This window comes from Camelus bactrianus, chromosome 35, assembly GCF_048773025.1.
Source record: "Camelus bactrianus isolate YW-2024 breed Bactrian camel chromosome 35, ASM4877302v1, whole genome shotgun sequence".
Taxonomy (NCBI): Eukaryota; Metazoa; Chordata; class Mammalia; order Artiodactyla; family Camelidae; genus Camelus; species Camelus bactrianus.
The window spans coordinates 7,016,601-7,304,958 of record NC_133573.1 but is presented as its reverse complement, the minus strand read 5'-3'; the positions used below and the strand labels follow the sequence as shown (position 1 = coordinate 7,304,958).

General features: G+C 41.0%; 10 protein-coding genes, 1 long non-coding RNA gene and 1 other non-coding gene across 27 annotated transcripts; 6 read left to right on the top strand and 6 right to left on the bottom strand.

Moving 5' to 3' along the window:
* Positions 1-22,450: 22,450 nt before the first annotated feature.
* Positions 22,451-38,553, bottom strand: CDNF (cerebral dopamine neurotrophic factor). The gene is made up of 4 exons (XM_010959396.3): positions 38,315-38,553; positions 28,537-28,664; positions 27,318-27,459; positions 22,451-24,260 (listed from the first exon to the last, which is right to left on the bottom strand). The coding sequence occupies exons 1-4, from the start codon at positions 38,427-38,429 to the stop codon at positions 24,082-24,084; spliced, it is 564 nt and encodes a 187-aa protein (XP_010957698.2). The 5' UTR covers positions 38,430-38,553; the 3' UTR covers positions 22,451-24,081.
* A 258-nt stretch (positions 38,554-38,811) lies between these two features.
* HSPA14 (heat shock protein family A (Hsp70) member 14) lies at positions 38,812-63,856 on the top strand. 3 transcript variants are annotated; one of them, XM_010959391.3, is made up of 14 exons: positions 38,815-38,989; positions 40,142-40,222; positions 40,298-40,380; positions 48,738-48,786; positions 48,919-49,024; positions 49,896-49,986; positions 50,892-50,996; positions 52,070-52,228; positions 53,496-53,651; positions 55,741-55,843; positions 60,002-60,214; positions 60,615-60,788; positions 62,754-62,824; positions 63,681-63,856. In XM_010959391.3, exons 1-14 carry the CDS (start codon positions 38,933-38,935, stop codon positions 63,757-63,759), a joined length of 1,527 nt encoding a protein of 508 aa, XP_010957693.1. In that variant the 5' UTR covers positions 38,815-38,932; the 3' UTR covers positions 63,760-63,856. The 3 variants fall into 3 exon arrangements, with proteins under 3 accessions (XP_045375840.1, XP_010957694.1, XP_010957693.1); XM_045519884.2 differs by lacking the exon at positions 60,615-60,788 and having other exon boundaries at positions 38,812-38,989; XM_010959392.3 differs by lacking the exon at positions 40,298-40,380 and having other exon boundaries at positions 38,813-38,989; positions 40,142-40,257.
* On the top strand, positions 40,167-46,850 carry MSANTD7 (Myb/SANT DNA binding domain containing 7). The gene is made up of 4 exons (XM_010959393.3): positions 40,167-40,222; positions 40,298-40,380; positions 42,402-43,131; positions 43,597-46,850. The coding sequence occupies exons 3-4, from the start codon at positions 42,408-42,410 to the stop codon at positions 44,115-44,117; spliced, it is 1,245 nt and encodes a 414-aa protein (XP_010957695.1). The 5' UTR covers positions 40,167-40,222; positions 40,298-40,380; positions 42,402-42,407; the 3' UTR covers positions 44,118-46,850.
* Positions 63,857-66,801: 2,945 nt separating the features above from the next.
* On the top strand, positions 66,802-85,211 carry SUV39H2 (SUV39H2 histone lysine methyltransferase). Of its 5 annotated transcripts, none has more exons than XM_074358190.1 (6): positions 66,802-67,225; positions 69,661-69,806; positions 79,195-79,866; positions 81,584-81,730; positions 83,185-83,314; positions 84,096-85,211. In XM_074358190.1, exons 1-6 carry the CDS (start codon positions 66,808-66,810, stop codon positions 84,200-84,202), a joined length of 1,620 nt encoding a protein of 539 aa, XP_074214291.1. In that variant the 5' UTR covers positions 66,802-66,807; the 3' UTR covers positions 84,203-85,211. The 5 variants fall into 5 exon arrangements, with proteins under 5 accessions (XP_074214291.1, XP_010957697.2, XP_074214292.1 ...); XM_010959395.3 differs by having other exon boundaries at positions 66,802-67,285; XM_074358191.1 differs by lacking the exon at positions 81,584-81,730 and having other exon boundaries at positions 66,802-67,285.
* A 2,116-nt stretch (positions 85,212-87,327) lies between these two features.
* On the bottom strand, positions 87,328-138,212 carry DCLRE1C (DNA cross-link repair 1C). Of its 4 annotated transcripts, XM_074358189.1 has the most exons (15): positions 126,997-127,127; positions 119,546-119,607; positions 119,372-119,423; positions 117,056-117,140; positions 112,975-113,034; positions 111,043-111,098; positions 110,405-110,506; positions 107,438-107,510; positions 107,140-107,280; positions 104,218-104,319; positions 102,531-102,667; positions 101,970-102,024; positions 97,593-97,681; positions 96,818-96,912; positions 87,328-89,069 (listed from the first exon to the last, which is right to left on the bottom strand). In XM_074358189.1, exons 2-15 carry the CDS (start codon positions 119,601-119,603, stop codon positions 88,105-88,107), a joined length of 2,070 nt encoding a protein of 689 aa, XP_074214290.1. In that variant the 5' UTR covers positions 119,604-119,607; positions 126,997-127,127; the 3' UTR covers positions 87,328-88,104. The 4 variants fall into 4 exon arrangements, with proteins under 4 accessions (XP_074214290.1, XP_074214287.1, XP_074214289.1 ...); XM_074358186.1 differs by lacking the exons at positions 119,546-119,607; positions 126,997-127,127 and adding an exon at positions 137,843-138,210; XM_074358188.1 differs by lacking the exon at positions 119,546-119,607 and having other exon boundaries at positions 126,997-127,183.
* Positions 137,692-145,659, top strand: MEIG1 (meiosis/spermiogenesis associated 1). Its single transcript, XM_074358194.1, has 3 exons — positions 137,692-137,920; positions 141,638-141,804; positions 145,475-145,659. The coding sequence occupies exons 2-3, from the start codon at positions 141,667-141,669 to the stop codon at positions 145,601-145,603; spliced, it is 267 nt and encodes an 88-aa protein (XP_074214295.1). The 5' UTR covers positions 137,692-137,920; positions 141,638-141,666; the 3' UTR covers positions 145,604-145,659.
* A 4,774-nt stretch (positions 145,660-150,433) lies between these two features.
* TRNAI-AAU (transfer RNA isoleucine (anticodon AAU)) lies at positions 150,434-150,508 on the bottom strand. Its single transcript has one exon. It is a non-coding gene; the product is annotated as a tRNA-Ile (tRNA).
* Positions 150,509-166,688: 16,180 nt separating this feature from the next.
* OLAH (oleoyl-ACP hydrolase) lies at positions 166,689-189,825 on the top strand. The gene is given in 9 exon segments (XM_074357989.1): positions 166,689-166,791; positions 167,475-167,577; positions 172,311-172,375; positions 172,378-172,440; positions 181,507-181,746; positions 183,591-183,637; positions 184,082-184,245; positions 189,263-189,361; positions 189,687-189,825. Coding segments are annotated over 9 exon segments (1,023 nt in total).
* Positions 189,826-190,412: 587 nt separating this feature from the next.
* On the bottom strand, positions 190,413-199,819 carry ACBD7 (acyl-CoA binding domain containing 7). 2 transcript variants are annotated; one of them, XM_045519883.2, is made up of 5 exons: positions 199,759-199,819; positions 194,348-194,465; positions 194,180-194,242; positions 193,557-193,668; positions 190,413-193,324 (listed from the first exon to the last, which is right to left on the bottom strand). In XM_045519883.2, the coding sequence occupies exons 1-4, from the start codon at positions 199,768-199,770 to the stop codon at positions 193,595-193,597; spliced, it is 267 nt and encodes an 88-aa protein (XP_045375839.1). In that variant the 5' UTR covers positions 199,771-199,819; the 3' UTR covers positions 190,413-193,324; positions 193,557-193,594. The 2 variants fall into 2 exon arrangements, with proteins under 2 accessions (XP_045375839.1, XP_010957691.1); XM_010959389.3 differs by having other exon boundaries at positions 190,415-193,668.
* Positions 199,820-201,218: 1,399 nt separating this feature from the next.
* Positions 201,219-214,747, bottom strand: LOC141576054 (uncharacterized). The gene is made up of 2 exons (XR_012504283.1): positions 214,343-214,747; positions 201,219-210,426 (listed from the first exon to the last, which is right to left on the bottom strand). It is a non-coding gene; the product is annotated as an uncharacterized LOC141576054 (long non-coding RNA).
* Positions 214,748-214,928: 181 nt separating this feature from the next.
* RPP38 (ribonuclease P/MRP subunit p38) lies at positions 214,929-219,904 on the top strand. 2 transcript variants are annotated; one of them, XM_045519880.2, is made up of 4 exons: positions 214,929-215,157; positions 216,502-216,627; positions 217,305-217,414; positions 218,564-219,904. In XM_045519880.2, exon 4 carries the CDS (start codon positions 218,574-218,576, stop codon positions 219,414-219,416), a length of 843 nt encoding a protein of 280 aa, XP_045375836.1. In that variant the 5' UTR covers positions 214,929-215,157; positions 216,502-216,627; positions 217,305-217,414; positions 218,564-218,573; the 3' UTR covers positions 219,417-219,904. The 2 variants fall into 2 exon arrangements, with proteins under 2 accessions (XP_045375836.1, XP_010957687.1); XM_010959385.3 differs by lacking the exon at positions 217,305-217,414 and having other exon boundaries at positions 214,933-215,157.
* A 1,335-nt stretch (positions 219,905-221,239) lies between these two features.
* On the bottom strand, positions 221,240-276,974 carry NMT2 (N-myristoyltransferase 2). Of its 5 annotated transcripts, XM_074358447.1 has the most exons (13): positions 276,765-276,943; positions 247,245-247,380; positions 246,767-246,809; positions 243,022-243,166; positions 240,182-240,300; positions 239,994-240,085; positions 239,752-239,868; positions 238,697-238,867; positions 237,484-237,592; positions 230,109-230,279; positions 224,875-225,042; positions 222,882-223,019; positions 221,240-222,686 (listed from the first exon to the last, which is right to left on the bottom strand). In XM_074358447.1, exons 1-13 carry the CDS (start codon positions 276,790-276,792, stop codon positions 222,666-222,668), a joined length of 1,458 nt encoding a protein of 485 aa, XP_074214548.1. In that variant the 5' UTR covers positions 276,793-276,943; the 3' UTR covers positions 221,240-222,665. The 5 variants fall into 5 exon arrangements, with proteins under 5 accessions (XP_074214548.1, XP_074214547.1, XP_074214549.1 ...); XM_074358446.1 differs by lacking the exon at positions 246,767-246,809 and having other exon boundaries at positions 276,765-276,969; XM_074358448.1 differs by lacking the exons at positions 224,875-225,042; positions 246,767-246,809 and having other exon boundaries at positions 276,765-276,972.
* Between the last annotated feature and the right edge of the window lie 11,384 nt (positions 276,975-288,358).

Here is a 288,358-nt window from a genome sequence, read left to right as displayed (position 1 = left end):
AAGGTAGCGCCCAGTCAATAGACAGTTGCTTCAAATTACCTGGGAGGCATAAAGATAATGTAGCCTGATAGCATCCACCGTAACAGCGTCAGCCCGTGTATCAATAACCTCATAACAGCAGCATAACCCTCTTTGGTTTCCCCCTTCAAATATTTATTCCCCCAAACAAAACAGAAACCAGCCACTTATCCATCACAAATGAAGACCACCCCCACGAGGGTCCTCAACTCTGCAGCTATTTCATTATTAAAATAGGAGGTAGACTTGAACCTTTTATCTGGAGAGATCCATGTTTGGGTCTGATGTTGCAATGTCATAAGGACTTTTCTCGACCTTTCCTGACTCTCCCCCCAAACAAACTTCCTGGTTTGGGGATCCATATTGACTCTCTGGTAGCTATAAATAAGTCTTTGCTAATTAGCTTTTTTTACCATGCATGCCACGTCCTTGATTAATTTTCAACAACACCAAAAATTACAAACGAGCCAACATGAGCACAAATATTATGTATGTGTGAATGTGTTTTCTGTCCACCTACTGTGTATATTACTTAATTTTGGAAAATATCCTCCTTTTGAACATAAACCTTCTAGTTTTCAACACATTAATATGTGAAAGATGAAATATGATAATAATAGTAATAATAAATTATAACCACATTATAAGACAATGTTCAAAATTGAGATTTTTTTCCCTTAGCCAAGCATCTGCTGGGAATGTCAGAGAAATATAATACTGTAATGGTTTTCCCATTAATAGTGACTTTCAGGTCAAGATTTCAGGGTATATTGCCCATTCTAAATTATTTGTTTGCTCTTTCTTTTAATATAATGTCAAGATGTGCTCTTAAGCTCAGACAGGTGGTAGATATTATAGCATTAATCCCCATGTTATGGAGACAGAAACCAATTCTTTGAAATGTCAAAATACTAATGCAGGGTTACGAGAAGGGCTGGTTGAAAGCTCAAGACTCCTGCTACCCTATCTGGTCTTTGGGTCCCCTGCAACCTGACAGTCATCTTACCAACACAGCAGCTGTCCTGGGAGCATTGTCCTCAGTAAGCAGCAGTCTCCATTGTATCGGAAGTCAGACATGGCGTGAGGAAGACTGGATACGGCATCAAATGAACTTTACGTTTAGTCTTTCCCAATATTTAGAAATAAAATATAAAAATCTGTCATTTATTTAAAGGTTACCACGTAGCAGTCCCTGAACTAACCCAGACATAGTAGACTTCCCAGTCTGGAGAGACCATTCTCCTTTTAACACCCCAAGGACAAGCAGTGCCAGTCCCCTCTTCCCATAGAAGCAGGAAGTCCATCCAGGATCCCCCACCAAGTATTCCTGGGGAGCCCTAGGAACTACATTTTGTGTTTCCTCCACAGTAGCTGCTACCATGCCCTCAGGCAGGATGACCCATGATGCTTCCCTCACAAGCTCTGCCCCCTCCGTACCCTCCCTCCCAAGCAGTTTACAAGCAAAGCTAGGTTGTAATAGGGGGAGGGGTTATAACTCAGTGGTAGAGTGCATGCTTAGCACACACAAGTTCCTGGGTTCAATTTCTTATATTTTAAAAAAAGAAGAAAAAAGCTAGGCTGTAATGGTTAACAATACTTTATTGAAGATAAGAGGAGGAATTTCAGAGAAGAAAAATGCATTCTTAAACCTGGTTTTGTTCATTCATTCAACTATGTGCCAAGCACCACACAGAACTAGAGAGGCTTACAAGGGAGCTTCCAAGCCCCCCCCTAAGGTTTACTGTCTCTCTCTCTTTGGTCCTGAACTTGTAGCCCTGCTGTGGGGACCACCGGACCTCCCCCAGTGAGCATGCCTAGGAGTGCCGCTCCAGCCCACCGAGAACAATGGCTTATTTTTTCTAGTGTGGTCGCTAAGCCTGACCTAGAGAAACAACATTAACCACTAATGGCTATTGAGTGTTTATTATCCGACATGAAACTCAGCAAATTAATTGAGTTAATCCTCACCACCCTAGGAGAAAGGTGATATTATCCATCCTCATTTTTACCCATTCGAAAAACAAGACGCAGAAACTTAAGTAACTTGCCCAAGGTCATGGCATTGCTAAGGAAGAGAACCAGGATTATGAGCCCAGGCAGCCTGGCCCCAGAGTTCATGCTTTTAATTACTATACAGTATCACTTTCCAAACACACACACACACTCCACACAGGAACTTCCCAATAACCTTTAGTCCAGGGCTCTACTCCTAGGAATTTATTCTACAGATATACATCTGTCTAGAGGCATGTCCAAGAATGCTCATGGCAGCAGTGTTTGTAATCTCAAAGTTAAATGTTAATCAGTAGAGAGTAAATATATGAGAAAACAGCCATACAATTGACTACCATGCAGCTATTCAAAGAAGGATGTAGAGCCTTCTGGTTTACTATGGTGAGCTAATTGAGCTCATGTATTTGTATGGTCACCTGTGTAAGTAGTAATGTACTACTCAACCATAAAAAATAATGAAGTAATGCCATTTGCAGCAACATGGATGGCCCTAGAAATTATACTGAGTAAGTAAGTCAGACAGAGAAAAATATGATATGTGGAATCTAAAAAAGACATAAATGAACTTATTTACAAAACAGAAACAGACTCACAGACATAGAAAACAAACTTACAGTTACCAAAGGGGGAAGTGGGAGGAAGGAGAAATTAGGAATTTGGGGTTAGCAGATACAAACTGCTGTATATAAAGCAGATAAACCATAAGGTCCTACGGTATAGCACAGGGAACTATGTTCAATACCTTATAATAACCTATAATAAAAAATATGAAAAAGAAAATGTATCTTTATAACTGAATCACTATGCTGTACACCAGAAACTAACACAACATTTTAAATCAACTATATTTCAATGAAAAAAAAAAGAGTCAAAAAATAATAGTAAAGGAATTCTTTTAAAGGCTTAAATTCACAACACTAAACAGTATAGGGAGGAGGCCAATAACATATAAGAAAACTCAACAAATTCCTGTATAACAAAAAGCAGATGAAATATTAACGATTAATGAAACAAACCAGAAAGCCGGCCTGTTGAGTGGAACCTCATGGAAGCTCTTAGCTTGGACAGCAGGTACAATGGAAATTAAGAGTAGGTCTGAAAATGTGGGATAAAAGGTCTGAATATGGAAGTCAAAAGTTTCCTATACCCTCCTCTACCTGCAGACAGGCTACAAAATGAATACATGAATAAATAAAATGAATAAGTAAGTGAATGAATGCTTAGATAAATAAAATGAATAAATAAAGAAATGAATCAATAAATAAAAACTAAGGTGGGGGTCAGGGTATAATTTAAGCTTATCTAAACTGTTGAATGAGGTGTCTAATCAGTTCTGATCTAGACTGTTCAACGAACTAATGAACTAGTAAGTGTAGCTAATGTGGATGTGGATATCCAAGAGTAAAGACCCTCTTGTTCTTTATTTGGGACCCAACATAATAGCAGAAATCACTCTGCCTGTTCATTTAAAGTGAACTAGTCAGTTGACAAATCCCACCAGTTTTCACAAAGCTCCCTGTCATTTCAAACCCCTCTCTTGTAAGAATACAAATCATAAGACATCACAAGACATTTAAAGTGCAACACCAATGACAACCACCAAGGAAAACAAAAGAAAATTCCTCTCCCAGAAGAATGAGGGACAGCCAGGGGCGGGGGTGGTGTGTGAGGAAAAGCAGTGTTGTCTGCCCTTCAAAGTCTGGTGCCAGGATGTGGTCAACTACAATGCAGCTGGATTCGGAGTGATGGAGGACAGGGAAGGGGGAGAATTTCTGCAACTAGATACCAGGAACCTTCTGTCTGAGTGCAGCAGGAGTCATGACAGGGACTCTAGACAATTTGAAAATGTTAATTCACTTTACCATAAAAACTGTTTACATAGCTATTAGCATTTTTTTTCAACTCTCAGAATTAACATACAGACCAATAGTTGATTACTGGTGGCTCTCAAGCAATGAGGCCTCCAGATGTGTTTTGTTTGGCTAACGACATTAAAGGTTTATGGCACCGCTGTTAGATCACAAAAGCACCACTCTCTGTATGCTGCACTGAATCAGTTCACACGTTCATGCAAATGGAACCCTGAAGACATTAGAGTCTGTGGTCCAGGGTGGGAACATGTCACTACCGGTGCTCAGCAGCCTTTTCCCCTTTCTTTTGGTAACAGCACCCTGAGTTCCTTTTGGGGAACCCCTTCTGTGCCTTGGGTGGAGCTCCAGGCCTGGCCCCAGAGATGGGGGTTAGATAAACAGCATACCCGAAGCCCCCCAGTCATGGCAGTGGGCTCAGCGACGCACAAGAGAACACGGTGTACCAATCAGAATGAATCTTAAGGTTTGACTGTGAAGAAACTTTCTCTTCTTTCCACTGGATTTACTGGATTTGAACTCGAGAAAATGAGGTCTGGAGCAGCTGCCAACATCTTGCTTCCTTGACGGGGGAGAATTTAAGAGATGGAGAGAGAGAAACTGGGTGCTGATAACACTTTTAAAAGAAGCTTTGCATAAAGCTGCTTTCCGTCTATGCTTTGCTGCTTTGTGAGTACGTTTCTTTTCCTGTTTCATTTGCTTTGGGTTGACCTTTCAGTCGCTTGCTGTTGAAAGAGTTCTAATCAACACACGACCCGCATGTACCAGCAAATCACAGAAGACTTCATTGTGATTACAGAACAGAATGGAAACATCACCCACCTTGACAATGGCCAGATAAAGGGGGAGATGAGAGACTGAAAAGGGGTAAGTCATTGTGGGGGAGATGGTAGAAGGGGAGAGAAGGAGAGGTTTGCTCATATATTTCAAAGTCAGAAGATGCTTCCATTGGTTGATGCAAAGAGAAATAGAGTTCAGTGTGGTATTTGAGTTAAGAGAGAGTTAAGTACATTGTTTGAGTGAAGAAACAAAGTCAAGTTTGGTGTTTGAGGCTGCAGAGGTGACCAGAGGGGGAATTGTAAATAGAGATGGAAGACTATTCGGAAGAGGGAGTGGAGTACGTGCTAAATGCTCACCTATCTTAGTAGAAAATTAATAGATAATGTCTAGAATTGATCAATAGAGACATCAGTTTATTAGTGGGGTAGATTATCATCTATCATAGCAGAATGTCAACAGATAATATTTTAAGTCAATAAATTAAGAAACAGAAGTACAAACCTGTTGTTTACAATATGGTGCTGCTCAGCAGAAAATCTAAAGAAGAAACAACTCTAAGAGGTTGCCTTTAAGCGGGGAGGTTATAGCTCAGTGGTAGAGTGTTTGCTTAGCATGCACAAGTCCTGGGTTCAATCCCCAGTGCCTCCACTGAGAAACAAACAAACAAATAAATAAACCTAATTAACTCCCCTTTACACACACACACCACACACACACAAAGAGGTTGCCTTTGGGGAGGGTATAGCTCAGTGGTAGTGTGTGCTTAGCATGCATGAGGTCCTGGGTTCAATCCCCAGTACCTCCATTAAAATAAATAAATAAACCTGATTATCTCCCAAAAATTTTTTTAAAAAAAGAGGTTGCCTTTAAGGGGGCAGGGGCCAGAGGTCAGGAGTTGAGACAGATTCCCTTCTATTATAAACCCTTATGTATGGTTTATACTTAAATCATATGCAAGTATGACTTTAATTCTTTTGAAAAAAAAAAAAGGAATGAAGTCAACAGACATGTGGCAATGTGGAAAATATTCAAGATATGTTTTGAAAGACAAAAGCAAATTGCAAACAAGTTATATACTGTGCACTCGATCGTATTAGACACATGTGCATATCTATAAATATGACCCTATGAAGATGTACATGTGTGGGTTTACAGTTCTATAAAAGTCACAGAAGTGTGCCCAAGAAGTTAGTATCTCTCCCTGGAGAGAGAGCACCAGACGCCTGGCCTGGGAAAAAGACACTTTTCATGGTTTATCCTGTTGTTTGGCTTTTTTTTTTTTTAATCACGTGCAAATATTAATTTTTGAACTTAAAAAAAATAGCATAGAAACATTCCAGGGTGACATGGCAGCAACATAATCACGTCCAGGCAGAACCTCAGGTAAAAGTCAAGGATTTGGCTGAAATCTCTCCTAAGAGAGAAGCCCCAGAAAGCCTGGAGAGCACGAGTCATTCTCTGTACAGAACTCAGGGCTGGGACGCTGACAATGGGACTCATTTATTTAAAGGATATTTATTGAGAAGCCACTCTGTATCAGATCCCGAGTTTGGTGTTGTTAAGGGCACATGAGTCAAACTGGGTCTTTGCTTTCTTGGAGCTCAGAGGCCAGCAGGGGCATGAGCTGGCGTGCACAGTACAGGAGGGGAAACCCACTGGCTCCCTGAAATGAAGTAGGACCTGTGTGGGGAGGGATGGCTGACCCCACAGCTCAGGTCTGCTGACATTCAGTTGCTCCCGGAGAGCCCTGCGCATCACTGCCCTGCTGGCCACACGTCCTGGGGGCGGGGGGCAGGCACCCCCCACCTTTGCAAATCCAGCCCGAAGAAGCTACACAATCACACCTGTCCCTTCCCCTCCACAGTTAGTTCAGCCAACAGCAGTCTGTGGTTGTGAGGCTGGCTTTAGGTGTCAAGTTAACTGGGCTAAGGGATGCCCAGATCGCTTACACAACACGATTTCCTGGTGCATCTGTGGGCGTGTCTCCAGGAGAGACACGCATTTGAATCAGGAGACTGAGGAAGCCAGACACCCCTCCCCAGCGCGGGTGGGTGTCAACCAGTCCTCCCAGGGCCGCAATAGCACAAAACAGTGGAGGAAGTGACTTCGTTCTCTCTCTGCTTGAGGTGAGCCTTCACCTGCCTTTAGGCATCAATGCTGCTGGTTCTCTGACTTTAGGGTTCAGATAGGGATTTACACTATCAGCACCCTTATCCTAGGCCTTTGGACTGAGGCTGAGTTGCACCAGCTTTCCTGATTCTCCAGCTTACAGATCATGAGACCCCTCGGCCTCCATAACCACGCGAGCCAGCTCCTGTGATAAGCCTCCCCTTACACGCACCTACCTCTCTGTCTAAAGCTCTGTGTATCCTGTTGGTTCTGTTTCTCTCAAGTCCTGACTAATGTACACAGTGGTGTTGAGTAGACTTTAATGATTACAAAAGGGAATTATACCTCTCAAAAACATGTTTTTTTTTTCACTAGCTGCTGGGTAACATTGTTGTCAGTACCCCAAAGCCCCAGGAGTCCCTGCAGGGTACCCCACGGCTTCGTTACTGTCCAGTCTCCAAGCTGCAGTGCCCATGTTACCCCTCACCCCCTTCTAGCATCCTTAGAGATGGCTCAGGAGAAAAGTCCAGAGAGAGGAAGGAGTCCCTCTTCCTCCCAAGAGCTGCCTTGCAGGGATTTCCTGCCTGAGTGTGACGGACACTGGGGACATCCTAATGGAAGGCTCTCCTGGCCCCCGGACCTTAGCCCTCATCCCAGCAAGACAAACAATCACACCAGAACTCAGGGGTCCAACACCAGTCCCTGGAAGAAGCAGGAGGGGTCAGCTTCCTCCTAAGTGTGGAGGAAGGAAGGTCACCTAATGGAGAGAGGAAAGACGGGGAAGGGGCAGGAAGCAGGTCGCTCAGGTGTCAGACCCAGAAGCACAGCTGTGCTTCTGGACCGGGCCAATGCCAGTGTCTCTGTTTGATTTCACATCCTCTCCCCTTCCTCATATTTATTTTAAAATCAAAGTGAATTAAAAATAAGGTAATGCTCCCCCCACCTTTTTTTTTTTTCCTTTGGTAAAAGTTTCTCAAATGCTTCTGTTCTGAGATGCTCTAATTTGTTACAAACCGAGTTTCAACTGTTACAGGATGTTCCTCAAACAAAGCCTGTCCGGCCCTCGCAACTCCAGAGTTCTCCTTACCCTTGTTTTTAACTGTCACTCAGAATTCCCCGCTGATTACAACACCAACTTCCTCAGGGAGGAAAAGCAAGAGCTTTTCTGCTTCCCACCCAACAGCACAGCTGATACTAAAAGAGCTGCCGCATCAGGTGGGCTGAAGAAAGCCCACCTTCTGTTTGATTTTTCCACAGATCTCCAAGCTTCAGGATTATGCTTACATCATCACAGCTTCCAAGAATACTTCTGAGGAAATACTGGTCTGTCAGGCTCCTTCTGCAATGGGCCCTTGATCTTTGGGTGGGATCAGACACTCCCCAGACATGCCCGTCTCCCAGCTCCCATCACCATTCTTCCTGGTCCACAACCTGTCCCTCGGGGTGGCCAGAAGAAGAGGCAGTGGGTGTTGGGGCAGTGCTGGTGAGTTCATAGAGGCAGATAGAATTATATCTATCTCATAGGCATCATGATGTCCTATCCATAGGTGGTGTCTGGATATGGGTAAACTTTTCCCCCAGCAGTTTCAGAGTAAAAAGCCATCTGTGCTAAACCACATGCCTTGTATTTCCTTTCCCAGCAGGCGCACCTGGTTCGTCCTGTACGCACATCCCACCTTGCTTAGGACCTCCAGCCCCTTGCAGTCTTCATCCTCCCAGGGCAGCTGTGGTTACCATGCTTGTTTTCCTGCTCTACCCTCAGGTAGTGATGAAGGAATGAGGAGGACAGGTCCCCTGGCCAGTTGGCCACAAATTAAAAATCTTTATACTGTAGGGGGAAAGGGGATTATAAAGCATCATATATGATCTCATTTGTTAAAAAAAAGAAAAACAATTTTAAATAAAAAGCAAATATGTGTCCCAATATGGTTCAAAGCTTTCGTGCAAGTTCTACATAACTCAGGAGTTGGAAAGTAACAGTGAAAGAATTTCACTAAAACAACAATAAGATAGCGTCTTAGCTCTGCCTGCTGTGACAAAACACCAGAGACAGCAAACGCTTCGCACAGTTCTAGGCTGGGAAGTCTCAGATCAAGGTGCCAGCCAATTCCATTCCAGGTGAGGGCTCCCTTCCTGGCAATGGTTCCCTTCTCTCCATGGCCTCACATGGCAGAGGGAGATCTGGTGTCTCTTGCTGTTCTTAGAAGGACACTAACCCCATCATAGGGGCCACACCCTCATGACCTCATCTAAACCTAGATACCAACCAAAGGCCCCACTTCCAAATATCATCGCATTAGGGTTTAGGGCTGCAACGTATGAGTTTTGAGAGGACACAAACATTCAGTCCATAACAATAATTTAAAGAGTTTAAATCCATAAGGACAAAGGGGACAGAAGAAAAGACAATAGGAGGCAGGAGATATAAAAGGAAACTGGTAGAGAGTGATAATCGTCCTAGCTGGCTGAGATTCACATGTCTGAAAAGGATGCACGATGAGGAACAAGCTAATCTTCTCCACCGATCTGCCCCTCCGCACCTGCACCCTTCACTACCATCTCCAAAGGCTTAGAAAGTGAAGGCACCAGGTAACCTGGAGGTTGGGAGGAGTGTGTATGGGGAGAGGGTGTCATTTGGACATTTGTTAAAGAGCACTTAGGTACCATATGCTTTTTCTAGTCCAGGCAGCCAAGGATCTGCTCCCTCACTCCCCTCCATGGAAGGCTAGACTGTAATTCTCTGGGTGAACAGAATCAGAAAGTTTCCGGGCTTGAGTCTAAAGAAAGAGGAAGGCATGGAAGTGAACAATAAGGGAGAAGACAGAAAAAAGTGAGATCCACCCAGGAGGCTTACTATCTGGTGACTAGAAATTCTGGAAGGAGAGAACATTGACAATAATGGATAAGAAATTATTAAGAAAGGAAGGCTTTCAATGTCTTTCTCCAAATCATTGATTTTCTTTAACAATTGCCATCTATTTCCATATTCCTCAATTATTAATCTCCCCCTTTAAAAATGTCTAAAACATTCTGTTGATTCTTCTTTTGTAGTTGGCTTTAGTCCTTTGATAACTATGTAAGTTTAAAAAGCTAAAGATCTAGTCTGTTCTTAGAAACAATAATTAGTACATATATGAAAACTAAAAAAATGCAGTGCACTGTGAATATGTATTTACATGCAATATAATGTGAATGTTCAGTCAAACGGTAATCATTCTACCTAATAAAACTGAAAAAAGAGAAAAAAATGCCTAAAACATTACTCACACCCCATCAGCACAGAAAGTTTGATCAGACAGCACTAGTCTTTACATGTGTCCCTAAAGGTTTTTGACTTATAATGTTGCCATTGTTTTCCAGAAGTGTTTCAGAATTTCCCTTTTTTCTTCTCACCATGTTATTGGTAATACGTTATTTAGTTACTGGACATAGGTTTGTTTGTTTGTTTTAGAAATTCTTTTGTTACTAATTTCTAACCATTTTTCATGGTAGCCAGAGCACAAAATTTATATGATTAATTTTTCTTCAGGATCTATTTAAGTTTCTCTTAGGATCTAGTATTTGTTCAGTTTGTATATGTTCTGTGTGTGCTTGGGGAAGGTGTGTGTCCTCTGCTAGGTGCCAAGTTCTAATTATGCATCTAAATCAGTCCAAATAATGGCCCCTGGGGATATCTGTGCCCTAATCCCCAGAACCTGTGAATATTATCTCATATGACAAAAGGGACTTTGCGGGTGTGATTAGGTTAAAGACCTTGAAATGGGGAGTTTATTCTGGGTTATCCAGGTGGGCCATGGATGCAATCACAATTGTCCTTATAAGAGGGAGATCTGAGTTCAGAAGAGGAGAAGGCAAGTGATGATAAAAGCAGAGATTATGGTGGTGCTGCCACAAGCCAAGGGATGGCTTCTAGTAAGAAACTGGGGGAGACAAGGAACTGACTCTTCTTTGGAGTCTCCAGAAAGAACAGGTTAAAGACATCTTGACTTCAACCTCCTAAAACTCTTTTTGGATTTCTGGACTCCAGAACTGTGAGAGAATACATTTGCATTGCTTTATACCACTAGGTTTGTAGTAATTTTTACAGCATTTAATAGTTTCTTTCTTACTTGCATTATTCTGATTTATATCTTTGCTTACTTTTAGCCTGCTTTTTTAAAAATCAATTTTGGAGATAATAATATTAAAACCTCCAACTCTATGTGTTGGTTTACATAGTTCTGCCCCCATCCTATCAGTTGCTTTTTTACACTTTGAGAGTATTTTGTTAGGCACGTCCATATTCATGATGGTTATACTTCTTGCTCTATTTATTCCTTTTGTCAGACTATAACATCCTTATTTTTTCCTTAATATATTTTCTTACTTTTAATACCACTTTATTGGATATTAAAATTATTTTCCCATGTTAAAAGTTTGGCTACCCTTTCTAGAACAAATCTGAGGTGGTATCTACTTCTTTACTCAACTTCCTTCCAGTTCCAAGCTCACACATACATACACACACAAATGGATAGATACAGAAATAAATGCATATACATATGTATGTATATATAGATATAGATGTTTATAAAAACCCACATGTATACATGAGTTAGTAAAATACATATATTTCTTACCTCTGCCACTGAGAGGACCTAGAAGTAGTGACACCCTCGTGGCAATGAGCACACCTAGTTCCAACATCCTGGATTCTAAATACCATTCTCCAATAAAAGGAAACAGGGCTCTTTAGAGGAGTGATTGGGGCCAAGAAAATACCAGATGAGCCTGGAGCATCTTAAGAAATAAAGAAGTACCAAAAAAAAAAAAAATGGCGACATGTTAAAAAAACACAAAAGCCAACATGGAAGAGCTCTCAATGGCTAAAACTGGCATAAATTAAGCCATAAAATAAATAATGATAATGTTGGATTATAATCCAGAAATTTAAATTAATGTCCACAAGACCATACTGCTATAAATAACTGAATAAATAAATAAAAGAGAAGGGGCAACTCTTCCTTACAGAAGAATACCAATTAATAAAGACAAAAATGAGGGAACTAGAATATTGCCATTGGAATAGCACATGGATTGAGGAGAATTACTATGGACTAAAGGATTTTAATTTCCCAAAGGACAGGATTGTCCACCACAAAGTTTCTATTTTCCCAAGGCAGTATATTTTGGTTACTACATCAGGCAGGGTCTAAGCAGGAACAGATGGTACACTCAAAATATGAAATTAAAGGGGCTTCATGAGGGACCATGTACAGACACGTGGGCAGGCTTAAGAGAACTAACAAAGGAAAGCAAAGCATCCCAACACATGGGTCTGAAAGGTCAAGGGGAGGGTACTGTGGGCCACACACGGCTGGAGCCCTGGATGCAGGGTTGCCTGACAAGACCTATGGTTGTGGAGAAATGCACTCACTGCCAAAATTACAGTGACACAGGCAGGGAACGGGGGACAGAAATACCCCACCTCTCACTCTCCTAACTGCTGATCTCCTGCTGGTGCCTCCCATTGAACAAACCCAAGTTCAATGGGAAGCCCAAAGTCAGCAGTCCACAGAGGCCAGCCTCCTGGGACACATGGAAGGGTGAGAAGCCTCAAGGATGGTTCTGAGAGGACAAATGAAGAACATATTTACAAGGGTCAGGGGAAAAAATCATGAATTATAATTTCACTAAAATGTGTATGGATCGAATTGTGTTCCCCCAAAAGATATGTTGAAGTCCTACCCTCCCAAGTTCTCACAATGTGACTTTATTGGGAAAAAGGGTCACTACACATGTAATTAGTTTAGATGTGGTCATGTTGATGTAGGGTGGCCCCTTAATTCAGTAAGACAGATGTCTTTTAAAAAAATAAAAAGAAGAGACACGGAGATAGATGCACAGGGAGAATGCCACGTGACCACGGAGGCAGAGATGGGAGTGATGGGGCTACAAGATTGCTGGTAAACACCAGAAGCTAGAAGCACAAAGGAAGGATTCTCCCCAAAAGGTTTCAGAGAGAGTATGTCCCTGATGACACCTTGATTTTGGACTCCTCACCTCCAGAACTGTGAGACAATACATTCCTGTTGTATTTAAGCCACCCAGTTGATTGTAGGTTGTGACAGCTCCCCTAGGAAATATACAGTGTGTTTACATGAATCAGGAAAATAAATCATGATTTTTAATTTCGGTCGCATAGGAAATGTTTGATCTAGTTAAACCCATGATTTTCCTGGTAGGTTTTCTATTTCAGTCTTGGGACAGCAGCATTTGAAAAAGAAATAAACAATTTTTAAAGACTTCAGGATATATTTTGAAAGGATTTTATCATCTGGGTTTTGCATGTACAACATCAACTCTGTGCAATGAAAACTGATATTGACACAGACTGTTACAGAATCCTTTGCTTCACAGAGCAAATTATATTTCACGCACTTCGTTTACTCATGCAGGAAGCGGACCGAAAACACATCAAAAACATCAACGACTAAGGTCAGCATAAAATGGCTTTTTATGTTGACTCACGTTTAACCAGGAAAATTTAAACTTTAAAACAATGTTTTAAACTTATTAATTATTATTACACCACAGTTATTCTCACTCTTTACCTGATGAGATGTTACTTTTACTATCCCAAGCATCTTATGATATCTGGCAGCACCGCTGGAGAGAGGACTGGGGCCACCATGGGCTGCATCCCTATCTGCGGGGGACAGTCAGGGAGGAGTAAACCACACCTAGAGAAGGACCAAATGTTTCTGAGCTTTCTCGGTAGACTGCCATCTGCTGGTGGGACGATCACATCTCTGTATGCACTTGTTTCTCACTACCCCGATGAACAGTAACACAAGGGTCGTTGGAGCCACAGTGCTGCATTTAAATTAGCAGTGGGTGTGGTGGGCTTAAGTCAGAGGTCTCGTGTTGGAGTTCCAGCTCCGTCCGTGTAGAAACTTGACTGTGAACAAATCATGAATTCTCTTTTGGCTTTCATTTCTGCAGGTGGAAAACAAAGGTCTAGGGTTGCTTCTGCTCTGGGACCATTCTGGGAGGGTTTCTCTGTCAGAGTTCAATTAAGGTCCTTTATTAGATAATTTTTTAACTGAAGTACAGTCGATTACAATGCGTCAGTCTCTGGTGCACAGCACAATATCCCAGTCATGCATATACATACATACATCCATTTTCATATTTTTTTTCCACTGAAGGTTATCACAAGACACTGAACATAGTTCCCTGTGCTATACAGAAGAAACTTTTTAAAAAATCTATTTTTATACATAGTGGCTAACATTTGTTAATCTCAAGCTCCCAGATTTATCTCTTCCCACTCCCTTTGCCCTGTAACCATAAGATTGTTTACTAAGTCTGCGAGTCTGTTTTTTGTAGATGAGTTCCTAGTGCCCCCCCTCCTTGGTACTACATATGAGTGATATCATATAGTATTTTTCTTTCTTTTTCTGGCTTACTTCACTTAGAATGATGATCTCTAGGTCCATCCATGTTGCTGCAAATGGCATTATTAAATAGTTTAATTTAATAAGACAGTATCCAAATCTGATCAGTAAACACACCTTCCCTCAATTGTTGTGATATGTGAGAAAGTTGGGGAACTATGATGTGTGTGTATTATTAGATGCTTAAGAAATGGTTCAGACTGATCAACAGGTAATGCTCTGAGTGTAGGGTCACTGAGGATGCTTTGCATTGGACAGCCGTGAGTTTGTTCAGGGGCTCCTCCTCCTTTGCCTCGGGGGTTCCCAGTTTCCCTGTCTTTAAGTACAGGCTGTCAATTGATTACCCTGCTTTTCTAAGGCCACTGTCATGTCACCTTTAAGAGCTGAGCTCAGAACACACTAATAGAAGCCCTTTTACTTTTTTTGAGTCTCAATAGCCTTGGCTTTCTCTTCTTCCAGCTGAATTAATTGTATCATAATTAATTCTGTAACCAGAAGCATGCTAGGGGGCCTTCGGGCCTCTCAAGCAGCCCGAGGCTAACACAGACTGTAAGCAGATGCACCAGCATCTATTAGATGTCCTCAGGTTGCATTACTGTATTTCAAAGCCCCCTTCTCCACTGCCTTTGTAAACGTGTCTCCCCTGCACATTGGAATGGCATTGTGTTAGTTTTCATAACCGTCGGTTATAATGGTTTGGGTAGCAAGAGAAAAACAACCCAAGACAAAATGTTTGCAGCAGGTGAGGAATTTGTTAGCTCACATCAGGGGGTGTAGATGGGCTTTGGACAGGGTTTTACATAGGGAAATGCCTACATCCCCCTCTCCTTTCTCTGGCCTTTTCCAAACATCACTTAAAAGCTCTCAAGTCATTCCCATAAAAGAACGAACTCAAAAATCTTACCCCTTAGGCATTTGGTAATGCCTTTTTCTAAACTTGTCTTGGGTATGCAGGGTCTCAGTGCACTCTGCGTCTGAAAGCGGCTCTTCGAGCACGTTACTGGTTTAGCTTTTTAGGCCTTGGTCAGCATCTCAGTCCTTTTAGAGAAATTCGCCTTTGCTCACACATTAACACACCTAGTTTCAGATGTTTTGCATTGTGACCAAGGCTGTAAAGAATTCTATGTACTTAAAGCTAATACTACTAAGAGGGGAGAGAAAAATACAATGAAAGGAAGGCTGGCATCTCCTAGCTTTATTCTCATCCATGCTAAGAAATTGTACTCAAGATACCAGAAAAACTGAAAATCTCTAGCAGAGAACACGAATAGGAAGCAATAACTACGTTGTGCTGTGCACCAGAAACTGGCACATTGTAACTGACTGTACTTCAATTAAAAGAAATTTTAAATAAAAAAGAAGCAATAACTATTCATTTTGTTCTCTGATCCCAAAATACTAGCCTAAATTTAAATACCTATTAAAAAATTTTAAATGTCTGTATACACATATATATTTACACTTTTACTTGCGGATATAGAGAAAATTCTGGAATACGTGGAACCAAAACATGTCGGACATAGAATAGGTCACCAGCGTTCCCTTAAACTGTTGCCATTCCTTTGTGATGTTATGTTGCTTAAGATATTAACAGGATCCTTCAAAATAGTACCATGAACGCCTCCCACCCTAGTATAGTAGCAACTCAATTATTTCTGTGACGATGCTTCTTAGAGCTGCCTACTTTCTTAGAAGTATTAGATATTTCTAATAAATTTTTATATTATTTAATACATATTTAATGTTACACCATCTAAGAAAACAGATATTCAAAACATCGATAATTTCACTGCCCTACAACTAATATAATTTCTAGCAGTTTTATTTGAATAGCTTCCCCCATATCACAGAGTATATACAATTTAGGAATCCTGTTTTCTGCACTTATTATAGCATGTATTTCATACCGCGGCAAAGTCTTGTCATCGTTGTTTTCAGAGGCGGCCTGTTACATGTCGTATAGCGACTTTCTGCTCTTTACAATAATAAATATACAGAGAGGAGAATTTTCATGAATACCACCTTTTCTCTATATTTTAGATTACCCCATCAAGATATTAGTACAAAGAATATAAATATTTTTATGGTTCTTAAAGTTGTCCAATCTTCTGAAAGAGTGGATTTTTTCTTCTTAAAAGTAGTCTATGGATTCGTTGGATAAAAAAGAAGCTTGAAGAAGTTTGCAGAACAAGATTCTGTTAACCAATAATACTTTGCTTTCAGTGTGACTCAAATTCTAGGTTTTGAAAATATTTTCATTTTATCAAAAGAATAAAGCATCATGTATTAGTTTTTTGTTTTTTTAATTCAGAGAAATATTCAGGGAAAAACAAGCAAGCAAAATTAGACCACAATTGACCTGCACAGATTACTCTTGGTGACAAATTTTAATAAAAAATAATACATGTCTTCAGTTAGAAAATGAAAACTCCAGTTTTAAAAAAATTCACAGGGATGAGCACGGACAGGTTTTGGTTTTGTTTTGTAACAAAAGAGAAAGCAAAATTTCTGGGTCCAAAGACGGGGAGCTTTGGCAGATTTGGTGGGTAAATCGGGGCTGTCCTCCCGGGATCACATCTGTTTTCTCAACTGGGATCAGGATCATCAGCCGAGAGGGAGGACCAGTGAGAAGGTGCTAGAATTTCAGGAGAAGACAGATGGGAAGCGGTCTTCTCCAAGAAGTGTTCATTGCCCGGGGAGTGAGGTAGGACTGCCAGCTGTGCTGACGGCTGCTCGAGGTGGATGGTCATGCAATTGATGTGGCCGTCCTCATGGTGGGGCACTTCTCTGGAGCCACATTCGGCTGCTCAGGCGCAGGGACAGAGCCCTGGGCAAAGCATCGATTATAGCATTGCTAAGCTTGGGGAGAAGGGGAGCCAGGACATGGGGCAGGTGATAGGTTTAAAGGAATGAGCGGCATCCAAAAGCTTGCTCGGTGATGTAACCAGACCACTCGGCAAATGCGCAGAGATGACGCTTGGCTTTAGTTCCTCCAGGGCCCCCGTCACGTCACTGCCTCCCTTGGTGTGTCCCTCTCCTCCTTCCCTGCCTCCAGGCCCTACCCAGAGCTTGCACCCACTAACATACAGCAGTGTGTTCTCTGGAAAAGCACAAGGGCTCTTTATGGTTTAATCAGACCTTTCTGACCAATAAAATCTTCCAAACACAAAGGTCTCAAATCTCTAAGGGTGAAATTTCAAGCCATTAATAGATAGTGAGGAACAAATTTTGGGCAGAATGCCTGGCACAAATTAATGTACTTAAGTGAATCAAAACATAAAGATGTCAGTGCCAGGACAGGGTCCAGGCTGGTGCGTTTCAATGGACATAAGTGCTGGGAAGATCAGTGGGTCCTTAGAGGGGATCCTTGAAGGTTCTGCAGAGCCATCTTGAACTTGAACTAGTACCTTTTCATTGATTATGTGGTGAAAATTCTGAGGAAATAAAACTTGATTTTACATATTCTTTTCCCCATTTTTCTCCCCAGGCACCAATGTAGCGTTAGGTAACCTTTGAGAAAATATTTACAGCGATCAAGCACATGGACCAGCCAGACAAGCTGACACTAACAGGAAAGGAAGGGCAGGAGGGAAGGGAGGCCCGGGAGGCAATGCGTGCACATCTCTTACAGCAATGACTCCCCACATCCTCCGAATCTGTCCTCGAGCCACGTCTGGTCTCCCAAACACCTCAGCCCTGAGAGGCTGCACTGGGGAAGCACTTGAAAAGGAAAGGCTTCCAGCGCTGTTTCCCTCAGAGTCTGGGCTGCAGCCAGCTTCCCTAGCAGATGGCTCATTATGATCAAAGAGCAAGGAAACCTGCTTCCTGGCCTCCTGCGCCTGGGAAGGAAGACGTGCCCCCCAGGAGGGGTGCATGTCCACTGGCTACACGCGTAGAGCCGGCCTGGCCCGCCTGCTGACTGCTTTGTGGGGATGTCGTGCTGCTGCATCCAGCCTGGGAGAAGCTCAGGAGAATCAGGGGGTGATAACCGGAGGGAATCTGGTCCTCATCTTGTACAGAGAGACGAGAAGGGAGTGGGAACTCCATAATCTTAGCACCTGGCACCAATGTGCCTAGAAATAAGGCTGGAAGGACCTATTCCCAAATATAAATGGTTGTCGCCTCCGCCTGATGGAAGTACTGGTGATATCACCAATGATAGCTCATTCCATACTTTTGCTTATATTAGTTTCTAAGTTTTCTACAGGGGATATTGCTTTTAAAAGGGGGTAGGGGTGGGAAATGTCTCTAAACGTCTCCCACTTCATGCACTGGGGAAACTTAGTTTATTTGATTGTCACAACAGTTTTCTAAGGTAGGGAAGCCCACGTCACTGTCCTCAGTTTGCAAATAAAGAAACTGAGGTCCCGACTTTACATCATTCTGCACTGGGTTATAGTTATCCCATGTGAGTTGATGTCATAGGCAAACCCCCTTTTTGAGACTTCCTTCCCACCTGGCTGGTATGGCCAGCCACTCCTCTGAAGCCCTCTCATACTCTCCATCCCCCTGTCCCTGCTGAAGGGTGCTCTCATGGTTCAGTCAATGGCAACTTGACCAGCGAAGACAGAATTCTTTATTCTGAGACTCAAGATCTGTACCTAAGCCAGCAAGAAGCACCGGGCAGGGGGGCTGCTTGCTGTCTCCTACTATGACCTCTCTTTGAAGAGAGGAGTCTTAGGGACTAGAAGAGGTTAACCAGTTTGCCCAGCATCACCCAACTAGCATGTGGTAAAGCTGTAATGTAAACTTGACATTCTGACTGTAGAAGTCTCATACTTAACCACTTAGATTATAGCCCCTCAGTAAAGTAGTCAAAATTCATTCCAAAAAATGTGTGGGGGATACTCTCAGCTGGCATACCACCAGGGCTCAGGAGACCTGTCGGCTCCTGGCCTGCACTGGCCAACGTGAGTCAGAAGCATCCAACATAGGATGAATGGGCTACATCTGAAAGAATTAATCAAATGCATTGAGGGCAATGGGAGCCAGGCTTCTCTCTACTGAAGAGGGGATGTTCAAATCTGGAAAAAGGAAGACTAGAATAACTCATGGGATGTTGGATTGTAATTGGAGGCGTTAAATGAACACAGGGTTCCCAAAATACATAGACATAGACAATGTTTGTATGTGTGTATGCAGCTCTACCCACAAAGAGGACCTGGAGTCGATGACACTCTGGTAGCACCAAGCACTTTCAATGCCTAAATCTTGATTTCTAAATACCATCCTCACTAAAGGAAGTAGGGCTCCTTGCCAAAATGGCTGACTCCAGGGCTAGGGCTGGGAAACTCTCAGACAAACCAGAAAGATGGGGATGGTCAAAAGTCACAGGAGCTCAGGTTCTCACTGGCCAAATCTGGACCAGCTCAAGCATCATAGGAAATAATGCTCATAATGGATTATAACTCATTCAATAAAACAGGAAGCCATGAATCCAGACTGACATAAATAAGTAAGGAAGGAAAGCTCTACCTTATAGTAGGATGCCAACTAATATGTTAGAAGGAATGGTAGCATATATAGTTACTTATCAACATCTTAATAATAATTGGATAAGATGAGAAGCATCTGTGGATTTCAAAATTAAGGGATAAAAGTTTAATGAGGACCCAGATAGTTACATAGTCTTAAACTATCTCCCCACAAAATACTTATTAACATTGTAATGAATACTTATCAATACTTATTAATATCCCACCACAAAGTACTTATTATTTCACTTCACTCTGGGGAAATCCGCCAGACGCCATCTTCACCAAGTGAGAAAAGCCAACCTCAGCAGTAATAAATAGGCTAAACCAACATCAGGTACCTGTAATAGGTACTGAGAAGACCACAGGGTCGCTTCCGTGACACTCTTGTGATATCCGTGGATCTAATCGTGACAAAGCATCAGACAGCCCCAAACTGAAGAACACTCTCCAAAGTAACCAGCTTGAACACCTCAGAAATGTCAAGATCACAAAAGAGAAGGAAAGGCTAAATAAGCTGTTTCAGGCTGAAGACGAGTAAAGAGACATGATAACTACATGCGGTGCGTAATTCTGGACACATAAAGGAGATCATTGGGATAATCAGTGACACTTGAGTGGGGACTTGCTGATCAGAAGATTGTACGGTATCTGCTAATCTCCTGATTTGGGTGGGTGTCCTGTGGCTAGGTAGGGAATGTTCTTTTTCTAAGGAAATGTACATTACTATTCAGAGTTAATGGAGTATCACACCTTTTGCAACTTAATTTCAGAGGGCTGAGAAAAAATAATATGTGTATTTGTAGAGAGACAGATGGAAAATATGGTGAAATGTTAACAATTGGTGAATCTGGGAAAGGGTATATAGGACATCTGCTTACTATTCTTGAAACTGAAATTTTTCTGTAAATTTAAAATTATTTCATAGTAAAACTTACCCCAGAAACTGTATGATAAAATTCAACACAAACTTTTGGCAAAAATAGATAATACATGTATGGAGAGAGGGATTTAGAGACATAAAGAGATCCATGGGGGGGTACTATTTGAGGCATTCTTCTATGTTTATGTACATCCATAGGGGTTTTGTTGCTGTTTTTTTTAAAATGAGTTTATACTATACAAATGCAGCTTGCTTTCTTCACTTAAAAGTGTATCTCAGTGATCTTTCCACATCAGTATAGATAAATCTACCTCAATCTTTTAATTGTGGCATACAATTGCCTTATATTGATATTCTATCATTTTTAAATAAGTTCCCCATCAGAAGGTTGCTACCTGGTCTCCTTTGAAATGTTTATCTTCTTTTAAAAATTTTACTTCTAGATAATGCCATACACTTAAAGTCAACCTGTGAACCACTGCATGCTATAAGAGGAAAAAAATCCTCAGATTTGGGTTACCCAAGCATTCAAAAGTAATGATAAATTCAAGGTAAGAAGTTCGTGTCAACAGATAAAATCAATAAGACCCTGCAATGGGGCACGAATTTTCCATACTCTCTAGCAGTGCGGTGGACAAATTTTCAGAGGTCTTCTCATTTTATTCCTTTCCAAAAGTCTACTCACTTTTAAAACTATTTTATTTTAATTTAGGAGTCTTCTTCATCAGCTGACTTAGGAATGAGCATTTCAATGTCTTCCCTTATCCCACGGCTGTGAATATTTTACAGAATGCACGCACATGTGAAATTATTCAGGCATATTCACGATCAGCAAAAACAGGATCAGAGGAAACAATTTTATCTGCTGTGTTTATTACTAAAAAAGCTCAATTATCCCTTGATAGACTCCTTGGGAATAGCAAAATTTCTGCATACATGTGTTATTCTGCAATTAGAAGTGGGAAAGGCTATACATGAAAGAATGTCCGCTTTGCAAAGTGAGATGAGGCTGAGTCAGCGGTCAGTGATGTATAAGCAGAGTGTTGAGGGGGACAGGGAACTTGGGGATGGGGGTGAGGTGGGGAGGCGGAGGGGTGGGGAAAGAGGAAGGAGAAAGGAAGGGCTCCCCTAAATAGCCTGGGCTCAGCTTAGAGTCAGGTTTCTCATGCCTTTCCCCCTTCTGGACCATGGATTTCCAGTAGCCAACTTGGACCATGGTTTAAGAATGGAACCCTCCACTAGGTAATGAAGCAAAAAGTTAAGAGCTGAGACCCTAATAACTTAGTGGAGTTGCCATATTTACTCTGGACTGGCTACTTCTGGACCTTATTTATGTGTGAGAATCAGCTCTTGTGCATTTACTGTTCTTTGTTTTTTGTTGTTACTGTTATATTCAGTTCTCTCCATTGAGAACCTAACTGAGTCTGGCAGAAGGAAACCAATCAACCAATCACAGGATCCATGACTCCGGCCCTTGCTGGTCCCTGGAAGAACAGCCCTGGCATCACTTGGGGGGGCTAGTTAGAAATGCAGAGTCTCAGGCCCCACCCAGCCCTACTGAATCAGAATCCACAGTTTAACAAGATCCCTTGGGTGATTTGTATGCGTACTTTGGGAAGCCTGATCAGCACTGCGTTAGAGCAAATGCCCTCTGAGGAACCAGACTAAATGTCACGGGTTTGGAATGGCCTGCTGGGCAGGGTTCTTGTTACCTAGATTTATACGCTGAAAACGTGACACTGAGACATGTGACCCAATTTGAGATCAGTAATCAAACATATCTTTTTCAAATGACAAGTTTCTCAATAGGTTCAAAATGCACTAAAAAAAACCACATAAAGATTGTAAATTTGGGCTTTTTACAAGCACAGTTCATGATAAAAGCAGGGTGATTTACACATAATGACCAAAATCCAGAAATAATAATTTTTTGGCTATTTATTACAGCAAAGCTTTCTTATTCTCATTTTTAAATTACTAACTACTGATTCTTTGACAAGTTCAGCTGCATCCCAACTGCCCAACTAAAACTGCATTTTCCTGTACAGTATTTAAAAGTGAAAATGATACTTTCTTCCTCTCTTCAAAAATTTAAATGTATTATTAACTTACCTTTTATTTTATTTTTAAAGTTTTTTAAAGTTTTTTTTTTGAGGGGGAGGTCATTAGGTTTTTATTTTTAGAGGAGGTACTGGGGATTGAACACAGGGCCACATGCAAGCTAAGCATATGCTCTACCACTTGAGCTATACCCTCCTCCCCCAAAATAATACTTTCAATGTATCCTTTCAATAAATTTTCTCCTCCACTCCTGAAAAGAACTAGTAAGTAAATTCAATTCTTAAATAAAGAAGTTTTGAATCAATTGATTTTAGTTTATTTTCCAATAATTTTTCTATAGCAGTATCTTAGGTATAAATTATATACAGCAAAATGCCCAGATCTTAATTGTACTGCTGGATGAGCTGGAAATCATATTCACTCATGTAACCATCATCCCAATCAAGATATAGGACATTTCCCACCCCAGAAAGTTCCCACCAGTGGCCCTGCAGTCATTCCCCACCTCCACCTGCCACACAGAGGCACTTATTTCTACAGTGGGTTTCTTTTCCTTATGTGGCCAGAAAATGGAATCAAAAGTGATTTTCCAACTTAAAGCTGATAAAATAGCATTAAGAACCACAAAATGCCATTAAGAACCATGTTGCCTGTAGGTGCTCTTAATATGAATTAATCCTCTATCAAAAGCTGGTCTAATATGTGATTGGAGGAAGGGCAAAAGACCTTGAGCTTGGTTCGGTTAACAATGCGAGTGTTGATACAATTTGCTAAGATGCTGGCTGGACTTATGTGGATTCTTGATCTATTTTAAGTAAGTTTAAATAGGTTTTAAATAGCTTTTCTTCACCTAGGAAACACTAATTTCTAGTAGTGCTTCCTGCCCTCCCATTTCTGATACCAGAAAGGCAAGAGAGCTAGAACACAGACCGATTTGCAGTTAAAAGTTTACTTGTTTTATTTTTTTTCTTACAGTTTACTTTTTAAAAAATTTTGATTATGCCAGGTTATTATTTGGGTTGAAGTTGGGAGTCAGATAAGCTAAACATCATTCCTTTTGTCCTAATCCAATATATTTAATTAAAAATTAGTGCACAGACAGGGGCCTCTGAGCAATCTCTTCCTTCTTAGAATCAATTTACTCCATTGCTTTGCCAGTGGTTCACTTCCCCCAATTTTAGGAGCTAGGCAATGATAATCTACATACAAGAAAATTATGAGAAAGGCACTGTAGCTTTCAGTACATTGCAAATTTAAGAAACCACTAATATTAGCAGCTCTACTTATAAACCCTGGTAATCAATTCTGAGTGTAATATTAAAACAAAAAAATCTGAGACCACAAACATTGCAATTCCTGGTTATGCTCAAACAACATGTCTACACCCTAGAGAGTCATTGTGTCTCTACAGTGGATGATGCGCTGGCTTCCGGGAGTCAGAGCTCTGTTTTGTGGTGCATCGCTGCATACTTGGGTGCCAGTTCTTTGATCAGATTCACGTAGTCGGTTTTTTCCGCACAGGCCTTGCACTCTTCTCCCCAGCTGTACAGTATCTGTTTCAGCTCTGTGACTCTCATCTTGGACAGGTCCACTGATGCCAAGTCCAATTTCTTTTCTTAATGACAAAAAGGGAAATCACAATTTTTATAAAAAACAAAGCCAACTAGCAAACACTTAGAAAGGCAACTAATAAAAAAAAATAGAAAAATATAAATGTGTGTGCATATTTGCATGTATACTGAGCCAATTTCAAACTTCAGCAGATCCCTGACCTGTATTATCCTTCCATATTCCAAAAATACCTATTCCAATTAAAATGCTGAAAGTTTCCAAAATGTGTGCTTTGAACAGAGAAAGTACCAGTAATCATAAAAAACAAAATCAAAATTCTCTTCACAATCTTTTCTAGTTAAGCTGAATCGTATTCAAAGTTAGCTTTAATGGAGCTCGGGGGGAAAAAAACAGAAACACACAAAGCATTTAAAGGCCAAAACTGGATTGATTAAAATTACCACATTGAACTCTTTTTTCCTAACAACTTCTTGATTTCCTAGCTATGGGCTATTATTCCATTTTTTTTTAAACCCCAATAAAATTTCCACCATTTATCCTTGTAAAAAAAAGAGAAAGAAAGAAAGAAAGAAAGAAAGGAAGAGAGAAAGGAAGAGAGAAAGAAAGAGAGAAAGAAAGAGAGAAAGAAAGAGAGAAAGAAGGAAAGAAAGAAAGAAAGAAAGAAAGAAAGGAAGAAAGAAAGAAAGAAAGACAGACAACTAAGATTATCTTGGTGCTGACTACCCTATGATCCAAAGTGGGGAGCGATCGCTATGTCTATGGAAACCAAGACATACCTAAGAAAAATGTCTTATCTACAAAGCTCTTGGGATAATTAATGATCTATCAGACTGTTTTTCTACAGAATGATCCTTGCTTCAAAACAGGGGCCTGTGTAGCTTTGCAGTATTTGCTACCACTCCATGGCTTCTCAAGGTCAGTGTTCATAAAACAAATAGCACCACATCCTAAGTGCTGCTCCTAAGGTAAAAAAAGAGCGAATCAGTAAAAGGTGGTGCTTTGGGATGGCCTTGCGTGTGTGCCTAACTGAAAGCCATAGATTGTAATTAACTAGAAACTTATGGTTCACTTTTTATACAAAGATATGTTTGTGGTAAAAGATGAGCATCCGTATTAGCAAGCACTACTGAGTTTTCTGGTGGTAATCATTTTGCAATATATAGGTAAATCAAATCAACACATTGTACACCTTAAATTCACACAACATTAAATGTCAGTTGTATCTCACTAAAGCTGGAAATAAATAATAATTGGATTTTAAAGCCTTTTTGTTTGGACAGTCAGCTATACTCTGTACTCCAGAGAATCCATACAGTTTTTACAGTGATTCCCATTGTTTAAAAAAACAGAGCAAAGACATTCTTTCAGGTCAAAAACCAAGTAATACCTTGCTAATTGAAAATATATTCCAAGTCTACACTTATCTTGTTTGTTAATTTCATGGATGACTTGACAGAATACCTTTAAGAGCAGAAGTTTTTATAGCCTAAATTATTAATAATCCACAGCTCAAAGGCCCCTGTTCAATCTCAACTTTCCTGCCAAAAAATAAGATGGGAAGAATTTAGAACTTGTGGTCTATTCAAGATAAATGGTTGAAGGAGAAAACTACTTTTTTGCAAGCATTGGTAGTTTCTTCAGGTTATTCGGGAGAACTTGGCATTTGGCATGAATTTTCAAAAGGGGAAATCATTTATGACACCTTAAAACTACAGGGAAAAGGTCGATACCAAAAATAAATCTAGTTCATGGCTCCCCAAGGGCCTCTAGTGGCTAGCATTGCCAAAACATTCATAAGTATTCATTTCCTCTCAATAATATCTGATTAATTTTTCTATTATTCAAGAAGCCCAGTAAGATGCTTTGCACATAGTAGAAGTTATTCAAAATAAATTTGTTGTTTTATATTTTTTTATTGATGGCATACATATACATACATATATATTTCTTTTCATATTTTTTTGTTGTAAGTTACTACAAGATATTAAATAGTCCCCAAAGGGACAAAACTGGTCTGATATTCAATATCTTGTAAAATAAATTTGTTGAATGAAAGAACCAGCCCAGTTTTGTCCCTTTAAGGACCATGGTTTATATGGACTCAGTGATTCATCCTCTACTTTGTTGCTTGGAAACCAATAAAACGATGCTTGCCCCATCATCTCTGCCTGGAAGTTAAGGCCTGCTCTTGGCAAACAGAGAAGCAGGTTGTCTTTGGCATCTTCCAATCTTAAACTTACTAAAAGCCAGCTGCATAGCTATGGTGTGTAGGCATATTCCACAGCTCTGTTGGAAAACAAGACTAAAATAATTCAGAATTGGGTGTTAATTACTTAGGCAGTTTATAATACTACACTGGGTATGTAACATAAAATAATGACGTAAGCAAAAGAAATGGCTTCCTACTGTGGAATTTCAGGTGTTAAGGATAGGCTCGGGGTGGAGGGGGGACTCTCCCAGCCTTTGATCCTACCTATTCAATTTACCCAAAAGGCTGGCCCAGATACGAATCCTCCGTATAAGAATAGATTGATGCATATGCAATCTATCAGGCCAAGGTTTTAAATAGGTCATCTTCCTTTCCTGGCTGTTTATTTTAGGCACCCCTGATAAGGCTACTTCATCAGGCAAAACCTGATTTGATGTGAATAACCTATTTCCTAAAAGTTAAAGCTGGTGGAATCTAGGCTCTAGGAAGAAAGTTATAGTCCCATTTCAAATGTCACAGTGCTTACATCACCTTTGAATAGATACAACTTTTGTCTTAATAGGATACCGAGGGCTAATCCACCATGAGTACTGCTCCCTTGAGATTTTGAACTTCACCTTGACCTTGCATTTGACATTGCCTTGGAGACTTAGGAGTTTAAACGTTGCCATTTGGGTGGGCAGGTTTACCTGATACTGATTATGCCAGTATTCATTTCTCTTCTTCCAGAGGAACTCGGGGGGCACTAGGCACCATCCAGCAGCCCCACACCCTATTGGCAAGGGTAAATTCCTTTCCTTCTAACACTGACGTTTTAGACAGCTGGGCCTATGCTTAGAGAATTGGCACCATGTCAGACGTTTGGAGAGGAAACATTTGACTCTGTTATACCATATTTCAGCTCACAGATCTGGCTGTCCACCTTCTTCAGCTTCTCACAAATCTTCATCGCAGGCATGTGCACACTCATCGGGCGAGTGACCTCACTTAGGATCTTTGCGGCTGCATCTTCTGTTGCTCCCAGATAGTAGCACTGAAGGAGAATGAAGAGAACTTAGTGGCCCAGACACCGAATAAAGCAAGCAGTGTAGTTTCAAGAAGTGAGAAAGAGGTTAACCTAGTTTTCATGGCCCAGCTATTAAATTTTAACCCCTGCCCACTAGGGCACCAGAAAACGAACGACTCCATTCCCACGATCAGCCTAGTTAGAAGTGCCCTGCAATTCTCACGATGCTTCAGGACTGATGATAAGCACCAACACTTGTTAAATGTTTTTGTCTGTTTCAGGTGCTGCTCTCGGGGCTTTAAAGGTATTATGTATGAATTCTCACAGCACTCCTGTGATGTACGTCCTCCTATTATCCCCATTTTACACCCAAGCAACTGGAGGTCACCCAACTGGCAAGTAGGAGAGACTGAATTAATTAAAAAATCTAGCCTCTGGGCTCTGGAGTCCATGCCCTGTTCCATCATGTTCTACTCCCTTTTAAACTACCTGGCAAGCATTTTACATTTTAAAATATAACATTTAATGGCACAGATAAGTGCTGAGATTTTTACAGGTGCCAGTGGTGAGCAGTCAACAAGGCAAATTTAACTGAAAATGCAACATGACAACTTCAGGTGAAATGAATTGGCCCAAGATTGTCTTTAGCGCTGTAAAACAGTATATTAAAATGAGTCATGTGTATGTACCCAGGAAACATCATTACAAGAAAACATACTTTATTAATTATGCATAAATAGTGATATGAAAATATTTTGATAGGTTTCACTCATTGTCTTGATAAGAAATGGAAGGTCTACCCACCCAGGAGAGTAAATTCTCATTAGGAATTCAATTGTATAATTTTATTTAAGAGATAGTGGGCTTGGTTGCCCTGTGGTTTATTCAGAAAGCCAAACGAAACCAGATGTATTCTAGATGAAAATATTTGTGACTTCATCTCCCTGAAAGATCAATTCCTGTTTGCTGTCTATAGTCAAGGTGCTCGAGGCAAGCATCCAAGTAGGAGAACATTAAATTCAAGATGAGGAATGAAATGACCAGTAGTTTTCTTCAAGTGGAAAATGTTTTCAAGGGGAAGATGAAAGGTGAAAATGTGCATACCAGGCGGTTTTCTTTTCCTTTGACATCCAGGCAAAAGCTGATCAGTTCTTTTTCTAGGGTTTCCAGAGAAAAGTCGACCCCTCTGGCTGTCAGGGAGTTGTAGAATCGACTCAGGAATTCATTGCATACTAGAAGGAACGAAGAAGTGGTGCGTTTAAGTATAATATAACCACGACATTTATGTATCTGTCCCACTCACTAAATAAAAAAGTACGATTCAAGACACTGTGACAACAAATTCAAATTAAATGTAAGAATGGTTTCAAGGCTGCAGCTACTAACTTGGTATTGGGCCTTGAATAATATGAGCTTATTGAATCAGCCCATCGTTCTTTGGAACCAAGTTCTGCCTTATGAGAACTTTCCCACAAAATCTGACTAACGCTAAAAGGAAATATAGCCTTCTCTAGGATACGATGCTTGGGACAGCTTAGTTTAAAGCACAGAGAAAAACCTGAATATGTGTCGTGAGTGAAGCCCCTTGGTGGTCTGCATCTGCCTCTTTGTTCCATCATCATTGTCCTGAAGTGAAACCCCAATTTGAACAATCATTTTCAATCCCAGGGTCCAGAGCCAGTGAAGAGATGGAGCTCAAAGAGGCACAGACAGTAAGAACCATCATAGGTACCATTCGTTGGCACTGTTCTGAGCATGTTATGTGTATGTACTCATTCACGTCTCAGAACAAAGCTCTGATGCAGATACATTACTATCTTCATCTTACAGGTGAAGAAACTGAGTCAGAGAGAGGCCAATGCACTTGCCCAAGAAGTGATAGGGAGGGAATTCGATCCCAGATGGTCTGACTCTGGGCACATACTCTTATCCACCAGGTTCCTCTGCCGCAGGAGGAGGCTGCTTTCCAATGTTGCTTTCCCAAAGGGGCGAATGTCTAGCCCAAGCCAGCTGAGAAGGAAATGGAGGCCAGAGTTTATGCTGGAAAACAGCATCTCTAATATTAGGAAGAGAATTCTAGGAAAACACCATAAGGAAGAGTGGCAAATTCTAGGGTAACCAGAAATAAATTTAGCAATATATCAAGATTTTCAAGGAAAAAATTATATAACTGTATCAAAAGACCTAAAATTTGACCTAAGAAATTGGAAGATAAACTATCTTCTTGAATGGAAAGATCCAGTATTATGGATGACAATTATTAAGTAAATCTATAAACTCAATGTTATAAAAATCCCAATAGGATTTTTTATAGATTTGACAAGCTGATCCAAAAATACATATGAAGAAAACAAGAACAAATGAAAGCCAAGAGATGCTGGAAGAAGGCGTTTGGGAAGTAAACCTTATCTGATATTAAGACCTAATTCTAAGTCTATAGCATTTAAAACAGTGGGTCTGGCACAGATATAGACCAATGGAACAAAATAGTGAGTCTAGAAACATGCACAAATATAGAGGAGCTTAATATAGGACAGAAGTGATGCTAAAAAATCAGTGGAGAAAAATGGGCTAGTCAGTAAGTGACACTAGGATAACCTACTATGGAAAAATACAAACTTAGATCTCTCTCCAAAACTACACAGAAATGTGAATCCCGGGTGAATAAAGACATGGGAAGAGCAACACTAGAAAAATTTCAGAAGAAATCACAGGAAAGCATCTTCATGACATCAGGACAGAGGAGTATTTCTTAAAGAAGATATCAAAACACAGATCATATATTTTGAGTACATCAAAATTAAACACTTTTGTAATGCAAAAGAAATCATAAGTAAATAAGACAAGCCACAAACTGGAGTAAGATATTTACAACATATAATTGACAAAGGGTTAACATCCAGCATACATGAAAAATCACCATGGTCATACTCTGAGGTCCAGCCATTACCAGTGACTATCACCTCTCTAGAATCTCAGTGGAAACATCCCACTGTCTGACCATCACCTCCCATCTTTACAGCTCACAACCTCTAACGCCCCAATGCCAACCTTTCTCTGACCTTGCCAGGTCATTCTATCCATTGATTCTGCCACCTTTTCACTATGCTTCCCTACCCAGCTCAGATTCCGTGGTTCAACATTATAATCCCTCCTTTGCACATGAACTCAATTCCCTTGCATCTCTCTGCCTTGTTGTACTCACCTAGCAAAACCTTAACCCTGGTTAAAGCCATCTCTCCACCCACTTTGCACCTATACTCACTGAACACAGCTGGAGGAAATAACACAGCCATGCTCACTGGTCTCACTTCAAGCTCATCATCACTAATTTCAAGTGAGCCATCCGTGCTGCTCCACAATTCTACTACGTTGACCTTACTCACACTCTATCCCAGTCCCAGAATGACGATGGCGCAGCTGCTGTCTCCGAAACCTTGTCTGACACCTCCACCCCAGCCTCACTGATGATCGTGCTTCCTGTTTCTCTGGGGGAGGGGGGGAAGCAAGAGGAAAGACCTCTCACTTGCTTCTGCCACCACATCCACCACACTTGTACCGGCACAGTCTACCTTAATTCTCTGAATGGACTGTGACAGTCCTTCCACCTGCTAAGCCCATACTGTCAACTCTCTTTTTCTGCACCTCTGCCCTCTTTCTCTCCTGGCTTTTTCTATTAGGCTGCCACACACTGTTATTTCTCACATCTTAAAAACAACAAAACCTCTCTCAACATCACATCACCCCTAACACCAAATACCATCCCATTTCTCCACTCCTCTTTAAGAAAAATCCTGTAAAATAATTTTTATACTCGTGGTTCCCACATCTCTTCTCTCTCCCTCTCTCTCCCTCCCCCCACCATGTTTAAAGTCAATGAGGTATAAAATGTCTGATATGAAAAACAGTGTCCCTTGCCTCCCCTTCCCCATTTCCCCCAAACTCAAAGCTTTCACTTTGAAGTCTTTTAGCTGATTCCTTTGGAATTCACAAATTTTAAATAACATGTTCCTGTGGCTAATTCTTGAATTTTATTTTCAGTCTTAGATATTTATTTTTTTAACTGTCTTAGATATTTATTATAGTTTTTTTTTCCTGTGAAAGAGAAAGATTTAACTATTTTCCCCAAACCCACCTCTTGTAAAAAGCATATAGTTGGATGTTTTTATGTAGCCTTACACTCTTTGTCTTTTAACTTGAGTATTTACTATTTAACTTAGCTTTTGAAAAATACAACAATGCCACCTGCAGGAAAAGAGCTACAACTTTTTTCGGAAAGATAATGATAAACGTTTACAATCACATTCGTGGAATGATTAAATTATCAGTGGACTAGGAACAGTTCCATTCACACCTTCTAGAACTGAAGTCAGTCTCACATTCTCTGCTCCAGCTTAATTTTGGAGAGAGGAAAAACAAACAAACAAAAATGTTACCAGATTAGTCTTGCTGGTATCAGGACTAGAAGCCTGGGAATATAATACATGTTACAATGAGTTAAGACTTTAAGAATAACCAGAAGTTCTTGAATAATTTGTACACTACTTCATTGTTCCAATTTTATTTTTTTATATTGCCTTAAATAAATCAGTTCCCAAAGCCACACTCAGAAGGCAGTATAGGTAGTGATTCAGTGCTTGGGCGCTGAAGCCAGACTCTCGGGGTCCAAATGCTGGCTTAACTGTTTACTAGCTGTGACTTTGGGCTTTTCAATGTTAAGTCATCTGATCATCTAGTTGCTATTTCTTTGGAGGTCATCAGTCTTCCTTCTCTGTGTTGAAGATTGTCTCTGTTCTCCATTCGTGTTTTGTAGTTCCCTTCTGATGTGATAAGATGTGGAATGATTTTTATTTATACTGTTCGGCATGTGCTGAACTTCAAAATCTGTGGGTTTATGACTTTGATTAGTCTGGGAAAATGAGCTATCATCTCTTTTGCTCCAGCCATACTCTCTCTCATCTTCTTCTGGAAGTGCAACTAACCTTTGTTGGAATTTTGTTTTCTCTTTATCCTCATTGTACTTCTGTCCCTGTTTCATATTTTTATTCTCAATCTCTCAGTGATTCCTTTTTGACAAGCTCTTCAATCTTCTAACTCACTAATTCTTTTCTCAGCTCTGTCTAATCTGCTGTTAATCGATTAATTTCTACTTTTAGATGCTTATTTAGTTCTTCTCCAAATATGGTTGGACATTTTTAATAGCTTCCTAGACTTTATTCATATTTTCAATTCCTTCTTTTATTTCTTTAAACATAATAATAAACATATTTTATATTCTGTGCCTGATAATTTTAATACCTGAAGCCTTTCCAGGCCTGTGTCTTCTGTCTCTTGTCTCATCTCTGCTACTTATGGTGCCCTTCTTTCCATAGCTTTGTGACTTTTCTGAATGTGAACTTTATTTCTTAGGATTTTTGTGGGAGTTACTAGAGTTTTGTGGGACTGGGTTGAAGGTGGATTCCTATAGGTAAGATTAACATTTACTGATGTCAGCTTGAAATCTCTTTAAACTAAATTCTCAGTTTGAAATGTTTGGGGCCATCCAGGTTGACTGTAAATTTGAGCTTCAGTGCATATACGTGCTAGCTTGTGAGTATGAGTGATCAGGAGACGTTTTTGCTTTCTCTTTTACTCAGTAAAAAAAATTCAAGTATTACAGTTCTTTTTAGTCTCTAAAGATGGTAGGAGAGCTGTAGTTATTCCCAGGTCGCTCTTTATGATGGAGGTCCAGCTCTCTGGGGCCCCAGAGGAATTGGGGGAGGAGCTAGTATTTCACTCCTTATTGGTAACATTCTGGGCTATGTCTTTATTCTCTTTAATTACTTACTTTATCCATTCTCTTTATTTTACAGCCATGAAAATCTAAGTTCAGATCGCCTGGGTAGCAAATGCCCTCAAGACAAATCCAGCTTCAGGGGGCTCTTTACCCCTTTTGGTGCCCACTTTCTCTTTGTCTTTTGCCTCTGGGTGTGCCTTACTAACTTACACTTCAAACATTTTCACACTTTTATTCATCCAGTGTTTTTAGTTGCTTTCAGCTGGAGGACCAGAAGTGTCATTTTTTAGAATTTGAAATTATATTCATTCCTCATGCTATTTAATAGGAACAGAACACAAATTATAACAGTCATTCTGTGGTTTTAATAAATATTTATTGGCCAATTAGTAAGTTCCAGACAATGCTCTAGGTTGTTGAAAAAGAAAGTTCGTAAGAACTCTCAAGGATGACGTTCTTGTGAATAAACAAAAGAATCTTGTGGCTATGAAGAAAAAGAAACATGGTAAGGGGGATAGAGGGTGACAAGGTAATAGTATTATTCTAAAAGGGGTGGGCAGAGAAAGTAGTGTGTGTACAGAGACCTTAAGGAAGTGAAAGAACAACTCAAACATAGTGCTTGGGAAGAACTCTCCAGGCAGAGGGGAGAAACAGTGCACGCGTGTCCTTGGCAGGTCCAAGAACAGTAAGGGAGTCAGTGTAATAGAAGAAGAGTGACCAAGAGGGAGGATAGTAGAAAAAGAGGTCAAGTAAGTAGCACTGTGCCAGGCCATCTAGGGCTTTGAGGCCATGGTAAGGATTCTGGGTCGTACTCTGAGAAGGGGCACCATTAAAGGTTTTAAGCAGAACCAAAAGAATTTGCTAATGGATTGGATGGTGGAGTGGGTGAGGGGGTAGGGGGAGACAGATGTCAAGGATGACTCCAAGGATTTTGGCCTGAGAAACTACAAGAGTGGAGTTGCCATTTGCTGAACTGGGAAGGCTGCAGGAAAAGTGCGCTCATGAAGACAAGCAGGAATTCTGTCTTGACATGTGACGTTTGAGATGCTTCTACACAGTTGTGATGATTAAGTTTATGTGGCTTCTGTGTCTACTTGGAGGGTGTTTTTGAGTGAGATTAACATTTAAATCAGTGAACTTTGGTTAAAGCAGATTGCCCCCCATAATGTGGATAACTCATCCAATCAGTTGAAGGCCTGAATAGAACAAAAAAGATTACCCAAGCAAGAGGGAATTCTCCAGCAAACTGCCTTCCACCATTGGCTTTCCAGATCCCAGCCTGTCAGCCCACACTGCAAATTTTAGACATCTCCACCTCCATAATCAGGAAAGCCAATTCCTTATAATAAATCTATCTGTATGTATGTACCTATCCTATTGGTTCTGTTTCTCTGGAGAGTCCTAATACAATGTCAGACACTGCAAACACTGAAAACTTGCTGGGTATATAAATCTGGAGTTCAGGGGTGAGTTGTAGGATGAACGCTAAATTTGTAGGTCATCAACCTTAAAATGGCCTTTGTGGGATGAGACCACAGGATAAGGAGAGGTCTCAGTCTTGTGAAATTCTTTTTTTTTTGTTTTGTTTTGTTTTTTGTTTTGGTGGGGGGAGGTATTTAGGTTTATTCATTGATTTTATTCTTAGAGGAGGTACTGGGGATTGAACCCAGGACCTCATGCATGCTAAGCATGCACTCTACCACTTGAGCTATACCCTCCCCCCTTGTGAAATTCTATTGTTTAGAAATTAGGAAGATGGAAAGAACTAGAAAGAGAATGAAAGGAACAGCCAGTAAGGCAGGATGAGATCAAAGAGTGTGTCCCAGAAGACAAGCAAAGAAAGGATTAAAAAGGAGGGACTGACTGATGAGCTGTGTTAATACTATCAATAGAATGCATGCAGAAAATGAGACATTTGCCAACATGTATTTTGCTAAGTGTAATTAGCAAATAGACCTAGTATGCAAAAGAGACACCTGCTGTAATGATTAATGCAGAAACCATCTTTAATGACCTCTAAGTCTCCTCTTCCTGCAAAAGAAACCCGGTGTTCCAATGCCTCATTGCTCGTTCTCTATTCCAACGACACACCTACATATGACTTTTACATCTCAACTGTCACTCTGTCAATGTATTACCTAAATGATGGGAGTTGGGAATTCTAACTTGGACGTTAAAAGATATACTTTTGACTCGCTAAAAGTGACACAAAATTTTATTGCAGCATATATGTATACATTTGCAACACAATTGAGTGCCTACCTTATGCCCTGCACCCTGGTAACTGCTGGAGATGATGTGGTGAGAGAAAGAGTCTTGACTTCCCAGGAGTGTCCACGTGGAGGAGACCAAGACAATTTCTCAACACTATGAGACACGCACTAGATACTGTCTGAGAACAGAGGGGAGGCACCTCCCCGGAGGAAATTGGTAGATCACCGCAAGATATTAAGTAAGAGAATAACATTATCATGCTGCCAGGGGAAGGATGCTGTTGCGGCAGTAAGGAAGGCAGAAACACTGGAGCTGGGGAAGGAGAAAGGATGGGTGTATGGGATCAGGGAGAGAGAAGTCCCTGGCTAGCTGACCAGCTATCTACTGATGCCATAAGCTAACAGGTTTGGGGCACTGAGTAGCGGGGAAGACTACGACTTTGTGACTCTGTTGAGTCTGAGGTGTAAGATACCTAAGTAGGGATGTTCAGTCAGTTGGATGCAAGGTCTGGGATTCTAGAAAGGAGGTGGGTTGGATATAAACATTTGAGATTAATGTGACTTTGATCGGTTTATTCTGATTGCACAGAAGAATGTTTAGACCAAGAAGAAAGGAGGGCAGAGGGCAGAACTGTGGAAAGTTCTAATATTGAAGCCATGGCTAGAGAATGAGAAGCCCACAAAGGCATTATGAACAAGGCCCAGAGATAGCAAATAAGGCATTCTCATGGCCATCAAGAGAAGACATTTTCTGAAGAAGAAAGAAGTCAGTGGTGCCCCATGCCACAGAGAAGTCACAATAAAAATGGAAAGTTATTCCTTGGGTTGACATGAAGAAAATAATCTCGCTATAAATCACCAAACAAATTAATAATTTGTTTCCTGGCATGTATGTATTGCTATAACCAGATAACCATACTCCTCTTATTTATGTTGTAGGGTTTTTGTTTAAAAATAGTCCCATAAGTGAATCTATAATTATTTCAAAGTTAAAAAAAAATTAAGTAGTCCCATAAAACAGTGCTTTTAAGGAGATCCAGAAATGTTTATATTTTTTTTTTTTCAGTTAGCTTCACAGGACCTAAAAGGAGGGCCCAGGAAAGTAAAAGGAATGGGTAAAGTGATCCTAGTTTAGGAAAAACAAAAACAAAAACCTGGAGAACACATGTCCTTTCTAAAAAGAGCTGCCACAGCCAATTCCCACTAGATGGACACGAGCGCTAGTCTTGACTGGTCATCTGGTCTTGCAGATAAGCCAGAAATCTGCATTTTTTTAATATGACATCTCCCAATTTTAAAATGTAGCCAATGAATTTAAATGTTTTTTCAAAATACTCTATAAACTTGATAAAATACATCAATATTTTTGTTTTCATGGACTCTTAGTTTTTACTGACAAGTCAGTAGTGTCCTGGGCCACAGAGTAGTCAAGAATGGAAATTTGCCCTACAGTATGTATTGTGCAGCATTTTAATCTTATACATTGTGGGGAAATTAATTGGCTGATGATAACCACTCATAAGAGGAAACAGAGCCAGATCTAGACTCTTATTTCTTTTTGTTCTAAAACCAGTACTTCCTTCACTGTGATTCTACAATTTCTTTAACGAATGTAAATGTATACCCAGGTTAGTCATACATGCAAGTTAATAATCACAATATGTTGTAATAAATTCAGGAGAGATGTTAGAAGCCTCACATTTAATTAGTCCAGATGCTCTGGCCCTTCTGAAATGGTTTTAAGTCAAAGATCCAGAAATTAAATTACTGATGACTAACTCTCTCAATTGTTTACACCTCACAAATTTTGCTTTAAACATCTAGGTTGCAGTCATAAAGGGATCTTTAAATAAAATTACAACTTAGCTGAGCAAATATCTATATCTAAAGTTTAAAAACAGTATCATGTAGGTATTTTAAATTTCTGGAGAAAAGTGTAATTATTGCAGCGCTGATAGAAAACTGGACTCCGATTGTGAAGACTTTATTCAGTTATAGTACCATATATACCCATCCATTACTTCAACATATATTGTGAACCTACTATTTCCTATTATGTAAGAATAGATTCGCAAGCTCAGGGAAGGGTGAGGGTGATATACATTTAAACTAATTACTTCAATGAATGAAACACGGAAGGAAGTGCTACAGTAGTCCAGGAGTTAAGGGGCTAGCATAGCTAATTATCATATTTGATCTCGTTAACAGCCTTCCGAATTCTGAAATAGGTATTATCATGTTGATTTTGCAAGAATCCGATACACTGGCCTCAGAGCTGGAAGGCTGGGTGGGACATAGACCTAGGTGTTCTGACTGCAAGTCCACATACGAGATTCTGTGAACAAAAAAGGAAATCAACTCTTCTGTATTCCTTCTCTCTCGAGGAGCTAACGTAATCCTCGGTAAAGCAACTTTTCTCCGTAAAAGCGTAAGAAGTGTTAGTTACGTCCTCTGATTTAAGACATTTCAACTCAACTGCAGACAATTTGTCATGTTTTGTCCTCTTGGCAGTTACAAACCAACTTGAACGTGAAAGCCTTCTCCTGTGTAAAGAAAAACAAGTCTCGCCGGTTAGGGCAGCAGAATCAATCTGGCGCCAGGGTCCTCTGCATCTAGACGCGTCTGCACAAAATCGAATCCAACTCCACACCCACCAGTTTTGACTGAAGCAGCTTAATAGAGAGAGCATGGTTAAGAACGCGGCCTGAAGGTGTCACTGGGCACGGCTAGAAACTTGCCTAGGATTGGGCGAAGGCGATCAGAAACCAGAGCCAGGGCTCACATTTCCTGAGAGAAATGTTATTTATAGCCAGGGCCGGGGGAAGCCAAAGCCGACAACAGCTGCGCTGCGACGCGGTGCCACCGCCATGCAAGCAGGTCTCACACCGCTCACCTTCACAGTCAGCGCCTGGCCGTCCCCCGGCCTCCTGGCCCTGCGCCTGCCCCGGGTTAGAGACCCAAAGCCCGGCGCAAAAGGCCACCATTGCTGCTGGGACCCCGCACCACATGCTGAACCAGCAGCTCCCAATGCCTCGCCACCAGCATAAAGAACAGCCGCACTGTTACCACCCGGGGCAGCTCCAAGACTCAGGAGCGCAGAGAGAACGGACGTTAAAAATCTGTCCGGGGTTGCTGGGACAAATGACGCAACTCAATCGAGAGTTTCCATTGGCTCTCACGAAAAGTTCATGGAAAGGGGCGGAGCGAAGGAGCCCCCTTCCGTCCCAACCTCAGCCGGCGCGTGCGCACTATCGCCCACGCGCTGCCTCTCCAGCGGGGCCGGGAAAGACGCACTAAAGCTATTCGCCGACTGCTCTAGAGAAAAGGTGGGACTTTCACGCTGATTGGCGACGGCGCGGGAGGCCGCGGCCGAGGGACCGGACGCAGTGGGTGGGAGGGAACGTGAAGTCGCCGCAGTGTCTGATGGGCCTGTTCCGCCGCCAGGCACTGTTGCCGCTGGAGGACCACTCGTTACTGCTGCCGGCGTCTCTGCCGGTGTCTCTGCCGCCTCATGGCGGCCATCGGGGTTCACCTGGGCTGCACATCAGCCTGTGTGGCCGTCTATAAGGTGACAGGCTCGGGGAGCTGGGCTACGGGTACCCGGTTGCCTGGGTGCTAGACCAAGCCCTTTGGTCACCTGCGGGGTTGTGAACGGCATGTCGCCGGCCTAGGGACGTTGCGCGGAGCGGCGGTACTGCGGAGAATTTTTGGGTTAAGGACTGGGCGGCCCGGCCTCGTGTCCCGCACCTCCTTAGGAAAGGCCGCTGGATGCTGGGGAAGGGTCGGGGCGATGCCGGCGCGCGGGGTCTGGGGACGTCAGTGCCATAGGAGGCCTGGAGGGGGATGGACCTGGGGACATCGTGGGCACAGGAGACCCGAAGTCGGGGGCGGGCCCGGGGACGTCGTGGGCGCAGGAGGCCTGGAGAAAGGGTGGACCCGGGGACATCGTAGATGCAAGAGACTCGAACGGGGAGCGGGCCCGGGAACATCGTGGACGCAGGAAGCCGGAAGTGGGTCGGGCCCTGGGACATCGTGGATGCTCGAAGCCCTGAGGGGGAGGGCGTCCCAGGGACGTCAGGGCCGCCGGAGGCCCTGAGGGGGACCTGAGCGTCTGACACCCGGAGGTTTGCCTAGAAAGGGCAGGGTGGCAGCGATCTGGACCTGGAGCTGTTGATCCCGCGAAGCGTGCGAAGCGAGTTGATGGTGTGGGCTCTACTCACTTGTCCTTTCTGGAAATGAGACATCCTGCCTAGGAGTTTCGGCCTTCCTCTCATCAGTGGGGACGTGGGAGGGACAATAGTAATGGACTCCCTGGTTCTAGTCTCACGTTTAAATGTCAAGTGATTTGTAAGGAAAAGAAAAAGGGATTGGTGCTCCTTCATCATATGTGGGAAAAGAGAAGAAAGATGCATTTGTAGAAGAAAGAGAAATAGAAAGGGTGATGTAATAAGACGTTATTATTGTATGTATATTATGTCTGTTCTGTTACTGGCTCTGCGGAGCAGACTGAAAAAAAAAAGGCAGTCTTGGAATGCTGGTGTTACTAAAATCTAGGAAATCAATAACGGCAATAAAATCTACAAGTTTAAAATGTTGAAAAAGCAGTTTTTCTCTCATTGTATATAGGAAATTAACACTGGTCCATGTATGTCTGAATATAGCAAATGAGGCTGTATATTTCATTTCAAAAGAACTAATACGGTTGCATATTTTTCTCCAGGATGGCCGGGCTGATGTGGTTGCAAATGATGCAGGAGACAGAGTTACTCCAGCTGTGGTTGCTTACTCAGAAAATGAAGAGGTACCATTCTCCTCATTTTTGCACTTCGAAATAAGGTGAAAATTACATGCATTGTAATACATTGCTCTTTTTCAGGTTGTTGGATTGGCAGCAAAACAAAGTAGAATAAGAAATATTTCAAATACAGTAATGAAAGTAAAGCAGATCCTTGGCAGAAGGTATGGAATGAAATAAAGCTTTTATGTATGGTAATAAAAGTGCGTTTATACATTGTAAGCATAATGTGAAATGAAACTAGAAACACCAATTTGTTTATTCATTGTTTTTTGTGACCGAGTCATTTCAACAATACCCCAGGAGGCTATTCCTTTTGATAATTGTGGTGAGTCTTCTTAAGGATGAGATTCAGACATTTGTTTCTTTCTTATGGGTCTGTTAGTATTGGCAGCTACCAACATGCATTTAGTTTTGACCGTCTGTGTCATTCAGAGGTGGTAGTTTGGACTTTTCACATTTTTATAGTACTTTTTTAACTGAGAGAACTTGAAAGATTGTGTGAGAATCTGAAGATTTCTTTGCACTGTAGTTGAATTTTGTGAAACCTGTTATAATTGGTGAATATTTATATAGAAGCTATTGATTTTCTTAGATTCTTTTGTGACACTTTCTGGGAACTAACTTTTCCAGTTGGCTTACACTTTAATCATTAGAGAAATAGCTTAATTGATGTCTTAAGAATCAGGTTAATCATCTGTTGTAACTTTAATTAAAAGATTAAAGAGGCTTGCTTCCCCGGACTTCTGTCTCTTCAAATTATAGATTACCATGATAATTAGGGGTCTTCATTTTCACTGGAGTTGTAATACTTGGTATAGTGTTTTTAAATTTTCAAAGTGCTTTCACATCTATTATTTTATTTAATCCTCTTAAATCCCTGTAAGATAGGGCAGATTTTATCCCTCCCCATTTCTAAATGAGAAAACCAAGGCACATAGAAATGAAGGTATTCCTAAGTTGGGGGGTAATTAGATAGAACTACAGTTCAGGATGTCTAACCCTTGGCCCTAGGCTCTTCCCTTTATACTTTGTTCAGTTGAGAATTTAAGTGGAAAGTTCCTTGTGTTCATATTTTAGGAGTTGGGGGATTATGAATTAAATTTAATGTTTATTTCTTTTATACATACAGATATATTTTTATTATCCTTTACCTGTGTTTAGTTAAACTGAACTTGATATTCATTTTTTGCCTTAGGTTATCTATTCATTAAGCCAAAAACTACTATATTTTGGAGAAAATTCAAATTTTTGTGATGATACATATATTCCCATATCCATTTATCTGTTGACAAAACTTAGTCCTGAGCATATTGAAAATAAATTGAGTTGGTGTCAAAAATGTTCAAATTATAAGCTGAAAAACAGGGAGTTGTAGGTGGGTCTTGAAGCTAGATTCACTGTAAGCAACCAACAATTTTTTTAATTTTTTGAGATAATGGTAGATTTACATACTGTTGTAAGAAATAATACAGGGAGATCAGATGTATTACTGGATTTACCACTTTGTCCAATGCTAACATCTTGCAAAACTATCCTACAGTATCACAGCCAGGATACTGATCGTGATGCAGTTAAGACAGAACAGTTCCATAGATTCATCCCCTGGTAGCCCTGTTTGTCTTTGGGGCAGATGGTTGAAGTAATGATGTGGGTGTCTTCTGCCATGTTGTGCAGATAGCTTTGTATTAGCGAGAACAACTTCAGCTCACTTCTCTGGCCCTGAAAGTTACCTTTTAACAAAGGAGTGCATTGGTGACAGAACGGTAATACAGAGCCACAGCATGCCACTTAGACCAAGGTTAGTAAGGAAAGAGCCCCTTCAGACATGTATTGCTACACCCTAGTCCTTGCACTTCTCCAAAGTGAGCTTCCTCGTGGTCCAGGCATTCCCCCTACCCTGGCCTGTCTATGTGCAAGACAGATACAGATAACACAGTTGTACCAGGTCTCAGCCTTGGAAGCATTCCGCCCTTTGTGGAGTAGCCAGTCCCCTTGTTACCAAGCCAGTAAGGTCCTTTTTACCACTTGGTCCGGTACCCATCCTGGGCGAACTCCCAAAGCTGGGCCGTCTCAGCACTGGCCTCCTGCCTCTGCAGCCTGCTCACAGGTAGCAGCACTTAACTTGCTGCCACAGTTATCCTTACACCCTCCCTGTAACTTTCGTTCCCCTGTGGCCTTCCAGCCAGAAATGCGGTCCTTGGACCTGGCTTCTCAGCAATTAGCCCTGAGAGGGAAGAATCGGCTGGCTCCTGGAGATAGACCGGAGCACACAGAGCTCCCCCACCTTCAGATCGGCACCTTGCTGCCCAGGAGCCTCCTCCAGCTAGCCTTCTCCCAGTCCGCTATGGCCACTTCCGGAAGCAGTGCGGGCATCCGGTGGTCCAGACAGGAGACCCGAACGCTTCTCTCCATACTAGGCGAGGCTGAGTATATTCAGCGCCTCCAGACCGTGCATCACAATGCAGACGTCTATCAGGCTGTGTCTAAGCGGATGCAGCAGGAAGGCTTCCGTCGCACCGAGCGTCAGTGCCGCTCCAAGTTTAAAGTCCTGAAGGCATTATATTTAAAGGCTTATGTGGCCCATGCCACAAGTATGGGTGATCCACCACACTGTCCGTTTTATGATACGTTGGATCAGCTTCTCCGAAATCAGATAGTGACTGACCCAGACCCAGACAACTTAATGGAGGAGGCTGCTTGGCCCAAACACTGTGATCAGAACTTAACAGCCTCTGACACCCCAGGACAAGAGGGAACCAGCATTCTGGGAGCAAAACGGACTCAGGCAGCAGATCATTCACCTGCCTTGCAAACAGTTAAGGAATCAGATGAGGATTGTCAACTGAGAAACAGTGACCAGATGCAAGAAGCCAGTGACCTTGAGGACTCCTGGGATGAATCCTCGGGTGCAGGTAACTCCCAAGTGTGTGAACGATTAGGGTCGCGTAGTCCCTATTTCTGCTCCCTGCCCTCTTTTTTTTTTTTTAACCTAAAGGTAAAGTAAAGGGCTCTAGAATTTTAAAAGCTATGACCCTAGGTATGTAAAGTATTAAAACTCTTTAAACCTGGAAGTACTCTTTAGAACTGAACTAGTTTGGGCTTTATTTTTAATGGGGACCTAAGAATTTGTGGCTGTAAAGTGGGCTGGACAGCTACATGGAAAGGGGTTCAAGAAGGCAAGGGGGGATGTTTCAGATGTATCATTACAGCAGACCACAATGTCCAGATGCAGGAGATGAGTTCCTCCCCATCCCCTGTAGAAAGAGGCCTGGCCAGGAATACCATAGTTCTGTCCCTGTGTCTCAGCTCAGCTGCCGGCTCCAAGCATTCCAGCAGCAGGAAGGTCCTCTCTGCAACATTGTTGCTTTGTCTTTCAGGGTGCTCTCAAGGGACCCCCAGCTACAGCAGCTCCCACCACCTTTTCAGAGGTGCAGTTGCTCCCTGTCAGAGCAGCCCCATGACCAGACTGGGTGTGTCCGGTGAGCCCAGTCCCTGCACCAGCACCGGCCGAAACACTCCTGGGGTGGCCTCTGCACCGCAACCTCCAGTCTCCTCCAGAGTTCCTTTTGTTTCTGGAGGGAACAGGCCTTTGAACAGTGAGCCCCCTCCCAGGTGGGCAAGGCGCAGAAGGCGGTCAGTGGCCAGGACTATCGCAGCCGAATTGGCAGAAAACAGGAGGTTGGCACGCGAACTCTCAAAGCGGGAGGAAGAGAAATTGGACAGGCTGATTGCCATTGGCGAGGTGGCCAGTGCTCAGCAGGACATTGCCAACGAGCTCCGCAGGGATGCCGTGGTCGCGGTCAGACGCTTGGCCACAGCAGTGGAAGAGGCAACTGGTGCTTTTCAGCTCGGGCTTGAAAAGTTGCTTCAGAGGTTAATTTCAAATACCAAAAGTTAGGAACTGATCCCACAAGGGTGTGTTGCCTGGACTGGCAGAGGCCCGGGCCTCCTGGTGCCCTGGCTCCTTGTTTGTGTCCCCGGAAAAAGAAGTGGATGGGCCATTCATATGCAGAGTGATAGGAATTTACGTGCTAGCTGCTTCTCCCAAGCATCTCCACTAGTTGAAAGACCTTTCAGAAATGGGAGTGTTGGCCTGGTGGAAAACGGAGCCGAGTCCAGAGAGCTAGTTCGCCCTCGCTTTGTCACTGATGTAAGACAGTCCAGTTCACCTCTACACCAGTTTCCTCAGCTGAATGGGGGCAACCTGCCTACCTCACAGGGTTGTTGTGAGGACCACATGGTTAACAGATGTGAAAAGGTTTAAAAGTTTAAAAGCACTATACTCATGTAAGTTATTAGCGCATCTGACCTTGGCCAAGGAAAGGCCAGGGTGAGGCACAGTAGTTGACAGTATAGGATTAGGGTTGTGTATCATGACCTCATTGCTTGAATCTTGACTAGTTTAACTTGACTGCTTCCTGGAGTTCACAGTCTTCATTTGTTTAAGGCCCTCTGTAGCTTACTAAGCATAGACACAATACGTGTTGGTGCCTGTGTCCCTTAGTTTACAGTGCTGTGTCCGTAACATACACACTCAGTAGTCAGTCCATCTTTCCCTCTGTTTTACTAGCTCTTAGTCTCTTATCACTGTAAGGATATAAGTCAGTAACTGGCAGGGATCCACACGCGTGCGTCATGGTTCACATTGATGATCTTTGATGTAATGAGAAACTGGCTGTCTTATAAAACATTCCATGTAAGTAAATTCTTTGCATTCCATATTATTTGTGTTCCTCTATATGCATAATTGCATAACTACAAGTTTGGTTTGCCATTTGGACATTGTGGAAACAATTCGGATTATATCAGTTTCCCAAATGCTTTTAGCTAATGTTGTTCTTTTCTGTTTGCCTTTTTTCCTGTCTAGTATGTCACAGAAGGCAAGCCCTAGGGAACTTTCCAAAGTCACTTTTTCTCACAAGATGTAGGTAAAAATTCTCATTAATGGCATAAGGTGGACAAGAACACTTTGGAACAATTGAGGGTAGTGTAGGGAAAGATGGCCTGCAGTAGGTGACTCTTTAAGCACAAACCCTCAGCAAAGAATCCCCCTTTCCCTCCAAAGCACACTTCCTTGAGGAGTTATGATGGCGTTGAGCCATGTTTCCAACTTACTTTAGAAGAGAAGCCACTACTGGTCATTATGAATCTAACTCAGAGCTCTTAGGGGTTTTGTACTTTAAGGAAATACCAAAAGGAGACTTGGAATTTTAAAAAACCTTCCTCTAATCTAGATGCTGGAAAAAAACACAGGCATGTTGGAAGAGGTTTTGTTTTATACTTTGCAGGCTTGGTCGCTTACCTAAATGCTGGGAATACAGATAGGTGGAGAAATGGTCAAAGCCTCAGTGGGGACATCCCTGGAAACATGAATAGATGACGGGCCACCAAGCTCCTCTGGTGAACGGGCGATGGATGTAGGGTGTAGCTGGTGAGGTAGAATACACTGGAATCGAGTGAGAACTCCTGGGTTCTAATGCTGGCACGGTCTGTTACATTGAGCAAATCACTTACCCTTTTTGTGCCTCAGTTGCTTTATCTCTAGAATGAGAAGTTTGTACTAGATGACTTTTCTCATACCTTCCAGTTCGAAAAAATTAAACCAGTGGTATAAAAAAACAAAATTTCAACTGCAGTGTTTTCCATCACAGCAGCATAGTAATTTATGTTTGAAATACTGGTAGTAGTTGTATTTTGAGGAAGCATTCTACGGTGTTAACATTTATGAATATATTTCCTGAATTTCTGTAAGCACCACACCAGACAGAGATTCCTTGATTTGAAGGAGCATATGTTAAGGTATTGAGATGGAAATACATACATATATTTTCTCAGTTGCTGTAGGCCATGCTATGGAGGGATGCATGTCAGTTCTAACCAGGTAACACTACTGTAGAGGGGTAGACTTTCTGGAAAAACAGGGAAGTACTTGAAAGAGTTAGGTGTGTACTGTATTAATCTATTAATGATAGCAAAGTACATAGGTGGGGACTTAATTGAGATAAGAGAAGTGCTAAAGACAAGAAGCAGAGTTGGACTTGGGAGGTAGTAGTGTGCAAATCTAATGGGTGCAGTAACTAATGGGGGAGTAAAACTAAAGGGAAAGATCTTAGAGAAGTAAACAAAAACAGGCCAAATTTTAAAAGGAGGGAAGTTGTGATAAGGGGAGGCCGTAGGGAAACAAGGCCCAAAGTTCCGCCTAAGCTCCAGGCCCAGCCATTCCTGCCTGTCCATCTGTCCGCTTGGTAGACCAGTTCACCACTCCGTACCTCAGGTCCCTCACCTGGGAAGCGGGAGACTACCCACCTCACAGGAGTGGCGTGAGGGGCCAGCCAACAGAGGGGTGTAAAGATGCTCTCAGACGCGGCAGGCACTGCTGTGACCTGCTGCGGAAGGAGACCTGTAGCTCTGTGTGGGGGGGTGCGGGCCCGAGGGCCTGCTGACTACAAGGGGCATGCAGGAAGGAGGAGGAGGGGAGGTGGCACTGCTGGTGACGGTTGTGCCACGATGGTGGGACTGACACTCTGCCTCCTGCAGCTGCGATGTTGCTGGTGCTCTGTATGCTCCCCCCCGTCTCTCTGTTAAGTGACTTCATTCTGGTGTGGACAAATAAAGTTGCGATTTGTACGTCGTTGTGGGTCAGTCCACTACTTTCCGGGCATATCATGATCGTTTGTCACCGTCCCCATTCTCTGTGTCCTGCTTTTCTCCAGGGCCTGGCCCCTCTGTGGCCCTCAGAGCTGCATGTGCTTTCTGTCTTCATGAGAGAGAAGCCCTCTTTGCATGGCAGTTGAGAAAGAATTTTCCATTTCTGAGAGTTCTGTAAATTCCATAAAATACCCTTTTCTGGCAAATTATCTTGTCTGAGTGATAACATACATAATAGGAGAAATTATCCTGGTTGGCTTAAATTCTATCCCAAAGAAAACAGAACCACTAAGTGTTATGACGAAATTACAATATTCATGAAAAAAATACTATGGGCACACTTAATCTTTTTTTCTTACCCTTAAAATATTTGTCCAGGTTACAGTATAAATATTCGGTTAAAAAAGGGAGGGGGTATGTAGTGGAAGGAATACTAAACCTTGTGCTAAAAATTTGGACTCTAGCCAATGGTGGCCTTAATTAGCCATGTGACTTTGGGGAAGCTTCTTACCTCTTTCCTCTCTGTCAATTTTTAGGTGATAGAGAAGGAAGTATGAAGAAGCTGCAAGTATTCCCAAGGGAATCCTAAGCCAAATTAGTCTATTTTAAAATCCTTTTTACACAGGTTAGGGTCTTCCGATGTTTAGTAACATTTAGCAGCTAGCCACTATTAATTTTCACCTCTTTAATTAAACATTTAAGACTGGTCTCTGGACAGAAGAGCTGTAGCCCCTTGCAAGGAGGCTTTAGTGGCAGAGTCTGCTTCATCTTCATTTCTAGGTGAGATTAAGGCAAGGATCACACTCCTGTCTGCTCAAGGGGCAAAAGCACCTTAGTCGTTTGCCGTCTTACTGCGAGGCAGCCTGGTAAAATCTAAAGGGCCCTTGCCTGGTCGAAAGCCCTGGAATCAAGTACCAACTCTGCCCCTTATTGTAATTGGTAACAGATTTACAGTCTGTTACCTGTAGAATAATACCTGCCAAACTAACCCCACTTAGGTGTTGTGAAGACGAGTAAGGTAATGTATGTGAAAACAGTTGGCAGCCTGGATTCCTTTGTATTGCTATTTGGAGAATGTAACACCCATTGTCTTAGTTTTTTCATTGCCATACACATTTACTAGCACCTACTTTGTACAGAGCATTATGTGTCTGTCTGCTTGTAGTGCTCTGAACGTCTGCGTGTCAGAGATTCATGCTTCTGCTCAGTCTTTTCAGGTTTCAGGTACTGATTCATGTTCAGAAACCAGGCAACCAAGATGCTGTCACGTATTCTGCTTTGCCTTTATTTTGTGGTTTTACCTCCTTTTGCCCTTTTTATCTCAGTGTTTGGATCTTCAGGATTAAAGAGATAACAATATATGACCTTAAATCATTGATATTATGAAAATCATCCCCAAATGTATAACATCGATTGACAGTAAGATCAGAACAAGTGAGAGCTATTTACTTTCAAATGTGAAGATTAATAGTTTAATAGAATTAACTGTAACCATTGGAAATACCACATCCATTTAATCCTACCATCTAGATCTGTAGTATTTCAAGATTTTTTAATATTAAGCAACTTAAGTTTGTTTGTATCTTTGTATTTGTTCAGTGGTATTGAAGAATATAATCTTTAAAACATATATCAACAATACTAATACAACTGTTTAACTGTCTTTATCTTTTTTTCAGTTTTATTAGGCAGAATTTTTGCAGCTGGACTTCACATACACATTATATTGCGTGTAAATACATGTATACAATATACTGCACATTTCTTTTTCAGTTTATGTATATGTACTGATCATTGTTTCTAATAATCTCTAACAATTAGAGCTTTAGCTTTTTAAACTTACATTAACTGTCTTTATCTTTATGGACAGCTCTGAGGATCCGCAGGCTCAGAAATACATCATGGAAAGTAAATGTTTAGTGAGTATGCTTCCTTTATTACTTCCCTGTGACAGAGTCATCACCAAGGTCATGACCAGTTATATTGCTTTGAAACTTTATATCTTTGTTAAAATCATTCCTTATTTAACACACTTATAATTTCCTTTATAGGTCATTGAAAAAAATGGGAAATTGCGATACGAAATAGATACTGGAGGAGAAACAAAATTTGTCAACCCAGAAGATGTTGCCAGACTGATATTTAGTAAAATGAAAGGTATTGAGCAAAAGAAAAAAAACTCTTAAAATTGACCTTAAAAAAAAGTGAGACGTGTTTTGATCTGGGGAGAAGCAGGGTAATGGTTCATGTTATCGGTGATGAGACCTAATTGCTAGACCCAACTGGGTGACTTTGGTTTCCCTAGAAGTAGTGTAAACGGATTGGGCCAAGTTAGCATTTTCAAAACTTCTTAAGATGAAGTGGCCAGATAAGCTTGGTGAATAGTAAATGTTTTATCTCCTTCAAAATTCACGATAATGTCAGCAGATTAAGTAGGTCTGGTTTTATCACCACTTTAGGGTAAGGCTCGGAGCTGAGCAGCCTCTTGTGGAACAATTTGCAGAATTCTGGAGTAGATTATGTACAAGGCTCACTTCGGCTCTGGAATTTGTGATGAGCTCGGGGGTTGGAAGGCAGTCTTTAATCATGTTAGTTTGTCTTCACATTGATGCGTTAGGAGCTCATTCTCCGTGGAACCAGTCTAATTTGGGAGATGCTTGAAGCCCGAGAAGCCTTGGAAAGTATTTAATTCCATGTCCACAAATATACCAAAACCACAAAAAGTAGTACACAGTTTAAGAGAACAGGAGTGGAAGGTCAGTGGGGTGGGGCAATCAGATGATTTGGAAAAATCTTTATAGTGAGAAGATCTTTGGCAGAAATTAATAAGCCTCAAAAGATCACTTGACATTTTTGTGTGTTGTCGGAATTTATTTTTAGTATTTTTTCTTCTAGTTTTATTGAGCTGTGACTAACATCCAGCACTGTATAAGTTAAAGCTGTACAGTGTAATGATCTGACTTACATACATCAAGAAATGATGACCACAATAAGTTTAGTGAACTCTTCAAATATTTTTTTCGCGTAGAAACGGCACATTCTGTCTTGGGCTCAGATGCCAATGATGTAGTTATTACTGTTCCATTTGATTTTGGAGAAAAGCAAAAAAGTGCTCTTGGGTAAGTATAATATGGGGTTTTTCTTACTTGTTTAGTTAAAGGAAATACAAATTGCACAGTATCGCTATATAGTCAAAGGTAAAACTGTATTTGTAAATACATTTATATATTTACATATGAAAATTGGGTGGTAAAAAGCATGGTAATAATCATTAATATTTCCTATATTTTATGAAATGTTTAAAGAACATAAAATTAGATGTACTTTCTTAGTTGTTTTGATTGGAAGCATTTTTGACTACCAAGTTGGGTTGATGTTTACAAAATCACTTCGCTTTAGTTCCATGTAATTAAGGCTTATGTGGGAATTACGTAAAAATAGGCAGTTTTAGAAAATATTTACAATTAGTTTTTCACCTTAGATTAACATCTAAACAAAAAGCTGTGTTTAGTTTTTATAGGTCATTACACAGATGTAATTGGCAAGCACCCATGCTTCTGCTCTGTGAACAGACTTCCCGGTGGGGCTTTGCTGAACACCCGAGTTGCTTCTGGGGCAGAGAATTGCTTTATTTACTTGCACTTGTGGGATGTTAAAATGTGACCCTTAGTTAAAGAAATTGGAAAGCTCTAAAATGGATTATAAATATATCCTGATTGCTTTCTGAAGTTTGTAAGCTTGAGCATTTGGAGAGCTTTTTTTTCCATATTCAGTATAAGCACATGTTATTTTCTTTGTCAGGAAAATAGTTTCTGAACATTATTATTTTAAACAGAAAGTGATAGAGACTTAGGTTCGTTTCGTGTTCTTTGGCCCATTGTCTTACTTCTGAAGGTCACTGCCCTTCATGTTGTCCATGTGATACCGTATTTGCTGTTGCCTAAAATCTTTAGCAGAGCATTTCTAAAAATGTAGACTTGAACATGTTGTGATGGTAAATTCATTAAAAGCAAACTGTCCACAGGGAAGCAGCCAGAGCTGCTGGGTTTAATGTTTTGCGGTTAATCCATGAACCATCTGCTGCTCTTTTGGCTTATGGAATTGGACAAGACTCCCCCTCTGGAAAAAGGTAAAAACCATATTTGCAGCTCTAAATTCTTCAGTGCAGAAAACATTTTCGATTAGAGGAATTGTATTAATAGAGGCTGTTATATGATGCAGTGTCTCCAAGCCTTTATGGATGGAAAGGCATCGAAACTCTCACTTTGAGTTTTTCAAACAGATGAGAAAGCTGTCCTAGGAAAGCAGAGAAAGGACATACAGGAGGGAAAGGAGCTTTTCTGCCCTTCTCTTGTCACTCACACTTTGTCGCTTTAGTGGAGGAAAATGGGAAATTTATATATTATCCAGCCAAGTTCCAACTGAAGCTCTAGGGCACTGTTAGTTTTACTACCCCAGTTATTAAACATGCTTAGAAACAGTGAGGACCTTTATATACATTTGTCTTGGCAGGAGATGGGGGGAAAGCCAGCATGGGGATTTAAGACTTCATTCAATAATGAAATAGTAAGACACACTCCAAATTTAGTTGTCAAAACTTGTCTTAATAGACCTGACACATAATGCCACTTTAGGGAAATCAATTCAGATGTGTTAATTTCCTCTAATTATGTCATTTCATTCAGCTCTCACAGTTACAGAAACTAATATGTATAAATCACTGGGAAATTACCTGTAGGTAAATGAAAATGTAGAATATCAACATTTTTGAATTTTGATACATAGGAAATAAGCTCTTGGTTTTGCATATGTTTTATTTTTATAGAACATGTTATTGCAGGAGTAACCAGGACAATACTAACATAAAATTTCTATATTTAATTCTCTTACAATTCACTTTAATTACAAATCTCTTTATTTACTTTGAAAAATTAGTATTTTGAACTCCAGTTATACAGAAGAATATACTTTTACCAGCACAACTAAATGAAAAAAAACTTTGGCTTAGAATCAGATCTGGTTTCTAGATTTCATTCGTCACTAAATGATGACCATAGACAACTCAGTTACTCATGTGAGAGTTTCAGTTTCATTTGTGATTTAAAGAGATTAAACTGAATGACTTCTTAGTTTAAGACGCCCAACCTAACTCTACAGTGTTGTGATCCTCATAACTTACTCATATTGTCTTTTTTCTTTAAGCAATATTTTGGTATTCAAACTTGGAGGAACATCCTTATCTATCAGTGTCATGGAAGTTAACAGTGGAATATATCGTGTTCTTTCAACAAACACTGATAACATTGGAGGTACACATTTCACAGAAACCTTAGCACAGTACCTAGCTTCTGAGTTTCAGAGGTGAGTATTAATGGACTTGGTGATGTATTTCGATTGAAGTTTATCTGCAGGTTTAATTGTTTTCCTAGTTTATTTGAAATTGCCCCCTTTCACAGGAGGACCTGTTTTTTCCAGTGCACTGGATATTTTTATGTTTAAAGTTATAACGTCCGTTCCAGCAGACGGGGAAAGTGAGGCCAAGCTGCCCAGTGCAGTGTACTTGAATTTTTCACTCAGTGTAAGGGACCACCAGACACTGAACTGTATGAACTTGGATCTCAAGTTCGACTTCTTAATTCTTCAGGTACTGCTCTTATGTCTGGATGAAGGAGGGTGCAGGCACTGAGGCCTCACTGCCTTCTGAGCAGTATTTACAAGTTTAGGAGATGATGTTACAGTTACATTCCAGTGAATTAGTGTCTCATGGAGTGTTTATATAATTACTAATCTACTACCACAAGGAGTATTTTAGTTTTATTACTGGATGTAATTATTCCATTAAAAGTTCTAATCCTGTTTGGCATGAGTCAAATATGTATAGGTTACATTTGGGCCATTACTGCTCTGAAGAGCAGTTGAAACAGCATTTTCATCTGTTTGACTAAACCGGATAAAATAAAAAGTCTTGAAAATGTGGTAATTTCTCACTTGTGTAATAAAGATCTGTACTGCTTTTTGTTTTAAAGGAAGGGCACTGGTAATTTTACTACCAATTCCAGTTATTAAATATGTTTAGAAACAGGGCCATCAGTCACCACTTAGCAAGCAATTTTAACAATTGACTCACCTTGGAATTAGACGAACTGTAATTTTACATATTTTGTGTTTCAAATTTCCTTGAAGAAGCACTTTTAGTTCTTTTTTTTTTTAATGCTGGACAGATAATTTTATACCATTAAACAATAATCATGCTGCAGTTTTAAAAGGTAAGATGTGACTGAGACGACCCCATTGCATGAATCTCCTTCAACCTCCATTTGTCTCATCTACAAAAAAGATGACATGTACTGCACTTCTTCCTCAAAGTACAGTCCATTATTGTGGTTATAGAATCCAGCATTTCAAAGTGTTAAGTGGATTGGTTATCCACTTTTCTTGAGACCCTTCTTTAAATTGCAGAGAATTTTCTTCAGAAGCTTTGGAGAGTTGGAAGCCAGATACTAAAACCTGGTATTAATATTGATTCATGAGCTTATTATCCTAACAGGGATTATCCAGATTTTAGTTGCAATGAATTCTAACTGACCTAGTGATTTTTTAAACTTCAAAGACTATATTTTTAATTTAGATGCTTCAAACATGACGTGAGAGGAAATGCGCGTGCCATGATGAAACTGATGAACAGTGCTGACACTGCAAAGCATTCTTTGTCAACCTTGGGAAGTGCCAATTGTTTCCTTGACTCACTGTATGAAGGTCAGGATTTTGACTGCAATGTGTCCAGGTAAAACTGAAGTTCGAAACACTTGAACAGAATAATTCCAAGAATATTCATATTTAGGTGTAATTTTCTCACTGTTGGTTTTTCTTCAGTTGATTTGAGATTTATTAGCCCTCTATAAAGGAAGAGCTTCTCTGTCTTTACTTCTGGGGTCCAGTTTTTGTCAGCCTAAATAACTGTTCCCAGAGCAATGACATCAGTTGTGACTGTCCCGTTACTTTACGGCTACAGATAGCGGTGTGTGAGACAGGCTTCCTAGATCTTTAACAGGAAGATGAGTGGAGGCTTGAAGTATGAGATTTTCAAATTTCTCTTACTGAATTGCAGTCCTGCCGGCACGGTCCCTCGTTCTTTGTTGCTTAAATCTGATGTGGGGCTTGTGCGTGTGTGAGTGGTTGTCTGCCCCACCTTGTTAGTTCCTCTGCGTGGCAGCCTGTGTGCTGAGTATTCTCTGTATATTAACTCTCAAGTTCTCCTAGCAACCGATGAGGTAAGTGCTAGTATTTTCCTTCCTTTACACATGAGGAAGCTGAAACAAAGAGGTTTCATTTTGTGTCCAATGTTAACCAGCTAGTAAATGACAGACCTGGGATTCAAACCCAGCTAGTTTGACTCCAGAGTTTATATGCATTACCTATCACACTACACTGAGGATTGAGCTGCGTCTTGGTTTTATTTGCTTTGTCATCCGTTGTCAACATATTAAATTTTAATAGCTTTTATGACATTTAGTAAACACAGGTTTAATGTGCATAAATTGTTTGTAATGCTGATACCTTTTACATAATCCAAAACATAGATTTCAAGTGATTGCACCTTCGCCCAGAACGTCCAGAGGGAGGCTGTTGGCCTATCATTTTGTGTTGCATGTTACTCGCAGTGATAATAGCTACCATTAGTTAGCACTATTTATGCCTCCCAGCAAGCTAATAGATGACTTGGAAACAGTGAAGGTTTCCAGAGTTACAGTACTATATTACATTTAGGCTTCTACTAACCCTATTTGGTCAAATTGTCTCTTCGCCCGGCCCGTGTACTTTAGCTTCCTCCCTTTCCCTGGGCTTTCCCAAAGACTCTCGGTCAGCACCACCCCATACCATGGCCACCAGCCACCTGTGGCTATTTAAATTTAAATTAATTAGAAATAACATTAAAACATTAAAACCATTAAAAAATGGGTTCCTCAGTAGCGTTAGCCACAGTTCAAGTGCTCAGTAGTCTCAGTGTGACCAGTGGCTCCAGAAAGTTCTCCAGATCTTTTAAGAGGGATTTCAAGCTACAGCCTAAAAGAAAGTTATTAAATTGAATTAAAATATCTTCTGTGGGCAGAATATCTTTATATTTTTTGTATTTCCAGAATTTCTAACTTAGTGCTAAGTTTATCTAAGTACTCAGTATGTTTGCTTATTAATATCAGTTATAAAGAAGAAAATAGAATTTGAAATGTTTCATTAAGGAAATTTTGCCTTTATCACAAAGATTTCAACTATAAAATATGCTTCAGTACTTGGAGATAGCACAAATATATTTTAAAATCAGTCATCTGCATTTAAGAAGCTTAGTATGAAATTAGGGAGTACATTTTTCATGAACATAGTTTGTTCTTTTATTTGCTGGCATTCAAGCTTCTCAGATGGTGCAAAACAACTAAACTTAGGTGCAGGAGACACTCAGACTATAAAGAAAAATAGTGAGAAGCAATTTTTAAAACTTTTAACACATAAAAATAGCAAGAACTTCCAAATGATGGTTTGACTTGGATCAATAGATTTATTGTTGGAAATGCCATACACTTAATATTTATTTTTAGGTTTTTTGAAAGCTTTTAAGTAGGGTAGGTGAGACAATCTTCCACCTGAACTTAGTATCAAATATCTTCATACATTTGTAGATGGATAACGTAAGCTTTTTATCCCCCCATGGTGTTGCACTGCTGGGTGTTTAATATCCTGTTCTGATCATGAACCTATTAAGAGATCCATCACAGTAGATTTTGGCATTACCCTTCACAAGAAACAGATGTCTTCTTTGACTGTACTAAACTTTTTTTTCTGTGTCTTCTCTGTGTGTGTTTGTGTATGTGTGTGTACAGAGCAAGATTTGAACTTCTCTGTTCTCCACTTTTTAATAAATGTATAGAAGCAATCAGAAAACTCTTAGAACAAGGTGGATTTACAGCAGATGATATCAACAAGGTAATACTTTTATCGTTTTCTTGTTTATCTTGGGAGTAATTTTTAATTTGGAGTTTAGGAAGTAGCCCCTTGGTACTGAATACCTTCCAGGTTCTTTCATGTTACAAATGGCAGGACTTCCTTCTTCTTTAAAGTGAATAATATTCATTGTGTATCTGTACCACATCTTTATCCATTCACCCATTGACACACACTTAGGATGTTTCCATACCTTAGCTATTGTGAATAAGGCTGCAATGAACGTGAGAGTACAGATATCTCTTTGAGATAGTGATTTTGTTTCCTCTGTATATATACTTTAAAGTGGGATTTCTGGATCATATGGTAATTCTATTTTTAACTTCATGAAGAATTTTCATACTGTTTTCCATAGTGACTATACCAGTTAACATTCCCAACCATGTATGAGGGTTCTCTTTTCTCTACATCTTCACCAGTATCTGTTATCTCTTGTCTTTTAAAAAATAGACATCCTTACATGCTTGAGGTGATGTCTCGTGGTTTCAATTTTCATTTCTCTAATGATTAGTGATGTTGAGCAAACCTTCATTTACCTTTGGCCACTTGTACGTCTTCTTAGGAAGATTGTGTATTCAGGTCCTTTGCCTGTTTTTTTAATTGTATTATTTTTTGCTATTGAGCTAATGAGATTCTTGTGTATTTTGGATATTAACCCCATTTTAGATACATGATTTACAAATACTTTCTTTCATCCCACAGATTGCCATTTCATTTTGTTGATGATTTCCTTTGCTGTGCATGCTTCTTAGTTTGACGTAATCCCACTTGTTTATTTTCGCTTTTGTTGCCTTTGCTTTGGGTATCAGATCCAAAGATTATTGCCAAGACCATCGTCAAGGAGTTTATGCCCTATGCTTTCTTCTAGGAGTTTTATGGTTTTAGGTTTTACTTCAAGTCTTTAATCGATTTTGAATTGATTTTTGTGTGTGATGTAAGATAGTGGTCCAGTATCATTCTTTCGCTTGTGGATACCCAGTTTTCCCCATACCATTTATTAAGAAGTCTCTTCTTTCCCTGTTGTATATTCTCGGCTTCTTTGTTGAAAATTGATTGGTTGTGTATGTGTGGGTTTATTTCTGGACTCTCTATTCTGTTCCAAAATTGATTGGTTGTGTATGTGTGGGTTTATTTTTGGACTCTCTATTCTGTTCCATTGATCTGTTTGTCTTGTTTTATGTGAATACCACATTGTTTTGATTACTACAGCTTGTAATATAGTTTGAAATCAGGAAGTGTGATGCCTCCAGCTTTGTTCTTTCCTAAGATTACTTTGGTTACTTGGAGTCTTCTGTGGTTCTATACAAATTTCAGGGTTTTTTTTTTCTATTTCTATAAAAATTGCCATTGGAATTTTGATAGGGATTACATTGGATTTTTGGGTAGTAAGGACATTTTAACAATATTAATTCTTCCTATCTATGAACATGAAATATCTTTCCATTTATTTGTCTTCTTAACTTTCTTTTATCAGGCTTGCAGTTATCAATATACAGATCATTCACCTCCTTAATTGAATTTATTCCTAAGTATTTTATTCTTTTTGATTACTCCTGTGAATGGGATTGTCTTCTTAATTTCTTCATCCAGTAATTCATTTGTAGTGTATAGAAAGTAATTTAAAGTAATTTTTGTTAGGTATGACCTTACTGTTGCCAATTTGTTAATTGTTTTCTGCCTGTTTTATAGATCATTTGTTTGTTTCTTCCTTTCCTGCCCTCTTTTATGATTTGATGACTTTATGTAGTAGTTTGCTTTGATTTCTTTCTCTTTACCTTTTGTGTATCTAGATTTTTGCTTTGTGGTTACCATGAGGCTTATATGAAACATCTTACATAGTTAAAATAGATTATTTTAAGCTGATGACAACATAACTTAAAACATAAAAAAGTGCTACATTTTTACATTCCTCCTCCCTGCATTTTATGTTTTTGATGTCACAATTTACGTGTTTTATATTGTGTATCCATTAACAAGTTATTGTAATTAATTTTTAATGCCTTTGTCTTTTAACTTTTGTATTAGTTATAAGTGATTTACCTACCACCACTACAATATTAGAGTATTCTGAATTTAACCATCTATTTATCTTTAACAGTGAGTTTTATACCTTTATATGTTTTTATGTTGTTAATTAGCATCATTTTGTTTAAACTTAAATGACTCCCTTTAACATCTCTTGTAAGGCCAGTCTAGTAGAGGTGAACTCCTTCAGCTTTTGTATGTGAGAAAACACTTATTTCTCCTTCAGTTTTGAAGGACAACTTCACTAAGTTGAGTATTCTTGGCCGACAGTATTTTTTCTTTCAGCACTTTGAATATCTCCCTTATAGCTTGCAAGATTTCTATTGTAAGATCCACTTATAGTCTTAAGGGTGTTCCCTTGTATGTAACAAGTTGCTTTTCTCTTGCTACTTGTAAGACCCCTTCTCTGTTTTTAACTTTCAGCAGTTTAATTATAATGCATCTCACTGTGTGTTGCTTAAATTAATCTTATTTGGTACTTTTGGAGCTTACTGGATCTGGCTGTTTCTTTCCCCAGATCAGGGAAGTTTTCAGCCATTATTTCTTTGAATAAGTTTTCTGCCTCCTCTCTCTCTCCTCCTTCAGAGATCCTTATATTACATATATTGGTCCACTTACTGATGTCCCATAAGTTCCTGAATCTGTCTTCATTCTTTTTCATATTTTTTTCCTTTTTGCTCCTCTAATTGAATCAGTTTCTCTGCCCTGTCTTCAAGTTCACTGACTCTTTCTTTCACTTTATCTAGTGTGTTGTTTAAGCCCTCTATTGAGTTTTTAAGTTCAGTTATTGTTTTCTTCAATTCTATGATTTCTGTTTGGTACTTTTTTATATTTTGTGTCTCTTTGTTGAAATTCACACTTTGTTCATGTATTACTCTCCTGACTTCACTGAACATCTTTATTACTGTTATTTTTAACTCTATCAAATGAATCACTTATCCTTGGTTCTTTAAGATCAGTGTCTGCAAATTTATCTTGTTATATAGTTTGGAACATATTTTTCTCTATCTTCATTTTCTTTGACTCTCTTTGTTGGTTTCTGCACTTTACATAAAACTGCTGCCTATTCCAGTCTTGGCAGACTGGTCTTGTGTGGGAGATGACCCTTGTCAGTCAGCCCAACCTGAGCTCCTGGTGGCTTCTCAAAACTCTGTGCCTGTCTAAGTTGCCATTTGTGTTCTTAGAGACTCTCAGTAGTTGAGGGTGTGCAGGACCATCAGTTTCCTGAAGGGGAAGATCAAAGTCAGCACCTAGATACAGGCTCATTAGAAGCTGGACCCTGAGGCAGCAGCTGGGAAAGTACTCAGTCAACCCCTTCCCTTCCACGGAGAAACTGGGAAGTTGGCATGTTTGCCTTCTCCCCACTTTCTGAGCCCAGGTGTGTAGCCACAGAGCAGGAGTCGCTCCTTTGCCCATTTAAAACCTGCTTCTTTGTTTGCTGTTGCCCTGGGGGACTCATGAATGCAAGCCCCGGTGGCCATCAGGGCAGGGGATCTGGGCCCTGTCCCTTGGGTGTCAGTTATAAAAGCTGGGGTACTAGATGTGTGGACAGTCTCATGAAGGAACAATTTTATATGAAGTATTTCAGAGAAAACAGTCTTAATCAGTGGTACCTAGAGCTTAAAATGGTTGTAAAACATCTTTTTCCTTGAGAAAATTATTCTTCCACAGTGAAGACAAAACCATGGCATAGTTTTCACATGGAGAGATTACCAATGTTTATTTTGTCACAGAAATGCTGTGATTTATGTAAACATTTCTTTTAGATAATGCTGGGACAGTATAAAATATTAATTACTGTATTTCCTGTTCAAATGAGTATTTGTGGTTAAGTGTCAGATGCCTAGTATTGATCATATGTTGTTAACATTGTATTTTTCTATGTGGGGAGATCTCCTCATTTTAAACTTTGTTATTATGAGTAAAGAATATGTTTAATATTTAAAATGTATTAAATACATATTTATATGTAAATATAACATAAAATAACATGTTAAAATAGGGCTGCTTGTATTTCACCGGTTCATATGATAAAGATGGCTCAGTCTGTTACACTTAATTTTGAGAAACAATCATTCTAAAAGTAAAAAACTGAAAATTATTTTTATTTTCTAGGTTGTCCTTTGTGGCGGATCTTCTCGAATCCCAAGGCTGCAGCAAATGATTAAAGATCTTTTCCCAGCCGTTGAGCTTCTAAATTCTATTCCTCCTGATGAAGTTATCCCTATTGGTGCCGCTACAGAAGCAGGAATCCTTATTGGGAAAGAAAACCCTTTAGTGGAAGACTCTCTTAAGATAGAATGTTCAACCAAAGATATTTTAGTTAAGGTATGTGTAGCTTTATTTTTCCAGAGTAGTATAAATTTATTACCGTAAGTTTATACACATACTGTTTTTAAAATAAAACTTTGTATACTGGCAAAAATTTATAATTTTACTTTTAGTGAGTTTCTGATATTCTTTTTTAGTTAATAGTAATCTAACATGTTAATTTCTTAATTAAATATAATTTTATTCATAAGCTTCAAATATAGGTAGAGAGGCATATGTTTCAATTTATTTTTAAATAAAGTGGGTTGGGATTGAGGATCACTTCTATATTCTTCTCTTTGCCTCTCTGTAGTTTCCAGATTGTCAGAAAGGAGTATATATTAATTTCTAGTAGGAGTGATTTTTTTATAATTGTAACAATGTCAAAGAATATGCATATTATTTTCCTGCTTATTAGGGAGTTGACGAATCAGGAGCCAACAGTTTCAAAGTACTGTTTCCATCAGGGACTCCTTTGCCAGCCCGAAGACAGCATACATTACAGGCCCCTGGAAGTATATCTTCAGTGTGTCTTGAACTCTATGAGTCTGAGGGGAAGAACTCCACAAAAGAGGAAAATAAGTTTGCACAGGTGAATAGATCAGATTGCACTATGAATTAGTCACATGAAACTATGTGACTTTTCCTTCTGGATTAGACTCTTGTTTAATTTCAATTAATATAATATGATATAGGACATTTAACATATTTTTATGAATGGATTACTTGTACTTACTCATTTTTGAAAGAGAGAAGAACTAGGCAATTTCAAAATTGAAAAAGCTAGAGGAAAATAAAAACAAAGTACAGTTGTATTTACATTGTTTCTCTCTGTGCTCTTGACCCTCCTTGGTACTAACGTACCTGGCAAAGGAAATGCCATTTCTTGGTTTGCTAAATGCCAGGTATGCTTTACTAGGCAATTTACATAGTCTCAGAATGCTGTGAGATAGACGTTACTATGTGTGTTTCATAAATGAGTCAGAAACAGGCTCATGGTAGTAAATACCTTGTCATTGTCTTGATTGAGCAAAGATTTCTCCTCTGGTTGGTTTCACTCCTGGGCCCATGATCTTGCCTTTATACCATGCTGCTTCTGACACAGGATAAGTTTGCTTGTTCAGATACCACATGCCTGTTTCATATGATACGGTCCTCTGCATCTTTTAAAAAGAGTGAGGTGGAACCATGTTATTTGCTTAGAAACATGCCCAAGAAATATAGTTATGTTAAAACACACACACAGGGACTGCAGAACTGCATTTACAATATGATGCCTTTTGTGTTTAAGTCGAAATCTAACAGAGAGCAGGGATGTGTGTGAAGGAGGTGGTGTGTGGGGAGGTTGTGTATTTAGATGTCTATCTATGGCTACAGAGAATAACCATAGGTATTGGAACAGTATTCAAGAAACTTAACAGTGGGTAGATTTGAAGGTACCAAGAAAATTTTTCTTTTTACTTTTTAACAATACGAATTTTTTACAAACAGCACATTAATTACTTTTATAGTAAAAATAAAACAAATGTAGGTAACAAAAGAGAATGATTAGTATCTTTAACTTTACATCTGTTTTCTGATTTCAACAAAAGAATAATGAAAACACACACGGGTAACATGTCTGGGTTCCACCTCAGACTTAACATCTTAGAATCTGCTGGAGAAGGGCTCCTTCAACTGGTCAAGTTTTCAGAAGCTCCTCCAGATGTTTCTGTGGGTCTTTACTACAAAAGCACTTTCCTATCACCAGATTTCTAAGTTCAGGTGGAAGTCTTCCTATTCCCGCAGCTTCTCTGTCTTGTATATTTATAGCCTTTTCTCTGCACATACTCCTGTCACCATCCTAATTTACAGCTTCCAGAAAGAAACACGTTAGTCACATAATACTGAATTTCAAAGAGTCTCTTAGGGATTCCATCTGTTCTAACCTCCTCATTTTAGAAATGAGTAAACTTAGTGCTTGCCTAAGGTGAGGAAACTTGATATTGGCAAAATCTGAAAGTCACTTCCAACCTTAGTCTATTGGTATACCTTTCTTTAGGAAACTGACAAATTTTATAGTAAATTCATTAGTATCTCTGACTTACAAATGTAATCTTAGTTGTACAAAAGAATTTGACACTTATTTCTTTTAAGTACATTTTCCAAGTGCATTTAAAACATTTGAATTTTTTAAAGTATATATAAAAGGCGTACCGAAAGGTAATTATGCCATTACATGTTACTGTAATGGCATAATTACCAAAAAGAAAAGCAGCCCCTATTTTCTGAGACAAACAGTACTTTATAGAAATAAGCATTCTAATCTAGGGCATGACATTTAAGAGGGACAAGTATATTAGTTATCTTACATGCCCTCCTTTTAGAGGAGACATTTCAGTTAAGGAAACTTAATCCTGTTCTCTCAATTACGATAAATGGTAGGAGAATTGAAAACAGCCCTATTTTAAAAGATTAGTTTCGGTAAGTAAGATTTAGTCAGTTGGAATAATTGATATATCAGTTTATTAATAAGTCAAAGTACTAAATCATCGTTGTATTATTTTTGCATAAACAGGTTGTGCTCCAGGATTTAGATAAAAAAGAAAATGGATTACGTGACATATTAGCTGTTCTTACTATGAAAAGGTACAAACAACTTCTGATGTTAAGAAAATCCACTTTGAGATTTGACCTTTTTTATTAGTTTATTGATTTTTTACCTGTTGTCATTCTGGGAAAATCATTTATTAAAAACTTACATTTTATTGGTGAACTACATTTTTGCCCTGTAAAATTACATTTACAGAGGGAAGTGTACCTCAAGTCATTTGCATTCTGAATTTTTTTTATGGACCCTTTGATCATTTTGGGTGCAATCAACCTAAAAAAGTAGTCCATGCAAGTTTACAGACATAATTTTCATCAATTTTATATATAATTTTCAAAGGTTTACATAATTTTTTTTTGTCTCATGAAAGGGTAAGTTTATTTCAATATTGCAACAGAAAATCTGTAGGAAATTAATTACTAATTAAATTCAGGTTTTTATCATTTCCTTAAAAACAGGTCATCCATAATACTGTGTTTTACAAGTAAATCATTTCCAAATTAACACTAGGGACAATTCACTGCATAAACCATACTTAACAAGAATATAGAATTCATTAGGGCACATCTGCCTTGGCCTGGGCTTGAAAACAACATGATGCATTTTTACAAACTTGCATACAGTCTTCAGTTTAAGATCTTTATCATCATGGATTTTCATGGAATACAACTTTCATCTCAGTGATCTAGGAGGAAATTTTTAAGAAAAATTTTTAATTTTAATTAGGACATACAGTTCTAAATTTAAATACACTGCAATTGTTTCTTCTTTCTCTCTTAATATTCTTTCAAAAAGTAAAATGATCCCTTGTTTACTAAGTAAGTTTTCAGGTAATTTCTTAAGGACTTTCTTTTTTTATAAATTGAACTTACATTATTTATTTTTCTTGCTTAGGGATGGATCTTTACACGTGACGTGCACAGATCAAGAGACTGGAAAATGTGAGGCAATCACTATTGAAGTGGCATCTTAGTGCTTTAGAGAAACCACACATTTTTTAGAACCAGAATATCAACTTTATTTGGTTTTGTTTGTAAGTGAGGTTTATATTAAAATACTTTTTGAATGAACCATATGATTTATGTTTCTATTAGACTACAATATATTGGTAAGTGTTGCAATCTTTTTTTGTTATCCACTTAAGATTTCCATTATTAGTGGGAAATTACAAGGAACTCTTTCTATCATGAAGCTGTTGGGAATTAAATTGTTTGAGTGGATTGAAGGAAACTTTCCTGGAAATTTAACGTTGCATTTTAAAATTTTTTTCTGTCTTTATAACTTCTAATTTTAAGAAGTCACTTATTCTTACTAGATAATCAACTAAGAACAACTTAAAAACCTTTGATATTAAATGAAAAAAATTGCAAAACCACATGCAAAAGTTACCATTTTTGCTTAAAAGAAAAAAGTAAACTCATAAACTCAACAAATGTGTATAGATACGCTGGTAACACATGCAGAGAAAAGGCTAGAAGGCTGAGCACCAGACTCTTAAGAGTAGCTGCTTCTGTGAAGGGAAATGGGTGGGGGATGCACTTTTTCTTTTTACAGTTTTGTTAAGTTTGATTTTTCCCTCTAACAAATGTGTTTTTCTTTTTGAAATTGAAAGATCTTTTTATTTTGAAGAGAGGGCTAGCCTTTCTTGTTCACCAGAGAATACTGAGTGAGTTATTGATGAAAAAGCTTGTTCTCTAAGTAAAACAAGCAACTCATTTGCGTGCATTGAGGGGAGAGCCTGAAGGTGCATCGTGCACATCAGGGTTTAGATTTTTATTACCAAGAGAAGATTTTCCATCCACTTCTCTCCTTGGTTCCCAGCAGACTTGAGAAGAGGAAGTATCTTTATTCAGTGGTAAAATTAAAAAACATCAGTTTGCTATTTTTCACCTGTTCAAACTTTGGGATGTGCTTTAATACTGTAGCTGCTTTTTATGGAGCTAGATGGCAGTAATCTTCTATTTCTAAAGATGCAGAAACCAAAGTTAAATTTTTAAATTATTATTCTGCATCAAATTATTGACAGAAACATGAGGAGGATTGATAGGAGTCTTAAGTCCACAAGGAGGCAGCCTCAAAGGCATACCCTTTTGATTAAGGCTGAGTACTTAAGTTATTTCTTATGATCTTTCCCAAAATTATAAAAGCTTTGAAATAAAATAATTATATATGTCATCAAGTGTTTTCAGAAAAAAGGAAAATATCAGCTGATCTAGTTGAACTGACACATCTAAGTGCTTTCAGTTATGCTTTGGAAAAGTGCTTTAGGATTTTTATTTTGCAGTTATTGTTAGCTCTTTAAACTAGATCAGGGGTTGGCAAACTGGGCAATGTGTGCGTTCTACTCCATACCTATTTTTGTAAAGAAATTTTATTAGAACATAGCAATACTCAATCACCTGGGTATTATCTGTGGTGGTTTTCCCACTATAATGGCAGAGTTGAGTAGTTGCAACATAGATGGTGTGACTCACAAAGCTTAAATATTTACAGTCTGGCCCTTTACAGAAAGAGCTTATCAACCCCTGAAATATATTATAGAAACTTGTAGAATAAAATATCATAAGGGTTTATTAAAGAGTTTTCTTTCCTTCCATATCGATGCAATAATTTACTTATTTGGTTGCTTTCTCCCCCGGATTATTAAGCATTGTGAGAGCAGAGACCCTTAGTTTTAGACACCATTATGTCCCAACCCCCAGAATAGTACCTGAACATAGGTATTCAGTAAATGTCTGTTGAATAAATGAATTACAGAGGAAAAAACGCAACAATGTCATCTTTGTATCCTACAGGGCAATGGCCAGTAAGTACATCTTTTACATATTTTATGGTTTGGAAGCACAGTAAAGGAGGAAAGGAATACCACTGCTTCTTTGTTGGTCAGCTTTGCGTGATTTTTTCCCCCTCAAACATACCAAATTTGAAATTGTCGTCAAAACTGCTGTTGCTCAATGAAATACGAAGTTGATCCCGGAAGCAGCTCAGGGGTTGGGGCGCCTGCTCTGTGCAGCTGAAAATCCTCAAATAACCATCCTGCAGATCCATATCCGTAGATTCACCGACCCACAGATCTTGTAGTTCTGCAGTACCTGTTCATTCAAAAAGAGCCACCTATTAGGGGGCCTGCGCAGTTCCAACCTGCGTCACTTGCAGCTCAGCTGTACTCCCAAATTTTCTTGTATCCACAAGTGAGAAGTATTTTTTTCCTCAAAATTTGTGGAAGATTTGCCAATTAAATTTTCTAGTATTTTATTTATTTTTCAAGGTGAAAATACCTTTAACATTTTCCTGATTATAAAATAACATGTTCATTAAAAAATTAAAAGTAAGAAGAAAATATAAAACATCCTATATTCTGCCACCCAGAGTAACAACTGTCAGGATATTTTTGGTAAACATCTTGATAATCTTTTCATTCACTTGCTAGTTATCTTTGCAGTGTTTTATATATTTGAGAAGTGGGCAGAAATCACCATATCACACAGGGCCTTGTATGTAATAAGGTTGGATAGGACCTTTTACTCCTTATTAGCAAGGTGATAAGATGCTCATTACAGAAACTATGTAAAAACAAGTCCAAAAAGAAACCACTTCTCAGAGGTTTTATCTGTCTAAGGGAGAGGAAGATACTCTGCACCATAAAGCTCCGCTTTGTTTGGAATTTTGCACAAGATACCCGTGACGTCCAGGTAAAAGAACCAACGAGTTGAGGCAGGCCTGATACACGTGTGCTGAATTAGCACCCCGCCCCTGCCCCGGCCAGGCCAGGTGGCCGCTCACCTAACCCGCTGTCCGGAGACTCCGGCGCGCGCCCCGCCACGCCGGGAGTCGACGTGGGGCGCGGGCGCGCTCCCGCCCCGCCTCCGCCGGCGACAGCCTCCACTGACGTCAGGACGCCTCGCGGGTTCCAGCCCGCGCGCCGGCCCCCGACTCCCGACTTCCGCGGGCCGGCCAGGGGCGGGGCGTCGGGCCAGCTGAGCTATCCCGTCGGACCGCGCCAGTTTGAAAGCTCCTCAAGATGGCGGCGGCGGGGGCCGAGGCGCGAGGAGGCGAGGGCTGGAGAGCGGCGCCCCACGCTGTCCCCCGTCCTCCAGGCAAATTTCCGGGGCCCAGGAAGCGGGGCCGGGACGCGCGGGCCGACCGGAGCGCGACGCGGCGAGACGCCGCCTCCCGCGCGGCTGACACCGCGGCCCCCCGACGCGCGCCGCCGGCTCCTCCCTGGCCCTGGCCCCGGCCCCGGCCCCTGACCCTTCTCGCAACTCGGCCCGCCCGCTGCCCGCAGTCTCCTCCTGCGCCCGGCCCCTGCGAGGTCCGGCCTGCGCGCCCGGCCCCGGGGCCGCCTCCCTCCCGCCCCGCTGCTATCCCGCGGACTCGGCGGCCCGGCCCCGGCTGCAGGTCGCGCCCGCGGCCCCTCCCCGCCCGGCAGCTGTGTGAAGGTATTCGGGCGGCCCGGGAGGCTCCCTGCGCGGCTCGGGCGGATTCCTGCGCGGCTCGAGGTCCGTGGGCACGCGGTGGGCTGGACGCCTTTGTGGTCGTTTGAGCGGGACGGGCTGCGATCGGGCTCGCCTTTTCCCTGGGGAGCGGGAGGCGCCCGGTGGTGTGAGCGTGGCCGCACAGAAATCGGGGCAGAGGTGGGAACGGAGGAGGGAAACACGCGAGGATACCCCCCAGTTCGGACGCACTAGGAGGTTCAGTTCCCTGTTGGCGAAACCCCAGTAATAGGTATTGGAGGCTGCAGTCCTGGTTTACGGGGCTTTTTATACCCACCAGGAACTTGCGTGGTTTTTATGTGGACGCCAAAGAACTCGGTGCTGAACGTGTGTTTGTGCGTGCCCTGAAAAACTAGAACTTTCAATGTATTCCAGAATTTAAAGGTGTTTTCCAGCACTGCGCCTCTCTGCATAGATGATGGATGTATTTCCCCCCAACTTTTCTTCCACTATCGGTTAGGGTGAACTAGTGTAAAGTTTTTGTGGTGGTCGTGAAATGTTTAATCTTACAAATGAATTCTTCTACTTTCCTGGCGACAATCGTAATTGTTATCAGGGGTTTGCATTTCCCAATTTTTCTTACTCTCAAAAGATAGCGTTTCTGTCCAGAGTTGTCTTGAATCCTCGCGATGGTACTTAGACTAGGTGAAAAGGGTGGGAACAGCGGACAAATCCCCCCCCCCCCCCGCCAGTAGGTAGTCAAGAGGCCCCTCTTTTGCATGTAATCAGAATAATGAGGTTAAATTTACACAAAACATCCTGAAGTTTTTTTTTTTTTTTAATTTTTTTATTGAGGTATAGTCAGTTTACACTGTTGTGTCAATTTCTGGTGTACAGCACAGTTCTTCAGTCATACATGAATATACATATATTCATTTTCGTATTGTTTTTTTACTGTAAGCTACCACAAGGTATTGAATGTATTTCCCTGTGCTATACAGTATAAACTTGTTTATCTATTTTATATATGTTTTTTAAATGGAAGGGATTTAAGGGGTTGTTTCTACTCACCACTCCCCTGCCCCCAAATCACCACTCCAAGCAACCTCTCCCCCCAATTTTTTTGGGGGAAAATATCTTTCACTTTCTTAATCTAGAATTATGTGTCCTCTGTAGGTAGGGAGGTTGATGGAAATCGTGCTGCGGGGTGTCTGACATCGAAGTCCGGGTGTGAGTTGGGGAGGGTGAGGAAAGGCTATCGTAAGAATGGCTTTGTTCTCTCTTCGCTGGAAATTACCTCAAAACAAAAGGTTTATCACCACTACCAAGTCAGGCTTGCGTTTACTGATAGATTTTTGTTTGGTACTCCCAGTTTACTCCAACCCTCACTTTTTTTCAGTGAATCTGAAGCCCAGAAAGATGGAAACCTCACTGAAATCATGTAGCTAGGTGGCTGGGGCAGAGGACCCTTGATCTTTTCTGGTGCTTATCATAGCACTAGCCGTAAAGCCAAGTTTATTGCAGATTTCTAAACATCAGTTTGTGTTAACATTGTAAATGCAGTGTGGTGGCACACTGTGTACAGATATTTGAGTGTAAAATCTTGCAGCACAGTTACGGAGGTTGTGAGGTTGATGATGAGTGTGTCTGATTTTCATCCAGCATGGTTTATGGATTATGTAAATTGAACACTCTGTATATTGTCATTCTTGGCTTTAAAAACAAAACAGGAAATGACTATTACAAAAATCAATGTGTTCTCTATTTTATTATAACTTTTGGGTTTAATTACCTTAATAACAATACATTGCAGCATGGGCAAAGTTGGAGTTAAAATTTCATGCAGGTTTCTGAAGTGGGAAGAGTAGGCCATATGCTGTATGAGTGTGTAACTAGAGGATTACATCTCAGTTAGATTTCAGTTCTTACTGTTCAGTTAGGATCAAAGGGGAAAGTTACTTTTTAACAAAACCACAAAATTATTTTAAAATATATATAAGATGTATTTCTTACAATAATGAATATTTCCTTAAGATCTGTTTTATTAAAACAGCAATTCTATGTAGAATCCAATGGAAAAGTCAGAAATACTATTTTGACCTTTGCATCTATGTGTAATCTTATGAAAGCTTACAGACAGGATACATTTTGTTCAGGTGGCCTAGTAAAAATTGACATCAGTTAAACATAGTAGGGTAGAGGCCCATGAGAAAATCCAAGAAGATCAATGCACCAAAACAGTTCTTTAATGGTTAACTTTTTCTTAAAGACATGTAAATGGTTTCTTATCATGTGAATTTTTAGTCTTACAAAATTGCCAGTTGAAGGATGGGGATATAGAAGTCTTAAGTTTTTCCCCCTTTTTGTTAATTTTTTTGCTTTTGTTTTGTTTTAACTGAGTAGGTATTTCATTAGTAAAGAATTCTATTTTCTTATTGTAGCTTGGTGTGTGCCTTGCCTAGTTTCACTTGATACTCTTCAGGAATTATCTAGAAAAGAAAAGCTCACATGTAAATCGATTGGAATCACCAAAAGGAATCTAAACAATTATGAGGTGGAATACTTGTGTGACTACAAGGTAGTAAAGGTAAGGCAAATACCTAGACCCTTAAAAGAGACCTAATCAGACTTCAGTTCAGAATTTCATATTTCGGTAACATAAAAAGCACCTTAAAAGTAAGCAAAGCTCTTCTTAATGGTTAAAATTCTTAGCCATGATAAACTTACATGTCCTATCATCTGTTTTGCCAAATAACATTGAGAGGAGTTCAAAGCATAAAATATTCTTGCATTAAAAAATTTCAAGGTGCTCATATCATTCTACATCCAACTCTTGATTATCTCCATGTGGATTACCAGAGCAAATGTTTTAAATCAGATTGGCTTCTCCTGTCATTTATTTTGTTCCTGAATCATATTTCCCCACTATCACCTGAAGTGAACCTAGAAATTCAAGCCAACTTTAATGTTACTGAATCTCAAGAAGCATCACCGTTTGTATTTTCTGCCATCCTGTCAAGCTCCAGGCAGTAGTGAGGTTCCATTGTATGATAGGAAGGCCTGGGGTTGGTCATTTCTAGCCTTTGTTTAGTACCTTGTGACTTCAGCAAAGTCATTTAACTTCCCTGGGCTTCAGTTTATATCTGTTCCTCTTCCAAATGACAGGGTTGTTCTTCTAAGAAGCTTTTTTCAATCTAAACCTTGAACTATATTTTTGAGTAATTCATCTCCCTGTAGCCTGCTGCTTCTACAAGAACTCTGTTCTGGTCATTAACCTGTCAGTTCTTCCAGATAAATGCATCAGGAATCCTGTGTAATTCTTTGTTTCCTTTCTCCTTCATCTTCCATGTTGATTCAGTCATTAAATCCAGTTTTTCCTATGAAATATCCGTCTACTTTTGGTATCATTGCCTTCCACACTCGGTGGGATTTTACAGTGAAGCATTTGACTACACTCTCAGCAACTTTCAAGCCCCAAACAGCCCAGTCACCTGCCATTTCAGGTTATAAACTCTGGCCTAACCAATCCAGCTGCAGGTATCATAGAATCATGCTTATTGGCTCCATTCCATATTACTTCTGTTCTCACACTGCTCAGTTCTCCTTGACCAGCTTTTTATCTTTTGCGTTTTCCTTTCCATTCTTGCCAACAGTTTTCTCAACTTTTATTACTTTTCTGGACTTCTTACCCTGTCCACCACCCTCTCGTGTTCAGCTGCAGGCCTCTACCTCGGTGAACAATAGGATCCTTCAAGTGTGAACGCTCAGCTTACCTCCACACCAGTTATCTGTGTCTTCGTTCATTCTTACTTTCAGAGGTGTCACCAGCTTCCTTTTTTCTTCCTACTAATCCCCTTTAGCATGTTGCTTAATCTGGGATGTCTTTTTTTTTTGTGTCAAGCACTCTTTTTTCACTGATTTATCTCAGTTGATAAACCTGTACAGACCTTCCCTAACCTTGAGACGTCTTTCTTTGATCTTGCCTCCTCACTCAAGTATTTCCTGTCTTTTCCTTCTACTTCATTTCCCATTAACTTTTTAAAAACTGCATCTTCTCAAGTGCTCATTAGCCATAGGTGTATCTTCTTTGGAGAACTGTCTATTCAGATCCTTTGCCTATTTTTTTTTTTTTAAAATTGGGTTGTCTTTTTATTATTGAGTTGTATTAGTTCTTTATATATTCTAGATAGTCCCTTCTCAGATACACAATTTGAAAAAAAAACTTCCCCTGTGGGTTGCCTTTTCACTTACTAAGTTTTTCACCCACTCTCTTCTGATTTATGCCTCTATCAGTGATCCTCTAATTGCCAAATTTGAGGACCTCAAAATCTCATTCTACTTCTTTGTGATAGCTAGCCCTGTTGGCTGCCCTTCTCCTTTGAAACTCTTGTCCTAGGTTCAGATTCTGGCTCCGCCGTTTACTAGTTGTGCGACCTTCAGAACATTACGTAGGTTCCCTTTCCTTCGGTTTCTCCACCTGTGAGATGAGGAGGGTTACTCAGCAGAGCCGGACTGGTGGTGGTCACACCATGGAAGTGCTTACTGTCATCGCTGTTGCTCACCTGTGTCTCCACTCCTTTTTGCCATCAACTTTTCTTACTGTTCGTTCCCAGTCTCCTTTACTGGCTGGCTTTTACCTGTCCTTCCTCTGAAATGTTGATACATAATGGCCAAGGCTCTGTCCTTGACCCCCTTCTCACCTTGGAGCTGCTCTGTAGATAACCTCTTTCCCAATACTTTCTACTTGAATCTGTTTGGCTTTTGACCCTCAAATATTTGTGAGGCATTGACTTCTTTCTGAGCTTTATTTCATCCTGGATACCCTACAGGTACCCAAATTCACCATGTTCACAACTGGACCCATTTTCCTCCCTCAAATCTGCATCCTGATCTAGTGTTCTCTATGTAGGTGGACAGAATCATAATACTCCCAGTTACTTAATCTCACAATTTCACACATGTTTAATCCTTCCTGCCCTCTAAATCTAATAGGTCATCCGATTATATGGTCTCTGTATTTGTCTTCTCCTGTTTATTGCTGTTACACTTTCACAGAGTTAGTTACTAAGGAGTGATTACATTGAAGGAGCTGCCAGTTTCCTTTCTTGCACAGAATTCTGAGTGTTTCAGATCAGTTTTGGATAGCTTTTGCTCTTAAGTTTCTCCTTCATCCTTCTGTTTTTGGTTTCTTGCTTTGGAATAAGCAGCCTTACTTTGAACACGTATGTCCTCCACCCCCACTTAGCTTCCCCACTTCTCCTGCCTAACACAGATGATTGAATCTGTAAGCCAGTATTACTTCAGCATACCTCCCCCTCCTCTCACTGTCTCTCATAGTCAGGGCAGGTTGACGATCTTATGACCCTGCCCTTTTCTTATGTGTTTTCCTCCATTCAGCTCGTAAGACACTGTCTCATTACCATAGTCTTCAAAGCTATTACATTCCTAAGACATAGCTTGGATTGCATTAGAGCCTTGCTTTAGACCTTTCAGTGGCTCCCTGGTGTTTACCAGTCTAAGCTGAGACCCTTTGGACTGAGGTTCTTAATCATCTGGCCACCAGCCCCCTTTCCAGCTTCATCTCTTGTAACATGTCCACGTGACCAGTGGGTCAAAGAAGATGTGGAAAGCATGCTCTGGATTGAGCAGTGAATGGGCTGTTGATGCCCTTAGAGTGCTTCTGTGTTGTGGACAGAAGAAATCAAAATAGGATGAATTAAAGAACAAGTCAGAGGTGAGAAAGTAGAGTCAAGTCGTATAGACAACTCTTTCAAGAATCTTAGCTTTGAAGAAAGGGCTATGTAGAGTGTAAGGGTGTTTGTAATTTTAAATTTTTTTATTTAAAAAACCCCAAGTAGATAACATATGCACATGATTTTAAAAAGTGAATGTTATAAAGGGTCTTAAGCTGAAATCTCCCACCCTGTAACCCTACTCTCCAGTCTCTCAACTTTTAGTAATTTATCACATCTTTTAGAGATTCCTTACTTATTCAGGCATTTATATCTCAAAGGAGGTTTAGTTTAATTTTGTTTATTAATTTAAAAATTATTAATTTTAAAAAATCAGGGAGATTCAAATGCTAGCGAGAATCTGTAGAGAGTGAGAAACTGAAGAGACAGGATGGGGGTAATTGATGGAGAAAGTGCACGTCTTCTGTTGTGTCTGCAGTTACCTTCTTCTCTAGCTCCATGTCTGTGGAGGGTGGAAATTCAGGGAATGTATGCCTGGTGCTTTTTGTTGTTCTGCATTAGGAACAAAGGTTGTGTGCTACTGAAAATAATGGGGGAGGTGATGGGGTAGGGACGCTGAGGAAAGTGGAGGAGGTCTGAAGTAGCCAACCTGGGAATTGGAAAGAATGCTAGCTGGGGGACAGCAGGGCTGTTACCATTATGAGCTGTGAGCACATGCTGGGGTCCAGTGGAACTTAGTAGTCTCGGTGCTGTGTGATTTTTCTGTGCCATGTTCTTGCCATGTCACCCCTTCACACAGAAAACTTTCTGACAAAACTGTGACTGTTCTTTATTACATGCTCAGCTCATCAGTGAAGGAACCCCCCCCATGCACATTGGCTTCTCCCTTAGGAAGCAGATATTAAAGAAATATTACCCAAAGCTTTGACTTCTTGATGTATCTGGGTAATTCTGTGTCTCCAGAACTACCAGTGTACTGCATGGCACATACGAACAAAATAGCCACACCTAACAGCAGAGGGACATTCCTAAAGGGCGGGCTGCACTTACAGTGGTTTGTTAAGAACTGGGATAACAGAAATCATTAGATTAAAACCCAAATTTTAGAGATCAGGAATGCAGAGATCCAAGAAGGACTTTTCCAGGGTCTTGTTCTTCTTTTGTGTTGGTGTTGGGCCTCAAACTCAGGCCTCACGATTCCTTCTCTCTGTCATTACTGGTATGAAAAATCCACTGACTCCATTGACCATAGAAGTTCTCAAACTGCGCTCCCGTGAAACACTGGGATTTTCATAATCAGATTCAGGCTATATTACACTGAGATTGAGTATGAAGATTATTTCAAAACTTGCAGGGGAAAATTAGCAGGAAGATAGACATTTTTGTTGTAGTTCTCTTTTGTCCTTTTTTTTGTTTTGTTTTGTTTGTACATGCTGCTACTTACTGGCTACAGACAGCAGATGGCAGAACAAATATTGAAAAACCATGAACTGCTATGTCCAGGTTAGGTTGAACAGCTTGTATGCCTTTTAAGGATTCATACATTACTGTTGTGGTTTTTATATTTTGCATCCATGTTGGCAGTCATACTTTTTGTTATACATTCAGAAACACTTAGTCAAAGCCCAAAATATATAGTAGGGAATTGTGCTTGGCTCTGGGGCTACGGAAAATAAGATTCCTTCCCTCCCTGCAAATGGCTTATAGTTTAGACTAGAAATGGGAATACGGGATGGCAATGATCAGTCCTTCTTGGACAAGAGAGGCAGGAAAGACTTCACAGAAGAGATAACATTTGAGCTGAGTTTTAAAGATGAGTAGGTTTTTCTACACATAAAAGATGAGACTGAAATCAGTGTTCAGTAGACAAATGGAAGAGGCCATTCTAATTAGAAATGCCTATGAACAAAGCAACAGGAAGGTATGAAAAGGCCTGGCATGTTCAAGTACTAATAGCAGTTCAGTGTGGCTAGAGGGTGGTGTGAGAATGGGGATGTGTTGGAACATTGAGCCAGAAGGCATCAGGGACCCAGTCAAGAGTCATCTTTGTTGTAATGGGACATTTGAGTTTAATTCTTCAGGCAGTGGGGGAGCTGTTAAAATTTTTTTAAGTGAGAAAATAACAGAATGACTGGTACTGTGGGTTTTTTTTGTTTTTATAAGAAAACCACACCTTATTAGAGAAAGGCAGGTTGGATTGTTGTCAGTCCCTCTGGAGTCAGGGAAGCCAGTAGGAGATCAATGTAATAATCCAGGCAAGATTGAAGGTTTGTGGTAACTAGAATTATGGTAATAGAGATGGACAAGAAGTATCTAAAGAGACTTGATGGGTTGGGTGGGGGAGAAGAAACAGTTGAGATTGACCTCCTGCTTTGCGACTTGTGTGAGTGAGTAGACAGGAGTAAGCTTGCCACCGTTGGGGAATACAGAGAGAATCCGTTAGGAACGACAGCGGTGAGGTCCGTGTTTACAGATTAAGAACCTGTTGGACCCTCAGCAGACTAGTGACTGTGGGGTTGCAGCTAAAATTTTGGAAATATCAGCACATAGTTAAAAACCATTGGAGTGATGAGGTTGCCCAGAGAGAACATTTAGAGCAAGACTTCTTAACCTGGAATCCAAATATGCTGAAATTACTCATTGTATTATATATGTGACTTTTGTTAGGAAAGGGGACAGCTTCAGATTCTCAAGAGATCCATGCTTGTTAGTGCTAAGGACAGAGCCCTAAGTGTCTGCATTGTTTAAGTGATGGGTGAGGGTCTCAGCAAAGAAGGCAGAGAAGAAACAAAAGTGAGGAGAATCATGATATCAAAGCCTAAACGATGGTCAGATGAGGACAGAGTCGGCTTGGCAATTAGAAGATTGGTAAAATGTTCCCAGTAGACAAGATGGAATTAAATGTATTTGCATTGAATGAAGCTCCCCACAGAAACACCGTGGTTTCTAAGAATTGTAAAAACAATTGGCCTACAACAAAGCTCAAATGCCTCAGTCAGGTGTTCAAGGCTGTCCAAAATTTGCTCTTGCCTTGCCATAAGTTTTATCTCTCACTTCAATATTCTGAACTTTAAAGCCAGCTAAATCCATCTCTTCACTGCTTCTGGATACTTCACGCAAATCTTAGCTCCAGGTGTCTGCTTGTTTTTCATCCTGCCTGCCCTATTCCTGCCCAACAAATCACATCCTGTCAGTCTTTCACAGTGTAGTTTATTTTACTCTCTCTGTGCCCTTTTTCTGATCGACCTGTATTGGTTTCCTTCTTTATAGCCTCGTGGTGTCCGTTGTCTTGTTTGTTTGGCGTTTCAGATGGCACCGCCTTGCGTTGCTGCTTATTTTACAGTGTTGCTTTCCTTTCCCAAGGAGATTTCACTCCTGAAGGCTAACATGACCTTACATTTCATCACACCCCCGGTGACTGAACTTCCCTGTGCTCATTATGGATACTAAAATATTTAAATGAATTTAACCTTAGCCAAACATAGTGGGGGAAAATGTCATTAAGAAAAAATTCATATGATGCATTCCAAATTACACAAGAGTGATTAATGGATCATTTTTATGACTGAACTCCATTTCTATAGGTAATCAAGAGTTGATTGCATATCTGAATAAAATACTGATATAATATGCGACTTAAGAAATTTTGGGCTTTTATTTAGAATTTTAGGGTACTGAAGTAATTGAATGTGTAAGTCAAACTGATTTTTCTGTATAAAATTATCTTATTTTTCAAAATGGAAATCTCTTTTTTGGATTTTGAAGGTAAAACAGTGCTTCTAAAAGACAGGAGTCTACAGAGTAGAAATAATACGTTAGTGATATTTACATAGCACTAAATTTAAGAAGGATCGTTACCATCCATAGATTAAATAGGCACAATGTAATTAACATACAAAGCTGATTAAGTAACTAAAAATGCAAATGGCTTATCATTAAACAATAGGTTATTTTGGAAGCAAACTTCAGTGGCATAGTAGTTTTAGTTTTGCTGAATGATAATTTAGCTTAATCATCTGACTTGAACCCACTCTGCTTCTTTCACTGTTCGCTGGTATAACACACGGCTATGGTAGGAAAAACTGTAGCAGAAAAAAAAGAGGACCAGGGTTGCATTACTTTGTTTTGAAATCAGAAATTTTTCAAACTTTAATAATTAAGGGGAATAGGTAATTTTAGGTCCTGCCACCTGAATCTCATTTGTACTGAGCAGGTATCTGCTATTTATCATTCAGCAAAACTAAAACTACTATGCCACTGAAGTATAGTAACCCCTCCTGACAGGAGAGGGAGAGCCATGTTACATTTTAGTGAAGCACAGTGACTAACGCTTCAGTATGTATCAAGGCTCTTTTCTTTTTTCTGGAATCATTGTATATATTTCCATGGAAATACAGTTTTTGGCATATGCTAACATCATAATTTAACCACATTTTTGTTTAACAGAAAACATATTTGACCATTTTCACAAAGAAGCAAAGTTCTTTTAATTAACAAGCATTACTGCTTCCTGAGTAGAATATAATAAAACACTGAGATGACAGTGGGGAAAAGAAAAGCTCACTCACGGGCCAGGTGACCGGCTCCTACAAAGCTGCCACAGTCCTCATCATCCAATTTGTGCCTCAGCCATGCGTCTAGTGCCACCTTTCCTAGACCTTCAAGGTCATTTGGCATGAATAAATTATTTTTAGTAATACATCCTTACTTTATACTAAAACCTTTATTAAAAATTTCAGGGGAAAGTAAATGTATCCCAGTTAAGTTTTTAATCAATATCTATGAATTAAAATGATAACTGAAACCTGTAGAGTGCAGTTTAATCACTTTCATATTTCAGAGGGCATTTCACCCTAGCGCTTGTGGATATATGTTTGTTATTCCAGAGAACAAAGGCAAAATTGAGAGACTTTACTGGAGAGTTTTTTTTTTTTTTTTTTTTTTTTTAAATACACACTAAGCTGCCCTTTTAAAGAGAAACTTAACATTGCCTAGCTTTAAGGAAAGAAAACAGCCATTTACTGGGGTGAGAAGGCAGGATTTCAGGTACCATGGTAGCCAACAGCAGTCTGAGGGCTAAATCAAAATATCTGATCTTTGGTGCCTTGAGGGCCTGCCACATAATCCAGCCACGGGTGAGTCCAAGATAAGGGCTTTCTGGAACTGTGCTGTCCAGTAGAAGTGTAATAAAAGCTACATATGTATATGTATCGGCCTTTTGTATCCATAGGTCCTGCACCCCAGGATTCAACTAACCCTAGATAGCAAATGTTTGAAAAAAGAAAAAATAATTCCAGAAAGTTACAAAGCAAAATTTGAATTTGCCATGCACTGGCAATTATTTATATAGCATTCACATTATATTAGGTATTGTAAGTAATCCAGAGGTGGTTTAAACTATGTGAGTAGGTTATATGCAAATACTGTGCCATTTTATATATGGGACTTGAGCATTTGTGGATCTTAATATCTGAGAGGGGTCCTGGAACCAATCATCTGGTAGATACCAAAGGATGACTATAATTTTAAATTTTCTCATAACCATGTTAAACAAAATGAAAAGAAACAGGTAAAATTGCTTTCAATAATACATTTAACCTAACCCAATAAATCCAAAATACTTCAACACGTAATATTTTTAAAAAATTAAGAAATATTTTACATTATGTTTTTGTGCTGATTCTTTGAAACTCAGTGTGTGCTACACTTAGAGCACATCTCAGTTCAGACTAGCCACATTTCAGGTGCTCAGTAGCTACATGCAGCGAGGAGTGACTGTGTTGGACAGCATAATTTTAGGAAATCTAGGGGATGTGTGCCCAGGTCAATGAGAAAAGGAACTTCCTTTCTATCCAATGTAAAATATTAAATTATGGACCTTAGAGGATGCCTACGTCCATGCTGGCCAAGTAAGCATTGACCTACATCATACATTATTAGTTTTGGGACTGCTTATATCCATGATCAAGATAAATACTCTTTTGTTTAACTTGATCACCGTTTGGTAAAATATTCATGAATTTCAGTACTTTTATCTTTCTCCGGGGTGACTCTTTTGCCTATGGTCAAATAGTATCCACATCTAAATTCTATACCTATTTTAAGTAATATAAAGAAAAATAGTTTTATTTTTGATTTGTACTTCATCTGCTAATAACCTGTGACTATGTATTCTGGATTTTAATAAGAAAAATGATAATACCGTACTCTATAAGATACTAAGTTACTTTTGGTATTTGAATCTGTCATAATCTGATTTGCATTTTCTTTTTATATTTTAAGGATATGGAATATTATCTTGTAAAATGGAAAGGATGGCCAGATTCTACAAATACTTGGGAACCTTTGCAAAATCTCAAGTGCCCATTACTACTTCAGCAATTCTTTAATGACAAGCATAATTATTTATCTCAGGTACAGAAAGGCAAAGCAGTAACTCTAAAAGAAAATCACAGTTCTTTGCAACCTGCCATTGCTGAGTATATTGTAAGGAAGGCTAAACAAAGGATAGCTCTGCAGAGATGGCAGGACGAACTCAACAGAAGAAAGAATCACAAAGGAATGATTTTTGTTGAAAATACTGTGGACTTAGAGGGCCCACCTTTAGACTTCTACTACATTAATGAATACAGACCAGCTCCTGGAATCAGCTTAGTAAACGAAGCTACCTTTGGTTGTTCATGCACAGATTGCTTCTTTGAGAAGTGTTGTCCCGCTGAAGCTGGAGTACTTTTGGCTTATAATAAAAACCAACAAATTAAAATCCCACCTGGTACCCCTATTTATGAATGCAACTCAAGGTGTCAGTGTGGACCCGATTGTCCCAATAGGATTGTACAAAAAGGCACACAGTATTCACTTTGCATCTTTCGAACCAGCAATGGCTGTGGCTGGGGTGTAAAAACCCTTGTGAAGATTAAAAGAATGACTTTTGTCATGGAATATGTTGGAGAGGTACGTTCATTTTTATTTCCTAGCAAGTAATGGTCATGAATGTTTATGCTTTTGAAAAATTGTCTTTTTACCTCAGTAACATAACAATTTGGTATATTTTGTTATTATCATTTGCAAGTATGTGCAAATTTCAGGTTTGAGAAGGGTTCACTGGCGTCTTTAGAAATATAAACTTGAATGTGAACAAAAAATTATAATGACAAATGAAGTACAGTCATCTTTCAACAAGCACCCATTCATAGTCATTGAAATTGGCATTTGTAAATCTTAAAATATGACAACTGTTTTTACACAGAAGTCCTAAGAAAATCAGATCTAAATATATCCTTACTTGGAATCTTTTAAATTGTAATTTACTTCATCCGTTTGACCAAGTATGATTGATTAAGTGTAGTTGGCAAAACTCAATTTTATATCAACATGAAAGATACTGTAGAGTAGATGAATGCTTTATCAGCAAGTACTGCAGAATATACATAAAACATTTATTGCATCCACTGGTAAGAAAATCCAAACTCTTTGTGTCTGTAACTCAGCTACGAAGACCATTCTCTAAATTACCAAGTAATAAGCAAATTAATTTTTATACATATATGTACATGTACAGAAAATAGTATTTACCTTGTGCTGCATACTATTCTAAGCATTTTGTTTTAACTCATTAATTCTCTCAACAACTCTATGAGGTAGTGATACTCTCTTCATTATTAGACATGGGGAAACTGAGGCCCAGAGAAATGAAGCAACTTGCCTTAGGTCACTTAGTAAAGAAGAGCCAGGATTCAGAACCAGGGCTCCAAATCAGTGCACTTCACCATGCTGCACTGGTGTACCCCACTTGCTCTAACTGCTGGATTGAGCTGTGGCTAGAAAAATGTGGGTGTGACTGCGTAGCTGGGGTTGTCAAATCAGACATTTTAAAAGTTGTTTGGAATTGGATCACCTTTAATTATTGGTATTCATCCAAAATTCTGGGATTAAGTTGGATCCTCATTTTGATCCTTACATTTTAGACAATGGCAGATTATTACAAAACACTATTCAAGACACTAACTCTTTATAATCAAATTGTTCTCTTTTTTGGCTTAATGATTGAGGCAGCTGAATTTGGTTGACACCATGAATCACTTGAGGTATTTCGGGTTTCATAAACTAAGCATGTGGTAAAGCTGTGTTCTTCAGAGCAGAACTGTACAGATGATGGTTATGAGCTACAGAATTTCATGAAAACCACCTATTCTACAAAATTAAACTTTCCATACAGGTGACTGCAAATTTAACATACCTTCTCTCATGTATTTGTAATAGATTTCCATTTGTAACTGCACACAGATTCGTTATAGGATAAATATGCCTTTAGAGCATTTAGAACATACATACTTGTAAATTTAGCCCTTTACATTCCGTCACATCCTACAGAGAGCCGTAGTTGTAGCTTTCCGAACATGCCAGTAAACTAGAATGAAACTAGTGTCCCGTTTTAGCTTGTTCATCGTTGGGTTGTCCCAGGTCTCATTCAGACAGTCCCACTTCTTTGGCACCATCACTTTTTCCCCACCTCTTTCATCTGACTCTTCTGGAGTAGTTTGTGTGAATGTTTTGATGACACCTTTCTTTTTATGCACTTGAAGGCATTAATATGTTAATTAGTAGATTAATGGATGAGTGTTTCTTCAGTTCAACAGTAGCTATATAATACAGTATAGTTTCTTTTTAGGTAATCACAAGTGAAGAAGCTGAAAGACGGGGGCAGTTATATGACAACAAAGGAATCACTTATCTCTTTGATCTGGACTATGAATCTGATGAATTCACAGTGGACGCAGCTCGATATGGAAATGTGTCTCATTTTGTGAATCACAGTGTAAGATATTTTTAAAGTACAGACAGGACTAATTCACTTAGTGTTTTAAAAGATCTTCCATAGTTGAGGAATAATTATCTTTAAGCTATATACTCTTTCAACTTGCAAAGTATTTTAGTATGAAGGACTCTTCTGTTAACTCCTGGTATTATTGCTCTATTAGGAAAATTCATTGAGGTGCCTACCATATACCATGCATTTTGCAAGAATCTTTACATATGTTATTTCATTTAAGCTTTCAACAACTTTATAAGATAGGTATTCTCCTCCTATAGAAATTAATGGGCAGAGGAGTTGAGGTAAGTTCAAGAATTATGGGTTTCTTACAGAAGTTAACACAGCTAAATTTTAGGATATACAACTAAAGTTAGATAGCCGTATTCTCTTAAAATGTAAACATGTTAACATTTTTATAGAATTTAAGATTTTGTAGAGTATTGAAGTGTATCTGGGGCTGTTTTTCTAAATTATAAATAGTATCCTTAATTCCTGTTTGAAAAGAACTTAGAATGCAGTTGGAATCTTAAATCCATAATCTTATGCTTTATAAAAACCATTTCCAAAAATAAGGAGGTTAAGCGTTACCGGGCACCTACAAAATGCCAGGTGGATAACATAATATTATTAGGCTTGTGAGACTGACATTATCTCCATTTTATAGATTACAAGGAAAATGTGTCTCAGAGAGTAAGTTATGTAGCTGACCATATAAGGAAGTAGATTGTTAATCTTTTGATGGATTTTATACCAAGAAACTAGTTTATGATTAGTAGTGAAATGTCAGAGATCTTCTGACTCCTTTGTTTTCTGATTTACTTAAACATTTACTTTAATTTTTTCTTAGTGATAAATTTGAGATACTCTCAAAATAGATATATTCTAATCAGGCACCATTAAACACTTATTTTGACTTGTTAGTATGATTCACTGGATCTTTCTTGCGTGTTCCAGAATTTAGTGTAGCGTTCTTAAAATACCAAGTAATTTCAAATAAAAGTTTAGGAAGTGGAACTCCGTGCAATATGAAATTTGAGTTCTACAGTGCTGATTTGATTTTTTTTTTTTAAAGTTACTCTAGTTCTTTAAATACACCTTACTAAAACAAAATACAGGTGAGATGATACTGTTATCTAAGATTTTCACATAAGATTCTCCAAAAACAGTTAAAAAGTTAAGACTACATGAAACAAGATTGACAAACACGTTAATAATTGTTGAATCTGCATCGTAGATATACGTGGACTTATTATCTCTAGCTTTCTGTATGTCTGAAATTTTCTGTAAGGGAAAACAGTATTTTTAACTCTGCATGCCTCAAATTCCTCAAACGACAAGCAACTTACTTGCTAGCAGATCTTAAACTAATACTCTGGGAAATTAGAGATTGTGTATGGTATGTAGAAGAGCTCGTTCATGGCATTTTTACTTAAGTGAGTTCTAATGTTCCTTTCTAGTGTGACCCAAATCTTCAGGTGTTCAATGTTTTCATTGATAACCTCGATACCCGTCTTCCCCGAATAGCATTATTTTCCACGAGAACCATACATGCTGGAGAAGAGCTCACTTTTGATTATCAAATGAAAGGTATGGTTTTTAAGTACAGTCTCATAGGTGTTAAGTTGTTACAGAGTGAAGTATCTAACCAGAATAGGAAAACCCTTAGAGCTCCTAATACTAAGGATGAAAAAAAAAATTAGACTATCTGAATGTATGTTTTTTACTCAGGGGCACGAAGCTAATCTGATAGAGCTAATGCTAGAATCCACGTCTACCTGACCTGGCGCCGAGTCACGCTCTGGCTTCTATTCCACATTGCTGCCTGCTTTTTTCAGAACTTCCATATGGAAGCTTATTTATTAGAACATCTTTTCCCAATGTTACTTGTATTTAAAAATTTTTAAGCCTACATTTCTGAATATTTACTAAGAGATATATATTCAAAAGATTAAAAATATGATTTAAATCATATGTGAACCTATTACATTCCTACTTGAATTTGACTTTTAAGAAGAACATTTAATTCTACTTGCTTTACTGTGACAGTGTAAGTGTTTTGTTTTCCTAAGTATGATGCCCTTTACATATTGTTATTACTTGAACTTGCTTTATGGCTCTTAAAGTAATGTATGACATGAATGCTTGTACATTAGATTTTAAGAATAAGTTTGATCATTTCAGAGATCCATTCTTACAAATTGGGGCTAATGACATACATTTTACCTCTTATTAGCCCACGCCACCCTTTCAAGGCAATTCTAATAATTTGGCTCTGAATATTCAAATTTATTTACAACAGATAGAAAACTTGAACTCATTCTGAATTGTCTTAACTCTGTCTCCTATATTTATTTTTCTATGCTTTCAGGTTCTGGAGATATATCTTCAGATTCTATTGACCACAGCCCAGCCAAAAAGAGGGTCAGAACTGTGTGTAGATGTGGAGCTGTGACTTGCAGAGGTTACCTCAACTGAATTTTCAGGAAATAGAGGTGATGGTGATTGTAGTTTTTTCTTCTTCTAATGTTAACATTTTAAAAAAAACAAATATTTGGGACTCTCTTCACATTACCAAGATTATACATTGTGTTAATTTACAATTCATGTTTCAAGCTATTGGCCAAATGCATTACTGACACTTCGAAGAGAGGAACACAGGGTCACACAGACTAACTCGAAATACCCAGTGGCCAAATTTAGTTTGAATTATAATTGTCACAGGTTCAAAGATATAATTGTACCATTCTTTTTAAAAAAAAGTCAGTGTTTTACAGTCTAGTTATGTGATCTGTCTGTTCTGTATGTTAAAAATGTAAAACCAGAGGGCAAAGGGAAAATGTCTATTTTCAGTAAACTCGTTTTGTCTTGTCCTTATTCGTAGAAATGTAATGGGCCTTTGCGACTTTAAATACCTGCATTACCCTTAGGTTGTTAAAAAGATGAACTTAAGCAATAAAATAGAAACTATTTAAACAAAGCTGTTAGGAGCTTTAACTATTTTAAGTCAACATTAGCTTCTTTAAATTGGTTTCCTGAATTGTGAGAATTTGTTCTCTCAATATAAAGCAAATATTCAAGGGTAATATTTAGATCAAGTTTAAACTGTAAATTAATCCACTGTATGAGTTATATTGATGCATTGTTTTCAGTGTCTGCAGAAGAGGACTGATACACAATTGATAATCTCAGGGTTTTTTCCCCACAAATGCACAAAATCTAGACTGCACTTATTTTTCTTATAGTTCAACAGTTTCTCTTTAAATTTAGTTTGGTATTTGATTTTCTATTTATCATGGCTTAGCTTTATTTCTGAATATTTTACTGTCATTTGTAGTAAAGCTACATACAAAAAGGCAGAAAAGTACTGATGTATTCCTGACTACCTGTTATTGAGATCAACCAAAGGTTTCTATACCATTCCTTTCAATGATTTGTCTTTGTCAGGGTTCATGTGTTTGAATATTAAAGTAGATTTTTACACTTAGCATAATGTAGATGGATGCTTTGTAAAACTTTTGACATTATTTGTCACCGGGTACTTAAATGTATTGTGCCAAGCCCTGCCTGGAAGTGCAGAGGAGTTTTAGAATTACAGCTGCTGTTCTTTGAGCAAGTCATAGGCCTGTTATATGTACTCATGTGCTTCTCATAAGTCGATGAGACTGGCATCTTCCCTAAAACACTGAAGAAACAGGCTGAGACTGGCTAGATGACATTAACATGCCCAAGATCATAAACTGTACCTATTTTTAACATACTTAACCAACTTCAGGCAGACTTTTAAAAAAAAACATTAATTTCTACTCTTAGTTCAAACAAACATCTAAGCCTTGTATTCCTCTTTAAGGCAAACGTGTCTAGCCACTGGGTTTCTTTTGTGATATATCTTGGCATTTGAATTTTTTATCACTTCTCCTTTTACACTTCACAGTTCTTGAAGTTAAAATGAAGTAGCCGTTGCAATTAATCCTGCCCACTTTTATGCTCTTGAGAGGCTTGAGTGCACAGCGGTTAAGAGCATGGACTCAGGCCTGGAGTGCCTATTCGAGTCCTGGCTCACCCCTCACTAGCTTCGTGTGCTGACCTCTCAGTGCCTTAGCCGCCGTGTCTGTGAATGGGGATGATAAACGTACCTACCTCAAAGGGTGGTTGTGAGGAGTAAGGGAGTTAATATACAGTGTGGAGAAGAAGTAGGCTTTGTCACAGTAAGCACCATGTGTAAGTATTACTGTAATTATTCTGTACTATAAACCTGTACTTTAAAAGCTCTGGTGATCACTACAAGTTTTTTGATCAAAGTCTGTCCTAGTGCTCTTAGCCCTGAAATTCATTCAGCCAGCATTTATTATACCACGCTCACATATAAAGCATAAAAAAAGTGGCCTTATGGAATGTTAAACTGATTGATTATAAAATGCTAAAAATGGATTTAGAAGGATGTTTACAGGCATGTTTTGAATACCCACCTTGGATCATAAGCTGCACTATTAACAATATAAGCTGTATTAACATGAAGTCTTAAATGTCAGTGAATGTGTATAAATGTATGTATGTGGTAGTTACATTGGATTATGTAATTATGATAATGAAGTGTAACTAATTTTTGGAGTCAGAAATAATAAAGTGCCTGGGTTCCTGTAATAGGCCTGTTGTAGTTAGGAGTAGTCAACATTTTGCACTCCCCTCTGGTTCTCTCTAGCGACCTTGAATTCACCTTGAACTTAGGTAACAGTACTCATAGGGGAGCGGGGCAAAAGGGAGTGAATGTAACTATCTATAATCCTGCCCCAGTCACACTGAGCCTGCAGAGTGGATTTCATCAGAAGCTCAGAGTAGCAGCTGAGCTAGAAAAAAAGAGGTCAGTGTTCCCTTTAAACTCTGTTTTCTTCCTTATACTCCCTTACCCTCAGCCACCTTTCCACGCTCAGACCAGTCTCTGGTAGCTGTTGGTATACAATTAGTAAAACTTACTGTTGAATAATTTAGGGCAGAGACACTAATTACAAGTGTACTCTTTAAAGAACAGTCAGAAGTGAGTTGAACCAGGCCCCTTACTCACAGCCCTACCCCTTAATAACCACGTCAGTTACTTCCCCACATCCCTCCTCTGGTGTCAGTTTCTTAGCTGAAATTTGAAGGGGAGGTGTCCCTGTCCAGCTTTTCCCCCATGTAAGTGGCAAGGGCTAGTCTGTCCTCCCAACATCTGGGAGAGGATAACTCCCTTCGGGACAAGTGAGAGGGCTGGCTTGCTGGGTCCTCTTGGCATTGGTTTCTCCAAACACCCCCCTTTATTTTCCTCTCCCACCTACTGCGTCTTATAACCTTAATTAGTTTTGTGGCTGCAGTACTTACTTTTGTTCTAATTAAAATGCAGCATGGTGATAATGTGTTTCATTATTATTTTAATTGATCTGCAAATTGTGTTTTAGAGACACCATTTAAACTTGTTCTAAGTGAAATCTCTGCTTTTGCTTTCTAAATTTATGAAACAGCAAACGAAAGTATTTATGAATATTTGTTACTAAATTTACTAAATCCACGTCAATTAAACAAAGCATACCTTACGGATGGACTTTAAACAAGCTGAACGACTCACCAAACACGTTATACTTTTGCCATTTTATTTTGTCTAATTTTTCTAACTTTAATTTTACCACTGAAACTTTTTTAAGGGGTGGGATATCTGAGATAAATAAGGGATGCTCCTATAGCCATCAGTTCATAGTAATAGATCCAAGCTTATTCTTTAAATTTGAAGTGTTTTTATGGCTCAGGATATGGTCTATCTTGGTGACTGTCGTCCTGTGTGCACTTGAAAAGCATGTATTCTCCGTTGGATGGCATATTCTTGGTTGCAGTTAAGACCAGTTGGTTGCTGGTGCTGTTCAGTTCTTCCATATCCTTGCTGACTGTAGACTAACTCTGTTCCTGGGAGAGGAATGTTGAAGTCCCCAGCTGTATCTGCAGTAGTTTGTTTTTCTCCTTCTGGTTGTTTTTGCTTTGTATATTTTGAAGGTGTGGTCAGGTACATACTCATTTAGGATTATGTCTTTTTGGTGAGCTGAACCTCTTATCATTAGTAATGTAGTCACTCCAAATTTGAAGTAATGTTTACAACACAGTAAAAGGTTTCTATCCTTTGACTGGTAAACCTACCCAAATTATTTGAAGTGAGTTTTTCTTATAGACAGCATATAGTTGAGCTGTTTTTTCCCTGTCTTTTCATTGGTGCGTTCAGACTATTTTTTAAAGTAATTATTGATCCGTTTGGGTTTAGTTCTCCCATATCTTGTTTTCTGAGTTTTCCGTTTTTTGGTCCTCCATTTCCTTCACTGCCGCCTTTTAGGTTATATGAACATTGTTAAGTAGTTTAACTTTCATCTGTTAGCATTTTGACTGCTACCTATTTGTATAGGTTTCCTAGTGGTTGCTCTAGAATGAAGGGAGCTCTTTTCAACTGCTATGCTCTCCCCTGTTGCCAGCTTCTCGTATAAACACTGTAAATGTTCTCGTTTAGGTTGCTCAGCTTCTGGAGTGGAGGGAATTTCAAAATCAGAGGAGCTTTGTGAATCTGCGTTGCTGCTAAGACTTTGTGGCTTTTTCTCCTGAGACATGTGCTTCCCACTGCTTAGAGCAGTTGGTTCTCCAGTACTAGGAGCTATACTTACATCTTGATCTCTGCTCTCCGAGTCAGAGTACATATCCTTTGGGCAGAGTACATTTTGTTCCATTGGAGAGGCAGGGATATGCTCTTTGATTCCTGGTATACAGCCACCTTTGTTCAAGGAAGGAAGATCCCCACAGTTTCTCTCTTGAGAACATAGCAGGATGGTGTCTGATTGGCTGTCCCAGCCTTGACTTCCTTGTTCTGAGATGTATGTGGACTGAGAAGAAGTCTGGGAAGAGATGTGAGTTGATTCCCCATCAGAGTCACTGAAAAGCTTCGGGGACTGAGAGCCTCCTGCCTCTGTGGAGGAAGGGAGGTTTTCCAAAGAGTCATCTGTGATCTCATCGTTTCTTTTAAAGAACACTTCCCACTGTGGTACTTCCCCGTCAGCCTTCTGCTGGGGATGGGGAACGGGACCCATGTCTCCAGCTGAAGCTGGGGTTTCTAATTCTTCACTTTCACTGTTGGATTCCTCACAGTCTATAAAGTCTGCCCAAAGAGATGTTGGCATTCTCTCTGTTTTGCAGCATCCTGTTCTTTCTGTCAGTTTTTCAGACTGGTTTTGTGACACTTCATTCATGGGACGTGCCTCAGGGTAATAAGTTTGCTGGTTTGGAACCTTGTGCCTTAAAGGTATTGGCAGAGGATCATCAAAGAGATCACTGTCCTCTTCCTCTGCGGGAAAGACAGAACAGGTTTATAGGGGACTCAGAATGCAAGAGGAGCCAACTGGTGCTTGTAATTAAAAACCCAATTTGTAGCATTTAGCTACATTTTTTAATCCCTGGAATTGTAAATAATAGGGAGTTCAGTCTTCAAGAGAAATTAAAAGGCCCCTTGGGATATTGAGAACAACTTAACTACCATCCTACAACTTCTTACAGGGCCAGGCTCAGATCTGTGCTCCCCAAGGCCACAGTGCCACTCACCTGCAGAGCTTTTTAAAAATCCAGCTTCCTATGTCTTTCCAGACCTACTGAGTGCCTGAAAGTAGGACCTAGTAATTCCATTTTTGCTTTATGTTTTAAATTCTACAGCTGATTCTCTTCATCAGCTAGGTTTTCAAACCACCAGGACCCAGAGAAAGGTTTGTAAACTCAGAAGCTCAACGAGTTGGCTGATTTAACAAAAAGAATTTTTTTCTAAAGTTTTCCTTCTGTGAACATTTTTTTTTTTTGATACCTACTTTACACATGTTATGGGCTGAATGAGTCCTCCCAAAATTAATAATTTTAAACCTTCACTCCAATGTGACAGTGTTTGGAGGGGGGACTTTTAGGGTTAGATGAATTCATGTGGATGGGACCCACATGCGAGGTTAGCGTCCTTGCAGCAGAGGAAGCAGGCGGCTCCCTTTCTCCACGCACAAAGGAAGGGCCATGTGAACCGCACAGCAGTGACAAGGTGGCTGAAAGCCAGGAAGTGTGCCTTGCCAAGGACCAAATCTGCCAGCATCTTGATCTTGGACATCCCAGCAGCCTGCAGACCGTGAGAAGTAGTCCCCCATCTCTGGTAACGGTCATGCAGACTACGTTAGGGGCACAAGGCCATAAAAGATACTGGACTAAATACAGACAGATCAACTTTAACCAAAATATCAAGTAAGCCACATTGAATGTCAATAACTAAAAGTTCAACAAAATTGATTTTGCTGGGTTTTTTTTCCAGTTCTCTGCCACCTTTTTTTTTTTTTTTAACTTTTTTTATTGATTTATAATAATTTTACAGTGTGCCAAATTCCAGTGTAGAGCACAATTTTTCAATTATACATGAACATATATATATATTCATTGTCACATTCCTTTCTCTGTGAGCTAACATAAGATCTTGTGTATGTTTCCCTGTGCTATACAATATAATCTTGTTTATCTATTTTACAATTTTGAAATCCCAGTCTCTATTCCCATCCCCTTGGCAACCACAAGTCTGTATTCTATATCTATGAGTCTATTTCTGTTCTGTATTTATACTTTGTTTTTTGTTTTTTAGATTCCACATACAAGTGATCTCATATGGTATTTTTCTTTCTCTTTCTGGCTTACTTCACTTAGAATGACATTCTCCAGGAGCATCCATGTTGCTGCAAATGGCATTATGTTGTCGGTTTTTATGGCTGAGTAGTATTCCATTGTATAAATATACCACTTCTTCTTTATCCAGTCACCTGTTGACGGACATTTAGGCTGTTTCCATGTCTTGGCTATTGTAAATAATGCTGCTGTGAACATTGGGGTGCAGGTGTCATCCTGAAGTAGATTTCCTTCTGGATACAAGCCCAGGAGTGGGATTCCTGGGCCATATGGTAAGTCTATTCCTAGTCTTTTGAGGAATCTCCACACTGTTTTCCACAGTGGCTGCACCAAACTGCATTCCCACCAGCAGTGTAGGAGGGTTCCCCTTTCTCCACAGCCTCTCCAGCATTTGTCATTTGTGGACTTTTGAATGATGGCCATTCAGACTGGTGTGAGGTGATACCTCACTGTAGTATTGATTTACATTTCTCTGATAATTAGTGATATTGAGCATTTTTTCATGTGCCTTTTGATCATTTGTATGTCTTCCTTGGAGAATTGCTTGTTTAGGTCTTCTGCCCATTTTTGGATTGGGTTGCTTATTTTCTTCTTATTGAGTCATATGAGCTGCTTGTATATTCTGGAGATCAAGCCTTTGTCGGTTTCATTTGCAAAAACTTTCTCCAATTCTGTAGGTTGTCTTTTTGTTTTACTTATGGTTTCCTTTGCTGTGCAGAAGCTTGTAAGTTTAATTAGTTCCCATTTGTTTATTCTTGCTTTTATTTCTTCTAGGAGAAAATTTTTGAGCTGTATGTCAGATGATGTTTTGCCTATATTTTCCTCTAGAAGGTATATTGTATCTTGTCTTATGTTTAAGTCTTTGATCCATTTTGAGTTGATTTTTGTGTACGGTGTAAGGGAGTGTTCTAGCTTCACACTGCTTTACATGCTGCTGTCCAGTTTTCCCAACACCATTTGCTGAAGAGACTGTCCTTATTCCATTGTATATTCTTGCCTCCTTTGTCGAAGATTAGTTGAGCAAAAGTTTGTGGGTTCATTTCTGGGCTCTCTATTCTGTTCCATTGGTCTATATGTCTGTTTTGGTACCAATACCATGCTGTCTTGATGACTGTAGCTCTATAGTATTGTCTGAAGTCTGGGAGAGTTATTCCTCCAGCCCGTTTCTTTCTTCAGTAATGCTTTGGCAATTCTAGGTCTTTGATGGTTCCATATAAACTTTATTATGATTTGTTACTATATATAGAAAACTCTAGAAGGTCCACACAAAAACTACGAGAGCTGATTGAAGAATTCAGCAAGGTAGCAGGTTACAAGATTAACATTCAAAAATCAGTTACATTTCTTTACACTAACGATGAATGAACAGAAAATGAAAGTAAAGGAACAATCCCCTTTAAAATAGCACCCAAAGTAATAAAATATCTGGGAATAAATCTAACCAAGGAGGTGAAAGAATTATACACAGAAAACAATAAACCATTGATGAAGGAAATTAAAGACGACTTTAAAAAATGGAAAGATATCCCGTGCTCTTGGACTGGAAGAATCAATATTGTTAAAATGGTCACACTGCCCAAGGCAATCTACAGATTTAATGCAACCCCTATCCAATTACCCAGGACATATTTCACAGAACTAGAACGAATGATAATCCAATTTTAAAATGAGTGAAACATTCAAACAGACATTTCACCAAAAAAGATAAATACATGGCCGATAAGCACACAGAAATAGCTCAACATCAGTAGAGAATACAGATCAAAACTATAAGGAGATGCCCCTTTACGCTACTCCAGCGGCTGTATTAATATCCAGTGGAGCCGATTTCAAAGCTAAAAATATTACCAGGAATAAAAAAAGTCATTTCCTAAAGATAAAGGGGCCAGTTCCTCAAGAGGACATAACAGGCTTAAACATGATTCAAATAGATGAAGCAAGAAGTGATAGAACTGTAAGGAGAAATCAAATTCACAATTATATCTGGAGATTTCAATACCTTTCCCCCAATAATTGATAGAGCAAGTGGAACAAGTTAATCAGCAAATATATAGAAGACTTGAACATTATTGACTAAGTTGACCTGACACTCATAGAACATCCAACAGCAACATACATATTTCTTTGAAATACACATGAAACATTTACCAAGATGGACCATTATTCTGGGCCATAAATCTCAGTAAACGTCATATAGAGTATTTTTTCTGACCACAATAAAACTAGGTAACAGAATTATCTCTGAAAAATCCTCCATACCTCTAAATAACCCATGTATTAAAGAGGAAATCAGAAAAAAAAAGTTAGAAACTATTTTGAACTGAATGAAAATGACAATACTAGTCAAATCTGTGTAACAACAACTAAAGAGTGAAACTTACAGCACAAAATGCTTGTGTTGGGGGGAAAAGGCCTAAATCAATGACTTCATATTCCACATTAAGAAATTTTAATATGAAGAGGAAAATAAACCCAAAGTAAGCAGACAGTAGGAAAAAAGGTCAGAGTGGAAATGAATGAAATAGAAAAAAAATAAAACCAATGAAACAAAAAGCTTGTTCTTGGAGAACAATAAAATTGGCAAACCTCTATTAGACTGATCAAAAAAAAAAAAAAAAAGAAAAAGTCACAAATTACTAATGTCAGGAATGAGAGACTTGATATCACTACACTCTACAGATATTAAAAAGATAACAAGGGACAGTTATGAACAAGTTTCAGCCAAAAAACTGAGCAACGTAGCTGATATGGCCAAATCCTCATTGAAAGATGCAATTTACCAAAGCGTACTTAAGAACAAATATTCTGAATAGCCCTATACTTATTAAATTGAATTTGTAGTTAAGAATGTTCCCACAGAGAACACTCCTGGCTCAGATGGCTTCACTGGTGAATTCTACCAGTTATTTAAGAAAGATACAATGCTTATCCTTCATAAACTATTTTAGAAAATAGAGCTAAAGGAACATTGTACAAGGCCAACATTATCCCAATACCAAAATCACACAAATATATTGCATGGGGAAAAAAAAAAAGACAAAGCAACTTCAGATCAATAGCCCCTCTGAACATAGATGAAAAAATTCTTAACACAATTTTGGCAAATCAAGTTGAATAATAGCCAAAAGGCTAATATGTCACAACCAAATGGGGTTTATTCCAGAAATGCAAGGTTGGTTTTAATACCTGAAAATTCAATCAGTGTGATTCACCATATTAACAGACTAAAAAAGAAAAAAATATATAATCAGCTCAATAAATGCAGAAAAAGTATTTGATAAAATCGAATATCCATTCCTGATAAAATCTCTCAGAATATTAGTAATAGAAGGGACTTCCTCTACGTGATGAAAAGCAGGAATGAAAAATCTACAGTTAATATCATATTTAATGGTGAAAAAAATGAATTCTTTCCCTCAAGACTGAGTACTAGGCAATGACATCTGCCCTTGCCACTTCTATTCATTATTGTAGTAGAAATCTAGCCAGTTAATAAGTCAAGAAAAAGAAGTAAAAGCAACCATACTGGAAAGGGAAAAATCAATTGTCTATATTCACAGACGTGATAATCTACATAGAAAATGCAGTGACTGAACTGATAAATACACAAGTTTAGCGAAGTTGCAGGATACAAGATCAAAATACAAAAGCAACTGTATTTCTATATACCAGCAACAAACAAATTGAAATTTTAAAAGGTATGCAATGTACAATGGCAACCAAAAAATGAAACACTTAGGGATCAATCTAACAAAAGATGTGCAAGACCTATACATGGAAAATGACAAAACATTGCTGAGAGAAATTAGAGACAACGTAAATAAGTGTTCATGGATCTGAACACTCAATATTGTTAAGATGTCAATATTCCCAAATTGATCAATAGATATAACACAATCCCAATAGAAATTCCAGCAGTGAACTTTTTTGTACGAATTGCAAAGGACATAGAATAGCCAAAACAACTCTGAAAAAGAACCAAAAAAAGGTGGAATACTTACATAACTTAACATGAAGATTTATAAAATTACCATATTTGAGACAGATATTGGTATAAAGAAAGAGAATCATGGAACATAAGAGTCCAGAAATAGACCCTCACATATATTATTGATTTTCAACAAAACTGCAAAAACAGTTCAGTGGAGAAGAGACAGTATTTTCAACAAATGGTTCTAGAATAGTTGGATGCCCAGAGGCACCAAAAATTTTTTTATCTTGGATCTACAGTTCAGACCATATACAAAAAGTAACACAAAGATGGATCATAGACCTAAATGAAAAACCTAAACTCTGAAAACCTCTAGAAAGCAGAGGAGAAAATCTTTGTGACCTTGGGTTAGGCAAAGATTTCTTACCTATTATATATATATAAAAAAGTAGAAATTAGTAAAGTGAACTTCTTCAAAATTAAAAATTTCTGCTCTTCAAAAGAGTCTGTTGAGACTGCAAAGATAAGCCACAGACTGGAGGAAATCTTTGCAAAGCATCTCGCTGATAAAGAACTTAAATCCAAAAACTCTGAAAACTCAGTAACAAAAAAGTTACTAAACAATTTAAAAATGGATAAAGAGCTGAAAAGACATTTCACCCATGAAGATACATGAATGGCAGATAAAACCATTAAAAGGTGCTCAACCTCACTAGTCATTAGGTAAATTCAAATTAAAACCATGAGATACTGCTACACACACATTAGGATATCTAAAATTAAAGTCTGACTACACCAAATATTGGCAACAAAGTAGAGCAATGGAACTCCTATACACAGGCAAGAACACAAAATGGTCTAACCATTTTGGAAAAGAGTTGGGCCATTTCTTGAAGATACAGCTACCGTATCGCCCACTTGTAGTTATGAAAGCATACATCCACACAAAGGTTTGTACATGAACGTTCACAGCAGCTTTATATGTAATAACCCAAAATGGAAACCACCCAAATGTAATTCAGTAGGTGAATGGATCAGCAACCTGGGGCATACCCATACCGTGGAATACTACCTACCAGCACAAAAGAATGAGCTACTGACGCAGGCAACAGCATGAATGGATCTCAAAATAAACACACTGAGTGAAGTCAGTCAGACATACAGTATGATGTTATTTATATACAAGTCTAGAAAATGCCACCTAATCTGTAGTGACAGTCAGTGGGGAAGGAGGGGAGGTGCAGTGGGAGGAACTACAAGGGGCACCCGGAGCCTCGGCTGATGGAGATTTTCATTATCCTAATTATGTGACAGTTTCTCAAGTACATGCATATGTAAAAATGTGTCAGATTGAACACTGTAAATGTGTGCAATTGTATCAATTATACCTCAGTAAAGCTGTTTTTTTTTTTTTTTAAAAAAAAACTACAAATAACTTTGTAGAAGAGAAGGATGAGAAGATGTGTTACCTAATAGATTTAACTTTTGAAATTAATGGAATTGTTTTTCTAGGACCTTTTAGTTCTTAAAACAAAAGGAAATGTGCTTTCCTTTCAGACACCAGTAATAGGCTTACTGTATCAGTCCTGGAATTGGCATCTAAATGTTTTCCAGTTAGATTCTGTATGAGAGGAAGTGCAGAAATGGAGATGAAAAGACAGGCCTGGGTGAGAATCCTCACCTGTCATTCACGTCTGGCTAGACTTTGGAGGATTTACTTCTATCCCTAAGCTTTGCTTTCCCTATTGGTAAAAGTGGGATGACAATGCCCCTTGCAGGTTTGTTTGGGGATTTAGCTGTAATATTTGTAAAGGACCAAGCACAATACCTGCCATACAGCAGGGCTCAATAAACAGTATCATTGTTATGATCATGTTCTGGTCCTGGACCAGCTATGTGCTCTGCATGGTACCGTATCTCGGTCCCCACCAAAGCAATGAAAACCCAGCATCCTAACCACGAAGTCTGACAGCTTTGCTCAGATTCTGAAGTTCTGGTTTCTCCCTCAGAGCTTACCTCTGCTCTTCTCTAGAAAATGAAAGCTGCACAAAAGAAAGTAGGAAAGTACAGAGAGGAGCCATTTGTATGAACACATACTGACCAAAGGGATGGCTCTTTATCAGCTCTTACTAGTGTCTTGAAGGAAATGTTTGAGGCCAACAGCACAGCCTCCCCTTACGCTACACAAACCACAGGGCGCATTTCCAGAAAGCTGAGGCCAGCACTCAACACAGGCTCAGTTCTCTCCGCCATGTGTTCTAAGCCTGGGAAGGGGGTCTGACTCCTGAATGTACAGGTTGAAGCTGGAAGGCAGAGTGCTTCCAGAGGCCACGTGACAAGTCTGAGTGACAGTGGATGCCGGGTCCACCTCTACCTGGGGCAGCTTGCACTGGACCAGAGCACCCCGAAAAGCAGTCTTGCAGTGGAACCCACGCCTCTCACCCCAGGGCCGTTCTTCTTACCTGCATCTCGGTGGATCGTTCTCGCTCTCTTCAGTTTTCCAAGGGGTTTATACTTCGGCTCGATATTTTGGGAGGATCGGCATAAAGGCTTCAAGCTGGAATGAGTATGAGTATTTTATTTGAAGCTGCAGGAACGTAAGCATCACGTATAGAGGTTATAAAAATGCGACTACGGGGGAAATCATACCACTACTTTTAAAAACCGAAAAGCAATGTTTCATAATTTAAAATTACTTCAATATAATGAAGTGGTAACTATAAGCCTTTAGAACAACCTAGTAGACACCCATCTAATTGTAGGATTGAGGGAGAGCAAAACTTTTATCTTGCACTGCAGAAAAGCAGGCCCCTATTCTAACAAACCACTAATAGAGTAGCACCTTCCAGAGTTCAGGAAATTCAGTTCAGCTAGCTGCTTCCCCTTCCCAGTTTATTGGGGCTCACTTATCTCTTGCAAGAATCTCACAAACTTGATCTTTTCATTTTAGAGACTGAATGCTAAGACATAGTGGAAATAAAATACAAAATAAGATTGGAGAGTGTCCTGCCGTTCTCAGCAGCCTCATTGCCAGCTGCTTCTTTATGCCAGATTCCCAAAACCTTAAGGATTATATATCACACGCTCACTTGAAGAAAGCCGCTGTGCTCCCAACCAGGACCCAACCAGTATTTACAGCCACATCCATCTGCTGCCTCTGCCCCTTTTCAGGCCCGAGACTGTTCTCTGCATCGATCCCGTTTTGTAACACAGGCTCTCCGAGTGGTATCTACTCACATTTCTTTAACTTTATCCATAGTTGTGCCTAATGGAATGACATTTGGATACACATTGACAGGACAGATGTAGCTCAAGAAATCTTTGATCTGGAAGAAGGAAAATAAAATGCATCAATTATCCCCACGGTGAAAAACCTGCCTAGAAGAGTAGATGCTCCTATGAGGGGGCGCTAGGAGAAGGAGAAGCGGGAATCTCTCAAGGCTGCTTTTTTCAGTGGGAGCTGAACATGCGGGGCGCCTGCGACCTCTCAGGACAAGAGTTCAGGCCCAACCCCAAAGATCCTCTAACACTGAGCCATGGTGGAGCCTGGGAATCAGCATAGTTAAAAGTTCTTCAGGTGATTCTGTTCCAGGGTAAGGAGGGAGAATCACTGATTGATGGGATTCAAAGATTCTGTGCTCCTTTATATGACATCAGTTTCCTTTTCTAAGGTGATTCCACATAGTTAACAAATCCCCTTCAAGGAAGTTAGAATCAAACTGAGTATTTAATACACACAAGGAAACAAGGTCTTAGAATTGTATTTCTTTCCTCTGACATATAATTGTTAGCAATACCCAGGGGAACTACATCTTTGAGACTGCTTTTTTTGTTCTCATGGTTTATTCTAATCTAAAGACAATTATGTGCAAAAATTTCAAGAATACCTTGGTTTTCTGCAAAGCTCAGAATGCTAAACACAGGAACCCTGCCACTATCCCTCACAATGTCTCAATGACCCAGACGAGCTTTGGCTTTGCCACTTATTAGGTCCTGGTGAGCTTGTGATCTTGGTCAAGTTACCTAAACCCTCTAAGTCTTCGATTCTTCATCTAAAAGTATAAATGAGACAAGGCGTGTAAAGAACGGAGCCTGTCCCTGGCACATGGTTAAACGTGCAGTAAAATGATCCATTACAAAGTTGATGATGACAACACAAAGATTTTTATCCCCTTCTGCAGATGGGGAGACTGAGGCACAAAGTAATTGTTAGTACCTGACTTTTCCAAATAAAGGACAAAGTCAAAAGAGGTAGGGAACCCGGGAATTACTGATAACTCCGTATTAAAATAAAACGAGAGCCTTGATTAAGACAAAGGGGTGAGACGGGAAGACTCATTCTTTGGATACTTGTCATCAATAATTTCTTTAGCATTTTCAGAGCAGACACGCAAATAGAAACCATTACTGACCTACCCACAACCTAAGTGATTTATATAATAAATCCAAAGTTGAGGCTGGTAGAAAAAGTTGAAGCTTTTGAATGGAATAAGGATAAAAAAGGTACACAGGGGATTATATTCAGTATCTTGTAATAACCTTTAATGAAAAAGAATATGAAAACTAATACATGTATACACATGCATGACTGGGACATTGTGCTGTACACCGGAAATTGACACATTGTAACTGACTATACTTCAATTTTAAAAAAAAAGAATAAAGAAGGTAAGGTCAAATGTATACCAGAAATGATTCATATCTACTCAGAGATGAGGTGGCCACAAGGAGAGAAGAGACACCCAACAGAGGGCACCCTCTCCCAACTGTACAAGCCGAGGCCCTTTCTTGAGATGCCTGCTTTGAAACACTACGTTAACACAGTCCGTTGTCATTATTTGCAGTAGTTCTGTTCCATAAAGTCACTGCAAACAATGACTCACTGCAAACAGTGACCCACTGCTCCCAAGGGAAATACAGGGTTCCTCTGAACCTCTGCTCACAGCACTTTCGTCAACTGATCTAATAGATCATCTTAGTTTATGTGTGTTTTTGTTTAAAGACATCTTTTTAAACATATACTGTTGACCCATTAACACTGAACTCAGGACCAAATGGCACCCTAACTCGCGGCTGTACAAAGCTTATCAAAACTTATCCTTCTCCATCAGGCACGTCACAACCTCCTTGTTCTTAGGAGCACTAGACAGCGCTTCATCACGTCTCTCGGGGGCTGTTTTAAACAGCAAAATCATCCCCCAAAAAGAAGAAAAATATAAAAAATGCAGCAATACACAGACAGTGGAAAGGATGCTTGTTTACAGTCTGAGAGCTGAAACAAGAAGGCAGGAGGCCACTGTGTGTCACCTGAGTTGGGAGAGTGTGTGCCATGTGCAACTCAAATTTTTCACTTCTCTGCTGGGCACATCTGCAAAAGACCACAAAGCACCACTCACACGGATTTGGGGGTTCAAACAAATTTCAGTGAGTGGGCAGATTTGTAAATAATGGAATCCACGAGAATGAGGATCAACCGTATTTGGGAAAAAAAACAAGCAGAAATGCTATTTAAATCTACTATTTACATTTTAAAATATAGTTCTACAAGTCCTATACACTGAATAGAAGTGTACTAATTAAAGCAGTTTTCCAGAAATCCTCTCTCTTTCTCACCAGACACAGTGAGAGAAGATGAGTAAGCAGAGCTCAGAGGATAACTCCACATGCAGGGTAACTGCTCTCATCCAAGGAGAGCGGGAAGAGAGGCGGCAGGTCAGCCCTTCCACCTCCCTACTCAAGTAGCAGGGAAATATCTCCTTATTGGGAGGTAACTCTGTAAAACCCCAGCAAGGCTTATGCTTCCCAACTTGGCTGCTAACTACACTGAAGAAGAGAAATAAGACAGAACTCCCTGTGGCTGAGACCGAAAAGATGCTACAGGGTAACAGGAAGGTTGATCGACAGCGATGCTGGGCCAGACGCCAGACCAAAGACAAATCACCAGGAAGGGGCTTGACAACAACCTAAGATTCGGGATAGACTGATGAGGAAAACATTAACTAAACTATACCATCCAGGTGAATTACTTCCAAGCTGCTCTCAGATAACCCACTGAAAATTAAGGCCATTTAATAGAAATGTCACTGTGATACTTTGATTAATAAACAAAGAATTATTTACAATATTATGGTTGACTTGATAAGAAGGCTGCTACCCGACCACAATGTTCACAGCAGCACTATTCACAATAGCCAAGACATGGAAACAACCTAAATGTCTGTCAACAGATAAAGAATAAAGATGTGGTACATATATACAATGGAATACTACTGAGCCATAAAAAGGAATAAAACAATGCCTTTTGCAGCAACATGGATGGACCTAGAGATTATCCTAAGTGAATTAAGTCAGACAGAGAAAGATAAATATCATATGACATCACTCATATGTGGAATCTAAAAAGTGATATAAATGAACTTATTTATAAAACAGAAACAGACTTAGAGACATAGAAAATAAACTTGTGGTTGTGGTTATGGGTGGGAGAGGGATAAATTAGGAGTTTGGGATTAACATGTAAACACTACTGTATACAAAAGAGATAAACAATAAGCATCTACTGTCTAGCACAGGGAAATGTATTCAGTACCTTATAATAACCTATAATGGAAAAGAATCTGAAAAAGAATATATGCATATTATGTATATACGTATAACTGAATCACTTTGCTGTACACTAGAAACTAATACAACATAGTAAACTAACAAAACTTGAATAAAAACTTTTTTTTAAATAATAAAACCACTACCTCGACCTCTGATAGAATCCACCTATTCCAATCATTACCCCTCCCACGGCTCACTGATGGAGACTGTATCCACGTATCCCCAATACAAAAGTAATCTTTACCAGGGAAATGGGATACATGCAGAAACGGTGAAACTAAAATTATATATGATTGAAAGAGTCGCAAAAAGCCTGGTTTTGTATTGCTTTTTCTCTAATACATGAAATTACTGCACTTCTGCACTTGCAAGATGCTAGCATTTACTTTGGAAATGCAAAAGGATTTCGCTACTAAATTGCCTATGTCAGGTTCCCATGCTAGTAGGTCAATTTCCTATATAAAAAGTACTGTAACAAAACCATTTTAAGCCCTCTTCAACTGAGTAATTCTACTATACTGGATCCTTCCTAAGGACAGGGTCTGCACCTCAGTCACCCTGTTCTTCCACACTGCTGAACAGTCACGACTACTTTTTGAATGGCTTTTCAGTATAATCAAATTTTGGACGAGGCCAAGACTCTGGACAGTGCCTTCAGGCTGCCTATAGTGAGATTTTTTATCTGTAGTACTCCTTCCAATAAGATTTATGATGCTTTTATGATAGATGAATGGATGTGGGGAATTTAAAATACATTTAGGAAGCAAGTTAGGAAGAAAAAACTTAATCTATGTTTTCTTCAATGTTTAGGCTGAAAATAGGTGATTTTCTATTTCCTTTATATTTAGTAAACATAGCTCATCCACTGAGATATTTTCCCTGCATTTCTTTAGGAAAAGCCACAACCAGTCTCAAGCAGTAGAAACAGGGATGCCCCCAGAGGTGAAGGGGACTCCTGCTCTCAGCCACAAAGGCTGCCAAGGGTCTGAGTACATGGGATCCTCTTACCTCACTGTAGGAGGAATGAAAAGAAAAGCAGGCTCTGTACGAACTCTCTCCAGTTCTAAAGGGAAATGGAAACACAAAATTAAAGGTCACTTAGCAAAACTGAGTGCTTCGAGGCTACTGTGGTCTAAAATCACCCTGCCATCAATTTCTTCCCGGGAAGGAGGGAACTCTTTTCGGAAATATAAATGTTTGTAGGCATTCTCAATAGCCAATGTTAAGGAAATCTGCTGAACTATGATGATCATAGTTGTATATATGGGACCTCTCTACTCCACCAAGGGTTTCTATTCCCTACAACATCAGTGCATTAACTCCCTGCCAAGCAAGACACTCTGTCCCTAAACATCTCTGTCTAACTAGAGTCGACCTCAGAGAATACTGGCTAATGGTATTAGCCAACAGATAGGCTTGGAAGCAGCATTTCTTTGGTTTAGTTTAAATTTCATAAGTTATTGTCCACAATTATATCCTTTTCTTGGACTTAGGCTAGATTGCATTTCAACTATCAATTTATCTCAAAGCAAGGTTTCTCTCAAAAGCCTTACAACATTACTTGCTTACCTCACAATGACACTAGTTTTTCTGGTTCTTTCTCCAAACCACATAGTGGATGGCTTAATGCTGATTGTGTGGAGTGGAATTCTATTTTTGGAAGTAATTCCACAGGGTAACTTATTCCACTGAAAATATTCCTCTGCCTAGAAAAGATTTTAAAAACATAGGAAATTAGTTCAACACAGTCAACAAATCTGTAGGCAGGATCTCAAAATCAAATGTAGATTAAGTTTTCAGACACGGGGAAAAAAATGTAGAGATGAGGAAACAGGTAAGTCCAGATTGAGGAACATCCTACAAAACTGCTGGCCTGGGCTCTTCAAAGACGTCAACGCGATGAAATAAAAACAAAAAGCTGGCAACTTGCTCCACATCCAAAGGGACTAAAAGAGGCCTGAGTGAATGTAACAAGTGATTCTTAACTAAATCCTGGACAGTCCTGCTCCCCACTCCACAGCCATAAAGGACACGACTGGGACAACTGGGGACATCTGAGTGTGAACTGTGTCACATTTAATGGTACTATATCATCTTATGGCAAACTTGCTAACTGTGTTAAACTTCCTGAGCGTGGGAACTGTACTATGGTTGTAAAGAATGTTCTCATTTAGGGTGACATGTCATGCCACCTGCAACTGACTCTCAAGTAGGCTGTGGGGTGGGGAGCTGCAGTATAATCTTTCGTGTGTGTATATGGGATAAACTGATGAATGCAAATTGTAGCACACAGTTTACCAATCATCAAAAGTAATTTCTTACCTAGTAGCTCTCCTACCTGGTCTGAAGTAGAATATTCCATACTGTGCTGTGGGTAAGAGTCCTTTTTATTCTTTTTTTTTTTTTTTTTCTTTTCAATTTTGCTTTACTTTAGGGCTGAGCAGCTTTACTTTACGTTTTTGGCCAATGGAGCCTATATTACCACCACAGTGATTATCTAAATGTGCACATGCAGTGTTTACTGGAATAAAAATTACTTATATTTGAATGCTAAGATATTTTAAAATTTAGAGGAGAATTACGATCACGCATGCCCCTGCATTTGAAGATCACTAATTACTATCAGTGATGTTGAATAACTATATAGATTAAAATGAAAAGAATGTTAAAGGTAAATTCCAAATTTAACACCGGCATTTACTCAGAGAAGGGAGTACTCTGTTGGCATGAGAAACCAATTACAAGTGAGTTTCAGAAACACTAGAAACAGTCATTTGAAATTGGACCAGCAATACAGGGAACTTTTTCAAAATCTGAAGCAAAATTGTATCTTGATATTTATCTCAAATGAGCAGAAAAAAATAGTTAATTAATATGCATGTGTCATGAGTCTTAAAAATAAATAGTAATGGATTGTGAATGTTTTCTTAAATTCTAAGCTTTAACATATTACTAATTTCATTATAACATATTATTCATTACATAATTCATTACAAATAAAACCTATCAATTGTGTGTGAATATACTGCATTTAAAAACTGTAAGTATCTATATCTGTAAACTGAGGATGAAGTTTATGGTAATGGAATAGTCATGCACAGTTGCATGAGCTTGCATTAGTAACTCAAGATCTCAGCCTTGGTTTTTACATTTATAAATTGAGGAGCCTAGAAAATGGAATTTCTGAGGTTCCTTCCGGACCTAAAACTTTGCTTTTCACGGATCACGCAAACGAGAAAAACAACCGCCCGCGGACCTTGGGATGCCGACACGCGTGGATCTGAGTGTCACGGTCTGTGGTGAGATGATGAAGGATGTCGGGCATGTTTCTAAACATGTCCAGTTTATCCACGTGAACCTGGGGACAACAGCAAAACCAGAACGTTATTGCAACTGCATTTCCTGGAAATAAAGCATTTGAGGGTGATCAGGCAGGAGAAAGCCAATCAGTTAAAACTGACTTTCTTCTTCCTCGAACCTAGTTTTCAGCTTTTCCCATGCACGTTAGTATGAGGGTTGTGTTCCTGGCAGTCAGTGTTTCTACCTGTTGTAAGTGGTAACGGAGAGTGTGGTGACTCGGCTGGTGGATGTCATTGGACCACATTATACTGTCCTTCAGTCAAGAGTCATTCAGTTAATACTGATTATGCACCTGCTCCAAGTCAAGCTTTATTCTCAATACTGGGAGTATCGCAGTGAACACGGCAGACACAAATGACCAAGAATCGCTTGCTGGTGAAGACACACATGACACGCCGAGTAAGGACGGCTGGGGGGAAGCCAGCCCCAGACCCTCCCCTCCACACGCCTCTCCCCTGGATGCCAAGGAGAAGGGCAGATGCAGAAGGCCAAAACCAGACAAACCTAGGCCACCTTTAGAGTTCTAAGGCTCAGACAGTGTGAAGTGTTGAAATCAACGTATCAGTTTTCCTTAAATCCTCCCTTCTGGGTACTTCAAAGTAAACAGCAAAGAACTACATCGATACCAGGATGATGAACGGCACACACACAAACTGTATTCTCATTCTGAAGTCTGAGCAAGGAAACAGGTTAGAACCATGTCAGATTGCTGCGGCCATTAACACCAAGGCCGTGTCAGAAGAATCCGAGCATAACTGCTTGCTTAGCCCGTGGCCTGTTGCTCTGGCCACCTGATCACTAACGACTAATGAGAAGTAAAAGTGAATTTCCTTTTCTGGCCTAAGAAGGAGATAAAAAGGGGTAAATTCTGAGATGCAGGGAGAGACACAGAGAAACTTTCATCCTCACGAAAATGAAGAAGCCTAAGGAAGTTACCACAGATGATCGATCTCTCAGGTCCCTTCCTAAAAGACCTCACTGTTCTGCTTTCAGGTTCCTGGTCTACACTTGTTTCTATCCTCTACAGAGGGGTTAAGAGACTGGAGAGAAGGCTCATGCCAGGGGGACTCCGGGGTTGCCTCCAAAAGCCTGCCTCCCCTCCACCAACCCCAGACCCCTCCTCGCCCGGGGTTTCTCCCTGCCAGGCCTCAGAGCAGGAGCCTCCAGTCTTTTCGATTTCACACAGAACAAATTTGGGACTGACAAGTGGTTTGCTACCCTTACATTCTGCCAAGAGAGGACATGAGAAACAAGAAAAAAATTAGTAGATAGTACAGATGAGTGTATGTGTGAGAGAGTGTGTGAGCACACACACACGACCTAGTATCACTGTGATTTTCATTTAAAAGGTTATTGTTATTTTCTGGGCGGGGGAAGCCATTTTAACACCTAAAAACATAGGAAAGCAAGTCCTTCCCAAAATGGAGAACTGGCAGCTTTACACGCATTTATTTGGACAGAAAAAAACCTAAGGGAGGAAGAAATTAGGGGAAGAAGGTCTTGGAAAGTAAACACTCATGGAAGGAGGCAGGAAGGAGCGGGTGAGGAGGGAGGGATGAATTTTTAAATTTTTAAATGCAGAAAAACTAGATCTTTTTAGTTTTGCTGAATTACATGGTATCAAAGAATTAAGTTCTTGGCACAGGTCGGTTAGCTGGGGGATGACAGGAAAGGGCGCAAAACCGAGCAGAATTTAAATGTCCAACTCTTTTCGGAGCTTCATTTTGTTCCGAGTCACCACCAAACCTCCATCTTCTCTTGGGGTACGAGGGTGGAAGCCAGGCAGTCCAAGTGGGCCCTGTGGGCAGCCACCCCCCATGCTGGCTCTGCTGCCCGAGGTCCGGAGGGCCCAGCACCCAACCACTTGGAAGGGATAGGTGAACACTTGCTCATGGCCTCATGTGATATGGATTCTCCAGGACAGTGTTCTTCCCACGTTTCTGACCCCGACCCACAGTAAGAAATATGTTTCCACGGCAACCTGGACACACACACATAATGGATGTACCGATGGTCCCGACTTGGGATGCTATGACATTAGGATGCTTGTGAAACTGATACGCATTCAGTAGAAACTGGACTTTGAATTCTGAATTTTGATCTTTTCCCAAACTAGTGACACACGGTCACATTCTCTCTCGTGATGCTGGGCAGGGCAGAGAGCACAGCTCCCAGTCAGCTCTGCCATCATGAGGGTGAACGATCCACCCACTGACAACCGCGGACCCAGACAACCATTCTGGGTTTCACTTTCAGTACAGCATTCAACACATTGCACGAGATTTCACCAACTTACTATAAAACAGGCTTTGCATTAGATGATTTTGCCCAATTGTAGGCTAAGTGCTCTGAACACATTTAAGGCAGGCAAGGCTAAGCCATGATGTTAGGTGGGTCAGGGATAAATGCATTTTCTCCCTAATGATATTTCCAGCTTATGGATTTACTGAGACGTGACCCCATTGTTAAGTTGAGGAAGATCTGGATATCTACATGGCTGATTCCCTACGTGAATTTTCATAAAACGACAATTACTCTGACTGCAAGAAAGGCATTCAGATATTTCCCAGTTCAAATTCATTCTCAGTGCTGGTTACAGACACTAAACCTATCTCATGACCCACAGTTTTGGAGAAAAAAGAAAAACTTTCTTATGGGACTTTTCACCAAAGGGCTCCTCCCACTGTCAGTTGCTCCCACAAGGAGGTGATGAAGGCTGCATCCATCGTTACCCTTTCCAGTTTGGGGGTGACGGGGAAGGGAAGACGGAGTTGGAGGAAGGATGGGAGTAGCAGAAAAGAGAGAGCTGCTGTGGTACCTGGGCCCCAAACTCCTCACTGAGGTTGGTGAACAGGTACTCGTAGCCGTAGGCGGCTTTGCAGTTCAGCCACACCACATGGTACGGGCTCCGGGTGATCCAGCCACGGACCAGCTCCAAGATTCCACTCAGACACTCCTCCTGTGCAGAAATTTTAAATGGCAGGTAACGCTTTTCGATTCCCAACGTCCCCAGATATTAATTCCGACGGGAACGATTACCATCTGATCTGTTACCCTACAAGCTTCCCTCCAGAAATACAGCCCAGGGGGTCACTCGCTTCTCCGGGGAGACATACCCGACTAGGAATTTGATAATATTTTGGGTCGCAGAACGTGGTGTCTAAGTACACACTCTGGATGTCTTTCACTCTGGAAACAAAAACAAAACAAGGCGTTTTAATCATCTCATGGCAAGTAAACCATAAAGTGTAAACTCTCATTGATGTGATACGATGTTCCACTCCATGTGGAATTTTTTTGTTAAACCAACTTTGTTAAATTCAACACCCATTTATGATAAAAACTCTCGCCAAAGTGGGTATAGAGGGAACATATCTCAACATAATCAAAGCTATATATGACAAACCTACAGCCAGCATAGTACTCAACGGTGAAAAACTCAAAAGCTTCCCAGTAAAATCTGGGACAAGACAAGGATGCCCACTATCACCACTCCTATTCAACATAGTCCTGGAAGTCCTAGCCACAGCAGTCAGGCAAGAGAAAGAAATAAAAGGGATCCAAATTGGAAAAGAAGAGGTAAAAGTGTCACTATATGCTGATGACGTTACTATATATAGAAAACCCTAAAAGGTCCACACAAAAGCTGCTAGAGCTGATTGAAGAATTCAGCAAGGTAGCAGGTTACAAAATTAACGTTCAAAAATCAGTTGCATTTCTTTACACTAACGATGAATCAACAGAAAAAGAAAGTAAAGAAACAATCCCCTTTAAAATAGCACCCAAAGTAATAAAATATCTGGGAATAAATCTAACCAAGGTGGTGAAAGAATTATACACAGAAAACTATAAACCATTGATGAAGGAAATTAAAGAAGACTTTAAAAAATGGAAAGATATTCCATGCTCTAGGATTGGAAGAATCAATATTGTTAAAATGGTCACACTGCCCAAGGCAATCTACAGATTTAATGCAATCCCTATCAAATTATCCAGGAAATATTTCACAGAACTAGAACAAATCATAATAAAATTTATATGGAACCATCAAAGACCTAGAATTGCCAAAGCATTACTGAAGAGAAAGAAAGAGGTTGGAGGAATAACTCTCCCAGACTTCAGACAATACTATAGAGCTACAGTCATCAAGACAGCATGGTATTGGTACCAAAACAGACATATAGACCAATGGAACAGAATAGAGAGCCCAGAAATGAACCCACAAACTTTTGGTCAACTCATCTTCGACAAAGGAGGCAAGAATATACAATGGAATAAAGACAGTCTCTTCAGCAAATGGTGTTGGGAAAACTGGACAGCAGCATGTAAAGCAGTGTGAAGCTAGAACACTCCCTTACACCGTACACAAAAATCAACTCAAAATGGATCAAAGACTTAAACATAAGACAAGATACAATAAACCTCCTAGAGGAAAACATAGGCAAAACATTATCTGACATACATTTCAAAAATTTTCTCCTAGAAGAAATAAAAGCAAGAATAAACAAATGGGACCTAATTAAACTTACAAGCTTCTGCACAGCAAAGGAAACCAGAAGTAAAACAAGAAGAAAACCTACGGAATGGGAGAAAATTTTTGCAAGTGAAACCGACAAAGGCTTGATCTCCAGAATATATAAGCAGCTCATACGACTCAATAAGAAAAAAATAAACAACCCAATCCAAAAATGGGCAGAAGACCTAAACAAGCAATTCTCCAAGGAAGACATACAAATGATCAAAAAGCACATGAAAAAATGCTCAATATCACTAATTATCAGAGAAATGCAAATCAGAACTACAATGAGGTATCACCTCACACCAGTCAGAATGGCCGTCATTCAAAAATCCACAAATGACAAATGCTGGAGAGGCTGTGGAGAAAGGGGAACCCTCCTACACTGCTGGTGGGAATGCAGTTTGGTGCAGCCACTATGGAAAACAGTGTGGAGATTCCTCAAAAGACTAGGAATAGACTTACCATATGACCCAGGAATCCCACTCCTGGGCTTGTATCCAGAAGGAAATCTACTTCAGGATGACACCTGCACCCCAATGTTCATAGCAGCACTATTTATAATAGCCAAGACATGGAAACAGCCTAAATGTCCATCAACAGGTGACTGGATAAAGAAGACGTGGTATATTTATACAATGGAATACTACTCAGCCATAAAAACTGACAACATAATGCCATTTCCAGCAACATGGATGCTCCTGGAGAATGTCATTCTAAGTGAAGTAAGCCAGAAAGAGAAAGAAAAATACCATATGAGATCGCTCATATGTGGAATCTAAAAAACAAAAACAAAAACAAACAAACAAACAAAAACAAAGTGTAAATACAGGACAGAAATAGACTCACAGACAGAGAATACAGACTTGTGGTTACCAGGGGGGTGGAGGGTGGGAAGGGATAGACTGGGATTTCAAAATTGTAGAATAGATAAACAAGAAGATTACACTGTATAGCACAGGGAAATATACACAAAATGTTATGATAACTCACAGAGAAAAAAATGTGACAATGAGTGTGCATATGTCCATGAATGACTGAAAAATTGTGCTGAACACTGGAATTTGACACAACATTGTAAAATGATTATAAATCAATAAAAAATGTTAAAAAAAAAAACCAACTTTGTTGAGAAATGATTTCCATACAATAAAAAAAAAACCCACAAATGTTGCATATGTGACTCAGTGAATTTTGACCAATTTATGCAACTACTACCCCCACCAATGCACAGAATGTTACCATCGCTCATTTCAAGAAGAAAAATTTGCTTTACTGTTACAAATATTATTACAATCGAGTTAGCTTTCTAATAGAAACAAATGCTCATATTTGGGGGGAAAAGAGCAATAAAACCTTTTAAACAATGAAGACTTTTTTTTTCAAATTTTTCATTTTTTAATTTTGGGGGATAATTAGGTATTTGTTTATTTACATATTTGTAACAGAGGTACTGGGGATTGAAGCCATGACCTCATGCTTGATAAGCATGCACTCTACCACTGAGCTAAACCCTCCCCCTAAATGATGCAGCCTTCTTGTTCAAGAATTACATAAAGCCCAGTACCTGCCCCCAGAGTGCAGAAGCTCCAACCTGGCAGCCTCTCCCTTTGCCAGCCTGAAGTCTCCCGTGTACAAGACAGTTCCATTGTTGCCCTGAAATAAAAACCTGAAAAGGAAATATCCTTCAGTGACTTCTAAGCCCCATACAAAAATTTAATGAAACAAATATATACTAAATCCACAGCCCATGCTGCCTGCCAAACAGCCCCTATGAACAATGTTAACAGAATTTCCACAGCTCTAAACCACACTCAGCCACCACCTCTTCCCCAGGGGTAGGAAAAATAATAATATGATGGAGATACTGCTGAGTTTGCAAGAGATGTCCTCTGAAATACGTTAGCACTCTGAGCTTTACGCTGAGATCATTCCTGCTCGTGGAGAGAAAAAAATCACTTGATGGGAAAAGGCGAAGCCGATGGAGACATCAATACTGAAGACTTCCATCGTAAGGAAACCACATTTCAAAGGTGATCTGCACCTCAGTCCCGCAAGTTCAATTTGGAGACAGAGATTAAAGGAGTTGCCATAAAAAGAATCAAGTCTCCCCGTGCATGTTATTTTTAGACCCTAAAAGTTTATTTCTCCAAATATCACACACAGCTACACAAAATAAACGGGCAAAATAGACAGCCTCCTTACATGACTGATCCTGGGCAATGACCAGCTGGTAAGAGAGTCACTACAATCTCTTCCTTCTAAAAAGAAAATAAAGAAGGAAAAATAGATGTTATCGTTAGGACCCAGCTAAAGAAAGCCCTCCTTAATAGAGCGTGTGCAAGCACTTCTCAACGATGCAGTATGGCTTTTCTCATTTCCCCACTCTCCAAATCCTAGAAACAATCCTCACACACAAAACAAATGCTTAAATGTAGAGGTACAATATGACAACAATTTCCACTCTCAGGTACACACGCGAGAGAAATGAAAACACATGTCCATGTAAAAACCCGTCCGTGAATGTTCACAGCAGCGCTATTCATACTAGCCACAGAGTGGAAACAGCCCAGAGGTCTATCCACTGATGAATGAATAAGCAAAATGTGGTCTATCCAAACAAAGGAATATTTGGGCCATAAAAAACATGCATAAACCTTGAAGGCATTATTCAGAGTGAAAGAAGTCAGCCACAAAACGTCATCTATTATACAAGTCCATTTATAGGAAATGTCCAGAACAGGCAAATCCATAGAAAATTAAAGTAGACTTGTGGTTGCCAGGAGTTGGGGGGAGGGAGAAACAGAGAGTGGCTGCTAATGGGTATGAGGTTTCTTTTCAGGTGATGAAAATATCCTAAAACTGACTGTGGTGATGGACATACAACTCTGTGAACATGCTACGAGCCATTGAATTGTGTACTTTAAATGGGTGAACTGTATGGTATGTGAATTTGTCTCAATAAAGCTATAATGCTACCATTAAAAAAAAAATTCATGTAACCTGGTCTCAAGTCACCATACAGCACATTGTACTGTCCCATCAGGCAGAGCCTCTCAGGGCTCAGAACCTGGGGCAGAGCTCTGGACACACCAGCTCTCTGCTCAATGATGTTACCTCCTTCTGTACGTCTGGCATCGTTTATTCCAGAGGGCTCCTTTAAAATGGGCTCTCCCATTGCTTAAAGCTGGAGACAGGATGCCCAAAAGCCTCAGTGCACAAGGAGAAACAGAAAGAACCAGTCAGGCAGGAGGACTCTGCTCACCGAGGGGCACCTGCTGCCTGGTGCCCGATTCTGAGAGAGCCTTCCACTGACACGTGCCACAGGCAGCCAGGTGCTGAGAGCATCTCTCCCCAACAGTGTGGACTAACCGAGCCCAGAATGGCATTAGGAAGGCTCAGGCCGTTCCTCTTCCCCTCCCTCAGGATGGTAACTTGAGGAGGAGTATTCAATGTCTGATCTCCAGGGAGGAAATGTGAAAAGTCGGCCCCTCTCCCATCACGGCCACCCCACCAAGGTCACCCTTCAGAAGTTAAACGTGTCAACAAAGCAGGTGATAGTCAAGCTACAGAATGAATATTAACTAGATTTGCCATAAAATAGGAAAACACCTCCTAGCCCTATCTATCACCTGAGATAAAAGTAAATAAATAAATAGAGGAGGTAGATCCACAGTCCTACTTACTATTAAAAAATAAATGCCACACACAAAAGTAACTGCTTCTAAATTAAGGACCAAAAAATAAATTGGATTTGCTTGGACAATATCTTTTTCTTGAAAATAATTCAGAAAAAAAATCACAATGTACATAAATTTGCTGCAAAAATATTAAGCACCACATCATTTTATATCCTGAACATTTAATAAACTTAATAAATGGGACAGTGACATCACATGATAACATCATTACTACAGAGTTCCCATCATTAACATTAAAAAGGAGGAATTCTGACAGAAACCACGTCCAATCTTTAGACGTAGAAAATAAATACATCACAAGTGGATTTTTTTTCCCCTACAAACTCAGTTACTATAAATTTTATTTATGGTTAAATGAGCACTCAAAATCAAGGAGAAAGATAAACAATCATTTAACACTAATAATTTTTAAAAACACAGATTTAAAATTAGTTACCTCGCCTGATGCTTCATCGACTAAAGATATCTGGGTAGGAGTTTCAATTTCAATCGATATCTATTAAAACAGAATAAGAGATCATGTATACATCATATTATACATTTCCACAGGTTTTTTCAGCTTTATATGCCTTTGCCATCTCAATGTTAAAAGGGGGCAAAGAGAAGTTACAGACTTCCTGTGGGACAATTTCTGATTTCACTATACTACCAGTTTAATAGCCTGAAAACATGATAAAGCTAAAATAATACATTTCCTGAGGCTGATGTGGCAGTATGTACTGGATGTCTTATAAACTTACACATCCTTAGATACAGCAATTCTGCTCAATTTTCCTCCCTTCCCCTTCCCATCCCTCCTGCTCCCATTTGCCTCTCCCTTTGAACTTGAGTCTTTGTAAAAAAACATAATCACATTTAGATTTTGTGCTGCAGAACACAGTCTTCCATCAGTCTATGACTGTTGGCCTAATTCACCGAGGGTACCTGTACATTTTACTAGAACAGCAACCAGCACAGAGATGCACTCAGTAAGTGGTTGATGAATGATCATAATTCTTCATTTCTTTAGTCAACTGACCTCATAAAATTTACCATGACCGAGGTTCAGATGTGAAAATATCCTTGCATTTCTGGGATAAACGCATTGTACTCATGATGCACTATTTTTTAACACTGTTAGATTCAGGTTGCTATTACCTTCACAGGATGTTCACGTGTTCATGTATGAAGTGGCCTTTCCCCCCACATATTATCTTCATTCATTTTGCCAGTGAGGTTGAGAGGCTTACCTTTTAATTCTCTCCTATAAAGGGATTATTTGTTCTTTGAACATTCGCCAAAATGTACCTACAAAACCATCTGGGCCTGGGCTTTTTTGAAGAAGAGATCTTTGAAAACTTGTCTTAATGTTTTTGAAGGCTACTGCTTTACTGAAGTTTTCTATTTTTCTTGCCTCAGTTTGGTTTCCCCTACTTTTCCAGATATTCATCCACTGTGTCTAAATGATCAAATATATTATCATACTAATTTTCAAAACAATGCAATGCTATTATTAACATTTTCCTTTTTATCATTCTGTGTATGTGTGTGTATATATATATATTTGTTTTCTGTTTTTCATCAATCTTGGCAGAAATTTATCTCTATTTCTCTAGTGACCAGCTTTCAGTTTCGTTAATTTTCCCCTTTATTTCCTGTGGTAGTTGTTAGTCTATGCATCACTAACCTGTCCTTTTCTCTTTATCATTTCCTTCTTTCACATATCCATAGATTTGCTTTGTTGCTTCTTTTCCTTCTTATTGAATCAGACTTATTTCATTTAATTCTAATCTTTGTTTTCTAAGAAATGCACTTAATGCTATCAGTGTCCCTTCAAGTACCAATTTAGCTGTGCTCCACACCTCTGACATGCCCTATTTTCATTGTCCATCAGTCCTAGGTACTGTGTCTTTCTTGACAATTTCCTCTTCAATCTAAGAGTTGTTTGTGGTATACATCTAGTTCCCATATGTATGCAGTGATTTAAGCTCTCCTTTTACTCCTGATTTCCAACATCACTGCATTATGATCAAAGAACAGGTCACTAGGATTTCTTGAAACATCTTTAGTGACAGAGTACATGCTTAATTTTGGTAAATGTTCCATCTATACCTAAAGATCGCCCTTTCTCTGTTAGGTTTAAAGCTCTGTGTTTTGATTAGTTCACATGCATTAATATGTCATTTAAACTTTCTGTATATTCACTTACTTCCAGCCTCCAACATCTTTCAGTTGAGAGAGTGGTCCAGTAAGCTCTCCAGCTACCACTGCTGAGTTGCCCCCTTCTCCTGAGATTCTGAGGGGGGTCTTGCACTACATCAACCCAACTGAGCTGGAGCTCTCCTACAAGCCCCTTCCATGTACACCTCCAGCTTAGCAGTGGCCACAAGAAACCCGTGTCAGATTTGGAAGGCAGAAGCGAACCAGCAGCCATTTTTCAACACCCTGCAGGGCACCAAAAAACGTAACAGCTCGTGTACGCTGTTGATCTGTTGTCTCAATGCGCTGACACTTCTGCTGGACGTCCTCCCTCAGATGTGTGTGAACCAGGAGTGTGGACTCAGTGGCAAAGTAGGCGGCAGTTGGCCAAGATTGAGAAAGCAAGAGGCAGACGTGGGTACCCGCTTGTCCCAGTGGATTCCAGGGTGTCTTCAGTCTTCTCTCCTTTCTCAATTTTCCTTCCCGACTGCTGGCCAGACTGACTCACAGCAACTTCAGGCCTAATTTCAAGGCCAAGGTTACGGCCTTGCTGTTGTGTCCCCCTGCACAGTTGGGACGGACCCCACCCCAATGATAGGTCAGAGGCTGAGACTGAAGACATCACACACGCACCAAGAGGGTGTGAAACACTGCGTGACTCACATCGTGGGATTTTCTGGGGACAGGAGGGCAGTACCCAGGCTAGGAGGAAGTGGCTTGTGGGGACTGTGAAAGTAGAAGTGTGTAGTCCTGGTTTTCACTGTGGTCACGGTGTAGACCTGGGCTTACATGTTTGGACTCCACATAGGCGCCACAGAAGGAGTAAGCTTTTCTATCAGTTTGCCTGGATGTGGGGCAGAAGGGGAAGCTGGACGTGGGAGGTGAACACTGCCAGCAGTTGGACATCAAACAGACTCTTGGTGACACTTGTTCATACTTCTCTGCCAGCTTTCGCAATTACTGATGGTTTAATCCATGTAATGGACCCAAATTCTATCCACTAATTGTTGTTCTCTTTCTCTGATCCAGCCCCGGGTGATCAGTTACTACTGCATCTGGTTTGAGGTTATTTTGTCAATTGTATATATATTCATATCTTCTTGGTCTGTTCCTTTTAACAGTAAATAATACCCTCTATGATTTTTTTGCCTTCAATTTTTTAAAATTAAAGTATAGTAGATTTACAATGTTGTACTAGTTTCTGGTGTACAGCACAGTAATTCATTTATACATACATATATTCCTTTTCATATTATTTTTCATTATAGGCCATTACAAAGTATAGAATACAGTTCCCTGTGCTATACAGTAGGACCTTGTTGTTTGTCTATTTTACATACAGTAGTTAGTATTTACAAATCCCAAACTCCCAGTTTATCCCTCCGCATCGCCTTTCCTCCCTGGTAACCATAAGTTTGTTTTCTGTCTGTGAGTCTGTCTCTATTTTGTAAATAAGTTTGTTTGTGGTTTTTTTTTTCTTTATGTTCTACATATGTTATCATATGTCATATATTTTTCTTTCTCTTTCTGGCTTACTTCACTTAGTATGACAATCTCCAGGTCCATCCATTGCCATCAATTCTTTACATGATTTAAAGTTTCCACTTGACATTTTTAGCTTCTAATTGTTCAGTGTATCTTTTCCATTTTTTTTTCCATTTTGACTGCGTTTTTCCTTGAGTGTTATCTATGTCTCTTGTAGATCAAGACTGGTGGATCTTTTTTTTTTTAACCTAAACCAAGAATTTGTCTTTTGATCAAGAGTTGAATTAAGTCCTTTCATATTTGTAGTAACTACTTCTATAACAGAACTTTTTCTGCCATCTTCTTCTCATTTCGACATACCACACTTTCGTTTTCTCACTTTAATTATCTACCTTCCTTTGGATAGATCCATTTTATTCTGCCAGATTCAAAACTATCCATTCTGCTTTTATTCTGGTTGCTATTCCTTTCTTATTATAACCCACAAGTTATGTTTGTTTTTCCTAATCTATCCCATGATCTAAATAAGAGGATTTATCAATTATGTTAACAAGTGTTGTACACTCCAAAGTATTAAAATGCAACTCAGCAAGACAGTCTGTGAGATTAGACAGAACTAAGAATCTATCTACATCCATATGTTGAGGACAGGAAAGACAAACCAAGGACAGTAAAATGTCAACCTCTTCCAAACTAATGAATTACAAAGACTAGATATCAACACTGTAATTACTGTGGATAAATATAGTGTATGAGGAAGCAGGCTTTGAATAACACCAATACTTTGTTCCATCTCCTTCGAAAAATATTTGTCACTTGAAAAAAGAAAGTGTCACTCAAAAAATAAAACTTACGATTCGTTTCTCCCAAAATCTGTACTTCGGGTTAGTTAACAACAGCTCTTTAGTCACGGGTGAGCAGTATAAGTAAACCTTCAAACTGAAAAGAAAAGACAAAACAAAACAAAAAAAAGAGCACTGTTCTAGTACAATCCAAGATGCACCATCTTGGTAACCAGGAAATGTGTTTCAATAAGTATCAGTTATCTCAAGTAATTCAGAAACTAAGCTGGCACAAAAAGTGTTAGAATGGTTCCCAACAGACCAACACACCAGTGACCACCTCTGTCCTAATGAGAGTGTGAAGGGGCAAGGAAGACGCAGAGGAGAGAAAATAGAGTCCTCTGACCTCCTCAAAGGCTGGTCCTCACCATTCTCATCTTAAAGATACGTGTTTGTACACAACCAGGTATGTGTGGAAAGACATTATCAAATGTTAAAGGACCTGTGCAGAATGGGAAGGTGGCCTGGGCTACAGAAGACTTCTATGTTTTACTTCATGTAAATCAATGCTGTGTATTTTTCTAGTGGGCAGAAGTCAATTTCACGGTAAACTTTTAAAATTCAGCACTGTAAGTTAGAAGTTAGGGGTACAGTCTGTGGCAGAATATACTTTCCAAAGATGCGCACACTAACATACACCCCAACCACACATGGTCTTCTTACAAAATGGACACAGAAATTTCTCCACAGACAGGAGGGGTCTATGTTAACCTCCCCTTGAGGCTGACAGACCTTTGTAGCTGCCTCATCCAAAAGAATGTGATGGAAGCAAAACTGCAGGACTTTTGAGGACAGATCTCTGGACAATATGGATTCTGCTAACTCTCTCTTGGGACATACACTTTTTCGTTTGTTTGTTTACATTTAAGAAGTCTGGTTATCCTGAAACCACCATGCTGGAGGGACATTTTTTGAGACAGAGATGGAGCCCTAGCTGTTTGAGTCTCCCCAACCCAGGTGTCAGACACAGAATGAACGATCCGTCAGATAAGGTCAGTCCCTACATGACACCCAGTCAGGCAGAAACCAGCCATCCCCACTGAACCCTGTCAGAATTCATGATCTACAGAGACAGAGAGAGAATACATGATTAGTGTTGCTTTCAATCACTAAATTTTGGGGTCATTTGTTACACAGCAATAGATAACTAATACGTAGTCTCTAAAATCAGACAGACCTGGTGGGAATCCTGGCTGCATGACCTTGGACAACTAATATAACATCTCTGGTTCCTCAGTTTCCTCATCCATAAAATAGAAATAATAATAGTATCTATTCAAAAGAGTATCCAGAGGCTCTAAAGAGGATGTCAGCTCCAAGAGGGATTTTTACCTGTTTTGCTCACTAGTGTATCGTCAACATCCAGTACAGTGCCTGATTCATCATAGGCACTCAAAGAGAATGCTGAGCTAATAAGCACGTAGTGCCCGGTATATATGTATTTTTTTAAATAAATAAATATTGGCTACCATTATCACAAACACAGACTACTTATATCACTTAGCAGAGAAGCCTGCTAAATCAAAGGTCAAAGAGTCAAAAAATCAATAGAGTCCTCTCCAAATACAGATGACCCTTGAACAACACAAATTTCAACTGCAAGGATTCACTTATACATGGATTTTTTTTTCACTAAATATGTACTACAGCACTTGGTAGTCTGAGGTTGGTTGAATCCAGAGATGCAGAACTGGGAGTAGGGAGGGCCAACTGTAAAGATATAAGTGCATTTTCGACTGCGCACAAGGGTGGTTCCCCTAACCTCCATGTTGTTTAAGGGTCAATTGTATGTATTTTGAGGATTTGGAATTAGATTTCGGTAATGGCTGCAGGAAAAGAAGGCAATGGTTCAGCTTTAAGAATAGATCCAACAATATTATGTGATTCTTTATAATGCAGCAACCATTTAGACACATACATACACACACTTATAGAAAAGAAAACAAACAGACTACTGCTGTACCCCAAAACACAGATGAACTATTCAAATATAACGTTAAGTAAAAGAAAACAAGTAGAAGAGTCTGTTCCATGTGATTCTATTTAAGTAAGTTCAAAAACAGCCAAAGCTGAACAATGATGACAAAAGTCAAAGAGAGGTTACCCTTGGGTGGGGAAGACTGACTGGAGAAGGGTCAGGATTCTGTTCTGGAATATTGGTGCTGTTCTATTTCTTGATATGGGCAAAAGCTACATAGATATGCTCACTTGTAAAAGGTCATCAGACTGTCCCCTTATGATGTAATAAGTACTTTTCTGTGGAGATATTATAACTCAATTAAAATTTGTACCTAAAAAAACACTCAAGTAAGTAACAAAATAAATCACCTGCACTCCAATCTTCTTTTCAAGGTAGGGGCTCGTAATCCTTTCATGTGATCTGAAAACAAAAGAATGAGAAATCATAAACACATTATTTTTCAGAGGACTCTTTGGCCCAAGGAAACTGAGTTGTCTGTTCTTTTTAGGGTTCCTTTTAAGAAAAATAAATGAGAGGCTCGCTTTTATAGGAGAGTTGATTCATATGGGATACTGCCTCTTGCTTCTGTAGGTGAAGCATCCACCTGAAATCAGGACAAGAACCACTAAAACTGACCATCTCTGAGCCATCAGAAGCCATTTAAAAGGAGAATGACTCCCTGGCTATGTCTGAACCACTTGGAGTAGCCACAGAAGAAGGCATGAGGGTCTCATTAGGAATTGCTTCCATCAATTTCCTTACTCTCTTCTTTCACTTTAAACCACCCACCCTTTGGGCCATGCTCTCTGTGGCCCATTCAATTTCAGTCACTTAAGTTAGTCCACCTGGAAATTCATGTTTGCTTCCATGGAATCCTTGAGAAAACCATTCGGGCTTAGGCTGGATTAAGAAGAGTTTCATTATCTTCTCAGCCTGTGACTACTGGGTGGAAAGGTGGGTTATTGCTACCCACAGAGCCTTGCTCCACAGTTTTCCAAATTAAGAAACACAGCAAGGAGACTTTTAAAGAAAGGTAACATTTAACCCAAATGGCACCTTAAATATATAGTGCATTATAATACATTTTGAATCTTCAGCATGCAAGAGCCCGGATAACAAGAGGCAAACATTTCGAAATTGTTTAATTAAATCAAGCCGGTTCTAACTATCCTAATTCCAAAGAAAACAAAAAGAAAGCTGAGTAGCTATACTTAGACAAAATAGGCTTTAAAACAAAGACTGTAATAAGGGACATTATCATATTACATAATGTATTACATAATGATGAAGGGGTCCATCCAACAAGAGGATACAACATTTGTGAATATGTACGTACCCAACATAGGAACATCTAAATATATAAAGCAAATGTTAACAGATATAAAAGAAGAAATACAAAACAATATAGTAAGAGCAGGGGACTTTAATACCCCACTTACATCAATGGATAGATCATCCAGACAGAAAATCGGTAAGGAAACATTGCACCTAAATGACACATTAGATCAGATGAACACCATAAATATGTACAGAACTTTCCATGCAAAAACAACAGAATATACATTCTCTTCAAATGCACATGGAACATTTTCCAGGAAAGACCATACATTAGGCCACAAAACAAGTCTCAATACATTTAAGAACACTGACACCATATCAAGCATCTTTTCCAACTACAACAGTATGAAACTAGAAATTAACTACATGAAGTAAACTAGAAAATTCATAAATATGTGGAGATTAGACAACACGCTATTGAACAACCAATGGGCCAAAGAAGAAATCAGAAGAGAAATTTAAAAACATCTTGAGACAAATGGAAATGGAAATAAAACACATCAAAGTTTGTGGAATGCAGCAAAAGCAGCTCTAAGGGGGAAGTTCAAGTGATAACTGCCTGGCTCAAGAAATAAGAAAAATCTCAAATAATCAACTTAACTTTACACCTCAAGAAACTAGAAAAGAGAAGACCAAACAAAGCCCAAAATTAGTAGAAGGAAGGAAATAAAGATTAGAACAGAAATAAAAAGACAACTGAGAAGATCAATGAAACTAACAGCTGGTTCTTTGAAAAGGTAAACAAAATTGACAGGTCTTTGGTGGACCCATCAAAAGGGGGGGGGAGGGAGGGAGCGAGGGATAGGACTCAAATAAAATCAGAAATGAAAGGAGAGCTATTATAACAATTACCACAGAAAAGAGACTACTATGAACAATTATACACCAACAAACTGGACAACCTAAAAGAAATGGATAAATTCTTGGGAACATACAACCTACCAAGACTAAATCATGATGAAACAGAAAATCTGAATGGTCTGATTACTAGTAAGGATATAGAATATATCAGTAATTTTGAAAATCCAACAAACAAAAGTCCTGGACCAGATGGCTGTGCTGGTGAATTCTACCAAACATTCAAAGAACTCATTTTATGAGGCTAGCATTACGCTGATATCAAAACCAAAGACACCATACACACACACACACACACACACACACACACACACACACACACACACACACACAAATGCCAGTATCCCTGATGAACACAGATGTAAAAATCCTCAAGAAAATATTAGCAAACACAAGTCAACAATACATTAAAAGGATCATACACCATGATCAAGTGGGATTTATTCCAGGGATGCAAAGATGGTTCAACATACACAAATCAGTCAATGTAATTATAGCACATTAACAAAATGAACAATAAAAATCATAGAATAATCTCAAAGCATTGGGTAAAACTCCACACCCATTTATGATAAAAAAAAAAAAAAACTCTCAACAAACCAGGTATGGAGGGAGCATACCTCAGCATAATAAAGGCCATATGTGATAGGCCCTCAGCAAACATCACAATCAATAATGAAAAGCTGAAAGCTTGTTCTCTAAGATCAGGAACAGGTCAAGAATGCTCACTTTTGCCCTTTTGTTCAACATAGTATTAGAACTCCAAGCAGAGAAAAAGAAATAAAAGGTGTCTAAAGTAGAAAGGAAGAAATAAAACTGGCTGTTGCTATTTATAGACAATGTGATACTTCACATAGAAAACCCTAAAGACTCCATGAAAAAAACTGTTGGACTAAAGGAATTCAGTAAAGTTGCAGGATAGACATCAACAAAAGTCTGTTCCATTTCTACACATTAATAACAAACTATCATAAAGAGAAATTAAGAAAACAATACCATTCACAACTGCATCAAAAAGAATAAAATACCTAGGAATAAATTCAACCAAGGAAGTGAAAGACTTGTATATTGAAAACTAGAAGACATTAATAAAAGAAATTGAAGATGACACAAATAAATGGAAAGCTAGTCCATGTTCATGGATTGAAAGAATCAATATTGTTAACATGTCCATACTACCCAAGCAGTCAACAGATTCAGTGCAAACCATATCAAAATTCCAATAGTATTTTTCACAGAAATAGAACAAATACTTCTAAAATTTGTACAGAGTCACAAAGACCCCAAAGAGCCAAAGCAATATTGAAAAAGAGCAAGAATGGAGATGTCATGTTCCTTGATTACAAAATGCAGAGCCACAGTAATTAAAACAGTACAGTACTGACATAAAAACAAGCAGACAGATCAACAGAACAGAATAGCAAGCCCAGAAAAACAACTCATACATACAGGGTCAATTAATTTATGATAAAGAAACCAAGAATATACAAAGTAGAAAGGACAATCTCTTCAATAAATGGTGCTAGAAAAACTGGACAGCCACATGCAAAAGAATGAAGCCTGACAACTATCTCACACCGCACACAAAAATTAACTCAAAACAGATTAAAGACTTGAATGTAAGACCTGAAACCATAAAATTTCTAGAAGAAACCACAGGCAGTCATCTCCTTGACATAGGTCTTGGCAATGTTTTTTGTATCCGACACCAAAAGCAAAAGCAACACAAGCAAAAAGAAACAAGTGGGACTACATCAAACTAAAAAGCTCTGCACAGCAAAGGAAAGTTCCAACAAGATGGAAACACCTACTGAATAAGAGAAAATATTTGCAAATCATATTTCCAATATGGGACCAATATCTAAAATATATAAAGAACTCATACAATGCAAAAAACAAACAATCTGATCTTTTTAAATGGGAAGATCTGAATAGACATTCTTCCCAAGACATACAGATGGCCAACAGGTACATGAAAAGATGCTCCACACCAGTAATCATCAGGGAAATGCAAATCCAAACCACAACGAGGTATCGTCTCACACCCGTCAGAACGGCTGTCATCAAAAAGAACACAAATAACAAATGTTGTAAAGGACATGGAGAAATGGGAACCCTTGTGCACTGTCGGTGGGAATGTAAATTGGTGCATCCACTCAAGGAAAGCATGGAGGCACCTCAAAAAATGAGAAACAGAACAACCATATGGTCCAGTAATCCCACCTCTGGGTATTTAACTAAAGAAAACAAAACCACTAACTCAAAAAGGTATCTGCACCCCCATGTTCTCTGCAGCATTATTCACAATAGCCAAGAAATGGGAACAACCTAAGTGTCCATCAATAGATGATGGATAAAGAAGAAGTGGTGTGGATACACACAACAGAATATTACTCAGCCATAAAAAGAATAACTCTTGCCATTTGTGACAACATGGATGGACCTTTGGGATATTGTGTTAAGTAAAATAAGTCCAACAAAGACAAATAATGTATGGTCTCACTTAAACGTGAAATGTGAAAACAGAAAACAGACTCATAGATACAGGGTACATACTGGTGGTTGCCAGAGTGGGGGGTAGGGGAACGGGAGAAAAGGGTGAAGGGGGTCAGAAACGAAAAAGGAAAAAAAAGGAATTTAAAAAAGTGTGTTGCTGTCTAACAACGAATTAACAATCTTCATACGATTTCTAAAAACCATTAAGTTTAATAAGTTTAAAGCTAATTAAACTAAAATTATTCTCTCTATATAACTTTTTCCCAGCACTTTTAAGGTTAATACATAAATGCTATTTGAAAGTTAATTTTACTTAAAAAAAAACCCTATAACCCAAGAGGTTATTTTGAAAGTCTTTTCCTCTTCAAATCATATACCAAAAATTACTTTCATTTGCATTTTGATTCATTTACGTCAATACTGCCAATTGATTAAGACAAAAAGCAAAGACAGTCAAGCTGGCTTGTTGGGGAGACAATGTTAAACAACAGAATAACCCACAAGAAAAAAATCTAATTATCCTAATTACCGTGAACACACCTGCCCTCAGCTTCCCAGTGGCAATCCTTAAGCCTTGAAAATAAGGCCGTCACCCCACCCTATGTGGCCGACACTCCACCTGCCCCCTCAGAGGGGACATCTCCTTGGGTCACTCCTGGTTCAGGCTTCTAGGGCCAATGAGTGCATCCTGGGGCAGGACTCTCAGTAATCAGGGTTTCCAGAGAGTTTGAGACACAGCAGAAAGAAGGCTGATTCAGGACTCTGCTCCATGCTCCCAAACTAACTCAGCAGGCAGCACCCTGTTTCACCAAGACACCCCATCCCAGCACCCAGGTCCCTTCCCGGTGGGCAGTCAAGGGAACCCAGGTGAGTTTACTTTGTGCTGCCCCAGAGTCTCCTTTCCAGGGCCTTTTTCTTTTTCCTGGACCAGAATAAATCATCTCAAGTTGTCTTCTGACAGGATCCCCCTCCCCCACCCTGGGCCACCGTTTTGGGGGGTCCCCTGGGCATCCTCCAAGCCTCACTGATGCTTAGCAAAGCCTGCCCTGAGTGCAGCACTGGATCCCAGAAGGGTCATAAACGGGCATCAAGGGGGTCCGTGGCCCACCCCAACTTGTATCAAAGTGTGATATGAACATGTGTTTGTGCAGTTTTTCTAACTAGAGTTCATGGATCTTGTCAGGTATTCTGTATTAGTCTGCTCAGGCTTCAATAATAAAATATCGCAGACTGGATGGCTTCAACAGAAATTTATTTCTAACAGTTCTGGAAGCTAAAGTCCAAGACCAAGGTGACCAGGCTGATTTCTGGTGTGGCCTCCCCTCCTGCCTTAAAACAACCACCTTCTTGCTGTGAGCTCACAAGGCCTCTCCTCATTGTGCAGGTGGAGGGAGACTGCTCTCCCTTTTCTTCTAAGGTTACCAATCCTAGCAAATTAAGACTCCACCGTTATGACCTCATTTAACCTTAATCACCTCCTAAAAGCCCTTTCTCCAAACACAGTCACACTGGGGATTAGGGATTCAATATATGAATGGCAGGGGGCGTGGTATACAATTCAGTCCATAGCACTTCTGAAGAAGTCTGTTTCCCAAAAAAAGTTACAAACCACCAATAGGCAATGTGGCAAACCTCTGAAACTGAGTTCTTGCCCTTGATGAGTTTACACCCTCATTGGGTAAACAGACCCACGTATGATCAGAAAACAGGAAAAGTTATTCTAAACTGGTCGACAGTAGAGAGTCCATTGCTTGCTTAAAGTACTAACTAATGATGATGATTTCATACATTCCTTTAGATGAACTCTTTCTCCACTACTCCGAAACACGAAGGCCAAGCCCCAAAGCCATTCTTCCGTTGTGGCCACATGTGAGTTCAGAAACGCCAGCAAGACTCAACACAAAAGGTAAAACAGGGGCATCTTGATGCGGCAGTGGATTCTCAATGAAAAACAAGACAAAAACAAAAAATGTTATCCTCAAGAAGAAGCAGAAAGACCCTCACAAGACTTAAATGCAAAAAGATTTTAATGCTCTCCAAACTGATGTATAGAATCAATGCAATCTAGTTTAAAACAAAATCTTTTATTTGGTTGGAAAAAAAGAAGACCCTGAAAGAGGCTCACCTGCTTTTTAGCAAATTGAGAGAGGAGATTCAGATTTCCTTTATTAAAGAGAGATAATTAGGGGCATAGAGCCAGAAAGCAGAGGCATTTCCCCAAAGCTGTAACTTCAATGATTTACAACAGGTTAAAGTGAGTGATTCCACACTCAAGACAACAGTTGCTGAAGACGGGCATGTTTTGATATCTGTAATTCACTTTAAAGTCACACTGTGTGGCATGTATCTGAGTCACTTCTTAGAAGAGGGGTTGAGGGCATGCTACTTAAGCTACTCTGGAGGCCCTTACTCCAAGAGGCAGCTTTTAGAACGCTTCAATTAAGCTTCAACTCTGGTCAGTGCAAAGGCTATGCTAATTAGCATAGCAACCCTATTTTCATTGGTAAAGTTAGTGACATATCAGTCAGCGAACCAGATGTTAAAAATAGACATTGGTTGTGAAATCAGTGGTAGTCCAGCTCTGGGGATGGGCTAAAATGTTGTACACACGCTTCGGCCTTGCCTGGAGCATCCAGCATCTGGACCGTATATCTTCGGGGGTGAAACTCCAGGCTTCATTCCTAACCCCGTTCAGCTGTGAAATCTTAGTATTCCGGTTGCCTGACCTGGCCGTGTCTAAGGGAAACCGCATCCTGCCTCTAGACCAAAACCGAACCTTTCAAACTGGATGTGGACAGAACACCTATAAGGAGGGGGCTCTTGCGATTCGTGGAGCTGACAGACGGGATGTTTCATTTGATGTGCACTGGCTTGCTAATAAATGGTTGGGGGGTATCGCAGAATTTCATCTAAATTTGTCTTCATAACAGAGTCGCGAGGACATGGGGGAAGAACTAAGAAATCCTCGCCAACCCCTGACTATTGGGCCCGAGGAGGGCTTCCGAGTAGTTGCGGAGAGAACCCAGGAGTTGTGCCTAATCAAACTGGCCTGGGTCGGTGATCACTCGCAGGCGCTGTTCCGTACCGTGGTGCCGATGAGCGGATAAATAAAGCCTCAGGCGGGCCAGTCTGCGACAAGCTGCAGTCGCTAGTCTTTCCCCGGGCCCCCTCACGGCCTGCACTCCCTCCTCCGGGACCCCGATCTCCGCCTTCCCTCCTCTCCAGCCCCTGGGCGACCTCCTCGCGGGGACAGAACCCGCGCAGCCGGGGACCGGGAGGGGCGGCGCGCCGCGCTACTCACCCTTGTGGCAGTGGGACAGGAAGTAGGCGCGGGCCCTCAGGTTCTCCCTGTCGAAGCGGTCTATGGAGATGGTTGGATACTCGGCCATCTGCCCCTCGAAGGAGCTCATCGCTCCGATCAAACCCAGCTGAGTGGCCGCCTCGCCGCCCTCGGAAGCCCAAGCCGCGCTAACCTCGCCGCCACTTCCGGGAACCTGCCGCCGCCTCACCATTGGCCGGCGCGGGTCAGCCACGCCCAATCAGAGGAGCCCTGAGGCCTGGGGGCGGTGCCAAGGAGCTTCCTGTAAATTCCTGCCATCCACTTGAAACTGACTGAGGCGGTTACTGCGCTCAGAGCTGGGAGGCCGTGGGAATGTAGCAGGTAGCGCGAGGAGTGAGGCTCCTCCCGGAAACCTTGGCACAGTATGGGTAGCGCTCTGCCTAAAAGTTGCCTGTGTCTGTGCAGGAACAGCAGAGCGAAGGGAAAATGAACATCCTGAGCTCCTAGGAGGCTCCTCTCAAGAATGTGAAAAGGGATGCAGAGCTTGGCTTTGAGATCAGAGTGCGTTCCACTTCCCGCTTGTCCATGAGATTCTGAAAGCCTTCTTTCGCTTCTCTCCTGTCTCTTCTCTTCCCAATGTCTACCTTATGGGATAACCGTGAGGACTGTATGAGAAAAACTATCAGTCTGGTAGTAGATTAAAAAACTCGCTCCTGTTTGTAATTTACAAACGGAATAATTACACAGACTGTGATGATCACAACTCAGATGCATGATCCTAGGGTAGATAAGTAAAGATCCCAAGGAAAGCTTAGCTGCTAGCCTCCCCTACCTCCAACCCCTTTCTTTCTTTCTTTTTTTTTTTAGGAATTTAGAAAAATACATAAAAGAAAAGAAAAGGTTGCATGATGAAAGAAAGTTCGGAATATTTTAACCACCAAAGCAACTTTATGAAAAGGTTTGTTAAGGTATTAACATTCACCAAATAGTCACAATGGCATTCCCTGCACCCCTTCTGAGCAAGTCTCCTTAGACACCACAGTATTATTAATCGCAAACAATGCCAACATTTGTGAGTGTTGCATAGCAACTTTGTGCACAGCACCCTACAAGCCTTGCCATGGTGACACAGATGACTAAAGTGTGCCTCCAAGTCGTTTTCAATCTATTTGGAGACAAGACCTTTGCAAAACATGGTAAATAAGTGCTTCCACAGAGATGCAAAGTGATGTAGGAATAAATACCGTAAAAATGAGTTGTAGCCAGGGGAATCAAGAACCAGAACATGACCCTCAGAGAATGTCAGCATGTTCAGCATGTTCCTGCAGCCATGGCAGTCAGTTCTATTCAAACACAGATTCTCCTGAAATATTAAGAAGGAGGAGGAGGAGAGGAAGAAGATGGGGAGGGGGTATAAACACCATCATCACTAATCTGAGTAAAGTACTCTGCCAGTTTATATTACCAATACCATTGACGTAGTATAAGATGGCTTGTCATAGAAGAAAGGAGGGCTGTCACTGTGGTAGGCTATCTATACCTAAAACTAGATCTTGCACTGAGCCTGGTATCTGCAGAATCCAGTCTGTCTACCTCTGACAATGGAGCTCCTGGCCAGGCAGATCAAGATAAAGCTCATATTCTTATTTTTCTCTCCACATGTTTATCCTCTCTTCTTTCCACAGTGGATATAGTACAAAAGAATAAAGGTACATAGAGAGTCAGGATAAAGGGAAAAGACAGGAAAGAAAATAGTGAAGGTGGGGAAGTATAGCCCAGGGATGTGCACATGTGTGCTCTTGGGAGGGTGAGCTGTATATTTTGCTTTTGTAGAGGAAGATACAATCATTTTATTAAACGATTTTTGGCACCCTCAAGATACAAATGAAATGGATTTCCAGAAGAAACCCAATTATCTGGATACTGAGTCCCAAGTGAAAAGCCTCTGTTGGATGCTTGTAAAGGAAACACTGAACTCACCAACATAGAAACAAACTTACGGTGACCAAAGGGGCAGAGGGTATAAATTAGGAGTTTGGGATTAGCAGATACAACCTACCATATACAGAACTGATAAACAACAAGGTCCTACTGTATAGCACAGGGAACTATATTCAATAGCTTGTAATAACCTATAATGAAAAAGAATATTGAAAATAATATATATGTATGACTGAATCACTATGCTGTACACCAGAAACTAACACAATGTTGTAAATCAACTATACTTCAATTGAAAAAAAAAGTAAAATGGGGTCAACTGCTGGTCTGTCCTCATTCTCCAGCTGGAAATTTCTATCCTTCTGCAATCCCAAAACTCTTTGGACTGCTAAGTCCTAACTTTATTCTGTCTCAGAAGGACTGAAAACTGCTATTAAGTTTATGTTAAATACTTAAAAATTACTTATTGCAATAGATATGTCTTTGTTGAGAAATCACTACAGGATATCTTTTTCTTAACTTTATGTACTTCTAAATTGTTGCCCATATAAATAACTTGCATTATAAATTTACTTTTAGAAGAAATAAAGTGTCACTCTAGGGGGTGTACATTGAGATAATATATGTTTGAAAAAAAGTGTATTTGTTTGCTAGGGCTACAGTAACAAGTACCACAAATTAAATGACTTAAACAATAGAAACTTATTTTGTCAGAGTTCTGCAGTCTGGAAGTCCAAGGTCAAGACGTTGGCAAGTTTGGTTTCTCTTTCCTTGGCTTTAGAGAGCCTTCTTGTTATGGTGTCCTCACACGGTCTTTTCTCTGTTTGCACACATCCCTGGTGTCTCTTCCTCTTATGAGAACACCAGTCATATTTTATCAGGGCCTACTCTCCTCTAGTCTGACCTCTTCTTAACCAATTACATCTGCAACTACCCTACTTCCAAATAAGGTCACATTCTGAGGTACTGAGGATTAGGACTTCAACCTATGAATTTTGGGGGGGAGGGAGACTCAATTCAACTCATAACAAAAAGCAATGTAAAACAAAATATACAAGAAGTATTTTATCGAGTTTTTTTTCCCTAATAAAAATAAGGTACTCTACCTACTACTAAGGGTTAACAATTTCAAGATTTCAGAATTCTTATAAAACTTCTAATTTATAAGATGTAACTACAGACAGCTTATCTTCAGTTTTGTGATTTTTAAAAAATATTTTGATTTCAGCTTTGGAAGAAGTTGAGATCTGATTTAGAACCAACAGCAAAGTGTATGGATTTATTCAAATTGACATTCCAAAGTAGATCATTCAGGGACTAAGAGTCTTGTCAGGAGATTTTGGAGACCCTGGTTAACACTTCATCTGAACCACTGCCATTTATGTGATCTTGGTTAAGTTAACCTCTCTGTAACTCAGTTTTCTCATCCTAAAATGAAGGTAACCACAAAGTCTACATACCCTTGGAAAATGGTAAGAGCTCAATAAATATTAGCTGTTGTTGTTTATCGGGCATCTACTACTACATGATCTCACTGATAAGAGGAATCTAAAGAAATCAAACTCACAGAAACAAAGAACAGATTGGTGGTTGCCAGAGGTGGGGGTGGGGAGTGAGGGACATGGATGAAGGCGATCAAAAGGTCCAAAGATTTCCAAGTACAAGACGAGGAAGTCACGGGGATGTGATGTACATCTTGGTAATTAGAGCTGACAACACTGTACTGTATACTTGAGAGTTGTTGGGGAGGTGGACCTTAAAAATTCTCATCACAAGAAAAAAAACTGTAACTATGTGAGGCTGTGGATGCTAACTTGACTTAACTGTGGTGATCACGTTGACCCAACGCAATGTATACACGTATAAAGTCATTGTGTTGTACACCTTAAAATTACACAATATGTCAATTACATCACAATAAAATGGGGGGTGAGCTATTAATACAACAAAACAATGTGGATGAATCTCAAAATAATTATGTTGAGCAAGAGAAACCAGACAAAAGAAGAATACATACTATATTGTTTCATTTATATAAAATTATAGAAAACGTGAACTGATCTACATTGACAAAAAGCAGATCAGGAGTTGTCTGGGTACACAAGAAAAGAAGTTCATTAACTTGATTGTGGTCATGGTTTCCAAGGTGTATACATACGTTAAGACTTACTAAATTATATGCTATTAAATATATGCTATATATTGCATTTCAATTATAGTGCAATAGATTTGTTTAAAAAAAAAAAGGAGCATGTATAGGAGACTGTGGACGAAGTAAAAAAGGTTGGCAAGGATATCTCTTCTCTGGAGGAGCTGATTAAGACACTACCTGGTTAATTCACATCATAGAAAGTGGTTCCTTAAAAAAACACAATGTATGTTTATTTTGCATTGGTTACATATCCTTCCCCACCACCTTTACCTCCTCTTCTCACTTCCTACCCCCACCCCTCTGACTGATTAGCAAGCGTTATTCAACTAGGAAAGAAAAGCATTCTAAGAATTCTACCCAAGGCCCTAGAAAATGGTAAGCACTTAATAAATGTTAGCTATCACTATTCACGGGGTATTCACTGAGTGCCAGACGCTGAGCTTGAACCCGGAGGCACCTGAAGGCATCAGCTCTGGTCTACCAAGAGCTTGCAGTCTGTCAAAAGGAGAAACTAATGGAAACAAATAGAGGCAGCAGTTTTTACAGTGCGTTAGTGGAAGTGCGCTCAGGGTACAGGGTGGAGGCCAAGGACAGAGGCTGTTTCTGCAAGGAGAAAAGGGCCTTCAGAAAAACTTAGCAGAGAAGGTGAATTTGAGCTCAGCTTCCATGCCCAAGAACAGATGAAGTCCCTGTAATGAGCTTTTATTTACTCTGGGAACTGCAAATATTTCCTTTTAACCAAAGCAGTGAGATCAAAAGGGTGAAATAATGGGGGCCTAACAGGGGAAGTCAAGGCAAAAGCAGCTCAGGAGGCACCAGACCACAGAGATCAGCCAAAACGGCAGAGTAGAGAGACCCTGGGCTCATTTCCTCCCACAGGCACACCAAAATCACTATTATCTGCAGAACAGCCATCTGTGAAAAAGACTGGAACCTGTAAGAAATTATCTTCTACAACTCAGGACACAAGGAAGGGTAGGAGGGGCAGGTCGTGACAGTCAAGTCCCACACCCCCAGGTGGGTGACCACAAACAAGAGGATTACAATTGCAGAGGTTCTCCCCAAAGAGTGAGAGATCTGAGCCCCACATCGGGCTCCCCAGCCTGGGGTTCCTGCACTAGGGGGATGAGCCCCCAGAGCATTTGGCTTTGAGGGCCTACAGGGCTTACTTTCAGGAGTCCCAGAGGACTGGGGAAATAGAGACTTCACTCTTAAAGGGCACATGCAAAAATGTCACACACTCTGGGACCAAGGGCAGAAACAGTCATTTGACTGGAGGCTGGGCTGATCTACCCACTAGCCTTGGATAGTTTCCCAGAGAGGTAGGAGGCAACTGCAGCTCGTGCTGAGGGTGTAGACGCTGGCAGCAGCCATTTTGGGGAGCTCAGTCTATCATGCGGACACTGGTGCTGGCCAGCGCCATTGTGGAATCCTCCCTCTGGCTTATTATCCCAAAACCCAGCCTGTTGGTGCCAGTGCTGGGATGCCTCAGGCCAAGAAAGACACAGCCCCACCTATCAGCAGACAGGCTGCCTTAATACCTCCTGAGCCCACAGCCCCCTTTGGATGCAGCCTTACCCACCAAAAGACCCAGGATACAGGTCTACCCACCACTGGGCAGGCACCAGCCCCATGATTCCCTGGGCTCTGCCCTCCAGGGAACCTGCTCCAGCTTTCTGATCAACTTCACCCACCAGAGCACAGACACCAGACAGAAGAAAACCACAATCCTACAGCCTGTGGACCCACCTGCTCACCAGCAGGCCAGACCCTGCACTGCAACTAGCTGAGCCCCACCCTGCCCACCAGCAGGCCAACACAAGCTTCAGGACACCCCAGACCCTGAACCCAACTGCATCAGGAACCAGCTTCACCCACCAGCCATCTGACAGCAGACCCCTCGGCCCCATTACCAGACTCCAGGACCCAGCTCTACCCACCAGTAGGCCAGCAGCACTAGCCCCAGGACCTGGCTTCACCCTCCAGTGGGTGAGAAACAACCCTGCAGTCTTCTGGACCCCAACGCCCAATGCCACCCACTAGTGAGCCAGTACTAGCCCCCCTCAACCAGTGGCCTGCAGCTCCATGCACAGACCAAACAGACCAGGGGCCAACCAAGCTTACTAGACTACTCATATAGTCAACCTACCACAACAGAAAGACCCACACAGCCCTCATACGGGCACCCCGGGGACATATAGCTTGGGTGATGAGAGGAAAGGGAGCTGCTGGGATGCATAGGATGTCTCCTACAAAAGGCCACCTCTCCAAGGTTGAGAGACATAACCAATCTACCAGATACATAAAACTAAAAACAGCCACCCAGGCAAAATGAGGCAACAGAGGAACATCTTCCAAATGAATGAATAAGATAAAATCCCAGAAGAAGAACTAAATGAGGTATAGATAGGCAATCTACCTAAGAAAGTGTTCAGGGTAGTGCTAATAAAGATGATCAAAGAACTTGGGACTAGAATTGATGCAGAGTGAGAAGTTAGATGTTTTTAAAAAAGAGTTCGAAAATGCAAAGAACAACCAAACAGAGATGAAGAATACCATAATTGAAATAAAAAACACTAGAAGGCATCAACAATAGACTAAATGATACAGAAAACCAGTGAGTTGGAAGACAGAGTGGTGGAAATCACTGATGCTAAACAGACAGAAGGAAAAAAATGACAAGAAATGAAAACAGTTTAAGAAACCTCTGAGACAACATTAAGCACACTACTATTTGCATTATAGGGTTCCCAGAAGGAGAATAAAGAGAGAAAGGGGCCGAGAACATATTTGAAGACATAATAGCTGAAAACTTCCCTAACCTGGGATAGGAAACAGACATTCAAGTCAATATGCAAAAATAACTCAAAATGGATTGAAAACCTAAATGTAAGACCAGAAACCATAAAACTCTTAGATGAAAACATAGGCGTTAACACTCTTTGACGTAAATTGTAGCAATATTTTTGAGGGGTCTGTCTCTTAAAGCAAAAGAAACAAAAGCAAAAATAAACAAATAGGACCTTATTACACTTAAAAGTATTTGCACAGCAAAGGAGACCATCAACAAAACAAAAAGGCAACCTACTGAACAGGAGAAAATATTTGCAAAAGGTATGATGGATAAGGGATTAATACCAACATATATAGACAGCTCATACAACTCAACATGAAAAAACCCAAACAACCCGATTAAAAAATGGGCAAAAGACCTGACTGACATATCTCCAAAGAGGACATGCAGATGGTCAACAGGCACATGAAAAGATCCTTATCAACACTAATCATCAGGGAAATGCAAATCAAAACCACAGTGAGGTATCACCTCACAGCTGTCAGAATCCTCAAAAAGAACACAAATAACAAATGTTGTCAGTGATGTGCAGAAAATGGAACCCTCGTACTGTTGGTGGGAATGTAAATTGGTGCAGCCACTGTGGAAAACAGTGTGGAGTTTTCTCAAAAAAAAAAAAATATATATAACTACCACATGACCCAGCAATTTCACTCCTGTGTATATATCTGAAAAAAAATTAATTTGAAAGCTACATGTACCCCCAATGTTCACAGCAGCACTATTTACAGTTGCCAAGGTATGGAACCAACCTAAATGTTCATCAACAGGTGAATGGGTAAAGCAGATGTGGTATATATGTATACAATGGAATACAACTCATCCATAAAAAAGAATGAAATCTTGCCATTTGCAACAACATAGATGGACTTGGAGAGTATTGTGCTAAGTGAAATAAATCAGACAAAGATAAATATTGTATGATATCACGCATATGTGAAAACTAAAAAATAAAACAAATTAGTGAATATAACAAAAAAGTAAACTCACAGAGAGAACAAACTAGTGGTTACCAGTGAGGAGAGTGAAGCAGGGGAGGGGTAGGGGATTGATAGGTACAAACTACTATGGGTAAAATAAATAAGCTACAAGGATATATTGTACAACACAGGGAAGATAGCCAATATTTTATAATAACCATAAATGGAGTATAAGCTTTAAAAATTGTTAATCACTATGTTGTATGCCTGAAACTTATATAATATTATACATCAACTACACCTCAATAAAGAAAAAAATTTTTTAAACAGAAGAGACTGGACCACAAGGACCTTCCTTGTGCACAAAGCCAAGGATTTTAAACTTTAATTTGAGTGGTAGTGGCAAGCCTAGATGGTTTGAAATAAGGCAGTGACACGTGAGATTAGAGCAGTTTCTCAAAATGCGGAACCTGGAAGAGCATCACCAATGGTATTGGAAACTGGTTAGAAATGAAAATTCTCTACCCCAGCCCAGGTCCACTGAATCAGAAACTCTGGGGGTGGACCCAATTGTTTGTTTTAACATACCTTCCCTCCAGGGGATTCTTATAGATGCTAAAGTTTGAGAACCACTGGATTTGAGTTTAGAAAGATCACTCAGGCAGTCTGGGGCTGGGCATCTGGGTAGGAAGCTGCTGCAACACTTCAGAAGATGTGATGGTGAGGATTCATTTATTCATTTAACAAATATTCCTTGACTATCTACTATGTGTCAGACACTGTTCTAGACACTAAAGATTCCACAGTCAGCAAAGCAGAGAAAAACCCACATGGCAATGGAGCACACATTCTAATGCAAATAATAATAGCTACCATTTATGCAGTTCTGAGAACCTGGGACCCTCTCCCTGAGGGCTTACACTTGCACCTGGACAAATGTCTCCTAGAGCAACAGAATACAAATAAACTCTATGGGACTAAAAATAACTACATCCATACGCTGTTGGGGCAATTATGAACAATAGGCTACACAAAAGCCACAAACCAACTGTCAGTTCTGAGGTTCTGAGAGCAAAAGCAGGGTGCTGGGCATGATCTCTGCACACAGCACCACCAAGTGGGTGGGTGGACCACGTAAGTTATGCCTCCTGCCCAACCCACCAATCCACCCCTACCCTGACCCCATTTAAGGGACCAGCTCACCTCTGCCTTGGGGAGTGAGCATGGGTCCCTGACTCTTGCCTTTGCTCCCTTCTGCTGCAGCACAAGCCCCTATAAAGTCTTGCTTGAATTTCTGGTCTGGCCTCATCAATTTCTGAAGATTAAATTGTCCAAGCACCCAGGTCAATAACATTTAAAGAGCCCAAAGACTCGGATCAGTAACAATTTCAGATGCCGTCCTATAAATGGTTTATATATATTTCAGCCTCACAACAACCCCATCAGATAGGTACAGTTTTTGCCTTCATTTTAGTTAAGGAAACAGTTTAAGTAGTAGAACGAGTAAGTAGTAGAGCCAAGATTCAAATCCAAGCTCATGCCCCAGACGCCATTGTCCTAGACATCATGCTATACTGTTCTCACAGTCTTATAGTGGCAATGGTGGTGAAATAAATTTATTAAAAATATATTATTTTAGCACCTACTGAGTGCAAGGCACTGTTTCAGGAATTTAGTTAGCAAGATCTCTCTGAATGGGAACTACATTCTAGTGAAAGGTAAATAATAAAATTAAGGAACAAGCAATATAAATAGTATATTAGAAGGTGGTAAGTCCAACGGAAAAAAAGAAACACTAGAACGTGGTAAGAGAACATGATGGGAAGAGAGAGCTAGAGGGACAGGGATGGGCAAGTTGAGATATTAACAATGACTTGAAGCCAAGGGGTAAAGGGAGGAAGATCGTTCCAGGCAAAGGGAGCAGCTACAACTAAGGTCTCAATATGGGAACTGGGGAAGAACAGCCTGGAGGCCGGTGTGGCTGGAGCAGCGTGAGCCAGGGCTACAGAGCAAGAGAGGAGAGATTGCATGAAAATTTTGTAGGGCTTCGTTGGTTTTTATTCTGTAGAATGGGGAGCCACTGCAGGATTGGGAGAAGAGAAATGACATAATCTGACTTAGGTTTTATCAGATCAAACCTATTGTTTTTTGAGAACAGACTATAGGGGACCAGAAAAGACTGTTGGGAACAACTGCAATAACCAGAAGGGGGAAAACTGATGGTGGCTTGGGCTGGATGGGAGCAGTAAAGCCAACAGGTTCTGCTGGTGGATGGATATGAAGGGCAAGAGAAAGTGGATTCTGGGAAACACCGACGGAAAGGGGAAGACTGTGGAAGGAGGGTGGGCGTTTGGAGGGGGGTTGTTTTGGATAACAGGTGGATGTTGAATATACATTGGTTATACGGGGATCTGTATAAATATACTGAGATCTGAGAAATAAATTTTAAGAGTTGTAAGAAGACTGTATCTTAAATACAATAATGAAGATAATGTTACAAAAAAGTAATTAAAGCTATAGATTTGTCATTTATCACACGTTTACCAACTGTCAGGCACCATGGTGGACTCTATGGATCGGTTCATTAAATTCCAACAAAGGACGGGCGGGAGAGGTAGCAGGTATCTATTACTAGGGACCAGAAGAGTCAATGGTCTCTTCTCAGACAGGCTTTTTTAGGGAACTCTGGGATTAAAACAACACTAATAACACAGCTCTCTCTCCACCTCTAAGTGAGGCTAAGACATTGCAAGGCTCCACCCTTCGATCAACTTTCACTCTTCAAAGTGGGCCCCACCCAGCTGCCTCGCCCCACCTCGCCCCGCGCGTGCGCACAATGGCCCGTTCGCAGGGGGCGGGGCCTGAATGAGCTGAGCGCTCGAGCCTTGCCAGGAGTTGCGAGGCGAAGCAAGTGCCGCCTAGGCCGCGACAGTTGGCCTCCCGCTGGCCCGGCCCAGACCACGGTTACCGAGTAGGGAACACGAGCACCGCCGGGCTCACCTGCGAGCTCCCGAGCGGGGCGCCCCAGCCTCTCAAGGACGGCCGAGCGACGGTTACCCTGGAGAGCGCGACCCACGGGTGAGTGGGCGCGCTGCGGTCTGGCCGGCTCCTGCCGACCCCGCCCCTGCACTTGCCGAGCCCCGCCCCGCCGCCCAGGCCCCGCCCGTCCCGCGCCTCCGCTGCTGGATGGGTCCCGGGGTTTGCCCGCCTCGCTCATCTTTTTTCTCGTGTCCTCTTTTTTAGGAAGGGTATTTCATTTTGATTCTCTGTAGTTTCTGGGCGGCCCCGCGCGCCCTTTGGCTGTAGGGACTCCTTTCCGAGATCCTCCCGAGGGCCAATCATTTGATCCCGTTTTTAGGACACTTTGTGCATCTCAGCCTTCTCTAAGGGGACTTTACCTTGCAGGCGCGATTGATGATTTCTGGCAGGGGAAAAAAAAAAAGTTTGATGGACCGGAGAAGCCTTGTTAATCGACCTGTGGGGTCCCAGAAAGGAATGGTTTATGCTGCACAGATGCCGACCGACACACCTGGACCGTGGACCACAAAGGCCTATTTTGGGAACCAATTTTGTTTTTCAACTAAACACCCAAAAACTTTGGGAAGGGAAGTGTGGGAACTTTAGACTGTCTAATGAGACCTTTTCACAGTTCAGGAAACGGAGCCCCGGGTTGCCTGCTAGTTAAAGTGCTGCTCTGCCGTACCCTGCTGTGCCTAGGAACAGAAAAAAGTTAAATGGGGAAAGAAATGGGAGACTAGGCATACTGATGCCCTTGGGGTTTTAATACCACTATAAAAGTAAAGGTACTTTTCAGAGAGAGAAGAAGGTGACGAATTTTTGCATAGAAGGGAGTTTGAGATGGCAGGTTACATCATGCTTCTGTTAGATTAGAACCTCAGACTCTCAGGAATTTGATACTGGTGGGATTTTTTAATACCCATATAAACCCTAATACTGTTTAATAAAATTTGATTTCTGCAAATTAGAGAGTAAGGCATTGCCATTTCCTTTTGTTACAAATACAGCTTAGGAGTACAGAGGTCAAATATATTTTATATTAATTTTTTTTGCCACAACTATCATTAAAGAAATAACTATATTTCAAAGTGCTGAAGGTTACTAGCAGAAACAGTGCTGCCACTGAATTTCCTCAAATCACTGAAATACTTAACCAAGAAATTTTGAGTTGATCTTTCCTATTTTTAGTTTCATTCTGTTTTTAATCAATAGTAAGTTGTAAGAGAGACCAAAATAAAAAACAGGGGGGTGGAATTTGCGTCACCACCAGATAGTATAGCCACTAGGGTTCCTAAAAGGGTGAAAATGCATTCATGTTCCTTTAGGTATTTTGGGAGAGTTTTGAAATGCCTGATGTGCCTAGAGTATGCATATTTCTCCTGAGAAAAATGGCGATTTCCCCATTCAGTTCAACTGAATGCAGAATATTTTCTGCTCTATTAAATGTAGCGTTTTTATATTGATAGTTGACATGATTGTTTTGTTTGAAAGTGACAAAAGGTTACATAGGTAACATTCACAAACATACTCTTTGAATGAATATGAGTAAATAAAAGTATTTTATTATATATCAAAAAGCCAAGCCTAAAGCAGAAATGGCTTCAGTAAAACAAAAGTTAAGATTGTACCACTGCTCTTAGAAAATTGGAAAAGCAGTATTAAGTACTACATCCATTAAATTCACATAAAAACATGGCTGATTTTAAAGCTATTTTTAATATAGTAAATTTGCACTTTCTTCTTTCATGTTTCTCCATGTCATTTTTTTCTGTGGAATACGTATATATATATAACGTATAATTATATATGTTAACGGGTTATCAGGCTGTACCACATACATCCAACTCACTTATTGGTCATAATTAGTATATTGTGCAGCAGTGAAGCAGTGAAACTTCCATTAAAATCGATGAAACTGGAAGACAAGGCTTTCACTGAAATGTGGCTTATGTGTTGTTTTGTCAGGTAGTCCAAATTTTACATAAATTTATGCAATAGTATAACGACATATTGCCTTAAAATGCAACATGAGCCTCAGCTTAAATGAATAAATAAGCATCAAAGTTTTAAAAAAGTCAAATATTAACAATACTTTAATTTACTTCGGTCTAGTCAATATATATATTGGCATGCACGTGGGAGAAATGCAAACAATGGGAAATCCATTCAGGTAATTGCTATTGTCATCAGAGTGAGAGCTGTATGACTCATTTAAATATGGAGCTAAGTCCAAACTACTGTGGAAATCATGATTTCCAAATAGAACTGTAAATGAGATAACCCTTAGAATGTTGCTTAAGTAATGAAACAAAAACCTAGAGGAGGTAGGAGGCAGCATAGGACCTTATTTTTCATAGAACTGAGTAAATCAGATTTACACATAGACTTGAAACAAATGACTCTGAGCCTCCCAACAGTCTCCATTATCTTTTTTTTTTTAATTAACATTTAGGGAATTTTGGGGCTACATCTCTCATCTTGAAGAAACATTTTTCTGAAATTCTGTCAATTTTATTTCCATCTCCTATTTTTTTCTCCTGGTAAATCTAGGTAAAGCTAAATTTATTACTCTTGCAAAAGCATTTATTATGGTTCCTTTTCATAAAACTTTTAAGTCTGTTCTCCAAACTCATCATTTGGTTGGGGTGGTGTTCACCGGATGTTAAGGATGGATATTTCTAATTGATGTGATAATTATTTTGCGTTTTCCTATTTGTACTTTAATGCTTTGCTTGACTTCTTTAACATAATAAGCATTTGTCATTATAATTGAAAACATTAAAAAAATATGAATTCATTTACAGGGTCTACTTTGTGAGGTCCGATTTTAATGTATGTCAGCCTATAGAAACATATTTAAATAGAAGAATGAATTCAAGGAATCATGGTGAAAATTCTGGGCACTTTATTTTAATAAATGACTATAATATACATTAATGTGTAATAATTATATAATATAAGATATATAATATAAACATGTTATATATTATATATAATATGTAAAATATAATAATATATAATAATAAATGTTAAATGAGTGATACAGTTTGGTAATAAAAGAAGAAGTCCGAGAAAACAAGTGCTAGATTATGTCTTCGAAAAACTGGCTGAACAGGTTACATGAAGTAGAGCTGAAAATTGAATTTCAAAGACTACATTGTTTTAAAATCAGTGACTCAGGATCACAACAGCCAGTTTCCACTGATTGCATCATTAGCCCATCTCCTCACCTTGGACCACAGTGATCCCAGTTCATGACCTGCAGTGATTGGCATGTCTCCAAGCAGCTAAGAAAAGGAAAAAAGGAAAACCATTGCTTCACAGCAAGAAGGAAAGGAAGACAGTGAGAAGACTGATTTTAAGTTCCCCTTTTTAGGGAAAAAAAAAAAGACAACATTCTGATGATGATGAAATAAAATAGTGGTGGGGTCTTTTGACAATCTACTGAGCAGTTACAGATAAGAGTGTGATTTCAGAAACGTGTCAACACCTGAAATCCCAGGATCAGTAGGCAGCGCTTAGGGTATCCACCCGCGACTCCAAACTTGAGGAAGAAGCGAGCAATTCTCTGCATCGCTTTCAGGCTTTACTTTACTTTATTTCCACAATAGAGCATGAATCCTTCTCCATCTTGGAATTGAATGTTTAAAATGTGATTATATTTAATGAGATCCTCAACTTTAATTTTTTTTAAATGCTGGCTTTGTTTGTTTTTAAAGGGCCTTTTGAAACTGTCACTGTTATGTTATCTATTAATGTTGTTTTAACATCTTTCAGGAATAAGTGGTAATAAGACCTCAGTAGCCATGGCTAGTTGTGACGTGAAACCAAAATCAGTAAGTCATGCCAAAAAGTGGTCAGAAGAGATAGAAAATCTGTACAGATTTCAACAAGCAGGATATCGAGATGAAGCTGAATACAAACAAGTGAAACAAGTTTCTATGGTAAGAGTTATGCCTCTACAAACCTGAACTCAACGTGAGTTTGTTAGATGGAAAAAAGCATTGAAACAAAACAAAACAAAACAAACCACCAGTGACAAAGAATCAGAGAATACCGAAAGGGACTTCTGCTCCAGTCCTCTCATTTTACTGATAGGAGACTGAGGCCCAGGAGAAGGATTTTCAGGCAGCCCGGGGCAAGAGGTGGTTTCTCAGCACAGAAACATCAATAATTTTCTCGCTTTTGCAAAGCAACTGTGCTGTGTCAAATAAATCTTTTATGGTAAACCATAAAAGCAGAGTCTTTCCCCCTTACTAAGGTAATTTTGTTATCACATATTCAGTTTGCTGTGTCACTATTATTTCTTTCCTGTTTCTTTTTAATTTTAACCACGAATTAGAAAGGGGTTAAATCCTGTTTTCAGTGACAAAAATCTTAGTGATGAACTCCTGACTTTGGTTGTGTATTCCAGGCTTTTTTGAGAGATGAGAGACATGGTTTTGCTTTTCAAAGACTAGGCAGAATTCTAGACATGGCGTCATTTATAATGTCTTTTTAAAAATTCATTTATTCTACTAAATATTAGGAGGCTGACTTTTTAAGAACATTACACAATATGACATAGTATTCATAATTTAATTTGTATTTATTTTATTTTTTTTGTTTGTTTTTGGGGGATGGGTAATTAGGTTTATTTATTTGTTTATTTGTTGTTGTTGTTGTTTTTAATGGAGGTACTGGGGATTGAACCCAGGACCTTGTGCAAGCTAAGCATGCCCTCTACCAGTGAGCTATACCGTCCCCACTGTGTTTCAATTTTTAGATTGAGGTTATAACAAAGTGTTTATTATTAACTGGGTTTTTTTAAATTTTTAAAATTTTTTTTATTAATAACTCACTGTTTTTCACAGACTTAATTCATGTGTGGCTTTTTCATATCTCAATAAATTCTTTCTCTCCCTTCATTTGACTCTTTGATCTCTACCTAATACTCAAAAAAGTAGACAGGAAAAAGAATGGAGGCAATAACAGAGGTGAAATGTAATAGACGCTTTCATTTAATGGATGTTAGTTTAACAGATTATTAGAGTTGGTGAGGAATGAAATTAAAAATACTTATCAAATGAAAGATTTGATTGATGACCATGACTTTCATATATCAGTTTTCTCATGTCTACTAACATTTTACTCTTTGGTCCCTGTTAGCAAGAAGTAGTTTTGTATTACTCTATCGTCTGGGGCTTTTAAATAGGTAAAACACAAATTAGCATTTTAAAGCTGTTAAAAAATAAGTTTCATACACCTTGCCTTAAGATTGGGATGCCCCTAAAAGATGTCTGAGACCCAGGGTCATAGAGGCAAGGTCATCATACAGGCACTGCCGCACCCCAACCCCAACCCCAACTGTCAACTGACATAAGATCAGATGTAAGGGAACACAAAGAACGTTTTAAAAGGGGAAGTCCCCAAAAGCACCTGAGAGGGGTGTGTGTGTGTGTGTGTGTGTGTGTGTAATGAAGGGAAGAGCAACCTTATCCACTGTATGACTTGATAATTAGAGACATTTTGCTTTTTATTTCTGTGCGTATTTACTGGGTTCCTACCACATCCAAATTTCTTTGCCAGGTGCTTTAAGAAGATAAATACATAAGCATGTGCCTGACCTCAAGAAATTTAGTGGGCCACTGGGAAGAGTACAGGATTTGAAGTCAGTCTTCCCAGGCTTTGCATCCTGGCTACCTTCCTTGGCTGGGTAACCCTGAACAAGTTTTGTAACCCTCACTGAGCTCAACAGTGCCTACTTTAGAAAATTGTCATGGGAATTAAATGAAAGAATGTGTTGAAAGTGCCTGATATTGTCTTGCTCAACAGTCATTTGTCAGGTGAATGAATGGTGTTTGGTGAATGATAGCTTTTATTATTCTTACATATTGGAGTGGAAAAGATTAAAAAGGGCAAGAACAGTAAAACCATAGGCAAGTGAAAATAGATGCCAAAAAAAAAAAAAAAAAAAAGGAAGATAAAATTGCTTCCTTTGGGGACAATCCTCCAAAAAGGCTTTATGCCCCCAGAGGCATTTTCTGTGAACTTCATAGGAGGGACAGAATGATAGCTGAAGGCTTGCCTTGATGGGCAGTGGCCTGAAGGGTCTGAGCGACATTCTTTGTCCTTACCTGAAACGTGTGTTCTTACAGACGCTGTTAGTGCTTACTGACCTCCCTGCCTGAGGAGACTTAGCTTGAGGACCGTATCCCCCTTCCACCATTCTCTAAGGAATGAAGGTTTCCTCAGCTGGATGGGAGTGATGGAGTAGAAAGCCAAGAAGAAAAACTTATGAAACAGCAAAGGGGGTTATAAAAAGAAAAAAGTCTAGAGGATGATGAGACAGAAACAGTGTAGCTGTTTGGAGCCCTCCACCCCCGCTCACACACACACACACACATAAAGTGGCTGTGAGTCCCCTGAAAAAGCAGCAGGTGTACAGTCTCTTCACTGACTGAAGTGGTTTTGGGGATCCGAGTAAATGAAAGAGCCTGCTGTTGGCACCAAGAGGGAGACAGTGGTCATGGTTTCCTGAGAGTATCTTCTCTCTGCCGAGGGTAATGGAAACAACAGGAGGCAGGTTCGACCTAAGGGATGGAAAGCATCGCTTCTTTCCCTGACATGCATGTCGGCGAGCCTGCCGAGGTCCGTCAGGTGTGCCGCTACCCGTGCTTGCTAATTCCTAAACAAAGGAGGCGACAGAAGAAAGAGCAAGCGTGTTGTTAGAAAATAAAGGATGTGTATCCTTTTGTATTCGTGGCATTTTCATAGTCCAGTTTGGAAGCTTTTGATTTATCAGTAGGGAGTTGGAGGATGCAGAGCTGCCCGTAGGAATGGTGTCGAAGAACAGGACTTGACTGATGTTCATGGCATGAATACAAAGTCTGAACAGTAGGTTGTTGGCAGTGGTAGAGTACCTCTCACAAAATCCGGAAGAAACATACCTAACCACAGCAGCGATGCAGTGACCTGACCAAAAAGGTATAATCCATGAATCAGAGGAGAATGTCCAAACTAGATCAAGCCAAACAATCATGTAAACAAACCAATATGGCAGGAGAAGGACTAGTGGGGAGAAGGTAAGAAGAGATTGCTGAGGCGTGTATTCATGACCTTGTGTTTCCATTATAAATTGAGCTTCAAGGTATGAACTTGAAATACAGACTTGAGAAAATACATACGCACCTTTAGTTATCTCTAGCCTAGCTGCTTCCTTCCGTCACTCCTGTGGCATCAACCACCAGTAGTCGGTGTTTTCAGAATGAGCCCTGGGCCGAGTTCCTCCTTGGGTATTATTTTTAGAATTTAGTAAGTAATGAGGCTTAAAATCGTTTGTAACCATAAGAAGAATAAAGTTGACTTTGAATGGTTTATCTTGGTCACAGAGTAGAAATTCTAGAAATTGGGATCTCGGAAAAAGCACTGAAACTGTTGTTTGGCAGGATAAGGTTGCAACCTAGTGTGTTTTGTGTGTGTGTGTGTAGATGTCTCTAAGAGCTCAAGTATTTTTAAATTTAATTTCTACTTTAATTTTCTGATGTGGTTGTACTTTTAACTGTTTGATAGTAAAATATTACATAAAAGTAAAACCGGTCTTACAGTATCTGTCTTCTGGTTTTTGATACACAGGTAGATCGTTGGCCAGAGACAGGCTACGTGAAGAAACTTCAGAGAAGGGACAATACTTACTATTACTACAACAAACAGAGGGAGTGTGATGACAAGGATGTCCACAAAGTGAAAATTTATGCTTACTAGTCCTTCCTCTTTGTGTTACTTGACAGTTTCTTTTCAAAATGCATTGCTTCATTCCATGTCATGTCAGTGTTCCTCATTTCACAAAATACTCCAAAATGCAGACTTCAGTGGAATGTTTGCGACACAAAAGCCATGGAACTTGGTGTCTCTTAATCATCCTGTTCTGTTCTAGCCGGTTGTGCTCGCCTGGGTCTGGTTCTCCCTGGTTTAAGGATAGCGCACAGCTGCGACACAGGGGAGGGAAGAGCCCTTTGTGAAGCCTTTCCAGGGGTTGTAAAGACGTTCTGTAGAGGTTCGCGGTCCCCCTACCCCAGCCGTTACATCTTCACCTTGAACCTCTGATCTACAGTTTGTGGCCTGAGGGCTTTCTCTTGCCTCTGGAGTCCTTTTCCAGTTGCTAAGTTGCCTGGAAACACCAAGGCATGATGGTGCCTGGGGCAGACGGTCATCAGAGGCCCTGCCACCCGGTACCCCAGGAGGAATCAGCCTGACACTTACCTTGTCGCAGGCACAGCATCTCACTGGCTGACGAAGTCTGTTGCTTGTCTCCCTTCATTGCCCCTCCTCCCACTCCCCTGCCAGGGCTTCATTCCCTTCTGAATCGCCTCCTTGCACTTGAAGCCGCGTCCTGGGGTCAGCATCTGCCCCCCCCCCAATGAACAACACGTTCCAGTGCTGCCTAGACTCACTGCAGAAACAGCCCAAATGCTCACAGGCAAGGAAGCTGATAATTAACCTGTGAGACTTGTGAAGTCACCCCAAATTCGAGAGTCTTGAGGGCTTGGAGATTAAATGGATGAAAGATATCTCTTTTTTTGTCACTTTTTTGGTCACTCTTAAGACTTTTTATTTGTTACTATTTAGTACTTTAAATAGATTTGGGGGTAGGGGCTCATATCCGTCAATTCATTCAACTTCAGATCCCATTTTCCAGAACTGTCTGCACCGTGAAGTGCCATTAGTTTTTCCCAGTTCAAAGTTGTGCTTTTGTTAGAGCAGGCAGATAGCTAGATATGAGCAGAGAAAGGGGGACACAAGCCAAATGGCAGGAATTGGGCAAAAAGGAGGGGCACAAAGTGCAGGAAGCCATACATCACGTAAGCAACAGGCACCCCTGGGCAGACAAAAGCAGGAACCTCTGGGCTGATAAAAATCACACGTTCCATGGTGACAAGTGGTCCGGAGGCCGAAGAAGGTGGGGAAAGATAGGAATCTCCAGTGTCCAAATGTAACCTTTTGCTCATCATGCCCTCATTTCAATAAAATTAGCCTTGCAGATCAGAAGTGCCCATCATGCACCGACGCCAGGACACTCCCCATCCAGACTGAGTAAGGACAGAGATCCCTCCTGCCCTCAGGAAGGTGGAGCTGGGATGGAAATTAGGGAGTAAGACCCCCAAACCCTGCTCTCTGCAGTGGATATTCCGCCCATTCATTTTTACACCCTGTGTAACCAACTTGGCCAAGGAAACTCAGGGCAGCTGCTCACCTGAGCCTGCCCGCTCTCCCCTTGAGAGTGGACTATCTGACACTTACTAAATCCTCACTTTACTTTCTTGAGATCCGTGTCTGTTCCTAAATTCTTTCTGTGATGACACAAGAACCTGATCCCTGGCAACACGTTTTCAGAGCAGGCGCGTCGTGGAATGGATGAGGAGACTGGCAAGCCTCTCTCAGGTCTTTCCCAGTGCCGCCTGGGATCATCTTATTTACTACTTCTTTCAAGACATTTATTTTTCTGTACCTCTCTGGCCATGATTTCTAGCACCATCTTCTGGGGTGGCAGATGACTAGGAGTGAGTATAAGGTCTTCTGAACCAGCTGATGCTTTTAAAAAGAAATCTACTGTGATGAAAGAATTGCCCCCAAAGACAGCCACGTCCTTACCCCTGGGATCTGTGGCTGTGGTACCTTACATGGCTAAAGAAACATGGCTGGTGTCATTTAGTTAAAGAACTGGAGATGGGGAATTTATCCTGGAAAACCTGGGTGGGCCCAGTGTAACCACCGGGGTCCTTAAAGAGGGCAGCTGACAAGTCAGAGAAGGAGATGTGATGATGGAAGCAGAGGTCTGGGGGGTGCGAGGAAGGAGCCACAAGCCAAAGAACACATCCAGCCTCCAGAAGCCGGAAGAGGCCAAAAAATGGATTCGCCCCATAGAGTCTCCAGAAGGAAACAGGGCCCTGCCAACACCTTGGTTTTACCAGATGACACCCATTTCAGACCGCCGGCTTCCAGGTCTGTAGGAGAGTAAAGTCGTGCTGTTTTACGGCACTCAGGGCATGGTGACCGTCACAGCAGCAGAGGGCACAACAGTCCTACAAAGACTAGATGGACAGGCGAGCATCCACGGTCGTGAAGTCAACGTGAGCATCAGTCATGCCTGCCAGTTTTCCCCCCATTTTTTAAATTGAAGTATAGTCAGTCTACCACACTGCGTCAGTCTCCAGTGCACAGCACAATGTCCCAGCCACATGTAAACACACATACATCCCCCCAACACTCTCTGTCATCACAGGCTAAAAGTTGCTGAATACAGTTCCCTGTGCTACACAGTACAAACCGGCTGCTTATCCACTTTATACATAGTAGTTAGTATCTGCAAATCTCAAACTCACAATCTATCCCCTTCCTTCCCCACCACCTGCTACCCCGACAACCACAAGTCTGCCCTCTATGTCTGTGAGTCTGCCCCTGCCCTGCAAATAAGTTCATTTGTTTCTCCCCTCCAGATTCTGCATGTGACATCACACAGTGTTCCTCTTTCTCTCTCTGGGGCATCCCCCCCAGAACGTGGCAAACTGCACCATTCTACCCTTTTTATGGCTGAGCAGCATCCCAGTGCACAGATACACTGCAACTTCCTCATCTCGTCATCCACTGACAGACATTCAGGTTGCCTCCCTGTCCCGGCTACTGTAAATAGTGCTTCTATGAACACTGGGGTGCATGCATCCCCTCGAATCAGATTTCCCTCCAGACACATGCCCAGAAGTGGGTCTGCTAGATCACGTGGCAAGTCTGTTCTTAGTTTTCCAAGGGATCTCCACACCGTCCTCTGTAGCAGCTGCACCAAACCACATTCCCAGCAACCCAGTCGGAGGGCTCCCTCCCCTCCACGCCCTCTCCAGCATTCCTTGCCCGTGGACTTTTTAATGTTCGGCTTGCCGTTTTTGACCACGGATGTTGGTCAGGCAGTTGTCGCCTAGAACGCTCTCAGTAATTAGCGTGAATGTTCTAAATGCCATTGTATCTTTCTGCAGTAAGACTCACTTCAGAAACATGGCCCTTGGGACCACGAGATGCAATTTTGGCTCACTGAGTCCCTATGACGAGTGTTTTCCCAATGTGCCTCATGGTGAGCGTAGCTGGTTCTTTCATGTTTTGCCAGTTACTCTTAGAAAACAGATAAGCCACGTTCTTCTCGGCTCCTTTTTGGGCCACTTTCCCTAAATGCTTGTTACTGCCACAGTGTGGCTGAGAGTGCTGTCCACAGTCATTCGTAGTAGAATGTCTGTTGGGTGGTGGGACTCGGTCTACGAGGACATCAGCCTCCCTGTCAAGAGAATGCCAGTCCTGTTGCATGCTAGACGCTGGGGCCCGGCTTCAGGAGTAGCTGTTCTACCCAGAACACGCAGTCGCCAGTTCCAGACTGCAGACTGAAGCAGCAAGGGGGCCAGGCCGTCAAGCTTGGCTCTGGCTTCCGCAGTCCCAGCGATCACTGTGGAAGTAAATACCCCTCTCCCCCGGGGATCGGGGATCGGAAACCTCCTTGGATTCTTCCATTAAATTGCACGTGGCAATGCTTGCCAAGAAGCTGCTGATCACCCACGAACCATGTGAGCTGCTCTAGAAAATTAATCAAAGCCAAGAACGGGGCTTTCAGAAGCTCCAACCTATACTTAGTTGCTCAGAGCCCTGCTGTGGGTCTCCCCACCCTGAGTCTCTTACATCTCACACAAAACACTTCTGCTCACCACATTCATGGAAGTTCTATCCCCCCACACTGAGCAACTTTCTGTGACACTAGCTGGGTGTCACACATTTGAACTCAATTCTGACACCGTCTATCCAGACTGTTCCCTACCCCCACCACATATACTTCACATGCCAGTCACAAGTCTGTGCTTCTGGAAGGTGACATATGTTTCTTAGTTGGAATTGAACTCAAGACTCAACACCTTGGTGCGCTGCCAGTAAGTCTGGTAAGGAGAAGGGCTTTTCCAGCAAGACTTAAGTGCCATTTTTTTTTTTTCCCAGTATATTTTCCACCCACGGGGTGGCTTCCCATTGTCCTCAGGGCACCCATTCCAGTCCAGACAATTTAGTTTGGTCCTTGATTCAGAAGGACAGCCAAAGACAATTCTGAATAGTTTTGCTTGTTCATGACTTTAGTTCATCAGCCTCACAGACGGGACAGCACATCCACATGGGAAGGGCAGAGCCTGCTCCAGGGCCTCAGTGAGCCCGTCGCCCACTTAACTTTGGAGGAGCCATGGACAGCGATGGGTGCTAATTAGGGCTATTATGGTGATCACTTTGCAATGTATACAAATATCGAGTCATTATGTTGTCCACCTAAAATCGACATAATGTTCTATGTCAAGTTATATTTCAATTTTTAAAAAAATGAAAATAAAAATAAGGAATGCACACATGAGGACTGAGTTGTGGTATGAAATGTATTTCTTCCTGACCTATCTGTCAAGTAAAAAATATTGAAAGTCACAGCTTGACCTCAGCCAACCACACCCTGATTTTATTTTATTTTTAAAATTTTTTCTTTTTTTTCTTGAGGGGGAACTCATTAGGTTTATTTATTACATTTTTTGATGAGGGTCCTGGGGATTGAACCCAGGACCTCGTGCATATTAAGCACACACTCTACCACTGAGCTACCCTCTCCCCACACTCTGGGACTTGTCTGCAGTATGTATTCACCCCACCCTTTACCAAGAGCACAAGAAAAATCCTTAAGACAAACCAAAAGTCTCTCTGAGCAGCCCAAAGAGTCTTCCTGTGATTTATTTATAGAAGAGCTTCCTCATGATTATCTTAATCCAAAAGGAATCAAAAACAAACCTGCATTCTTTCACTTTGATATGAGTAGGGGCATAATAAGAAGTCCCTCTTTGGGGACTTATTATTAATATGTCATTTGAATGTTATCTTAAATGTGTTTCTTCTTTCCTCTCAGGAAGGTTCAGTTGCCTGGGCCCCACAACTAAGGGTCATTTTTGATTCCATAATCTTCCTTGCCTTCCAAATGCTAGTGATTGTCACCAAAGAGGATATGTCTCCAAACTCCCCACGATTTCCATCTCCACTGTCACCAAGAGAAGCAATTAGGCAGGCTTACTGACCTTGGCTGATTAACAAGGGGAAAAATGTGTCAGGCTGTTTAAAAAAAAAACAGATTGCTTCTCTTATCCCACAGCTGGCTCCTTGGGATACAGTCCTTGGGAAACAGCTGACACAGTCCTACAACAGGATGACCTGTGTCCCACAACTACAGCATCAACCCCAGGGACATACCCCAGTGTCTTTTTGTTCCCTTCCTTCCCCGGGAAGTTCCTGTCTTAGGGCTGAGCTCCGCGGGAGGAAAGAGCCCTTAATAGAAGATGACTGGCAGCACCCGAATGAAGATAAGGATGGCAGAGCTTTCCAATAAAAGACCCCTCCACCCGATCAGGGCTGGAGTTGTCTCCACCGGCCAACTGGCTGACGGCTCCTTGCTTGAGTGTTTTCTTTTTTGCTTTTTCCCTCCCTTTCTCTCTCTAAGCAATAAAGCAGCTCTCTTTTCACTTTCTTCCTCTGCCTCTACTGAGAATTCTTTCTCAATTGGCAGGCAAGGACCCACACGTTTGGGGTCCCCCTCTCTGCTAACATCACCACCCTCAGCCGGGCCGCATCTCTTCCTCTTAGCGCTGTCACAACTTCCATGCTGGGGTCCCAGCCCCCACTCTTGTCCCTTCTGACCCATTATCCTCACTGCCCCTAGAGTGAGCTTTCTAAACTGCAATTCTGAAACCTCACTCACAAAACTCTTCCAAAGATCCCTATCATTCTTTTTTAAAAAAAATTCTTGTATAATTCTTTTTACTGAAGTAGAACTCTAATTCGAAAAGACACATGCACCCCAATGTTCATAGCGGCACTATTTACAAAAATGAAGACATGGAAGCAGCCTAAATGTTGATCGAAATAAACCCACAAACTTTTGGTCGATTAATCTTTGACAAAGGAGGCAAGAGCATACAATGGAGTAAAGACAGTCTCTTCAGCAAATGGTGTTGGGAAAACTGGACAGCAGCAGGTAAATCAATGAAGTTAGACTACTCCCTCACAGCATACACAAAAATAAACTCAAAATGGATTAAGGACTTAAACATAAGACAAAACACTATAAACCTCTTAGAAGAAATCATAGGTAAAACATTATCTGACATAAATCTCAGCAGTGTTCTCCTAGGGCAGTCTACCCAGGCAATAGAAATAAAAGCAAAAATAAACAAATGGGGCCCTATTAAACTTATAAGCTTTTGCACAGCAAAGGAAACCATGAGCAAAACAAAAAGACAACTTACAGAATGAGAGAAAATACTTGCAAAAGACTGAAAGGGGCTTAATTTCTACAATATATAAACAGCTCATACAACTTAATAAGAAGAAAAACAAACAACCCAATCCAACAATGGGAAAAAGACCTAAACAAGCAATTCTCCAAGGAAGAAATACAAATGGCCAATAGGCACATGAAAAAATGATCAATATTGCTAAATATCAGAGAAATGCAAATCAAAACTGCAATGAAGTATCACCTCATAGCAGTCAGAATGGCCATCATTCAAAAGTTCACAAATGATAAATTCTGGAGAGGCTGTGGGGAAAAGGGAACCCACCTTCACTGTTGGTGGGAATGTAGTTTGGTGCAGTCATTATGGAAAACAGTATGGAGAGTCTTCAAAAGACTAAAAAGAGACTTACCATATGATCCAGCAATCCCACTCCTGGGCATATATCCAGAGGGAACCCTAATTCAAAAAGATACATGCACCCTAATGTTCATAGCAGCACTATTTACAACAGCCAAGACATAGAAACAACCTAAATGTCCATCAACAGATGACTGGATAAAGAAGATATGGTATATTTATACAATGGAATACTACTCAGCCATAAAAAATAACAAAGTAATACCATTTGCAGCAACATGGATGTTCCTGGAGAATGTCATTCTAAGTGAAGTAAGCCAGAAAGAGAAAGAAAAGTACAATATGATATCACTCATATGTGGAATCTAGAAAAAAACATAAACAAACTTATTTATAAAACAGAAACAGACTCACAGACATTAAAAAAAACCTGATTGCTAAGGGAGGAAGAGGTGGAAAAGGATAAATTGGGAGTTTGAGATGTGCAGATACTAACTAATATATATAAAATAGATAAGCAATAAGTTTATGCTATATAGCACAGGGAACTATATTTAAGATCTTGTAGTAACTTATGGTGAAAAAGAATATAAAAACAAATATATGTATGTTCACATATGACTGAAGCATTGTGCTGTACACCACAAATTGATGCAACATTGTAAACTGACTATACTTCAATAAAAATACATATATTAAAAAATGTCCATCAACAGATAACTGGATAAAGAAGTTGTGATAAATATATACAGTGGAATACCACGCAGCCATAAAAAAGAATAAAAATGTCATTTGCTGCAACATGGATGGATCTGGAGATCTCCATTCTAAATGAAGTAAGCATATAATTCTTAGAATGAAGCATAAATGCTGTCCAATGCTCTGCATAGCCCTCTTTTCCCTTCTGACTTGGATTTATTAAGAGATAACTAAAGAAAATTGGGATATCAATATTACCATATAATAAGACTTTTCAGAGCACTGCTTGTATGTATTACAGCCTGATTAAAAAAGAACAGATGTGAATTTTTCTTCTTTTATTAAAAATTAGATAATTAAAAACTAGATACTTTATTGTAATCTAAATTCAAGACAATTTTAAAAATTGAAGTATAATCAGTTAACAATGTTGTGTTAATTTCTGGTGTATAGCATGGTGGTCCAGCTCTACATATACATGCCTTTTATGGCCTTGCCCTTGTTTATTCCTCAGGTTTCTCCTTTGACAGCTTCCGACCTCCACACCTAACTGATCTTTTATCAGATTGTTATAACGTCTCACTGGCTGCCTCCCACTCTCCGCACAAGTCACCCTGATGCTCTTTTTCTGCTCCAGCTCTTCCTTCTCTGCTCAACTTGGTCACGCTTCAGAGGAAGCCTTTCCTTACTTTCTCCTCCCCATCCAATCCGGGTTAAGTGTCTTTCCCCTGACATGTTCTTATAGTACTTTTATTTCAACACTTGCCACACTCTATTCCAAAAGTCTGTTTCCCTATGCTCCTTGCCTGCCTATAAGACTATAAACTCAAGGAGGCAGAACCTACAGTGTTCACCTGTCTTTGTGTCTCTTAGCCCTGTAGTTCCAATATGAATGGGCAGGTAGACAGATGAGTGGATAATACTAATACAAAACAAACTTGTAGTAATAATACTAATGACTAATAACTAACAAAATAGAATTCTACTATTAAATCTCAAATTGAGCCCTATGATACAAAGGTAGGAATAAGTTATTACTAGAATAAATTGGAGATATTGGAAAATGGAATCCAAGTGGATTCCAAAATGGAAACACTGGATAAATTTCTTTGTCTTTTTTCATTAAAAAAAAAAAAAGTGATACATGCTCTTTAAAGGACATTTAGGAAATCTTGAGTAGGAAAAATTAAGCCACTCCTGATTTCAGGATTAAACACAGAATATATTACAAGTTTGGTGTAGTTCTTTCAAATCAAAAAGACTACAGCTAACATTTGAGATTCACAAATTATCACTGTAACCCTAACTCAATATGGCAAAGACTCAAATAACTGGCCACAGGTCACAGAGCTGGTTAAATGGTAGGGCCAGGCAATGAACCAGACATCTTGGCCCAAAGCCCTCACTAAATCTTTCTTTTTGTTCTAAACTATAGCTACCTAGATGGTTTGCACTGAGGAACATGAATTTTAATTATGCTTAATTTATCTTGTTATTTTATGTCTTTCACAGAATGATTTTTAGTGGTTCACCCAGGTTCCTTTTGTTATTATATATAATCTATAAAACAAGGATGAAAACTCTTTCATAAGAAGGGTCACTAGTGTTGTCTGGGCCCCCACGTCTGGCCACAGCCTAGTATCTTTACTCTATTGCCTTATTGCCCAGAGGTTAATAGGCAGTTTGCAAATACGCTAGCATAATGCTTCTTGATCAGAAGACAGATAAATCATGCAGGTGAAAACTACCCCACACCGAATTTTGTGGCTTGCTCGGTCAAAATGCCAGATGCATTAGGCTTCTCACTACTGCCGTTTCTAGCCTGGGAAGGGATTTCTGAAGTGGTTCTCCAAAGGCATGAAAGTCAACATGTTCTCTTTTTTTTTTTAAACATTTTTTTATTGAGTTATAGTCATTTTACAATGTTGTGTCAAATTCCAGTGTAGAGCACAATTTTTCAGTTATACATGAACATACATATATTCACTGTCACATTTTTTTCCACTGTGAGCTACCACAAGATCTTGTATATATTTCTCTGTGCTATACAGTATAATCTTGTTTATCTATTCTGAATATGCATGTCAGTATCTACAAATTTTGAAATCTCAGTCTGTCCCTTCCCACCCACCTCCCTCTTGGCAACCACATGTTTCTATTCTATGTCTATGAGTCTGTTTCTGTTTTGTATTTATGTTCTTTTTATTTTTTAGATTCCACATCAACATGCTCTTAAATTCAGAAAAGTGGAAACTAAATCCGGCTCTATATTTCTATCTCATGTGAAAAACAGCTGGTATCCACCCTTCGTCCTGGTACTATCAAGGAAGGAAAGTGTTGAATTCATTTAGCATTTTTACTGACTTTGGATTTTTGTATTAAGCCAGAATGATTGGTAGGAATCAGAGGTTCCTAAATTTTTCAAGTTCATAAATTCAGATTTCTGGACATATTTTATCAAGAGAACAGGTGTCTGTAAAGGTGAAATCCTTTCCTGGGTTAAAATTTAGGAATATGAGCATGTCGGATTTGAATCCACTAAGGAAGCACCACAGATGGATCCTTCAAGAGGCCCTGGTCCAGAGGCTGACTAACCGTACATTTAAGTCACATCCCTGTCTTCGTGTTTAATTACAGTTACAGCTGTTCCCTGGATGTCAAATACCCTAAGTATTATGACAAGAAAGAGTAATTCATGACTAGCTATCAGTGCAACTACTTGGGCAGGGGGTCTACACAGGCAGGACTCATATCCTGGTGGCCTCCAGCAATACACAGCCCACTCCTCCTGAGCTGTCCACGGGCTGTGGAGCGTCTGAATGGGGCAGAGGGAGGGTATGGGAATCTTGCATCCCTGCAACCCCTGGGCCCACAGTCCCTACATTTGGGAGGCAATGACTCAAGTGGCCTCATCATTGTAAGTGCTGTTCTTCACTCTGTTTGACAGCAACTTTGCCCAAGAGCAAGACTTCTCCCTGCTGTCCTCTATACAGCCAATGCAAAAGGCCAAAGGCCCAGAACACAATTGGGATGGATTAGGAGAGGCTATGCCCAAGACCAGCAGATGTAGGAGTCTTGGGCATCTTGAGTGGTACTGGAGAGATTGCAGGAGAAAGCACAGAAGGCACCCAAAGTCACTAGGAGGGGATATGGAGGGAACTTTGAAAGGTAGGTTCTCAGAGAATTCACTGATCTAATGTGTCTTCAGCACGACCACCCTGCACTCGCAAAAATGATCAGCTCATAAAAAAGCTGGAGTCAAATATTTCCCTGTAAATTTGCACTTGTAGGTGATTTTCTTAGACACTCATCCAATGCCGTCCTTCTGAGACTGTGTCTGCACCCCTTGTTCAGAGTGTGGGGAGCTTACAAAGGGGCCTCTTCCCGAGGGACCCTCTTGCTCACTTTATACATAGTAGTTTGTATCTCTTAATCTCATACCCCTAATTTGTCCCTCCCCCTTCTCCTCTTCCTTTTGGTAACCACAAGTTTGTTTTCTATATCTGTGAGTCTGCAGTGTTTTGCATATACATTCATTTGTATTATTTTTTTAGATTCCACATGTAAGTAGTTGTCTTTCTCTGTCTCACTAATTTCACTAAGCATAATATTCTCTAGATCCATTCATGTTGCTGCAAATGGCAGAATTTCATAATTGTTCATGGCTCAGTAATATTCCATCGTGTACATCACATCTTTATCCATTCATCTTTTGCTGGGCACTTGAGATGCTTCCATGTCTTGTCTGTTGTGAAGAGTGCCGCTATTAATATTGGGGTGCATGTATCTTTTCCAATTAGTGTTTTCATTTTTCCAGATATATCACTGGATCATATGGTACTTGTATTTTTAGTTTTTGAGGAACCTCCATACTGTTTTCCATAGTGAAATTTATATTCCCATCAATAGTATACAAGGGTTCCCTTTTCTCTATATCTTTGCCAACTTTTGTTATTTGTAGACTTTTTGATGACAACCATTTTGACCACATTTCACTGTTGTGAGATGTGAGGTGATATCCCACTGTTGTTTTGATTTGCAATTCTCTAATAATTGGTGATGCTGAGCATCTTTTCATGTTCCTGTTAGCCACCTGTATGTCTTTCTTTGGAAAAATGTCTATTCAGGTCTTCTGTCCAGTTTTTAATTGTTCTTTTTTAATACTGATTTGCATGAGCTATTTATATATTTTGGCTATTAACTCCTTGCTGGTCACATCATTTGCAAATATTTTCTCCCATTCCGTAGATTATCTTTTCATTTTGTCAATGGTTTCCTTTGCTGTGCAAACATGTTTAAGTTTAATTAGATCCAATTTGTTTATTTTTGTTTTACTTCTTTTGCTTTAGGAGATACATCCAAAAGTTATTGCTATGATTTATTTAAAAAGTGTTATGCATATGTTTTATTCTAGGACTTTTATAGTTTCAAGTCTTAAATTTAGGTCATTGAACCATCCTGAGTTCATTTTTGTATATAGTATGAGGGAGTGTTCTAATCTCATTGTTTTATAGGTAGCTGTCCAGTTTCCCCAGCACCACATGTTGAAGAGACTGTCTTTTCTCCCTTGTGTATTCTTGCCTCTTTTGTCATAGATCAATTGACCATAGATGCATGGGTTCATTCCAGGCTGTCTATTTGGTTCCATTGATCTATATGTATGTTTTTGTGCTAGTTCCATACTGTTTTGATTACTGTAGCTTTGCAGTATAGTTTGAAGTCTGGGAGGGTATTACCTTCAGCTTTGTTCTTTTTTCCTGAAGATTGCTTTGGCAATTCAGGATCTTTTGTAGTTCCTTATGAATGTTGCAATTATTTGTTCTAGTCCTACGAAAAATGTCATGGGTGTTTTAATAGAGATTGCATTGAATTTGTAGATTGCTTTGGGTAGTATGAGCATTTTAACAATGTTAATTATTCCAATCCAAGAGCATGGGCTATCTTTCCATTCCTTTGTATTAGCTTCAATTTCCTTCATCAAATTTTATAGTTTTTAGAGTATAAGTCTTTCAACTCCTCAGTTAGGTTTATTCCTAGGTATTATATTCTTTCTGATGTGATTTTAAATGAGATTTTTAAACTTTCTCTTTCTGATATTTCATAATTAGTGCATAGAAATACAACAGATTTCCATATATTAATCTTGTATTTTGCAACCTTGCTGAATTCATTTATTAGTTCTAATAGTTTTTGGGTAGAGGCTTTAGGGTTTTCTACGTGAAGTATCATGTCATCTGCAAATAGTGAGATTTTTACCTCTTCCCTTCCAATTTGAATACTTTTATTTCTTTTTCTTGTCTGATTTCTGTGGCTGGTATTCCAATACTATGTTAAACAGAAATGGCAAGAGTGGGCATCCTTGAATTCCTGAATTAGTGGGAAGACTTTCAGCTTTTCACTGTTAGCTATGTCATAAGTGGCATTTATTATGTTGAGATATGTCTCCTCTATTTCCACTTTGAAGAGAGATTTTTAATCATAAAGCGATGTTGAATTTTGTCAAATGCTTTTTCTGTGTCTATTGAGATGATCATATAATTTTTATCCCTCCTTTTGTTAATGTGGTGTGTCACATTGATTGATTTGGGAATGTTGAACCATCCTTGTGACCCTGGAATAAATCCAACTTGATCATGATGTATGATCCTTTTTATATATTTCTGGGTTTGATTTGCTAATATTTTCATGAGGACTTTTGCATCTATATTCATCAAAGATATTGGCCTGTAATTTTCCTTTTTTTGTAGTGTCTGTCTGGTTTTGGTATCAGTCGCCTTGTAGAAGGAATTTGAGGGCGTTCTCTCCCCTCCAATTTTTTGGAATAATTTGGGAAGAACAGATATTAGTTCTTTATAAGTTTGATACCCCCTTTTTAAGCCATCCAATCCTGGACTTTTGTTTGCTGGGAGTTTTTTTTTATTATTACAAGTTCAATTTCACTTCTAGTGATCAGTCTGTTCAAATTGTAGCTAAACTATTGTGGTTTGATGATTTTCTTTAGCAGTATGCGTGGGTTCCTTTCTTTTTTGTTTTTTTTGTGTATCTATTGTAGGTTTGATTTGTGGTTGCCAGGGGGTTCATATACATTGACCCATAATTACATCTATCTGTTGTAAACTGGTAGTCATTTAAATTCCACAACTTTCTAGAAGATGTGCATTTCCCCTCCCCTTCGTTTTGGGTTTTTGATGTCATATTTTATACCTTCACACTTATCCCTTAGCTGTTTATTGTAGTTATAGTTGCTTCTACAATTTTCTGTCCTTTAATTTTCATACTGGGTTATTTAAGTAACCTTCAGTCCTTACTGTCCATCTGCCTTTCCCAGAAAGATTTTTTTCCTTCCTATAGAGTCTTACTTTTCCATTTAGAGAGGACCCTTCAACATTTCTTTTAGGGTCAGTTTAGTACTGATGAATTGTTACAGTTTTTGCTTGTCTGAGAAGTTCTTCATCTCTCCTATTCTAAAAGATAATCTTGCTGGGTGGAGTACCCTGGGTTGTAGGCTTTTCCCTTTCAGCACTTTGAATATGCAATACCACTCTCTTCTGGCCTACAAAGTTCTGCAGTGAAATCAGTTAGCCATAATTTCTTCAAATACATTTAAATCCTTTTCTCTCTCCCTCCTCTTTCTGGAACCTCTATAATATAAATGTTGGCGTGTTTAATGCTGTCCCAAAGATGTCATATATTTCTTTCATTTTTAAAAATGTGTCTTTCTTTCTGCTGTTCTGATTTATTGATTTCCATTATTCTATCCTCCAGATCACTTATGCGTTCTTATGTATTACCTAGTCTGCCATTCATTCCTTCTAGAGTGTTTTTTTTTTTTTTTTTAATCTCAGGTATTGAATTACCTATTTTCAATTGGGTCTTTTTAATATTTTCTAATTCTTTGTTAAAACGACCAATATTTAGGTCAATCGTTTCCCCTAATTCAGTTAACATTTTTATTACCAATATTTTGAATTCTTTACCTGGTAAATTCTTTATTTCTGTTTCATTATCTTTTGCAGGAGTTTTAACTTGCTCTTTCAATTAACAGTAGTTCCTCTGCCTTTTTACCTTAATTTTCTCTGTCTCTGTGAATTTAGGTGAAACAGTTACCTCTTGTGGCCTTGAGGGAGTGTTCTTATGTGGGAGTGTCCCTGTGCAGACTGCATGAGCCCAATGCCTTTGGTGGGAGGGCTGGATGTTACGAGGCCATCAGTCTTCTTTCCTCAAGGTGTGCTGGCAGGTATCACCTCAGTAGTGGGTGTGGCTAGAGATGGAGGAGGTAGAGCCTGCACAGGGTGTGAGGCTGGGGCTCCTCTCTGCTCGGTGGCTATCACTGCCTGTCAGGGTGGGGTCTGCTCCCAAGTCGCTGGCACAGAAGCCCTGTGGTCAGGTTCAGGCTGGCTCTATTCCTTTCAAGTTATGTTTTTCCTTCTCCCCACACTGTGACCTCTTCCCCAAAGAAGGAGGGTGCTGAAGCAAGTGGGCCTTTACATGGGTCCCATGCTTTCCCTGTGTCGGTGTGCACATTCCACACAGATGCAGCCCACGGTGGCATCTTTTCCCCAGGTGTGGCCACCCCAGATCTAGTCCTGTGCTGTGGAGTGGAGTGGGCAAGGCTGAGGCATTCACTCCACTCAGGCTGGCGAGTGCAGCAAGGTGGTCATGGGAAAGCCAGTGGTCACTAGAGCAGGCCTCCCTCCACCCTCCCATGGGGCAAGCCAGGACCTGTGCACTCCTCACAAGTGGAGTCCAGGCTTCTCCAGCCTTTCAACCTGTCCCAGCAGTTCACCAGCCAGCCAAGGGGGCTTGTCTTCTCCACGTGGGACATCCAGTCTGTGACTCGCCCCGCTCACTTCCCAGGGCAGGTGTCCACACGTCCAATTTCCCTTTTCCTCTGAGTCCCGTCCGAGGGGAACAGGTCCCCACTTGATACTTTCCTTCCCGTCCTACCTGATTATGTGTGTGTCTTTCCTACAGCCTTGTTTGTACCAGAGTCCTTCTGCTGGTTCCCAGTTAGTTTTCAGTGACTATTGTTCCACATCTAGATGCATTTTTCATGTACTCACCGGGGGAAATGAGCTCCAAATTCCTTTGCTACACAATCTTGATCTCTCTCAAGCCTGATTATTCTATTTTTTCACTGTTCAAGAGCTTTGAGAATTGTAATTTGCAGTCTTTTAGCACTTGAAGAGATTATAATATTCTCTTCCACCTTTCTGTCAGTCTAACTGCTACTCCCTCCAAGATAATAGTCCATCTCCACTTTTTCATTGCCCCCCTCAGCTGCTTTTATTATTTGTCCTTTGTCTGTCTGTCTTTGTCTGTTTCCCAGTTTCATCCAAATGAATCTATATGTAGATCCATTTCTTTTAAATCTACTCTGCTAGGAATCTGCTGGGCATATTTTATCTTTGGACTGGTATTATGTGTCAGCTCCAGAAAAATCTAAGCTGAACCTCTCGAACATTGCCTCTATCCAATTCCTTCTCTGGGACTGTAATCAAATAGATGCTTCTAGTGGTTTTCTCTTGAGGGCAGAGTCACAATTATTTCTACCTGATTGTCAGCTGAGGGAGGCTGATGTGGGGTTTTAGGAGATGAGCGGCCCAAACGAAAAAATGCACGAGGAGTTGCCATACTGCTGAACAGACTTCAGCCGGAGACACCATGGGTTTAACAACACCTTATTACCACAGGGAGGTGCGCCTATGATGCACCTGTCCTGCTTTTATCTGTTTTCTGTCAGCACATGCGCGGTCTGAGTTTCTTTGTTCATTAGGCTTACAGAATATCTCTAGCATGTGCGTACTTCTATTTTCTTTGTTCTAAATCTTATATAATTGACGCATGCATGGAACGATTATTTACTGCATACTACAAACATGCCCTGATCGTGGCCTTCGGTCCCATGGACTTAGCTCATCTCAATGCTCCAATCGTGGCCTTGGGTCCCACGGCCTTAACTCATCTCAACACCAGCTCACATTCCACCCCCTGGGTCGTGGGAATCTTAGCCCACAGGGCAGAGCACTGTGCCCAAAGACCACAACAGTAATACAGAGTACAGCATCCTACCAATACACAGACAGCAACAATAGCCAGGACAGTTAGGCTCCATCTCCAGGAGGACATCAAGGATGACCACCAATTCTTAAGGGGGTTTTGAGTTACATGATCTATGTGATCCAATTCCTGATCTATTTTATGCAGTGCCTTAGCTACTTCCTTCTGGTGATCTGGTATATAGATACAACATTTAATATGTAACATAGCGCATGTGCCACCCTGGCTTGCAGTGAGAATATCTAATGCCATTCTATTTTGTAAGACTACCTTTTGCATCTGGGTAGTCTCATCTAACAATTTCTCTATAGCTCTTTTAGTAACATTTAGTACAGCTGATATGTGCTGAGCTAAAGCTTTTACCTGCAATTCAACACTGATGGTCCCAGCACTAGGCAGGAACAGGGCCATAGGATAAAACCACCAAGCTGCATGCTTCCCCCGGTGCCACCGGGTGTGCAGTGGGTCCCCATTTGTGGGGCGCTCTGTTAAAGTGGGCCGGATATGTCCGGGCAAGTAAGCTCTACCCCAAGCATAGTGCCCTGCCCATTTAGCTGGGAGAAAAGACCATCCGTGGGTGCCACGTACCCACAGATACCCTGGTGGCAGGAAATCAGTGGGTTTTGTGCCAATTAGAGGTCGTCCATCCCACCAGGTGGAGGCATTTACATTATAAGTAATTTTGGCACACAGCTCTTCTGGGAGCCACCCCACTGTGCGGTTTGGAGCCTCGTGTTCAAACCGCTGCTCAATACAGAGGGGGCTTAAATTTTTCACTTTTACATGAACACTATTCATTTATCCCCACCCATTCCATACAGTTCTTTTAATTGGGGGGGGCATTGCCCCGTTCACATCGGAGTATTTCTTCAATAGTCTGCCGCCGCAAGTCCCAGGGCGATCTCGCTGTCCTGTTGGCATTCCATCGAATCAAGGTGCTCCAATCAGCTCTGGACGCGGGGTGGAGGTGCCACGGCAGTCCATCTCCTGCGTCTACAGGGAGTTCAGCACAGACCCAACAGTGAGAGACGTTGTGGACTCGCGCGAAAGTGTGTGCCCAGGAGAACATGGTATTTGTTGTTACCCTGGATGGAAGGACAGAGCAGAGGTGGACACCATGATTGGCAAATCTCTCCCTTCTGGGAGGATGCAAGCCACTTTCTCATCCTGTGAGAGTACCGTGGCAGGAAGGGCCGTTCGCCCTGGGCGGTGGTACCACACCAACCCGCCCACACTAGGTTGGTTACACTCTGGGAGAGCTTCAGGAGCTATCAGTAGAATTGCCCAAAGCCGTAGGGCTTCTGCTCCTTTAAGTAGGGATACTCCTGTTTTCCCTAGAGTAACCTGCACATCAAAAGGCCATTCCCCCACTGGAGGGGTTACCTGCAGGGCTTTCTCTAGCCCATCGCCCCATCGTTCCAAAAGGGCTAGCCAGGGGCCTTTAGTCTGGACCTGATTTTTGCATGTCCAGGTGTCCTGTTTTCCTGAGTTCAACACCCTGGGGGTGCGTAATATTAATGCATGCCCCATTATTGAGACATCGGAGGCATCCTGCACAGGCCCAACTTTGAGCCTCCGAATAGTCCCTTGCAATAACTTTTTCAGTGGGCTCATACCTGTATGGCGAGTTTGTTCATTTAAAAGATGTACCGCCTGCGGCAAGACACTGTTCCAGCCACTCCCTTGTGGTTTGAGAGCCCTCAGTTTGTCCTTTAATAGGCCATTGTATCGTTCAATCATTCCTGCTGCTTGAGAACGGTAAGGCACATGCAATATCCAGTTAATATCACTTTCCTTGGCGCATTCCTGGGTCTGTTGGGCAGTGAAAGGGGTCTCTCTATCACTTTGTATTCTTAAGGGAGTCCCATAGAAGGCCCGTAAAACTTCCAGTGCTCTAATAGCAGAGTCTTGTGTAGCTCGGGGCACATGGTGAGCAAAACCTAGACCAGTAACGGTGTCTACCGCTGTCAGCAGGTTCCGCAAGCCCGTACTCGGAGCAAAGGGGCCCACGTAATCTACTTGCCATACCTGCAATGGCTGAATTCCCCGTGCAATCTTCCCCATCTGTTGGGGCCATCGCCGCCGGTGCGGGTGGTGCTTAGCACACCATCGACACTGCCGCACGGCATCTTTGGCTTCACTGTGGCTCAGGTGCAGGCCCCACCGTTCAGCTACCTGCCTCATTGTGTATGAGCCAACATGACCAAGTTTCTTATGGAGCCAGGGACCTATATTGGGTCCTGGGACCATAGCCTGTACAGGGCGGAGTTGGGCTAGCGTGTCAGCAGCATCATTTCGCGGTGCCCTGGTATGTGGTAAACAGTATATTGGCCTTCTTGGCCTTTGTCCCATAACTGTTTTCACATCTGTTGTCCCCACAGGGGCCGGTGCCCAATCATCCGGTCTTGCAGGGCCCATTGGGGTATCCACAATGTAAGGCCTCGATATATGGCCCAACTATCTGTACAAATCTGCAAGGGGATAGGTTCATTCATCAACACCAGCCATACTGCCCGTAACTCAGCCCATTGGCTGGATTGGCCTTCTCTGGTCTCATAACAGAAGGCTTCGGTGGCAGGGTGCAGTGCTACTGCAACCCAAGTGGGCAGGCTGCCCTTACAAGATCCATCAGTATACCAAGCAGTTCCCGGGGGTGGCCCTTTCCCTTCACGAAAGGGACTGGGCACAGGGTCCACCCCTTGTTGTGGGAGCGTCTGTACATCAGGCACAACAAATTTCACAGGCCCTAACACCTGCTGCAACTCTGCAGCCGAGGGGCTAGCGGTGTACTGGGCTCTCTGTTCCAAATAAGCACCCCACTTCGTCAGAGTTGGGGTCTGGGCAGTTCCCGATCAGGGTTGCTTTGTCCATGTCTGTACCCATCCTGCAACAGGGCATGTGGTCTGCACTTGGACCTCTTGCCTCCCCGTCAGGGGTTCAGTGGCAATCAAGGATGCATAAGTTGCTAGCAACTGTTTCTCAATCAGAGAATAACGACATTTAGCCCCTTTCCACAACTGAGACCAGAATCCTATGGGCACTTTCCGCTGCCCATGTTTCTGCCATAAGCCCCAGCCATATCCATCATTGTCCACATGGACTGTCAACCAGAAAGGGATGTCTGGATCTATAGTGCGCAGTGCTTGTGCTTGGGCCACTGCCCTTTTAGTTTTAACAAATGCACATTCGGTCTCATCAGACCAATTCCAGACTTTTCCCTTTTTAATCAGTTTATACAGGGGTTTGGCTATCTGGGCCAAATGAGGAATAAACACCCGCCAGTATCCCAGAAGACCTAAATAAGTCTGTAACTGTTTAGCTGTTTTAGGGCGGGAATATGCCTGGATTCTGTCCATTACTGCCTCAGGCAGCACTTCTGTCTTACCCGACCAGACAGCACCCAAGAATCTGACAGAGTATCCAGGTCCTCGCACTTTGCCCTCGTTCACGGCCCGCCCCCAGCCCGCCAGGGCTTCTCGCAGCGCTGTGGCCCTGGCTTCCAAATCTGAAAGAGAATCAGAGGTTAGCATTACGGCATCAATATAATGGAACAAGCGAACAGTATCCAGGTTGCTTTACGTACGTAGCCAGGTCCTGGGCCACCAGGCCATGGCACAGTGTAGGGCTGTGCAGATATCCCTGTGGCAACACAACAAATGTCCATTGTCTGCCTTCCCAGGAGAAGGCAAACTGTTCTTGGCTCTCAGGGGCTATGTCTATCGAGAAGAATGCATTAGCCAGGTCAACCACATAGTGACAAGTACCCAGTTCATGGGACAGTCGGTCCATCAAATCTGTTATATTCGGCACAGCTGTATGCATGGGGGGAGTGACTTTATTCAGTTTCCAATAGTCCACTGTCATCCTCCAGGAGCCATCTGGCTTCCGCACCGGCCATATTGGAGAGTTATATGGGCTATGCATAGCCGAATTATACCGGCTTCCTCAAGCTTCAGAATAGTCTGTCCTATTTCCTCATGGCCTCCGGGCAATCAATATTGCCGGACATTCACCACTCATGTGGCCTGTGGCAAAATCAAAGGTGCATGATGAGGATGCCCCTGTATAACTGTTTTCACCACACGGACTCTCAGGCGAAATTCCCCTTGAGTTGTCTGTATTTGCAATCCTTGCAAAATGTCTATCCCCAGAATGTATTCAGCTACTGGGGATATATGCACTTCATATGCAGCAGGGGGCAGATGGCCAATGCCCAAAATCAGAGTCACTCATTTAACACACATTTGCTTGTTTCCATATTCTTTTATATCAACCCATGGTCCCTGAAAACACTCCAGATTTCCATGCACCAATGTAATTTCAGCTCCTGTGTCTACTAGTGCCAGCACTCACTGTTTATTCATGGGGGACCAGTGAATAGTCAGCTCAACATGTGGCCTCCGGTCATCGGGGTGCCCCATGTCCCGAACACCTTGGCCTTCCTCCTAGTCTGGGAGGAAATCAGCAAAGGCCGCCTGTCGGGCCTGATGGGAGGTTGGCAATGGAGTATATTGTTGCTCAGGCCATAATTTCTTCCATAAGGCCATCAGCACCTCCAATGCCTGGCCATCTAATTTTACATGGTCTAGGCCAGCTGCCAGTAAATCACACCATATCTGCCGGTGATCTAGCTTTTGGGGCCCTCCCAAAATTGGAGCATTCCCCTTTTTCCTCCTTGGTGTGGACTTCCCTTTCTGTGTCACTGCACGGGAGGAGGGGTCTTGGATTCACCTTGAGTCTTGGTAGCACGTACCCCCTTTCAGCGCACCTCTATGTCCCCCAGATGAGCCAGAACCTCAGTTACTTCATGAATGGGGCAGTCTACATACGGTGCTAGTAGCGCCGCCATAGTCCCAAACGTTCCCTTTGGGCCATTAGCCAAAATCAAATCTTTTATTCGAGCTGTAAGGAGCTCATCGTCTGGATGCTCCCAGGGGCGGCGGGACCGGAGTTACACAGGCATAACTGCTCTCAGCGGCGGCGGAGCTAGGACCACGCAGACATCTTTCTGCTGTGCTGGGTCTCTGCTCAAGCTCCTCTTCTTTGCACTGCAACTCCTCCACTTGCATCTGTAAATCTCTCATGTCTTAGCTAGTATGCCGTAAAACAGATAAGAACATCCAGGCCACCCTCCCGGCTGCCTCTCGGTGGGCTAATGGGACATTATTTTCTAACAGCTCCAATGCCCTCCGGACGTCATCTGGCCGGGGCGCAACTGTGTCCCAATCCTCAGGTTGAGCCCATGTCAGCAAATAGGCTGCCACCGGGTACCATACAGAGGTAGGGGGCCACTTTGCTTCCATCAGAGCATCCCCATAAGGAGCAGGGGGTTCAGAAGGGGCACTCACCTCATCCTGCCGACTACGCCAAGTGTCAGCCGAGGGAGGCTGATGTGGGGTTCTAGGAGGTGAGTGGCCCAAATGAAAAAATGCACGAGGAGTTGCCATACTGCTGGACAGACTTCAGCCGGAGACACCATGGGTTTAACAACACCTTATTACCACAGGGAGGTGCGCCTATGATGCACCTGTCCTGCTTTTATCTGTTTTCTGTCAGCACATGCGCGGTCTGAGTTTCTTTGTTCATTAGGCTTACAGAATATCTCTAGCACGTGCGTACTTCTATTTTCTTTGTTCTAAATCTTATATAATTGATGCATGCGTGGAACAATTATTTACTGCATACTACAAACATGCTCTGATCGTGGCTTTGGGTCCCATGGCCTTAGCTCATCTCAATGCTCCAATCGTGGCCTTGGGTCCCTCAGCCTTAACTCATCTCAACACCAGCTTACACTGACTATACCTCCTATGTTGAGAAATGGCTCGGGACTTTAATGATGGGCCCTCAAGAAATGCCTGTTGAGTAAATTTAAACAGTGGGTAAATGATTACTCCTCCCAAGTATAACTGAGCACAAGGTGTGCCACTGAAAAGTAAGACAGCATCAGAAAGAGCAAGTTGTACCAATTTCAATTAGAAAGAGCTGGAGAAATTTAGTCTAATTTTATTGAAATTTTGTAGCCCTCAATAACAGCCTTAAGTTGTAAACACTGAAAATGTGTATCCACCTCTGACACTGCCTATTTTTCTTAGTAGAAGCATCCATCTTCTCCTGCATTTTTTAAATCATCACCTAAGAATTCAGTGGTTCCTCTGAGGATTTAGTATGACTCCAGGCCATCCTTCCTATGAAAACACTCTGGGTGACAAGAGGATTCCTTGCTCTCTGTGAACTTTATTCCTCTAGTTAAGCAAGTCTTTCTGGTCCTGAAAAGTCGGGAGGCTGATGGATCAGCCTGGGCTCCCAGGAACAATTCTGAGATTCCCAGCTGAGTATCCAGGCCCTTGACACAATTCAAGGAGCTTCTAGGAAGTAAAAGGATAAAAGCCACTATAAGTGACAGACTTGGGGGTAATTATTATTTTCCATTTCTTTCCTGAATATGTGCAGCTTGCAGAATTGGAAGTTTGGCACAGCAGTAATGTCTTTCTTAGGCTCCCTCATGCTTCCTTAAGATTTAAAATTTTATAAATATCTAGACAAATTAAAATTTTATAAATATCTAGACAATCCATATTTGAAAAGCAAGCATCCTCTCTGACCCCAGTAGGTATTGGGTGTTTCTTCTTGGTTTGGCTGCAGGGTTGTTTACTTGCTAGAGTTTAGAAATGTTGCCCTTTGTCTTTCTGTGTAACTGCTGGAGGTTCAGTTAATGGGAGCACTTACTGGCAACTGAATGTGAACTGAGGCAGGCAACTCCACAGTCTTGAGTTACATCTGTTACATTGTTTCTTCTTCCTTCTTCTTCTCCTTCTCCTCCTCCTTCCTCTTCTTTTAAGCAGGGGTTGCAGCAGTAAATACAGTCAACAGATTTAAAAGTATGCACAAGGCTGACCTGAAGTTTCATACCCAAAGAGGTAGTGAATCTGGCATTGGCCAAAAGGTTGCTGAGACCAGCAAGTTTGCACCATCTCCTCATGGAATGGAGTGAAGAGACAAAGCTGAGGCAGCCAGGCATGTCACTCTCTGTGCCACCTGGTTCTTCCCAGCCCCAGGTGCCCCGTACTCTGCCTCTGGAAGTTTCCTTTTTCTATTGAAAGGAGCTTCTCAGAGAAACCTCACTTGGTAGGCAATGCCTCGAGTGCAAGGTTTTATAAATGGCACTAACGACTCACTATGTGAAATGGTGTTGACTTGGTGGTGGTTTTAAAGTGAAACTGTAAATCCATGACTTGGCCAAAGCATTTGTGTGGATTAGGAGAGGTGAAGGCACAATTCAATTTACACCCCAAAGTAGAGGAGTTCCTGTCCCCATCTCTCTAGCCCAAAGCTTCCCGGATATGTTGTCTACTCCCTGCAGCTCAGTGGTCCACTCGCATGTTGATGCTGAGAATATGGGAAAAGGGTTAAGTGGAGAAGTAGCATCTATGATTAATAGGATTTGAGTTCTAATTCCTGATTTGTCACTAATTGGCTAGGTGACCTTGGGAAAGGGATCTCTCTCAGTCTCAGCTTCAACTGTCAAATAAGGAATAATAGGTAATATTCATTTTTGTTTAACATGCGCCCAAGACCATGCTAAGCATTTTTAATACATTTAATCAAAACACAGGGAAGACACAATTATTATCCTCCTTTTACAGACAAGGACATTGAGACTTTAAATCACTCAAGTCATTTGCCTAATGTCACATCGACAGGTGTAGCCAGGATTTGAACTTGGATCTCTCTATCCACAGCCTTAGCCACCAGGATGTAACAGTGGGTTAAATGATTGCTCTGATCCCTCTCAGCTCTAAAGTCCTAGGATTTTATGGTTTAAGTCAAAAATGAAGAAGGGGGAGGTAAAGAGAAGGCAAGTTCAGGTAGAAGGCTTCTACCCAGAGGGTTGGCTGGATGATGTTCAGCTTCCGTTGGTCTTCGGTTCTTCCTCTAGGTAGACACAGGAGGTGGGATGGATGGGAGATAGGTGACAGCCCAGAAGGAAAGGGTTCTACTAACGGTCTAGGCTTGGTAGCAATGAGCCCTCCCCTCCCAGGCTCGACCTTCTCATGAGATCTTGACCATGAGTTCACTTTGTAGTGTCGGTACCCCATCCAAATGGATTCTGAGGATCCACTGGGACTGGCATGGCATGACGTAAGTAAAAAGGCAGCTCCTACCCTCATTCTCATCCCCAACCCGAAGGAAGATGGTTTTACCTTGAAACTAATGATCAAAGTGTCCACACCTAATTTCATATTCATAGCTTGGTATTCTCTTCTTAAAAAACTCCCCTATTCCCGCAAATTACACAACTGCAGCTATGGAAAACCACTCTTGTTCTAACACGTTTTTTGTTAATTAGAATGCAGGTAATTTAAATAGACTGCAGTAGGGCTTCTTGATTTTAAAAATAGGGAATTGTTCTAAAGAAACACTGAATTTGAGTAATCTTCCTAGACTCTTCAATAGCCCCAAAAAGTAAGGTTCAGAAAATCACCCATTTATTTGCTATGTAGTTTTTTTTTTTTTTTACCACACTGTGGTAGGCTCTGTGGGACGCTTTTGTATTTCTAAAACAAAACAAAACAAAACAAAACAAAACAAAACTCCAGCGTTCTTCCAGAAAATAATAGATACCCTGGAAGCTTTCATTGAGGGCTGATCCATTGTTAGTCAGTTTGCTGATGATCAGATTGGTTACTAGGAACTTGGCTTTGAGTACCAATGTTCTTCAAAAGACAAAAACCAGTCCTTTTAATTTTTATCTTTAAATTAGCAATTATTAACATAAGTGCCCAGATATAAGGCAAAGAGTTTTTCTTCAAAAGTCTTTCCCCCAAGAACGGTTTTATCTTGTGCTTCAGTTTGTATAAAGTTTCTCATATTTTTAGTGTCCTCTCCATTATTTTATTATGAAAAACAAAGTCCTCTTTAGAGAACACATGTGAGCCTGAAAAAACCTCAGTCTTTGTTAGTTTTGGATGCTTGTAGAGATCAGCTGAAAAAAACTGGCACTTCTTGAAAAAAAAAAAAGGAGTCAAAACAGATTTAATCATAATACTAGGGTTGATAATCTCACATTTGGAAAAACTACATATCTATGTTAACAATTCAATGGTTAATTTGAAAATTTTATAGGAAATGTTTACCTTATGGAGAATATAAGTATCTATCATGTGTAATAGATATATTCAATATATATATTGCTTTTTTTAAAACAAGAAATTATCCTAATACTAGGTGACTGGATACTTGGATCCTGGGGTAAAATTTCCAGAGACAACATTAAATGCAGATGCAAAAATTTTCTTTTATCTAACATTCAGAAGGGAGTGAAAATTATGTGTTATGGAAAACTTACAGATGACTTGAAAAGTTGCTCCAGACATCATTAAGATACTGAGATAAAACTGCTTAGATAAAACTAGAATAGAAACATGTGGTTGCTGGGGGGAGGGGGTGGGAAGGGACAGACTGGGAGTTCAAAATTTGTAGATACTGATGGGCATATTCAGAGTAGATAAACAAGATTATACTGTATAGCACAGGGAAATATATACAAGATCTTGTGGTAGCTCACGGTGAAAGAAAAATGTGACAATGAATATATGTATGCTCATGAATAACTGAAAAATGTGCTCTACACTGGAATTTGACACAACATTGTAAAATGACTGTAACTGAATAAAAAATGTTAAAGAAAAAAAGCTATTCCCTAAATTGTGAAAAATGTGATTTCCAAACTAACATTTCTATTGCTTTAAGTGTGCATATGAAACATACTTAATAAATGTTACATACAGATACCTGATGACAATTTCACTTATACCCTTATAAGTTTATATATTCTATTCGTCAAAAACAAAACCTATAAAAGCCTTTTTGGCCTTTCTTGTTGGAAAAATTGGCAATCACTTTATATTGGAACATATAATTAATAAAAATTTCCATTAAAACACACCAAATTCAGTTCAGACAGGTTAAGTGATTTACATCATATTAAATATATCTGAATTTTCCCCTAGGATTGAAAAAGTTGTGAACTGCTTATGCAAAAACCCCGATGCACTTTTTACGCTGGTTTGCTTTCCCCGCGAGGAGGTGGCTCCACTTACTTTGCCAGATGGGGCAAAATGTTTCCTAATTCAATAGAAGGTGTGTTAACTTCCATCATCATCTAAGTGATTTATCAGGTCAGATGATATGTACTTAAAGGAATTTGAAGCACAATAAAGCTTTTCCTTATGGGAAGATTATTAATACTAACAGGCATTCCAGATTGCTCTTCAAGAAGCTGATTTTTATATTTGTAAAGTAAGAAATTCTTTTTTTTTTAAAAACATTTTTAATTGATTTACAATCATTTTACAATGTTGTGTCAAATTCCAGTGTTCAGCACAATTTTTCAGTTATACATGAACATAGATATATTCATTGTCACATTTTTTTCTCTGTGAGCTACCATAAGATCTTGTGTATATTTCCCTGTGCTATACAGTATAATCTTGTTTATCTATTCTACAATTTTGAAATCCCTGTGTATCCTTTCCCACCCTCCACCCCCCTGGCAACCAGAAGTTTGTATTCTATGTCTATGAGTCTATTTCTGTTTTGTATTTATGCTTTGGTTTTTTGTTTTTGTTTTTGTTTTTAAGATTCCACATATAAGCGATCTCACATGGTATTTTTCTTTCTCTTTCTGGCTTACTTCACTTAGAATGACATTCTCCAGGGACATCCATGTTGCTGCAAATGGTGTTATGTTGTTGGTTTTTATGGCTGAATACTATTCCATTGTATAACTATACCACTTCTTCTTTATCCAGTCACCTGTTGATGGAAATTTAGGCTGTTTCCATGTCTTGGCTATTGTAAATAGTGCTGCTATGAACATTGGGGTGCAGGTGTCATTTTGAAGTAGGGTCCCTTCTGGATATAAGCCCAGGGATCTTACAGTTAAGTCTATTCCTAGTCTTTTGAGGAATCTCCATACTGTTTTCCACAGTGACTGCACCAAACTGCATTCCCACCAGCAGTGTAGGAGGGTTCCCTTTTCTCCACAGCCTCTCCAGCATTTGTCACTTGTGGGCTTTTGAATGATGGCCATTCTGACTGATGTGAGGTGATACCTCATTGTAGTTTTGATTTGCATTTCTCTGATAATTAGTGATATGGAGCATTTTTTTCATGTGCCTATTGGTCATTTGTATATCTTCCTTGGAGAATTGCTTGTTTAGGTCTTCTGCCCATCTTTGGATTGGGTTGTTTGGTTGTTTCTTATTAAGTCATATGAGCTGCTTATATATTCTGGAGATCAAGCCTTTGTCGGTTTCACTTGCAAAAATTTTCTCCCATTCTGTAGGTTGTCATTTTGTTTTACTTATGGTTTCCTTTGCAGTGCAGAAGCTTGTAAGTTTAATTAGTTCCCATTTGTTTATTCTTGCTTTTATTTCTTCAAGGAGAAAATTTTTGAGATGTATGTCAGATGATGTTTTGCCTATATTTTCCTCTAGGAGGTTTACTGTATCTTGTCTTATGTTTAAGTCTTTGATCCATTTTGAGTTGATTTTTGTGTGCGGTGTAAGGGAGTGTTCTAGCTTCACTGCTTTACATGCTGCTGTCCACTTTTCCCAATACCATTTGCTGAAGAGACTGTCTTTATTCCATTGTATATTCTTGCCTCCTTTGTTGAAGATTAGTTGACCAAAAGTTTGTGAGTTCATTTCTGGGCTCTCTATTCTGTTCCATTGGTCCATATGTCTGTTTTTGTACCAATACCATGCTGTCTTGATGACTGCAGCTCTGTAGTATTGTCTGAAGTCTGGGAGTTATTCCTCCAGCCTGTTTCTTTCTCTTCAGTAATGCTTTGGCAATTCTAGGTCTTTGGTGGTTCCATATAAGTTTTATTATGATTTGTTCTAGTTCTGTGAAATATGTCCTGGGTAATTTAATAGGGATTGCATTAAATCTGTAGATTGCCTTGGGCAGTGTGACCATTTTAACAATATTGATTCTTCCAATCCAGGAGCATGGGGTATCTTTCCATGTTTTAAAGTCTTCTTTAATTTCCTTCATCAATGGTTTATAGTTTTCTGTGTATAATTCTTTCACCTCCTTGGTTAGATTTATTCCCAGATATTTTATTACTTTGGGTGCTATTTTAAAGGGGATTGTTTCTTTACTTTCTTCTTCTGTTGATTTATCATTAGTGTAAAGAAATGTAACTGATTTTTGAATGTTAATCTTGTAACCTGCTACCTTGCTGAATTCTTCAATCAGCTCTAGTAGTTTTTGTGTGGACTTTTTAGGGTTTTCTATGTATAGTAACATGTCGTCAGCATATAGTGACACTTTCACCTCTTCTTTTCCAATTTGGATCCCTTTTATTTCTTTCTCTTGCCTGACTGCTGTGGCTAGGACTTCCAGGACTATGTTGAATAGGAGTGGTGATAGTGGGCATCCTTTTCTTGTCCCAGATTTTAGTGGGAAGCTTTTGAGTTTTTCACCGTTGAGTACTATGCTGGCTGTAGGTTTGTCATTATAGCTTTTATTATGTTGAGATATGTCCCCTCTATACCCACTTTGGTGAGAGTTTTTATCATAAATGGGTGTTGAATTTTATCAAATGCTTTTTCTGCATCGATTGAGATGATCATGTGGTTTTTGTCCTTTCTCTTGTTGATGTGATGTATTACATTGACTGATTTGCGTATGTTGAACCACCCTTGTGTCCCTGGGATGAACCCCACTTGGTCATGATGTGTAATCTTTTTTATATGTTGTTGGATTCTATTTGCTAAAATTTTGGTGAGGATTTTGGCGTCTATGTTCATCAGTGATATTGGCCTATAATTAATTCTCTTTTTTTGTAGTGTCTTTGCCTGGTTTTGGTCTCAGTGTGATGGTGGCTTCATAGAATGAGTTTGGGCATATTCCCTCCTTTTCAATCTTCTGGAAGAGTTTGAGAAGGACTGGTATGAGTTCTTCTTTGTATGTTTGGTAGAATTCCCTGGTGAAGCCGTCCGGTCCTGGACTTTTGCTTGTAGGGAGGTTTTTTATTGCTATTTCAATTTCATTTCTAGTGATCGGTTTGTTCAAGTGGTCAGTTTCTTCTTGATTCAGTTTTGGTGGACAGCATGTTTCCAGAAACTTGTCTATCTCCTCTAGGTTATCCAGTTTGGTTCCATACAGTTTTTCATAATATTCTTGTATGATATCCTGTATTTCTATTTTATTTGCTGTAATTTCTCCATTATCCTTTCGTATTTTGCTAATTTGTGCTCTCTCTTTTTTCTTCTTTGTGAGTTTGGCCAGAGGTTTGTCGATTTTATTTACTTTTTCAGAAAACCAGCTTTTGGTTTGATTGATTTTTTCCTATTGTCTTTTTAATCTGTATTTTATTTATTTCCTCCCTAATCTTTATAATTTCCTTCCTTCTGCTGCCTTTTGGGGTTTTTTGTTCTTCTTTTTCTAGTTCATTCAGCTGGTGGGTTAAATTGTTTATTTGAGATTGTTCTTCTTTTTTGAGGAAGGCCTGTATCACTATAAACTTCCCTCTTAGCACTGCCTTTGCTGTGCCCCATAAATTTTGTGTGGTTGTGTCTAAAGTAAGAAATTCTGTTACCCACTTAAACAAGTTAGTTGATATCATCCAACAGGTCACAGACTGTTCAGTTTTTTTTTTTTTTTTTTCCAGTGGAGGTACTGGGGATTGAATTGAACCTGGGACCTCATGCATGCTAAGCATGTGCTCTCTCAGTGAGCTATTACCCTCCCCTTCTCTGTTCAGTTTTTTAAACCCCTTTTCTCTCTGTGCTTCAGTCTACATTTATTGCCTTATCTGTCCTAGGATCTTCCTTGTTGCTGGATGGGGAATGGAGATCGATCATGGCATGTAATTTCTGACTGCCTTTGCAGCACTGTCTTCCCATTTTTATCTCTCTGGCTCTGTGGGAACGCAAATAGCTCTGCTGGTTCTTGGCCTCTGAGAAGCAAGCCTCAGCCTGGAGTCTAGAACTCAGGACATCTAACAAGTAACTGATACATCTCCACAGTGGGAAAGTGCCTGGAGGAATCCCAGTCCCCTTCTCTGGAGTTCTCTCTGCAGGGAAGTCCTGGTGGCCTCAGCGGTTCTCTAATGGCTTCAAACAGATCGTGCACACGTATGTGTCTTTGTATGCCTGTGTGTGTGTTTTATTCACCTTTATCTATTTGTTCAATGAGAGGGTTCCTCCACTGCAAGATACTTTTTCACAACCAAAACTGGAAAGCTGGTTCAACAGAGTAATGTAACAAACCATCTGTATCAACTATTCCCTGCCCTTTCCATATGACTATTTCAGCATACTTGCTTCAGAATTCTTTTTTAACTTCTGATTGAGATCTCCATTTATTTTTCAAAACACGGCTATTTTAAAAATAGCTTTAGATATATATAAAATTTGCAAAGATTGCTCTCACCCAGTTTCCTCTAGAGTTAAAATCTTTCAATGCACAGTTTCATGTCTTATTTGATTTCAGGCAAGTTTGCATGGATCATAATTTCAAATACTAGTTCTTTTCCAGTATTTTATTTTGTTTACATTTTCTTGAGAGTATTTATTCCTATGCTGAAACTCTTTCCACCTTTTATGATTATCACTTCCTTTTGGGATCTTTTCCTTTTTTGTCTTCCTCTTTATAGCTCTTTTATTCTCATCCTCTGCATCCTTTTAAATACTTTGCATCAGTTATCACATAGACAACTTTCAGTCATTTTTGAAATAATTTTTGTCTTTTTATTCCATTTCTTTCCAGTATTCTGTCAGCTCTTTTCACAATAATTTGTCTGTTTCTGGTCAGAATTTTAGATTTATGGAGTTACAGTGTTGTTTCATTCCTGCAATTTCTCATTTAGTGAAATTTGATTCATGTTGGGGTGTCGGTATTTTCTTCGGCTTGCTGAGTTTTTTAAAAAAGCATTTTCATTCGCTGAAAAAGTTTAATACATATTCTCTGTGTGTTGTGTGTATTTCTGTTCCGGATGAAGTCTGTTGGATTTTCCTGACCCAGAAAACAGGTCATTCTACTGGGGGCCAAGGCGGCTTGGTGCTTACTTTGCGTCCTAGTTCAAGAGCGCCCTCTTCTGCCGCTATAGTGAAGTGCAGTTTAGAAATTAGTAACTGCACGGTTGGCGGTTCCTCATTGTTCTGATTCTTTGATACCACGTGGTATATGTAGGGCTCTTCTCTTCAGTCGTTTCCTTTCTTCCTTTTATTTTTTTTTCTTTTGCGTGGCATCAGGCCTTCAAGGGATGCTTCCCCCTTTCGAAGGTGACTTTCTCTCCCCTGGAGATGTGCCTTCCGAGCACTACACCTCTCTGGTCCCTTCTGCTTCGGCAGCCCCTTTCCTGCCACTTACCAGTCACCACAACTCCGCCATGGAGGTCTCAAAAAAAAAAAAAAAAAAAAAATCCATTCACTGGGAGAAGAGAGCCCTGTTGCTAATGTATAAATGTATTTTTAGAACTTGTTGGAAGCACTTTCATAAGAGATTTTTAATCAACAACAGATGGTTCAATACAGTCACTTAAGTGCTGCTCATTTAAATAAATTTTTAAATACTTGATATATAACAGTGTCTAAGAAATAATACCACAAATTTAACCATTCCTACTGTTCCCCTTAAAGAATAAAATGGCACAGCTGAACACAAACCAGGCTACTTGTACTCCTCCCCAACTGTGTCTGCTCTCTCCTCTTCTGGTTTCCTCACATACACACAAGATATAGTATCATTTTACATATTTCTAACTTTACACAACTTTACACAAATAAAACACTTGTTCTGTCCTCTATTTTTTGAGATTCATCATGTGGATATGTGTTTCTCTACTTCATTGATTTTTAACTATTATATATTATTCCACTGTGTGACTATAATGCAGTTATGTGTCTATTCTTCTCTTTATAGGCATTAAGGTTTCTTTCTTTCTTTGCTATTAGTAACAATTTCTGTAAGCATTCTCATATACAGTTGACCCTTAAACAACATGGGTTGGGGCACTGACCTTCTGCACAGTCGAAGATCCACGTACAACTTACAGCCAGCCCTCTGTACCTGTGGTTGAGCACCTGTGGGTTCGATCAGCCGTGTTTTACATAGTGCTGTAGTATTTCTCATTGAAAAATGCACATAAATGGACCTTGTAGTTCAAACTCTTGTCCAGGGGCCAACTGCACATGTTCTTGCGTGCATGGGTAAGAGTCTACCTCTAGGAGTGGAGTTTCTGGGTGGTGGAATATGAATGTCTTCAACTATAGGAGATATTGTCAAACTGTTCTCCAAAGAAACTGTAATGATTCACTCTGCCAAAGCAGGACATGGGAATTCTTATTGCTCTATCTCCTTGATGAAATGATTGCTAAGGTTTTTGATTTTTTGCCAATCTGTGCATGAAATTATTGTGATTGTGTTCTGTTTTTTTTTCCAGTTTTACTGAAATACAATTGACGAAACATTGTACAAGTTTAAGATGAACAACATAATGATGTGACATCTATTGTGAAATGGTTACCACCACAAGTTAGCATCCATCACCTCGCACAATTATGGCTTTTTTTCCTATGATAACTTAAAGACCTACTCTCTTAGCAACTTTCAAATATACATATAGTACTGTTAACTATAGTCATCATGCTGTACATTACATCCCCAGAATTTATTCACAGTAATCAAAACTATGCTACTTGCATAAAAACAGACACATAGACAAATGGAACAGAATCAAAAGCTCAGATGTAAACCCCAGAATATACAACCAACTAATATTTAAGACAGGTGGGAATACTCAGGGGAGAAAAGACAGTCTCTTCAGTAAATGGTGCAAGTAAAACAGATATTCACATGTAAAAGAATGAAACTAGACCCATCTCGTCACTCACAAAAATTAACTCAAACTGAATTAAAGAGTTAAATGTAAGACCGAGAATTGTAAAAGTCCTAGAAGGAAACAAAGAGAAAGCTCCTTGACATTAATCTCTGTGATGCTTTTTGGATACGACACCGAAAGCACAAACACAAAAGCAAAATAAACAAGAGGGATGATGCAAAACTAAAAAGCTTCTGCACAGAAAAAGAAACAGCCAACAAAACAAAAAGGCCACCTACCAAGTGGGAGAAAATATTTGCAAATCACACATCTAAGAAGGGGTTAATACCTAAACTATATAAGTACCTCATACAACACAGTACCAAAAAAACCCAAACTATCTGATTTTAAAATGGGCAGAGAAATTGAATAAAGATTATTCCAAACATAACTTACCAATGGCCAACTGGTACATGAAAAGGTGCTCAATATCACTGTCTGGAAAATGCAAATCCAAACCATGAGGTAGCACCTCATACCTGTTAAAATGGCTATTTTCAAAATGACGAGAGGGAACAAGCATTGGCGAGGATGTGGAGAAAAGGGAACCCTTGTGCACTGTTGGTGGAAATGTAAATTGGTGGAGCCATCGTGGAAAACAGTACGGCGGTTCCTCAAAAAATTAAGAATAGAAGTACCACATGATCCAGCAATCCCATGTCTGGGTATATAACCAAAGGAAACCAAATTGGTATCTTGAAGAGATATCTGTACCCCTTCCCATGTTCACTGCAGCATTACTTACAATAGCGAAGACATGGGAATAATCTAAGTATCCATCTACAGATAAATGATATACAAAGTGTGGTATCTTGATAGATCAATAGATAGTGAAATATCACCCAGCCATAAAAAAGGAAATCCTGACATCAAGGATGGAACTTGAGGGCATCATGCTAAGTGAAATAAGTCAGACAGTGAAAGACAAATACTGTATGCTATCACTTAGATGTGGAATCCAAAAAAACGAACTCAGAGAACAGAAGTGGGGATGGAGGAAATGGGGGAAGGTGGTCAAAAGCTACAACTTCCCATTATAGGATAAAGAAGTTATTCTGATTTTAAACTAAATAACCCTTATTATAGGTGAGACCGGGCACCTTTTCATATATGTATTGCTATTTATGTCTTCTTTCCTGTTAGTTTCTTGTTGGCATCTTATGCCCGCTTTTCCATTTGATTCCGGTTTTTTATTAACATGTGGAAATTCTTTACATATTCTTGACCCTACCTGTTTTATATTTTGTGGGTTAAAATGTCTTTCCCAGTCTGTGCCACTTCTTTATGTTGTGTCTTTTGATTCATAGAATTTTTAAGTTTTAATATAATAAAGTTTATCACTTTTTTGTCTTATATGATTTTAAACTGAAGTACAGTCAGCTCACGACGTCGTGTCAATTTCTGGTGTGCAGCATAATGTTGCAGTCATGCATGTACATACATATCATTGTTTTCATGTTCTTTTTCATTACAGGTCACTACAAGATATTGCATGTAGTTTTCTGTGTTCTGCAGAAGAAACTTGTTGTTTATCACTCTTAAAGTTTGTATTTGTTATGGCTTGCTTTAAAAGTATACCCTAAAGAATAAGGATTCCCTAACCCTCAGTCACAAAGTTGTTTCCCTATGTTGTCTTGTCTTCTGTCAGTTCTTAAGTATTATGTCATATCTAAGCTAGAACTGACTTTTGTATATGGTGTAGGAGCCAGGTATCCAACTGTATTTATTTCACCTGAATAACTAGTTGACTTGGCAGCATTTAGTCAGAGGTCTACACCCTTTTCCCACTGATTTTTAAATGCCAGTTCATTTATAAATTGAGTTTCCAGATACGTGGGATCTATTTCTCAGCTCTCTATTCTGTTCCACTAGTCCGTTGCCTCTGTCACGAATTTAAAGCACGCCAAAGCCCTGCCTCTCTCAGCCACTCTTGACGCCCTATTTTTAACTGTCCTGATATATGTGGCTGACAGCCATTCCATTAGCACATGCTTACTACTAGAATTTCAGTTCCCTCTTATTTTTTTTCCTTCTAGGTGTTCCCTTATCTTACTGTGAGCCAAACTCTACGTATGTGATTCATCTAGTATTTCTAGGTGTTTTTTAGTTGGAGAGGGTTTTTTTCAGATATTTAGTCATCTGCATTTTGTTCTCTTTTTATCAACAAATTCCCAAAGTTTTTTCTCCTTAGAATTGGCCTTTATTACTCAGTTCTTTGAAACTGTTCGCATCATGATGACATAAGCCCTTTCCCAGCGTCACAGAATCTCTCTCGCCGTCCGCATGTATTAGCTGTCTTTCTCCAACTCCAGCACACGCCATAAGGCTTGCTGGATGAGAAAGTCTGCTTGAGGAATCTTTTGCAAGTGACATCTACCAGGTTGTTGATGAAATTACCTGTGTGCTACTGCCAGTCCTCCAGAATAAAACATTTTCATTTTTTGGCCATAGGTATTTGACATCTGTTTTGAAAGACAGCCGGGGAGTTTCTTCAATCACAAATCCACGGTTAATGTTGCTTGCCTTTGTTTGGGTGACATTGCTTCATCCCTGCTTAAAAGAATGATTGATGAAATATGGTTACAGCTGTTCTCAAGAACGTCAGACTGAGAAAAGTTCTGCAATAGGGGCCATAAGCATGCAAATGTCAGGTGATGAGATCAACTGAAATCTTTCTTTGGGGGGTTGTGTAAGTGCTAGGCTTTTCTGGCCTCTTCTCTTTTGAAACTAGTCCCAGCATGTTGGGTAGTTGTGACCAGCCACAATTCTCACAAATGGGCAGCCTGTAGGGTCATTTTACCTTTGTAAGATCAAGACTCTAGCAGCAACTTACAGCCCATTTAGTTTTAAAATTTAAAAAAAAGTTATATAAATAGTATTTGTTTCATAAGTTACGCTGTAGAATTTTGAGGTTAGTTCATGAACTCTGGAGTTGTGACAACCTCTTACCCAGTTTGACCTGTGGCAATTTCCTTAGGTTTCTGAACTAGTTTCCTCCTCTGTAAAGCTGAATAATGCTGGTTCCTATTTGTGAGAATTAAATGAATGATAATGATAAATTACTTAGTATATGGCAAGGATGGAATACATTTTGGCTTCTATATTATATAATATTTATAGAGATAACAAAGTATCCAGCATCCCAGAATTGTGATGGTATTTTTACTTGATGAAATCTACTTTCTATTTTTTCCTGATTTTCCCCCCTACTTATTATTGCTGTGGAAATCTTTGACTGCTCTAAGATTACATTGCTTCAAGACATTTTTTTTTTGCCCATCTCTTCCTGTGGATATATGAGTTACTTCTATCTTTTTCTGTTATGAAAACACTTCAATGAGCATTTTTGTAGAAAATTTAGTGTACAAGTCTTCTAGGTTCCTTAAGGGTACATTTCCAGAATTTAGGCTAATGATATGCACATGAATAAAGCTCTTGATATATATTTCCAAATTACCTGCAACTTATACACACTCCATCCTCAGTGAACAGAGGACTGAGTTCCCCTTTCTTCCTCCTCCTAAAATATTTACAAAAAATTATCTCTGGCAATAACATCTACAAAATATATCCCAAGTACGTCTACAGCAGTTCATACACTTTTTGGTTGCAACATTGCTTTAATACTTCTAAAAAGCATTGAGGTCCTGTGTGATTTATCTGCCAATACTCACCATGTTAGAAATTAAAATTACAAAACTTTAAAGCTTTTTAACTTATCTTGACATTAATAAACCCCTTGTATGTTGACATAAAGCATATATATTTTACATCAAAGATTCTATTTTCCCCAAAAAACATGGCAACAAGAGTGGCATTGTTTGACACTTCGGCAAATCTGTCCAATGCCTGGATTATCAGAAGGCAGCCAAATCCCCACTGCTGCTTGTGTTCTCACTGTGGCAATGCCCCATGCCACACATGGGGTATGGAAACTCAACTAGTCTCTCATGAAAAAGTGGAAGTTCAAAAGGCAAATGATATTTTAGAATTACCCTGAAAATCACTTGAACCTCATAGGCCACCTGGAAAGTTCTCAGGAATTCCTGAGAGAGCCCAGACTCTGCTTTGAGAACCACCGACCGATACTGTTAAAGATGTAGTGGTATCTGTCTTTCAAGGGAAAGAGCAAATTTAACTTCGAGATGTTGTGGAACTCAGTACGAAATCTTAGTTTGAATTGTTGAGGATGCCTTTAAACACTTTTTATGCTGATATAAATCACTGAAAATATACCTTTTACAAATAAATTAGTTGTTACTCAGCTAACTGAGGCGTTTCTTTGGACTGTTTCGTGACTATTGCTGTGCTGATGACACTTGTTTTCATGAACTTTTTTGATGGATTGTCGTTGGTTTTGTTGAACAGGCACCATGTTTTTCTTCCCCAAATGTAGCATGGGGCCCATCCTGCGTTCCTGACGGTGCTTTACCGAAAAGGAAAGTATGAGCTGCACCCAGTGCAGTCATTTGTGTCAAGCACAACGCCCCTCACGTAAGTAGCTTCCTTAGGTGGGCGGTGGGAAGGACGGAAACTGAAGGCAAGAACATGAAGGCATTATCCTCCTGGCTGGTGAACTCTGGTCCAGCACAGGGACAACAGTAGAGATACTGTCAGTTCAAGAACACACTCACACACCCCTTTCAATATCCTCCTCTCTCCTTTCCTCCGAGATGTGCTTTAACTGTTTCCAGCTCGGAGCCTGCACGGCCCTGGCATCTCCTAGCTAATACTGACTGTGAGTGCGTTTTCTTTCATCCTGAGTCACCTGGGAACTTAACATTCAGCAAACCAACCAGATCAGAGAGTCTTTGTAACCACCAAAAGGGAGCGTGGGTAGCATTAAATGAAGTGTTAGGCCTATGTTGTTAATGTTTCAAATCAAAGATCCGGATTTGCATCCCTGAAGCTGACAGTTTGTCAAAAGAGCAAGTTGTCTGTTTCATAAAGGATTTTGGAGGCACTCCCAACGAACTTATTGATGACAGGGAACTTTTACAACAATGTAGTCCCAAAGTGCTGGCAGATGCACACAGCGCTAGTAATTACATGTAGGCAACCAAGGTTTTTTTTTTTTTAATGTATCATGGTCTGTGGAAATGGTAGATGGGCAGTTCTCGGAGCCTCCTTACCCAAGAGGGCAGAGTTTCACTTCTTTTCCTTTGAGGCTCACCTGTGAGATTTTTACTGAATTAGAATGGAGCCTGGACACAGAACTTGTATCAATGAAGGATGAATAGAGAATATATTTCTTAAAAAAATATATATATATGGTTCAATATGCATGTTTTAGGGATGGTATAGCTCATGGTAGAGTGTGTCCTTTGCATGCACGAGGTCCTAGGTTCAATCCCCAGTACCTCAGTTAAAAATAATAATAAATAAACCTAGTTACCCTCCCCCACAAATATGCATGTTGTATCACACAAGAAATATTTGTTTAAAAAATTGATGCCATCGGATCCTCATCTTCTTAGGGGGTCAGCAGATGTGGACCGCGACTTCTTAAGTATGGAGGTTAACTGGGTCTGGGGAAGCGCTGGCTGTTTTGTGAATTTTGCTCCAGGGCACCTAATCACGTTCTGCCTCCTGAGACGTCTCTACTGACACTTGGTTCTTCTGATAGGACTGAAGTCCTAACATTCTAGTTGCTGACCCCAGGGATGTGAACCCACAAATGGCTCTTCCTAGCCTAGCTTTCTCATAGCAGGTACAGAGGGCCAGCTTTCGGCCCTTAGTCACCATCATATACGGTCATGCATGTCTTCTGTTGTGCCTGGGCTCTGTCTCCTCTGCGCAGGTTACCTGAAGCCAGGTGCTTGGGCGTGTGTTTTATTTCCTGTACAAAGTCTGGAACTGAGCCTAGGGCCACAACAGGCAGCACCTGTGACTAGGAATTTACACAAACAGAAAAAAAAAAAAAAAAAAAAAAAAGTGGAGCCAACTTCCAGTAACTTGAGAACAGAGACAATCCTGTTTATCTCTGCCACATCCCTGCACTCAGTGATCACCACCAATCCATCACTAAGTCCACCATCTGCCTCCCAGTTCTATCTGTCCATCTCTCTCCATTTCTACCCCAACCATCTGAGCAAGTGTGACCCTTGCAGGGCTGAACTGTCTCTGTTTCTGGCTTAGCAGAGAGTCAGAATCAAAGAAACACCAGTCCGACATCTGCCCCACATGGAAAAGTAATCCAAACCACTGTGGATGTAAAATCATGTATGCAAAAGCTACATTTTAATAATTAAGCCTTGCACAACAGTGAATTAAGCGTGCCATCTACAGAGTCTGCTTCCCAGGATCCAAGCCCGTGGCTGACTAGTTGTGAGGCTGGGAGCAGGGGTCTCGTCTGCGGCTCACCTGTCGGAGGAAGGTACGCTAAGAGTCCTTCCCTCCACTTGCTGTGGTGAGGGTTAAACAGGGTCGTGTGTAGTAAACAGTCTGACACATAACAAACCACATGCGATTTTTACAAACAAAACACAACCAAAAAAAGTTCACTTACCCAAGGCTCTCATGACTTCGTTAAATTAACACTTGTTAAGAAGAACCCCGAGTGTTAGAAAGGGAGCTGAGGTTCAGCAACAGATCACAAGAGAAACTGAAATAGAGAAGTTCATGATTCACAGGTCCTGGGGGACGTCCACAGCACACCTGAGGGGCCCCGCGGGGAGGTTGAGGCTGGGGTGCAGGCAGAGAGGTGGCAGGACCCGAGGCACCTGCCTTTATTAAGGGGTGCTTTATGCATGAGTGGAGGGATGGGGGGACGGTCCCGGGCTAAGGCCAGATTGGTCAATTCAAACTGCAAAGAGTAGGTTTTGGTTAGCTTCATGGGAGTCATCTAAGGGGCACACGAAGGAAGGGTCTGGGAGGTCGGGAGGAACCTATCACGAGGGCTGTTAGGAGGGTCATATAAGCAGCTCACCCTTACTGTTGATTCTGCGTGTGGTTGCAGGAGGGGTACTGTCAGTTCAAGGCTCCCACTGGCCACCTGGCCACACTGTGTAGATGCCAGGCAGCAACATTATACAGTCTTTTAGCTAAACTCTCAAAAGTTCTCAAAAGAAATCTCCTTAAAACCAGACATAAAAGAGAAATCACTCACAGGGATATTCCACTCACAGAATCCAACCCCCCACCCCCACCCCCCAAAAAACCCTAATATTCTCACCCTCTCCCCAGTGAATCAAATCACAGTCGCTACCCACATCCATTGACTTCCGGTCTCCAGATCCCAAGCATTCTCCCCAAACCCTGCTCTCCGGATTCTCCTCCTCCCTTTGCCCCTGCCCTGTCCCCTTTCTCAGTCTATTCTCTCTTCACCTCTCTGTAGCTCTCAGCGCTTTCCAATAAAAATGAAATCAGGCCTGAGAAAGCCTCTCACCCCTCTCCTTCCCGCCGCTACCACCACACTCGGAGCCTGGCAGCCAGACTGAAAGCCTGTGGCGGGCAGGAAAGCTCTGGCTGCCCCCAGCTTGCCCAGGCTGCCTCCTCTCTTGCCTGGACCGTCGTGCTGCTCTGTGCTCTCCTTCTGGGGCCCTGACCACACACACATCAGACTGTTTGATATTGCCCCCTGGCTCTCAGGTGTTCTGTCTTTTTCAGACTCTTTTGTTCTTTGTGTTTCAGTTGCATAGTTTCTATCAACCATCTTCAAGTTCACTGATTCTTTCCTCAGCTGTGTCAGGTCTACCGATGAGACTGTCAAAGGACTTCCTCATTGTTGCCGCTTATTTCTAGAATTTCTTTTGGACTCTTTCTCAGAGCCTTCACCTCTCTGATGAACTTCCTCATTTGTTCATGTATGTTGTCCACCTTTTCCATGAACTCCTTTAACGTGTCAGTCATAGAAGCTGTAAGGTCCCTGCCTGATGGTTCTAACATCTGGGTCTTATCTGAGCCTGATTCTTTTGATTGCTTTGCCTCTTGATAATGGAGTTATTGTTTGCTTCCTTGTGTGTCTGATAATTATTTTTATTGAAAGCAGGATATCATGCATAAAACAGAGACTGATATAAATATTTTTCACACCTGGATTTGAGCACATCTCCTCTTCTGCCTAATGTGTGTGGAGTTGAGTCAGTTGACACTGGAGATGAGCTGTGTTTGGGTTTTGTTGTTACTGTGGTTACTTCAGGGCAACACTGCTCCCAAGTTACTGTGAGTTTACTGTGGAGGCTGGGTTGCTGGAGAATTTTTCTCAATTTTTCAGTCTTCCCTGCACCTCACAGAAGAGTCTCTCTCCAGGTTCTCCTCAGTGACAGACAGCTGTTGCTTGTTACCCTGTGTGAGATGCTGCCCCAGGGGGACACAGGGAAGTCTTGGACATCCTGTTCAGTCCTGAGCTTCTATCTCAGGCGGGCCTTCTGTGCCTGAGCCTCCCAGGTGGGACTTTCTCAGTGTGCCTGCTCCTTCTCCTTGTGTGTGGTTGGTTTGGGGTAGAGCTTCCCAGGTCCTCCCCAGAAGTAGAGGACTTCTTCTTGGTTTTTGTATAGAATTGTGGGCCCAAGACCATTTCCTATTCCTTTCCCAAGGGTGGGGGGTTAATGCTCCTATCACCCACCATGGGTCTTCACATGTGCCCAGGGGGTGGAAGTGTCTGATGCCCCCCCTCCAGCAGCTGAGTTTTTGCTTAGCAGGAAGGAAGGACTTGGGCAAGGGACAGGGTTAGTGCCCATCTCATGGTCACTAATTTCCTGCTGCCCACCTGCCCCACAGAGAGGGCTCTTTCTGGCCTCCTGCCTTTGTCCCAGTCTTTCCTGTGAACCCCTAGAGAATTCTAGGGGGTCTCCAGCACTTTAACATCTGAGCTGATTTCTTCTTATCCGCATGAGCAGCAGACACCCCCTCCTCCCATGCGCTGCCCACGCGAGCCAGTCCACACATCCCACCTCTCCTTAGAGAGGCCTGGCCCTCCTTGGAATTCGGTGTCTAGTTTGCCTTGCAAACTCAGCTCTCTGATGAGTTCAAGGAAAAGTTATGATTCTGCAGTTTGTTGGACTTCTGTTCCTTGCTAGGCTGGGAGTGGCGCTCCTAGTTTTCTGTATTCTGGGCGGAAGTGGGAATTCTTGCCTGGACTATTGAAAGAACCACTGAACCAGTCTTCTCGTAGACCCTTTGTCTCCCTCAATCCATTCCCCGCATTAAACCCAGAGGGGTAACAGTCAGGTCTGGTCAGGACGTGCTTTACCTTCAGTCCTCTTGGTGGCTTCCTGGCTCTCTTATGATGACTAAAGTCCTTCATGAAGCCTAGACGTGGCCCTGGCTTACTTTCTCTACCTCAGTTTGTCTCAACATCCCATTCACTCTTGGAACAACAGCCACGGGTTTGTGCTCGTTCTATTTCTTCCTCCCCGCATTGCTGCTCTCGCCTTCGCCAAGTCTTTCCTGTTCATTCAGATCTCAGACCCCACTCCATTTCCCAGGGAGACCCTGCCTGACGCAACCCACCCCCTACACTCCCATCAAGTGTTCACAGACCACCCTGAACTTGGTTCCACATCTCTGTAGTTGTCCAGTTACTTCATTAATGTCTGTCTCCCCAGCTGCCAGGAGGAAAGGGACTGTGTAAATGTATCCAAGTGTCCCTAGCAGCTAACTCAGCACCCAGAACCTAGCTCAGTCAATGTTTGCTACTGCTGTGATTAAACTGAGAACAGGTGGAACCAACTCAGGGGCCCTGCTTCCATGAACCTGCTTTTGTTCTGTACATAGCAACCCTCGGCCAGACAATGGAGGGCTGGAAAATAGAGATGCAGTCATATCTGGGGAACGACAGTTAGAGATGCTGAATATAACCAGCCTCACCCTGAGTTGGGCTGGGTGCAGGTGCCATCTTGCTGCCACCAGCAGTTTTAGAAGCTAGTTGAGCTTAGAAAATAGCCTGGACCAGAGTGGTTCTCAGACAGGTGCTGACAGGGAGAAGTACCATGGGTAAAAAAAAATGTATTCCTGCAAATAGCAAAATGGAAAGAAGTGAGGACACACCACGTTTAATTTAAATGAAGTTATTAACAGGAAAAGATTCTGGGGTGTAAATTATAAAGTTACCTTTTATGTTTGCAGCTTTGATACACCCTCAGAAACTGTTCTGTCTTGTGACTTAACATGCTCCACTGGATCTGAAGATACAGTAAAGGATATGCAAGGTGAAGCTGTTTTATGGTTTGGGGTATTTTATGGAAATATTTGTTTGATGATTTTCAGCTAATGTCAACTAGCAATTACTGCAGCGAGGAGAAAACTGGCCCAAGTATTTTTTTAGCATTGATGGAGAGATGTGGGTTGTGTGTAGTAAAATGAAAGAAGGCAGGTGATACCACTGTATCCTGACAGGTCTCAGAGAAATGAAAAATGCAGGATATGCGGAACGTGAGAACTTGGACGTAACTCTACCACTGGCGTCAGCTCCTAGAAAAGTTATCTGGAAATAAATATTTTGTTGTTGTTGGTGTTATTTGTTATTAAATATAATTTTGTTTATTTTTAGCCTGAAAGATGTAACCAGTGGAAGCTTTGACACTCACGTACCTCCAGGACACCGCTTCCATCTCATGCAACCTTCCAATGAGACCTTCCTCACGAACTACATAACCAAATGTCTGGAACTACTGATGCTCAACTGTTAGGTGTTCTCCCTTCTGGTCTTAAAATAACCCCAATGATCATTTGATACTCTTCTTCAGTTTTCAGAAGTAGCTCATGAGTTTTACTCCAAGATTGGAACATGATACATTGGCTTCTGTCTGGGTGATTTGTTATTTACAAATGTCTTTCTCCAAAGAGCACTGAAATATCTGGGGACAAAGGACCAATGGGTCAGCAGTATTTCTGGGAGGGTCCTTTGTCTCATTTGAGTCTCATCCGTGTTAAATTTGTCAACAAAAATTCCTGCTTGATCAGTTATCCATTTCTTCCCTTCAATTACCTGGACGTTGAAAATGACAGAGAGGGAGAGGCTTGAAAGGATCGCTTCATTAACACACTGTGGCTCACACATGATATCATTTTTTGAAATATAGTGTTGTCCTATTTAATGAAGAAATATAACCTACCTCTCTGTTAAAATACAAGAGTCCTGAACAATCACTGCCACCCGTCCTGGCAGGTTCTCAGAACTCCCTTGCCCTGGCCCTCTTCTAAGGGGCTCCTCGGACTCGGACGACTGAGGCTCTGTGAAGCCCTGCTGCTGCTCTGGCAGTGGCCCAGGGTGAGCCTCCCATGGACAGCCACTCGAGAGCCTGGCCCCTGGCAGATGGAGGGGTCAAACTCAAAGGCCACACCCGACAGGCTGTCTCAGCCTTGCGTGATGACAACTAGAATTAGACGTGGGGAGAAAGTGGAACTGCTGGAAACAGATAAAGGAACAAAAAGGAAAAGAAGCAGAAGTCGGGAAAATGAGCTGAGTTGGAGTAACGGCAGAACACTCCAAATGGGGTTCACAGATGCCCACTGATGGGAGTGAAGAGGCACCGTATCCCCAGTGCTGCGTGGATCCTGTGATCTCTGGCAGATCCCAAATTCCCCCACAATGTTTGTCTCTTGGAATCCTGGCTGTCCAATCAGATATCTTGATTTGTTACCTCCCGCGATCTTCACAACAAACTCGATGTTGATGCAAGTGGTGCCTCTTCCTGTGGCTTCAACTGCTTAACACAGCATTATACACTGAAACGTCACCTTTTAAAGTACTGGTATGTTTAGGATCATGTAATGTGGGCTCATGCTTTTGTTACAATTTAAAAATAATAGTCTCAATAAATAAGACTAAGGGAAATGCACAAAGGTATTTTTCAGAATGTATCATTCAGTTTTAACAAAGCATAAATAATATAAAGTCAATTAAGGGGGGGAGGGCTTTGAGTTAGAATGCACTTAATTTGGGTGAAAAATGACCTCCAGCAAATTACGTTAAACGTTTTAGACTCAAGTTACATCATACACACACAGACACAACATTAACCTTGGAACAGTGAGGACATTCCACAAAATTCCCCTACTTTCATTTTACTTTGCTTGCCAATTATCATGAAGAAAGTCACTTTGTTAAGAACCTGTAGAGAGCTTGTTTTTTACAAGGGAATTTTAATAATACACCCTATTTAACTATCTCATTAATTTCAACTGTGCAAAATCAACAACCCGGAAACGTGAAATCTATACATGGTAGAGCTGTCAGACCCATCATTTCTGCCACATGTGGTTTAAACTGAAATCACTTTCCCTAAAAGCCTGAGCCATCTTCTTTGCATACTAGCACTTTTTAAAATATCATATTCTCGGTTTTATAAGGCTGTTAGCAGAAGCAGCTTTTTTCACTGCTTCACAGATACTCCGTTTTCTCAAGAGATTTCTTATGATCACTTGGATAGACAATGTTTGAAAGTCTCATGTTTTTGCAAAGTATGCTATTTTGTGATGTTTTATATTTTGTTTCTCTCATAATTACTTAAAAATTTTTTTTGCGAGGAGGTAGTTGGGTTTATTTACTTATTTAAATGGAGGTACTGAGGTGAACCCAGGTAGAGTGCTGAGCTATGCCCTCCCTCCATATTTTGTTGAAAACTCTGTCCACAGTGGTCAAGAAGAACATACAAATATTGCCTCACACAGATGTACTTGCCAGTATAACTTTGCCTAAGAAATAAAATAACTAAATGTTAAAAAAAAAAAAGTTGAGTACATGCTGTGCTTTATTCTTTGGTAGGATACAATTTCCAGGGGCACCCTCTGGTGCTAAAGTAATGTGGATTTGTGATTATTCATTCAAACAATTTTCAGTTAAGAGAGTCCACAAATGGGAATCTCACAACGTAGCCAACGCCAGGCTTCTGGGCTGGAGGTGAGGAGCACGAGGGAACACCTGGAACCTTCCAAGCTCTCGGTGTATCCCTGCTAATGCCTTCTCTTTGTTGGACGTGGGTGTTGACTTCATCATGGAAGACTTCTGACTGTCTTTATGCAAAACTTAGTAGAAATGAGAATCATCTTTACTTTTTAAAGTTTTCCAGGTGAGAAATCAAGTGAGACCTGTTTTTAATTAAATTTTTTATTTTGAGATAACTGTAGATTCACAGGTGTTTCTAAGAAACAAGTTTCCCCTAAAGGCAACATCTTGCAGAAGTCTAGTGTAATATCACAGCCCGAAGATGACACAGATACAGTCAGAATGCAGAACATTCCATCACCACTGGATCCCCTCCTCTGACCCCCAATCCTCCTCCTCCCTGGCCATCACTATTCAATCCTCTTTGTGTATAATTTTGCCATTTCAAGAATGTTACATAAATGGGATCATACAGTGCGTAACCTTTCGGGGTTGACTTTTTTCACTCATTATAATTCCCTGGCAAATCATCTAGTCCATCCAGACTTTTTAAAAAAGTCATATGAAATTAATCTATCCCTCTGGTCATATGACACCAAGGCTGAATCCTTATTCAGGGAATAGAGGTACACTGTTCGAAGGGATTTTTAGCTAGTGGAATCTCAAATAGATTTTAGGACCGTGTAAATGAGATTACCTTTTTTTCAGAGACCATGTGTACAGGCACATCAGATTGAGAACTGGTCCAATATGATATTTCAGACTCTGCATTTTTCACTCTGATAAGACTGGATGTAAGAAGCACAGTCACTGTACACTTTGTCATCACTAGCTTCTACATTTCAGCTTGATTTTTCTATTTGTCAGAAAGGTAAAAATTTAAAGACAAATAGTTGATAGTCCCATGATGGCTTTTTTCTTTCTTTGAAGGGCTTTAGATAGACTCGCAAGTTAATTTTTTAAAAACTTTGTTGCTTACTGTTAGGCTTTATACAGGATATGCTTTAAAATGAAGGCAGGATAATCAGTTATCTCATTCCATTCTCACAGCCCTGGGAGACTGACTTTTTCCCCCTTACTCTACAGATGAGGCTAAGCAAGCCTAGTGATTTGCCTCAAGTTATCTGGTAAAGACATCACAGGGAGAGGGCTGGAACCAGGGATGTCCGTGACTGCCAAGGCCCTGTGACAGTGGAAACCTCAAAGCTTCATGTGCAACGAGGAAGAGTCTTGTTACTGGTTCTTAATCAGCTGCTTTGATCACACCAGTAAGAACAGCTCACTGAAGAAAAACAGATGAGCTAGAAGAACCAACCAATGTTAATGTTTCTGTGCACACGCGACCAGAGCAATACTTCTGTAAAACAACTTCTAAAACTTGTCTGGTTTTAGCAAGTAAAATTTCATTAAATATGTAGTTTCAGCATACCTCTAGTTAAGAACTGCAATTCGTGTTAATAGCAAAAATACTCATGATATGGAAAGAGTTAATGGCACGTCCCTCCCCTAAATCTTAGGTCGTGATACCATTACCAAGGCTCCGAAAGGGAAATTTTCTTATGTGCTGAATTCTAGATTCCGTATTTTTCTATCAGCTCTTTTGCTTTAGAAATATAGGCACTCATGGCATCATCCTTCGATAATCCTAGAAAGATACAAAAAGACTGCTTCACAGACTGATGTACTGGGAAATGAGGAAGGTTTGTTTAACTTATTTAAAAATTAACCACTTTTGAAATAATGCTGTTTGCAGCAACATGGGTGGACCTAGAGATTATCATACTAAGTGAAGTCAGGCAAAGACAAGTATCACATGATTATTACTCCTATGTGTAATCCAAAAAATGACAGAAAGGAACTTATTCACAAAAGAGAAAGAGACTCACAGAGAAAGCAAACTATGGTTACCAAAGGGGAAAGAGAAAGGGAGGGATAAACTGGGAGTCTGGAAATAGCAGATACTAACCACTATGTACAAAATAATCAACAAGGTCCTATTGTATAGCATGGGGAACTATATTCAATAACTTGCAATAACGTATAATGAAAAAGAATGTGTCCATATATATATATAAAACTGAATCACTATGCTGTACACCAGAGACTAACACAACAGTGTAAACTGACTATACACCAATTAAAAAAATATTAAGCACCTTTTTGGAGGTTCCAGGCTTCCCATTTAGCCTTGCCTTTTAGATCTAACACTCCTGGACACTCTGCCAAAAGAAGGATAAATGTATCTTCAGGTTTCTTTTTTACCCTATGCTTCTAGAAACACCATTAACAAAGTGCATTGTTACTTTTAAACGACAGCATAATACCAATATCCACGTCTCCCACTACAGACTGTTTGTAGAGCCCGTAGAGGACTTTCAGTTCCTCATCGTCTGGCCTGGTTTTCAGCTTCCTCACGTCGTCAGCTGCCTTATCAAAGTAACCCTAATGGAAAAAGAAAAAGAGGCACCCAGTGTACTTGCTGACTTTGGGGGAACTTAAAGAGGAGGGAGGTTTTGTTTCCACCAGAATTATCCTTAGTTTAATTCGTGGACACTTCCCCTGGTCCTTACCTGTTGCATAGACAGTGTATCTGTGTATTAGATATGGAGAACCAAATAAAATTTTTTTAAACATTTTTTTATTGAGTTATAGTCATTTTACAATGTTGTATCAAATTCCAGTGTACAGCATAATTTTTCAGTTATACATGAACATACATGTATTTATTGTCACATTTTTTTCACTGTGAGCTACCGCAAGATCTTGTACATATTTTCCTGTGCTACACAATATAATCTTGTTTATCTATTCTGCATATGCCTGTCAGTATCTACAAATTTTGAAATCCCAGTCTGCCCCTTCCCACCCCTGTCCCCTTGGCAACCACAAGTTTGTATTCTATGTCTATGAGTCTGTTTCTGTTTTGTATTTATGTTCTTTTTTTTTTTTTTTTCAGATTACACATATGAGCGATTTCATATGGTATTTTTCTTTCTTTCTGGCTTACTTCACTTAGAATGACATTCTCCAGGAACATCCATGTTGCTGCAAATGGTGTTATGTTGTCGGTTTTATGGCTGAATAGTATTCCATTGTATAAATATACCACTTCTTCTTTATCCAGTCATCTGTTGATGGACATTTAGGCTGTTTCCAATTCTTGGCTATTGTAAATAATGCTGCTATGAACACTGGGGTGCAGGTGTCATTTTGAAGTAGGGTTCAGTCTGGATATATGCCCAGGAGTGGGATTCCTGGGTCAAATGGTAAGTCTATTCCTAGTCTTTTGAAGAATCTTCATACTGTTTTCCACAGTGGCTGCACCAAACTGCATTCCCACCAGCAGTGTAGGAGGGTTCCCTTTTCTCCACAGCCTCTCCAGCATTTGTCATTTGTGGACTTTTGAATGATGGCCATTCAGACTGGTGTGAGGTGATACCTCATTGTAGTTTTGATTTGCATTTCTCTGATAATTAGTGATATTGAGCATTTTTTCATGTGCTTTTTGATCATTTGTATGTCTTCCTTGGAGAATTGCTTGTTTAGGTCTTCTGCCCATTTTTGGATTGGGTTGGGTTTTTTTTTACTTAGTAAGTCATATGAGCTGCTTATATATTCTGGAGATCAAGCCTTTGTTGGTTTCATTGTTTGCAAAAATTTTCTCCGATTCCGTAGGTTGTCTTTTTGTTTTACTTCTGGTTTCCTTTGCTGTGCAGAAGCTGGTAAGTTTAATTAGTTCCCATTTGTTTATTATTGCCTTTATTCCTATTGCTAGACTGCCCTAGGAGACCAAAGAAAATTCTTAATATTGAAAATGTTCAATTTATCTACTTTTAAAAACTGAAGAAGACACAAATAAGTGGAAAGACACTCCATGTTCATGGATAGGAAGAATTAATAGTGTTAAAATGATCATCGTACCCAAAGCCATCTACAAATTCAATGCAATCCCTATCAAAATTCCAGTGGCATTTTTCACAGAAATAGAAAAAGCAACCTAAAATGTATATGCAGCCACAGAAGACCCTGAATAGGTCAAACCAATCTAGAGAAAGAAGAACAAAGCTGGAAGCATCACATGTCCTGATTTTGAACATCACAAGTGGTTGCAAACAAAACAGTATGGCTGTCACAAAAACACACACAGATCAATGGAATAGAAATGTGAGCCCAGAAATAAACCCATGCATATTAGTTTATGACAAAGGGGCCAAGAATGTACAATGGGAAAGAACAGTCTCTATAATAAGTGGTGCTGGGAAAACTGGACAGCACATGCAAAACAATGAAACTGAACTTCCTCTCACACTATATACAAAAATCAGCTCAAAATGAATTAAAGATTTGAATGTAAAACTTGAAACTGTAAAACAACTAGAAAAAGATGGAGGGAGTTGGCATCTTGACATTGATCTTACCAACGAGTTTTTGGATTTGACACCAAAAGCAAAAGCAGCTAAAGCAAAGTTAAACAAGTGGGACTACATCAAACAGAAAAGCTTCTGCACAGCAAGGAAACCATGAACAAAACGAAAAGACAACCTACTGAATGGAAGAAAATACTTGCAAATCAGAAAATATTTGCAAAATATTTGTAAACTGATAAGGGGCTAATATTCAAAATATATAAAGAACTCATATGGCTCAAGAACAAACAAAAGAAAACAATATGATTTAAAAATGGCTGGAAGATTTGAAGAGATATTTTTCCACAGAAGACATACAGATGGCCTGAAAAGATCACTAATCTTTTATTTTATATTTTACTTTATATTTTAATCCCCACATCATTAATCATCAGGGAAATGTAAGTTAAAACAACAATGAGATATCACCTCACACCTGTTGGAATGGCGATTACAAAAAAATAAGAAACAACAAGCGCTGGTGAGGATGTGGAGAAAAAGGAATCCTTGTACACTGATGATCGGAATGTAAATTGGTGTAGCCACTGTGGGGAACAGTATGAAGTTTCTTCAAAAAAATTTTAAAAAGAACTACCATACGATCCAGCAATCCCACTTCTAGGTATTTATCCAAAGGAAATGTAATTGCTTTCTTGAAGAGATATGTGCACGCCCGTGTTCACTGCAGCTTTATTTACAATAGCCAAGACATGGAAGCTACCTAACTGTCCACTGATGGAAAATATGGGGTGTGTGTGTGTGTGTGTGTGTGTGTGTGTGTGTATAACAGAATATTAATCAGCCATTAAAAAGGAGCTCCTGATACTTGTAACAACATGGACAGACCTTGAGAGTATTGTGCTAAGTGAAATAAGTCAGAGAAAGACAAATACTGTATGATCTCACTTATCTGTGGAATCTTAAAAAAAAAAAAAACAAACCTAGTAGAAACAGAGAGCTTTGCTGTTTATTTTCCTTAATAACATTTTTTCCATTTTTTTTAAATAAATGGTATTTTATCTTGTGCTATTTGTTTGAAATCAGGAGTAAGCAAGAATTGTCGGCAGCCTGAGTATCAAACAAGAGATGCTCAAAGAGGCATTCTATCCCTGCCCCCTGATTTCTTTCTCTAAAGCCAGACTTCCCTTTTGATCCAAAGATCTGGTAGAGAAAGTGGAGAGCCCACTGTAACATCAGAACCCCAGTGATCTCAGCAGAGTTGCTGGATAAAATTTCCATCTAGCGCCAAAGACAGGGCAGAGCACAACTAGAATAGTTGTTTTGTGATGAACAAAAATCACTTGTAAGCCAGAGGCCAGGATCTCTACACTAAATATCCTTGAATATAGCCCAGCCACCTGATCAGTCCCTGGAGGGGTCTCAGAAGCATGGGTGCACGTGGCCAGGATGAAGGACAGACTCCCTGCCTCATCTTTCTGAGTTATTTTCTAGGAAACTCTCAGCTGCTTTATAATGTTATGGTTAAGAACACAGGTTTTGGAGCTAGACTGCCTTGGTTTGACTCTCAGCTTCACCACTTAAGAGCTGTGTGATCTTGGGCAGGTTACTTAACGTCTCTGTGTCTGTTTCTTCATCTGAAAAATGAGACAATATGAGACAGTAACACTACCCATCCACATGTAAAACTTATCTATGAGGATATAAGTTAACAACATACATAAAATATTTTAAATAATGCCTGGCACATAATGAATACCCAAGAAAGTTTAGCTGCTATTATTTTTATTGTAAGGGTTTTTAGGGGAAAAAAAACTAGTTTTAGAAAAAACTGGAAAAAAAAGTACTTGCACTGAAGCAAGACATGAAAAATACTTTTTATGATTTAACAAAGAATACAACATTGTTGGTATACACTCAACTTTTAGAAAAAATAAAGACTAGAAAGAAATATACTAAAACTGTCAGTACTAATTGTCTTTGATTATTGGTCAGTTTTCTAATTTTTAAAAATACTTTCTATACTCTCCAAATTTTCTGTAATGTGCACTTGTTTGTCTATAATAAGGACAAAGTTAAAATGCTACATTTGTGCCCCAGGCTTCCTAAGGGCAGGGCAGTGTTAGGCTATTCAGGGAGGAGTGCTGGCAGGTGGTATGAGCCCATCTGAGCCCAGTACCTCCTTGTTGAATGAATGAATGAATATGTGAGTGGATATTAGAAGGGTCTGAAAGTTATCATAGGTGAGAAACAGGCTGAAATACACAGCTGTTTACACTTAAGGTCAAAGCATTCTGGGCCCAAGGGAAAGCCTGATGATGTTTCTGAGCTGCTGTAAAGCTGGGCTCATTGCTTCTGGTGAGGAATTTCGGCCTCTGTTGAGCTGCTTCTCTGGGAGCTGTGTCCAGGAGTGTGCACGTGATTCTTCCCAGCCCCATCAACTGCGCTGGAGGGTCTTCAAAACAACTGCCTTAAGGCATCTCCTGAGACCCTCTCCTATTCATGTTTTCACCACTAGGCCCCCTGACCCCACTTCTGCCGTGGCAGTGACCACAGCGTCAGCAGCAACACTCACACTGGGTGCCTCCTGCCATGCATTCAATGCCCGACATTTAAAAACATATTTCAGAATATTGAGTGATGAGAAACCGTTCAAAATACACACACACACACAAAAAGAGCAAAACTATATAAATAGCAGGCTCGGTGGGTTATAAACACGCACATACACATCTGTATGTGTACATCCACGTTTCTAGAATATATGAGAAACTGACCCATTATGTTAGCGTGGTTATCACCTGAGTGAAGGAATTCGATGGTTTTACTTTACATTTGTTCTCTTTCCCCCGAATTCTCGCTTGAACATACTCCCCACCCCCACCCCCTTCCCAGATCAGAAAAACGGTGATTTTCAATCATGGTTTTACAGACCTCTGCACTTACTTAGGAGAGCCCCTGGATCGTACCAAGGATCAAGGGGCGGGGGTGAGACCCAACCACCCTTTCCAAGAAGGAAAGAGCAGGCGGAGCAGGGACCCCGTGGTCCTCCCGGGGCAACCTGGCGTCCGCCCTCCCCAGGGCCCGTGCCTACTTTGCATCTAACCAGTCCCCGGGTTCACTAGAGTTTCCATAGGGAACCCAGCGCGCAGTCAACAGGTGGCCCCTGTGCGGACTACCTGCAATAGGGAGGCGCTCCGACGGGGTGGGAGTTTCCCGGGGTGGGGCGAGGACCACCCGCATCAACTGCTCCAAGCGCGGGGTCCACGCCCGCCACCAGAGGGCCGTCACACTGGCTCCACGCCCCACTCGTCCTTCCCCTTCCCCGGGAGCACGCCCCACCCAGCACAGCCGGCTCAGCCCAGGCTCACCTGCAGGGACATGGTGGCGGCAACCAACTGCGGCCACACTCCCGGCGCTGGATTCCCCAGATCCCGCCTCCCTCCGCCTATTTAATAGCTACGCACCACCTCTCACAGGCTCCCATTGGGTAGGCTCCCATTGGGTGCGCTCCCGGGCCTGGCTGGCTTCCATTGGCCGCTGGCCTTGGGGGGCGGGGCTGGGCGGTGAGTGGCACCCGCTCTGGCCGTGGCGCCTGTGCTGGTGCCCTAGGGTCCTCCTGAGGGTTGTCCGCTGCCAGCCCTGTTGCAACTGGCAAGGCGAAAGGCAGGGAATTTAAATGAGTTCGCCTCAGTCCTTGGCTTGCTCCCCGATTCTTTCTCAAGAGATTGTTTGCAGGAAATCCAGAGAGGTCTCCCCAAGGCACGGACCTCGCTTGGGATTCCTTTTTATAAATACCTCTGTCCTCCGTATGATTCCTAGAAAGCTGGACAGAAGACAGCATTTACTCAGACCTCAATCTTCCGACCCGTCTCTAGGCACAGCCCATTGGGAACGGTAAAAGCTGGTAATTTGTATCTCATCTTTCTAAAAGCAAGACCACTTAACATTCTGAACACGTGGGGCAACCACCCGAACTCGTTCTCAATTAGAGTAAGGCACAGGACTACTCTCCTATTCAACTTGACCCCATTCTCCAGGGGAAGAAAGCTCAATGTCTCTCCTAGTCTGCAGACACAGAATGGGGTGAGGATTCTTTATTTTAAATAGAAGGCCTCGTGGAGCAAGATGACTGGAAGAAATGGCAAAGTCAATTTTAAGAAAGTTACTGATTTGACAGTAACAATGCAACAACGTATAAGCAATTCAAGGCCCCCAAACATTTTAATTTGCTTTCACGTAAAATTATTTTAAAAACGTATTTGTTACTTTTTCATGTACATCCCTTGGTGTTTTATTTTCTTCTAAAAAATATTTTCATGGTGAAACCAGTGAGTTCCCAACTAAAGAACAAAAAGCAAGTATTAGAAAAATGCACTGGGCAGGATTTTTTTTTTTTTTTCCATACCATGGGAAATGCATTGTTAGGCACAAAAGCAAATGACAGCTTCAAAACAGTGAATGTTCTGTCTGCTGGAGAGAGCCCCGTTTATCCGTGTGTCATCAGAGAAATACTGCAGTGAGGTCCAATGTTGTTGTGTATCTGCGACTGAGACATTTTGGCATTATAGTCATTATGAGAAATCAGAAGAGAGGGAAGTCACACTGTGCTCTGTTTTATTCTCTAAGTCTAGAATATTCTTTTAAGAACACTTTTCAAAACATGTTCTTCTCTTGAGTTGCATCCCCGACTGAATACCAGAGCCATGGGTGTCCTGTCTTCAGAGCACAAAAAGAAGAAACAATGGAAACTTGTCCTCTATTCAGTGCTAATAATATATTACATCTAGTGAAAACTTGGCTTTGTGGAACCCTTAGGGAGTGAGTCAAGTTGAACCATCAAGTTATTTTTTATTGTATTATTAAATATTGATTATGTACATATACACGTAAAATTTTGAAAATAAAGGGCACATTTACGAACATGCCACCAGTTTAAGAAATAGAACATTTCCCTTTCACTTTGTGACTCTCCTGGTTCCATTCCATCCTATCCTCCTTATTCGCTCACTCACTCATTCATTCATTCATTCAAATAGTTACTGAGTGCCAAAATGAGCCAGGCACTCTTCCATGTTTTTGGGAAACATCAATCAACAAGACAAACAAAAATCCCTATCCTTGTGTTACATTCTGATAGGCGATGACAAATAATAGACACATATAATAAGAAATTATATAGTCTATTTAAAGATTTTAGGTGATAGGTACTATTTTCAAAAAGAGCAGAGCAAAGGATGGAGAATCTTGTGTATGTAGAGTGGAGGATGTGACTTGATATTATAAATACAGTGATCAGGGTTAAGTCTCTTAGGAAGATGACATTTGAGTCAAAATTGAAAGAGGTGAGGGGGCTGGCCAGGAAGATCCCTGGGGAAGGGCTTCCCTTGCAAAGGCAGCATTCAGTACAAAGGCCCTAAGGAATAAGCTTCCCTGGCAGGTGTGAAGTAAGGAGCCAGTGTGGCTGGAGCAGAGTGGTGAGAGAGGAGGTCAGAGGATAGGAGATGCAGACCAGATCACAGAAGGCCTTGCACAAAGGCACTTGGCTATAAGCAGGAGTGAAACAGGACCATTGAAAGGTTTTGAGTGAGGACTGACATGATCTGACTTGCTTTTTAAAAGGATCACTCTTGTTGCTATAACCTCGAAGAAAAAGATTGGAAGCAAGATTCTTACAGTAATAACCCAGGGAAGAACTTATGGGTGTCTGCAACTCAGGTGATAGCAGTAGAGGGAGTGAGAAGTAGTTTGGACTCTGGATATATACTGAAAGTAGAGTCAATAGGAGTCCCTGGTAGATTCTACATGGGATGTGGAAGAAAGAGGAGGCAGGATAACTCCAAGATGCTTGGATACTTGGCCTGAGTAACTGAGGTTTGGTGGGGTGGCCAAGGTCAGAGGTTCAGTTCTGGACACGCTATGTTTGACATACTGGATATCCAAGTGGAGATGCCAAATAGCCGGTTGGAAATCCAAGCTTCATCTGGGCTGGGTACGTAAATTAGGGACTCATGGTCATAGAGATGGTGTCTAAAACCTTGAGATTGGATGGCCCTAGGAATTGAACGTATGTAGAGGAGAAAAGGAAAGAAGACTGAAGATTGGGCCATGGGAAATTGCAACATTAGGAGTTTGAGGAGAAGAGGAAGAGAGAGCAAAGTGATTATCGAGGTAAGAGAAAAACCAAGAGAATGTGCTGTTGAGAAAGCATAATAAGGAGAGGGTTTGGTTAGATGAGGACTGAGAATTAACAATTGGATTTGGGTCATTGTCAAGATTATCCATGACCTGAAAGAAGTTTTAATGCAGTCATCGTGGGGGTGGGGGTCAAGCCTGATTAGAGTGGCTTTAGGAGAAAATGCAAGGAGCAATACACAGCAGTTAGAGCCGTTTTTTGGGCTCTGCACTTGTTTATCCCTCCACCTACATCACACTGTCTTAATCATTGAATCCTCTAAGTTTTGTTCTTCTTCAGGGAGGATTGTCTTAGGCACTCTTCTATAATTATTTTAACATCCATGAGTTTCCATAGACGAAAATTCTTGAATTTTTCTTGGCATTGCATTGAAACTCCATATCAGTTTGGGGGAGGAGGTGGAGGCTGATATCTTTAAGCCGAAGTTTTTTTGTTTTTAATTGAAGTATAGTCAGTTTACAATGCTGTGTCAATTTCTGGTGTACAGTATGATGTTTCAGTCATACACAAATATACATATATTTGTTTTCATATTCTTTTTCACTGTAAGCTACTATAAGATATTGAATATAATTCCCTGTGCTATACAGTATAAACTTGTTTAACTATTTTGTATATACCAGTCAGTATCTGCAAATCTCAAACTCCCAATTTATCCTTTCCCACCCCCTTCCCCCCGGACCCCGGTAACCATAAGTTTGTTTTCTATGTCTATGAGTCTGTTTCTGTTTGTAAATAAGTTTGTCTGTCTTTTTTTTTTTTTTTTTTAGATTCCACATATAAGTGATATCATATGGTATTTTTCTTTCTCTTTCTGGCTTACTTCACTTAGAATGACAATTTCTAGGTCTGTCCACGTTGCTGCAAATGGCATTATTTTATTATTTTTTATAGCTTAGTAGTATTCCATTGCATGAATATACCACAACTTCTTTATCCAGTCATCTGTTGATGGACATTTAGGTTGTTTCCATGTCTTGGCTATTGTAAATAGTGCTGCTTATGAACACTGGGGTGCAGGTATCTTTTTGAATTAAGGTTCCCTGTGGATATACGCCCAGGAGTGGGACTGCTGGATCATACAGTAAGTCTATTTTTAGTCTTTTGAAGAATCTCCATACTGTTTTCCACAATTAAGCCAAAGTTTAACTATTTATGACTTCCACATATCTTTTTCAATTAACTGTCTTATTATTTAGAGAATATGCTCTAATTTTCCCCAATTGAAAGTCTTGCACATCTTTTGTAGATTTATTTCTAAATAACTTTATAACTTTTGATGTTACAGGTAGCATCTTTTAAAAAATTTCTTTAGCTGTTTGAAACTGATATAGAGGAAGGGAATTGATTTTTGTACATTGACTCTATCTAGCAGCCTTTATAAATCTTTTTAATTTTAATGATTTTTCAGTAAGTTATTTTGGGTTTTTTCTATAGCAAACATACAATCTATGAATAAATGACAGTTTCATTTCTTCCTTTCTAGTCCTCACACCTTTCTTTCTTTTCACTGCCTCTCTGCGCAAGCTGGGGCCTATACTATAATACCAAATGCTATCATAATAATAGTAATGATATAACTATAATATAATAATGGTCACTCTGATCTTGTTCCTTTGTATAAATATACCACAGATTCTTTACCCAGTCAGAATGTTCTTTTTCTGATTTTTAGTATCATCATTATGCTAGCACATAAAACAAGTTGAGAAATCATCCTCCCGTTTTTGTATTCTGGACTAAATTGTGTAGAATGGAAAAAAATTACAAACCAGAGGTCACCCACTCAAATGCCAATGACATTTGAGCTGATTTTTTTGCTTGCTGCCTCCCTCCCTTTCAACTCCTTGGTGTTAAAGCCCACTTTAAAAGCACATGGGAAACTCAGTTGTTTATCCCATTGATTTTCCAACCTGTAGCCAGAGTCAGTGTCCTATAATACAAAGGGCACCTGGTTACACGACCTGCTGCGTGCACCTTGCAGTGACATCCCAGCTCTCTTATGATAAACTCCAAAATCTTTTTGGCATAGAGATGGCTCTAATGCTATTGAGGCCCTCAGTAAAAGTCACCTATGGGACGTCCCGAGAAAGAATCCGTTAAGGGTTCTGATACGTTACCTAACTACCGTCCAGCAACACCCACTCCCCTCCCTAACAAGAGCGGAAGAGTGGGCCCCCTGCTGCAGATGACGGTCCTGGCGCAAACGTCCAGGTGGGGTGCGGCGGCTCTCTTGTCCCCCTGGAGGCTCCAGGCCTCCTTTTGAAGGTTAAGCGGCAGTGATTTGAAAAGCAGTGTTCTCTAAGCCTGGAGAGGTGCGGCTGCCCAATGAAAAGGAACTCCGTCGAGAGACGGCCCCGACCGTTTGTGCCTCTCCATCCTCCACTGCGGATGCAAGGTTCCTCTTGGCCGGGATGCTCGACATTCAGAACAGAGCAGATTTCCTGTTCAGCTCGCACTGACCGCTGTTTGCTTCTAGCACCTGGCCAATCTCCTGCACGTTCTCTTTGGGCTCCATGAAGCTCATGATCTTCAGACTCCATGTCAGTACAGTGAGCGAGGCCTGGCGTCCCCACATTTTTTCTTTTTCACTGCCTCGGCTGCAACTCCAAGAGGTGTGAGTGGCTCCCATAGGCTTCTGCTTTCACGTTCCTCCTGGCAAACCTGAAACGTAGATGTCTCAGTATGAACTTGAACTTGAACATGGCGAAGAGGCCCCCAGTGGCCCCTGCGGGTCCTGGCTGGTTATCAGAGGGAAGACTGGCGAGGTGGCGCTTATTCTTCCGAGTGTGCCCAGGTGGATGGAGTTTCCTTTGGACACATCCTGCGGGAAACTGGTTCCTTCTGTGGCTCTGCCACTACTTTCTGATGTGCGGGAGGCCGAAGGGCCCAAAGGGACCCACTTGGGAGTCTGTGCTGGGCTGGAGACACGTCCCGGGTTCCCTCTGTGGGGCACAGCCCTGAGGCCTGCTTGAGCTGCACCGCTTGGATCCCCGGTGCCAGCGTGGCCTTGTCGGGGACACTGGGGTGTGGAGGGCTGCGGACGCTGTGGTGGCCCCGCCCCTGGCACCATCAGGCTGTTCGCCCTTCTGCATGGAGGACTGGCCAAGGCTGGCCCCCTCCCAAAGCAGGCAATTCCAGCGTTGATTTATGCTGATGGCTGAGAGTGACTTGGTCGCTGTTGCTGGTAGTGAGATGCCCTCTTACTCTCCAGCCGGTGGAGGGACCGGCAGGTTCCTTGGTTTTGCTGCTGCCCTCCCATCCTGATGTCGGAGCCTCCTGAGGTAGTTTATGTTCTGAGTTGCTCCTCTGAGTATTCTCGGAGGGGGAATTAGCATTAGCGGTGGGGGCAGCCAGCTCACTGACGCCGCCCTGCTGTATGTTGGCGGAAACTCCACGTGGATGCTCGGTGCGCTGCAGTTGGTTGGATCCACTGAAGCCTGGGGTTTCAGGGCGAAGATGTGGCCCTCCAGCTTGGCTCTCTTGCACCTCAGAAGCAAACAGATGGCCATCATTTGGTTGTACTTCTGGCCATCAGTGAGCCTTGGATCTCTTCCCTGTGTCACACGGACACCTTCCACTGTCAGCCAGGGTTCCTGGGAGACAGACAGTGGCTCCACGCAAGCTCCACTTTGTCTTCATGACCTGTATTCATCCGCAGATCTTTCCTGATGGGCTCTAAAGTGCCTCTCTTGCTGGGGTTGAGAATGAGAAATTTCTGGAGCAGTTTTTCCACATTTCCTGAACATGTGAAAGGATATATGGTATATTCACTGAGTACCCACTCCTGCAGCTCCCTAAAGGCAGGAGTCCATCAAAAGGTGTGGGGGTCTGCTGACCAGTATATAAACAGATGACCCGCAGATTCCGCACATCTACTGCAGATCCATCTTATTTGGACCTGGAAGAGTTCCAGGGTGGCACAAAGGGGGTACCAAAGAAGGTATCCAGCTTATTGCCAAAGGTGAATCGTTGGTGAAACCAAAGTCTTCAAACTTGATTTTCATATCAACATCCAAAAGCAGGTGTTCTATCTTTAACTTGATGAACAATGCACACCCTGTGACAGGACTCCACTGATGGAATTTGCCAGGACCTCTTTTCTTGAGGACTTCCGTGAACTACTAAGTACTCAGACACATCGCTTCCATTGAGTACTTCCTGACAAGGCAGAGTGGATCACTACAAATAATTGTTTTGGGATGGTTCAAATCCTTCGTGATTCTTACTTTAAGGAACCATCTCTGGTATTTGGACGAGTGTCCTAAGTCTTGTCGATGGTCTTCATGACTTCCTCTTTCCCAGCTCAGGATGTACTGAGCCAACTTCAGCTTGGTCAAGTTGCCCATGGCAATGGTCTTGAGAACTAGTGGTTGTCAAAATGGGTGTCCTTCTCAGCAGAGATGACTGAGATGCCTAGAGCATGTTGGACTCACTGCTGACCTGGGAGTCAAGGTGTCCTACGGTCAACTTAAAATTGGGAAAAGCTGATCAGAAACTTGACCCAAATCACCTCAAAAAAAAAAATCACTTCCATACTCCTCCTGATGAGCTGATTTTATAACAGAGTCAAAACACAGTGCCACACATACAAATACTAACAAATGAAATAAAAGGAAAAAATACAAAAAGAATCTAAAAATGGGGGACATGAGAAAAAGAAAAAAGTAAAGAAAAGATGAAAATGAGAAAAGAAAAAGAAGAGTAAAGAAAAATGAAAGAAAAAGAACAAAGAAAAAAATGGGGAAAAAAGTAAAAATTAGTAATAGACAAAATGGAGAAAAATCCTGCAATGTCAATGAGAAACATTGGTCAGAGTTCTCCAGGTCACTGAAAACCAGCTTCTTGAGCTACAAGAACTGAAAAGCCAGGAAGTTAGAAGCTTGACTTTTCCTAAGAGTGGCTTCTTGCAAGGCCATAACAAGAAATCAGGCCATCAAAGCTGGTCATCATCTACCGTGGTTTTCTCACTTTGGGGATTCTAGACCACTTGTTTCTTTCAAGCAAATTATTGAGGACTCCAAAATGCTTTTTGCTTAATGGGTTATGGCTCTCAACATTTAACTTTTTAAAATTAAAATCTGTGGCTTTTTCATTTCTAGTTTGAAAAGCTATAATGATTTTTGGCTTTGAAGAGCTCATACTGGCTACACTGGAAAATAAAATTTATATATGAAGCAAACTGCATTTTCAAAGATTTTCTTTTAAACATAGATGAAAATTTTCCACCCATTTATTTTTCCTGCTTGTTACATTTTCTGTGATGAGTTTAATCTATTTTACTAGTCACTAATCAGAAATAGTAGCTTTTCCCCCATAAATGTAAGTGGTTTTAAATGTTACATTAACTACTAAAATATGGCTATTTCTGATACATGGTTTTGTGTGATTGGTTCAATTTGTTCACAGTCTGGTTGGTCTAAATATCTGTCAATGATGAATATTCACAAGTGTGGAAGTGAAAAGACTTATATTTGTGTTGTGTATATGAAATGAGTCTGTTAGTAGTATTGAATTTGTTACAAACAGATCCATAGGGAGAAAATTAAAACAGAGTTCCTAATACCTTCCAACTAAGCAACTGGGTCCAGTCACTTTTAAACTAGTAAAGTTATAAAGTCAGTGATGTCCTAACACTGGATTAGCGACTATGGTGCATGTGACTATGTCACAACTTTAGATGAATAAATCATTTCCTACAATAAACATTTTAATAAATATAACTTCCTGAAGCAACAAACAATGAATACAATTTCCCCAAATGAACAACTAAGTAGACATCACCTAGGCATGGAAAGTTATGTTTCCTGTCATTTTAAAGTTAGGGTATTTTTAAGAGAACTCCTTGCAAAAAATTAACCAAGACGTTATCGCTGTAACAAATTTCAGAGAAAGAATATATCTGACCATATGCATTTTTATCTTCATTTAGTTTAATATTTATATTTTAGAGTTTTCAAAGTGAAAGTTCATAAAAATCTTCCACTTTTTACCCAACCTATTAAGATATAATGGTAGCTCAGGACTTTATCTTCTCAAGGCACCACTGCCAACCACTTTCCATTTGTGTTGTTTCAATGATGATATGTAGACAGGGCTGAATTAAAGTACCCATGGCTCATAATTTTGTTCCCCACCATTTAGTGATAATATTGTATGTGTTTTACATGTTAATATCCAATTAACATACTCTGCAACTGAACACCCTTAAACCAAAGGTCTCCCTACTGGGGATACCAATGGTTTCCCACCTAGCAGCCATTTCCCCCTTCATTTTTGTCAACAGTCCTACTTCTGTTTAGTTATGGAGCCATCAGATGCTCAGGGACCATCTCCAGGAGAAGGCTCACAACTGGTCTAAGCCAGTCTTGTTTGATTCATTCATCTCTGCCAGTGACTGGTGTAGGTGTGGGCATGTTAGCAATTGTGTCCAATAAGCCATAAAAGGAAGCCTGTTAGGGCTTCTTAGAAGGATTTTTCTTGCTGATAGAAAAAATGCATGAGGGAAAACTTCCTGCCATCCGGTATCACTGGGTAGGATGTGATGATCTACTTCATTTCTTTTTAGGGCTGAGTAGTATTCCCTTATATGTATATATCACATTTTATATATTCATCCATTGATGGATGTTTGAATTGTTTCCATCTTTTGGCTATTGTGGATAATGCTGCTATGAACACTGGTTTACAAGTATCTGTTGAGCCTCTGCTTTCAGTTCTTTTGGGTATGTACCCAGGAGTGGAATTGCTGGGTCATAGTGTAATTCTATGTTTAACTTTTAGAAGAAACTCTATTCCATGGCAGCTGCACCATTTTTATTCCAACCATCAGTGTAAAAGGGTTCTGACTTCTCAATATCTTCACCAAAACTTATTTTCTGTTATTTTAATAATAGCCATCCTTGTGAAGTGGTATCTCATTATGGTTTTGATTTGCTTGTCACTATTGACAAAGGATGCTGAGTATCTTTTCAAGTACTTACTAGACATGTGTTTTTCTTCTTTGGAGAAACATCTATTCAAGTCCTTTGCCTATTTTTGAATTGGTTTTTTTGTTGTCGAGTTTTCTCTTATATATTCTGTTTCTTTATGTGCTCTGAATATTAATCCCTTATTCAGATATATGATTTGTAAATATTTTCTCCCATTCTGTGGGTTGTCTTTTCAGTCTCTTTGATAGTGTTGTTTAATGAACGAAATTTTAATTTTGATGAAAACCCAATTTACTTTTTCTTTTGTTGCCTGTGCTTTTGGTATCATATCCAACTTATGACTGCCAAATGCATTTTGAAATGAAGATTTACTCCTATGCTTTAAGAGTTTTATAATGTTCGCTCCTAAGTTCAGGTATTTGATCCATTCTGAGTTAATTTTTGTATAAAGTGTAAGTAAAGATTCAACTTCATTCTTCGGCACTAGATATCCAGTTTTTCCAGCATCTTTTGTTGAAAAGACAGTCCATTCCCCTTTGAATGGCCTTGGCTCTCTTGTCAAAAAATAATTCACCACATATATGAGGGTTTATTTCTGGTTTCTGTATTCCACTGGTTTATGTGTCTGTCTTTATGGAAATACCACATAGGTTTGGTTTATATTGATTTATAGCTTTTTAGTAAGTTTTTAAAATTGGGAAGTGTGAACATTCCAATTTTGCTCTTAATTTTCAGATTGACTTGATTCTTCAGGGTCCCTTGAGATCCCATGTGAATTTTAGGATGGGTTTTTCTATCTCAGCAAATAATACCCATTGGGATTTTGATAGGAATCACACTGAAGCTTTAGGTCGCTGTGGATATTACTGTCGAGATGAGCACTTCTGAACTCTGGCTGCGAGTTCAATCATCTGGGAGGAAAAATACAAACACAAACTAGATGCCTAATTCCCACCACCAGTGATTTCCAATTTAAAGGTTGTGGAGTAAGAAGTAACCATCCTCAGGAGTGATGCAGCCAGGCTGGAGATCTATTGTCTGAAATGATAACTTGGCTTGCCTCAGTAGAGCCACTGATTAATATATGTGGTGGTCCATGATCTCACTGCTCTCCTTCCCCACAAGCACACACACCCTCTCCCAGGTACACTGAACTACTATACATCCCCTTTTCTCCAGGTGTCTGAAGAGCTGCTGCTGCTCCACTGTCTGGGGTGCCCTTCCCCTACCTTCTTAACTGACCAATTCCTCTTTTAAGATTCAGCCTAGAGGGTACCTCCTCCAGGAAGCCTTCAGGACAAGAAGTATCTCTAGTCTGATCTACAGCCTGTAGCCACTTTCTCTCTCCTCTCCTCATCTTCTCTCAAAGGGTTCCCCCTGCATGGGGCCTCCTTGCTGTTCTAACAGCTCAAGCACCATCCTGCCTGAGGGTCCTCACCTCTGAACACTGTTCCCTGGGTTTCTGCACACCTTGGTCCTTCTCCTCCTCAGGTCTTTGCTCAAATGTCACTACTCAGTGAGGCCTTTTATCACCCCATACTAGTACCCTCTTCCTTCTTTCTCTGCTTTCTTTCTTTTCATAGCATGTAATCATCTGACACATATATATGTGTATGTATACATATATGTATATTGTCTGTCTCCTCCATCAGAATTTTGGTTCACTGCTTTATCCTCAACAATTAGAATTCAATAAATACTGCTTTCTATTGAAAAAAGGAAGGGAGGTAGAAAAGAAAGAGCAATGGTTTCTTCAATCCTACATAGCAGCAGCTAGAACATTGCCTAACACATAAAAGAGGCTCAAGAAATACTATTGAACAAAGTGAAATGTTATTTATATTTTTTGTACCTAATACATATACAGAGACACAGGTGCTCATTTCTATCTTAAAAGTGCTTCTTGATCACTTGCTCTCATACTGTTTCAAAAAGAATCCTGTGATCATTTAATTCACATAAATATCTATACTTTAAATAATTCTAGAAGTATAGGGCCTGTTTATGTATGTCTATGGCTTATTTTGAACAGATTCTTGAAGCCCATTTTCTATCATTTCCACAGTTGATGCTGGTTCTTTAGGACCTAGGGAAAATCTAAAATCTAGCATCTTATCATTCTAGGACCCTTCCTTTAGAAATAAAAGCTCTAAAAAAATAAAATTTATTAAAAAAATCCCAGACTAACTTTGTGGCCATCTGATTTAAGGTCTTCCAAATTTCTCTTTTTTAATAGAAGGACTGCTCTGCCTCGGCCCTCTGACAACCTCTCATGTCTCCCCATGACCACGTGGGCCAGGCTTGACTGCAGTCTGACCTGGGTCTTGGCCTAAAGCCTGGTGATTCCTCCTGGGGCAAGGCCTCCATATCTGATGAGAGACACCTGTAAAAGTATCTCCACTCCATTGTCCTAGTTTCTGTTGAGAGTAGGGTTTGTTGATATATCTCCTACTGGTTCTACTTCTCATCCTGGCAAGCATATAAGTCTAACCATAGTCCAATTCTAGAGTGAATATGAAAAGAATGCTTTATTATTCAAAGATTAAATTGAAGATTTGTAGGGTAAAATAACTGTTAACAGTTATCATTAAAAAGTAAACTGATCATTCAGTATAGGATACCAAATACGTAAGAGTTAAAGTGATAACTTGAAGTCTTTGAGAAACATGGAAGAAAAATGTCTATATGGAAAGAAAATCAGAAAACAAAATTTAATCCCTATTATTATTTTAACAATATAAATACACATTTAAATATGAAACAAGTTAAAAGGGAACACTGAAAGAAAATGTGTTTAGAAGTAACTGGGACATAGAATTTTCTTCTTTTTCCTTTTTTGTTGCAATGTTTGTGTGGTACAAATGGGAAGACATTATTCATTTTAGTAAAACTCATATTGCTAGTCTTAGAACAGAAACACTAAAATCATAGGGGCCACAGTTAATTTTTAGTAACCTAGTTCTTAATTCAGATCGTCACTGGATTCATCAGTTATATTTATTAAGCACTTTGTACATGCCAAGCATTTTAAGTAGATTATTTCTTCTAATCCTCAGAACATGTTCCTATTTTTATCACTTCATAGACAGGGTTAATTAGTTTGCTTTAGGGTCATGTGACTTGATAGTGATGAAGTTAGGATTTCAACCTTGGCTGGTCTTGCTCCAGAGGCATGAATACTGTGGCTGTGAATCTTCATAGGGCAAATATAAACTGAGATCACGATCAAGCTATAAATCTGAAACCTTAGGGGAACAAAAACTTACACATATTTCTTTCCCGCTGCTCTAGCATTTCAATCACATATGTTTCTATTTGTCTTACAGCTTAAAAGTGAGATTTGAGTCTACTTTATATTTTTTTGATATTAAAATATTTATTGGATTATTTTTTAAAAATAAGATTCACAAATATTTCATTCTTTTAAAATGATAAATAATTACCTTCCACTCTGAATAACTTCTCATCTTTTTAATCCAAAAGTTTTTACTGAGAACTTTAAAGATGTATTTGGTGGCACCACATAAAATGTGATTTATGCTTATCATTATTTAAACTTTGAAATGATACTTTATTAGTTCTTAAGTCAGTGTGGGTTCACTGAAGAAGGTTTGAGAGGCACTCTGTAGGACTAAGTCATTAGCCTGTAATTTTACAATAGATGAAGTACTATATTTTCATTACTTTGAAAAAAATTATGACTTTGCAATGACTCTTATACTTAACATTTTATTTAATCTCAGCTGTGCCACCATTAAACATGACTATTTGCATTGATCCTGTAAGAAGCCAGAAAAAAATCACTGGGCCCAGGTAATCTAACTCAGTATAAATCTAACAAAGATAGCCATAGTCAGCAATTTACCAAATCAAAGGCCAAAGTTAAGTTACATTCAAAACTGTGTCCATTTGAGAGTAATTAGCCTTAACTTTTAAAACATTATTTGAGGGGTGGGTGCTGAAGCTCTTTCAAGAGTTTATTAGATGGTACCTAATATTTTTCAAGGGTTGGATGATTTATGAAGTCTAAGCTATTATGAAACATAGCCAGCACTGTTGTTGTACCTACTGTCTTTCACTTGATTTGCCTTAGGGCATAGGGTTACAGCCTTTATCAGTGTTAGTAATAAAGGCTAGACCCCACCAAAGATTTTGAATACTATATCAAAAAAACCACAAGACACGATCTTCTTGCCTTCCAATGCCCAAAATGCCCATCTTGTTACTAAAGAGTAAGGCAGCAGGCATGATAGAAAACAGGGCAAAGCTGAATTGAGAGGGTAAGTGACATTTCAAGAACAGAGGAATTTTGTTGGACATTGAGGGCTCGCTGCCCTCAAAATTCTTCATGATCTGAGACTACTCTAGAACTGCCATGTTTGCAGTTTATCATGATGATGGTTTGTCACTATTCTTTTTATGAAACAAAAGCCTGTTTTTACACTCAAAGTTGTTGTAAATTTGTCCTTTTTAATTTTTCTAATTGTGATTTAAAAAAAAATCACATTGTACTTTACCCTGTGTAACCTGTAACACTCTTTGCCCACACATAATAGTGTTTTGTTTCTTTCTATGGCCAGTCAGGTACTATGTAGGTGATGAAAATTGAAAATATAGAAACTAGATCAATGAATGGGAAACAAAACGAGCAGTGAAGAGATTGAGAAAAGGATGAAGATGTTCAGAAGTAAAAAAAGTGCTAAGTTAGACTGGAAAAGAAAAAGAAAGGGGCTGGGGAGGGAGAAGGCTCACTGAGTCAGAAACAACCTACGGTCTTGGTCTTTCAAGTTCTCACCAAGGGTAAATCAACAGATTCAGATCCCTCACCTTGAAAATGTTCTTCAGCCGTTTCACAATTGCCCACGACTTCCCAGCGACTCCGTAACCCATTAAAGTCTCCATTGGCTGGAGTAGCCACAGTGGACGTTTGGGGGAGTTTTCGGAACTGCTGGAGCAGGACTCAAGGAAGTCTTTACATTCCTCTTTCTAGGGGCTCACGGTCGCCTACAGTGTTCCCTCAATCCACTCTCCTATCCCCCACTCATCTTGATTTCCATCGGTGCCGGAGATTCGGCAGGGACTCGGTGATGGGGGCACTGGGTCGGGGTTTTGCGTCCGTCAGGCAAGTCAAAAACAACAGCGAGAGGGGCTTGGATTCTTGCAGGCGCTAAAAGGTAGAAACTGAGTTAAGAGGGAGCGGCGTGAGGCGAGACAACCAGCCTCCAGGCGGCTAACAGAGGCAGACTGGTCCCCAGACCCCGCCCCAGATAACAGAAAGCCGGTTATCCAGCAACGAGAGGTCTCGCGAGACAGATGTTGCGCCTGCGCACTGCCGGTGGAGGGTCTTGTCCGGATCCTTCCTGTGCAGCCCGCTCATCCCCTCACTTTCCCCACCCCTCTCACTCCTCCCCCCAACCCTCCCCATCCCCGCTTCTAAACTTAGGGTTTTTAGAGATCGGACCTCGCTCTGTCCCGACGCCCTGGTCCGACTCTCGCTTTTGGGAGTGAACCAACGCAGAAGGAGGAAACGAGAAGCTCTCTGAGCCTTTCCGCCTCGTCCCCCATCTGAAGGCGGGGCTGGAGAAGGCGCGGGCTCTGCGCACGCGCCGCGCGGCCCACGTGGAGCCTGTGCAGCGGCAATTGTGAGTGGGGGGTCCGTGCCGGGGTCTGTTTTTCGGAGCGGTACCCCTGGAAGGATCGGGCCTGGATCTCGGCTGGGTGCGCGCCTGTGATCCCGCTGCCTGGGGCCGCTCCATCCGGATCTGTGTTATTTTCCTGCGTCCCAGCCTTGGCTCACGCTCCGCTGTCTGCCTGAATTGAGCGTATCTTGGATACGAGAAATATTCAGATAAAGCCCCACCCTGGCCTTTCTGTACTCCGCAGTCTAGAAATGGAGGTGGACAAGAAAATAACTGCAGTTGCCTGTGCTAAATAGTAATGTAGGTAGACACTAGCTAGAGAGGCGGCAGACAGTAGGGAGGGTTTAACTCTGGGTCAGAAATGCAGCCACGGGAGATGGGCTGTCATCCCCTCGGCTACCGGATCCAGAACCCCGGAGTCCTCTCTAAGTCCTTCCTTTGCTTTACCACCAGTCGATCACTAAGTCGAGCAGCTTGTGTCTTTTAACTATTTCAACATCCCCTTTGCAGCGATTCTCGTGCAGGCCACCATCGTTTCTTACCAGGACGACTCCGGAGCCTCTTTGCTGGATCTACTCTTGGCAAAGGACCCCCTCCTGGCCCGAGTCCACAAAGATCTTTCTGTAATGCCTTTCTAACCATACCACTCCCTTTCTTTGAACGTTTCAGTCGCTTTCCACTGTAAGACTTGCAAGAGTCTCCACTATATGGACCTTTCCTGCCTTCCTCAATATCTCACCACTCTCTCTAGAATCTCTGCCCTGGTGACACTACATTATTTCCTTTAATGCTGTTCCCTGGGATGCTCTTCCTAATAGGCACTCCCTTTGATAGGTATTTTTCAGATGTAGGTTAAAAGGTCACTTCCTCCAGGAAGCCCTCCTGACCCCCTCCTGCTTAGGATCCTGTAGATCCCTGACCATAATGTGCATCACATCTTAACATTATTACCTACTGTAAGTCTTCCTCCTAGTTTCTAGGCCCAGTGAGTCCAGTGACTGTTTTTGCTTTAATTTGTAATCTTTCTGGCTTGGTGTGTCATGGATAATCTATCAATACTCGTTCAAGTAAGATAGGTGGTGATGGGGCTGAGGGCGGGAGTTTTCCAGGCAGAGGAAACCATGTATACATGTGTGTAAAGCCGTGGAGGAGAGGAACTGGGGCCCTCATTTGATGGTCTGGTCCAGTAGTGGGGCGTGGGGAGAAAGAAAGGCTTATGGGGAGATGGGGGACAGAGTGCGGAGGGCCTGGGATACCACCTTGATGAGTTTACACTTGACCTTGTGGGCAGTAGAGGCCTCCAAGGGCACCTCAGCAAGGCTTTGCTAATTTTCTCTTCCTCCAAAGCTGTTACTTATTCTACTTTGACTTTGGATTATATCCCGTGAGAGTCTGCTTATCTGAAGCCTTTGGCTCTTGTCGCCCTTACTGGATTCTGAAGACAGGAGGAGCTGAGGCCCAGAGCACTTCACTGTAAGTATTTATTCCATGTTCTTTGAATGCTGAGGCACATTAACTGGAGTTTGTAGTTTGGGGAGAGCTCTGTTAGAGCACCCTGATCGTTGGTCACTTCCTGACCACCTTCAGCCTGGTGCCAGCCTCTGCCATTCACTTCACTGGAACTGGATAAGCTGCCTCCTAATGCCTGAGCTGGAGGGGCGTGTGGAATGACAGGAATGGGGAGGGCTGCAGGGCAGGGCTGGGTGAAGGAAGCAGCTTAGGCAGATACCAGATTGCTAGCAGTGGGCAGCACTGACAAGGTCTGAGCTCTCACCCCAAGGAGCTGAATTTGGTTTTCTGTGCAAAGGTGATGTAGGAGGAACATCGGAGGCCAGTAGCGGTCAGACTTTTTCTCAGGCCCACCCAGTACGGAAAGGCCCTCTGTCCTACACTGGCGGTTCCCAGCCCCGGTGCTGTATCAGATTCACCTGGACACCTTTTACAAGAACAGGTGCCCTGCCATGTTCTCAGGGATTCCAAGTTAGTAGATCTGGGGTTAAGACCAAGCACCTACACATTTAAAAAAGTCACAGGTTATTTCTGAGGTGCAGCCAGGAGTGAAACAGCATCAGATTTGGATTTGGGAAACCAGTTGTGACTTGGGCAAGGTATTTAACCTGAATCTGTTTCCTCATCCACATGTCGGGCAGTTACACAGGAATCGTGGGAGGATCAGATACTTCATGGGGAAAGTGCCTCCTGCATTCTGACCCCGTCCACGGAGACACCTGCTCTTCAATATCAGCAGCCAGGCCCGTAGGTGGGAGTTAATTGAGGAGATTTCATTAATCCTGCCTGAAGCACTTTGGGGAGGGCAGGCATTGGTGGGATGAATGATCTGGAAGGAGAAAATCTGGTTACCTGAAATGAGGGACAGTTCCAAACTCCAGTCTTCTCCAGAGCCGTTTTGTTTAACTTCCTTCAGTTTTGCAACATGCGTCCCTATAGCTCCCTACGGAGCCCAGGAAGAAAATGCAGGAGAAAATTGAGGGAAGAAAGAGGAATATACATTTGCCTCTGGGCAGGATAAACAGGATGTGCTCTCCAGAACAGTGGTTTATAACATTTCCCCAGTAAGGATTCTTCTTACTATTTTGCCTTAATGGGGTAGTATCTTTCAGTTTCATTACAAAATTCCCCTAGTTTTCATCACACATCCATCACCTTTCATCACACTGTCAGCTGGAGGAACAGCCAGCTCAGAATGACTGAGGGAAGGGGGAATCTGTATACTAGTGTTTTAGGAAGGATGTGTAAGAAACTTAGGGGTCCAGGGAGGGAGGGAGACTTACAGAAGGGCACAAAATGAAAGTATCATTTGAGTTTTTAGTCAAGTGTGTACATTACTGTTCCAATTCTTAAAAAAAAATCACACCTGATTAAATCCGAATGGCAGAGGCGTCCAGGGTGCTCACAGACTGTGTGCTGCGGGCTGGTGGAAGCAGAGATTCATGGAGGTGGATGTGGGCACTTGTTCAAGGCTGAACCCCAGTGTCTACAACCCCAAGTTGGAGGTGCTCAGTGAATATTTGCTGAATGGATGAATGGAAGCCTAACTAGAGAGCAATTTAGAAAATGGTAAAAAAATCTTATCAGATTAATACTGTGGATCCTTAAGAAGATAATTCTGAACAAGTAGAAACCTGGAACACTTTTAATAAGTGAAATAAACAAATAGAATTTCACTGTGACTGCAGTAACACAAAACATTGAGAAATTGCCTGTATGTGAATGAAGACTTAAGTCCTAGGGGAAAAAATGGAGAAAATAAATGACCAAAGTAGATGTATGTCCTATATAAGCAGGCTTATGATAGCTTTTCAAGAATCAGAAAGAGTACAACCAAGATATTCTTAAGACGTGTGTTCCTAGTTAACACAAATCTTCCTTTGTCATTTTGCCTCTGAAGGATCTTCAGGATGGCCGCAGCCCCCCAAGCGTCAGGGAGGGGCTCTGTGCGGAAGACGAGACCTTTACCTGTGAAGACGTCACTCAACAACCCATACGTCACCTGCTGGGGTGCCCTGGAGAGAGAGGATATGCACTTCATACTACAGACGCTCGAAGACAGATTTCAATCTCTTGGGCTTCAGAAGATTGAGGACAAGAGGAGAAAGAAAAAGCAGTCCCCTTTGCAAAAACAGAGCGGAGACACATGGAGCATGGACATGGACACTGGTGAGGACTCGAAGGAGAAAAAGCTGGAAGATAACCAACAGGCCTCAGGGTGGACCCCTGCCCACATCAGGAAGCAGCTGGCAATCGGAGTCAATGAGGTCACCAGGGCTCTGGAAAGGAACGAGCTGCTCTTAGCCTTGGTGTGCAAGTCTGCCAAGCCTGCCATCATCACCGCACACCTGGTCCAGCTGAGTGTGAGCAGGACTGTCCCCGCCTGCCAGGTCCCCCGGCTCAGTGAGAGGATCGCTCCCGTCATTGGCCTCAAGTGCGTCCTGGCCCTGGGGTTCAGAAAAAACACCGCTGCCTTTGTTGAGGAGGTGAAGGCCATCATTCCCAGAGTCCCCAGCCTGAGAGTTCCTTGGCTTCCAGACAGACTTGAAGACCCCAAGGAGAACCCAGAGACTGAATCCTTGGAAAGCCAAGACAAAGAGATTTTGGAAACATCCTTTGAAGATCTCTCTAAACACAAGAGAAAGCTCGCCGACCATCAGGAGGCTGTCGTGTTACAACCCCTGAGAATAAAGAAACTGATTCCAAACCCCAACAAGATAAGGAAACCACCCAAAAGTAAAAAAACAACTTGAAAGTCATCTTGTGTAAACTTGTCACTTCATATATAGTTGTAAAACGACAGCTCGTAAAGAAGCCTTGAAATGAATAAAATGAGTTACTCTTACATGTATTCTTGGGACACTGTTTAGTACCACTTTAGTTCCACTAGAAGGTGTGGCTGTAGAACAGAGCTAAGACTGAGGCTTATACGCTGAGTGAGGACAACATTGAGGCCTATGAGTAACAAAACAAAGGTGTACTGAAAGAGTTGCCCGTGCTTGTGTGAATTCACTTTTTAAAAGGCTAGTACAGTGCTTGTAAGCAAGGACATCTGTATCCTGCAACTCTTAACTCGTTCCTTTCCAGGAAGGAGTTTTTCTGTCACACTTGGAGAATGTGCCACAGTAAACCTGGTTCTGGTTGGTGGGGAAGATGAAACTGGACTGCATCAGTTTTAAAGGGAAAAGACTAAATGCCATGTGATACACTGTCTTCAGAAACAATACATTATTTTTTTTTACTTTTGTCAGTTTGCCTTTCTTTGTAGGTAGGCTAAGGACGGGCTTGGGAGAAAGATTAATGTTTACAGGAAATGCCAAATGAGGTATTTTTGACTAGTTAGACTTCATCCCTTTACATGGTTAACTTACTCCCTTGAAACTTTAACATATGTAAATAGTATGATGGTAACTGGGTGAAATGAGGCAGGAGGAGGAGAAAAAAAAAAATCCCTGAGGAGCTTGGATGCTCAGAGACGGGCCTGCCACGATAGGGGTCCTTCGTGTTGGGAAGTAGAGCATAATCAATGCTCTGTTAAAGTGCCTGCAGTTTACAGAGTGTGCTTGGAAAAGGCACTTTCTGTGATTTATGAGGAAGATACTGGATCGCCAAGCGTTATTTTCAGCCTATATTCTGGTTGATCTATGGATTACGTCACCTCCACTCATTTAAATTTACTGAATACCACTTTGACCAAAAAAAGTGGGGTGGGGGGCGAAGGATAGCTGGTAGCATTTCCACTACGGACAGAGGACGCAGGATGGCGTGTTTTCCTGAACCTGTAAAACACTATATATTGCCTTGAAATTTAGTTCTCACAGCTACTTTATTAACACAAGCAGCTTTACTGATTTTCTGTTTTAAAATGTTCATTGGCAAAGTGCTTAAAAGGTAAAGAGGCTTCACAGAGAAGCAAATGAGCTAGTCGTTTCTTAATCATTGTATTTAAAAATGAGTAAAAGAGGGTGAACTCTGTGACAGGAATTATGTAAGTGAGTAAGGAACAGCCCCAGTTTCATCATGAGGTGAACCCGTGGCAGAATCTGAGGGGCAATCCTGCAGTTGCTGGAAAACCTGCAGCTTATGAAACCGCTATGAAAATGAGTGAACGTAATTCCCAGCCAGAGCCTTGATTCCAGATATAATGAAAATCTCGTTTACTTAATTTCAGACTTTCAGTGGAATGGTTCACTTTTGCTCCTGGAGCCATCCTCCCTGTGTTAGGAAGAAAGTGGCAATGCAGTTGGGTTGGAATCATCCTATAGACAAGTCTCCCCTTGGGTCTTCCAGAAGGGAACAGCGCTGTCCTAACTGATGGGTGACTTTGGGGCCCGCACGCCCTCCCCCCCTGAAGGTCCCGGGAAACCAGTGCTGTGGGTCAGTGCCTTCAGGACGCGGGCAGGCCGCACAGAGTGGCTTTCGGCTCCTTAGTGGAAACCAGGGGAGACGCGTGTTTCTTCCGCAAAGGCCCAGGCTGTACACATGTTAGGCCTTGTGGTCCACGGTCCCTGCTGGGACAGTGCCACTCTGCCTTCTGTGGTGTGAAGCAGGCAACACATAAATGATTGGAAGTGGCTGTGTTCCCATAAAACTTTATTTGTGGATGCTGAAATCTGAATTTCCTACAATTTTCATGTCATAAAACGTTACTCATTTGATTTTTTTTCTCCTCAACCATTCAGAAATGTGAAGACCATTCTTAGCTGGTAGGCCGTACAAAAAAGGGTGATGGCTGGCTTTAGCTCATGGGCCATAGTGCGAGGTCCTGCCGGGCAGAGGGGATGACTGGTTTCCTTTGATTACTTGTCACATGAAGGAAGGGCATCGTGTTGTCTAAGGTAGTGAGATTATCTGGACTGAACGGCCTAGGCACTGATGCAGTAAAGGCAGGAAGAAGTATTTACTCTGTGGTGTCGGAGTTGAGGCCAGTTTACGTGGCCTCATCCAGCATCTTTTCCCCCTTGGGTTACTGGCAATATATACATATCTCTGTACACTGAGAGACATGGTTTTTCAAATCCTAGATAAAAACATCATCAGTAACAAAATTATGATACTTATTTACAAATAAGACATCTTTCTATCGCATGACAGCTTTTATGATAAATTAGAGTCAGCATAAAGGAGTATGTGCAATTCTGCATAAGTAATAACATTCCGATCACCACTGTCCTGATAGCGCTGACAGATCCCACTGGGCGTGTCTTCTGACTTGAGAGCTTTTATTTTCTTTTCCTCACATCTCCTGGCTGTTGCTGAGAAGCAGCAAAAGTCCGTGCAGGACCAGGAAAGTCTAATTCATCATGGGTGCATACTCAGCTCAGAGCCTTGCTTTTCAACCAATCCACCGACCTGTTGGAGAGGAAAGCACACATCTGTGTGTTTACTGATTTGGCAACTTCACTCCTTGAGAAACACATAGTCACCAGTCCATTTCTATCTCACTCTTGAACATCCACTGCTCATCACTGAGTCACAGAGGTGCTGGTTCCACAGACATTCCCGATGAGGTCACGTGAGGTCATGTAAGTAGACACTTTCCGAATGGCTGCTTTATTCTGCTCCGTGGACCAACAGACCAACACTTAATAAACAGAAAGGCCGCAGTTTATCTCCACACGAGGGCAGAGATCGCCTTACGTTATTCTGTGACTACTGTTCAGTCCACAGACCAGCAGTCCCGTTTCCAGAGAGTGGAAAAAATAGCTTCTCTTCACCAAGAGACAATGGAAGGTTGAAAATGACAGGAACGTGCTCTTTGTGCCCTCCTTCCATCTCCCACAAATGGGTAAACAGTGAAAGAAAAGGGTGAGTGTTGATGTCCTAGCTAGGAATGCTTTCTGCTGGTCGTGAAGGGATGCTTTTTCACCTTTTCTTTTACTGACTACTTCGATTTCACTTCTGTTGTGCTTTTATTCTTCTTTGGAATGACAGTTCTAGGAATCACGAACTAGAATATTAATGAGTGATGATGTTAGAGTTCTCGAAATAGAAATATCCATCTATTGTAATACAAGCCCAACCTAAAGGGAGGGAAGAAATGGAATAGTATGAACAAGTCAGCAAGAAAAGTTAAATTATAATGTCGTACAATAGACCTGTAATTTTAGAAAGCTACTAAAAAAAAAAGTCTCAACAATCTGAAGAGAAGCAAGCATGGGGTTTTCTAAGTAAATTTATCAAGTCTACAAAGGGTTTATGATAACAACTTCACGTACCTTTTCGGACTCTGTTCCTGGACATCTCCAGTTGTACAAGTAATACTGTAAATTGCCATCTCCTATGCCAAACTTGAGTTTTTCCAAAAATGTCTTATTTTCCATCAAATCTAGTGCATTGAATACATCAAATCCTTTCTGCCAATGTAAAAAAATTAAAAAAATTAAAGTACCAAAGGATTAGTGTTTTCTATATTATATATTTCAGTATCTCACCTAATTTCCCTACTAACCAGCTTGAATGTGCATTTATAATAAGGTTTAATGTCTGTAGTATATCGTATAAATTAGGAATTCGGTTCAAAACTATCTTATTAAATGAGTAGCAAGCAGTGAATCTGATGGAGTCAGCAAGATTATCCAGAAATGCTGAATCAAAAAATACCACAGGATGGCTAACACTAACAAAAAATAATCTATTAAGATTTCAGAAAATACTTTGTCCCTGTTTTCAAAGGAAACAGTTGCCTGGATGACCCCATTACCAGAACTGTTACTGGCTTCTAAGTTCCGACTTACCTGAACCTACAGCCAAGAAGCCAAACCTGCAAAGACTGTAAATCATGTATTTGCCTTGGGCTGATGCTGAGGAATAAATTTAGTACCACTTTAATAATAAAAATAGAATTTTAAAATGTTAGATAATACTATCCAAAATGTGATACAGATGAAGCACCTTCATGTCTTTCTCAGGGTTTTTACCTTAAAATACCTTATTACTGGCCTTTTTGGGAAGTCACTGAAAATGAGCTATAAGATCAAAGAATCAAAGGAGAATGCTGATTCTGGGATCCACATATAACAGATTAAGAAAAAAGTTTCCAATGATCAAATACTAGAGGAATACAAGGAAGACAATTAATGCGTTGTGTACAACAATTGATGTGTTGCTCTCAATTTCTCATGAACAATATATTCTCATTCAGTAATTACATCAAAATGTCCTTGTCAGCTGATTTCAATTTCTTCTTAAAGGAAAATGTTTATTTGTAGCAAGAATTTAACAATTATCCTAACTACTACACTGAGATAATAGAAAGATAATGGAAATATATAATAAGGTATATTTTGAGTTTAATTCTTTTCATTTTAAGTCCTTTAATAATATAATTTTAATAATTAAATTTCTTTAATTTTAAAATTCAGAGACTAGCTGAATGAAGAAAATTATCGTTGCGAATGATTCACTGCAACACAAACAGCCCTATTTTCCCCATCCAGTCAGATCTCGTTTTACTGCGCATCACAGATAACTGTGGTGGTGGTGGTTTTTTTAAACACACTGGAGGTCTGTGGCAGCCCTGCACTGAACAAGCCTATCAGAGCCATTTTCCAACAGCATTTGCTCACTACATGTCTCTGTGTTCTATTTTGGTAATTCTTGTAGTACTTCAAACCTTTCATTATTATGTTTGCTATGGTGATCTGTCATCTCTGATGTTACGACTACAACTTGCTGAAGGCTCAGATGATGGTCAGCATTTTTTAGCAATAAAATATTTTAAATTAAGGTATGTACATTGTTTACGTGTGCCGCACATGTAAAGACTACATTGCAGTGTAAAGATAACTGTTATATGCACCAGGAAACCAAAAAATTCGTGTGGCCCACTTGATCACGATACTTGCTTTACTGTGGTGATCTGGAACTGTCTGGAACCGAACCCGCAGTAGCCCAAGGTATGCCTGCATTGTGGGATCATGTATTTTTATTACATTCCTTATATTTTGAACATTACATATTCTTATGTAAGGGTGAAAAGTTTCTAATTTGTACAAAACGTCTTTTTGGTTAAGTTACAATAGAATTAATGAAGAAAACAGCCAAGAAAGTTTAAAAAAAAAGTTATCAAAATTATCCCTTAGACAGATGGTCAACAGTAAAAATCTCTTGAATGAATCCCCCTGTGTGGAAGAAAACACAAGATGTCTTCCATACTCGGACATACACACTTAGAGATATACACAGGACAGAAAGCGGCAAGTCGCCTACCAGCTTGGCGAGGATGAGCGCGTCGGTCATGAGGTCCAGCAGCGGCGTCTCGGTGTGGATGTTGTAGAAGGAGTAGGCGGCTTTGAGGCTCTTGTGAGCTGGGTGGTGCATGACTGTGGAGGGGAGTGTGTAGAAGCTCAGGAAGTCAGTTGGCTTACCACTGGCATTCTAAAGGACAAAGGTAACGTCAGGTAAATACCTCCTTGAACAAGTCTCGTCCAGCATGTAAGCTCACTTCCTGATCTCTCACTCGCGCCAGAGGTCTCCGTGAGAATGAAGGGCAACAACTCATACTCCTCTCTCCAAGTCTGAGTTGGAGCCCCTTATGGTAAGCTGGGCGGAGGCCGCAGAAGAGTGTGGAGGTGGACCTCAGCCTAAGTGCTTGTCGGTGATTTGCATAAAGTTCTTAGTAAGTAGGACGTTCTAAAAGGAATGCTTCTCTCTGGTTGACTGATGAGTCTCTCCAGACTCGTGGGGCAGTGGTAAAAGTAAAACTGTTTTTGCAGGAATAAGAGCACAAAGGATTAGAACTAAAAGATACTGTATAATATTGAACATCTTCTTGGCCCAAGACAGGAATTTTATCAGCTTAAAGTGAAATTGGTTTGGAAGCTGTTTTTTTAGAAGCTTGTAAAAGGCACTGGTACTGCACCCAAATATATGTGTATGAGTAACAGAAAATCTAAAGCTATCAAAAATCAAAAGGGACGCAAAAGATGGTGCTCATTTCTTCATCACTGGTAGACCTTTCAGTACAAGAAATTAGCCAATATTGTTTGGCTTGTAGCTATGGTGGCCTATGCAAGTCTGCATATAATTCCAAGTATGATCTGTTTGAATTACAGGAGGAGGCTAGACCACATGTGCCATTGCTACTGTTTGTTTTAGAGACAAAGAGAATTCCAGAGGGATGGATTATCCAATCATCAATGCTTCTGATTCATTAAACCTTTTTTTCAAACATTATAAAATTAAAGATGTTAAGCTAAACTGAGTCTCTACTGCTCTGTATCAGGAGCTCAGTATCAGAGATGACTTAAAGCCCCAAATGTTAAGCTTTATTAAGGATTTTCCACTTGAAAAATACCATAGCAGAAATTAAAGGGAAAAAAAAGTCACTGGATGGGTTCAATAGTAGAGTGGAGATGACAGACGTCAGAATCACTCTACTTGAATCCAGCTGAATTTACCCAATCTGGACAACAGAGGGAAAGCACACTGGGACAAAAAAAAAAAAAAAAAAAAAAAAAGGATTAAGCTTCAGGTGTCTCTGGGGCAGTAACAAATGATCCCCTATTCATATTATTGGAGTCCCAGAAGGAAAGAAGAAAATGTGGGATGGAAAAAGATAATGGCTTGGGGGGAGGACATAGCTCAAGTGGTAGAGCACATGCTTAGCATGCACGAGGTCCTGGGTTCAATTCCCAGTACTGCCTCTAAAAATAAAAAATAAGTAAGCCTAATTACCTTCCCCCCAAAATTAAAAAAAAAAAGAAAAAAGAAAAAAAAGAAAAAGAAGAAAAAAAAAGAAAAAGATAATGGCTGAAAACTTCTCAAACTTGGCAGAATACATACGATAGATTCAAGAAGCTGAGTGAACTCTAACAGGATAAACCCCCCAAAAATCCACACCAAGACACATCATGATTAAATTTCCAAAAACTAAAGGCAGGCAGAAACCTTGAAAATAGCCACAGAGAAACAATGCATTACCTACAGAGGAATACCACCTAAAATGACAGCAGACTGTGTCCCTGAAACCAGAGGCCAGAAGCAAGTGGCCCAAGAGATGAAAGAAAATCCCCATCAACCATGAATTCTGTACCTGGTGAAACTTCCTTCAGGAATGAAGGGGAAATAAGGACATTCTCAGACAAATGAAAACTAAACAAATTTGTTGCTAGCAGACATACCTTTAAGATTGGCCAGAGGATATTCTTCAAATAGAAAAGAAATCATAAAAGAAGGCATGTTGGAGCATCAGGAAGGAAGGAAGGAAGGAAGCAGAAATTTGGGTACATTCCTTGGGCTATGCATCTGTTCTCGTGAGTTTTGTTTAAAAGTTCAGGAAGTAAAGAGACCTCCATGGAAATCAGGTCACTTACCACTTTGAAGTGGCAAGATGACTGTGATGGATAAAGTATTATACTGCAAAACCCAGAGCATCACAGAAACGACACAAATATACTCAAATACACCATAAATAAATCAAAACAGAACCAAAAAACGTTCAAGGGACAGGAAGGCAAGGAAAAAGAAACAGGGACAAGAATCAGAAGAAACGAACTAAAAAATAAAAACATGGAAGATTTAAACACTAACATATCCATAATCATCAGATGTAAATGGTCAAAATACATCAACTGAAAGATGAGCAGAGTGGATAAGGAAACATGGCTCAATACACCCTGTTTACAAGAAATTCACTTCAAATTCAATGATATAGCTGGGTAGAAAGTAAAAGGACTGAAAATGATATGCCATGGAAACATGAATTTTAAAAAAGCAGGAGTGGCAATACAGGCACCTTGGAGATTTTGCGGGTTTGGTTCCAGACCTCCTCAATAAAGTTGCAATAAAGTGAGTCACACAAATTTTTTTGTTTTCCCAGTTTACATAAAAGTTGCAGTTATAAAAAAGTGCACCTATATGGTACTCTATTAAGTGTGCAGTGGCCTTATGTCCAGAAAAAAATGTAAGTACCTTAATGAAAAAATACTTCATTGCTAAAAATGCTGTCATTTGAACTTTCAACAAGTAGAAGCCTTAACATCAAAGATCACCGTAACAAATATAATCATAATGAAAAAGTTTGAAATACTATAAGAATTACCATAATGTGACACAGAGAAACAAAGTGAGCAAATACTGTTGGAAAAATGGTGCTAACAGACATGCTAGATGCCAGGTTGTCACAAACTTTCAATTTGTAAAAAAATGCAGAATCTCCTTAGTACAGTTAAGTGCAGGGCAATAAAATGAGGTCTGCCTGTATTAATATACAATGAAGCAGACTTCGGAGAAAAGGTAATTAGTAGACAGAAAGAGGGTTATTACATGATGACAAAAAGATTAATCTACTAGGAAGTCATGAAGGTCCTACATGTATAAGGACCAAACAAGACCCTTTGGACACATCAAGAAAAGCTGACAGAGCTGGAAGGAGAAACAGACAAGCCCACAGTTACAGCTGGGGACTTCCACACCCCTCTCATCAACAGACAGAACTACCAGAATTAAATAAGGGATCTGACTATAGTTTCTGTACCCATTAAAAGGGAATACTATGAACAACTTTATTCTTAAAAAATGGACAATTTAAAAGAAATAGACCAATTCCTCAAAACCCACAAAATTACAGTTGATGCTTGAAAAACATGGGGGTTAGGGGGGACCCCAAGTGTAATCAAAACTCCAAGTATAACATTACAGTCGGCCCTCCATATCCTCAGATTCAACCAACCCCGGATCATGTAGTTCTGTAGTATTTATTGAAAATGCCTAAGTGGACCCACGCAATTCAAACCTATGATGTTCAAGGGTCAACTGTATTAAAATTCAATCAGGATGAAATAGATCATCTGAACAGTCCTGTAACCCATAACCATTAAAGAAACTGAATCCATTATTTTAACAAAGAACAATTCTCTAAGGTCAGAATGTTCCAACTGGAGAATTCTAGACTTATTTAAGGAATTAACCAATTCTATATAATTTCTTCTAGAAAACAGAAGAGGAAGTCATACCCACTTTATGAGGCCAGTAGTATCCTGATACCAAAACCAAACAAAGACAGGACAAAAAGAGAAACTGCAGACCAATATCCCTCATGGACCCAGCAAATACTCTACAAAATATTAGCACTCCACATCCAATAATGTATAAAAAGCATTATACACCATAACCAAGTAGATAATTTTTCTAGGTGTGCAAGGGTGGTCAAACATATGAAAATCAATTAACAAATATACCATATCAACAGACTGAAGAAGAAAAATCATGTGATTGTATCAACTGAAGCAGAAAAAGCACTGGACAAAATTCAACACCCATTTATGATAAGAATTCTCAGCTAGTTGGGCATTTTCTTAAATTCATAAAGGAGTATCTACAAAAAACCTACAGCTAACATCGTGATGTAAGACTCACAGGGTAAGACTGAATGCTTTTCCTCAATATCAAGAACTAGGCAAGGATGCCAACCTTCACCACTCTTACTCAGCAAAGTACTGGAAGATCTAGACTCTGCAATAAGGCAAGAGAAAGAAAAAAAAAAGGTATACAGATGGGAAAAGAAGAAATAAAACTGACCCTATTTGTAGGTGACATAATTGTCTGTGTAGAAATTCCAAGAAATCTCCAAATAAACCCCTAGAACTAATAACGTGATTTCAGCAACGTTGCAGGAAACAAGAGCAACACAGAAAAGCAATTACATTTCTACATACTAACAACGAACACGTGGAAACCAAAATTAAAAACACAATGCCATTCACAAGTGCTCCAAGGAAATAAAATATTTAAGCACACACTTAAAAAAAAAAGTTACAGAATTTGGATGCTGAAAATTATAGACTGATGATAAAATAAATTTTAAAAGACCTTAATAGAGACATACCATGTTCATGGATTAGAAGACTTGTTAATTCTCCCTAAATTAATTTATGGATTTACTGTAATTCTTACCAAAATCCCAGCAAGGTCTTTTGTAGATAAAGACAAGCTTATTCTAAAATTTATATGCAAAGGCACAGGAACTAGATTAGCTAAGACAATCCTAACAAAGAAGAATAAGGTGAGAGGAATCACTCTACCTGATATTAAGGTTTACTACAGAGCTCCAGTAATGAAGGCAGTGTGGTACTGGTGGGGGAATAGACAAAAAAATAAAATTGTTTGCTAAAGCAAAACAGTATTAAACTCCGGGACACATCCATCTCAGATGAGGTAATCCAAACTGGCCTTTTCAAAACTGAGAAAAGCAATTAATCATACAGGTGACAACCAAGTGGTATCCTGATTTCCCATTAATGAGTAGTAACAGTGTGCTTTTATCCAGGAATGGACACTGTGAGAACATCTGGTTCTAGCAGGGTGAGCAGAAATCTGGTCCAGGAGTAGTGAGTCATGGAGGCAGAAGAAGGAGATGGGCACTCCATGATCTTTCTGGAAAATGGACTCTCCCTCACAGGATTTTCACATTCCTCTGTACTATCTTACCACCTTATCTTTACCTCCACTACAAAAGTGTCAATGATGTGCTCTTGGGGGAGGAACCAGTGGGCTACTTCCTCTTCATCCATCACCGGGGCTAAATGAAACTGCTTCAGGTAACTGTTGGTTAGTTCTTGAACGGCTTTGATATCTCTTGGTTCCATCGGCCTCAAGCCTGCAGTTTTTGTAACCTGTTAGAGTGAAAACAGAAAAAATTGGGAGGTTTAAAGTAGAGGAGTAAACAAACTTGGCACCAAAGCATGGTCCCCAGACCAGCAGTATTAGCATCCCATGGGAGCTTGTTAGAACTGCAGAATCTTAAAAAAAACAAAAAACAAAACAAAAATAACCAAACAACGAATTAATTAATTAATTTTTTAAATAGAAGTATAGTCAGTTTACAATGTTGTGTCAATTTCTGGTGTATAGCATAATGCCTCAGTCATACATGAACATACATATATTCATTTTTATGTTCTTTTTCATTATAGGTTACTATAAGATATTGAATATAGTTCCCTGTGCTATATAGTAGAAACTTGTTGTTTATCTATTTTATATTCAGTAGTTAGTATCTGCAAATCCCGAACTTACAATTTATCCCTTCCTACCCCCTTTCCCCTCTGGTAATCATAAGTTTGTTTTCTATGTATGCGCATCTGTTTCTGTTTGGTAAGTAAGTTCATTTGTGTCTTTTTTTTTTTTTTTCAGATTCTACTTTTAAGTGACATCATATGGTATTTTTCTTTCTCTTTCTGGAACTGCAAAATCTTGGGGCTGCACCGGACCTACCAAGTCAGAAGGTGCAATTTCATAAGATCCCCTGGTGCTTTGTTTACACACAAAGTTTGAGAAGCACTGGGTTAGAATATAAGCTACACAGTGTGATCTATCTTCTTATCTCCATGTACCAGGTCTTGAGTCAGTGTTGCCTTTGACCCTAACAAAGCCAACAGGAACACTTCAAGTTGATCTATATACCAATGCCAAGAATTTTAACAGCCTACACGACAGGGCAGAATAATCTTAGCATGTTTTACACTTCAAGATTGCCACGTCTGACATTTTGAAAACACAGTTGAAAATGACTGAGAAACATATTTTGTTCAACAGCCTGTGAAAAAGATGTAGCTATTTTGTTCTCAAGAGCAACAAAAATGAAAGAAGAGTGAATCATATTGGTCAGTACGGGAAGGCAAGCATTTTAACAGCCAAGGACGAATGGCTGGTTGCCAAGTCCTGGCCCTGGTCTCTCATGCCATCTTTTGATTAAAAGGTGATCAGAACAGGCATCTGAATCCACCATTCTAGAATGTCACAATATTTACATTAGGCCTTAGGAATAGCAAACCCTCAAGGTGAGGATGCGTCCCCATTTGGGTTTGTTCAAGTGCTTTTTCTTAAAGGGGCTCCAGACATCCACTATAGGAAGTGTCCAGACATCAGGACACCTGGCACTAGGAGCGGGAAGGCCCACTCTACTTGTTTGTTTGTACAACAAAAAATTCGATACTTACAAATACAACCTCAATTTTCCAGTTAATTCGATATTTTTTTTCTTGAAGAAATACTGGTTAAATTCTACGCGACAAGTATCTTGTATCTAAAAAGTGCTATTCTATCTTTTCTGTCCTAAATTATTTCTAAGGACTTTCAAATTAAAAACTGCCTCTAAAATTAGACCGTCACAATTCCTACATGCCCCCAGACCAGTGGGAGGGGAGAAACCCGAGGCGGAAAATGGGTGTTCATCTTGAGTGCTGGTTCTGACAGATGCTAGTAGTCATGCTGAGGTCTCTAAGGTTCAGGGACAAAGAATGCTGATGGATTACTGATTAGTGTTGGGAGGGGACAGGAGATGTGTTCTCCCTATTTACAGACCCAACAGTCCTTAGCTGAGTATTTACTATGTGCCACTCAGTTCAGATTTCTTTAATCTATAAAGACAAAGTAATGCAGCTAAAATAGTTTAATATCCTAAAATGAGAGAATTGAAGTCCTTGACTAATAGAGAACTCAATACTTTCCGTCTTTCGGTGGGTCTCAAAGCCAAAGGACCAGAAATCTCCAGATTTCCATCCAAGGCTTAACCCTTGGTTACTAATGGCCTGAATTGGTGTTGAATCAATGAATGAATTCCTAGGTTTGGTACCAGTCATTTACCCAGTAAGGTGAGGTGAAGGCTGAAGACACAGAAAGTGTCACTGTCAGCTCTGAGGAGATGACATGTCCGTGGCCTGGCATCTGAGTGCAAGCCAAATGTGAAACGGTATTCTCCTTCTGTCTCCCTAAGCCAGTTTTAGTTACGTGGAGCACTTCTATATTGCAGTTTGTGGGAGGAGGGAGCCTGCACGATTTCTAAACAGTGTGAAATGAAACAAATCATATTTCTAAATGCTGGTGGGAAGACCAAAATCATACCACATATATACTGCTGTCATTTGAAAAGGTTATTTTTTGCTATGAGGATGACCTGGATAAATTTTAAATAGCCCTTCTCAATATCAGACTGTTTTTTTCTTCTGTTACTGATTCAGTAACAATCAAGCAGTAATATCAAGCAGTTAGATTAACTAATGAAAGCAACAGGAAACATGGGATCTGTTGACAGAGACCATTCATAAATGAAGACTAAAGTCTGCTGTCACCTTTCTATAGTAAAACAGGCTTCTTCAGCACAGTTCTTATTCACTGAGTATTCATCCTGTGAAATCACTGAAGTCAACATCTTTTTGCCCAGCAGACATCCTTAAAGCAGCAGTTCTCAAGTATCTTGGTCTGGGGCTTTGTTATGCTCTTAAAAATGATTCAGTGCTCCCAAAGAACTTTGCTAATGTGGGTTATATTCATCTATATTTATCATATTAGAGGTGAACTTTGAAATTTTAAAACAAAAGAACATATAAGCTCACATTCCATACAGCCTCTGGATGACTTCCCAGTGCACCTGTAGTAAGATAATAAAAGTGAAAAATGGAAATTATCTTTTTGTGTTACAAAAACTTTGACTTCATGGGCCCCCTGAAGGGCTGTGGGAAGTTCCACGGGTCCCTGGACCAGACTGTGAGAACTGCTATGTGAAGTCTCTGAAGGTCAGAAAAATGGGTAGTAGAATTTAGAAAAGGAAAACTCAGTGAAACAGTATGTCTTGGTGAACAGGCAGGGAGAAAGATAAACTCAGCAGTTTATAAGCACTTCAGACAAGTCTTTACAGGAGCATTAAAGCAAAAGAGAACATCAGACTGTATCCAACTATAAAAAATATAAGGTCTTAGAAACAGGAGAAGAGTATTTACTTTTGCTCACTAACAACTGCTCATTATCTCCAAGCCCACACTTGTTTCCTTCTAATGTCATGGAGTCACATACTCTCCAAAATCTATAGAAGCATAAATTTTAAAATAAATTTTAAAATGTTTAAATAAACACTCCAATTATAGCTGTTGTCTTCAGGAAGAAGTGGGGAAAATGTTATGCCTAGATAAAAATGGTAAGCTTTGGTATAATCTGAAAGAGGAAAGTGTCGATGTTTTCTGGAAGTTCAATAAACAGCAAAAACAAACAAACCAACAAAAACCCCCAAACATTTCCAGTAACTGAGGAAAATCTTAAAATTCACAAGCAAATTCTATTTCTGAATCAGATATACTTTCCCACAGTCTAACTCATACTCATTTCTTGTACATAAATTGAAATCTCTGTAAAATCTGCTCATACACAAGGAAATGGAGTTCTATTAAAAACCAGAAGCAGAGCTGTTCTCTATCAAACTCTGTGGTGTGAACTGTTTTGGAGCCAAGATTCCAAGGTAGAGATGTAAGCAATGATTACGGTTATTTATTTGATTTAAGAAGGAGTATGACATTAAACACTAAAAAAAAAAAAAATCCACAGCTACTACATCTAGAACATCTCCTGTGTCTTAGCACGTCTTCACATGCGAAAACTTCTTGCATCGCACTGTAAAGATGCTGGGAGATTAACCTGACTCCTGCTTTTCATCTACTTCAAATTCCTTCTTCACCTTTAAGAGCACTGATGAAAAAAAAAAAAAAATCCAACGTCGTTTGGAAATTCTCAACACCAAATTAAAAACAAACCAACATTTAAAGGGTAGGAATCTGTGTTACTCTTGGTTTTTAGGTAACAGTGGCTCATGGGGTGGGCTCTGGGGATGGTTCTGTCCTGATTAGAAGGCTCTGAACAAACCCATCTGATGTTTCAGTGTCCACTTCTGTGACAGGACAATGACCTGTCCTCTATGATTGTTATGACTAATAGGGGATTATGGATATTAGCTGTTTAGCATAATGCTAGTCATAATAAATGTGAACCTCTCCAGTCAGAAGTCTGCGGAGAAGACCTAAAGCAGGCCGGGTAAGAGAAACGGCCATGGTGAATGAGAACGTGAGACTGAGTCATAAAGCAAAGGCCGTATTCAGTAAGCTTCTTCTCTTTCCGCTTAATGGTACAAAAATGTTCTTTTTTTTAATGGAGGTCCTGGGAATTGAACCCAGGACCTGATGCATGCTAAGCACACACTCTACCACTAAGCTAGACCCTGCCCCCAATACAAAAATGTTCTAAAATGCTGCTGTTGCTAGCAGTGGCCTCACCCATCTGGGCCACTGGGAGAGAAGGAGGTGGTCTGGTTTATGTTGCCTCATCCAGCTTCTAAGTGAGGTGGCTGCTGTCGACACCTTCCAATTTTCCAATATCTCTATTTCCATCTCTTCTGTCTTCTCTGTTTTTCATTAATTTACTCTTTAGTTTTCTTTCCTTCCCTATGACTTAAAAGGGGGAAGGGAGGCTGGAACACGCCAACAAAAGCTGCTTAGACCTTGACAGCCATCCCTTCCTGCCTCAACCTGGTCTCTAATGATGGCACAAGGAGACATCTGGTGGGACTGGGCCTTGGTGCCACGACAGCGGGTGTGTTAGAGGTGACAGTGGAGGCAAAGGGACCTCACAGGAGAAACACAGAAGTCTGGGGCCCGCACACTATGTCCTCCACTTATTAGTGACAGGCTCTTGTCTAAGCGGCAAACTTCAAAAGCCTCAGTCTTTCCATCTGTACAATGGGGATAAGAATACCAACTTCAAAAGGTCGCAGGGAGAGTATGCTGAATATATGTGAGAGTACTTTACAACTTCAACTTACCGGGGAAGACAACAGGCAGTCACCACAGCACCACGGCTGGAAGAGGACCACTCTACCAAGGAACCTAAGTTAACTACAACTAGGAAGCCAAAGTTTGGTTTCACCACCAATTCCCAACCAGTGATTTATCACCAACTTGTCAAAACTTTGATACCTGTGAGTTGACTGATGCTTGTACAAAAATGTGAAGGCTGATGGACAAAGTCAAGTCAAAAATAACTTTCAGCACCTCAAATTCTAATCATCCCAAATAAACCAATGACAGGTACTAAAATTCCTTACCTTTCATTCCATTTTACGCAACTGTATTTAAAGGGGTGCTTTCCTTGCACACAAGCTCAACAGATTTAGGTTCAAGAAACTGAAATTTGGGGAGACCAAGGCAGAACGGCATTAGCCTCCAGTGAAAAAAGGAGGCATCTTTTGGGTTCTTATTTCAACCCCTATACAGCAAAATATTTAAAAACTGACAAAGAAGGATGCCAGACTCAACGGTGCACTGCACCCCTTTGTTCTTACTGTCACTTGTGCCTCTATGTGACTCTGTCCCTCTCAGTCGCTCTGGGTCTTGGCCATTAGCAGAAAGGATTTCTAGCTGATAAGGAAATGCTGATGGTCACGATGATGGTGTGGCCTCTCTGAGCATCTTCCCACATCTCAGTTTCAGGGCATGTACCTCTGTACACTCCCCCAGCTTGAGGGGCCTGGTTCTTCTTCTCCAGGTCGTGTGGACCCTCCTTCGTCACATCCCCTGTGCTTTTCATTTCCTTCTGTTCTGATCCACATTCCCCCTTCCCTCCTTGGCCTCACAGACAGGTGGTGAGCTCATTAGTTCCAGCCTCGCTGTCTGCAACTACAGCCTGGACAGAGGGGAGACCAGGCCTCCAGTCCCTCTGCCGGCTGGTGAAGCCCCAGAATGATGACTCCTGGTCTCCTGCACCACTGCTTCTCTCCTTGTTAAATTCTGCCCAGGTCAGAAATTAGTTGATTCTGGTCCGTCATTGGAACAGACATCAGTTCACGCAGCTGCTGATCACATGCGTTTGGTAAACACACAACTGGCAAAAGACAAAAAGAGCTGCACTCTCCTAAGGTGAGTCTTCACCATTTTCGGGGGAACGTGGCTACATTCCACATGAATCCCTCAGTCAGGTTAAAATATCTACTATAATGCCAGAGAAAGACAGCTCTGATGAAATCAAAGCTTCACACAAAAGGTCCCATCTGTGGCGGACAGATTCCAAGATGGCCCCAGTGATGCCTTCTTCCTGGTGTTCATGCCTTTGCGATCCACTCACCTTGAGTGTGGGTGGGGCCTGTGACCAGCTTCTAACCAAGAACATATGGCAACAGTGATTCCACTTGGTGAACTGATTATGATTACATAGGGTTCTAACTTGCATCTTGCTGGCAGATTCTCTGTAGACTCTCCTCACTGGCTTTGATGAAGTAAGCGGCCGTGTTGGGAGCTACTCCACAGAAATTCCCAGCCGACAGGGAACTGAAGACCCAGTCCAACTGCCCACAAGGCTGCCAAGAGCCACGTGAGCTTGGAAGCAGACCCAAACCCAGTCAAGTTTTCAGATGAGACCCCGGCTCTGGCTGACACCTTGATGTCAGCTTCATGAGAAACCCAGAAGCAGAGGCCTCAGCTAAGCTGTGCCTTGACTCCTGACCCACAGAACCCAAGGGATGGTACGTGTGTCTGTTGAAGCTTCCATGTGGAGATCTGGCACGTAGCAATAGGTAACTAATTCATCATCTGAGCCCCAAATAAAGTCAAGATGGGTAAGCACATTTAAATTTCCCTTTTTAAGAGACAATTTTTCATACTGGGAATTTACTAGTTTAAAAAGATGCTAATTTAATGAGACATTATTTCCTCTCCCCGGGTCTCTCCTTAGTTCCATTTGTTAAGATATCACGAGCTTGAATTTTTCTTCCCTCTTACTAAACAGAACAGAAATACTCAAAAGTTCAAAACTTACATGTCTTGAGTTCAATCCTATCCAACTTCAAAGTGAAGAACTTTAAAAAGCGTTAAAAAAGCCACCTGGTATTTCCAAATGAACTCCCCTCCTTTTCCCGGACCTGGGGCTCTATGTAGTCTTTTTAGCTGCGTATTCACATCCTCAGACATGTGCGCCACTTTTAGCTTCCTGCAAATAATTCTTTTCTACATTAAAAGCTTAATTGTTAACAGCTTCGAAAAACTGCAAATCATTCTTACTTACATCCGGAAGTCTGTATAGCTTCATTGTTCTCTGCAAAGTCATATTTCTACTCAAGTGAGAAAATTTGACTTCTACCAGCTTTCTGGGGTTGAGTGAGCGATGCCAGTATCTGGAATACAACAAAGGTTTTACGGTCTGATTGATCTCCCTCTCCAAGGTTTTACTCTGTCTCAGCTCAGCTGCTACAGACGCATTGAAGGAACACTTATCTTGTGCCCAGTGCAGAGCTGGAAGCCGGCCCTTTTCCCATGTAATTATTTTATCAGTCATTTTTTTACCTCTAAATCATGTCCAGTTATGTTCCTTTGTCATTTGTAACCTTTTATCTCTTTTAGGAAAATTGCAAATGATATATTGATGACATCCAGTTTGTAAGTATTTAATGATCATCACAGATTCTAAGAAGGCAAACCAAAACATTTAAAAACATGAAAATACTCCCCTGAAGTTAGTAACCTTCACGTTTATATAACGCACACCAAAGAAAACAACTATTTGAGAAATGAGCTTGAACTTCTTAAGTGATTCCAGTTTAGGGACTGCGATGAATGACTATTAAAATACACCTGTGCAGTCTTATTTATTCTGTTTATTTATAAATAATGTAATAGGAGAGAGTCATTTTACAGTTTTGTCCTTTGTACTGTTTTCCTGAAGTTTTATCTTATTTGAGTCGATAAAAATAGCAGAGGGGGATAAAACTCTTTCTGATGCTCTAGAAACTGGTTAGTTCAGTGACAACATGATAAGCAATTTTCTTAATGGATTGACCTTCAAAAGCCTGAGAAGAGTAGGTAAGTCATAAAAAGAGAGCTTTAGCCATCTTCTTACTCCTAGCCAACGAACAGGTCCGGGCTTTTCTGATGATGTTAATCAAGCTTTTGGAGTCGTTCCTGACAGCACTGGTATAATACTGAGTGTCAGAGAGGAGGGAGAAGATGGTCCTACAAGGACATCTCAAGATCCTGACGCCCTGGGTTTCCCTGAGGGAGAGACTAGTCTGTCAAACGGAGGAGACAGAAGTGGCGATGCAGCACTGTGCAGGAGTGCTGGCCCAGTGACGCCTGGTTCTGTCTCCGTCTCTGCTGCCAACCACCCACATCATCACCAAATCCCTCTGGGTTACAAGGGCAGAGAACACCTGGAGCAACAGGCAGGAGGTGCACAGCATTAGGTACAGGTGACACGCAAGACAGAGGTGCCAAGCTATTACCTGCACGTGGCCACTGGCTTAGGAAGAACCACACCAGCAGTATAAACGGCCTGGAAAATCCCCTCCAGGTTCACTCTTCTGGTTATTTCTCGAATCAACACCGGGGCTACCCGTTTTGATCTCAATTTCTTATGCACACAGAGAAAGTTGATTTCGACCATCTTCTTCACGCTAAGACACAAAGATGTCAAAACTTAAGAGCCCATGTCAGAGGAAAACATTTAAAAAAACAAGACAACACCCATCACATCTCAAAGAATGAGAAACTGAAAGGCCTCCTTTAACATCATATTTAAGAAAAATACACCATCATTCAGATCCTTCACAAATTCAGAGAGACACCCTCTTCCCAAGACTCCCCCACCAAAAGGACCATAACTCTGGAGATGCAAACCCTCTTGTCCTAAATACATCTGAGAACTTTGGTCTTTTATAAGTTTTAGGTTTAAAACTGGATCAGATGTGCCTCAAAGTTTCTAGATCTGTTTGTCCTGTAAAGTACCCAATTACGGCAGTAACTGGGTCACCTGGATGCAGAATCTGATAAGGCGTTGCTTCCGAATATAATGCAATCCCCAGGACCCCTGGATAGTGCCTTGACCAGGCCAGAGCTGGTGCTTTTCTGAGCGCCACGATACCTTCCGGAGCTTCAAAGCTCATCCTCTGCTCTGGTTCCAGATATGCAGGTATTTCATTTGGCACAAAATATCCCTTGAGATCAAATGCTTTTTAGCAGTAAATAAGCTCACCCAGTATACTGAAAGATGAACAGACCTGTTATGCATTCGATCTTTGAGGTTCATAGCTGCATCTCTGACTTTCTGGGCTGGAGACCCAGAGCAAAAATGGAGCATACATATCCTACAGATAGAAAGATTTAAAAAAAATCCCTCAAGTAGTTTTTTCCCCAGAATCAAATCCCCTACTTCTAGCTGCGTACCCATATACATACCCATGTGTGTGCATGGATGAGACTAAGAGGCAGAGAGAGAAAGAGAGAGAAAAAGACAGCTGTCCTAATCACAACCCAGTGTAGGACAGGCTTTAACATGTACCTTTCGTAGATCCGGATGCTTGCGGGGATAGCACTAATGAACCCCACTAGTTTTCTGTTCGAAGATACCCTGACCCCACAGTGCCACTGAGGGAGCCAGCCTGGGGGACGCAGAGCCCTGCAGTCAGCGCCGGCAAGGAAAACAGGTACCAGTTAGTGTCCAAGAAAACATGGACAGACAGAGACAGGCCAGCCCAGCTGCTGCCCCCTCCCCACCAGGCACACAGGACTGGCCAGACTGACCACAACAGGAACTCGGGCGAATAGTCAAACCGGAACATGTTGTCGTTGTCTTCCACGTAATTCTCGTTCAGCAGGGTGTACAACTCCCTGAGCTGCAAGACCAAACACGTGTCCTACCTCTGGGGCTCAGGACCAAGGCAGAAGCCACGCATGCCAACGCAGGTCCTGAACGCCAGAGTTTTACTCACCACTTCGGCGTTACCCAGATCTAACGTGTCCCACGTAAAACCCTGTGGCAAGGAATATGGTTCCTGGCGCACGCTTTCTTTATCAGCCTCAATTGCACCATGAGATGTTATTACTTCATCTGGAGATGGGGATGACGAGAAAAAGAAAGACAGGACGAGACGATTCCATTACAAAGTGTTCTGAGTATCCAAAATGGCCAGTTAGTGAAACAAAATCAGGTGTAGGGCTCTTGGGTTTAGCATATATAGTAGTTTAGTATAATATAGTATTGTTTCAGCTACCTCGAGGGTGACATGGGGTAAGTTACGTACTGGGGGAGAGTAACTGTATTTCATCAATTAAATAGAAGGAGGAATCCTTGGTCATTCGATGACACACTGGACATTACGAAAAGATAGGGATTTCTCAGTCTCAACCCCTAGATGTCAGCACCACTGCCAGCAACACCGGTTTGAAATGACAGACAGCCTTAGAGATGTTATCTTTTTAACTCTGCTTTTCAACAAATGGTGGGGAAAGGGCTGCAGGGACCTCTGACCCTTCTCAGCAAAACCCAAAATTAATTTCAGGACTGTTTCCATCTATTTGGACTCCTGGCAGCACAGTTCAAGCCATCAGTGTTTCCAGCGATTCCCACAAATGTGCCCTTTTCCAATTCCTTCTCTGGAGCTTTCTGAAGTGGCTGGGATAAAATCCAGGCCCTTGACTGTGGCTGCTGCCTGCCTGGTGACCCTCGTTACGTCCACCCGGCCCTGCTCCCGAGGCTTCAGCCCTACTGACCTCCCTCAGGCTGGCCCTCTGCTCAGAGGCCCATCCCCTGTCCTTTACACGGCTGGCTGCTGGCATTTTTTCAGATGTAAGTTTATACATCGCTTCTTCTTAGCATCCTTCCCCAACTAAAACTTCTTCCTGCCAGAGTACGTCCTCCCTGCCCAACCACCATTCACCCTTCTTTCCTATCACTGTTTCCCGGGTCTGTGTCCCAGTGCATGGCATTTAGTGACAGACACACAACAAGTATCTGCTGAATAGATGCCCTCCAGGTGTAGACCTTTTCACAGGTGGACGTCACAGGGTCTGCACCACCCCCAAGGGGCTTCCCTTTCTCTTCTTCCCGACCCCTGACTTCGCAGTTTCATCTAACTCCATTCTGCCAGCTCCTCTTCATGTGAATACCTCAGCTCGCTTGGGTAAGCCCTGGTGGCCAGATTCCCAGCTGCTCCCTTGGGGTTCCCTGTGAGTTGCTTAGGGTTTGGCTAATCCACACAACATCGGGGGACTATCCCATTCAAGCTGCTCCAAACAGCTGGGTGTGTTGGGCTGAACTGGGACACGGCTCTGGAGAGAAACGAAGAGGCAAAGTCTCCCTGACCTTGAAATGTGTTCCTTGATCTCAGGCCCCCCTCCCGTACTAACCTGACACTGCCCTAACTGAGGTGCAAAGGGACGGTTCTAGGAACCCAAGAACCCTCCGAGGACTTAGGGCAGGGGCCAAAATGAGCTGAGCAGTGGGGCTGCCTTCCCAAAGAATTTGCACTGGGGTTAAGTGCCAGCTGGAAGCCTCCTTCTGCCCTGGGCAGTGACCCAAAAGTCACCAGCAGCATTCAGCCCAACCCAATACATTCAGATCAATGCATCTATATCCCTTTAGCTAATGGTCACGCAACTCAATGTTATTTAAAATCCTGTAAATTCATTCCAGAGAGTCTTCCTCCACTACCAGATGTGTTTCTAGAGGCTGGAATAAAAAAAAAAATATCAAGATAGTTTCTTTTTTCTTTCACACTCTGAAGCTCTTGCTTTTTTAAGCTCCTTGGGGTTGGCGTGGGCAGGAAGGGAACGGGCACTTTAAAAAGCCTGAAACCCATTATTTGAAGGCACATTGAAGGATTGTGTCCTGCCTTATATGTGATAAAACTGATCATCTGTACATAACTGGGCCAAGAAGAGTCTGGGATGGCAAAGAATACCTTCTTACCATACAGATTCTGAAACTGGAACCAGCACGGAAGAGAAATACAGAAATAATCATATGATGTCTACCTTCACAGAACGTAAGACAAGGCGGCAGGTCTAGCTGGTGACACATTTGTAAACATTTTTATGGCATTTGTATCGTCTTCTTCTTCTTGCATAATGTGAAAGAGTAACAATGAAATCACGTTCTCCAGAAATGTTAACTGGCAAAAGTTTAAGTGAAATGTGACAGAGCAGGCCAAGCGCTGAGGGAGGAGGCCTATTAGAGAGAATGTTACATGACCCAGAGCACTTACAACGGCCTTGACGAGGTGACCCGATTCCCTTTTTATCCTGGAATGTTATCCCATTGGTAATAATGGACACCAAGGGTGAGAGTTCAGAATCCTATTGTTTAAACAGCAGCATTTTCCATTTCAGCAAGATTTAATAGGGCAAATTTTATGTGTCTTATGCAATAACTGAGATGTGAGACTGTTAAAAATTTATGTAGAGGGAAAACAACTCCATGAAGCTCAGAACCAAAAAATATGGGGTGGGGGAGACCCCTCTTTTATACATATATATAATACATATATATATAATTATAATATATATATATATATATACATGAATGTTTCAAGTTTGGGGAAACTGTATTTTTTGTTTTATAGGGACAGGAATTACACTAAAATTTTGTTACTGAAAGCCAGTGTTGCCACTCGGTATTTATTTTAAGAAGAAAAATATGACTTTTGTGTAAATTTTGAATTGTGGCATGAAACAAATCATATAGGTGAAGTAAAGTCTCTTTTGTGTTTTTTGTCTGTTGTTAACCCAGCTTTGTTTTGGGGGGAGGGGAAGGGAAGGCAGAAAAGCTTACTTAGTTTGGGTACCGGCTGGGTGTCCCAAAACTGGTATCTGTGTTTGGCAGCCTCATCAATGTTCCTGGCGGGGCCCTGGCAGGCAGATAACAGCTCCATTGCCCTCTGGATATCCTGCAACTTCTGCATTGGAATGGTGGGATTCTACAACAGCAAAGACACACAGACACGAAGTATGAGGAAGCTGCCACTGCTCCCAATCCTGGAGCAGGAGACCAGAGCGTTTGCTGGGAAAATGCATGATCCTCCTCTAAGCCTGGCCTTGGGGCTCAGGTATGCTAACATATTAAAATATAAGCAAACATATTAGGTTAAAGGCAACAACAGTTCTACAGTTTTAATGGGGCTCAGACAGTCTGGGAAATCGAAAGTAAATCGAACCACTCTTTGCTTCAGTTTCCCACCCACTGGCAAACGGTCCTCACCATCAGTTACTCGTGGGCCGAGCAACATAAAGGGGGATGAGCAATGCAAAGTCACTATCACACAGAAGCCAGTCAGCCTCTGGCCTTGGTGTCACTGTTGGGGTTAATGCTGGACAGTAGCAACATGGGGACAAAAGAAGTAACTTCTAGAGCAGAAACCGGGCAGGCGAGGGAAATTTCAGTTCGTGAAAAGAAAGAGAGAGATCTGAACTTAGTGCTGGGCTGGGAAGGAAGTTCATCAAGAAAGGAATCTCTAACGGCTGTTTTCCTCCTGGACCACACCCCACCCTCTCCTAACTGATGCTTCTCCAGAGATGGACCTTTCAACAAGCATGAGCCGTCTGCTCCACGGATTCAGAGCCTTTCATGACTACAGCCTGTCCTCCCTAATCCAAGGGTCGTGAAGAACCTCCCTTATAAGTAAAACATATTCTCAGTCTACAAAATGGACAATTCCTTTTAATTTTAAAGTTCCTTCCTCAAAACTGTATTTCTGCCATCTCTGAAGATTCCCCAGCTCTTTTTTTTTTTTTTTTTCTTTTCTGGAAAATCTCTCAAATAATGTAATGTGGAAAATGAGACAATACTTGAAATGAGAGAGTGGTAGGTAGGACTGAATATGGAAACTGGTGAGGTTTTTCAATGTGTGAAATTATTAATTAGTATCAGAATTTCGATGCCGTACAGAGAATGCTCTTCACTGAGGTTCAGAAGTGATTGGAAGGAATCTCAAAGCCCTCTGCGTTCCCCATATGCCAATACCACGGGTACCAAGGAGAGGTACCACCAATCTTCAATGGCTTACCGACAGCAGCTCTGGACTTCTGTTCAATTTTGAATCTGAAGTCTGTGGTCTGGAGCAAGTCCTTCAATCTGGGAAGCTTCTTTGTTTGACCCAGTACAAAATGGGGTTTATTCAATACAGACCATCCTGTGCTTGACTCACTGGGTTTCTTTAAGGTTCTTGCCACAAAAATGATTCCAAGACACAAAGTGCCAGAGTCTAACTGGAGGTAGGTTGAAGTCTAAATGTCTCCACTTAGAAGTCTAACAGCATCACCCAGGACAGCCACAAATTTTATCAGCTCTTTATCTCATATTCCCATTGAGGTCTAGATCATAAGGGTCATATGTCAATGACACATAATCATTTAACAAAATAATTTTCTTGTTCTGATTTATTTCATTTTCAGATTTATTTTGTTTGGGTCTCTTTTGAACTTCCCACACAAAAGTAACTAATTTCTAGCAACATGAAATGTGCATCCATCTGAACTCCCAGTAACACAATCAATTAGGAGACCTACAACTCAAACAGGAAGTGAGAGCCCAGAATGTTTTGACTAATAATGCTTCAACATGCACTGGTTCGGTTTATCTTAAGATAAGCCAAGCAGAACCTAGTCTTACAAGAATATACCTACAGCGTCTGAATCGAATTTGCTGTGGTTAATTCTTCTTTCCTGCTATTTGAGTTAAATCCTCTAACACAAATGTACCAAACTCCAACCATTTTGTAACACACATGCAATCAGCATCTTTGTTCCAAAGGAGCCAATAGTGATATCCCCTCTTCATGAAGAAGCCCTCAGAGTGGTTTCTGCCTCAGCAGGTTGACCAGCAGTCTACACATGAAATCACCATTCATGAAATATTCACATCCCAATGCTCAATATTAAATGCTTTCCTTTTTTTTTTTTCTTGTATTGAAGTCTAGTTGATTTACAATATTATATTAGTTTCAGGTGTACACCACAGCGATTCAATATTTATACAGGGGATACTCTTAAGTGCTTTCTTAAAGTAGATTTAAGTAAGCACAGCCTCCAAATCCATGGTGACAGAGCAGTGAGGAAAACTCAGCTACGATAAATTCTTAAACATCCCCACTCACATTCCACAGTGGCACCAAATGGGGTGTTAGGAAAGGTGAGAATGCGTATCCACCCCATTATTATATTCCCATTAAGAGCCAGACACTCCTCTTTTACTCTTTGCCCATTATTTTCCAAATTTAATACTTGGGGAAAAAAAATCCAAGTCCTTTACCACTAAGAAGTATAGAAAAATCCAGACAAATGTCATTTTAGTCTGGTTCTTGGGCATGAACCATAATATTCTCAAAACATAGTTCAATTCATAGTGTTATTTTGAGCTGGCATCTAAAGAGAAAGGAGCCCCAAGTTTTAAAAATGCAATGAAAAGCCCACAATAAAACAATTCTGATTTATTTTTCATTAAAAAAGGAAAGAACTTCTCCACTATATCATGCCAGCGTTCCTCCTGCCTTGGCTGGCTGTACTTCCTTACAAGTGACCAGAGGCAGGGGAAGGGCTCAAAATCACCAGGGATACAGAGATGGGTGGCAGCTGATAATGATGACAGAAGCAATAAGGAGGTGGTCACAACTGCATGTAAGTAACACCACACTCGTCTGAGGAAGCCACATTGAGAAACAGAAAAAATATCTTATAAGCATATGGTGTCCTTTATATGAGCTACCTTGGAACTTACCATTATTCATTACACAAAAACAAGTTGAAAAACTAGGGAGGGAGACACCACTTTCTTTTTGCCCCAGAAAGGCAGTTGGGAAAATGTGGGGAGATTTTCCTTCTCGGTGATTCCTGATCCTTACGTGTTAAACAGGCAACAACAAAAAAGCAATCTCCAAGGCTCACTCAATGCCACACAATGTAAACTTTGTGCGAGAAAAAGAGTTTAGACCCCATAAAACTTGCATAATCGTAACAACTGCCACGTATAGTGCTTTACAGGATAAAAACCATTCAATAAAGGCGGTCTCACTGTAACCTCCTAACAGCCTTGGGAGTCAGGAAGAAGGCACTGTTCCTACTTCGCAGGCGAAATGAGCTGGAGGAGATGCAGAGCCTGCAGACACACACAGCTGGAGGGCCCTGGGGCCGTGACGCAGCTCTGCTGTGAGCCACACGCCATCCAACCTACATGGAGCCACAACCATCAGCTACTCTGTGTCGTTACACTTCTAACTCTACCCTTTTCACTGTGAGTTTCTGGTATGGGGGAGCTGTGTGCTCCCTCGGGCCCAGGACACAAGGTCTCTGTTCATTGCCAGGGTGACCATGGTGGCCCTGGGGAAGGGGCACTGGGCATCGGCACCTCCGAGGCACACGAGACAGGCCATCTGCCCAGGCAGGGCACTGCCAGGCAACTTCTGGTTTGGTCTCAAATGGGCGCATCTCCCCGGGGAAGGTTAAGAGCTGTTTCCCACCCTTGGCAACAGAATTAAGAATGGCCGCTGCAGACTGGTCCAGTTCAAAGTCGGCGTTAGACTTACCCGTGGTGGCTCCCACCGGAATCTGCTGCCAGATGGTGTTGTGCTATTCAGGTAATTAGACAGACACCCAGAAAAATTAAAATGTGAATTATCTCCTGAAGTAAAAGGAATCAAGTATTAAGTGTAACTTCAAAAAAAAAACAAAAACAAAAAGCAAAAACCTAACAAGGTCACACTGAGACTTTCTTCTATGACTGCAATTTATGTGCTAATTTGCTGAGAAAGGGGGAAAACACAGGCAGAATACACACACACACACACACACAGAAGCACAGTACAAACCTCTCAGTTATCTGGGTGCCAACGGCAGTTTCAGGAAGGCTGTGAACACCCTCCAGTTACCACCACTGTTCAGTCCACAGTCACAACAGTACCCTAACGGCACCTCTGATCCAACAGGGCACTCGCCTAAGCTGCATGAACCCACGTTCACATGCATGAGACACCACAGAGGCTAAGATAAAAACACGGCTCTCACTTTTGAAGGCTGCTGAATTTTAATCTCCTGGGAATCAGATGCTGAGTCTGACTTGGTGCCTCCAGAATTTGGTTTCTCCTTTTTTCTCTTCTGTTTCTTCTTTTTCTTTTTGGCACCCAAATCCCCTCCGGGACTTCTGTTAGGAAATTCACAGAGTTCATAAAACAACAACAGATCATAACGCAAAACTTGAAATTGCATGAAATTAATCGTTTAGGAAAAACAATGTTATACACAGGAGGAAAAAAGTATGGTAGGATGTGTGACACTGTGATTAATAAGGAATATATACATTCAGATAACCAAATATATATTTTTCATGTATATTTGGTCTTCATCCATGGTTCCTGGCTCACAGCTCCTAAAACCCAAGGAATTTCCTAAGAGATGAGAACTTAAAGGTGTCCCTTATGGTAGGTTAAAGAGGTGGCTTTAGGAAGCACTTAAGGATGGGGGCTGGTTGCCAGGGGAACCAACCATGTAATTAGAGAGTTGGAACTTTCAATTCCACCCCCCTGACCTTGGGGATTGAAGAAGTTGAATCAAGTACCAATGGGCAATGGGTTAATCAATCATGCATATGTAAGGAAGCCTCCAAAGAAATCCAAAAGGAGGGGGTTCTGAGAGCTTTGGGTTGGTGAACACATGGTGCTTTGGGGACAGTGACATCTGGAGAAGGTATGGGAGCCCCGTGCCCCTCCCCCATACTTTGTTATCTGCATCTCTTCCATCTGGCTGTTCCTGAGTTACAGCCTTTCATAATAAACAGGTGATCTAGTAAGTAAATGTTCCTCTGAGTTCTGTGAGCTGCTCTAACAAATGAATGGAACCTAAGGAGGGGGGTCTTTGGAACTTCCAATCTGCAGCCCAGTCAGAAACACAGTCTGCTATTTGTGATGCCTGGAGGGGTAGGGGAGCAGTCTTACAGGAATGAGCCCCTAACCAGTGGAAATGGATACTGTCTCTGAGCTGAACTGTAGGACACCCAGCTGGTGTCTGAGAATTGCTTGGTGTTACGTGGGAAGGCCCCTCCCCCGGCCACCTCCCCACTGCGACTGTCTCCAGGAACCCAGGAGAGTATTAGTCTACAGTCAGTCACTCTGCAGGATGCGACGTAAGCAGGAAAATTACAGGTATTAACTACACTTTACCACAGAAGCCAAAAAGCTTCCACAGTTACCACTGGTCCACTAATTTGCTTTTTAGTTAGCATTTTAAGGGAGAGAGACACGTTGTAAAATATTCCATTATAAATATCTCTTGGGTACAACACACCACTAATCTCAACACAACAGAACCAAGGAAAGGGCTTCCCTGAAGAGGGGGACATTTTTCCTGATAAAGATTTTTATTAGAAGGATTCTACATGAAAAAAATTCACTGGTGAAACACTTCTGGTTTGGAACCCTGTCATCTCAGAGCATCACCTTCTGAAAGAGCGAGAGACACAAGGGGATCGAAAATGTCCACTTCTGGGGCTTCTTCTACCACAGATAAATTCAAATTTAGAGTCAGAGATTATTACTGCATTATCGCCTGATGTAGGGAAAGTTGTAGAAATAATCAGTTCTGTTCCATAGGTCTTCATGGGTTCTATCTGTCCCTACACATTTTCTTTTCTTGAATTTTTACTTACTTACCAAAAACATATTCATTATATAAGACATAAATGTCACTAACATGTTTAAGAGCCTTATAACAGTGTCCCTCAAAGGCAACCAATAGTTTTTCTGGTATAAATTCTTCTAAAATAGTCTTCCTTCTCTAAGCATGCCTTCATTTTCACCATGAGTAAATTTTAAACAAAAATCAAATCTTACATACTATTTTGAAACTTGGCCTTTTTTTTGGTCTCCTTCAACTTAACAATGTATCTTGGACTTCTTCTTTCCACATCAGGATAAATGAAGCTGCCTCATTTCTTTTTAGCAACTGGACAGCATTCCACTATATAAGTGTATCCTATTTTATGTAACCATGATTAAAATTATTAAAAATTAAAAATTCTGTTGCAAAAAAATATTCTGGTACTTAACATCTTGGTGTTTTCATGCTAGCATGTCCACAGGTGGAAATGCCAGGTCAAAGGGCATACACATTTTTTGTTTTAGTGGATAATTAAGCCTGCTTTACTAAATACCATACCAATTTCCACTCCACCAACAATAAACGAGACAGTTTCTGGTTCTGCATGTAAGGAGCTTGGATGTCACCACTCCATCCTAGCACACTGAAAAATCAACAATTTTCCGGAGATCCATAAGGGAGGCAAGGATACAAGGCAAACTGCTTCCCGTCCCCCCACACCTCACCACCCTGTTACCAAAGGCCTATGTATAGCAGTTCCTTCAACCCAGTACATCATATATGGCTATCAAGAAAAAAAATCACAAGGCATACCAAAAAGCCAAAAACACAGCTGGAAAAGATGGGCAAGCATCAGAACCAGAAGTACCAGACCAGGAATTTGAAACAACTATCATTGATATGATAAAGGCTCAGGTGGACACAGCAGACAGCACGCGAATAGATTGGCAGTGTGGCAGAGATGGAAACCCCGGGAAAGAACCAGGATGAATCAAGAACACTGTGACAGAAATGAAGAATGTCTTTGATGGACTTATTTGGAGACTGGACACAGCTGAGGAAAGAACCTCTGGGCTTGAGGATATAGCAATGGAAACCTTAACAGAAACCCCTCCAACACTGAACAGCAAAGAGAGCAAAGATGGGAAAAAACAGAACATCCAAGGACTGTGGGACAACTACAGAAAGTGTAATGTACGCGTAATGGGAGTACCAGAAAGAGAGGAAAGAAAGAAACAGAAGAAGCACTTGGAACAACCATGACTGGGGAGTTCCCCAAAGCAATGTCAGGCACTAACCCATAGATCCAAGAAGCTCACAGAACACCAAGCAGGACAAACGCCAAAAACCCTGCACCTTGGCACATCATTATCAAACTGCAGAAAGCCAGAGACGCAAGAAGCCTTTGAGGAACAAAGGACAGAACAGTAAGAACATCAGTTTCCCTATGTCTTTGCCAGCACTGACATATTACCATTCTTTTTCATCCTCAACAGTCTGACAGGTAGAAAAAAATCTCACTGTGGGTTTAATGTTCCTTTATTTAATATGGAGCAAGACTATACATTTTCATATGTTTATAGACCATTAATATTTTTCCATAAATAGCTCATTCATATCCTTTTTCTACTAGTCATCTTTTTATAAAAATGATTCGTAGGTACTCTTTATAAAAGCATGGACAGAACCTACCATTTTTAAAGAATTTTTACTTTGGGGACCTTAATCTCATTTAATCCTCACAACAGCCCTATGAGAGCAATAGCTAGCTCATGCTTATATTCCATTGCCTCGTTTCTTGTCTACCTTTTACACTGCAAATACTTTACCCAGTTTAGTTTTTAGATTTCAGCTTTATTTATGGTATTTTTTCCCTGTACAGACACAAAATTTTTAGAGGGTCTAATATTTAAAACGTTTCCCTTGTGGCTTTTCTGCTTTTTAGTCTTGCTTAGAAAGAACTTCCCTATTCCAAAATTACATAAATATCCTTCTATAACCTTTCCTCTTTTAACTTTATGACTTTTAGGAAAAAATATTTAGCTTTCTAATTCATCTGGAATAAAATGCATACAGTGTGATGTATCATGTTCCTACTTTTCAAAAATACATTTTAAATACAAGAAAGCCCCATTATAGCATAACTTGTTATTACAGGGGTCACACTGCATCGCTCAAAGACTAACGGGCAGACATAGTAAGCGAAGCGGACCTGTCTACTCATCGGAGACAATCACAAAGCAAGGTCCCCTTTTTGCCAGATGCTGCTCCAGGTGCAGGCAGTTTCAAACATGTCTGCAAATTCTTTGATACGTCTCCCGTCGAGAGGTGGGGGTCTCTTTCCTTCCCCTTAAATCTGGGCAGGCTTGTCTCTTGCTAGTAAAGCAGTGGAAGTGACCCTATGTGACTTCTGAGGCTAGGTCACAAAAGGCCATGCAGTTGCCACCTGGCTGTCTTGGGATGCTCAACTCTGGGGGCCACATAAGAGGTCCCACTGCCCTAAGACCAGCGGGCTGGCGGTGTGGAAGACGGCGCAGCTGGACCCAGGACACCACGGAAGGGAGCCCTCATGAATGCCCAGCTCAGCTCAGTCAAGTCTGCAGAAGACTCCAGCACAAGGCAATGTCCGTCTGCAAGTGCAGGAGAGACCCCCAGGGAGGAACTGCCCTTCCCCAGCTCCTCTTCACCCACAGGACCTGCAAATGTAATAAAGCACGTTGTTTTGTGTTGCCAGGCTTGTGATGATCTGGCGTGCAGCAACCACAACTGGTTCAGACATGTGGGATATCTAAGTGGAGGGCTGCTGGGACAGAACCCTAGAACACGTGGCCCTGGCTTTCAGAACAGCTAGAAAGATCCTGGGATGACTGTTAGCCGAAACCTGCCAGTGTCGAGGAGGCTGGTGGTGAGGACTTGGGAAAATAAGGGAAATGGTGTTGGAAGCCTGAGGGAAGGGGTCCTTGTAATGTAGTGGAGGCACATTTATAAAAATGCTGCCAGGGATAGCGTGGAAAACAGAAAGTGTACCTAATAAGCGTGAAAATCTAACTAAAAAGGCTTTTGGGCAGAAGGTTGAAAACACCCTGGCTTCTCCCAGATGCCTGTAAAGGAAATGAGAGCAGGGAGAGATTAACTCCAGGGCGAGACACTCAGCGTCTGAGTGGGAGTTAGAGAATACATAAACCCAGGCAGAACTTGTTAGACTCAAAATTCAACTGGTCTTCAACCCCAGCATCTCCAGAAGGCAAAGGCTTCGCGTATTAAGAAACGGCCTCAGGACGGTCACACCTGGGATGGAGCTGCCTGACCCTCGGTGAGGACTTCAGAAAGCCCTAAGGTAGTATCCCACTGACCATTCCAAACAGAATGCTCTTTTGTTTTTTGTTTTTGTTCTTGTTTGGAAAAGGCTGTGCTTTAGTACATGAATAATTACAAATCTGTGCTAAGTGAAAAACGTATAAAGCATCTGAACTTCAGTCACACAGAGAAAGAGACAATCCCATTAACCCTTCCACCAGTGTCCATCCCATCACCTTTAGCATGACTGCCTCCATTTCTTACAGTTTGCACAGCACTGACTTATCAAAGCACTTTCCCTTTGTGGTCTGTTTATCCTCACAACAACCCTGTGAGATAGGTAGGGCGATTAACACCATCCCCATTTTGCAGATGGGAACACTGAGGCACAAAGTGGTTCCAATCTCGAGGCTAGTTAGCAGAAGCATCCAGGTCTCCTAACTCCCCAGCCCACATCTTCCTTTTTAGACTTGACCCTGGAGCAGAATGACGGGCGCAGTGAGCCACAGCTCTGGTAAAGGCTGGCCTCTGAACAGGGACCAACCTCTAAAAGTCAGAATAAAGCTAAGAAGGCATGACTGAAGGGTTGGCAACACTCAGATATATAATTGCTCTGAACGGCTCAGCATCAAACTTCCTGTGGAAACTCAGGAAAGAAGGCTTCAGTTTTCAAAGGATGTGCCTCGTCCACCCTCTTCTAAACAGCACGGCTTCTAAGAACCTTAGGGGCATCCAGCCTCACAGAGAGAGAACAGGTAGGGAAGAGCGTATCTCGAAGGAGAGATCTTTGGCTGTGACTTCTGCCTAATGGAATGGATTACCAATTGAAACTGGGAGCCCAGGACATTTTTTTTCTTTAAGGAATTCCACCAGCTTGAGAAGAGAGGGCAGAACAAAATGCAAAAGAGGTTTTGGACTCTCAGCCTTTTACAGGCAGGAAGCAGATGTAGAGGGTCCCTCACTCAGATGCAAAGTAAAATTTTCTTCTGGACGGATGACTTACAGGGCAGAACCCGGAGCCCGGAGGACAGGGGCCAGAGCCATGGAGAGCAGCTCTTGGAGATTAGGACCGAACTCAAACTGAGGGACTGGCCACCCACCCTGGCTGGATTTCAGAACTGCTGTGGATCACTGACTGTGCTGTGCTAGCTTCCCCTTTTTGAGTGGGAACAGCCAGCACGCCCTCCTTTACCTGTCCACCCTCCCACGATGGGCGTGCGGGGAGCAGACAACATACCTGCTCAGTTCACCCAGTACTGACACGGACCTAGAGGGGCCTGATCCACACCCAGACTTGGTCTAGGTGACGAGACCCTGGATTTTGAGCCTGAGCCTCATATCTAACCCAAAACATGATATGATTTTGGGGAGGGCCTCAGGGAAGGGATAATGTAAACAATTTTTGGCCAGAAGATGGACCGTGATAGTTTTCAACATGTCTTCAAATGTTTTAAAGCCTCCTCCCCATGAAAGCTGGAATTGAGTTCCCCTCCCCTTGTATATGGACAAGTTTATGACTCACAAGTAATTACTCCCCACAAATGTGTCAACATGTGACTTCCAAGTCTAGGCGAGAAAGGGACACGCAGCTTCCACTCACTTCTAGAATGTTCTCTCCCTCTTACCACCTTGATATCTGCGTACTGGGGAGGCCATGCACAGGCATGGCGGGTGAGCTGTGGTCAACTGCCAGCTCCGACGGTCACCCACGTGAGTGCGCCGCCCCACGCGCAGTGGAGCCTTCAGTGGACAGAAGCCCCAGCCCGGTGAGACCCACACCCACCCCCCAGCCAGAACTCCCTCGAACTGTGCCTTTTCCAACATCCCAACCCACAGGATCTGGGAGCATCATAAAATGCTCGCTGGCTTATTAAACAGCAAGAGTTACTGGCACATAATGACACAGCAATGAACAAAGCAATGTCCTGTCCTATGGAGCACAGTCATTTTTTTTTAACCTTTTTTTTTTTTTTAATTGAAGTATAGTCAGTTTACAATGTTGCGTCAATTTCTGGTGTACAGCATAATGCTCCAGTCATACATGAACATACACATACTCATTTTCATATTCTTTTTCATTATAGGTTACTACAAGATACTGAATATAGTTCCCTGTGCTCTACAGTATAAGCTTATCGCTTATCTAGTTTGTGTATAGTAGTTAGTATCTGCAAAGCCTGAACTCCCAATTTGTCCCTTCCCACCCTCTTTCCACCCGGTAACCCTAAGCTTGTTCTGTATGTCCGTGAGTCTGTTTCTCTTTTGTAAATAGTTCATTTGTGTCTTTTTAAAAATATTTCACATATAAGTATGAGATATTTTCCCTTCTCTTTCTGTGGAGCATATATTCTGAAGGCAACAAATAACAAACAAATGGGAGGCCGACGGGAAATTCACTGAGTGGCTGGCATGGAGTAAGCTATCCAACGAGCGACAGGTACTGCTACTACTCCACACCTCGGCATGCTGTCTCCTCTTCCAGGACACACTTCTCTCCTTCACTTCCTGACAGATTGCTTGCCATTCAAGACTTAGGTCAAGTATCACCTCTTCTGAGAAGCCTTCTTTCTCCTTCCTAATCTGAAACAGGTGCCCCTAACTCAGTGATCCTTCTGCCATCTGAGTACCCTCCCCTCGAGCACACTCGAAACCTGGTGTTCTCATCTGCTTTTCCCACTAGAGTGTAAGCTCCTTGAGAACAGAAGTTCTCTCATGTCTCTAAAAAATTTGTGAAGTAAGAGAGAAGAATAAGCATTGGTCTTTGACCCCTGCTCCTGGCACAGAGCTCCTAAAACCCTTGGAATTCCCTGGGTGACAGCAGTGTCTTTTGTTCTGATGAGGTGACTCTGGGTGGGCTCCTGGAGGGGGCTGGTCACCACAAAGACCAGGCCATGATCAGAAGATCATGAGAATTTTCAGCTCCATCCCCAATTCTCCAAAGAGGGGGCAGGGGCTAGAAATGGAGTTAATGATTGACCATAAGCATTCATAACACCCCCAAAAGTACAGGGTTCAGAGAGCTTCTGGGTAGTGAATATGTGGAGGTGCTGGGAGGGTGGCGCCTGGAAAGAGCATGGAAGTTCCATGTGTTGCCACACATACCTCACCCCACACATGTCGTCTACCTGGGTGCTCATCTGTATCCTTCTTTTTTTTTTTTTTTTAATTGACATGTATTTTATTTTGCATGTTTTCTCTAGGTTCATTGTTAGTTTTTTTTTAAATTTTTTTGAAGTGTAGTTGATGTACAATGTTAGTTTCAGATGTACAGCAAAGTCATTCAGTTATGCATACCTACAAATATTTTTTCTTTTCAGATTCTTTTCCATTATACGTTATTACAAGAAATTGAACATAGTTCCCTGTGCTCTATAGTAGGACCTTGTTGATTACCTATTTTATATATAGTAATGTGTGTCTGTTAGTCCCAAACTCCTAATCTATCCCTCCCCCTGACCCTTTTCTCCTTTGGTAACCATAGTTTGTTTTCTCTGTACGTGAGTCTGTTTTTGGTTTATAAATAGAATTTGTATCATTTTTTTTTAAGATTCTACATACTCCATTTGTCTTTGTCTGACTTACTTCACTCAATATGATAATCTCTAGATCCATCCGTATGGCTGCAAATGGCATTATTTCATTCTTTTCTATGGTTGAGTAATACTCCATTATATAAATATACCACATCTTCTTTATCCAATCTTCTGTCAATGGACATTTAGGTTGTTTCCATGTCTTGGCTATTGTAAATAGCGCTGCTATGAACACTGGGGTGCACGTGTTTTTCAAATTAGAGCTTTCTCTAGATATATGCCCAGGAGTGGGATTGCTGGATCATAGGGTAAGTCTATTTTTAATTTTTTAAGGAACTGCCATACTGTCTTCCATAGTGGCTACACCAATTTACATTCTCACTAACAGTGTGGGAGGGTTCCTTTTTCTCCACACCCTCTCCAGCATTTATTATTTTTAGACTTTTTAATGATGGAGTATCCTTTATCATATCCTTTTATGACCAACTGGCAAACAGGAAAAAGTATTCTCTTGAGTTCTGTGAATTCAAATTAATTGAGCCCGAGGAGGGGACTGTGGGAATCTCCCATTTGTAGGCAGTCAGTCAGAAGCACAGGCGACAACCTGCACTGCAACCTGTGGGATCTAACATATCTCCAGGTAGACAGTGTCAGCATCCAGTTAAATGGTAGGATGCCCAGGTGGTGCCGCTGACTGGCTTGGTGGGAGACACCCCCACCTCTGGTGTCAGAAGTGCTGAGTGGGACAGCAGTCTGAGAGTAAGGAGAAGACAGGAGGAGAACTGGGTTTTCCTTCTCAGGTGTCTGCTAAACACTATCTGTGCTCACGGTATGCCTGACCCTCCCCTCCTAGGGACAACCCCCTCCACTGGGAGTTAGGAAGTTAGGCACGAGCAGGACGTTTGCTGAGCCAATGGAAGATGAGCTGTAACAGATGCTGCTCCCAGGTGAGAGCAGCTGAGGGCCGTTACACCTTCTCCTGGCTGACTTCTGCTCCCAGAGAGGCCTGCAGCCTTGTCGAGGTGATGCATGGGGAGGTGATGGGCCCTGTAAGGAGGAAGGGTCCCCGCCTGCCTCAGGTAGCAGCAGGTAGGAGACAAACGTTCGTTGACTTATGCAACAGAATCATGGGGCTGGTCTTTACTACTTAGGGTAACGTAACAGGTCCCAAGAGCTAACCTTGTCACCCAGTATCCAGATCACAAAGGGACCCCTCTTTCCAGCAGCTATGCCTGCATTAAAATCATCGACTTTTTAAAGTGGATAATTTATTCATCTGCAGAGTCGAAGTATGAAAGGTATGTTCAACAGTGAGGAAAGTGTTTTAAAAAAGACAAGCGCATGAGCCAGAGATTCCTATTTCCCTGTTCCTAATCCTGGACAGAAACTAGTGCTCATTTTAGGAGATACATTAAGACCTCCACCAAACGGCACCCTGGGGGTCTAAAAATACCAATGTGTTCCCACCCAAAAATGAGCAGTTTGTTTTCATCAGTAGAATCAAATCTGCACTATTGTGATGTTTATGTTTGAAATCATCTAGTAGTTAAGGATTTCCATAAATATCTGACTAGCAACTGGGCTTAAACAAACATATTGCAGCCAGATACTGGAGCTAGAAATCTGCCATGGATGGTATGGCTTTGTACATTCTGCAACTTGGAGTCTGACTATATCGGGCTTTCCTCCCTCCGTGTTCCCATGGCTGGCACCTTGTAAAGCAGTGAACTTGCTGTGCTGTGGTTATGTGATTTATGTGTGCATTCATGTCGGTGTGTGGAGGGTACAGAAGAAAGCTATTCCTAGTTGAATCCCTGAGACTGCTAATGCCTTAAAGCCTCAATGCCCAACACTAGTAGATTTTGATAACAGATACTTGTTGAATGAATGAGTGCATAATTCTGGCTCTTGGGGTAGCTCCAATCACATATTGCCAGGAGGCAAAATACCTCTAAAAGTTACAGTTCTCCCTACCTTCACGGTAAGGTTGATTGCAGCCTATTATCACATATTTACTAAGCACCTACTAAGTGCTCAGCAATGTGCTGACTGCAGGGGGAGCGTGGTAGGGGTCTAGCCTCAAGCTGACTAGAATTTGGAAGTCAGAGCTGACAAGCCTACCACTTGATACTCACTATGACAACTGTGACCAAAAAAGATAATAGCCAGTGTTGGTGAGGATGTGAAGAAACCAGAACCCTCATACACTGCTGGCGGGAATGTAAAATGGTGCAGGCACTTTGAGAAACAGGCTGGCAGCCCCTCAAAAGGCTAAACAAATATTACACTTGACCCAGAGATTCCAACTCCTAGGTACATGACCAAAAGAAATGAAACATTTGTGCAAACAGAAACTTGTATACAAATGTTCACAGCAGCATTATTCATAACAGCCAAAAAATGGAAACCACCCAAATATCCATCAACAGATGAATGAATAAAGAAAATGTGGTCCATCCACACAATGGAATATTATTCAGTAATAAAAAATGAAGTACCGATATATGCTACAACATAGAGGAACTGTGAAAACATTATGCTAAATGTAGGAAGCCAGCCACAAAGGGCCATACAATGCATGATTCCATTTATATAAAATGCCTAGAATGGGCAAATCTAGACATAGAGAAAATAGATTAGTGGTTGTCAGGGGCTAGGAGGAGGAAGAGGGTTGGGGGTATGGGATTTCAGTTTGGGGTGATGAAAATGCTCCAAATTTGATTTTGGTCATAGTTGTACAGCTCTGAATATCCTAAAAGCCCCTGGATTGTATATTTTAAATGGGTGAATTGCAGGGTATGTGGATTTTATTTCAGCAAACCTGTTAAAAAAAAATAGAGGGTGAAATTCCTAGTCCTGGGGTGGGGTGGTAACATGCTATGAAGCTTTCAGGATAACAGAGGAAAATCCCTGCATGGAAAGACTTCTTGAAAAAGAACCCAACAAGGAAAAACAGATTCAGACTCTCAGGTGTCTGAGGTTGATGACTGAGTCACAGGTATTTATCCACAAACATCATGCAGCCCTTTTATAAAGACCTCTCGCATCTTCAAGAACAGAAGTTCCATTTCTCACTTCCTCAGGAATTCATATGGAAGATCCACAAGGAAAAGCCTGTCAGTTTTGTGACCCCGGGAAGGACAGAGAGAACCTTGGGCACATTCAAACTCCAAATGTAAACCAGTGAACTCCTTCTCAGCCACAGAAATGTCAAACATTTAATAAGCACATCCAGCAAATCTCTTGGAAGAAGTGTTCAAGGACTTTGCAGACAGTACTTAATGGGATGACAAAGGAACACACTGTACATAAACTAAACGTTTTACAGGTGCTCCAGGAGAAACAAGCAAGGCAGAGGCTGCCAGCTGCCCACAAAAACCCACCCCGCTTCCTGGAGGAGCTCACAGTTAGACTACATTTCCCAGCTGCTGGCACTCAGGGAAGGCCATGTGGCCAATGGGATGGGAACGGAATGACTGCCACATCCTGCCGGCCCTGAGGCCCTCCTGGGTGTGCTCCTCCACACTCTCCCATCCCCTGTGCTGACCAGAGGCAGGTGCAGGATGAGACAGGAGAGGATGGCAGGGCTGCAAGCCCCTGATTGACTGAATGAAGGGACGCCCCCTCATTGTCCATCTGAACACCTGTCTGGAACTATCACATCAACAAGAAAAAAAAAAACTTCATTTGTGTTGAGCAATTACACCTTAGGGTCTACTCGTTACAGCAGCTTAGCCTATGTATTAAATAACTAATACATTAATTAAATAAGCAACACATTAATTAAATAACTAGTATGTTAATTTTAAAAGCTCTGTTTAGTGTATGTGAATACCAAAGACAAACAATTTTAGATTTCGCAGGATTCCACCAGAGAGATCACTTAGCTCCTCCCCATGAGAACCGTTAGTTGTTTGATATTGTAATTACTTAATAATTTCTCCTCTTCGTTTCCAATTTCCTGCGTAGAAAGTGGTGGGATTATAGGTGATTTTAATCATTGCTATATTTTCATGCATTTTCTAAATTGTCTCTAGTAATCACAATGCCTCCATGACTAAAGCATTATTAAAATATAACAGAGCTCAAGAATAGATACACAGATCGATGAAATGGAATAGGCAGGCCAATAACCACCCATGGCATACAGAACATGCTATATGATAATAATTACACCCTAAATCATGGAACATGAACTTTTTTAATAAACAGAATCAGAAAAACTGACTTCCTACATAGAGAAAAATTAAATTAGTTTACTACACCCCAGAAACTACAAAACCAAATTCCAAGTGAGTTAAAGACCCAAACTTGGGGAAACAAAACTTTAAAACTGAGGGCTGTATAGATAAACAACAAGGTCCTCCTGTAGAGCACAGGGAACTATATTCAATAACTTGTGTTAACCTATAGTGAAAAAGAATATGAAAAATATGTGTGTGTGTGTATATATGTATACAACTGAATCACAGTGCTGTATACCAGAAAATAACACAACATTGTAAATCAACTACAATTCATTTAAAAAAAAACTATAGGCAGTGATTTTTATTGGTTTTGTTAACACCTTTCCGTGCCTAGAACCCTGTATGGCATATAGTAGATGCTCGAGTAAACACCTGCTGAATGAATAAGTGAAAGAAGAAGAAGAAAACTTCGGGGAAAGGGTATAGCTCAAGTGGTAGAGCATATGCTCAGAAACCAAGAGGTCAGGGGTTCAATCCCCAATACCTCCTCCAAGTGGAAATCAATGAAGAAACCTAATTACCTCCCCCTCACAGAAAAGAAAATAACTTCATAATGTCAGTGAAGAAAGCAATTCCTTACAAAAGGGCCCAAAAGTACAAGCTGTAAGATAAAAAGGGGTAACCTGACCACATCAAAGTTAAACATTTTGTGGCAAAGTGATTTAAAAAAGAAATTTAAAAGTGCAGAATGAGGCAAGGTATTGATAAAATGCATGACAAAATATTGTCAGAACATATAAAAAGCTCTTTACTCCTTCACATTTTATCTCCAGCACAGTACAGAGAGGCAACATAATACCCCAGTCAGGACCACAGGCATTAGCTAGAGTCCTAGTTTTGAATCCTGGCTCCACTACCTCCTAGCTGTGTGACGTGGAGCATATTACTTAACCTCTCTGTGCTTCAGTTTCCATACCTGAAAAAGGATGAAGCTTTCAACAAATGGTCTTACAAAAATTGTGAAGATGAAATGAGTGAATACATTAGTATTTGCAGTCGGCACAGGGAAATCACTCAATCCATTGTGATTATTCTCCTTTACTTTTCTTCCTATAACTCACTGTTAGCTAAAAATGCATTATTTATTTATTTATCTTCCACTGACTAGAACATGAGATCCATAAAACAGCCTTTTCCATAGTATTCTTAGCACCTAAAACAGTGTCTGAGGTATAAAATAAATATTTGCTGGATGAATGAGAAATCAATATAAAAATCAATAAGAAGACAAAAGTCTGACAGAAGAGTGGGCTGAGGATGTGAATCAGTGATTCACAGAAGAGGAAACCCTAACAACCAATAAATCTAAGAAAAGATGCTCAACTTCACCAGCAGTAAGGGAACTGAAAGTGAAACCACCTCAGATTCTACTTTTTATCCAAGGATTTGTCAAACATTTTCAAGTCTAACAGTATCAGAGGAATGTGAGGAAAGGGAAGGGTCACGTAACGCTAGAGAAATGCAAAATGATACAAACACTTTGGGAACACTCTGGCATCTCCACCGCCACTACCATCACCATCACCACCACCGTCACTGTCGTTGTGATGGTTGTTGTGATAGCCGCTAACACTTTAGTGCACTCACTGTGTAAGCACCTTACAGATGTCAGCCTTGTTGGGAGGTTAAGTTCTTGTGAGGTTAAGTCCTATGATTACAGTTATTCGCATTTTACACAAGAGGAAATTGCAATACAGAGACGTTAAGTAACTTGCTGAAAATGACAACTAAATAACGGCAGAGTCAAGGACTCCAATTAGCCAGTCAGGCTCCAAAATCCAGGTAATTCTTACACTTTATCAGCCCCAGTTTATGCATCTCTACTTATGAATATCTCTTTCAGATATTTATTGGCAATTTTGAGGTCTTTTGGGAACGACCTCTTCTTTCATGAACATTTTTTATTAACCTAGTTGTCTTTTGTCAAATAGTAACAGATCTTCAGAGTATGTGTGCGTACAGGTGTGTAGGTGTGTTTTGTCTGGGACACTAAATCACTTTATGTAGAGGGAAAGGCACTACACGGGAGAAAACAGACGAGGTGGTTTTGCCACTGTTTACGAAAAATGTAAAGGGAACTCAAAGCAGCATCGTGGTGTCCGGCTAATGGAAAAGCATGCGCAGCCACAACTGCGGGAGGTGGGGGGGAGGCAGACCAACTCTCCAGTGTACTGGTCGCAGGCTGCACTCATGCTTGCTGGATGGGGCGCCCACCTGACACAGGCTGATTACCTGGCCACCCCATTCAACAGCTGATTTTATGTACAATTAGGGCTCTTCAAGAAGTCCCATGAGTGACTGTTTTTGTCAGTGGCTCTTCTGTGAGATTCCGGGAACGACTTTTTCACCCACTGCCTCCCCAAGTGTGATGCACAGTCCAGAGCCAGAAGCCAACCTTGCAGCTGTCTTTACCTGGCTTCATCGTGGCCTCACCTCCGGCAAGATTTCAGCCGCCTCATCTCCTTGGGAGCTTCATCAGTCTCTTAGCACGTTCCTCCCCGTCCTGGGACTGATGGAGGACGCACTTGTCAGAGGTTCTGCAAAGCCACATCATCTTTGGTCAAAGCAGTAAGTCACAGAGAAGCCCTTGGAAGCTCTGAGCTCAAAGCTGCCCTAGAAGTTTATGGCCAGTGAAAGGCGGAAACCTGATAGAGACTTTTATCATTATGAAGGTCAGCCAAGGAGGCAGGCAGCTGGAACTACTGAGGCTGAAGTGTTGGACAGAGGTCACAGTGGGACCAGCCAACAATTTCACCCTTTACATGGGTGTCGGCAGCAGAGGTGGGTGGCTCTGGGCAGGGGCTGACCAGCAAGCCCCGGGCACTCCTGGCCCAGCTGGAGTAAAACCTGGATGATTCCCTTTGCAAGTTTCGGTCTACAGTTTGTTAACCAATTCCTCTTCTTTAGATATCAGGTTGTTCCCAAATTTTGAGTACTTTTCATTCTTGCGATAAACTAATGTGGAAAAATACGTCCTGTCTCATCAGCCTTCTCTTTCCACGATTATTTCATTATTATCAAACACATTTGGTGCCTACTTCCCGTAAGAACCCAATTCTAGTAAGAGTGAAGGTTAAAATCATCATTCAATTTTATCCATACTCATGGGCCAGAAATTAGTCTAGCATGAAGTTTAGTTTGTGAAGTTAAGAGCTGTCTTTGCTGATTATCGCAGATCAGAATAAAGGAGGAAATATTTAAAATGTCCCCCAAAATCTGTTTATATATCTTTAAGATCATTATATATAATTGAAAAACTAAATACAAATTGTTCAGCTATTCCACAAACAAATTTCTTAAAGGCTTACTTCTTTGGGTAAAATTGTTCCTAAAGATGAAATGATGAACAAAACAAGTAGAAAAATCAAGTATTTTTAAACAGCTTGAAGGTGTTGACAGAGTTTACCCTTCAAGATGTTCCAGATTAGTGACAAATTACCCTGCTTCTTACAGCCTTTTCTCACCTATGCTCACAAATGTTTTTCTGATAGAACAGCCCATTCACACCAGCTCCTACTTACATGACTTTCCTCATTTCTGGGCCTTTCAGAGTTTACTAAAGGAAGACAGTTAACGAATTTTTTTTCTCCTCTGGCTGTGATCCATTTCACTATTGTATTAGCACTGTTATCTTTAATAAGATTAGCGTGTCAGCAAAGTTAACAATTTGATGTGTTTTTCAAATTATATTCCTATTTCTCAATTTCCTTGCTAGAGCCAATTTTCATTTTTTACTTCCTCTTTTGTACATCTCAATGCTGCTCATAGACCTACTCAATTCTCTCATTAAAGGAATGCACCATATCTTGAGGAAATCCTTGGGGTTATAGAGTGTGGCAAACTTGTGCTTTTCTTCCCCCAGAAAAATCTCATGAAGTCAGCAGCACGATGTGCGTGGCGGGGATGGAACATCGCTGTCTTGGGGAGGGGGGTTCAGTCTGTGAGGAGGGGCGAGGAGGCTCCAACAGCAACCAGGGAATGGTAACTTCCTACAGAGAAACATCCACGGTGCGAAAATGAAGGAGTCCCAGGGACTGAGGGCTCAGCAGGGGCAGAAACACTGGAACAGAGAAAACCCTAGCTCGACCCTGAGCAGAAGGGCAGAGTGATGAGTCTATGATACAAGACCCAGAGCAAAGGCCAGTAGCGGGATGGAGAGAAAATGTGATTTCAAGGGTCACAGTCAAGGGTCACAGGCCGAGCAGTGGCTGCGCGGGTGGCTCTCTTCACTGGGAATCACAAGGGTGAACCTGGAGTTCTCCAATACAGAGGATATAATCTCCCAGGTCCAGAAAGGAGCCGGGGGTCATGGTCCATTTTGGGACAGTAGAGAAAAGAGACAAGGACATTTTATTTATTTATTTTTCTGGGTAACTTAAATTGTTTCTTTTGTTTTTTATTTGCTTGTTTTTGTCTTTTTTATTGAAGTATAGTCAGTTTACAATGTGTGTCAATTTCTGGTGTACAGCACAATGCTTCAGTCATATATGAACATATGTATATTCATTTTCATATTCTTTTTCACTGTAAGCTACTACAAGGTATTGAATATAGTTCTCTTTGCTATACAGTATAAACTTGTTTATCTATTTTATACATACCAGTCAGTATCTGCAAATCTTGAACTCCCATTTTATCCCTTCCCAACTGCTTCCCCTCTGGTAACCATAAGTTTGTTTCTATGTCTGTGACTCTGTTTCTGTTTTATATATAAGTTCATTTGTCTTTTTTTAGATTCCACATATGAGTGATATCATATGGTATTTTTCTTTCTCTTTCTGGCTTACTTCACTTAGCATGACATTCTCCAGGGCCATCCATGTTGCTGCAAATGGCATTATTGTATTGTTTTTTATGGCTGAGTAGTATTCCATTGTATAAATGTACCACAACTTCTTTATCCAGTCATCTGTCGATGGACATTTAGGTTGTTTCCATGTCTTGGCTATTGTAAATAGTGCTGCTATGAACACTGGGGTACAGGTATCCTTTTGGATTAAGGAAAGTTTTAATGGAGATACTGGGGATGGAACCAGGACCTCATGCATGCTGAGCATGTGCTTTACCACTGAGCTATGCCCTCCTCTTCTGAGGACATTTTAATAAAGCAAGGAAACAGCCCAGGGCTCAGAGAAAGTGCCTAAAAGAGAAGTGACAGGTGTTACATTAGCGTTCAGGTTGAGCTGTGTGAGCTGAGTCCCAAAATAACACCAGCACAAGTCACAGAAGTGCACTTCCCTCTCACAGGAAAGCCTCAGCTTCCCTCAGTGGGGAACTCTGCTGGAAGAGGGGCCAGAACTCCTCCCCCTGCTCTGGGACATCCCTAGGACGTGTCTGGGCTCACCTGGTCCACAATGACTCCCCATCACAAGCACACCCCGGCTCAGGGAGTGGGATGTGGGGAGAAAGACACTCATGTGCTAAGGAAAAACAGGGCTCCTTTGGAAGACAGGCCCGCTAGCAGCCTCGGCCCCAGGGGCCCAACAACAGGAGTTAATGAGGATGGAATACCAGCCATTTCCTGTGACTCAGGAGAAGGCTAAGGAGTGCCCTGGAAAGATGGTCCTGGCTCATCAAATGACAAACGGACGTTCCCAGGACCAGAGGAGCAGTGTTATTTGCATTTTTGTAAATATGTATGAATAGGAAAGTGTATAAATGAATACACCAAGGCATCGTCTTTTGGCTTGGTGATATATTCTAATGCTCTATATTAGAAATGATGTGCTTTTGGAAAAAGATTTTTTTAAAATAAAATTTTCAATTGGAAAACAAAAAAGTAACCCTGCTTTCACTGGTTCTTTTTTTTTTTTTTTGGTTTTTAAAAAATGTTAATATACACCCAAGGGTAGTGAAGAACAAGCATCTACCCCACCTGCAAATAGTAAATGAAGAAATTATGGGAAATTATCATGTTAACTGAGTCGCCATCTTTCCTGGGAAAAGTACTACATGAACTTGAACTCTGAGTGAACACAGACGTGGGAATAAAGGAGCCCGTATTTTGCTGGTGTGTGTGTTCAAGCCAGGCGTGCAACGTGCTAGCAAGCCAGAAATTGCAAAGGTAAAGTCCCAACTTTCTGCGGGCACCCCCACCAGGTGATGTGTGCTGGGCTTTCTCGTGTGACGGGCCACTAACTTTGTGGAGGCCTGAGTGACGGCAGTGGAGAGGGAAAGGATGCTGGCAGGTGTGAGGCTACACTGCAGCAGCCACAGAGCTTGTAACAGAAAGGAGACCAGATGGCCAGGAAAGAAGCACAAAAGAAGGAATTTATTGCAATTATTGATGCTATAATTAATAGCAGTCCTTGAAGAGACCAAAAGACAAATTCGAAAGGGTTTTCTATAAACAAGGGGCAACGCCTTTTAAAACAAGCAAACGTATGCATTTATTTATTTTTGAACCCTCTGACATTTAGTATACCCATTACACTAATGCTAGCAATCTATGACGGATGTAGAGACAAGCTTGAAACTCTATCAAATTGCTCTTTATTGAGAGTCCATGAGACCCTGTAGTTAATGAAAAGGCAGGAACTGACAGACAGCAAGAACCTCCAGATCTAAATTAGAATCTAAGCTGTATCCTGGGAAAGTTATTTAAACGTCAGTGTCCTTATCAGTTATTATAATGATTTAGTAAGAAAAAAAATGTATATACAAAGAAAGAAGCGCAGAGTAGGAGTTCAAAAGATGACGTATCAGTTTCCCATGCTGGGTCCCATGCAGCGCAGAACACAACTAAGAATGCTACAGTCCAAATCTTTCAAAATTAAAATTAGAAAAAGAAAATCCTCCACATCTTTCTAATGCACATAAGGGAACATTTTTAAAGTTAGAAGTTACCTTGTCAATGAAGATTAAGAACCACTGGAATCCACTCAACGAATCTTTATTAAGCTGCTGACGTGTGTGACGTCTTGGATCCTACGAGGATGGGAGTCTATGCTCCCAGCTCACCTCTAAGCAGACAGGTAGACACATGGCATGTTTTGTAGACATGTTTTGGAGTGCCAGCCTCATTTATTATCTCCTTCTCTGAAAACTACTTTGATCACAGGCCCCCCTGAAGGCGTGGCCCTAAATGGCCATGTTGTTCCACATGACGATCCCTTCCCGCCACCTGCCTACCCTTGGCCACCGCTGCCTGGACCATGCCTGCTGGCCAGAATCCAATGAGATCCTTTCTGGAGACTCTGAACTGAAAACAGACTCTCCAGGCTGTTAGCAGTTGACTGACAGAGGGAGGGACGGCTGGACACACTGACAGACCTGCCTGCCTGACCCTCTGGTCCTCGATTCTAATAAAATAAAACCTTCTTTTATGTGAGCCAGTGTGTACAAGATGTTACACACGCACTAAACAACACACACCAAGAACTCTGTTCCTGGGTCAGGGAGGGTATAGCTCAGTGGTAGAGTGTGCGCTTAGCATGCACGAGGTCCTGGGTTCAATCCCCAGTACCTTCACTTTAAAATAACTAACTAACTAACTAAATAAGTCTAACTTCCCCCCCACAAAAGAACTCTGTTCCTGCCTATGTACCATGCAACCCTGGACAAGTCACACGCCAATGAAACACAGCTTCTTTCCCCTAAACCAAGGGTCTGCCTGAGAAGGTGGCTGACGACGGGTGGGTGTGACTCTTGGAAAGTCACCATGGGAAGGACACACTCAGTAAGGGGTACGGGGCCTTTGCCAGGGGTTTTCACCCTCGGTTATAATGACTGTGGGAGGCTTCATGAAAGAAAGGGCACTGGCACTGGACCTTAAACATGGAGAAGAGGCAGAGGTGGGACCATAAGAGACCACTCTCAGAGGGACACTGTGGGGAGCTGTGGCCTGCGGAGGGGCACGGACACCAAGATGTCCCTTTGGTGAACAATGGACATCTAACACAAAATTTGAGGTTATTTTCCTCCCTGTGCTAAAATCAAGCCTCTCCACTCATGATTCACAAAACCTCTAGTAAATGCTGTGCATAACAGCCCCACATTAGTGGTTCTTGGTGGGGGCAGTGGAGGAAAGAGAGCCAACTGCAGTCCACCCCAGGTCAGAAAAATGTTACAGGACCTAACGCATTAGAGAGTACTGATGGTGATGCCGGGGGCCGCATGGACCACGTGCTGGAGGACCACGGAGACTTCAGTCCCCACGAACCCCCGCCCACAAATATGTACAAGCTGGAGCCATTTTGTCAGATATTAAAGAAAAGAGTGATCCTGGAAGGGAAAAGGAGGTGGAAACCCTTGGGTTTTAGAAAGATCAGGAGAAAATCCTACGAGCTTTCAGACTGAACACAAGTCAAAACAAAGAAAATGAATACAGTTACTTATAAAAGAAGGAGAAGCAGGTTGGCAGAGAAACATCTGTTCCACTAACTGCTAGAAGATAATAAAACACGTTTATGGAGTCTGAGGGAAAATGATGATCACAGAATTACACATGTACCTAGACTCTGGTTTATGCCTGAGGGTAAAAAAAAAAGGCATTTTCAGACATACAAGGTGTTAGAAAATATATCATCCGCATACTCAAATAAAAAAAAAAATTGAATGAGAAAGTACTCACAGAAGAAAAGGAGAGGGTGTAGTTTGTAAGGAACAGTGGCAAGCAATGAAATCAGTCAAGCTGTCAGGAGAGTTTAGGAAGGTTTTGATACTATGGATGTGAATGTAACATAATAGTTAGGAAAACACTTTTAATATGATTTAAGGGCAAAGATAAAATAAGCCACATGAAGTGAAAATTCCAGATTATTTCAACAAAACCTAGGAAATGTAAAGGAAGGAGAAATCAAAACATTCTACAATTTGTCTTGTTTGGTGGTGGAATATTTAGGACACGGGTTAATTTTTGACCTTGACAGATCTCAGAGACATACAGATAAAAACATGCCTGTTAAATTTAACAACATTTCCCTAAAGAAGAAAAATAGGATCTAGAGCTCCTAAACCATTAGAGAAAAAAAGAGGAAGAATGAAAACTTGACATATTCTGCAAAAGACAAGAAAAAAATAAGAAAGTATTTTAACTACCAAGAAGGCTTACAAAATTCAAAAGATATGATCTGAGGGTCCAACACAACAGTCACAACCCCCACGGGGCTATTAAATTTAAATGAAATAAAATTGAATAAAATTTAAAATTCAGCTCCTAAGTCACACTCGTCACATTTCAAGTGGCCAGTGACCTCTGAATTCGACATTCCCATCATCACAGAAAGTTCTAGCAGATAGCACACATGGTCAGTGCAAAATACAAGGTAACATGCTCATGTTAAATTAAAGTATGACCCTGTTTATGTTAAATATGCATATATATATAAATATATAAACACTAATTGTTAATGAAAAATAAAAGATAACATGGGTCTATGTAAAGCATGATCTTGTTTATGTAAATATATGTATGTGTGTGTGTATCTATGTAGATATACAAAGATATAAATAAATGTGACTTGACTACACTGTCAGTAGTTGTATATCTAAGAAATAAGATGACCGGGGGCGTCCACTCTCCATAAACTTTATTGTTTGCATTTTTAATAAGTATGTTTTACTTTTTTTTTTTTTTAACATTTTTTATTAAGTTATAGTCGTTTTACAATGTTGTGTCAATTTCCAGAGCACAAATTTTCAGTTATACATGAACATACATATATATTCATTGTCGCATTTTTTTTGCCGTAAGCTACTTTTACAATAAATAAAAGTCATTAACATACTTTTAATGGGAGTGACCACAACCAGTCAACCAACCTCTCTTTTGAACTTGGTAAAGAACTTGGTTCCAACCCCTGAGCTAACCCAGTAACTGACTTTAACTTGTGCATATCTACTGTGAACACTCGGGGTAAAAACAATTTCAAGATGGCACAGTATGCGTCCTGTACTTAGAGACTTTCTATAGTTTATAGCTAAGCTCTGGAAGAATTTACGTTCTGGGCCCCAGGCTGATATCACCCTTTCAGATGTAAGCCTGAATGGACAATTGATAATTTTAAACACTATTTCCTAGATCGGGGGGCTCCTTGGGCAAAGACTGTTAGCTTACCTTTCCATTTAGATTTATACAGTTGATAACAGATCAAATTTTAGAAATGGTAGCTTTGGTTATCACTGAAATTTTCCATGACAAGAAAAATCTCTTGAGAATTATAATAATTTTTTGCATCTTCCCATTGATTCTATAGTTGACTAAGGAATAGTTCCTACTGCCCATCTCAGCAACAGATACAGTCAGAACTAACAATCTAATGTGCAGAATAACTTCCATTTCCCTCCCCACTCTAAACTGGGGGTGGGAGGAGAGAGATTAAGGTCTCTGTTAAAAGAATTCCAAAGTTTAATCTTTCCCAAATAAATACTCGATCTTTAATTTTTCTTAGAAACATAATTTATTAACAATGTCTGGGAATAAATCTCAAATACCAAAACTATTTCAAAATATTTCAGATCTACCCCAGGGGATAATTTAGTCACTTACCCGCCAACAAAGGCATCTTCATATATGCTTACGTTATTCCCTATGTAAATATTCTTGGTAGCTGCTTCCTATTTCACCAGAGTGAATAATGAGGAAAAAAGCTTTCTGAGTGAAAAGCAGATGAAACACATCCATCTGTCTAGGAAATAGACATTTTGAAAGTCAGTGTTGGTAAAGCAAGGAGAGAGATTTGGTTCTGTTGCCAACTTAAATGCTAATTTCATTTGGGGCCAACTGTGTGATTCCGTTTCTACAACTGGGCAATAACCATGCTTACTGTGGGTGGGCAGAATAAGAGACAATGACCAGGACCCAATCTATTTCTCAAATGGAGAAGACACACATCACTGGGAGAAGGCTGGGGGCGAAGTTAATTCTTATCTGTGCAGAGCGTCTCTGCTAAGAAAATAACAGTGGAAACAAAGTTACCTTAGAACTTTTAATCTGCTTGAAAGTTTTCAAGTTCATCAAACTCTTTACAAAGACATAGTTCCCCTAATTGTAAATCATGTGTTCAAGTAATATTTAAAGGATCTTTGCACGTAATCCTTTGTTAGTCTAGCTCTAATTGCTGCACATTGTTTGAGGATAACAAAACTACATTTCTTTGAATGTAGTCTCCCTCATTAAAATGAACAATCCCCTCCCCCCACCACCCTGTTTTTTGGAATTCATGAAATTTGTACAGTGGGATGCCACTTTCATACTTTGGTTTAACTAAAAAGTTAACTAAAAAGTTAAACCAAAGGCACATTTTCCATGAAAAATAAGATAAAAAGATGGTGAGATGCAAGTACTTTATAATATGTAACCACTGCTTTTAATTGAACATAAATCATATTTCATTCATGGACTTTCAGCATCACCAACAAAATGAAATGCCCGGTTTAATCCATAAAAAAAAAAAAAAATTCTAGAGGAGAAGCAAGATGGCGGAGTAGAAGGACGCTTGTAGCTCAACCTCTCCCACAAATACACAACATCTACGGACCTACTTAGCCAACCAGAGCACCTGCCGAACTCTGACAGAACATTGGCCTCTTCGAAAGACAAAGATGCCAAAAATCTGGTAGGAGAAAAGGAAAAAAGAAAGAAGAAAAAACAAAACAGTGCGGGGCTGGTCCCGTAGGGAAGGAGCAGCAAAGGAGGACTGGCGCTTATTTGCTGGCTCTCCCCTCTCCAACGGAGAGGCCAGAGGGACAGAGGGGGCGCCTCCAAGGCTCAGATCTGCCTTGAGCACCCCTTGACCGACAGAACTGAGTTAAATGGGCACAAAAGGTCCCTGCGACACCCAGCCCAAGACGCAAGCCAGCTGGGACAGGGACTGGCTGCCCGAGCCAGGTGGAGGACTGGGGTGGCTGCACTGAGGCAGCCCCGGGGGACTGTGGGGTGCTGTGCACCATGGCTGGGAGGTGATACGGAGCAGAACAACCTCAGTCCCCCATAAATTGTGGAAAAAGCAAAGCAACACGGCTGGTGTGCCCTGGGGGGAGGGGCGCCATAGCCTTTGTCTCCTCAGACCTGCCCTGCCATTACTGGCACTTCCCTTGAGAAGAGAGCGGGGTGCAGCTACAGCTGCCATCTCCCCTGTGCACAGTGCCTGGGTGGGGGCAGGGGTGGGTCCGAGACCTGAATCCACACCCCGGGGTTCCGCAACCTCCTAAGCAGGACTGAGACTTGTTTACAGCCCAAGGTGGATAGGATCTTTCTGCCCTGGCACCTCAGAGAACTTGCACAGCCAAGACAAACAAGGAGCTGAGATTTGGCACAGAGCAGGAGCGGGGCCATTCCGTGGTCTTCCCTGAGCCCGCCTTCTGAGCGCCGACCCCGATGCGGAGTGGGCAGCTGCACAGGGCAGCGGAGTGACCGGCGCTGGGAGAGGGCGGGCGGCCAACCGCCTTCCTGGCAGGAACGCAGCACCTGACCACAGTGCTGGGAGGGGTCGCGATCCACCCACCTGCCTTGCCCCAGCGCAGCATCTGCCTGCTGCATTGGGAGTGGGAGTGACCTGCCCGTCCACCAGGAAAGAGCTCAGCACCTGACCCAGTGTTGGGAGGGGATGTGATCTGCTAGCTGACAGCCACTGGGAGCAGCACAGACGAGGGCACCAACAGAGGGCCTCCGGAAACAGCAAGCTGACTTCGTGAAACAGGGCAAAGACACAAACACCTCTTGATAAAATCATTAAGAGCACGCCGTCTCCAGGAGAACTAGATAACTGATACTCCTTAAGCCACAGTGCCAGAGAGATATGAGCAATATGAAGAAGCAAAGGAACCACTCCCAGTTAAAAGATCAAGAGAAATCCCCTGAAAGCACGATCAAGGAAATAGACGTTGATGGCCTACTACATCAAGATTTCAAAAAAAGACTGATCAAAGTACTGAAGGAACTAAAAGAAATAGTGTTTAGAGATATAAAACATGTCAAAAATGAAATAGAAGCTATAAAGAAGAACCAAGTAGAATTAGTAAACTCATTTGCTGAGATAAGAGCTGATCTAAAGGCTGCACAAAGCAGGCTAGATAATGCAGAGGAACGAATAAGTGACCTCGAAGACAGGACAACAGAAAGCACCCAATCATAACAGCTGAGAGAAAAACAAACAAAAAACAATGAAAACAATATAAGGGACCTATGGGATAATATAAAGTGTGCCAATCTACGCATAGTAGGGGTTCCAGAAGGGGAAGAAAGAACAAAGGGGATTGAAAAGGTATTTGAAGAAATCATGACTGAAAACTTCCCAAACCTAAAGAAGGAATCAGATATCCAAGTACAGGAAGCTCAGAGGGTCCCAAACAGGAAGAACCCAAATAGACCCACACCAAGACATACCATAATCAAGATGGCCAGAGTCAAGGATAAAGAAATGATCCTAAAGGCAGCAAGAGAAAAACAAAGAGTGGGTTACAAGGGAACCCCCATAAGGCTCTCAGCTGATTTCTCTACACAAACACTATAGGCCAGAAGGGAGTGGCAAGACATATTCGAAGCCCTGAATGAAAAAAAGATGCAGCCTAGGATACTCTATCCAGCAAGGCTATCCTTTAGAATAGAGGGAGACATAAAGAATTTCACAGACAAGCAAAAACTAAAAGAGTTTAGCAACACTAAACCCATGCTAAAAGAAATACTGACAGGTCTACTCTAAATAGAAATGAAGCAGGATGCTGCAAAAATGAGAAACTCGTAACTGGAAAGGAGATAACTGCCATGAATTACAAAAAGAATAAACACAAAATTGTAAAAGAAGACATCTAAATCATTAAGAGTGGGAGAGGGAAGCAAGGAAAGCCACAGTGGAAAACAGTATGGAGATTCCTCAAAAGACTAGGAATAGACTTATCTTGTGACCCAGGAATCCCGCTCCTGGGCATGTATCCAGAAGGAACCCTACTTCAAAATGACACCTGCACTCCAATGTTCATAGCAGTACTATTTACAATAGCCAAGACATGGAAACAGCCTAAATGTCCATCAACAGATGACTGAATGAGAAGCTGTGGTATATTTATACAATGGAATACTATTCAGCCACAAAAACCAACAACATAACACCATTTGCAGCAACATGGATGTTCCTGGAGAATGTTATTCTAAGTGAAGTAAGCCAGAAAGAGAAAGAAAAATACCATATGAGATCGCTCATATGTGGAATCTAAAACAAAACAAAACAAAACATAAATACAAACAGAAACAGACTCATAGACATAGAATACAAACTTGTGGTTGCCAAGGGGGCGGGGGGTTGGAAGGGACAGACTGGGATTTTAAAATGCAGAAAAGATAAACAAGATTATACTGTATGGCACAGGGAAATATATACAAGATCTTGTGGTAACTCATAGCGAAAAAAATGTGACAATGAATATACATATGTTCATGTATAACTGAAAAATTGTGCTCTACACTAGAATTTGACACAACATTGTAAAATGACTATTACTCAATAAAAAAATGTAAAAAAAAATTCTATGAAAATAGAAGAAAAGCATACACAGTAATATGTACATTGTGGGGGCAAAATAATCTAATTTTGTAATTTTCTTTTATCTGAGGCTTTAGTTGTAACATGTCTAAAACAACAAGTCAATACATTGTATTCAATGATGGGGGTAAGTTAACCCTTTCAGGCCACAAGGGTACTACTTAGTAAATAACTGCTTTTGTGCACCGACCCATACCTAGTGGCTGCAAGATAATTCACCTTTAAAAGGTAAAGCATTTATATACTCATTCCTCCAAAGCCTCTCTGTTTGCCAATTAATTTAAATTGGTGGAGGATAAAGAGGCCAGGTGTAGAAAAGAGGAATCTTTCAAGTTTTAGTATTTACAAACTTGAGTTACCTAAGATGAAGAAAAAATCTAGGTTTCTACTGAGCCATATTACCAGTACCTGAGCCAGATAAAACACAATCAGTCCTCCAAATCTGGCGCATTGTCTGAATTCTAATTCAAAAAAGCGGTCCAACTAGCACAGCAACTTGGATTTTTACTAGTCCCTTCACATTTTAATAGACTACAATAAACCCATTACATTAGTTTCTTACTTCTAGAAGCTGAAATCACGTCATCTGCTCTTGCTTAAAACGTTTCAGTCCATTGAGCATCTCTAAATTTTAAGTAACTGTGCTAACATATAATTAATGTGCTGATGTACAAAACTGAACACCTCTGGAGAGGGCATGTAGATGCTTCTGGGTGCTAACCTGGGAACTTTGCACAGCCTCCTACAAGGCTCCTGGGGACAGGACTGGATCAGTGGGTACACAGATGAGTAATCCTATGTACCACGGACATTCTCGACTGTGAAAGCAAATAAGTACATAATCAAACCTTCAAAAGAACGAAGAATAATAAACAAATTACAGTGCAGAAGACAGATGTCCAGGGTCTTCCCAGAAAGACAATGGACAGGTGCTGAAGTTTTGGAGGTAACCCACTACATCTGGATCTGGACTCATTTTTGTCACTGGTGCTATTATTTCAAAAACATCTCTATATTTAGCTATCTACCAAAGGCATATGATTCTACCTCTGCATAAACAGAACTTGGGCTCAGATGTCTGCAGAATTTCCTTTCCTCTCTTTCAAAAACATATTCTAGGCTAGAATTATAACATTCTGCACTTGCAGCTGCCACTGGAAAAAAATCCACACCAGTGAAAGATGCATTTAGTCAGCTTTTCTTTTTCTTGATCTCTTTTGATATTTTATAACACGTTAAAGCTCAAAGTTCCTTTCTTAAATAAATCTTCAAGCAGACGTTAAATAGAATGCAAATACTTTACATTTTAAATCATCAATCATTTAAAGAATCCTCTCCATGAACTGAATAAATAAGCCATCTGTGACGAAGGCCTCCCTATCATGATTTTAAGCTGACCCACTTCTTCACCAGTCACCATGGTTTGCAAAATCTCACTTCTAAGGGGCGCCGTTGAGTGCTCCGTGCCAGCTCCCAGTTTGAATCCAACAGGGTGAAAGGGTAATGTAAATAAACACCAGCCTAGATTTAAAATGATCCCCCTATCCCGCCCATAAAAACTGAACTTCAATACTCCCCCTTCAAGAGAAGCAATCTTTTCTCCGACAGGACTGCAAATCAAGTCTGCGGGGGTGAAAGGGAGCCAGTGAAAGGAGAAAGAAATCTGATGAGGTGTTGAAATGCATGGCTTTGGAGATCGCCAAGCAGGATCTGGTCCGGTCGGCGGGAGCTGCTCCCTACTCCTCACCCCAAGCCTGAGCTGAAATCAGGGTTCGACTTGCTCGAGAGATGCAGACGCGCTGGCGAAACCGCGCGCCCCCAGAAGCTGGGCCGGGACCCCGGCGCCCCTTGCCCGGCTCCGAGCGGCGCAGGGCGGCCGGGCGGCGCAACTTTCCTCAGCTCCCCGCCAGCAGCGCCGATCGAGCAGGGGCAAATCTCAAACGGCTCCCCGGCCTCAGTAGCTCTCTTTCACCCCGGGTCTTGGTGGTGGCTGGGGGAGGGGTGGGAGGGTCGGGAAGGACTTAAGGAGAGGATGACAAGGAGCGGAGAGAAGGGCCACTTCCCACCAGCCAGGCTGCCGGCTGCCACAAAGGGCAGGGCTCCGCGCCCCCCTCGATGCCAATGAGTCACACGCCAACCGGGATGGGCACTGACAAGGGCTGGCGGGCCGCGCGGCAAGTGACAGCGGCGTTGCGGGTCCCCGCGCCCCCCGGTCCACCCGGGCCTCGCCCAAGCCGATCGGCTCCCGGCGCGAGCCGCGCCCCCCGGACCTCCCACCGCCCCGGAGCCGCGCGAGGGCCACGCGGGGGCCGCCCGCCGCTCCGCCGCCTCCGCGCCCCAGAGCCGGCGTCCGCGCGGAGCCCCGGGAGCGCCTACCCTTTGGCGTGCTCCGTCTCCTCCTCATTGTCCCCGTCGATCCCGCACGTGTCCTGGTCGTCCAGCTCCAGGCTCTGCTGGCTGGCCGCGGACTCGCTGTCCTCCGCCATCGCGGCGGCGCGGGCTGGGAGGCGGCGCTCGCGGCCGCGGGCGTGGGGGGCCGGCACGGCGAAGGCGGCGGCGCGAGCAGCTCCCTCTAGTGCCGCCCGCCGTCTCCTCGGAGGCGGGGCCCGGGGCTCAGCGCCCGCTCCGCCCCGCCCCGCCCCGCCCAGACCAGGGGAGGCTTCGGGGGCGGTCCGCGCCCAGCTGTAGGAGGTCCCAGCGGGTGGCAGTGAGGGTTATTGCGACCCGGGGCGCACACAGGGGCCGAGCCCTGGAACCCGAAGCCGATCCCGCGCCCTGAACAGCGCAACCTGCGGACTCCAAATCCTGTCTTCATGTTGGGAGCACAGGCAACGCGGTTTTACATCTCTGCAATATTAAGAAGAGCTTTTAACTCTTGGCAGGGAATTCTTACTCAGGGGTAGGCGGGCCAAGGCCACTGATTTCCAGAACCGCCCCTCTCCCCCACCCTGGCCGATTACAGACACGTTGTAAAAATTCCATTTCACATGTCTCTGTCTTTCCAATATACTATGAAATCAAAGTCAAAGTGAAAACCGAGTGCTTCCAGCCTTCCCAAGTCTCCATTCCAACCAGGCTCACAGCTCTAAAACTCTTAACAGAGTAAAATGTGGAGCTGCCCCTGTTTTTGCTGGATACCACAGACAATCGGCTTAGACCAGAACAACCATCTTGGGGGAAGTGGGATTTGCCTGTGACGCTGGGGGACTGGACAGTGTCAGGGGGGCCACTCTGGCTTCAAGTGAGGGCTATGACCTAGACCTCCAATCAAAAGTGTGTGGCCTTCTGGGCTGAGATGGTCCTCTGTCTCTGCCTGTGAACGAAGGAGGGGAAGGAGGCACTTCATGGATTGCCAAATAAAAGGCAGGTGAAGTTCAGACTCTTATTTGCTGTTGCAGTCTGTACATTCCAGTCCTTTCCTTTGATTTCATGGGCAGAGTTCAAGGTCCCACTAGGTCACAGGAAGCCTACATGGTTTACAAAGACACTGGAAAGATAGTTATTAGAAATGCTCCATGAGGAAAAGAGACTTTAAAAAGGCACCTGAAGAGGGAGTGTGTAGCTCAGTGGTAGAGTGTATGCCTAGCATGCATGAGATCCTGGGTTCAATCCACAGTACCATCATTAAAGATAAGTAAATAAATATAATTACCTCGCCCCACCCCACCCCCAAAAAAAGCCATCTGAAATTTTTGGTGTGGGTCATTTTATGCAGAAGGTATTGGGAGAATTTTCTGGGTTTTTTTTTTCCCCACAAGGAAGACTGTGCCCTTAAAATACAAGACAGCAGTATCTAAAGACAAAAATTGCAGAGCGATTTCACAGTTCAGCAGCCTTTTATGACAGACTGAGGTTGAGCCAGCAAAGATTCTTTAAGTAGTGCAAAAGGGAGCCAAAACACGAAGGAAATACAATGCTATCTTTCACAATTGCAACGATTTCTGAGGCAGAAGGTCACACGTGGCTTCTGGCTTCAAAGTTTAGGCAAATATAGATCAGTGAATTTCCTGCGGCTCATCCCTGTGAACGTGATAAGTTAGATAACTGTAACCTGGCTGGTTAACCAGTACGATCCTGACCAGGAGCAAATCTATCAGATCAGTTGCTATAACCTATTGGAAGGGTTCTCTAAAATATTTTTTTAAATACAAAGCAAAGAGAACTCAGCAGATATGTATTTATCTGAATTCTCAAGAAGTTTTGACCAAGGATCTCAAAAAAGAATAAGAACACAAATAATCATGGAGAAATAAAATGAAGGCATCAAAAACCAGTTAAACACTAGAAAGCCATGACAAACAGGGAACATCTGTTCCCCAGAATGCAAAGAACTTGGCCCAGTCGTCTGTTAAGTACTGAATGGAGGTATTATATAATACAAATGTGTGTCATCATTAATCATTTGAAGGAGGACAGAGTTTGCAGATGACCCTGGAGATTCTTAAATCCTGTTGTTATACATAGAAACTTACTAGGTTTCTAAAAATTTTTGCTTCTTTCCCTGGTTTAATCCCAGAATTTGGAGGATTGGAACCAAGTGGTATCTTCTAGAATCTCCAATCCAAGCTTTATTTGGGGGAAGAGAGTCCTGTACAGTGGTTACCAGTGTGTTAAAAGAGGCTCTGGGGAATTTCCTATCCTGCCTGACTCATCTTCTATTATAGATGTAAGATCATAGTTGTATAATTAGTCTGGTTTTATTTAAACTAGTGTACCTTTTTGCTTTTTAAAAATTGCATTAAAATACACATAACGTAAAATTTACCATCTTGACCATTTCTAAGTATAAAGTTCATAATATTAAGTATATTCACATTGTGCAAACCATCTCCAGAGTTTTTCAATCTTGCAAAACCGCAACTGTAACCATTAAACAAATCCCCATTTACCTCCTCCCCAGCCCCTGGCAATCACCATTCTACATTCTATGCCTATGAATTTGACTACTCTATATACCTCGCATAAATGGAATCATACAGTCTTTTTCTGATTGGCTTATTTCCCTTAGCAAAATGTCCTCAGGGTTCATCTCTGTTGTGCCATGTATCAGAACTTCCTTCCTTTCTAAGGCTGAATAATATTTTATTGTACGTTTATACCACATTCTGTTTATCCACTTATGCTTTAAAAGACACTTAGGTTGCTTCCACCCCTTCGCTACTGTGAATAATGCTGCTATGAACATGGATGAAAAAATACCTTTTTGAGTCACCACTTTCAGTTTTGTTTGATATATTCCCAAAATCGGAATTACTGGGTCATATGGTAATTCTATTTTTAATTTTTTTGAGAAACTGCCATATTGTATTCCATAACAGCTGCACCATTTTTCATATCCACCAACAGTGCACAAGAGTTTCAACTTCCCCACGTCCCTACCAGCACTTGCTATTTCCTATTTTTTGGATAGTAACCATCCTTGTGGGTGTGAGGCCATAAAACCAAGGATTTATATACAACCCTTGTTTCTGTTTACAAAATACATTCTTAGGCAAAACAATAAAAATTTAAAAACCACATATAATACAAGGATAGATTGAAGATAGATATCGTTACCTGTTAGAGAATATATATATAGATGCCTTAATTACAATGAAAAAATTCTTTCATGAGTCAATCTCTCATTGGAAGCATATGTGCATTAGCTGTAAAGTAATACTACATACTACTTGACCTTGAGACATATTCAAATATTTCATCTTATTTTCATCTCTGTATATTATACTGTGAAGAGAAAATGGGCATGGGATAAGATTTTAGAAGGAAGCAATTAAGGGAATTTGACAATAGGGCTCCTGAGGAAAAGGAAAAAAAAAAAGCTTATGTTATTTATTCTAGAAATATAGAGGTTCATTTTGAAAGGATAGTATATGGAGGGCTCAACCTATTCTCCATTTCTTCAGAAAATAGTAAATTACTGATACAGCTAAGAAAGTATTTAGTGAATAAGCAGCTATTTTTCAGAAATAGTCCAGAAGCATCTCAGAGAAATAAAAAGATGGAATTTTCCTAAAGTTATGAGACGTGGGTGATAAAATAAAAAGGCTCAACATTTGTCTAACAAGAGTTCCAGAAGGAAATAATAAGTTTCAGAAGGAGAAATTTGGAAAGAAGGCGATATTTGAAGAGATAATGGAAATGAATTTTCCATGATTAAAGAAAAACAGGAACCTTCAGATTTATATATACCAAGTTCCTAGCAAGCTAAGTGTTTAAAAAATCTAGGCACATTGTATTAGATTAGTTGAGAAAATGACCACAATTCTCCACCTCTTCCTGTATTCCTGCCCTTGGCAATCTGGCTTTGCATCTCTTCCGCAAGAGCTCTTGAATTTGGGTTGGTTTTTTGACTTGCTTTGGCCATTTGAATGTGATGTGATGGTGTGCCAACTCCAAGTCTAACCTCAAAAGGTTTTGTGTGGTTCCTTTCTCTTTCCCCTAGAACTGTGCCACTGCAACAAAATTCAAGCCTAGATAGCCTCCTGGAAGGAGGAGACTGCATGGACCACAGCTGGGTCTTCGAGACAAGGTCATCTAGGATCCATCAGCCAGCCTCCAGCCAACTTGCCATCTGACTGTAGGTGCACATGTGAGCTCAGCTAAGATCAGCTGAACTCAGCCTGAATCAGCAGAACCACCCAGGGGACCTATAGATTTGTGAGAAGTAATAAATGATGTTGTCTTAAGACACTAAATTTTGTGGCATTTTCATGTGCAGCAATTGGTAACTGACACAGAAATTGGTACATAGAAGTGGGATGTTGCCACCTTCGATGTGTAGCAATGGATTCGCAATGAGACATCAGGCAGGATATGGAAAAATGGCAATGAAACTAGAAAAGGCTGAAAAATACAGTGTCCCATGTTATGCAGTGTGAAAACGTCTGGGTAAATGTCTTGTTCTTAGCAACTTGTGAGATAAAAAATATATCTAATATACTTTCAGACTCGAGAAAGATAACTTCCAGGTAGAATATTGCAAGCATCAACTGACTGCTCCTAAATGCATGTGATAGGTTTCAGCAAGAAAGAGACGGGCTAGGAAAGAACTGGCCAGTTTGCAAGCAGAATTGGAAGGAATAGAGAGGGATCAGAACTTGCTGGGTTGGAAAAATAAAGCTGCTTCTCATCTCTAATCTTCTCAGTCAGTAAATATGCATCAGAGTGAAAGCAGGACTAAAGATAAAGATCAAATCAAGGCAGTGACTCTAAAAAACATCTAAAGAATTAATCTAGTACCTAACAGACCCCCTCAACTGGACAAAAGGTCTTTTAGGAATCTTTTCTTCCCCCTTAATGGAGGCACTGGGGATTGAACCCAGGACCTCGTGCATGCCAAGCACATACTCTACCACTGAATTATAGCCCTCCAACCCTGGCTTCTAGGGTACAGTCCAACAGGTCCAAAACAGCAATATTAGAGAGAAGTCAGTTGAGAAAGGAATCAAGGGTGTGGCTTTTATCAAATGCAGTGCATTATAATTAAATACACAGAAAACCCACAAAGTGTTTAAAGAGTGTTATACACACAAAAGTGTCACAAGCATGGACTTACTAGGACTGAAATTTATCAAGATATTTATCAAGTTTTAGGTCTCTGGCCCTAGAAACATAATGGGCAGGAGACAGTCTGAGAAAATTCCTAAGCTGCCAATAAGATCCATTTCCTCAGAAGTAGGCAAGGAGTGGGATTGAAAAGAAAGGATGCCCCGGCTGGAGTCAAGCACCACTGAAAACAGTGAACTGTGGGGCTGTTTCCAGGGAGCAGACCCAAGGCCTAATCAAGGAGTGTTCCACACCCCTGGAATAGAGTGACCTGGACAAGAGAGTTCAGAATATTCTAGATCAGTGACTGCTATCTGTATCCTATTCCTCCCACTTTTGTATGTGAGTATTTGTGTGGTTTTCCTGTCCCTGGTTTGCCACTGGATGCTGCACCTTTAGGGCAGATCCCTTGTCTCCTTGAGTTCCTGAATTAAGAGGAGCCCTATCTTGGAGCTGCATCTGAATCTGCTGTAAATCGTAAGATCCTGAACCTTGAGGCTGATGCTCTGATTTGGATGAGAAGTTGGGATATGGAGTGGAGGAGGGGAAGGATGTGAATATAAGATGGATATGATATAAGAAGGATGAAATAACTGGCCAGAAGCTAGACTGTTAGATTAATTGCAAAAGTATGGCCTCAAGTCTCCACCCCTATCAGTGCAGCTCCTCCCATCAAGAGATGGAACCAACGTCCCTACCACATGATTCTGGGATGACCAGCAAAATTTGGCAGAAGTGAGAGTGTCGCAGACCTGGTACACAGAACATAACCTTTTGCTTCCTCTATCCCTTTACTTCCAGCAGGAAAGAAATTCTGATAATACAGGGTGTGTATCTAGAATATATCATCTTTATTAATAAGAGAACTAACGAACTTTAGCCAAAGGGAACGTTAAAGTGACACAGCCTCGGCTTGTGGGCTCTGCTCTGCCCAGCAGAATGCTTTCCTGCCGTGGGCACGTGCCTGAGTTAGCCTACGGGCTGATGTGGAGTGAGCTGAGCTGTGCTGGCTTGGGCCTCCTGGGCTCTCCAGTTCTTGATTAATCCCCCAGCTGATCACAGACACGTGAGTGAGCTCCGCTGAAACTTCCATAACCTTCCAGCTGACCTACAGACGTGTGACATAATCCATGGTCATCGTTTTAAGCCATGCAGTTGTGGAGTGTGTGTGTGTGTGTGTTTAAGCAGCAGTAATTAATCAATGTACTGTAGAAAAGCAAAGACTGAAAGAAAATCTTAAAGATGGACTCATTCCTTATTGCCAACTGTGATAATTGTATATCAGAGTACACCTGAAAAAGACTCCTGCCAAGTCCATCATTTGGACTTTCCATCTGGGCTTACAAAACCAATGCCATTCACTTTTGCGTTGTGTTAACTCTTCCTGATGGCTGGTCTGCTTCGCACTCAGGTTGACTTGATCTTATGTATAAAAAAATGGTGACTCCATTTCTAATTGCGGAGGAAGCTGTGGCTATGCTGAGCTGTTTGCAGTTGTGCATTTGAGAAGCACTTCTTGGTATCAGTCTGAGCGTGATTTTCACCTCCTGCTGCTTATGATTCTGCTGAAAGGTTCTCACACCCGCTCAAGCCCGCAGCGTGGTGCCACAGTGAGAACTGCAGACCAGCTGCACTGTGGAGCTTCATCATTGCTGAGTCTGTCTTGCTCCCTGTAGGGCAAGGTAGGGTGTGCAGGGGATGCCGGGGAGACTGCCAGATGATGCAGAGATGATGCTCCAGCTTTGCTCGAAGGTGCCTTAATTGGTCATCTTGAAACCTCCCTGCTTGCCAACTCCTTGAATATATCCAGGCTTTGTCCACCAAGACATCACCGGATGATGTATTGCCAAAGATTATTAGTATTTTCCTTAAGACATATATTCCAGAAGCACACTCTTACCAGAATTTTTTACTAGAAGTACCAGAGGAGGCAAAAGAATCTATTGTAGCCTGTCCAGAATTAGGGTTTCCCAGCCCTCTCAGGAAGAAAGGATGGAGGAGAAAGCAAAAGAGTCAGGTAAGTGAGTAGAGTAGGTAAGGGGGAAGAAGGGAGGAGGGAAAAAGCAAGAAAGGGAAGCTGGTGGAGTACAGGGAGGCAAAGAAAGTCGAAAGGAATTGCCTGCATGCAACCCAAAGGTCACAACAGCCTCCAAGATGAGAGGACTCTCTGCCTCCAGCCTCTACCTCCTTTTAGACCCTTTTCAATAGTGCTACTCAAATGATCCTGGCAAACCCAGCACCTTTTGATGGTCCCTTTGCAGAGCATTCAGTCAAAATTTCTTACCATGGAAATCCATACTTAAAATCCTTACCGTGGATTTTCGTAAACACATAAGGTACCATGATGGGAAGTAGAGACAGTTTTACTTGTTTCTTCTAAGAACAGAGATCTCTTTCAGGAGTCATATGTGAGCACATGATTCTCTTTCCCACTTTTTCAAAAGTAAAATATGAAGGGAGAAGAGAGAAGGGACTCTATCCAAACAGTAAAGGAGGAAAGAATGCTTTCTCATTGCTAAGACCTTTAGTCTTTAGATAAGCTGATACCACCTCTGGTACCATCATCTGCTGAAACCCTGTGCGTGGCGCTCCCCAAGAACCTCCCATTCAGACTGAGTTCATCTGCAAGGAAAGAAGCCTTATGTATCTCACCGAGCTTGCTAAGATACAGAAACTCATGGGCTTACACCGGCGCTCCCGTTGTGGCAGAGCTTGGTGAGAGAGTTCTTGGGAAAGCCAGCTCTATTTTCTCAGAAAATTGGGAACAGCATGGAGATAAGGCTAGTCCTTGCTCCTCATCTGGATAAATTTGAGATGAAAAGCTGGCTGGAGCACTCAGGGTTGTGGGAGTGTCCCATGGGTAAAGCAAAGACCAGGAATGGTACCTGGGTTTGGGCTGTCTTGCTGGTACCCTGCCCAAGAGGGCAGCCATCTAGCCAAAAGGACCCCAGCAACAAGAAGTTGGGAGTGGATGATCACATACAGGGGCTGGTAGAAGAGATTAGATGTTGGCTAGACAGGAAACATATAGGCTGTCCAAAGGATTTGTGTAAAAGCACCACAAAAGAACCAACATTTGGATACCGGTTGTCACCCAGCCGGGCACTGATAAGCAAGAGGAAATTATACTTGCACCAATTAGCTAAATCAGGTTACACCCTTTTCCTCTAGTCCCTCTTCCCTACCAGCTGGACTCTGGAGGAACCAGGCCCCGAAGTGTGGGGAGATCTTATGAGCCATGGGAAGTGCCAGAACCAAGGGTGGGGGTGAACTTGGCATTGGACAGAAGATTAAAGATTCAAACAGAATGTGACTGGAGTGAACTTTTTAATACTTAAAGTCACTGAAAGCTCTGGAATCTGCCCAAGATTTCACTAAGGTTGGCAGAAGGGAGATTTGAAAGAGCAAGTTTGAAAGCTATGATTAAAGAAAAAACACCCATTTTATTTTATAAAAGCAATAACAAAGCAAAAAAAAAAAACCACATATGTATCATTTTATTTGTAAATAGTGTCTCCAAGCAAACAAAAATGGTACCATCCTTTCAAGAAGAAACTATAGATAGATTCAGATACCTGCACCTTCCTAATTTGTGTTTGTAGCCAAGGAAGATTCACATTCACAAGATTTACACAGAGTAAACTCCAGTGTTAAAAATTTGTTGTGGTTTATAACCTGGTTGAATTTGTAGAAATTCTGAATTGGAGAATGCTTTCAGGAAGTTTATAGAAGGTGATTTAGGTCATGCTTTTTCATTAGACACAACCACTCACCCACAGAGATTTCTCAGGGTTATCCTTCTTGCCCACTTGGGACGGGCACTTGAGTTGTTTGCTCTGCGGTGGAAATGGGTTGGTGCCAATTCAAACACACTCTCTCATCCTGGTTGTCTCAATCATCCCCCCTTTCAAGTAACCAGAATCTTGCCTATAGGCAATATAGCATGTGGCCGTCAACAGAGTAAACTGATTTGATCCTTGAGAGAAGCCAATGCATGGTATTGGAGCTATTTCTTCTCCATAGCTTAACTTATAGAAAAAGAATGGGAACAGATTTGTAGATACAGAGAACAAACTAGTGCACACCAGTGCAGAGGCAAGATGGACGTAGGGGATTAAGAGGTACAAACTACTATGCACAAAATAAATAAACTATAAGGATATATTGTATAGCAGGGAAATACAGCCATTATTTTGTAATAAACTTTAAGTGGAATATAATCTATAAAAATATTGAATCACTATCTTGTATACCTGAAACATAAAATATTGCAAACCAACCAGACTTCAGTGAAAAAAAGAAAACACTAATTCAAAAAGATATACACATCCCAATATTCACAGCAGCATTATTTACAATTGCCAAGATGTGGAAACAACTTAAGTGTCCATCAGCAGATGAATGGATAAAGATGTATATATACAATGGAATACTACTCAGCCATAAAAAAGAATGAAATTTTACCATTTGTAACAACATGGCATTATGCTAAGTGAAATAAGTCAGACAGAGAAACACAGATACTGTAGAATATCACTATATGCAGACTCTAAGAAATAAAGCAAACTAGTGAAATTAGCAAAAAGAAAACAAACCCAAAACCAAATAGACACAGATTTAAAGAACAAACTAGTGGTTATCAGTGGGGAGAGGGAAGTAGGGAGGGGCAAGATAGGAATATGGTATTAAATAGGTACAAACTGCTATGTGTAAAATAAATAAGCTATATAGTACAACACAGAAAATATAGCCAATATTTTATAATAACTATAAATGGAATATAACCTTTAAAAATTATGAATCACTATGTTGTACACCTGTAACATAATATCACACATCAATATACTTCAAAAAACAGGAAAAATAAGAAAGAAATGAGGCAAAAAACTTAAAAGCTTGTTTCCCAAATAAAGACACAATAGCTAGCTAAAAGATGGATAGATTTTTCCCATTTTCTTTCCCATCTGCAATCTTTTTTTTTCTTGACAATCCTTCACTGAATAGAAAAATGCTAACGTAAGTGGTGTGCAGTCATATTATCCTAAGTTCTACATTAGTAGGTGGATTCTTCATGTGCCATGCTGCATCAGAGCAAATATGTGTCTCCCTATTACAAGGCCCTGCCTAACACAAAAGCCAGATTAGACATTCTGGGCATATCCATGACCCTCATTGTACTGACAGAGTCTGTCTGTAGTGAACAGATTTATCTTTCAACAGGCATAGAACCAACAACACAGAAAGACTGGAAGTAAACTCAAGTGATGTTTGGGTTAAAGTGGAGATCATGTCAGGAGGATCATTAAAAAGTGTCTGATTATCCTGAAAGTCTTGTCCTACATGACATCCTGGACATAAAGAGCCCTGGTTTTAAGATCAAATAGTTATAAAAAGAAAAACAACAATGTCATCCTTCTATACTTTTTTCTGCCTCTGTGATCTCTTATTTAAGATAGATTCCCTTACCTCCTACAAATTGGGCTCACTTAAAATATCTTGTGAAGAAGTCCATATTATGTATTCAAATTTTTCTTTAGCAATTGTATATCAAAACAATGACTTTCTCAGGAAAATTGAAAAAGGGAGCGTTTGAGAGTATGAGTCTGCAGTTGATTCTGGCCCTGCTGCTTGTTAGCTGTGTGACTTAAGAAAAGCTACCTAACTTTTCTGTGCTTCTATTTCTTTTCTTAGGGGGAAAAAAGAGCAATTGGGAACATTTAAACATTACTGAGCCTTCCCATGTACCAGTAAATCTGATAGAATTTGCTACTCTGTTGGATGGGGGTGAACAGGGAAAGGCAGGAAGCAAGAATGAGTTCCAGGATTATTTTATTCAGAGAGAGTTTTATACTGAGTCAGTTTGGCTAAGCTGGAGCTACATTTCCCAGACTTCCCTTTGCATATAGTTCTGATTTGCATGGGCTCCAAGAGACCTTCTGTGTGAAATCCAGAAGGTGGAAGTAAAGGAGCAGCAATCATATCTGACTCTCCGAAGGTGGATGCAGGGCACCAGCTACCAGGGCAGCTCGAGCCCAGTGTCACTCACCTTCTAGCTCCCTCTCCGGCAAGAGGAAGCACTGGGACCCATAGCTCCTCCAGCTCCCCAAGACCTCCCCTTGCAGCTTCCTGGAGTTCTAGGCCAGGTGCATGAGCTGCTGTGCATGAAGCTCTGAAGCTTCTCCTGAAGGTCAGCCTTAGCAGTGAGAGTAGAGTGGATGAGAGGCAAACACTTATTCCATGGAGTTTCATAGTTTCCGTCTGTCCTCCACAGGACCCACTTCTCCCTCGCAGGTTCCCACTTGTCAGTGCCCCATCCACCTTCCCTTCCCGACCAGCCACAGGGCTGAAGGTTCAACAGCTGAGGCAAAGGTGAGATCCTGCATAGAATTCTCCGCCACAATTCAGCACTCACACTTGTAAGGTCT

Coding starts and splice junctions, on each gene's coding strand:
- CDNF (XM_010959396.3), bottom strand. CDS start 38,429: ATGTGGTGCGGGGTCCCAGCAGCAATGGTGGCCTTTTGCGCCGGGCTT. Junction 28,665..38,314: donor GCCAGGCGCTGACTGTGAAG/GTGAGCGGTGTG, acceptor CGTTCCTTCTAG/TATGCAATGAATTCCTGAGT. Junction 24,261..27,317: donor GATCTGTGAGCTGAAATATG/GTATAACAGAGT, acceptor TTTGTCATTAAG/AAAAGAAATTGGACTTGGCA.
- HSPA14 (XM_010959391.3), top strand. CDS start 38,933: ATGGCGGCCATCGGGGTTCACCTGGGCTGCACATCAGCCTGTGTGGCC. Junction 40,223..40,297: donor CTTACTCAGAAAATGAAGAG/GTACCATTCTCC, acceptor GCTCTTTTTCAG/GTTGTTGGATTGGCAGCAAA. Junction 40,381..48,737: donor AAGCAGATCCTTGGCAGAAG/GTATGGAATGAA, acceptor CTTTATGGACAG/CTCTGAGGATCCGCAGGCTC.
- MSANTD7 (XM_010959393.3), top strand. CDS start 42,408: ATGCGGTCCTTGGACCTGGCTTCTCAGCAATTAGCCCTGAGAGGGAAG. Junction 43,132..43,596: donor GGATGAATCCTCGGGTGCAG/GTAACTCCCAAG, acceptor TTTGTCTTTCAG/GGTGCTCTCAAGGGACCCCC.
- SUV39H2 (XM_010959395.3), top strand. CDS start 66,808: ATGGCGGCGGCGGGGGCCGAGGCGCGAGGAGGCGAGGGCTGGAGAGCG. Junction 81,731..83,184: donor CTCATTTTGTGAATCACAGT/GTAAGATATTTT, acceptor GTTCCTTTCTAG/TGTGACCCAAATCTTCAGGT. Junction 83,315..84,095: donor TTTTGATTATCAAATGAAAG/GTATGGTTTTTA, acceptor CTATGCTTTCAG/GTTCTGGAGATATATCTTCA.
- DCLRE1C (XM_074358186.1), bottom strand. CDS start 138,059: ATGAGCGAGGCGGGCAAACCCCGGGACCCATCCAGCAGCGGAGGCGCG. Junction 107,281..107,437: donor ATTATCAAATTCCTAGTCGG/GTATGTCTCCCC, acceptor ATTTCTGCACAG/GAGGAGTGTCTGAGTGGAAT. Junction 102,668..104,217: donor ACGCGTGTCGGCATCCCAAG/GTCCGCGGGCGG, acceptor AATCTTTTCTAG/GCAGAGGAATATTTTCAGTG.
- MEIG1 (XM_074358194.1), top strand. CDS start 141,667: ATGGCTAGTTGTGACGTGAAACCAAAATCAGTAAGTCATGCCAAAAAG. Junction 141,805..145,474: donor AAGTGAAACAAGTTTCTATG/GTAAGAGTTATG, acceptor TTTGATACACAG/GTAGATCGTTGGCCAGAGAC.
- ACBD7 (XM_045519883.2), bottom strand. Junction 194,243..194,347: donor AGTGGGAGACGTGGATATTG/GTATTATGCTGT, acceptor TTCTTTTGGCAG/AGTGTCCAGGAGTGTTAGAT. Junction 193,669..194,179: donor AGCCTGGAACCTCCAAAAAG/GTGCTTAATATT, acceptor GTATCTTTCTAG/GATTATCGAAGGATGATGCC.
- RPP38 (XM_045519880.2), top strand. CDS start 218,574: ATGGCCGCAGCCCCCCAAGCGTCAGGGAGGGGCTCTGTGCGGAAGACG.
- NMT2 (XM_074358446.1), bottom strand. CDS start 276,874: ATGGCGGAGGACAGCGAGTCCGCGGCCAGCCAGCAGAGCCTGGAGCTG. Junction 239,869..239,993: donor TCGCCCGAGTTCCTGTTGTG/GTCAGTCTGGCC, acceptor CGCTGACTGCAG/GGCTCTGCGTCCCCCAGGCT. Junction 225,043..230,108: donor TTGACACTTTTGTAGTGGAG/GTAAAGATAAGG, acceptor TTTGTCCTTTAG/AATGCCAGTGGTAAGCCAAC.